The 288358-nt window shown below is 43.8% G+C and overlaps 5 protein-coding genes across 11 annotated transcripts; 3 read left to right on the forward strand and 2 right to left on the reverse strand.

The window, feature by feature from the left end:
- Positions 1-3713: 3713 nt before the first annotated feature.
- Positions 3714-31055, reverse strand: CDCA2 (cell division cycle associated 2). Its single transcript, XM_050940373.1, has 14 exons — positions 30831-31055; positions 27144-27848; positions 25139-25266; positions 22495-22648; positions 21337-21548; positions 19376-19463; positions 17929-18167; positions 17398-17485; positions 12485-12738; positions 11978-12029; positions 10836-10900; positions 9890-10027; positions 9176-9359; positions 3714-7003 (listed from the first exon to the last, which is right to left on the reverse strand). Exons 2-14 carry the CDS (start codon positions 27685-27687, stop codon positions 5730-5732), a joined length of 3420 nt encoding a protein of 1139 aa, XP_050796330.1. The 5' UTR covers positions 27688-27848; positions 30831-31055; the 3' UTR covers positions 3714-5729.
- Positions 31056-31369: 314 nt separating this feature from the next.
- On the forward strand, positions 31370-47371 carry KCTD9 (potassium channel tetramerization domain containing 9). The gene is made up of 12 exons (XM_050940111.1): positions 31370-31594; positions 37570-37691; positions 38815-38858; positions 39042-39138; positions 39628-39686; positions 40287-40415; positions 41074-41141; positions 41253-41348; positions 42234-42383; positions 43368-43473; positions 43832-43965; positions 44942-47371. The coding sequence occupies exons 1-12, from the start codon at positions 31403-31405 to the stop codon at positions 45056-45058; spliced, it is 1314 nt and encodes a 437-aa protein (XP_050796068.1). The 5' UTR covers positions 31370-31402; the 3' UTR covers positions 45059-47371.
- Positions 47372-47406: 35 nt separating this feature from the next.
- GNRH1 (gonadotropin releasing hormone 1) lies at positions 47407-54166 on the forward strand. The gene is made up of 4 exons (XM_050940368.1): positions 47407-47500; positions 49546-49687; positions 51184-51279; positions 53999-54166. Exons 2-4 carry the CDS (start codon positions 49547-49549, stop codon positions 54038-54040), a joined length of 279 nt encoding a protein of 92 aa, XP_050796325.1. The 5' UTR covers positions 47407-47500; position 49546; the 3' UTR covers positions 54041-54166.
- A 289-nt stretch (positions 54167-54455) lies between these two features.
- On the reverse strand, positions 54456-205870 carry DOCK5 (dedicator of cytokinesis 5). 6 transcript variants are annotated; one of them, XM_050939814.1, is made up of 52 exons: positions 205790-205870; positions 180044-180127; positions 169654-169694; positions 165946-166001; positions 158266-158362; positions 148538-148686; positions 145774-145909; positions 144827-144984; positions 144123-144204; positions 142311-142440; positions 139436-139508; positions 137859-138001; positions 136951-137076; positions 136077-136201; positions 135133-135231; positions 133969-134041; positions 132168-132271; positions 130670-130859; positions 128691-128788; positions 126282-126371; positions 124763-124863; positions 123239-123373; positions 121186-121297; positions 119538-119608; positions 118168-118274; positions 115232-115368; positions 114508-114603; positions 113146-113244; positions 106172-106266; positions 105177-105255; positions 103547-103647; positions 95307-95365; positions 93226-93380; positions 91197-91282; positions 89658-89814; positions 87564-87604; positions 87360-87450; positions 85035-85154; positions 84080-84169; positions 83152-83256; positions 81321-81462; positions 78679-78760; positions 77428-77512; positions 76507-76593; positions 75158-75334; positions 72202-72285; positions 71120-71257; positions 70838-71004; positions 69642-69819; positions 66807-66945; positions 64268-64383; positions 54456-61836 (listed from the first exon to the last, which is right to left on the reverse strand). In XM_050939814.1, the coding sequence occupies exons 1-52, from the start codon at positions 205830-205832 to the stop codon at positions 61735-61737; spliced, it is 5631 nt and encodes a 1876-aa protein (XP_050795771.1). In that variant the 5' UTR covers positions 205833-205870; the 3' UTR covers positions 54456-61734. The 6 variants fall into 6 exon arrangements, with proteins under 6 accessions (XP_050795771.1, XP_050795773.1, XP_050795772.1 ...); XM_050939816.1 differs by lacking the exon at positions 205790-205870 and adding an exon at positions 202473-202513; XM_050939815.1 differs by lacking the exon at positions 84080-84169.
- A 64896-nt stretch (positions 205871-270766) lies between these two features.
- Positions 270767-279191, forward strand: NEFL (neurofilament light chain). Of its 2 annotated transcripts, none has more exons than XM_050940037.1 (4): positions 270767-271901; positions 275405-275529; positions 276679-276935; positions 278650-279191. In XM_050940037.1, exons 1-4 carry the CDS (start codon positions 270834-270836, stop codon positions 278823-278825), a joined length of 1626 nt encoding a protein of 541 aa, XP_050795994.1. In that variant the 5' UTR covers positions 270767-270833; the 3' UTR covers positions 278826-279191. The 2 variants fall into 2 exon arrangements, with proteins under 2 accessions (XP_050795994.1, XP_050795993.1); XM_050940036.1 differs by having other exon boundaries at positions 270770-271901; positions 276679-277004.
- Positions 279192-288358: the final 9167 nt, after the last annotated feature.

The raw sequence follows: 288358 nt of genomic DNA on the forward strand, positions 1-288358 counted from the left end.
TACTCTTTGCTTCTTTAATTGACTAATGACCTGGTAATTATAATTATGACAAAGTTCCTCCTCTACCTTGGTGGGTCCTGCGCTTATTGGCAGATTTGCTCACCTCACAAATTTAGCCTGTGGGTCAAGAAACAGCCCAGAGACCTTCCCCTCTGGTAGAAGCTATAGTCCAGGTCAATTCCTCCTGTGTTTGATCAGGAGTTGGAAAGTTTGGGGGAACCCGGGCCTGCCCTCTACTCCGGGTTCCAGCCCTGGGCCCTAGCCCTGTGGACTGCAGCTGTCTAAAGTGACTCCTGGTACAGTTGCGCAACAGCTACAACTCCCTGGGCTACTTCCCCATGACCTCCTCCCAACACCTTCTTTGTCCTCACCACTGGACCTTCCTCCTGATGTCTGATAACACTTGTACTTCTCAGTTCTGTAGCAGTATGCCCACTCACTCTCAGCTTCTTGCACACCTCTTGCTCCCAGTTCCTCACATGCACTTCCTCTCCTCTGGCTCCCTGTCTCTCTTTGGCCTGACTGGAGTGAGCCCTTTTATAGCACCAGAGGGGCCTTAGAGTCAGGTGCTTAACAGCCTCACTTGACTCTTAGCAGGTTAATTGGAGTGAGGTGTTCTCATTAGCCTGGAGCAGCCCCTGCTCTGCTCATTCAGGGAACAGAAAACTGCGTATCCAGTGGCCAATATACTTCCCTTCTACTACTTTGCTGTTCCCAACTGGCCTGGGTCTATCACATAATATAGTGACAAGATAATGATTACATTTCCAGGAAATATTTGTCCTGTAAATCAGTCACTACGTAGCAATTACATAGGAATCTAATAAATGTAATTACTCAGCAATACGTACTTAACTCCAGCTATTACTGTTGTTGAGGTGATCTAATGTCTACGTACTAGGAATTTATATAGAACATCACGTGATCATTAAGTAATCTTCACAACATCCCTATGAGGCTGGGAAGCATTATCCCCATTATACAGCTAGGGAAAGTGAAGCAGAGAGGTGAAATAGGTTAGCCAAAAACCACCATCATTTTTACTATGGTAGTGCCTAGGAGTCTCTGGAATAGTCTGTACTACAAAGGCTTTGCCAGTACAGACATAGTTCACACCAGCCAAAGAACTCCTTTTGCTGGGATCGTTAAATCATCTCTCCAAAGGACATAAGAGATACTGGCAAAAGGATTCTGGTATAAGCTGTGGGGGTGTAGATCTGGCCTCAGCCAGACCAGCATCCCCATCGTACGAGGTGTTGTACAAGAAAAAAAAAAAACAAAAACACAACAAAAGACCATCACCATCCTCAAGAGCTTATAAGCAAAGTTGGCCTTTGTCAAGACAAGGTTTTAAATTGTGATGGCACAGAATCCATGAGCTGAATCTAAGGAACATATTTACAATTCCAGTCAGGATAAAGCACCAGACTTTAGAGTGTACTTGACTAATCAAGTTAAACCCAAGGCTAGGCTTTAACTCTGCCAGTTTTGCACATTCTAAAGCATGATTGTGTTGTCTTGAATAAAGTGGTAGATGTTAGACTGAGCTTGCTGACTTGACCTAACAGGATAACTTAAAACCTACTCTCAACAAGGCCATAATAAGTGGCAAAGCTAGGATTACAAACCAGAATATCTTGACTCCAAAACCTGGTTTACTTTCCCCCCAACCATGCTATCTAAATGTTATCTTAGCATACCCTGTTAAGTCATTGTGCAATAAAGAAGCACTTACAGGAGGCTGCCTCTAAGTTAGAGATGCAAATTTTATATTATCCCTTAAAAACTTAACTTTAACACCACAATTTTAGGAACGTGAAACACAAATCCCCTTCCACATTACATTTTAGCCCCATCTCATTGTTCATCTTTGTGAAAAATGCAGGTAGTTTGATGGATTCCTGGCTCCAGTTCCTACACAGCAGCCTGGTAACCACCCTGTGGCTCTCACATGGCTCCAGGAGTCTAGGTACACACTTTCCATTGCGAAAGGAGCAGTGTTTTATATGCATTCATTTCTGAGAAAATTTCATGTCCTTTTTTTATTATGCTTCTCTCTCTCTCACATACACACACTGCCACAGGTGAAAAGCCTCCTATCCCAGAATATCTGCTTTCCTCGAAAGTCCAAGGGACTCTCGAACACCAGAACTGTCTCATTATCCTTATTCCCAGGATGTGGCCTATCTTACCCCTAGTGTCTCTTACTACACTTTCTTGCACCCCAACAATTTCTTTCACCTGTTTTCAGGTTCCAACCTCTAGCCTCAGATAACCCCTGCAAATCCCATTTACAATCTCTCAGTCTTCCTCAATCATCTTCTGGTTCATTATTTTTTGTTACAATTTTTGAATAGGCAGTTTAAAATTTTAGTTAATACTGCATATATGGAGGACAAGTGATCTTTAAGAAAGTTTAAATGCTAAAGCATCTGGGTGGATGAATCAAAGTAAATGGTACTCAGCAATGGAGACGCAAATGATACTGCATATCATCTTTGTTAAAAAAAGATTTGCACACAGTGGGCAACAGAGCTGTGTCCAATAGCAGAAGTGACTTTAGATCTTACACAGGATTCAAGGATATGGATAAGACATACTGTGGTCCTGTTTACACATTTGTTTTAACCAGGTCTCTCCCCCCCCCCCCCGCCCACAAATCACTGGGGTAATTATTCTGGAAAGAAAATCTATTTATACTTAGATATCCTATTTTTAAGAAAAAGCGGTATACATCTTTCACACAAGCAGAGTTTTCTCCAGCCTTATAGACATTAGGATGTTCCTAGCACCTGAACAAATCCTTTAATTCTGGACTAAAGAGGCTCATCCTAGTACTGTAAGATATCTGCAGTGCAACATATACACCATATAAAACAAACTGTTTTAAGTACCTAGTGAAAAATATATTCCAGGAAAAAGTACAATTGTAATCAAGACCAACAGAAACACCCAGTCTTGCAAGACAAGGTAAAGTGTGGGCTCTTCACAGAGCTTACTATCTCATATTGATTACAGTATGTTATTAATCAGAAAATGCATTTAGTTTTATTTTAACCTTCAAATCATTTCTTCCAACCCCACCCCACAAGCTATGAAATAGGCAAGAAAAATTAAGTATAAAATAAGAGTACCAGAGTTAGCTGCAATTAACAGTTTGTGTTGAACCAACAAGCAATTATGACAATTCAGTATTCTTGGTCTGGGAACTGTTTAAAGATTTTTTTTAAATCCATGACAGTTTTCACAAAGAAGTTTGGTTTGTCTAGGTCTACCCCAGTGCAAAATTCATGCCACACTGCCCTCTGCTGGTAAAACAAAGATATTGCTATTCCAACAAAATTTAACTGAATATGCTCATATCTTCTAAACCAAAGTCTAAAATTTTCACTGTGGTAGATTTAATTTTGCTAACATTTGAGAGAATATATTCGACTCTTCCAGAAATGAGTTCAAGTTCCAAAAATGTGGAGAACAGGAAGAGCAGATAAACATGCAAACATTTAGTTAATGAAGACTTGAAAAAAAGGGTTGATGAAACAGTAAAAGAAAGTGGATGGGTCCTGATTTCAGTGACAGTTCTTCATCAACAGTACAATACAAATGATATCTTTTGATGAAGTTTCTTGCAAAGCTGCCTGAGTAGTTCTTGTTTCTGAAAGACTGGCAGTTGGTCTCTGCATATAGGATAAGACAGACAGTGTTTCAATGTGATTTTCTAACTTTACCAAAAGTACTTAAGAAATTTTATTCCAGCTCAAAGTGGTCAAACAAATTTACAACAGAGATGATTTTTCAATATTAAGAAACTGTTTTAAAAGCTGGCATATTTCACCTCACAGTTGAAGTAGAACAGCATGAAACATGAAAACAATACTGACTGTGTTAAGTAGACCATATTCAAAATTTTACATTCTATAGCTCAAACTAGAAATAAGCAAACAGCAAGATGGCAGGTCAGCTACTGAGTACTGTATTGGGTACATATACACGGAGTATTTAAAACATTCACAATGCAGTTATGCAGTACTGTACTTCGTTTTCTGGACACGTTCATATTCTTTTCTAGCCATTACTGTATACAACGCTTTGTGTTTTAAAGATTAAACATGCTTATCAATACTTCTGCAGAAATTGGTATTTCTTAAAGATTAGTGCGAATGTAAAGTACACAGGTCCATAGCACTGGGAGCTCCAGACCTGCTGGTGCCAAGATGGTAAAGCAAAGTCTCTGCAGAACATGGGAAAAGTCTGCACCCCAGCAGGAGCTTTCTTCACTGTTGTGTTAATTGTAGACGATCTCTATTTGTTAACTTGTTTTTGAAATCTGGGGGAAAAAAAAGTTACATGGATTTCAAAAGTATTTTTTTATAAAAGCAATTTATAAAGCAGGATTCAGCAGATAGAAAATATCAACCCTTCAAACAATTACAGCTGGAAGGGTATTCCTGAAGCCATCATAGCTCAACTAGTAAAGAAACTCAGTTTTTACAGACTGTGATGATAGGCTTCTAAATAGAATGGAATTAGGGTTTGAATCCTGCTCTGTCAAGAAAACCCAACACCATCAAGAATGAATTATTTCCCACTCCCCTAAACAGTTTGTCAATATTACATTTTTTGATCCATAAACTTTGGTTCTCTTTTCCCACAACAGGTGAGAGCCATGTGTGTGGTTGCTGGCATTTCTCTGTGCAAGTGGAGGAATAAGAGACTTCACTTACTGATTGTACCACAGTAAGTTGGGTATGCATATTGAGTCTGCCCATAAACCATATCTTATCCAGTAACCACTCCAAAATTTCAAGGGCAAACACATACTGCTATGTGCTTTCCACAAGGCTAAGTATAATCAACCATAATTCCTGCCTCAAACAAAACAAAACGAACAGGGCAACCGAACATTTGAAACCCTGGACTTCTATAATACAGTATGTATTTTAGTTAGAGTAATTTTTTTTCCAAGTGGGTCTAAATATGAAAAGATCTAAATATAAAGAACCCTAAAGAATGTGAGCAAGCAATTGGGTCTTGCTCCTTAAAGAAATCTTGCATCTAAGACAAGCAGATTATTCTATAAGCACTATTCTCCTTTGACAGTAAATGTCACAGCAGTGGAACAAAATGTATCTTGGGATATAATTCACTAGTATCTATGGCTATCCTTTCCACAGGAAGGAGGCGTGCATGTTCTTCTGCCTCAACTGACTGAAACCCCTTATATTTCCAATAAATAATGGAAGTGTGTATTTATTCTCTTGACAGTTACTTTTGTTACAGCTTTTACTACTGCTTCGATTAATCGATCCTTGTAGCTCCCAGTATTCTTATAAGAAATATTTCATCATGTTGTGTGACCAGTACCATTTCTGCTAGAAATAGTAAGTGCTGATTCCTAGCATCAAGAGATTATAACTTCACCCTTGTTTGCCCACCATTGCTGACTAATACACCTGGACCTGTCAACGCTGAGCTTGCTTTTCCTCAGTTGTTTCGCCAAGCATTTTGAAACTGTCAAGCCAAAAGGACAATTTAAGTTACTTGGCAAACGAACAAATAAAATGAATACTTATACAAATGTCTTTGTGACCAGAGAAACAGAAACAGGGCATTACTTAAGTGACACTTCTACATACAGGTAACTGAACTGAAGCCAAAGAAAATCTACATTCAAATACTGACCTTTTTTAAAAAAAAAAAAAAAAAAAAAGGTGGATGGCTCAATTTGCCTAGGCATTAGGATGGTTCTCAAAGGATGCTTCCACTTCAGACTCCTTTTGGTAATGTTTATCATTGTACACAAGGCTTGCCCTTCTCTTTTTCCGTGTTTGAGTTATATTTTTGGTTTCATGGGAAGTGGATGTACACATGCTCCTCCTGTGTGTTTTGCAAGAACCCCCTGCAACAGGAACACACTCATCGTTCTCTTTCCCCAAATCTGAAAATTGGATCCAATTTTCTTGTCTTTGATGAATGTTCTCAGATTCTTTAAAGATGGATGCATCCATCGTCCTCCTTGATTTGTAAGCAGAATCTGACAAAGAGTTCTTGTGAATCTCAATAGGTATTTTAATCCACACAAGTCCCTCATTTTCTGCATTTTTATGCAGCCTCATACTGCGTCTTACCTTTTTTTCATGACCTTCACTCACCTTCAAGAAGGACTGTTCTATAGAGTAATGTAGATCACAAAACATTTCTGAGTCATTTTCTATTCGGGGTTCTTGCTCATTAGAATAGGAGCTAGAGAAATTGTTTTCAGATGCTTCAAAATGGAGATTCTCAAGTTCAGAAAGGTACATCGTGCTTCTCCTGCCTTTTATTGAAGACCTTTTGAACCTTTTAAGACTGGCATCACTGTCAGCTGTTCGTTCCCTTGCAAAGTCCGTTACAGAACATCCAGTTTGAATATTTTCACTTACACTGATCTCCTGCAGGTTTAAGAACTCTAGCTCCTTTAGCATCTCTGAGTTATCTGAAGGATGATCACTTTCCAGTACACATCCATTTTCTATTAAGACATCTCTCGCTTTTTCATGTTCTTTGTCACCAGATGTATCAAGTGGGGAAGTACTCTTAATTTCTCGTGTAACAATGTTTAGTAGTGGCAAAAGAGAATTTGATTTTATGATAGGTGAACTGGGCTCAGACTGCTGACAGCTGATCTTAGCATTGCTGTCTTCTTCACTGGTCTGATTATTCACACAAACGTCACTCTCTTTCTGTTCTAGTGACATTAAGGGTGATCCCCGTTCATTTTCTGTTTGAATGTTTTCCTGTATATTAAGCACCTCAATATTAACGGTTGAAGCAGGACCAGGGCCACTGTCTGATGACTGACACTCGATGCCACTGGTACTGCTGGCTTCTACAATGTTAAGTTCTTTAGTGTTTGGACATTTGTTTGTTACAGGCACTTTCCTTTTGATTCTTCCAACCGCTTTTTTCTGTTCAACAACTTCATTCATAGATCCTATGTGTGCATTGCTGGATTTGGAATAATCTAAAAGGATATACAAAGTTTACAATTTAAAAAAAGCTAAATTGACACAAATTTGCTAGGTTATATTCAAGAGAACACCTGAAAGTAAATGTAGATTTCAAAAAGAGTTTCAATTTATTACCAAGAAGTAAAACCGTCACAGTATTTTACACCCTCCTCCCAAAGAACAGCAGTTTCAAGTATTTAACGTTGGCAGTCATTGTCAAAGCTATTCCACACCAGTCATCTACCCAAGCATACAGTCTTTCTAGTCAGACCATTCTACAAATAATCAGAATTTTATAGAAAAGTTTGAAAGAGACCGACTGGCTTCAGTCAAATTAATAAAAAGCATTAGGAAGCAGCATATTTTCAGAGGAGGCCTGACATGTTAATGTGCATCAAGACCAGCTAGGCAATATCACTTCAATCATGGGCAGAATTATGAGCTGCACAGAAACACTAATCCGAAACAGGCTTTGATACTAGCATTTGAGATGCCTCTTCATTTCCCATTAATTTAGGGTTTACTTGAAGTTGATTTGAGAGGTAAAATGTCAATTCCCAGTGGAAAGATCACTCCACATTGGGTTGACTGACAAAATTTAAGGGATCCAGGGGTGCAGGTGAAGGAAAGCATTAACCCTTCTCTCTCATGGCTCAAAGAGAATTCTATTAACAGATAACATGCTCCAAGCTATCATAACCAATGTCAGCAGACTGCCTGCCTGCTACAGTAGTCAAGACATCATGCATGCTTCAGTCTGTCTTTTCTTACAGCTGCTTAACTTACTATTGCATTATAGTCACAAGGTCCCCCCTGAAAATTCAGTATTACAATTCATATTCTGTATGCCTCACTGTATTAAAATTTAGCACTCTGCACTAAGCTTCCCACTTCTACTATTCCATTTGTTTCCTTCACACTCCTCCTTTGCACTTCCTTTTACGATACACATGCCTGAAACTTTCTTCCTGTCCTGACAGGACAAGCAATTACACTTCTCTTCTTTCAAATCCTTCAAAATGAATCAGAATGCTTCAAGTCTCAACTGTAGTACCAGCTAATGAATTTTTAGTTAAAAAAATCCTAACATTTTTGAAGCACTATGAGATACTGATCTTTTGGTCATCCTATGCAACATGCCTGTATTGTCTGAGAACTTAAGCTCTGGAGAGCAGGAAACCAGTCTTCTCTTTTGTGCAGTGTGAAGCATATTGCTGGTGTTCAAATAAAAAGATACAGTATTCATGAGGTGGAAATATCAGTTTAACTAAAATATCTATAAAATAGTTGACCCTCACTGCCAGGAGACAAACTGGAAGCTAGTTGTTGCAGTTTTTAGAAAAGGAGGAACAGATCTAAATCTATACAGTCACATGATGTGGGATCACAGGATCCCAAAATCCTGAGAATCCATTCTTTAGAGAACCATAGTTTTGTGTGCATGCAGACTTACACTATATGTAAAATGTTAAAACAGAAGTAGACAGGGAAACATAAGATTTCCAGTTTGTTCATAGATGCTTAAGACTAAATTTTTTTTTTAATCCAATTATGAGTTTGTCCAAAGCTCAAAAAACGTAGATATAATTTGGCAAGTGAGCTAATCAAACATCATTTGGGCATATCAGTGATTAACGACATGCAGATTTCAAGTTCTTCTAAAGTATTCAGAATAACCTGGCCAAAATTTTTCTTTGATGTAATGGATAAAGTGTACCTCTATGGTCCCTTAGGTGTGTCAATCCATTCATTAAAAAAAAAAAAAAAAAATTTACAGTAAACTAAAAATCACACAAGATAGTCTGAGGTTGAGGACCTAACCAACCCTCAAAAAACAAAAAACAACTTTAGGATTGACCATCTCAAGGATTTTCTGCCTTACCCATCACCCCATTTATTTGATGGGCTCTTCTTGTAACAATTTCAATTTAAATTGCTATATTGTAAGAGATCAGTTTTATCCAGCTGGGGCTTTGTAACAGTACCATAGATTTCCTGGATCATATCACTGAAGTACGATTTTTTCTCTCTCCTCCACTTTCTCCAGGATTCCTCTTCACATGATGATAAAGGTCAGATTTATTAGACTTTTTATATATGCGTAGAGGCAAGAAAGTTAACAGCTTTTACAGTTTTATCATTGATTGAAACAAAAGTGAAAGTGGCTGAAAGGGATAAAGTATTACCTGAGAAGAGCAGAATGTGTGTCTTAGGAGAGTTTGGAGAAGATAGTACAGAAGAGAAGACTTCTGGGATCTCAGGAATTGGGCTCAAAAGAGGTTTCTTGGAAGCTACTTCTCTCTGACCATACAAGGATTTTTCTACCTTTTTCTTTCCTCTTTTTCCTCCATAACCTTTAAGTTTTACCTTCTGAAAAGGTTTAGAAAAAAAAACAAGACAGTATTATCCCTTTTTAAGTTTTTCCAATAAATCTATATCAACTAACAGTTTATTTACAGGGAGAAGCATGCATTTAGATAATATTTTAAGAAAATAAGTGTAACTGGACCAAAGTTATTCATTGTTGAATACAGTAACTGGTATGGGAGTTGCTTCTTATAGAAAGCTTAAGGGGTCCTTTCTGTGCTATACTGTTGTATGAGGTTTCCCCTGCCTCTCATAAGAGAGGTCTCAAGGAAAAAGGTATAAAAGTTATAGGTATATAAAGGCTATTGGGCCCAGCTTCACCAATGGTACAGGAAGGGATTAGGGAGAGTGAGACACCTATAATATTAAAAAAAGAGTATGTTGGCACTGGCATAAAAACAAACTTGCCAAAAAACATTATGAGCAGATCTTGTAATTATCGAAGACATCCATCAGAAACTAGTTTCAGGAGACATCTAGGACAGGAAAAATTAAGTGAAGTATTCACCCAACTGCAGTGTGCGGTTACTTACTGGTATCCTTTTGAGGGCAGATTTGTTTTCCTTTCCTCTTTGAACCTTGCTCGCTCTCAGATTTTTAAGATGTTGAGCATTTTTCGCTGTTATATCTGTCGAGATGGTAACACCAGTCCCTTCTGAAATGTTGCTATACTGTTGAGGAACATCAATTCTTTCAAAAAAAGAGTACATACTAGAGACCAGAAGACAAAGTTATAAACCTTATGTTTACTTCACTTGATTAACCGACAAAGTCACGGTAGCAAAATTATTGCAGTGAGGAAGAAAGATTTACAAAGCCTACCCCCACCCCAAGGAGTTAAATATTGTTCTTTTTTAATATTTATTTTAAGGAGGGTGGATTGGTCTTCTGGAGTATGAAGTGCCCCACCCTGTAAGTAGAGCTCCTCTATGCAGTGAGTCTAGAAAGGAATAGTATTGGAATGTTAGAATCCTGTGTAAGAAACTTTGTGAGCCACAAGTTCCTGATAGCTCATAGTTGGGTGTCATGCTGCAATTAGACTACTGGGCCAGCAAGTTAACACATCAATTAATACTTGTTTAATATTGCTAGCTGGGAACACCAAATCAATCACTACCTGCAGCATACTGACCTAACTGTAATGTTAACCCTACCACACGCGCGCGCGCACACACACACTCTCTAAAGATCTTACCGCAATCAAAAAAATTATATAGTGAACAGGAATGAAATTTGAAAATTATCAAGAAGAGTTTATAATTGTGCAAGTTTGAGTGTGGAAAAAGTAAACCAACTTTTAAAATAAAATTATGAAAACATCACTGTTTTGTTAATCTTAGCAATATTTATTTCTAAAATTATTTAAGGGAAGCTCTCAATCATTTGTCACCAACATCTAACAATACAAAAAGTTGATAAAATTTGAGTTATTTGGAAGTTCAATAAAAATTACCAAAAGAAAATATTAAAAATACTTACCTTTCTTTTAGTAGAGGACCGGGTTATTCTGGTACAAGAGTTTTTGTTATCAGAGGAATTAATTTCTGTTAAATACATTAGAAAAGAAGAATCTTGGTTAAGCTATGTAAGAACAGAAGATATACTTGTCTTGGGAAATTTCAGATATATCTCCTCTCACTATACACCTTGTCTCACCCTTTTTTAATTACGCTTATTTGTTTAGTGTCTAAAGTATGCCAAGCCCTTTAAAAAACAAGCAAACAAACAAGACAGCCTTTTCCCTGAAAAAAAATTTACAGTCTTAGATCAAATTACAACAAGCAGGTAAGAAAAACTGAACGGCTTGGGGTAAGGAAAGGGAAGACAAAAGATTACAGCAGCAAGGTAACATGGTTACTTAAAAAGAGATGCACATACCTTGTTTGTTTGTATAGTTTTAGTTTGTTTTTGGCTTTTGTTTGTTGTTTACATTGTAAAAATCCCTATATTAATACAGACTTCAAAAACAAACAAAAACCCCAAACAAACAAACAGATATATCCAAGTTACTAAGCCCAGTTCATATTGGACCTCACAGTAAAAGAGCCAGATTTCACCAGGAATTAACATTGTCCGAGAGACTGATCCTGTATCCAACTGGGATCAATGGCAAAGCTCCCAATGATTCAATGTGCATGATCAGGCCATAAATGAGTAGGTCTAACCAAAAGTAGGTTCAGCGATAGAAGAAATATCTTTTAAGTAGAATGTGAAATCAAATCCTAAACGCTTGCTGATAATGCCTTTATGCTCCACCACATCATCATGCATTTTTTACATGCTGATCACACTAGGCACTCAGTTGTTAAAAAACATGAAAAACAAGCAGTAAATTCAACTTCGACCAGGAACACACACCAAACAAATTGAGGCTTCAGTGAGGTTGAGTTGGCCTACATGCCAGTGAAAAATTAATGTTTCTGATGCTTCAACATTGTGTCTTGTTTATCCCAAAGTTATTTTCAAGTTTCATCAAACAGCAGCATTAAACATATTTCAATATCAAATGTAAGCATGTGTCCTTGGCATCGTTCCCTAAAATTTTTCACTAACTAAGATACACAAATGCTAAGAGATATCAAATATACAAACTAAGAAGCCATATTATAACCCAACTTTACCATTCATATTCTCAGGGACTGCTACAGACTCTTGAAGAGGCTTAACATATTCCTGTATTTACAAAAACAAAACAAAAACGTTCAATTCATACACATACCTTCTTTCAACGTTTCAAAAACTTGCTTAAAATGGCATACAAATGGCCTCATGGAATTTTCCTTTCTTTACAGGATGAAGGAACTTACTAATTGTCACACACAACACGTTTCATAATGTCTCTACAAAAAGTATGAAAGGCCCAAGAAACAAAATGAGGCTAAATATGACATACTTCCAATATTGTAACTGAATTCACTCCCAATGGCAAATCTGCAGGCAGAACAGCTATGCAGGATGCCTAAGGCAAATGAAGCAAACAATTTAATGTTTAAAGAATAACCATTCCAAGACATCAGATTAGTCCAGATTTTAACATTTAAATTTTTTTTTTAAAAAGGAACAAAATGCAATGATAAAAATGATTGTAGAGACTAAAAAACCACTGTAATAAATTAAAGCAAACTCACATCACCATCACAGTCATCAAAATTTGGCTGGGATAAAGGTTCTCTCATAGGACTTATTACTGTGGAAGGGCTATCGCTTTGTGATCCTAGGTTACTGATTGGGGTTGCTCCTTTACGCAATGGTGTATTTGCAGGCAAGGTTTTATCAAATACTTCTGGGCTTAGATCCTCTCCAAAAGTAACCTTCTTTCTCTTCATTGGCTTTTCAGAGCTGCACCCATCTGTTGTGTCTATTGTTTTAGTATTGCTTCTATCTGTAACACAAGATATTAAATTCATAGTAACCTCAAATGTGATTAATGGAAATATTTTACTTCAAATTCTCTTATTTTATTTAGAGACTTGAACAGGCAATTATTTCAAGCACAGAATTCCTAATGAAGTCAACAGGATTTTTCAGTATGGATTTACAGTATTACAGATTTGAGAACTAAGGGAAAAGGAGACAAAAATATAGGAGACCTAGTTTTACAAGAAACTCAAATATAACTGAAGACAAATTGCTTTATGGTTTTTGGTAGAAAGAAATAGAAACTATTGACTATAAAAAAGGAATCCTAGAGTTACTCTTTTTTCAGGATCCTTCTGAAGAAGCTATTCAATAGGCAAGATGGACTGCCAGGTTCTGATGTATCCAAATATTGCTTGAAAATTAGTGTTAAAATGATGGTTATGATGAAAATGTTAGAACAGGGGTCAGCAACCTTTCAGAAGGGGTGTGCCGAGTCTTCATTTATTCACTCTGATTTAAGGTTTCACGTGCCGGTCATACATTTTAATGTTTTTTAGAAGGTCTCTCTCTACAAGTCTATATATTATATAACTAAACTAGTGTTGTATTGTAAAATAAACAAGGTTTTCAAAATGTTTAAGAAGCTTCATTTAAAATTAAATTAAAATGTTGATCTTACGCCACCGACCTACTCAGCCCACTGCTGGTCTGGGGTTCTGTTCACCTAGGCCGGCAGTGGGCTGAGTGGGGCCTGCGGCCAGGAACCCAGCTGGGAAGGGTCTGGCAGCCAGAACCCCAGACCAGCAGCGGGCTGTGTGGGGCTGGTGGCCGGGACCCCAGACCGGCAGTGGGCTGAGTGGCTCAGCTCACTGGCGCTCAGGGGTTCCATCCGCTGGCTCCTGCCAGCCGGGATCCTGGCTGTCGGACCCGCTCAGCCCAGTGCCGGTCTGGGGTCCCGGCCCTGCCCACATACAGTGGGTACCTACCTTCTCCCTGGTTCTGGCCCATTCTCTTCCTCTCTCTGCACTGAGCTGAGGGTGGGAGTGGACTGAGCACAGGGCTGGGGGCGAAGGGTCTGGCCAGGAGCTAAAATGAAGGAGGGGGCTCAGGGTTGGGGCAGGAGGTTTTAGTGTGGGGGCACTTACCTGGGCGGCTCCCATGTGGTGTGAGGGGTGCAGGTGGGAATGTGAGTGGGGGTGCAGGGGCTCCCGTTTGGTGCTCAGGGTGGGGGTGGGGATGAGCAGGGTGCATGGGATGTGAGGGGTGCAGGTGTCAGGGTAGGGGGGCTGGGTATGTGTGGGGGTGCCAGTCAGGGCTGCAGTCATGGGGGGGTGTCAAGGAGTCAGAGGGCTGGGTGGCACAGGGCTTAGGGCTGTGTGTGGGGGTGGGGGGGGAGGAGATCAGGGCAGAGGGCTGGGTGACTGCACCCCCCAGAACCCCCAACCTCCCCGCTCCTTGTCCCGACTATCCCCTCCTGGGATCCCAACCCCTATCTAAGCCTCCCTGCCCCTTAATTCCCGACTCCCCCCTTAGGACCCTACCCCCTACCCGTCCCCTGACTGCCCCAACCCTTATCCACACCCCCACACCCAGACAGACCCCCTGGACTCCCATGCCTATCTAATCGCTCCCCGCTCCCTGACAGGATTCCCAGAACTCTGGACCCATACACCCCCCCCCCCCAACCGCTACCTGCCTGCCCCAACCCCTCTTCACACCCCTACTTCCTGCCAGTCCCCCCACAACTCCTGACTCATCCAACCCCCCCAGCTCCTTGTCCCCTGACCACCCCCTCCAGAGACCCCTCCCCACCCAAACTGCTCCCCCAGGACCCTCTTCGCTCCCTGTCCTGACTGCCCTGACCCCTATCCACCCCCCAAACAGACCCCGGGACTCATATGCCCCATCCAACACCCCTGCTCCTTGACTGCCCCCTCCAGAGACCCCCACCCCTAACCACCCCCCCATCCAACCCACCCTGCTCCCTGTCCCTTGACTGCCCCCACCCCTTACCCAACCCCCGCCCCCCAGGCCCGGAGCTAGCCCCCTTACCATGAGGCTCCTCGCTCATCCGGAGCCCTGCCGCCGCCGCCACCCCCCCGCACGCAGCCCTGCTCCGCCCCGCCCGTCAGAGCGCTGTGCGCGCGACAGCAGGGCTCCAGGTGAGCTGGGAGTGTCTTTCCCTCCCCACGGAGCCAAACGCTGCCCCACGAAAACGTGCAGCCCCAGCCCCCCAGAGCTCTGCGCAGGTGGCGGCAGGGCTCTGGGGGAAGGCGGGGGAGGGGCCGGCAGCTTGCTGCACTCGGCCAGTGCTCCAGCGCGGGACCGCGGATCCCGCGGCTTGCCGTGTCGGCAGGATTTTTAATGACACATGGAGTCCCAGCACGCAGCCACGTGCCATTAAAAATTGCCTCGTGTGCCATCTTTGGCACGCGTGCCATAGGTTGCCAACCCCTGGTCTATAATATATAACCAAAATATTGTTGTATATAAAGTAAATAAAAAGTTTTTAAAATGTTTAAGAAGCTTCATTTAAAATTAAATTGAAGTGCAGATCCCCCCAGATTAGTGGCCAGGACACGGGCAGTGCGAGTGCCACCGAAAATCAGCTTGTGCGCCACCTTTGGCACGTGTGCCATAGGTTGCCTACCCCTGTGTTAGAACAATATCACAAGTTAGTTATCACCTTACATCAGTTCAATAGCCTGCATGCTCGTGGTCTCAGTCCAACCTCGGAGGGCAGTTATCCATCCACCACCACTACAATGAGCATCTTTTAAACTAAACTACTACCTATCAAAGATAGTCACTTCAGAAAAGAAGGGAGATACATTGGTTGGGTGGTATGGAGAACCACTCAGGTTTCTAAATTGTGAAGTGTTTATGAGTGAGTGAACATTATAGTAATCTTGCATATATAGTGCCTTTCATCCACAGTACTTTACCAACTAATAAATTAGGGGCAAGATTGTGGCCTGAGCTGCACATAACTCAGCTGTGCCTCTGTACAGCAACCTGGACCTTGGCTCTGGGTGAAGAAGAGATAAATGGATGTTGTGTCATTGCTCCTCCATCCCCACACACCCTAAGCATATTTTTGGTTCCACTTGTGACGAATTGGATCACAGAAACCCCCTAGGAGCCGCCATCTGATGTGCCAAGACTACTACTGCCCCCTGCTTTTCCTGCCAGCTTGGGACGGCAGCACTCTGTCTTGCTGAGCCAGACACTCCCATCTGCTCCAACAAAGACCCAGGGTTTGAATTACTTGCCCCAAAGCTGCAAGTTTACTTGAAAGCAGCTAACAGAAGTGTTCCTGTCTTTAACACTCAGATGCACAACTCCCAGTGGGGTCTAAACCCAAATAAATCCATTTTACCCTGTATAAAGCTTATACAGGACAAACTCAAATTGTTCGCCCTCTATAACACTGATAGAGAGATGCACAGTTGTTTGCTCCCCACCCGCAGCCCAATATGCCATCCAGTGCAGCTAAGTCAATATACAGGGTAGAAGTATGCTTTTGGTATGGGACACTAGCAGATAATTACCAGGGCGGGAGGGGATGGGAGGGAGTGGCAGCGCAGGAAAAAGAGTTACGCCTATGCGAGACAATTCCTTCCCTGCTGCAACACTGGAGTCTGTGAGGGCTGGACCCCATCTTCTTCCATCACTCAAGTGCAGTCAGCACTCAGGTAAGACATGGTCATTGTTTAGTAGCCTGCATCAATCCTACACAGTAGTTTAAGACAAAGCAAACTGAGTCATATCTAACTGACATTAGAAGAGTAGCTTAGATAGGCGGAACCCATAATGAAGTAGGAATTTGGCCAAATTTGTAATTTGGCCATGAAACAGGGAAAATACTTTAACATTTAAGAAAAGAATCATGGAATTCTTATAACTTCAGGTGGTCAGAAACTCATGTTTAACATAGCATAGCGAAAATGGCACCTCCAGAACTACAGTATGCCCTGGAGTATTAAGTACTGAGTCAGAGGTTAGGAAGCTTGCTACTAAGGAAACCAATTAATACTTCCTGGTCTTAAAAGTTCTCCACATTAAGAACTGACTCAGTGTTCAACAGGATCACAGCTCAAGATGGTATTTTGGCCATAGGCCAAAAAGTAACTTCCTTTACCTATTGTAAGCCTCTCTGTCATTTCCAATTTCAGACAGACAGTCATCATATAATCCTACTGTGACCTATTTTTCACAAAAACATTTTAAATTGAAAGTATTTTAAAAAGTTATATCCCAAGGATATTGCGGCATATTAAATATTCAGTTTTCTTACATCTTCTCACAACTAAAAAATATTAAATGGGCACTGTCAACTTGAAGTCGTGTGTCCATCTTAAAGTTTCGTACCTGCTGTTGTATAACTGCAAGGATCGCTGAAAGAAAGAAAATTAGTGATATTGTCTTCTTTCCCCCACCTCCATTCACTTTGAGAATTTGATAGTACTTTGCATAGACAGTTTCCTCTTTCTTTGTTCGTTGTACTACCTATCCCATGAAATAGGATGACATTTGTGCACTGCTTATGTGCACTCTTTCCTCAAGTTCTGCAACAAAGTGACCAGCAGCAACAGCATCAAGTTCAACTTGACAGTGTCCCTTTTAATTACTGGGAAATAAAGTTTATGATAGTGTAAAAAAGAAAAAAAAAAAGTCTGACCTGTTTGCAGTTCTTCACAACTTCTTGAGAGATCAGAGAATAAAAGTGGTTCATTTCCTTCCATGCCAGTAGTATTGCTTATGAGTTCCTATTAAGATCAACAGTGTTACTCTGTCTAATCAATACAGTAGTGTAATACCTATTGTTACAACGCCTGCCTGTTCATGTTTAATTTATCCAGTGTTCACCTTTGAAAAAGGAAAATGAAAGTCATTTTCTTTAAGTACTAGTACTTAGCATAAACTGAGTATTAGATAATCTTGTTTTGTAGAATGTGTATTGTACATGTTGAAGGTCCCCTGAAACTTTCAAAATAAATTAAGACAAACCTCTGACATGAAAAATGGTCACAGACATACCCCTTTTATAACCTAACAACTGTTTAATGCAACTTCCAGTGCATTTTGTTATACCATTGGTCAAAAAAGATGTTTCTTGGAAAACATGGTTCAAAAGTTACTGAGTAGTGAACACAGTAATGCTTCTTTAATGTTTCAAGTTTATATTTATGGATGAGATAAATACACCAACCTTCACATTCTCCATCAGTAGTTTTACTGGTGTTTTCTTCAGAACAGATCGAAGGCAGGAGGAGCCGTTATGGGATTGTTCACTGGATGGAAGGTTTCCCTTTTGTGGTTGCCTAACAAGTGGCATGGTTTCATCAAATATCTCCAAGTTCAGTTCTTCTGCAAAGGTAACTTTCTTTCCGCTTAGCTGTGATCCAGTATTACCTCCAACTTCTTCACTGATACACTCAGAAGTAATGTCTTCAAAATGAATATATAAATATCACAATTTAAGGGCTTTAGATGTAATGTTGAAAATTCAACATTTGTTGCAATACATGCATGCTGCTACTTAGTCTCAAAAGCTGCTTAAATGTGAATTCCCCAGAAGTTAGGTTTTTGGTGTTGTGCTCTCCATTAGAAATGCATTATGCATGAGTTACCACCATACAATATCAGATATGGTAGTTTGTTTCCTGTGTTTAAAATATAGCTGCTATAGTACTGCAATTATTTTCTTTTATATTAAGATTGTGACAGCATTTCTGTTATATTTCCCTATTTTCTGGAGATTTAACATGCTGTTAAGGGACGTGGTCAATGAGAGATGGATTATCACACTTTTATGTGAAATCATTGTTAATCATAAAAGTTCCATTATAATCTCACCTTTCTTAGAGTCTAATGATATTTCTATTTCGAGGAATGCTTCAAATAAATTACTATTTATGTGACATATGAAACTTTACAAAAGACATTCCAAAATTGCTGGACTAAATATTTTGAGAACTGGAAAACTGTTTTTATATGAGTACTTAACTCCTCATTATAATAGCTTTTAGAGCTGCAGTACTTAAAGAAAGGAAACATTAAAGTATGAAAGAAGAGGCATTGAAACTTATTAGAATGTAAATTTGTAATGTGTTGTAATACTTGTAAGTTATAAAATAAAGCTTTTTAGAAGAGAAAGGCTTTTTAAAGGTAACACCATTACAGGTTCAGAAAAACAAAGCAAATTCAGAGTGATTAATAAATATCAAAATTACAGCAAAAGCATCATTTACACGAGTGTTTCCTATCTTTGGGTTATTTTCTTTTTTGCACTCTTGAGAATCTCCTATTACTCTTGTTAGGGTACAGAATGCCTAATTTTCTAGTAGATTCTCATTTAAAAGAAGCATTTCCAAATATTGTCATTTATAGAAAAAAAGAGCTGCGTAAATCTGGGAACCAGATTAATTTGAGCTTCCTCTGCAGCAGCAATTGAATAGTATTTTATCATTTATGGCACCTTTCTTGCCAGCATTGGTAATAGAGTACAAAGCTATATTGACTTCTGTTGTATTTGAAACTCCTAATCAGAAAGAGATAGCATCATGGCTTGTGAAATGGAAACATAATTAATAAGGCATATTTAGTTTTTAAGCTTCTAATAGAGTATTAACAAAAGTAGTGATGAATCTTCTTACTGTGTGGTGTCTTTGGGATGCCCATTAGTGGAATAATCTCTAAAGGTAAGTTTTCAGATTCAGTAACTGGTGGCGTACAGGGAATTTCCTAGAAAAAGAAAATTATAGCTTTTTACCAGAATATTGATATGCAAGGAAACACAGTAAAAGAGTTTTCAAAAATATAAAAAGTCATGTATATTTTTAAAGCAAAAACCTGAACACAGCTTCATTACTTGAAGTTATTAGAAGTGAACCATAAAGAAAATTTATTTTGTTTGTGCTCATTGAAGTTTGTTTCTATGTCTACATAGTCTTTTAAAGGAGTGGTTTCAAATGCTTATTTTTCACCTCTGATGTATCAACTCTGATCGTCAAGGGAAGGACAAAGAAGAGCTACTGGAGGACAAGAGTTGGAGCTCTCAATCCTAAACTGAAGGGATAGGGTGCTGAATCTTTTACAAAAAAAGCTTCTCTCTAAATGTTTGCCAAGTGTTTCAGTTAAACAGCAAATAAATCAAACCAAAAAAGTTAAGCTTTCTGACTAAACATCCTCTCTCTCTCTCCCTCCCCCCACAAATGCTCAATTCTAGTCCTCAAAACACACACAGGGAAGGCAGGCAAATCAAAATAAAACCAAATCCCAGCCCCAAATTTTAGCAGAAGACAAGCGTGAGGCCCATTTATATATGAAGAAAGAAGAGGATAAAATATTAAAAGGCTTTGCAGTTCACTTGGAAGGCTGTCAGTACACGACCAAATAGATAACTTTCTAGTCTATCTGTAGGCAAGGACTGCGAGGTAACTGTTGGCAAATGGTGACTTTTATAGCAACTGCTGCTTATGACTTTTTCCTTTTTTCTTTGAGCATATAATGCATGTTAAAGAGTCAGGTAATATTCCCTCTGTAGGAATACAGTTTTCATTATCACATTACTAGTCTCGTTAGTTGACTTTATTGCAACAAAATATCAGCAAGGCCAAAAGCTTATCAGAATTCAGAAGAGGATTTCAAATGTATGTACATGAGAAAAATCAGAGGTACACTAGTTGGGAATGAAAATAAGGAAAATAAAGTAGTAATATATTTCAGGGAACAAAGTACCCACTAACTGATGCGGGTTAGGAAGAAAACTTCCCTAAGGTCTGGTTATTGATGCAGGTTACTTGCACCTTTCTCTGGAGCTTCTGATAGAGGCCACTATCAGACAGGACACCTGACAAGATAGACCAGTGGGCTAGCAATTCTGATGTATGTCTTATCTTAAGTAGAATTTGTATTACATCCAGTAGGCTCTCTCTCCCCTTCCCCTATTTGTGCAGCTGGCAATAACATGCCTTTTTCCTTGAGGAGGAGAGGCATGGAGAACCTTTGTTTTGCATCTCTTCTGAATGATTACATTAGTTAACCAACATGTTCAAAATTTGTCCATGTGAATCTCATAGTTGTAACAGACAGAACCTAGAGCACACATGGAGGGTGTTTCCAATGAAAAGGTATTGCTCTGTACCATTATCATCAAGCTCTACCCTCAAGTAGAACTTTGAAGTTTGATTTGATCTATGTACAAGAAATCTACAGATGCCAAATGTAGTAAGTTATAAATTAAAATAATATTCACTTCTGTAAATGGAAGTTGTGAATTAAACCTGTGTGTGATTACAAGACAAAAGATAACATTGTCTATTAGAACACTTTACAGCAGGCAAACACATTTTAAGCCTACACAAGCAGAAAATTAAAAAACTCAAAAAACATCCACACTGTGGTATCGGGCCCATAATTGCTGGTGACAGAAGAGAAACTAAGGATGACGAAGGTGAGGCTAAATTTCAACGTACAGTCAGTGCACCAGTGCCCCCAACAGATTTTTGCTACATCAGCTGTGCTGCTCACAGTGTGAATTTAATTCCTACAAGAGGGATCTGCTGATGCAGTTTCATAATGAATTCCCCTCATCCCCTTAAAGAAATACACATACCTTTGAAATTGTTGCAGTAGTAGTTTCAATGATGGGCACATCCTCTGGTGGAGAGACAATCTTGCATACCCAGATACTAGCTGCAGTTTTATCACCATTAGTTAATTTTTCTTTCAAGTTTTCCCTGTAAGCAACACTCTTGCGTTCAGATGCGAACTTTTCGCTCAACTGAGACTGTTCATGCTGTTTTGTAAAAGGTGGTTCGTTCTGAGCTGCATTTTTAAGTTAATAAACAAACCTTAGATTTTTCCATGTAGATCATTTACATCCCCTCACTGAATAAGATAGATAAGCTAGAAGTCTCTCTAGTCAGACAAAATTAAGAATATCTTTTGAATTCTATTTTGCAAGTAGTACTGTATTATTTATTTCCATTTTCTTGGGGGGTTTAAATAAAGCAAATAACCAAAATTAGATAGTTATTTTGTGGATGGTATGGAAAGCAGTAGTATAAAGGGCTCAGGTAAGTAATAAAATAGAATATAGCAATGTATTTTCTGGCATCTTTTCTATACTTACCATTGAGCTACATTGACTTTTCATGTGCAACATTTGTTTAATTTCCTTTTCCTATTGGATGGCTTACAGGCCTTAGGGGATAGGGCACCTTATCAATGATTTGGAGTTCTTTCCACATTTGAGTACATGAATTACATAACAAAGAAATAAAACGTAATTTCCAAATGCTACTGCATTTTTGAAGAAGGTACTGGACACCAAATCTGTATACATTGGAATTGTTACCAGAAATGTAAGGACCAATGAAAAATTTGCAAATAGTAATTTGATTTCAGTCTCTAGATCAATGAATTCATTATGAAAGAGGGGCAAACAATAAAAAGTGAATAAAAACACATTCAATGAAAAGTAAAAGACAAGAAGCCTGATTAACTGAAAGGTCCAGTGTGTTCATCTGTTGCCTAAGCAACTTCTCTGATAGTTTATACTTTCTAAAATTTTATGTAGTAATATTCCAACTATGGTTAATATACTTTTTGGACAGTTAGTTTACCTTTTTATTCCATGAAATCATGATTCAAGATTCATCCTGAAACTGGCTTATTACAATAGAACAATCATTTATGGTTTCTATTCAGATCAAAATTAAATTACCATCAACATTATGACATTTTTTGGTTGCAGATACAGATTACTTACAATTGCCTGCTCCCTGGGACACACTCTCCTCCTGTGAGAGCCCAGGAAAGCAAGCCCTCTCTTCGTCCTCTTGCGCTGATTGAAAAGATGATTGGAAGGCAGATATTTTATCCTTTAGCGAGCCAACATTTTGATGTTTAAAAGGGCTGGCCTGCTAGGACATGAAAAAATAATCCATTTATGCTCTCTAAAAGTTGAAACTTAAAAATGCTTAAGAGGAATAAGTATGTTACTACAACAGCACAAACTTAATCAAAAGAGACAAATAAGTGCATCTTAAAATGGCCTTACATTTCACTTGGATACTGTCCCCGAGTTCTGCGATGAACAATGTAGAAAAGGGATTAATCTCAAATATACTATTACATAACAGTACAGTTTGACTCTCTTTCTCCTACACTTGTCCTTCTGCCCTCCTCATTCACATTCATGTAAACTAAATTGTATGAGTAACAGCATCTTTCTATATTTTAGATATAACTACATATAACACTGACATTTTATTAAAAATACACCCAACACATCTAGAACTCCTGAATATTAAATTCCCCATAAGAAATCAACCTCCAGTTATACCTCAGAAGAGGAAAGAAAGGACAGTTAAAAATTTGACTTCAATGACATGTTGGCGATAGGTCCAGTGAAATGAACACTGGACCCCAGGTCTTCAATATGGCCAGAACCTTATGATGCACACAGGCACTTTATGATGTAAAAGCATGAACTGAACATATGTAAAAAGCAACCATATCTTAAAGTGATATCTTACAGGATAGTAAGAGATGATATCTACATAATTAGAGAAATGTTGTTTTAACTCCATAATTAAGGCTGGGATGGGTTTTTTTGCGCTTAAAACAGGAATACAGCCTCTTATGTATGAAAAAAATTAATCTTTCCCAAACTAACAGCACTTGAAGTAATGGATCTTAAATTCATTCTGTAGTTAATCTAGGAGTTAAAAGTAATTAAAAACTGGGTTCATTAAGAAATTTAATATTTGTGCATTTTTAAAAAAATGCACCTTGAACAGTCTTAATACTCTGTAATTATTGCAAAAACCAAACATTATGAATTCAAGAAATTCAGGAGCTGTATGTACACCTATAGGAAATCCAAAAATGTAAAGGTATGACAACACCCACATAAGGCATCTAGCCCTGTAGTGACACCATGAGAGGGAAAAAAATATGAAAAAAGTGAATGATTCTTTCAAGTCCGTCTAATATAATTGGGACCACACCAACTAAACTGCCATTGTCATAATTAAATTGTTATTGCAGGGCAAAGTTGAGATTTTTTGGGCAACTTATATGTGACTCTCCATACCTTAACATGTTCCAATTTATGCTAAACGTAACCTTAATTCAGAATACTCTGGGTTTGTAATGTTGTTTTTGGGAGAATTACAACATCACTGTAATTTTTTTTTTATCTTTAGGTTTCTCCTATCTACTCTCAACCTTTCCAGTATTTAAACTTGTTTTAATATTCCAATATAGAACAAAGTTTTTCAATCCAATAACTCAAACAGATGTACACACTTTGAGGAAGTTTAACAAATGGGCTGTAAAGATTAAGCTGTAAAAACAGCCTGAGTCTGTTCTAAAGCAAAGTTTTTAAGTAGCCCTCATCTAACATGTTTTCCTCTAAGATTTTTTAAAAGGGGGTTCATTAACATTACTTGAGCAACAAATATACAAGGAAATAGCTAGCAAAACCTGGGGTGGGGTATGGGAGATCAGGGAGGAATGAAGAGGGTCTCGACAGTTTTTGAAGTGTAGCTTTACCTTCACATTCTTAAGTGTTAAGTATCATAAGGATATTTATGCTATTTCTATTTTTGTTTTCTTCCATCAGACATGCCTTCTCTTTCCTTCAGTCCAGGTTAGGTCTGGTCTTCACTAGTTAGGTTGACATAAGGCAGTTTACGACAACCTAATTATGTCAGTGTACACACCACAGCCTTGCTCCCACCAATGTAAGTGCCCTACTACACCAAAGTAACTCCACTTCCATGTTAGGATGATGAAGTGTCAGTATAGACACTGTGTTCCTTAAATTGGCTGTCTGCTGTCTTGTCAATTTCACAGCTCTGCTGCAGCCCTGACATTCAAAAGAAAGCCCAGCTCCTGGCTCCCAGCTTGAGTTGCCCCCGCCCCCAAGCTAGGAACCCAGCTGTCCCCAGCCCTAAACTCTTGGTGTGGATCTCCCCGCCAGAGGCCTGAAGCCCCAGGAGGCTTCCCTCCCCACCCCGCTACCATGTAGGAGGCGAGAAGCCCAATGGGCAGCTGGGCTCCAGTGGGGAGCTGAGAGCTCTGGCTCTCAGCCCCCGTCACTGTCCCTCTTCAGTTGGTGGAAGCGCTCCTGGTGAGGACACGCACCACCAACAGGTGGGTACTGTGGACATCAGCCACCACAGTAAATACTGCGGTGACTAAGTTGACCTAACATAGGTCGACTAAGACAATAGTATAGATATATCCTTAATCTGATTTTTTTCTTATTCAAAATCTAAACTAAAAAAAGCTTTTGTCTATAAAAGTGAAATGGTGAACATTGTCACATTCATTCAAGATGTGAAATATCTTAAGCTGATTTCCTCCACAAGCCATATTGCACAACTCTGAAAAAAAATTCCCACCTTTGTGAAAGGGTCTTCTGTTCTGTTCCTCCTTTGTTGGGCAAGGTATCGAATAAGGCTATTATTTTCAGGGGAACCCCGTACTCCAATTGTAGATCTGCGCCTAAGTTTTAAAGCCATGGATTTCCCTGAAATGAAAACAATGCAAGAAAGACACAATGAAGCTTCAGGACAACACTTACAAGTCTGTTAAAATAGAAGGAAAATTGCTTCTATTAAAAAAACTGTTGGTGATATGCAAAGTTTTATATTTGCAATGTTGTCTTCATTAGAAGGAAAAATAAAACAGCAAGTATTTGAAACCTTGGTTGTGTATTACTTAACTCACAGGACAAATTAAAATACTGTTAGACAAGGAAAACTCCACAACAGTTTTGGGGAAGAGGAAAGAGAGAGAGAGACAGACAGAGAGTGTGTGCGTGATCTCTCTCTCTCTAGAAAGCATAAAACAGTTTCCTCTCTGGATACAAAAGACAATCAGTTAAACAGTACTGTGATGCAGAAAGTTAGGGAAACCAAGAAAAGGTTTTCACAGGAAGTAAAAACAAAAAGGTTTAAAGGAAAAACTTCCTCAAATCAATCCTTAGGCAGCCCCTTGGTGTCCCTTTCCTTGGCAGCATGAAAGTTCTTACAGTCAACACTTCTTCAGAGTACAAGACCCAGGAGATAGAAAGTTAATGCTGCGATGATCAACGTAAGCTTTCATGGCAAGTTCTGCTGGAATTTCCACTGGGTTTGGGGCTAACAGTGGGAGAGAATGATGCCATGACAGACTACCCTCCCTCAGCCCTCTAGCATTGAAAAAAACAAACCCCAAAACAAAACCCATACCATCCCCAAACTGAGGCCTAACACTGTTTGTTTCCCTGGGGGAACCATATATACAGTTCCTAGATAGGTTACTAAACATGTTTAGCATTCCGCTTTGCACTTTTGTGCCTTTAGACAGGGACAGTGGAAAATTGTAATGTTAATGTAGCTAGAATATATAAGAAGTTGTGCTGTGGAATAATCACCATTACTTTTCCACAGTGAAAAATGATCATCATTTGGATTTCAGGAAGCCCTACCTACTGATTGTGAAATTGCACACTTAGTTGTACTTATGAGTCTGTGCCATTGACAGAAACATCAAAATTTGGCTATAAAGCACATGGAATGAAGAAAGGTCCCTATGTTACTTTTGCAAAATTTCCTCCAGCTGATCCTATTCCCATGATTTCATGTTGGCTGAACATGGCTTTAGAAGTCAGAGTATTTCCCTTCTGCCCAAGAAAACATATGATTAATAGGAAATTACTCTATATGCCAAGTAGGGTGAATGTTGGACAATTCCTCCCAATTTCTCTCTCCTGCACTATTTCCAATTCATTGCTTATAAAACCTATATATCTGTTATTACCAGAAATGCCCATTATGTCTTATTACTCTGTGAATGAAACTGGCATCCACCCAATCAGATAAACAGCATAAGACACCCATAATGCAGAGATGCTGAGTTAAATATGACCATGCAAAATGGAAAAATGATTTATTTTCTGAATGGTTTATCTATTACAGTATCATTTTGGTTTGATGAATCGGCAACATAACAGTCAGACTTAAAAGCACCTTCAAACATTTTGATCTTTTGGGTCTGTGAGAAGCCAATTCTGTTGCCTATTTCAACAGTATTTCCAGCTACAACAGCAATCTTGGGATTTTTATAACGACTTTGTTTTGTTTTCATTTTTTTAAATAAACAGATATCATAAATTAAGACCCTCAGATTTCCAATAAGTTCTCTTAAATGACAGCTTCCACCCACCACATTTCAACCCAATTTAAGGGCAGTTTCCATTTACAAGTGGTCTCAAATGCCCTAATCTTCTGGAGATGGATTCATGTCCACCATTAAATATTTAAGAGGATGTAAATTATGCAAGATACCAGATGTGTTCTCACTCACATATGAAGCACAATATTTTGAAATTTTCATTTTTAGAGTCACGTTATCAACCCTTACCTACAGATGGCTTAGCAGTAAAAGACTCTGGAGTAATCCCAAATTCAGCTATTGTTGCACTAGCAAAATCAATAGGTTTCTTCATTAGTTTCTCCAAGGTTCCACAATTAGGTTTTACATGTGCTTCACCTTTGTTTGGAGTCAGATAGCGTGCAGCATCCAAAAATGTAGGTCTGCCTTCTGAAAAAGGACTTTGCAGTTTGTCTAATGTCAAAAAGGACAAGGAAGGTTCAAGCAAGTTTCCTTTTTGTTTAACAGAAAGGCTTTCATTAACTGTCAGATTACTATCATCCTTAATAGTCTGATATGATTTTCTCCTCACATATTTGCTGCATTTCACTCTGGGATTCTGCACATTTGTGGGGCTCCTGCCATTTACATTTTCCATTTCGGAAACCTTTGTGCTTTTTGATTCATCCACTCTGACAATCTTGTTTATTGAAACAGGCATAGAAGAAATCTCTCTATCTTCTTCAATAATTCCTTTCATATTTTCTTTGACGTCAGCAACAATGTTTATAATTTGTCTAGATTGTCTGCGCATAGTCAGTGCTGTATTCTGAGCTTTCAAAAAAAATACAATCAGTCTTCTTGTTCTCTTGTAATCACGGCTCTGTCAGAAAGAACATGTTCATGGTTTTTTGTAAAAGCAACAGCCACAACATGCAGACGGTGTAAAGTTGTTAGAAGATGCAGCTGTCCTTCCTATGGAGGGAAGTATGAAATGTTAGCTATGAAGTTTACTGTAAATATCAGATATTATATGCACAGTATTCTGAAGTATGTGGATGTCTATATTAAACACACACACAAAAACTATGCTAAAGCAACATTAGGGTGGATATTTCCAAATCACCGGAATCAGAAAACTCAAGACCTCCTCAAAAAATTTATTTTAAATCTTGCCCCTTGTGCATATAGTTTTTTGTGTTAATACTACAGAGTGACAATTTTAATGTGCAGTAGAGTTCTGGTTTACATAAATGTCACTACTTAGATTGCATTTAGTTTTGTCACATTGAAATAAACTTTAGATTTAAGTGTGTAGAACTATAGATATGATCGCACTGGAGCGCTGAAGCTTAATTTGAGGCACTTATCACACACTGAACATGAGATGCATTTATTTCAATGTATGATTGAGAGTTAAATATCTTCTCCCACACACACACAATTAAGCATTCAAACATACACTTGGCCAAGATTTTCAAAAAGTGAATGTCTAAAGTTAAAGTTAACTTCTTAAGTCTGTATTTTGGCACCTAACTAGCACCCAGAAGTGCAGAGCAGCCAAAACTCCCACTGACTTCAAGATCTATTGGGAGTTCAACCAGTCATACATTGTAAAAGGGCTGCACTACTAAAATTTGCACTTTTATTACAACTTGCAGTCTAGAATCCCAATCATCTTTTGGCAGATACTGACAACACCACACAAGCAAGAAAGTGAATACCAGCTAGCACAGGGGGCAGCAACCTTTCAGAAGTGGTGTGCTGAGTCTTCATTTATTCACTCTAATTTAAGATTTCGCGTGCCAGTAATACATTTTAACGTTCTTAGAAGGTCTCTTTCTATAAGTCTATAAAACATAACTAAACTATTGTTGTATGTAAAGTAAATAAGGTTTTAAAAATGTTTAAGAAGCTTCATTTAAAATTAAATTAAAATGCAGAGCCCTCCGGACCGATGCCAGGACCCGGGCAGTGAGAGTGCCACTGAAAATCAGCTCGCGTGCCGCCTTCGGAATGCATGCCATAGGTTGCCTACCCCTGAGCTAGCACATTCATTAAGGAAATCTCCAACTTCTGTGATAATGTTCATGTAAGCATAACAGGACAAATCAGATTGTTTATTTAAATAAAAAGAAAACATTTTACCACGCACAGTAGGGTAATAGGATAGTGTCAAGTTAAACAGAACAAAATAATAAACCACCCAAAATTAAACCCAGTTTAGTTAGCACAAGTCTTGCACTATAGCATCACAACAATGCTTAATTAAGCTGTGTCACATTGTGACTATTATTACAAGAACACTGTGAAGTAACTAATGCTACAGTTCTTCATTATCAAAGCAGTCCCTCCCACTTTGAAAAGCGAAAGACTGCTTTGGTACATGGCATAAGTAGCGTGGGGAAAAAGCCGAGTCTGCCAAGTATTAAGAGTAGGTCATTACTTTAAAAATAACAGATGCTTTTAAAGAAAAAAAAGCCTGCTGTACCATGCTGTGCACGTGGCTAGCTTGATAAGCACACAATCTGGTTCTTGCTTCCACATACCTACTTCTAATTGTTTTATTGTCCCCTTTGTTGGGCTAACTAGATTGGAAGCTTTTGGGGGCACAGGAGGTGTCTGGCATATGACTGGGCAACATAAAGAAACGGAAGGTGCCGGGGATGGGTAGAAAAGAGAAGAGGGGAATTTTGGACGGGCACGCTGGAAGATTCACACCTATTGGTGCACGTTTCTCCCCCCCTACCCAAAGGAGGTGCAGTGGGGGCCACGCAAAGAGAAAGGCAAGTAGACTGCACTGGTTCTCAGTGGTGTCACTGGAGGGGGTAGCAGCAGCTGAAAAAAAGGTCCTGCGAGGGAAGGTGAGACTGCTCGGGGAGGGGAAGCGGAGAAGAGCCCCAGTGCCCAAAGGTCTATTCCCCCTCCACATATAGATCCAGTTGTTTCCATGGGCATTATCTCATTTTCTACAATCGCCCTTCCCTCTCTCATGTATACCCCTCCCCTTCATCTCCCCCTACCCTCCTCATATCTCCCTGTAACCCCCAACCTCTCTCATATACCCCTCCCCTTCATATCCCTCTACCTCCCTCATATCTCCCTGTAACCCCAACCCTCTCTCATATACGCCTCCCCTTCATCTGCCCCTACCCCCTCATATCTCCCTGTAACCCCCAACCCCCTCTCATATACCCCTCCCCTTCATATCCCCCTACCCCCTCATATCTCCCTGTAACCCCCAACCCTCTCTCATGTATACCCCTCCCCTTCATATCCCCCTATCCCCCTCATATCTCCCTGTAACCCCCAACCCTCTCTCATATACCCCTCCCCTTCATATCCCCCTACCCCCTCATATCTCCCTGTAACCCCCAACCCTTACTCATATACCCCTCCCTTTCTATCCTCCTACCCCCCTCATATCTCCCTGTAACCCCCAACCCTTACTCATATACCCCTCCCTTTCTATCCTCCTACCCCCCTCATATCTCCCTGTAACCCCCAACCCTTACTCATATACCCCTCCCCTTCTATCCTCCTACCCCCCTCATATCTCCCTGTAACCCCCAACCCTTTCTCATATACCCCTCCCCTTCATCTGCCCCTACCCCCCTCATATCTCCCTGTAACCCCCAACCCTCTCTCATATACCCCTCCCTTTCTATCCCCCTACCCCCCTCATATCTCCCTGTAACCCCGAACCCCCTCTCATATACCCCTCCCCTTCATCTGCCCCTACCCCCCTCATATCTCCCTGTAACCCCCAACCCCCTCTCATATACCTCTCCCCTTCATATCCCCTTTCATATCCCCCAGCACCTCGCCCCCTCATATCCCCCTAGCACCGCTCTCTCTCTCATGTCCCCCAGCCCCTCTATCCCCCCTCCATTTCTCATAGCCCCTCTCCCCCTCTGCCGCCCCAACCCCTCCCCCCTCGCATACCCCCCACCTCACCCACAACGGTTCCAGAATCCTGGACGATTCGACCGCGGGGAAAACTACGGCTGACAGGCTGGACCCGCCTCTTCATTCAAACTCATTCCACGGCCGACACATGCGTGTTCCTCCGCAGGGTCAGCCCGCCCGCACTGAGAGCCACCCTTCCTCCTAGCCGTATCAACCTGCGCACATGCCATCCAAACTAGTGGGGGGGGGGGCAGGGAGAAGGCCGCCTCCGGCAGCTTTAAGGGCTCAGATAATCTCTGAAAACCTCTGCGAGAGCTAGGACTATTTTCCCTACAGCGAGTCCCGGCAGCGCGCAGGAAACATAGCTTCGACGCGATTGGCCAGCGTATTAGTTTTGAAATACAGCCCATTAAACGGTCGGTCCATCCCCACGTGACACACGCTAGCCAATCAGAAGTATAGAGAGTAATTTTTCGTGCTGTTTGGCCCATCACGAGTAACGCCCTGCCCTTCTCAAGCCCCCTCGCGCTTAGAGCTCTGATTGGACAAAACCGAGACCCCGCCCCTCGAAGCGGAACGTTCTCCCCTGTCAATCCTTTCTGCCTAACCTCCACACCAGCATGGAGGAACGCCCACCCTTGTCTGCCTCCCATTGGGCAAGAGGAGTGGAAGTGGGTCTCCGATTGGGGCCGGATTATGTCACTCAGAGTTGCTGGCTTCCGGGTTTGTTGGCGACGCGCCGTGGCCTCAGGAGCGCTGGGAGTATGAGGCGGGTCACCCTGTTCGTCAATGGCACCCCCAAGAACGGGAAGGTGAGCGGGGGCCTGGCGAAGGGGGGAGCGGTTCTGAGGTGAAGGACACAGGCAGTGTGAGTGCCCCTGAAAATCAGCTCGTGTGCCGCCTTTGGCGCGCAGCCATAGGTTGTCTGCCCCTGGTTTAAGATGATGTCTTGTGATGAAATCTCCAGGATGTCATCGAATGAAAGTTGGCCACCCTACTCACAGTGTAAATCCTTGTGCATGCGTTGTGGGTGCCCTTGCAGGCACCATGTTAATTTGGCTGGAGTAGTGTGTCCAGATGTTGTAAATCATACTGGTGCAACTTAAATACCAGTACATGATGCATCTTTCTCTGGTGCAATGTAAGTAACAGGATGGATAAAAATCAGGATTTTTTTTTAAATTTAAATTTGATTTTATTTTACTTCAAATTATGTGTTTCTTTTAAAAAAGATATACCTGTTTAAAATGAAATCTGAATTTAATACAAAACATAAGACCTAATTTTATTATAATATCTTAAAACATTTCAGTAATAAGCAGATATATTGAATCCATGAGCCTCTATCAAAAACTTTGAGTTAAAGTCTACATTTCCATATTAAAAAAAGAGTTGAGGGAAAACCATGTGACTTTTGAGGTCAGACTTCATAAGTGTAGCACAGTAGTTAGCCTAAGTAGTTTAGGAGACTGTCTGATTTTCAAAATACTTAGGCATGTAGGAACTTAAGCACCACTCTCTTTCACTTACGTATATTTGAAAACTTTCCTAGACCTGAAATAAGCAGCTTAATTCACTGGCTACAGTTAATCTCTCTGTTTACTTAATCATTTAGTTGTAAATATGAAACATTTTTTGATGAGGTTTATGTATCCAAAATATTTAAGGTTGTTTTGTTTAATAAAAACAAATTGTATATGCTGTTTTGTGTGTTTGTTTAAATTCCAGGTACCATCCTAATACAGCTTGACACAAGTAATAAGCAAAAATTTCACCATCTAGTAAAGAAGCAATATATCATTCACCATTTCCTAATATACTAAAAATGTACAATTAGTAAGAATCTGAAAATATGCTATATAATTCCTCAGATAAATGTATATAGTTACAATGTATCCTCTGAGGTAGCAAAAAGATATGCCAGTTTTAGTGTAAAGGCTCTGTTTAGATGTAAATAACCATGAAAACATGTTGATCTTAACCAAGGAGAGGACTGTTTTTTTTTTTTTTTAGAAAATGCCTGAAATACAAATGGAAAAGTTGATTAAAATTGATGATTTAAAATGAGGCTTTCCACTTGGTGATTTAAACAATGACTTAAATAAATCCACCCTGTTTAAGTACCATAGGGTTGCTGATGGTGCAGGCAGGGTTTTCAAATCTGTCTATAAAGGTGGATTTTTGTTTTTTTCAGGCACAGCAGTCGGTATGCACAAATTTTGTGTGAATGACTTAAGTCTCGCTAACTTGTTTGTAGCTGTTGAGGTGGGGGAAAAATACGGCAGGGTTGTGTGGGTAGACATGTTGCAATAAATCTACAGGCATATATCTTGGGTACTCATGTTTTGAAAAATTTCTCTCAGTGTAGTCTGATTGTAATACTAGTATACAATAGTCGTAGTAATAGTTCTTTTACTTCTAAAATCTCTGGCCCTGCAGAGACATAACCAAAATAGCAATTAAACCTCTTAAGACAATATATAAACTTAATAGTGTCTGTGTATGAATCATATTTACCTGGAGGGAATTGTTCTATAAATACCCTTCTATTATACGCACAAGGGAATTGCCTTCAACCTCTGGTGAAATCTCTAATTGTTATGGGTCCTCTGTGCCTTGCAAGATTAGACCCTTAATTTTCTTCTCCCTGCCTGCAGTACAGGATCCCTCTTTCCTTCCCTCCCTCAAACAAGGAAGTTCAAGCTTTTTTAAGTTTTATTCAATATTTTTTATCGTATTAAGAATAAGATGTTACACTATTAAAATTACAAAATGAATGACTTATTTATGGGGATGCTAGAATTTCGGTGCACTGTTAAGGATCTATTACCATGTACTTGTTACGTATAATAAACTTCAGCCTCATCTGCAGCAATTCCTTTCCATGGCTTGGAGACTGAATTATCCTTGCATTCCCTAGAGTGGGTCCCTCTAGGATAGGTTTGGGACACATGGGCAGGACAGGATGGGGGAACTTTGCATTGCTGTCCATCCTATACCAGTTCTGTGGGTAGAATATAGTAATTCAGTATCTGGGTCTAGCCTCTTTCAAGAACATCTGCATTTGCCTGATTTTTTTTCCACTGATCCTCTCTGTTATGGCCTAGTCCTACTTCTATAGAAGTCAATGGGAATGGGATTGAGCTCATTAAGAGTGAGCATATGTAAAGTATTCACTAACTTTTCTTTTTCTTTTTTTTTTTGGGGGGGAGAAGGGGGGATTTCAAAGAGACTAGGAATTCCTTGCTTGAGTCATGGTTCCATGTGGTTAAAGTCACATTCACATTGTCATTGTTAATGCAGGTCCTGCTCTGTTCCTTCTAGTTTTCAGTGACAGGTCTTAAATTAAAGTCTGCAGGCTGCTTATGGTTCTGTTTTTATAAATAGCCATCTAAGGCTGGATTGGTCTTTAGCCCAAAATTTAATGTAGTGTTGGTTTAATGTGAGATATTTCCTCTGTCGGGTGGGGGTGGGGAGATAAGCATGCATTTTCAATAATAGACTCTGTGATGGCCTGTCTTTTCCATCTCCAACTACCATGATATAGCTAAACTTTCAGTTATCTGCTAACAAATTATCTTAAACTTTAATCACTGTCTGAGTCTTCTGAAATAATCTCTGAAGGAGGAGAGTGGTTCAGTTCTCAAGGCTTAGCCAGTGTACAAATCTTAAAAAGAAATGACCAACCGTCAGGTATTAAAATATACTCCACCTTGTATTTAGCTGTGACACTCTAAGTACCTTTCCAAGATCTGAAGAAGAGCTGGTTATAAACTCAGAAGCTTGTCTCTTTCGCCAACAAAAGTTGTTTCAATAAAAGATATTACCTCACCCACTTGGTTAGCTCATTTTCCTGCTTTGTCTTAGATCTACATCTCCTAAGTTATTTAATTGGAATGACAGAACTGACTTAGTCTTCACTGTTGCAATAGAAAGCAATGTTAGAGAGCCCTGGAACAGAACAAATGAGCAATATTTAGTTTTCAACTAAATAAGCAATCAGTATATACAAATACTTGCAATATTGGGGGGTCCTTTCACTGCTTATTGCCACTTCACCAAATTCAGTCCTGGAGTAACCAGGTTCAAGTCATTTGATTTCAGTGGAGTTAAGCTCACTTACATTGGGGCTCAGTTTGGCCCATCGTCTCCTCCTTGAAACCCTTAGTTGACTTTCTCTGTGAGCAGCAGGATGCCTGGCAGCCTCGGTCCTGTGGGAAAAGTTATTAAATTGCTGCTTTCTTAGCCAGAGCCAGGAGGACTGTATAAATTGACCAGTATGGAGATATTGCAGCAGAAAGTGCTTCTACAATACTGTGCATGTAATATTCTTTCAGCAGCTATCTTCATATCTTCTGTTTATGCACATAAAAGCAGTTGTCTTATAAATGTCAGCATTTGTTTCCTTTTCTGCTTTCTTGAAACTTCATTTATTTTCCACCCTTCACCCTCCCCTCCTGCAAACGCACCTGCACATTTCTTTTGTCCTTCACCATATTTTTAGATTTTATTAGGGTGAGGTGAGGTTTTTTGGTCTCAGTCCAATGAGGATCAATTATTTAGATTTCCTCTCACCCTCCTCACTTTTTGACAGCTCTTTCCGTTCCCCTTTTTCTCATCCAAACAAAAATAGGCAGTGTGGTGATTAGGAAGAGGCACTGAAACCATAAATAATGCATTGGGTTGGAACTGGCTAAGCTTGTTCTGACACACAACAAAATTGGTGCTTGTCTTGTACCTTGAGCACTACTCAGTTCTCCCAGTCTGCATTTTGTGGAGATTCTGACTTCAGGGACCTTCTCAAGACCTTGATATCATTAAACACCTGACATTTCAAGTGCCTAGGAAAGAGGAGATGGAGAAATAGAATGGAAAAGAAATCCACAGCTATGACAGCATTTTAATGCTCCAGTGTTTTTTTGAGTAAATGCCAGTAACAGATTTGATTCTGTTTCTTCTATTCCAATCTGTTGCTAGGGCTGGTTATGATAGCACCCCTAGTCTTAACACTTGACAAATGGGAACAATTGGATCACTGTGCTTTCTGCTAAGTTTTATACATATGGTACATCTGCCCAAGTCAGAAGTTTAGTTATGGCTGCAGTAAGTGGCTGGGCTGGTGCTCTCATTGATGAGTGCAACATCAATAATTGGTTATTGCACTACTTGGCTTCAGAATAGTTAAACAGTAACTTAGTTCCTCCCACCTTGATTTGTTTTCACTATGTCAGCATTGTGTTGTCTAACAATATCTTGCATTTCTAAAATTCTTGGCACTTGTAGTGCAATTCATGTGGTCGGAGCACTGCCCATGGAATAACTGGCTATTCCTCCCGCAGAGGTAAAGTAGTAATAACTTCCTACTTTGCACATGGGCAAACTGATATACAAAAGTTGTTATTCACCTGCGGCAATACACAGAGCCAATGGCAGATCTCCTGGTCATCCTCATCACTTAATTATTTATGCCTCCCACCCCCAATAACTGATGTATGGCACAAAGTAGTTGGTCACTTTATGATGGGAGGAAGAATTTTGCTGAGGGAGATGGTGCTACTACAGAATTTACATATCGTTCACTGGCAGCTTTCTTGAACCTATTTTGCACTGATTACAGCCATTGTTATTTGTCCAAGCAGACAAATAAGGATGGCTGTAATCCGTGCAAAAAAGATGGAGCAAGGCATGGAGTAACCTATGGTCTCCATGGGACATGCTTATTACAGAGGAATGATCACAGGCTACACTGTTCAATTCCATATACTGCCTTTGGATCATGGGTTGATAGTTGGCAATTCCTGGTAATTTAAAAAAAAAACAAACAAAAACCAGTGTCCGTGGGGTGACACATCAAAAAAACTAGTTTCTATTTTGGTACAAAAAAATAGAGCTCTGTTGAATGATAGAGCATAGTGCCAGTTTGCTTAAGAATTATGCTATTTTTGAGAGCTTAGTAACATTATTACCTGTCCACAGATTCTTATTTTTGTTTTTACACAATGTGTAATTAACCTCTTGAACTTGCTGCTACAGGCTACTGTTGAGACCAAGAGCTTAGGATTCAAGAAAGACTTGCACATTTATATGGACAATGAGAACATCTAAATTTAAGTTAATATATTTTTTATAAGGGATGTAAAGTCTCAAGATTCAGGCCACAAATAAACCACTATGTGATGGGGGTTAGGAAATGCTCATGAGCAGGTTGTTCCAAATTGCTCACTAGTTTATTGAACTTTCCTCTTGAGCATCTGGGAATGGCTACTTTCAGAATGGACTTCATGTACCACTGGCCTGACCCGGCATGACACTTCAAATGTTCCCAATTGTAAACACTTTGATACCCTGGAGGCTCACCCCCCCGACCCCTTGGCTGTTTATTCTTGAGGACTTGCTGTGTGTTTTGTTTCAAAGAAATTTTGCAGTAATTTCATGAGCAGTAGAATTGAGAGAGAATTAGAGGGATTTGAAATAAGAGGCTTAAGTCCTACTAGATAGAGTAGGATTCTAATCGTCATTGTACATTCAATAAAAAATATTTTTTAAAAATCCTTGAATGCTCAAGGTATTTTAGTTATTATAAATACACAACCAAAGCAAACTTTAAAACTGTTTCAGCTCATTAGAGAGAGCCATTAGATTGTGGCGTGGGGGCTTGTTGTTTTTTCCCCTTCATATTAAGTGTAGGTAATGTGTGTTCTTCTTTTTAAAACAGTAGTTTAAATGTCCAGAAAAATTATCCACATACAGTATCTGCAGCACTAAATTACCTGTCTTCTGTTTATAGGTGGTGGCTGTTTATGGGACATTATCAGATTTGCTGTCTGTGGCTAGTAATAAGCTTGGAATAAAAGCGACCAGTGTGTACAATGGGAAAGGTGGACTCATTGATGATATCGCATTGATTAGGTAATGTTTGTCCAAACAAAAGCTAACTTAATTGATATGGATACTGATATGCTGTTATATGAAAATTTATGAAGAAAGTGCTATAGAAGCTATTCGAAAAACAGTTTGTGTAGATACTGGTTAGAAAACTTAGGGCTGTCCTCCTGGATCTTCAATAATTAGAATTTTTAATAACCTGTTTCTAACGGTGGTCAATACCTGATGTTTTGGAGGAAAGCAAATCCCATCACAAGTGCCCCTGGTCAGCTATGAAATGCTGCATGACTCTGTGGAGTCCATCCTGAACCTTGTTTGAAGTCATCTTATGCCCTGAAGCAAGAGAGAGTTAACATTTCCCCCCTTTAGCATTCTCCTATCTGCAGATCATCTTATGTTTTAATTTGCCAAAACAGAAATGCTATGATATCAAAGCTAAAGTGTTGTTTTGGGTTTCTTTTAATTTTGAGGAGAAATTAAGCTGCTTGTATAAGTTGAATGTTATGACATTTAACACCTATCTGAATTGTTATACAGAAATGTGTATTCTAAAGGAATACCAGTGTACAGAGCACGTATGTGGCTTAATCCTTCAGCCCTTTCGCCTGTGAATTACATGGGTGAGGGTTGGAGGAATAGACATGTAAGACTGTATTTACTTCAGACAAGAGAGAACAGATACACCTCTACCCTGATATAACGCGACCCAATATAACACGAATTTGGCTATAATGCGGTAAAGCAGTGCTCCGGGCGGGCAGGGCTGCGCACACCAGTGGATCAAACCAAGTTCAATATAATGCGGTTTCACCTATAACGCGTTTATATTTTTTGGCTCCTGAGGACAGCATTATATCGAGAGAAAGGTGTACTATACATTTTACAGGAGATACAACTAATGAACTGAACTAAACTTGCTAAATAACAGAGGGCTTGATTGTTGCCTGACTTACACTGGTGTAAATTGGGAGTATCTCCATTGAAATTAAGTGTTTACACTCATAAAATCAGTAGGAGATCAGAATTGGATGCTAAAGCTCTAAGTAAATGATCAATTTCCATTGCCTCAAACTGATTGGGAAAGGGTTAACCCTGGACTAATGACTTTTTATACAAAAGTACTCACTTTTTTTCCTTTTGCCCCTAGGGATGATGATGTTTTGTTTGTTTGCGAAGGGGAGCCATTCATTGGTAAGTGTGTGTGGGGGTTGACTAACATTTTGCCTTACGAAGAAACAGATTTGAAGTAAATGTAAAATATATATGAAAATTCTTTTCACCAGTGTGCAAACAGTTTGCAAAAAAGGTATCTTATGTGGGATTATTCAGAAATATACTTGACTAAAGACCACTTTGTACATTTCATCAATGTAGATCCTCAGACAGACGTAAAATTTCATGAAGAACTAACAGGGTCGCACACGGATTGGTTAACACTAAATGTTGGAGGCCGATACTTTACAACTACACGGTGGGAATATAACTTTAATTTTTGTTTTCAAAGAACTTTAGACTTCTGTGAGTTGATACTGATAATTACATTAACCACTGTATGTTCACTTGGTGAGTCTTCAGAGGGCAAATAAAAAAAATTGAAAAATATCACTTATTTGGGAGAAAATCTTTCTGTGCAGTTATCTTACTGGACACTATTACTGATTTAAAACAGCTTTCAGATGGTATTAAAAACTTGCCAGAAAATTATACTTGGAATCTTCTCTGCTGTACTTTTTAATCAATCAAATAAGCTCTCTCCTTGTAAGATGTCTTATGAGAATAAATTTGACCTAATACACTATACACATTCCGAAAATAGGTCTGGTACAGCATTGTAATTTAGAGATATGTCTCTTACTCTCATCACTTTCATAACTGTAGGTACAGGAAATTCTTGATTTGTTTCAATGGACCTCTTGAGCTAGACAAGGTAAAGATCAATTGAGTTTGCTTTATTTTCCAGGAGCACTTTAGTTAATAAAGAACCTGACAGTATGCTGGCCCATATGTTTAAAGATAAAGGTTGGTATTTTGAAATAGACTTATTCCTTAAAGTTAGCAGAAACACTGTTAATTTTTTGTTTAAAGACACCTCCTCCTTATGAGTATATGTTAAGAGTACCAAAACAGAACTTAGAATGCTTTACTTTTCACCAGTTGTGCTTAACGTTTGTATGACATCTTGAAAACGTAAATTACAACTAGTAATACTTATGAATGCTTTTAGTTGCAACTCACTCTGATTTGACCATTGTTTAAAGTAATGCAATCAATGTGCTAACACTATTCAAGAGACAAAAATACAGTCTATGCTCCAGTAAAAATAAAACAGTCCAGTTCTGCTCTAATTTATATTGATTCACCTGCTGGTTCTCACGCTCTAACATAAATTGTGTTTTAGATTCACAATTGCCCCTCTTCTTTTTTTTTTTTTTTTTTTTTTTAGTTTCCATTCTCTTCTAAATTGTGTCCCTTTCAAGTCAATCTTTTATTTAACTCATTACAATCTGTTACTTGGAGAGGTGTGAGGATACTTTGTGGCAATAGTAATCTGAATATGCAAAGTTATCACTGTATCAAATTTAATACATATTTAATGCATATTTTTTTGTGTGGAAACAGATGCCTGGGGGAATAAGCAGGATCACAGGGGAGCATTCCTAATTGATCGCAGTCCAGAATACTTCGAACCAATTCTTAACTATTTGCGGCATGGGCAGCTCATTGTAAATGATGGCATTAATTTGCTAGGTGTGTATTACCTGTGTGACATCCCTAAAATGTATTCACCCTCAAAGGTTAAACTCCGCCCCTAGGTACATACACTGGCATCAATACGAGTTGTATATGTATATCTGAGGGGTTGTAGTTGTTTTAAAAACTTTGGTACATTTGTTATTGATTAAGTTTAATTCTGTGATTTACAGCTGAATGAAAATAAAATATTCATACCTATTCAACTTGAGAGTTGTAAGGATTCTTAGCATGCCCCAACCTGTTACTATAATTCTGGGTATGATTCCTTAACCCACATGTACTCCAGAACTTCTACACTGCTTGTATTGGAAACACACTGTTATGTAAAGGAATGATTTTTCCTTTAATCTGTGGATAAGGTCTCCTTTCCTCCACCCCAGTTACATCTAATTAATGTATATGGTTGACAATTATATTATGTATTTCTTGTGGACTGTTTAAATTCACCAAGAGATGGTTTTTGTCTTCCTGAGAGTTAAATGGTAAATTGGAGTGGGGAAAAATTGAATTCTGCACTTGCAATCCTGGGGACAGATCTTTACATTTTGGGAAGTTTTAAACTTCCTCATATCCCAACGAAGGAGGGAACTTGGCATAATTCAGGAAAGGGCCCTTATTTTCTAAATAGCCAAGTAACTTTTTCTTTTGTTAGGTGTTTTGGAAGAAGCCAGATTTTTTGGTATTGATTCATTGATTGAACATCTGGAAGTAGCTATTAAGGTAACTTTTCATTGTATTTGACTGTACGTCTTGGGGTTTTTTTTAAAAGCAATTTTAGGTCTCACTTCTGTAAATATTAGTTTTAAACTCTTTGATGCAACTCTCTTGCAGAATTCTCAGCCAGCTGAGGATCATTCTCCTATATCCCGGAAGGAATTTGTCCGATTTCTGCTGGCAACCCCAACTAAGTCTGAACTGCGCTGTCAGGTATAATAGCTTTGAACTATAGTACTAAAGTCCATTAGCAAAATGCCCTATATCTCATGTGACAATTAGTGATGTGAAGTCCAAGCCATGTGTGTGGGGTTTCCTTTTTTCCCTTTTAATTCCTTTTAAATGTGAGACAGGAGGTTTTGATTCAAAGATATGGCTAATCCAGGACCAATCATGCAGGAAAAAAAGCCCTTCCGTTTTGCTTTTTGTCTTTTTATTATATTCGGTTGAAGGTTTCATGTAGCAGCCATTCATCAAACTAATCAGTTCCCTATTTAGATGCAAAATGAACTAACATAACAAGGACAATGTATGAGGTTTTGCATTTATATTTCATTAGCTCTCAGATGGAGCAGAAGGTGTTCTTGCATCTATTTTTCTTTGGTTTAAGGGACTGAGAACACTGGTTAGCCTTGTGTAATGTTGTAAGCTCCTTATGTAAATTCACCTTTCTGAGAACATATTTGTTAAGATCTGGATTTAAGTATAATACAAAATGAAGGTAAGCATCTTAATGTTTTATCTTACATATACAAGGGAAAAAATGTGTGGGGATGAAATAGAATTATAAAGTCTTTCAAGCAGATTGTAACAGTAAATGTCTAGGGCTTCAGTGTTTTATAAATAAAAACAATTTTATTTGTAAAGCTTCTTACATAAACTAATGCTCCACTACCTGTCTGATGAAAATAATATTTATATCTTAGAAATGGGAAACTGAGTCAGAAAGATTGGGAGAGAGTGGGGAGAGAGGTCACAGAGTGGGAGAGTGTTAGAGCTGGGATTAAAACTCTGAAGCTTCTGACTCAGTTTTGTGCTTAGACCACTCGACTAAACCTCCTCTTCAATTTCTGGTTTTATTTTGTTTGTGTTTTTTAGGGTCTAAATTTCAGTGGTGCAGATCTCTCTCGGTTAGATCTTCGATACATAAACTTCAAGATGGCTAACTTAAGCCGCTGCAACCTCGCCCATGCCAACCTTTGCTGTGCAAATCTTGAACGAGCTGACCTCTCTGGATCAGTGCTTGACGTGAGAATTGCGTCTTTGGAAAGGCTGAACTGTTCAGTGTTATATAGTGTAGAAGAGCAATATTGGGAACAAATACAAAGTAGTCACATTTGTTTTAAAAACCTTTGCAAGCTCTTGAATGTATAGATCACTTTACAACTCTTATTTAAAATGTTTGATTACACACAGACTTGATCTGACCAACTTTGCTTAGTTTTTAGTGCCTGATAAGTTTATAGTTCATCCCAAAGTTTTAAATTTCCTTCCCTCCTCAAATCAGTTTCTATGGAAGTATAGGCCTAAAGTAAATAGAGCTTTAGGTCTTGAGCTGCTGTGCGCTATTGCACTACTCACCATTCTAGGAGGTTGGCAGGGGAACAGTGTTACAAGCTTTCACTCCTCCTCCTTAGATGACATGATATGCTGTGCTATAATGGGTTTCAAAGCCTTATTATAAGGTTATGTCTACACTACCACTTACGTCGGTATAACTTATGCTGCTCAGTGGTGTGAATAAGCCACCCCCTTGAGTGACATAAGTTACACCAATCTAAGCACCAGCATGGACAGCAGCGGGAGAGCTGCTACCACTGCTTGTTGGGGGTGGATTAATTAAATCGACGGGAGAGCTCTCTCCATCAGCTTAGAGCAGTTACACTAGAGAACTTTACAGTGGGCAGCTGCGCTCCTGCAAGCTCTGTAGTGTAGCCATAACCTGAGATAAATGATATGATCTGACAAGCTGTTCTTGGAGCTGTGTGAAGAATTTTACTGATAGCATGTACCTGTATGGGGGGGAGGGATAGCTCAGTGGTTTGAGCATTGGGCTGCTAAACCCAGGGTTGTGAGTTCAATCCTTGAGGGGGCCACTTAGGGATCTGGGGGCAAAAATTGGTCCTGCTAGTGAAGGCAGGGGGCTGGATGCAATGACCTTTTAAGGTCCCTTCCAGTTCTAGGATATTGGTATATCTCCAGTTATTTATGTTGTTTATCTTTCTTTGCCAGTGCGCAAACCTACAAGGTGTAAAGATGCTCTGTTCCAATGCAGAAGGGGCATCGCTGAAAGGATGTAACTTTGAAGATCCCTCTGGCCTTAAAGCTAACCTGGAAGGTAACAAAAATAGTCAGTCTCTCTCTTTCTCTGGTATCCACTTGCTTTGGGAGTCATACAGATTAAAAGTGCAAGCGGTGCTGAGACTGAAGTTAAATGGTACATAGCAGAGTTTCAAACTTAATTTGTGGAATCAATATCTTTGAGAGGAGACTAATTTGTTTAGTGAATTGAGAGCATGTTACTGGAAGGCAAGAGCTCCTGAGTTCTCATCTTGTTTCTGCCACCACTTGCTTTGAATTTGGGCAAGTCCCAAAAGCCCGTGATCACCCTAGCTTAGTGCAGGGGATTGGCTGTGTGAATTTGACTCGAGAGTATTTTCTGTTGTTGTTGTTGACCTATTGTTTGTGTATTTTAGGTGCTAACCTAAAAGGTGTTGACATGGAAGGAAGTCAGATGACAGGAATTAATCTAAGAGTTGCAACTTTAAAAAATGCAAAGCTGAAAAACTGTAACCTCAGAGGAGCAACTCTGGCAGGAACTGACTTAGAAGTGAGTAATCTTTTTTTGTTTCATACACAGTAACTTGTTTAACTAAACTGCCAGTAGAATTATTAGACATCAGCATCGATAGAAGGTCTTAGCAAGGTTAATTCCTTTCAGCTGGGTTATCTATTAAAGGGAATACAAGGATACTTAAACTGGGAGCAATGAAGAGGCACTGATTTTAAGTATAGCAGCTGTCAGTTTTTTTAATTTGTCTTTTTATTGCCCCAAATCGCCCCTATCTCAGTGTGTCAGTACTTTTTTATCTTACTTTACACTTGCCCCAGAGGCTGAGGAATAGACTTCAAACCGTAGTGTTTTCAGCTTGCCAAAAAGATTGTTGGCCTTTTCTTCTAAAGTGACACACACATCCGAATGTGTATGGAGATTTTATTACACTTAACTTTTAGTGCTAGATCATGCACTCATTGAAGACAGTTGGAGCTTTGCTATTGACTTTACTGAGGAGAATCATGCCACATTCAGCAGGGTCGCATGAGGGAGCCTGCCTTGCTGTCAGAAGTCATGCAATATGCCTTATGTGTCTATATTGTAGAAAAATTACTTCTCCTAATTGGTATGTTCACAAGCACTATAAACCTGTTATGATGGAGGAAATTGCTGATATGCCCCTCAGTTGTGTCTGTTGGCATGGCAACGATTATCTTTCCATCAGCTTTGTTCAATGTGCTTCAAATGCCTTAAAGGATGCTAGTTTGAGATGAGATATTTATATTGTATCTTATCAAATTCCTTCACTAAAAATAACTTGGACTGTAGCTGCTTGTGGTAAGCAACCAAAGTCTCACTGTGAAATAGTTTACCAGAAGTAGCTAATTTAGGGTAATAGTGTCCAACTAATTCTAGCTTGCTCTAACTACCATTCTACAGAAGCTGGGAGTACTGTTATGAGAGTTTTAGCTAATACAAAAGGATTTCTTTGTACGCTGAACCTGAGAGGCTTTTCTTTTATATCCTTTAGAATTGTGACTTATCGGGTTGTGATCTACAGGAAGCTAACTTGAGAGGCTCTAACGTAAAAGGAGCTATCTTTGAAGAGATGCTGACACCTTTACACATGTCTCAGAGTGTCAGATAGGACCTGGCACAGTTGACTGGAAGAATACTTGCTGAAGAGGAAGAAATGAAAACACTTATGATTTTCTTTCTCCACCCACTCCCTTTATAATCCAGACATACCATTTATTAGACAATAATTTATATCTTCAGTAGTGCCTAAGGAAACACCTCTGATCACTTTTTGGTAGAGGGGGCTTTTATTTAATAGGTGTAGGAATAGACATTGTTGCTACCTTTTGAATGGAGATAGGGAAGTGGGCTGGTTTTAGAACCAGAATGTTATGTATTTTTTTAAATAGACTTGTTTTAGCATCACCTCATTTTTTAATGCATTTTTAGGATTTTAATTTATAAAGCACAATATATGCAATTATATTTATTACATTTGTATCTGCAATATAAATATATGAAATGTTAGTCACATACAGTAGCAGAAATGTTCAGGTTTACAGTTAGCATTAGTATATCCACAGTTAGTTTCTTTATTCATGCACAGCATATTAAATGATGAATGTTGTGGGGATAAAGTTCCCAAAACATTTTTTCAGGTACTTTTTTTTGGAGGGGGGAAGGAGGAGGAGGGGAGAGAAAGGGGCAGACAGTATTTAAATAAGTCATCACAGGTAACACGGCCTGGTAGTAGCTTGCATTTAGGCATGCAGTGGCTCAACCAGCTTCTGAAATATACAGTGGAAGCATCTTTGCAACTATATGTTCACTAGAAAATCTTCATGCACAGCAGAGCTTTGTTATAATTAGAACTTAAAGGAGCATGTTCCAAGATGCACACTACTTATTTAGTCCTTTTGATGTCAGTGTGGACTGCTGACAAGTGAAAATCTCTCTAGCTTATACGTGTCCCTTCTAGCACCAAGCCTAAGTACATGTGGTGGTTTTTTTGTTTTTGTTTTTTAAAACAGGAAATTAAGTGTGGATTGGGAAGGGGAAAACGGTTTATTCCTCCAGAAAAGTAAACCCAGGGCCTGATGCCCAGCCTCTCTCTCCATGGTCACTACTGCTGTGTATGGAATGGCAGTGGTTGCCCCTGAACACATGATATGCAAGCATTCTGCACACTGAAACAATGGATAGCACGGACCTTCCCCAGTGCTCTGTGTTGGGCCTATTCAGAGCAACCATGGGAGCCACTTCCCTGGTGCAAAATTTCCTTTCCTTTATCCCTCTTTATCTGTTAGTGCACAGGGAACCATGGAGTTTCTGCAGTGCAGAAAGCCTTATGGGATCTCTGTCCAGCAATGAATTTCACTTGGGGTGACCAGATGTCCTGATTTTATAGGGACAGTCCCAATTTTTGAGGCTTTTTCTTATATAGGCTCCTATTACCCCTCCACTGCTGTCCTGTTTTTTCACACTTGCTATCTAGTCACCCTAATTTCACTCAAGAAGTTACTTCCACTGTAACATCAGTTGAGACCCTCTCATATGTCTCTGATTATTCTGTATACAATCAAACAAGCGCAGACTTCGTATACCAAATAGAGCTGGGTGCATCAAGAATACTTACCTCACTAACTTAAAATACCCCAAAGTCAAAATCAAAGGAAATACCAATCTTACTGGAAGATAGGAACAAATGTAGCATGATGTTATAATTGCGGAGCTTGCCATTGTTAACCATGATCTAAATTGTCACAGTTACTTCAGTGGGTCGTCTTTTTAGCTGTAGAAGTGCAGATCTACTGTCTTCTGTATAAGGAAGGTGGTGTGGTCTTAAAGGTTACAGCAAAACCATTTATTTTCCTAGGAAAGATCAGCTCCCAAAAAGTACATGACAACGGGGGAATGGGGCTGTATTGGGTTTGACTCCATCATGTCACATGACCTTCTTGACCTCAAGGTCACATAGCCAATTGGAGCAGAATTGGGATTCGTCAGGCTCTTAGGCCTTTTGATTTATTGGACAAACACTTATCTTCATGGCAAGAAGTTGCATTATAAATATAGGGTCATTTTTTAATGTACCACTTTCCTTAACAGGAGTAATGTACATGCATTGAAGGAAGAAGGGAGAGTAAAGCTGGAGAAACGTACTTAATTAAATGAATTATTTTTGTCATTTTTGTAGCTGGCAGAAGTAGAATATTGTATGGGAGAAATCTATTTTCATAATCAGTGTGTATAAATTATATTTAAACTTTTACAGATAGTCACTTGAATACTCACAGCATAAGGCATTGTTCACTTGCAAACACGTTTTAGGTACATCTTTTGCTGTGACAAGACTGCAGGAATAGCCAAAAATGGCATCTTCTGAAAATGCAGGTTCTAGCCTAATGTAAACTGGCTGCATCAATAAATAGTATAAAATGTTTATACGGAGTCTTGTCTTTTAATTGAGTAAAGTTGTGAAAATGCAGCAAAGCATTTTAAATGTCTTGTAACATATGACTCTTATTTAGGTGGACCAAGGAAAATATAATCTGGAAAAAGTCTTAAACTTGCAAATGAAAAGCAAATGAAGTTTTGTGTACTAAAAGCATTAATGACTAGACCTTGAAAAATGCGGAGCAAACTTTCAAGAGAGCTCAGCTCCCTTTTAAGCATCGTAACTGGGGGCCAGGTTTTTCAGCACGTGGCCACTGGATCACAATGGGAACTGGTAGGTCCTGAACACTTGAAAATCTGTCTCCAATTGTGTTGGTGGGACACTTGGAAATCTGGCTCTGTGTATCTGCAAAGCTTATCTGTTATTGATTTGAGGAAAGGTTTTGAATTCTAAAATACACGAAATAAACTGTGCAAGTCCTTTCTTATGTATTATTTTGCTTAATAAATCATTTTAACAGCTTGATTAGTTGTATCAGCAGGAGTCATGTGTTAATCCTTCCTGCTGAGATGTTACATTAGGACAGAAAATTGCTCTTTTCCCAAAGTAACTAAATCCTCCTTAATACTTCAGTCTTTATCAAATTACTTTTTAATCCATTAATCAGAACGGGGATAGGAAGACTGTGAATGGGCTACTAAATACAATGGAGTGGATATTTCACCACTTAGATGTAAAATGGAGTGCCTGGGAGCAAACAGCTGGATAAAAGTTCAGATTTCTGCAGCTATGTTTGAGTTTCACCCCTCTTTATAGGCGTCTATCAGCATATTTATAGTTTGCAATGCCTTTCAGCTCCAAAAGGTGTAAGGGTCACTGCTTAAAGGCATCAATGTTGTTATTGCAGTAGTACCTAGGAATCCCAAGTCATGGACTAGCACTCGCATAGGGGAAAGTGTTGTGGAAACACAGAACAAAAAGACGACTCATGCCCCAATCTAAGTAATAGTTGTCTACTGTATCAGCTAAGTTATACTTTGAACTTTAGAGCACCAAGAATCTCAAAGCACTTAAAACTATTGACCACATTTGCAAAAGGGTCAGATTTTCAAAGTATCTCCGCATCCAGGGGCACTCAAATGTACTGAGCACTTCTGCAAATCTGGCTGCTTGTTTTGGTGCCTAAATAGAAACAGCCCTTTGTAAAATGTGGCCCCTGAGGTCTGATGCTTGGCGTTTAACAAACTTGTACATGTAAACAGTCGCACGCCGTCCTGGCATCTCAACAACTCAACTCCGAACTTACCCAGGATGTACTTTCTATTTAAAATAATTAAGAGCCATTGAAAAGAAAAGAGGATTTTTCCCTAGGGAACCTCTGATTTATGTCTTCTTAAAATAAAGACTGCTTATGGCTCTTAATGACAACACTCAGCTGACTTTAATAGCTACACCTGGGGGTCTTTCAATTACTTGCTTCACTTCTGGTACGATTTAGCAAATGTAAGAACAAAATTGCAGTCCACATGAGACAATTAAATTGTCACCTGCAGGGAAAGCTTCAGTATTAGGAGGGTTGGGAAGATGTGTATATAAAAAGCAAGCTGACAGGTACATCATGTAGGATATTTTCTGAAGAAGCAGAGCTGGGCTTATTCATTCAGCAGCGCCTCTCATCAAGCAGGTAATGTACTTGAACCAGACCATGCATTACATTTTGCACGCTCAGTGTCTAGAGATACTAGATTGTGAAAGACTGCAGAGCATTGTTCAAGGACTAAGGTACTAGAACAGAAACTGATTAAACTGAATGGATCAGTTGTGTGGGCCTGCACCAAAACCTTGGGATCTAGATGCTCCCAAAACTCTGGGGAGGCATTAGAATTTTGCAGGTGGCCATTCTTTATAATGGGCTAACCCTAAATCCTGGAGTTGAACACATCCAGACTTTTTAGAATACGCTTGAGCTACAGCTGAATTTAAGATGCATTCCAGAAATACAAACACAGTCATGATTTTGTAGTAACAGAATTGAGCAGAACCTGAATGTAATAAACTGATTATTGAATAATCAGGTGTGGGGTGCAGGGAGGAATTTGTGACCAATGGATTCTCAGCAGCTTTTTGCAAGTCTAAGTGAAATTTGTCTTTTTATAGAGTACCCACCATCTTTCTTCAGTCTCTGTACTATTTTTGCTTTATATTTTGCTTTCCGGTAGAATGGAGAAGACCAGGAAGCTCTTTGTAAGGTTCCTCATATTTATTCTGTCTGTGGAGATTTGCTTGGCGCAACACTGGTCTTATGGCCTGCAACCGGGAGGAAAGCGGGATGCTGAAAATCTGGTAGAATCATTCCAGGAGGTAGGTTTTTGGTTTAAAAATGACACTTTATTCATTGTACCTTACCCCCCATGTCCTCTGGGGGATGCAAGCAGAATAGCAGCCTGAGAATCTAAAGGTATGTCTACACTGCAGTTAATCAACCACTAATTGCCATTAGCTGAAGGGCCGTGGGCTATAAAACTGCACTATAGACACCTGAACCCAGCTGTCTACGTTGCCCTTTTATAGCCCTGCGGCCTGATCCAGAGCTAGCTCATGCTGGCCAGCTGCGGGTCGATAATTGCAGTGCAGACATGATATGGGACATTTAAACTTTTTTTGGAAAAATTAAAAAATTTCACTGTAGTGAAAAAGGCCAGCTAGACAGCCCTGGAAACCCAGTTTTAGCCATAGAAGAGACACAGTGGCAGCTTCTCTTATCTGTCTAAGCACTGCTGTGTGTTTTAAAATCTGAGCATCTCATGTTTAACGGGAAGGAACACCTCTAAGAATGAGAGGGAAATATGGTTTCCAGTTTCAGTCAGTCCGTAACTTCTCTGCTATATTGTCAGCTAAGGTTCCAATTAGCTATTTTGTTATGGCAACACTCACTCCACGAGGACAAGGAACAGCTGCCCTTTGGTAATTGGTCATTGTAGCAAACAGAAGACTCACCAATGCGGCGCCTCCTGCCGGTCATCAGGGAATTAGGTCTTTTCCAGGGTATGGAGCACCCAATGCAGGCTGGTATCTCACCTGCTGCTGGCCCCATATCCCTCCTCGTGCCCTTTTACCTCAGGGTTCTGCCCCCAGTAGTAACCCACAGTCTGGGTCTCCCCTCCCAGGGGAATCCACAACCCTCTAGCACCACCTTACCTCAGTGGCTACTGCCAGTCATCCTCTAGCCCCTGCTCACAGGGGCAGACTGCAGTCTGTCATAGCCACTCATCATTGGCAAGGAGGTCAGACCAACTACCTCTGCCTAGCTCTGGGCTGCACCTCCCAGCCCCAGTACCTGCCTAGGCTTTTACCAAGGCCTCAGCCTAGGGAGTTGCCAGACTAAAGCACCCCAGCTCTGCTCCAGGTACCTTTTTCTCCCCAGCGGCTAGATCCGTCTCTCTCCACAGCTAGAGAGAGACGGATCTAGCTCCTCCCTGAGCCCTTATAACAAAGTCAGGCATGGCCCCAGCTGTGGCTACTGCCCAATCAGCCTAACCTTTTCTCTCAGGAGAGGGTAAACTGCCCCTCTACTATCATACGTTGAGCATTCACTTGGAGTCAAACTAGTAACCAGAGCTGAAAGCCTCTGTCCACCATTTCCATTTGTCAGAGCCTTCTAACCTCTCTGATTTATCTCTACTTTCATGAGCATTTGTGAAATTTACTATAACAAAAGTGGGATAACACTGGATCTGTGCAGGAGGAGGGAGAATGGTGAACTTGTGAAGTAGAAAAGCATGTCCATCTAGCATAGCAGGGTGGTCCTCTAGCAGAAGATTCTCTTTCCATGAGACTTGTATCCTCTTCCAATTCAGATTGCTAGTGAAATGGAAAAAATAGGTGAACTGCAGCATTTTGAATGCACTGGCCCACATCAGCGCTCCATGCTTGGTGGTCTGAAGGGAGCTCTGGTAAGTAAATCTTTGATTTATTGTAATGGAAACTCAAAGGACCACTTTTTGGGGGGTGTTGGTGCTTAGCAATGCCGGTTCTGCCTCTGCACCAAATGAGAAAATAAAATCAAAGTCAGATAAATTTTATCTTCATCCCAATTCTTTGCAGCATTCACAGTTTGTTAATCCCACAGAATAACTCTGGCAGCTGAAGGATCAGGCCATATGGATGCTGCTCCCCCTAGTGTGCCCTGAGTGTGGAGTGTCTATTCTGGTACAAGCTCCAAAGCAAAAATAGCAGAACCGTCATGAACAGACCAGTAGAGCAGAGAAGTCTAGTGTCCAACCTAGAATTCTGGGCAAATGTTTTCAGACATGACAAGGGGTTTTGCGTGCCTTCATTTTCATATGTCCAATCGGCACTTTAAATGGGACAGATGCTCATCACTGTCTGAAAATCAGACTTTTGTGATGTCTCAGGGCAGGCACCTAAATACTGAGGCAATCAAAATCACTGGTCCTGTTTGAAAAGCTTGGTTTCCTATTTACCCACTGCTAAGTCTCACCTTCAACCGACTGAACAAAAGCAAAGTTCGGCTAGGAGACGGCCCTGGAAAGTTGCAGTACTCAGAGGTCTGCAGAACGTATGGGCCAAACTCTGACCATGCAGATGTGTACATAAGTACGCTTTGACTTGAAATGCAAACTGTATGGATTGTGAACTCTCTGGGGCAGGGGTTTTGTACAGCACCTTGCACAATAGGGTGCTGGGCCTCCTAGTCACTACTCCAATACAAATAATGAATAATAATTTCTGAAAGTATTAACACAAGGATCTTTCTCCTGTGAAAACCTTTATTGGGGAAGTGGGAAAAAGCAGGCAGTGAGTCATTTGAATGCTTCTTACCCATTTAGAAGGAAGTCTTTTCCTTTCTTTCTCATAGCTGAAGGCTCACTAATTGGATTTTCAGGTTTGCCAACCCCAAATTACTTTAAAAATATATTTGCATTGTTACATGATATGATGAAAGAAGGGTTTAATGCAGAAGCGTAAGAATTTATGCCTTGGATATTAACTATTATGTATCTGCTTCTCCTGTAGCATGTCATACACACTGTGGCCCATGGACCACCAATTGTCCACAGCCCACTTGCTGCAGTCAGCTGGCTGGTCATTTGTTGCTGGCTCCTCATTTCCTGCTGCTGAATGACACTGAAAATACATTCAATCTTTTCCCTATATAACTTTTCCATGTCACCAAGTGTTGAAATTGTTACAGGGATGTTATGCAACCAACCCGTGGAAAACAAGATGATAATGAATGTGTCCGGAGCGGGGATGGCTTCAGGGAGGCTAATCTCAATGGTTTCCCAGAGGAAATACATCTATAGGCTAAAGGGCAGAGCAATCTCTTTGCCAGAGGTCCCCAAGGTGTGAGAGGAGGGCATGGATAGCAGTAAGTGGGGAGGGGGCCACACAAGATAAAAAGCTTGCAGACCACTGCTCTATGCAATTCAATCGCTGACCTCTGAGGTGGTCAATTAGTTGCATTGATACCAGAATTTATCCTCTAGACCCTACATTTACAGAATATAGTGAGACGGAAGGATAGGCCAATGGATTAGCATGAGAATCAGAAGGGGATTCAACTCCATGCTTTGCCACAGACTTCCTATGTGAGCTTTGGTGAGCCACTTAAGTGCCTAAATTCCTTTAAAATCTGGCCCTATGGAAGCAGCCAGACACCTAGTGGGATTTTCAATGGGAATTAGACATGTAGGATCTTTTGAAAATCCCACTAAGCACTTATCTACCTTGAAAAATCTGGGGCTTAGTGTCTTTGTAAAATGGGGATAACCACATTTTTCTACCTCATAGGGGAGTCGAGAATAAATACCTTAGATTCTGAGGTGCTTGCATACCATAGTAATGGGAGCCCTATAAAGTACTTACCTATTATAGTTTGGGAGAAAGACAGTATATTTCCCTAGACTAGATCAACAGAATCTCAGGCTACAAGAACAATAGATGTGGCAAGGTAGGTCAGTACCTGAATGGCAGACTAGATACTGCAGGAATTGGTGCTGTGACAGTCCTAAGATACACCATAGCAGAAAGTAAGATTTTAGCTCTGGTATTCTGGTCAAAGGCTACCTTTGTATAGGGACACAACATATTGATACTTCAAATGACTACATTTCTTCACTACTTGTCCTAAACTGTTGTTGCTATTCATTGTTCAACAGTAACTGTGTTGCACTCCAGAAACGGCTGCATTTCAGGGGTGAGCAAACTGCTAGATTAGTGGTTCTCAAACTTTTGTACTGGTGACCCCTTTCACATAGCAAGTCTCTGAGTGCAGCCCCCCCACCCCTTATCAATTAAAAACACTTTTTAATATATTTAACACCATTATAAATGCTGGAGGCAAAGCAGGGTTTGGGGTGGAGGCTGACAGCTCATGACCCCGAAGGGTCCTGACCCTCATTTTGAGAACCCCTGTGCTAGATGTAGGAGTGAGATGAAAGGAACTATTATAAATGTAAGTTATGGTGTACTATCACCTATATAAGCAGGTGGCAGAGAGCCACTTAGTTCAGATTTATGCTGGTCTAGCCCTCTTCCTGATGGAGACCCTCCATGCAGAATATTTTAGTATTTCACCTTTCCTTAAAATTCCAAACCAAGTAATTTTTCCTCTTTAAAAAAAAAAAAGTCATACCATGTGTGTTACAGGCAAGTCTGATTGAAGGAGACGTGGGGCGAAAGAAGATCTGAATTCATGAAGGCAAATGGAACAAAGGACCCGTTACTGTAACGTTTCAAAGCAATGATTTAGCTCTAAGGTCTGACCTCTGTTTGGATTACAGTGTCATGTGCATAAATGTTCAAATGCAAAAACCATATAGAGATGTTGGAAATATTTTTTTGGGAAGCGTTTTAGCTCTTGTATAAGATAAATGACCGCTTGGGGCAATGCACTGGGATTCAAGAGACTTGGGTTCTACTTTCCACTGATCTGTTGTGTGACTTTTCATGTGTACAAACAGTGTCCACCAAAATGGGCCCGTAATGTTTGTTGGGGCCTCTGGACATTAGTGTAATACATGTAAGTTACCTACTATTAAATAACACAATTTCACTTTCATTTCAATAGTCCATGCATGGAAGACATTCAGGTTTTTTTTCCTGGTTTGCTCAATCTACATTTATTTAAAAAAATATTTACAAACTTTACAACAGTAAACACGCTGTTCTCAAAACACGTACATTTGTACAGCTGGCTTTACAGTCTCAGTAAATAATATGCTATTTAGTCAGAGGTGCAGAATCCCTTTTCCAAAGCTTGGCTCTGGCCCTTTCTTCAGAACTAGTTTAGAAGCTGTATCTATTGATGCGTCAGCTGCAGGGGGCTATGAAGCTACTTGCAGCCCACAGTGGTTTTAAAAACTTAAATAATCAAGTCAAGTACCTCCAAGGAATCAAACTGGTCCTGTTAGGAAGGAAGCTATGCCACAACATAAAAGTAAGTTTCCCCAGCATTCAAAAGGAACATATCCCCTACTCATGGTATTAAATTGTCATAATACCAACATCATAAATTAACACACACAGGAAGATAGATCAAGCCAATATTATCTGTATACGTTAAAAGTACGTGGCATTATGAACTTTTGGGTTGGGATTTTCCAGAGCCCACAGTGCTGGCCTAACTCAGTTCTCATTAGGATGTTATATTCTGTAATAGGAGAGGAGTTTACATAGATAGTGGAAGCCAGTGAGACTTAATAGAAGCTGAGGGCAAGTCTGCACTACAAACAGTGCAGCTACACCTCTGTAACACTGTGAAGATGCCCTAAGCCAACAGGAGAGAGAGAGCTCACGCATCAGCTTACTTACTCCATCTCTGCTAGAGGTGGTAGCTATGTTGGCAGGAGAAACTCTCCTGCTGACACAGTGCTGTCTATACAGCTGGTATAACTTCATCACTCAGGGATGTGGATTTTTCACACCCCTGAGTGACATAGTTACACTGAAGTGTGTAGAGTAGACCTGGCCCGAGTTAGGCCAACACTGGGTGTGCACTTTAGAAAGTCGCTCCCTTTAATGTCAGGAGATCAGTTCCACCATATTACTCAGGTGTTTTCAGGTTCCCCTGGAATTTTAGAGGGAGGTTCTTGCTGGGCAATTAAAGAGTTTGGTCTACAGCTGTTGCTGGAAATGAAAACAGTGATATATATGATAGAGCAGCTTTTAACATACAGCTGGGATTGAAAAAGGGAACCAGCAGTATTCAGGAATGTCTTCACTACCAAAAAAAGATTGAATTACAGACATATCAGTCTTTTTAATATTTCCATTTACAATTATAAAAATAAATAAGGACAGGAAATCTGGAGCAACAAATCCTACTTTATCACTACAAGTCTAACTCACGGTTCATTTGTGGAAGGTATGCTGGCAGGAACAAGTAGGAAAGTTTATTAGATGCAAATTTTCAACAACTCCTCGATAGGCACGGCTGCCTTGTCTGCCACTGCCGCTCCCAGAACAGTTTTCACTTGAGTCAACCTCCTTTCCTAATCTAATAATCCACTGAAAGGGAAAACTGCCCATTTTTCCCCCAGGCATGGATAAGAACCTGTAATATTTTAAATCAAATTTATCCTGGCATTACAAATTTTAAATTAAAAGCACCTGAAAAGCAAAGGGTGCACAAATTTCTCACTGGAAAAAATGTGAGTAGACTAGCAGATTCCAAGGCCAGAAGGGACCATTGTGATCATCTAGTCGGCCCTCCTGCATAATGCAGGCCAGGAACTTCCCTAAAATAATTCCTGTCTGAACTAAAGCAGATCTTTTAAGAAAACCTCCAATCGTGATTTAAAACATTCTGGGAATTGAAGCATAACACTCGTTTTGAACAGTATAACTAGGAAGTGGGATTATGTAAATATTTTTTCAGTGCAGACTGGATTTTTGGTTTCCAGGTTTGGGTTTGTTTGTTTTTTTGTTTTTAACGGTTACGGTCAGCACAAAAGTAAGCTTTCATTTCTGCCATGGACTGATTGCATCATGGTGGGGCTTATCCTTGGGAGAGACTAGGTAAAATTTTCAAAAACATTTCAAGAATTTAGAAGCCTAATTCCCATTTTCAAAATGGATTTAGGTTCTTAAAACTTTCAATGACGTCTGTTTCTGAGGGCCAGATTTTCAAAGCTATTTAGGAGCCTAGTGATACAGACAGGTATCTAGTGGGATTGTCAGAAGTGCCAAGGTACTTAGCTTCCATAGATTTAATCTTTAGATGCCTAAATACCTTTAAAAATCTGGCAGTTAAGGACCTATGTCTCTTCCCAATAGGGGGACCAGACAGCAAATGTGAAAAATGGGATGGGATGGGGGATAATAGGAGCCTATATAAGAAAAAGACCCCAAAATCGGGACTGTCCCTATAAAATCAGGACATCTGGCCACCCTGCTTCTGAAAATGGGAACAAGGCTCCTAAATCACTTTGATGCTTGAAAATTTTGCCGCTGGTCTTCAATAGAAACAATCTGATTTATACCAGCTGAAGATATGACCCCTTGAACACTGCACTCCACTCAGCAATACACCTCTAAGGAAACAAACTTCCATTCATGAGCACGTTTTCCACCCAATGAGGAGAAAGGGAGTAGGAGAGGCTAACCCAAGTTAGAGACAGATTGAAGACAGAGCAAATAAAAACTCCCCCAAGTATAGGCGAGAGTTTAAAGATGAAGGTAATACACAGGCCCTCTCAAATTCTCCACATCCTCCTTCTGCGACAGCTGCCATATCTCCCTCCAGTAGAAGTGAGGGCTAAACTAGAACAATCTCAAACTGGCTGGACGACAAGCCAGCAAGAAGAAAAGCCTGAGTGGTGCAACCAGCTCATCAAGGCAAACTGCAAGGAAGTTGTCAGGCAAGTTGGTGCCGGGGAGCAACCTGTTTAAGAGCTCAACTAATGAAGGCCAAGAATCAAAATGTGGCTTGTATCAGACACAGCTCCACCAAAAAGCCTGGGGCTTCTTGAAGTTCAGAGGCAAATCGACAGAGCTTCCTACAGCTCTCCTATCTGTTTCAGAGTAGCGGCCATGTTAGTCTGTATCCGCAAAAAGAACAGGAGTAGTTGTGACACCTTAAGTACTCCTGTTCTTTCTTCTATTTCTGTTAGCCGTAGGTGATTAGTTTAGCTGCTTGGTAACTCAGGTGTTAGTATTGTTGAGTTACAAGCAGGAGGGAAAGTAACTGCTGACAATCCTAACTTCTAGCAGTTATTTCTGGATGACAGAGAGAGCATTTTAACCCCTTACATACCAGGTACCTTTGTCCATCAATCCTCTCTGTAACAAGGCTGAAAAATGGGAAACAAGAATTTAGAACACAGGTGGAAGGAGGAAATGTCAGGATGTTGCTAGAGATCAGATTTGGATCCAAAGTTTGGGGGTGTCTGGATTGAGGTTTTGAGTTTGGATCATTCTAGAGTTAAGGCTGCAACGTTCTTTCCAAATTTCAGGGTTGTTCAAATCTGGGCTTTTTGATCAGGCCCCATTTCTCCTTTTACATACAGTTGGCTAGCACACAAAATATACCAGCGAGTAAAGGCCAATGGAGTAGATCAAAACAGAGAGAAATAAAACTAGAGATAAGCCAGACTATTGCAATATCCCTACCTATATCTCTTACTCATGCTGGGAAAAGCCACTAGCTGTAGTTCTTGCAAACATTCATGCTTTCCACCTGATGTTAAGAGCGAGAGGAAATTTACCATTGCATCCATTTTGTGCTCGGAATATTTCCTCTTTTGCAAGGAAATTAAGTAAGTACGTGGCTGATACTGACTGGAAAAGTGACTGAATTAATACAAGATGAAATATGCACACACACTATTCACTTGTACCAGACCCGACACTCCTCACTCAGATAAAGTTCTCACGGACTTCAGTGAGAGTTTTGAGTAAGGATTTCAAGATTGTGTGCATGTGTGTATCAAGGATGGCAGGAAAAGAGTGGGTACAAAAAAAGAAAACCCTGAGGTTTTCAAGTCAAGCAATGTCTATGTCCAGGACTGTAATGTGGAACTGACAATATGATGCTCTGGGGATTGGGGGCGGAGGTGGAATATGGTCAAGATGTTCAGAAAGGTTTTCAAAGCTTTCCCTGGAGAAGGCAGCTGCCCAAAAGACACTTGTGTGTGCACTATAGCGAACACAGCTGTAGGCATGTGTGATGTGACTGCAGTGTGACTTCTAAAATGTCTCCAACTTATTTTGTGATGTGAATCTGATAGGAGCCTTTAATGAATGCAATCTGTTTATGGAGGCATACGGGCAGCACAGTGAAAGCAGCTTCTGCAGGTTTGTTTTCATCCAAACAGACAGCAGAGAAACATATTACACAAGATTGGATTGTTCCAGTCTGAATAAAAATAATTTCAATAAGATTGCTATGCTATTGGACAGTGCTTTACATAGGCTTAAAGGCCTTTTGTTTTTCAATGAGGTAATGGAACTAGTTTGCATAGCAATAGTCTATGTTAAATGATAAATGTTTTGAATATTGCAGGCCACATCCTCAACAGTGTTTTCAGTGGCTCTACATGATTTAAAACCACCTGAGGACCTAACCTTCTAATTAGAAAGGGTCTTGAACCAAAGCTCTGCTCCACTTGCCAAGTTTGGATCCAGATTTGAACTGCCACCATGTTTGCAGGTGGATCCACTGCTAGGACAGGGCTGACCCAAAATCATCATTAAAGGCATAAGGATTCAGCAATCAGAACTTAGCAGAAAGGTTTCTGATCCATTCACACAGAGTATGGTTTACATTGCAATAAAGACTCAGGTCATAGCTGCATCAGCTGACTTGGCCTCGCAGGGCTTGGGCTGGGGGGGCTAGACAATTGCAGTGTAGATGACTGGGCTCGATCTGGAGTCCAGGCTTTGAGGCCCCACAATGGGGAGGACCTCAAAGTCTGGGCTTGGGCTACAGCCACAGCCCAAACATCTGCACTGATATTTTTAGCCCTGCAGCCCAAGCCCTGGGAGGTCAAGTCAACTGACCTGGTTCTGAGTCTGGGTGCCGCGGACTTTTTATTGCAGTGTAGACATACCTTAAGATACTTTGGTGATGATCATAATATACAAACCTAGACAGAGAAAAGGAATGCAGAATATAGGCCACCTAGTTCTTTCATTTGTTTTGCAGAGCTAAAAAGAACAAGTACACATTTTTAAATTGACCTCAGCTATTCAGATCATCATCTGACCAGAAAACTATGGACAGAGTACATGGCAATGAAAATGAGCAGGGTGCTGAAGGGATTGAAACAAGATCATGAAACAAGATTACAAGAGTTATGATAATGACCTACCTATTCAGACTAAGGGCCTGATCCAGAGCCTGCTAAATTCAATGGAGAGATGCCCATTGACTCCAGCGGTCTCTGGATCACACCCTGAGGGAGGGACCGCAAAACTGGTCTACATGCTTTTGAAGGATGTTAACACCAAACAGGGAAAGGAATGATTTAGGGTGGCAAGTGGCGGTATAGATAGGAGTCATGGGATGAAGTTATAGAAGAAAATTTAGATTGACTATCAGGCAGTGAAAACTTATTAAAAAGAATGCTGCTGCCACACACTGAAAACAACAGAAGAAAGGAATAAGTAATTAAGAGAGAAGAATTAGAACTGATTCCATGAAATATCACTAAACAGCATAATTGTCATATTCACAAAACACAGCCCACAAGGAACTGGAGCAACCCAAGAAACCAGAAACTTCAGGGTGTACTGCTCAGTCTTTCATGTCCCTCTCAGACCTAGGTGTGACTCATTTGAGTTCAGTGATCGTTAAAAGTTAGGCCAAGCGTTTTGTGTGCAGAACACAATAGAAGCTCCCAGACAAAAGGCATAGGACAAAAGGCACAAGAAGAGTTGCAACAACAGGGTGCAGTAAGAGGTGGGGTGTTTGTGAGTGCATGGATTGGAAGGTTGTTGGCCAAGAGTTCAGCTGGGATTTGAAAGGCTAATGGTTATTGAGGTTGGTTTATGAGATTCAGATGTACATCTATACTGTGATAAAAACCAAGTCTCAGAGCCTAGGACAACTAGGGTGACCAAACGTCTTGATATTAGGGACTTTGTCTTATGTACACAACTAACCCCCTGCAATGTGGAAAAAAAAGTGTCCTGATTTTTCAACTGCTAAGGTCAACAGTGTAGATGCTAGGGAGCCCAGGCTCTGAGACCCACCCCACTTGTGGGGTCCCAGAGCCCAGGCTCCAGCCCCAGCCTGAACATCTGCCCTGTAATCTTATAGCCCCGCAGCCCAAGCCCTGTGAGCTTCAGTCAGCTGACCCGGGCCAGCTGTGGCCATGCTGTGGGTCTTTTATCACAATGCAGACATAACCTCTGTCCTCTTGATGAGCTGCTCATAATGAGAATTGCAACCTGTTAATGCTAAAGCAACGCATACCCAGGAAGAGTGGACTTTTTTGCACCATTGTTCAGCTATTTAAAAAAAAAAAAAAGGATGTCGTAGCCTATCATGTCCCATGAGCACGCAGGCGGAGCAGGTGGGGCAACACAAGCGGAGCATCAGCTGCTTTGCAGTATTCAAACAAGAATCAAAAACAAAGGTCTGAGGCAGTGTTGGCGAATCCAAACTCTCCACTGAGAGTGAGCTACCACCGTTGTTGGCCCAAGCATGAGCAACCTGCCCTCATCTTTAACACACAGGGGTGACCAGCAGAGACGTCAGGGCCCTGCAGGTGATCATTTTTTCTCACAGCAGGTCTCAGGACACAATCAGAACCTCGTGAGGCTGCTTGAATTTAGGCAAAACATCATAAGTTAGCACCTGTCGTCTCCAGGGGCTGCATTTCACAGATGGGAATGGCTGCAATCTGGTCCATTCCATGCAAATCAGGGCTCCCTTACTCCCCCTTGACTCTCCGCCCCATTGGGGCAGCTGCATAGGTATAAACCTGTAATGCAAACATGCTGGGGCAGTATAAGGAGTGTTTTGCATTGACGTGGCTGATCTCGGTTTAAGTGCTGCTGCAAATCCTTTTTATACCAGTGCGGCAACTCTGCACAAGGGGTTCTCGCTGATACAGTTACACTTGTGGAACCACCAACAGTGCAGACAAGCCCTTTTGGGGTATGAGCCTCAGATTTCTGGTAACATTGCCTCCATTTTAAAGCTCACAGGGTTCCCCATCGGGCTTAGTGTCTTAATGTGTGCAAGGAAAATCAGAGGGTTGGGAATGCAAAATATATACAGTTCAAGTGGCTTATTTTGGAATTACCTGGGGGAAACTCCCAGGGAAGGGAAGGGAAGATGGAATCACCAGTCTTTAGGGCTGGAAAGACTCAGAGTGACAGTAAAAGAAAAGCAGCCCATTTCACTCAAGGTGTTATTTGGTACGCAGAGGGAATCCTTATTGCAATCCCTGCTCCGAAGAGATGACGCTGGATTTTCTTGCTTTCGGAGGCGGAGGGGGAGGTTTGACTTCACGTCTGCTGGGCAGTGGTGGGGCGACCTGGAGAGATAAAACATGTAACCAGGAGGTGAGAAGTTCTTCTCTACCAGCAACAGACATCTAGATGGTGCTGCATTCCCTGTATTTATTTCAGGATCAAATCTTCCAATTCCATTCCAAATGGAATTTCTTGGCACCAGGTGATAGAACACAAGTCTGGGAATCAGTACATTTGGGTTCTGCCTCTGACTCTGTCTGAGTTTCAGCAAGCCTGTGTGCCACATTTTTCCCATCTGTAAAATGGGGACAATACTCCTTTCCTACAGTGCTGGAGCCTTGAAATATCACCTGTCCTGATGGGTGAACTCCACTGAGTAACACCAAGGGCCTGATTTTTCCACTGAGCTGCAACTTGTGTGATCATTTCCACAGGTGCAGTGAGGGCCAGGTGGGTGTAAAATGCTACCCAGTCAGAATGGTAGCATTCACATCTCTTTGCAATGGTGTAAATGACTGCACATGGTGCAAGGAATCAGTGAATCAAACCATGAGTTCCAGTACAAAAGTCACACCCTTCCTGCACAAAGAACGGGATTTTAAAGAGCGCCCCTTGGTTTTGCACGAATTTGCACTCTTTCTTTGGTTCTTTCTTTCTTAGGTTCTTTAGATTTTTCCCTTCAGCTACTTTAACCAATGCACATTGGCTATTAAGAGGCACATTTGGAATAAGCAAGACCTGAAAGAAGGCTGGGTGAGCAAGAGGCCATGTGCTCTCCCCTTGCTCAGCCTCAACTGCCTGGATTTCAAAACTAGTTAGAGAAAATAAAGGAAGGGTTAGGTGGGGGCTTTATGACTTAAAAAGCAATGTGCAGAAAAATACGTTTACAGTCTCTCCTTACGGCCCTCTGCATCAGTCCCATCTGGCTCCAGACTAAGGTCAATGACAACGTAGCACCAACGTGTTAGTAATCCGTTTTCTTATAAGGCTCAGGGAAAGGGAGCTCTTCATTAATCCTCTTGCGCAATAACTCCCAGCACATCCACGGCACTCGCATGTTTCCTGTAGTCAGACCACCTCGTGCAGCAATGCTGCCCCATGTCTCAAGTTGCGTCAAATCACACTACGGCAGGATTTGCAGAGGAGACCTCTAAAGCATCCCTAGCAGGACATGTTTTTGGAGATTGTAGGTCAGAACTGAAACAGTCCCATGGTATGATGCTGGGGTATGTCCCAGCCCTGCGAGAGGTGCCATCATTTGGAATCAATGTAAAACTGAGGCCAGAGGCACTGTGGCCTCCAAGGCTACTTCTACACTACTAGCTAGGGGAGCAATTCCCTGCTGGTGTACTCCTATTCCTAGCTCTCATCAAGCTAGCATGAGTATAAACAGCTGTGCTGCCACGGCAGCATGGGTAGCAGTAGCAGTAGCAGAGATATGGCTGATTCATGTCAGGTACAACTCCCCGAAACCAGTGGGTACGTATTCAGCACAGCTCAGTTGTGCCTCCACTATCGCTACTGTGGCTGCACCAAGCGAGTGTGAGTATGTGCACATGGGCACAGGAAGCCCACCCCAGCTCATGGAGTAGACAGAGCCGAAAATGTCCCATTTTCATTTTTTTAAAAATAAAGAATGATGATATTAAAAACTCAGTATTACTGGCCAAATTCCAACTCAGGTTATTACACTATCCCTTTCTAAACTTTCTCTGCAGCTTTGGCTGGATAAGGCGTTCTTCCTGTTCTGTTCCAAAGGGATATTCAAGGTTGTTATGCGTTGTTAAAACAGCTGCTGTGTTCCTCTCCAGAGGTGGTTGCATTTCAGTGCAGGATCAAAGGATCCTTAATATGGATATTAGCATACTAACCTTGTGAAGCACTTTCAGATGCTTTCCAATAAAAGGCACTACAGTAGTATACATTGAAGATAATATGATACCACAATGAGATGGTGACTTATGAAGACTAGAAAATTATCTTGGTCAATAATTTTAATATCAGGGGCCTTGGTTTTCAGAAAGTGAAAACCACCCACCCTGGGAAAATCAGGCTCCTTCCTGGTGTCTTAAAGTTGGGCACCCAGAAATCATTAGTCACTTCTGAAAATCTTGGCCTAGAAGTACTCCCCGTTTCTTCTTTTTTTCATTAGTGGAGAGTACTGTGATATTTACACCCTGACTATAATTATTAAACTCCCAGATCATCCTGTTAGTTTGTGTTTTCAACAACAAGAAAACACAAAACATTGGATACAGCAGATTTTGCCAAGGCAAGGAAAACACGTTCTTTTCAGCTGAAGAAAAGGACTGGCTAAACTGCCTTCCCATGGAGCAGAAAACTTCTTGCTCTCTTGTGGTTTCAGGAAGCAAACCAGTAAACTGATCAGACAAGTTTCAAGTAGCACCACCCTAAAAGCAACTGGGAAAGTTCCACTGGTGTGGCCTGCTCAAGAGCCAGCTTCCAAAAGAGTGTCAGTTCCAATTTCCCTACCTCCAAAGAGTTCCTGGAGTTGCTATTCTCATAGGGTTTGCTCTTGGGTGGAGGCGGAGGTGGGGTGCTCTGGAAGTTAGCAGTTGCCAATCCATCTGTCTGCAAGGAGGGAAAACCTAGAAACAATAAAAAGATACTTAAGTCAAAGAAGACTGACTTGAGGGTGGGATGGGGGAGGGAAATGGTATTGACCTCATGTAATTTTAAAGGAAAATTATTACTATGTTTTATTTTGTTTTAATCTACTAACAGGCCCCCAACCATTTTAGCAGATGAACCTGAACAGATGGGTCAAAGTAAAATCCCAGTTGTAATTCCCCTAACTTCAAAAGATCCAAAAGATTTCTATATTCGTAACGTGATTCTAAACTCATGTGAACAAGGCATGCCTGGGGGAACAGAAAATTGAATCCATTATCACATCTGAAATGTTCAGAGGGGTTTCCTTTCCACTCAGGCTTCAACCTCAGCATTCACTTTGAAGTTAACTCTGACTGATGGGGTAAATAAGTATCCAACCTTCTAAAAAAATTCATGAGAAATTGTCCCGCTACTAACAACAATTAAAATGATCTAGCTTCTCTACTTAAATCAAGTTTTTGGATTCCCTTCACTGATTTTGTAGAGCTCAACATATTAGTTCTTGCAGTGTATTTCTGAAAATGGTCTTCCAGGTCTCTCATGAATACCATCCTAACTCACAGACCCAAGCTGCTTCTATAATCCAATCTCTCACCATCTAAAATACATAAGGATCTAATTCTCTGTTCATGCCAAATTTATACTAGGGTAACTACACTGGTTTCAGTGGACTTTCCTGATTTGTATCTGTGTAAGAGAGAGAGGAGAATCAGGCCCCACAAGTGAACCTCTATCATTTAAAACATGTAGTTGTAGTTGTGTCGGTTTCAGGATATTAGAAAGACAAGGTGGGTGAAGTAATCTCTTTTATTGGACTCTTTTATTATTCTGTTGGTGAGAGACACACTTTCAAGAGCTCTCTGTGGCTCGAAAGCTCGTCTCTCTCACCAACGGAAGTGGGTCCAATAAAAGAGATTTCCTCACCCACAGTGTCCTTTTAAAACATGGCAGAGATCACCAAAATAAGAACAGGGGCATCTTCGTGATGCAACTTTTTCTAAATGTGTGTGTGTGTGCGCGCGCGCGCGCACACACATACACCCACACACCAAAGCTTATATCTGCATCAACCAAATCCCATATTTGTCTATGTAAGGGATGCACTCCATAAGTGTCTCACTTTCCTTACCTATTAAGATAAAATCCTTCTTCGACAGGTGAAACATTTTTAATTTGCCATCTGAGATTTCAGCAGCAATTTATGTCTCTTTATAAAATGTTTTGTCACAAGACAGAGCTGGGAGATACGGACACCTGGAATTTGTAGTTCACTTATTTACAGCACAAAGTGCAAGTTTTGCCCAAGACTTTAGCCAGAGACCTGTTAAAAAAGTGTCCTGGATTCATTTAGCTCTCTGACTTCTCTGGGGCCACTCCAGATTTACAGTGACAAAAATCACCAGGCCCTATAAAACGAACATGCTCTATCATTCTAGATACGATGGGCCTGATTTGCAGAGAGAGTTTCTCGTTTCCCAGGTGCCCACAAATAATTGCACTGGCATTTCACTCAGAAATTTAGCTAGTAATATTCGTTCACACTATTCGTTGAAAAGCCTGGATGAAGCCAGCCTAGTAGGTTAAAAACAACTATTTCTGGAAGAAGTTTAATTTCAATTGAACGGGCTGCATACAATTAAGGAGGGTTATTTCAGCCCCTTTGGTAACACAGAAAGAAAGGCCAAAAGGCGATTGGTAAAAGTCAGGGTCTCTTTCAATACCCTTTTTCCTACCAGATTTTCTCCCTGGGTCTGACGCTGCCATTAGCTCTAGGGTTATTGCTACAAAAACATGGTATAGAGGCAATCCTCGACTTTACGATGAATGGCACTTCTGAACTGACACCTGGATTAGACTTACGACAATTGGTTTAGACTTTTATGATGCTCGGTTCTGCAATGGAGTGGATGTTCGAGTGCCGATGTTTCAGGAACCAATTGTGTCATAAGTCTGAGGACTGCCTGTATTCCAGGGGTTCTCAATCTTCATTGCACCGTGACGGGCTTCTGACAACAAAAATTACTACACGATCCCAGGAGGGGGGACTGAAGCCTGAGCTCGCCCTAGCCCCACTGCGCTGGGCGTGGGGCCAAAACTGAAGCCCAAAGGCTTCTGCCCCAGGCAGGAGGCCTGTATTCTGAGCCTCACCATCCAGGTCTGAAGCCCTCGGGATTTGGCTTTGACCCTGTGTGGTGGGGCACGTGGACTTTGGGGCTCAGGGTTTGGCTTTGACCCTGGCCCCAGGAAGTCAAATGCCAGCTCTGGCGACCCCATTAAAATGGGGTTATGACCCACTTTGGGGTCCCGACCCACAGCTTGAGAACCGCTGGTACATTCTATTACCATAGACACTGTCCAGAAGGAAGTGGAAAGCAAGCTACAGTGCAACAGGACTTACTGTGGGTTCTTGGGGTTTTTGGAGTGATCGGGGGTGGACTGAGTGGGGTTGACTGCTGGAGTGAGGAAGCTTGAAGCAATGTCAGTCTGCTGTCTCCTAACTGAAGACTCTTTGGCCTCTGTGCTTTTTCTGATGTGCTCTGAGGGAAAACACAGAGTAAACAAAACCTTTTGAAGTTGGCGAGGTGGCTGCGCACACAGGGAATAACCAGACCTGTCAGGAAGGGATCAGCATGTTCCAGAAGAGCCACGTACAGGACAGAAAGGTGCAGTCAGGTGAAACATAAGAGTGCAAGCACAGAACTGGCTAAGCAATGTCAAAAGGCAAATGGTGTAACTCCTATGATGCTAGCACTGCTGTTCAAATTTTCAGTGGGGACCTTACTAACTGGATGGCATAGCTCACAAAGATTTCATTATATCAGTTAAGGAAGGAAGAGGCTTCTGATATCAGGGAAGGAATTCAGGGTGGAAAATAGCTGCATTTGGCCTAGCCATTCGATGGACACTTTTGAAAGGAGCAGCTCCTGAAAGGAGGCAAAGAATAATGATTCAGGTAAACAGGACCAGAAGAGACCGTTTGGGTCATTCAGTCCAAGAGGCTGCATTTTGCAGAACCAATCCCTCTCTTATTCCAACTAAGGAAGGATGGGTCTTGCTCATGAAGTCCTATTGATTTGGAACTTGGGAGAACTACATGCAATTCTCAAACTTCCGGTGCAGCCTTGGTCAAATCGCTTCGCCTCTCTGGCTGAGATTTTCAAAGGCGCCTAAGGAAGTTAGACACCCAGATTGGGAGTTGGGTACCTAATTCCCTTAGGTTTATTTGAAAATCTTAGCCTCTTTGCCTCAGTTGCCCAGTCTGTGAAATGGGGATAATGATACTGGTATTACCTCACAGCAATGCCACAAGGGAATATTCAATAATGGTCGTAAGGTGCTCAAATACCACAGAGATGGGAGCTGGAGGAGTATCTAGATGGATAGACTAACATCTTATTTAACCTGCTCTTGGCTTTCTGCGGTGATGGTGCCTTGGAAAGCTCCATTTAGAGAGTCTGTCCCTGCCCAGTTCCTCTTATGTTAAACATTGCCCCCTGCAATAGTGAAACAGCTGTCATTTGACACAGATATTGAAAATCTAGCCTATACAATATTTTGGTCCATTTCTAGATGACACTTCATTACTAGTCAGGAGAAATTGGCAGGGTTTACATAGATTCTAGAACACAATGTGTTCTTTGTGGCGATCTATTGCATTAGCCTTCTTCTTTCGCCACTGAACACTGGTGTGTTTTTTCACTGTGTAGAAGAGGACAGGATTTGGGCATAATGAATGTAAGAAAGAAATATCGAGGTTGCTGCACAGAGGCCAAGCCTTTGGGTCTCTAGCTTTCAGATCAATTTAAACAGCCAGTGCTGCCCAGTGTCACACCAGAGTCTCCCTAAATCCTGGGCTGGACTAGTCAGTGATGGAACAGACTCCTGACTTCCCTACAAACCCATCTCCAAATCAACATCTGTGTATTTTGCAATGTAAGAAAAATACAACCCCAAAGACCCATGTGTTTCACTGAGCAAATCATATGTGGAATTTACCCTCAGAGGTACAGAGTCTACTAAGAATTCTTCTCTGCCTTTCTTAGCAACTTGTAGTGCAGTGGGGCATTAATCAACAGCAAAGTCACCTGCCAGACTTTTCTCCCTGATCATCTTCTACATGCTTAAGTGTAGTGCCCTGAATCAGGGTCTAAAGTGAAGAGCAGTTGACAGCTCAACCTATGGATTAAGCCCTAGATTCTACTTCCACTGAAATCAACAGTAGCACTTCAATGGCATCGGATCAGGCCCTAATTCAGGGGTCGGCAACCTTTCAGAAGTGGTGTGCCAAGTCTTCATTTGTTCACTCTGATTTAAGGTTTCGCGTGCCGGTAATACATTTAAACCTTTTTAGAAGGTCTCTTTCTATAAGTCTATAACATATAACCAAATTATTGTTGTATGTAAAGTAAATAAGGTTTTTAAAATGTTTAAGAAGTTCTTCATTTAAAATTAAATTAAAATGCAGAGCCCCCAGATCGGTGGCTGGGACCCAGGCAGTGTGAGTGCCACTGAAAATCAGCTCATGTGCCGCCTTCGGCACTCATGCCATAGGTTGTCTACCCCTGGTCTAATTCAACACATCTTCAACCCCAGAGCTGCGTGTAGACCAGTTTTGCAGACTTTCCCTCAGGGCATGAGCCAGCCAGGCTTCTAGTTCCTATTGAAATCAATGGGAGTAATGCACCCAAATACCTTAAAAACAAGGCTCTAAATGACTTGTCCAAGGTCACAGATCTGTGGCAGAGCAGCCTCTCTTTCAAGCTCTGGTGTCCTAACCAATTCCTAAATCACAGGCCAAATACTCAGCTACCATACATTTGACTCCAATGGAGCCATGCTGATTCACACCTGCTGAGGATCTGGCCCTCCAGCTGGCTTTTTTTGAGTGGCTAGATAGCAGCTGCCTGTTTGAATACCAAGGGCCCAATCTTGTGCAGCACTGAGCGCTTGAAGCAGTCCTGGGTGTCTGTGAGAAACGAGGGTGCTGAGCATTCCTACAGTGGAACCTTCAGCGCCTGGGACTGCAAGTTTCTACTTTCAATCAAAGTCGCACTGTGGCTCCTGAAACAAGTTTTCCAAACAGCAGGCAAGTAATTATTTAGCTGACCAGGGCTTTTGGTGTTCGAAGCCCTCCCAGTATTGAGTGAAGATCCCAGTGACAAACAAGGCGGAAGGAGAAGGAAGAACTAGAAACTCCCACTGTGGATTTTATTATTATTACTATTATCGTTACCGTTTTGGAAGTCAGTTCAGCTTCTGGCTCCTTCTCCACAATAACCTGAGACTTGCTAATACTCCAATCCTTTCGCTTGAATTTGTTAATCCGGTTATCGGCATCTTCCTTGACAGGCAGCTCTTCAGCCTTGGAAGCCGTTGACAGCCTTCTCTCCAAGAGAGGCTCGAGAATGGATCTGCAGTCCAGCCCAAGGACAGAGACAAAGCAAGAAGCATTAGCCCTTCAGTGAGAAGGCCATCTCTTTTTAGTGTGCACAAGGGTAATTGTGCAAAAGTGAGTTAGGAGCACAAGACTTTCAAAGGCACTTGTGCACTAAGTTATTTGGGCACTTTTGAAATTACACTGTATTGTGCATTGAAGGAAGTGTTGTCCAATGAATAGGGCGCTAGACTGACAGTTAGGAAAACCGGTGGGTCTCTTCCCAGCTTTGTCACTGATCTGCTCTGTGACCGTCGGCAAAGCATCTAGGCCCTGCGGTAACACAACTACAAATGTGTACGCGGAACAGTAACATCAGGAAAGGATGGCAATTCCCTTCCGTACCATTTCCCAGCTGGAAACACAGCCGCTGAGCTAGTCCCAACTGACCATCTAGCTCTCTGCAGGCCACAATTTGGGAACCAGTGGACTACAGACCTCATACAAATGTTTGTATCTCCATCTTCCAAGGTTCAGTGATTCTTTTAGGAGAACAGAAATGCTGTGGTTTCACTGTAATATTACCCACATCATAGAATCATACAATATCAGGGTTGGAACGGTCCTCAGGAGGTCATCTAGTCCGACCCCCTGCTCAAAGCAGGACCAATCCCCAGACATCATTTAGCAGAATGACAGATAGGGTACCAGACTGGGACTCAGGAGACCCAGGTTCAATTCCCAGCTCTGCCACTGGGTGACCTTGGATAAATCTCTCCCCTTCTCTGTGCCTCAGTTTTCCCACCTGTAAAGTGGGGATAATAACATTGACACCCACCCCCCCATTCTAAAGCCATTTGAGATCTACTGATGAAAAGTGCTCTGTAAGACCTAAGTAGTATTATTTGCTGGTTAGATGAAACCTTGTTTTAAAAGCAAAAGAAAGTTACAAAGTCGCATCCCTTGAGAAGGCGATATTAAAATAACCTCCAAGAGCAAAAGTGAATCCCACTCCCCATAAATGTCTGACATTTTTGAAAGGGCCAGTCACTAACCCATCAGATCCTGGCCTGGAGGAGGTGCTGTCAGATGAAGTGGAGGACGTAGATACCACAGAGGAACTCACAGAGGTGACAGACAGTCGTCTCAGCGTGGAAGACATGATGTAGGGCAATACCACGGAGCCTGACCTACTCTGCTTCCTCTCCGTCAGAGAGGAAGGCTGCAGACGATATTAAATAAAAGCTGTGAGGAGCTGGGAAATGCTGCTCACAAAGGGAGGGTAATTCTGGGCTGTTTCTTTAAGACACTGCACTAAACAAACAAATCATGTTTACCAGAGTTATCACACCATAGAGCTTCTCGACTTTCTTCTTCAGCTCTTTGAAGCAGGTTGTCAGTCTGTCATGCAGGGGCTTCAGCTGCTCAGTCAGTTTCTCACCATGAATCCTAATCCCTTCAGCCAGCAAAGGCATCTAAAAGAAGGAGCAAAAATACTATGAGCTAATGCTATCAGCAAGCAAGCAAATCAATTCTCATGCTCCAGAGCGCAAGCTGAGTGCTGCAGGGGTCGAGAAGGCATTTCTCTCTCTTTCCTTCCAACCCTGCTATGTTCACATTATCGTGTATGTGTGTAGCATGGGATATGTAAAGTGTGGGGAGAGCACTCAGTCTCCAAAGCAATACAACTGTAAAGTAGCTTTAACTTGGCTTCATTACATGGAAATATATGGGAACAAGTTGACATCCTACTGCAATGGAATTTTCATTACAACTTCCTTATCTATTTTCATTGTTATATACTGAGCAGGGCAGGCAGCATGACTTTTCAACGGTCACAATTATGGGGGGAAAAAAAAGTGGGGTAAAGAAGCGAAATAAATAATAATAAAAAGGAAAAGGCGATGAGCAACTGTTTAGGGTAGTGAGAAAAATCTACCCATCATATTCCAGAATAATAGTCCAAAGCACTACAGTACTGTTCGGAGGAAAAGAAATTTAAGAGCATTTTCTAGGTACAATACTTGATAATTTTTCATCTAGTTTTAAAATTCAGCTCTGACCTACTTCAGTCTATTTTTATATTATATATGTGTATTTGTATTCTGCCTTCTGTTAACTGGACTGGATGCACAGGTGTTTGTAGGCCTAGCCATGTGATTCTAATCAAGGCTAAATTTCCACTAGGGTCGAGAGGAAGTTAGCCTGTGCCACAGTGCGACTACAGTGTTTTGGACCACTAAATAAGGATAGCATAGAACTTTTTCAGATAAAAGGGACAATTGTACAGGCATTACAACTGTGTTCTTCTAACACTTCTCTTCTTTGTGTTCCAAAATATTGTACCAACATCTCTCACACACACACACAATGTGGCAATTCTCCCTCCCTCTCTCTCCCCCCCCTCCCAATATGGTACCTGTAAGGCAATTAAATGCTTAAGTAGTTCAATTTGATCTTGGTCTTCAGGATGTTCTTGGATATATTTCTCTGTGAAAAAGGCCTGAAAACAAAGAGGAAAGCAGAAGACATAAAAACATTATGTTTTCTTTATAGCCAGCTTTTACCCTGAAGAATGCCAATAGCAAGTGACAAAGATCTGTTTCAGACCAGCAAGTGTTTTTTTTAAGACAGGGCCCTTAGTGAAATAATTTCTTTCAATAAGATTCCCATGTCTCTTAACTAGTGTGATGTTACAGATGATAGAACTTTCTTCTTCTTCTTCTTTTTTTTTTTAATAAATTAAGAGCTAAGATTGTTTCTCTCAAAAACTGTAAGAAAAATGCTTTTTTTCCCCCCTCAAGTGTTTTCCCATTTTTTCTCCACTGAAATTTGCTAAAGTACAACCACTTGGTTTAATATTTTTGATTTTCAAAATTTCAGTGGGAAAATAAAAAAGGTAAAACATTAGTACAAAAATGTCATTGATTTCCCTTTTCCCCCTCAGCATTTGACCTGCGCTATGTGCAACGTTAATATCCAGAGTAACCTCCGTTCACTTGACCTACCACCCAAAAGACAGAATACCCCAAAACAATCCCCATCTCAGTAACAAAGTCTCTTTAAATTCCAGCATTCTGTACAAGCAACAAAGTACACTCATGCAATCCCTCAAAGTTGTACCCAAACGCACAATTTTAAATTCCAATCTCAAAAAGGTTTCAGAGCAACAGCCGTGTTAGCCTGTATCCGCAAAAAGAACAGGAGTACTTGTGGCATCTTAGAGACTAACAAATTTATTTGAGCATAAGCTTTCATGGGCTACAGCCCACTTCTTTGGATGCAGCCTCAAAAAGGTTAATAAGCCACCTTTGTGCCTGGGGTATCCCTGTGCTGAGGAATCCAAGCGCACATGTGGAACAGATTCCCCAGCAGAGCTATTATATGGGGTTTTGTTATGGAAGCAACAGTAGCGATTCCACAGTTAAGACTATATTGAGCCTTCCACTAAGGCCCCTGGTTCGTAAAACACCTGAAACTCAAGAAAGCACTTGAGTATGTGCTTAGCTTTAACCACATGCTGAAGCCAATGGAATTTAAGTTCATGCTTAAAGATAAGCATGTTCTTATGTCATTTCCTGATCTGGATCCTTAAAACAGCACTAAAATCCCACCAATTCACATGGTCTGTGACTGAATGTAGTCTCAAAGTTCCCCCCAACCACAGTTCACAGGATAAGAACATTTTCCAGGTAAAATGCTTGTTAGCTTTCCATCCACTTCTAAAACGGCATTCTGTTATCTGGATTTTATGTACAGGTGTTTGTGGGCCAATGGAGTACGGCTTTACAAAGCCTAAACTCCCACTGAGGTCAACAGCTGGGTAGCCTGAGAAAGAACTGCAGGGCTGGGCCCAAAGTACTTTTCTTGGAAGAGTTTATTTATTAGAGGAAGAAAGCACACCCATGGTACAATGGAGACTTTTGGCTTCCAGCTACAGTGACTCAATTAAAGCTCCGGATTCAGGCTGCTCACAAATGCCAAATTCTCTCTCTGCTGATCCTTAGTTGAAGTAGGAAAATATGAACCGGTTGTGAGCATTTCCAGATGTGGTTACAAATACCTGGAGTTTCCTTGTTTTAAATGCTTTCCCATTCATAATTCTAAACTTTATGTCAACTTTAATTCATAAAATGGGAAAATACTTAGCCAAATTCATCCTTGGTGGAGTGTGCAATCCCTCTGGAATTAGGGGATTCACACCAGGGCTAAATCTGACACAAGTCCCTTTAATGTTTGTGGCTCATTTTGTCTGATCACGACACCTTTTAAAATCAAACACGTTTCCAGCACCACACACTGAAGCTATGAAAACCACCATTACATTTCATGCCAGACATGGCATTATTCAGGACTCTGCAACGTGGTTAGAGGTTGGAGTAATAAATGTCTTCAGCCCAGCATAATTAACAAGGGAGATATATGCCATGCCAAAAAAAGGCACAAACTGCAAAGGGACAGATTGTGTTTTCATTCTGATTCAAATGCTCTGTGCTGTCACGCTATCAAGACAAAATATATATTGACGCTAGACAGTGATTATAAAAAAAATCCCTGTCTTCCTATCATCACTTTAGATTATTAAAACTGAGACACAATTTACTTTTATCTAGGTCTACTCTACTCTATACTGCTGTAGCGTAGGTGCTTTCTGTATCGACAGAAGAGGTTTTTCCGTTAATGTAGTTGATCCACCTCTCCAAAAGGTGGGAGCTAAGTTGATGGAAGAATTTTTCTGTCAACCTTGCTGTCTCTACACCAGGGGTTAGTTTGACCTAATTATGGCATGAAGATTTTCACAGCCCTGAGCACCATAGCTAAGTCAGTCTAATTTTTAAGGATAGACCTACACCACACACCCTTTAGCTGGTCTCCATCACCATAGCACCTCACTATCTTTTATATATTTATCCTCGCAAAAGCCCTGTGATGTAGGGAAGTATTGTTGTTCCCATTATACAGATGGAGAACTGAGACACAGAGCAACTATGTGATTTGCCCAAGTTTGTGGCAGAGAAGGGAACTGAACCCATTTCTCTTCATTCCCAGACTAGCACCCTAACCACTAGACCATCCTTCCTCTGCTTTTGTTCTTTCTATTGTGCCTAGAATCTAAACAGATTAGAACAGTGGTGAGAGAAAGAAGGGAAGTAAGTACCTTCCTCATTTTAGATATTGAGAGATTAAGGGCCAGATTTTTAAAAGCTACTTAGGCACCTACTTTTGAAAATCCTGTTAAGTACCTAAATGCCTTTAGCGACTTGCCCAGGAATTAAACCCAGAGCCCCAGGTCAGTGCTTTAGCTGTAAAACCATCCTTCCACTCCAAAGTCAACACCTTAGACAAGAGATGAGCCCTACATGGAGCCAGCTGACCTTTTCATAGTTGGTGTATCCCCCCATGACTGCAGGGTCCACAATGCCATTCAGCAGCATGGAGAGCGGGTGCACAGGCAGGGACCGGTCCCAGGCGTGCTGTTGGACGCTGTTGCTGATCTTCTCATTGGTCAGCTCCATGGTTTCGATGGCATTCTGCAAAGGGCTGATCTCCTCCTGAACGGTAACGAAGAGAAGACTGAGAAATCCCTCGCTGACCCTCTCTGGAAACTCTCGCCATCCTGCCCGTGAATTTTCACACATCATAGCACAGGCCTGGGCCTCAAACCAAGAGCAGAGCAGAAAAAGGGATTCCGAGTGGCTTCCTGATCCAATTCTGCTGCTAGAATGGGAGATTGGTACAAGTACCACCTTCCTTCCAGTCGAGCAGGAGTGGGAGATTGGGCAGCAGCTTTCCCCACTTCCTCCCTGTGTGTGTCCTGCTGCCAATGGGAGAGCAGAGATCAGTCATTCAGAGTCATTTCCTCTTGATCTGATGCTACTGCCAGTAGGGGCGATGAGGATCAAGCTGTGTGTGTCTCCCACTCAGGTCCTGCAATACCATTGCTGGAGTGGGAGATTAGGCAGCAGCTCTCCCCACCCTGTGGGATCTGCTGCCAGAGTATGTTGGAAAGAGGGGAAGATCAGGTTAACCTGTGTGTTCTCAAGTCAGCCCAGAACCTTGGGGCCCCCAAAAGAGCAGGAGCCCCAACAACTGCTTCTGTCTAAGACTGTCCCCTGCTCTATGTAGCTTTCAACCTGCTAGAGAAGGCAGTGATAATATGCAATGAAGACACGAAGTGATGGACACATTAAAAAACAGCCCGGAACTTGACACACAGAGGATTCATTCTTTCTACTTGCACAGGGGCCCCATTCACCATATCTTTAAGAAAGACTGTTTCTCATGCCAATAACCTACAGAAATCTGGAACCAGACCCAAATTCAGCAAAGCACTTAAGTGTGTGGTTAACTTCAAGCACTTATTTAAATCCCCATGATTTCAATGGGACTGAAGCACACAAAATGTGTTTTTGGTGAACTTGGCCCCTCCCTATCACCATGTATGGTGGGCTTGAAATAGAGGTGCACTGGGCCATAGCACCGTACAATTAACCTGGAACTTATTTTGCATTTGGTGGGGTTCCCTTTTTCACTGTTCAAAGAGCCAGGTGCATTATAGAAGGTAGGAGGGTTTCCTTCCTCTGAAATATGAGGTATTGGCCATTGCTGGAGTCAGCACATCAGACATGATGGGCCAAAGGTCTGATCCAGCAAAAGCCTAATGTTGACCAGATATTGACATGTAAAGTCCCTTTACTGGAATCCACCTCTTCCAAGGACTCACCGTTGTAATCTGTTTGGCTTCAAACCACTTGAGGATGCCTGGGAACGTGTAGGCAGTTGTGTAGGTCATTCTTTCAATCCACATGGTCTGGTCGGGGAATTAAAAAGGCAAAGTCATAAGGAAAACATTGCAATTCAACTCCCACATGTTTTAGGGCTCAAAGCCAGGCTTCCAGCACCTCTAGACCAGACTGTTGGAACTCACTGGGCTGATTAAATGACTTCCATGTGATCATGACAGGTCAACAACAGGGGTAGAACCCAGGCCATTCGGCAGCAAAGCACAGCTTCCTACCATTAAAGCTAACAGAGTAAGTCCATTAGCTAGTAGCAATAATAGGTTGTTATCCTCTATGTGGACCAGCCCCTAGAGGGGGATACAACTCATTGAGGCAGCGCGTCACATCAAGCATAGCCGCTACATAGCAGCGACAGCTCTTCTCGAAAGCAACAAAAACAGATGCAAACATGCTACACTCATTCAATTGCTGGATTAAATTCAAAGTGCTGTGATCTTTACTGATGCTTTATTATGGGTTTGGGTTTGACTCCCTCATACATAATCACACCCACCACAAACTCCAATCACACATTTGCACTCCACAGGGATGCTGCTGGAGACCCATCTTGGGCTATTGGGTAAGAGAATTTTAAATGGCAGGACCCCCAGCTACGTGTTCAGATCACAGTATCAGGCCCAGTTCTTGGTTTCTCCCACGTTTAATCAATCAAACCCCATTGCTACAGCTGGGGAGATGAGGAACCTGTTCTAGATCTGTTGATTTTCATATCACTGTTTGGTGCTTCGGTAGGTACCAAGGTGACAGGACCCTTTGAAAGGAAGAAAAAGACAATGCACAAAGAGAAGTTTCCTCACTGCTTAAAGAATCAAGGCCTTTTGAACAGAAAGTGAAGGACTCACCGCAAATTCATTCTCCGGATCTTTTTCTCCTTTCCTAAACGGCCGGGAATATGTGAACTGCTGAACCTCATTGGCTCGGTAGTAGCTGAGGAAGAACACAATAAATGGTGGGGTTTCTCCTCCTCCTTTGGTTCTTTTCCAAAAATAGCTATGTTGAAACATGGTTGTGGCCCAGCCATGGTCTACAATTTATTCTCCCCTGTGCATACTGCCAAAAGCCGCATTCTGCCTATACCTTAGCCCTGGGGAGATGAGGATCAAGTTGTGAGTATCCTCTATTCTGTCCTGCAATGCCATTACTGGTCGGGAGATTAGGTAGCAGCTCTCCTCACCAGGTGGGTCCTGCTGTCAAGGGTGGGGGTGGAAGATCAGGATGTCCTGTGCCTACCAGATTTAAAACACAGCTCTTACATGCATAGGTGCCAACTTCTCCTGGCACCGGTGGGTGCTCATGCCCCCTGCTGCCCCCATTCCAACCCCTTCCCCAAAGTCCTCACCCCTACTTTGCCCCGTCACTGCCTCTATTGGACCCCTTCCCCAAATCCCCACCTCCTTCCCTGAGCACGCCACGTTCTCCCTCCTCCCTGCCCCACAGCTTGCTATGCCACAGAACAGCTGTTTCGTGGTAGCAAGCGTGGGAGAAGTGGGGATGCGGCGTGCTCAGGGGTGGAGGCAAAGGTGAACTGGGGGGGGGCGCTTGGCTGCCGGTGGGTGCAGAGCACCCACCAATTTTTCCCCATGGAGTCAGCGCCTATGGTTACATGTTTGTAAACACAATCTTCTGGACCATGTGGGCACGACAACTCCCAGTGCCCTCCTCATTATATCACAACTCTGTAACAATCAAGGAACTTTGGAATTCCCACTCATCCTGCAGGATGACTGCCACTAGCTACCATAATAGGGCAGGTAGGACTGGAAGGCTCTGGGGCTGTACACAAGCGTGTTTAAACATGGTTAGTTTAGAACCAGCGGCGAGTGAATTCATACAGGGAGATCATGCTGGCTGAGCTCAGGGAAACGCAATGAACTCCATTAAAAACTCAACATTCATCTCCTCCCCAGATGCCTATGCTTTGAAATGAAAATATTCTGGCATCATAATCACTGGCCAGTGGCAAATGCGGAGCTTTTACGTTTCCACGCGTATGTCTAGGAAAACCACAGCTCAGGTGGGCTAAATTGGCGTTGGTGCCCTTGATAACCCCCTCAGCTTTCCCAAGAGAGAACAAGAAAAGGAAAGGAAGTTACTTTAGGATCTGCTCCGGAACAGGCTTGTCTTTATAGTTGGGTGGCAGGTTCATCACAGGCTTCACTATAAAGCACTGCACATCTGAGGGATTCCTGTTAAGGATGGAAAACGCCAGGATCTCTGAGGGGAGACTAAAAGAAGGAAGGGAAAATCCTTCTCATTTTCTTCAGTGTCAGATTTCTGAACAAGCCGCGTGTCCCTTGCGCTGTTGTCATGACATCTAAAGAATACACATTGTTCATTAACAAGACCGAGTGTAACAGTGTGTGTGTGCACATCACCCTCTAAGAACTGGTACACAAAGAGCCAAAGGGATCTGCTGCTACTACCTCCAGATAATGTAGTTTCCCTTGAGTGTTACAGACACGTGCTTTGGAGACAAGGAGTATGTCTACAGTTTGGCTGGGAGTGAGCCTCTCAGCTGGGTAGACAGACTTGTGGCACTGGCGTGATGGTGCTAAAATAGCAATGTGGACATTGTGGCTCAGGCTGGAGCTCAGGCTCTCAAGCCCACCCCACCACCAGGGAGCTCCAGCCCAAACTGCAACAGCCACACCGCTATTTTTGGCAGGATAGCTTGAGCACTCCTAGTAAGAGACTGTGTCCCACCTGGGTCAGGAGGCTTGCTCTGAGCTGCAGTGCAGACTTACTCAGAGTACAGGCGTCTAGTCCCAACTCCATAGAGGCATGTGTGTTTTGGAGGAGAGTGGGGTGTTACGTACTTACTTCAAGACCTTCTAAGTACATTGAACAATAAGGAGCCCACTTCAAAGCTCTCGGCCATAAAACAGACTTTGATAAAGCTACCTAACAAACATAGGCTGTTGTTTTCTTAAAACCGTGAAGAGGTGTTTCTCACCCCAGCTCTTGCACCAGTGAGATATGATAGAGATTAAATAAATAATAATACCGTGGTCTACAATAGTGGCCTAAAACACAACACTTTAGATTTGTGTTACTGGAGTATTTTGGGCCATTGTTCTGTTCTACTGAAGTCGCCCCAAAAGTAAAACCCTGAATGAAAAGGAAGACACATAATCTGGCCCTGTCATCTAATATTGCTGTTGATCAGCTGCTTTGCTCCTCCCCAGAACTGGCTGCATTTCAACGGTGGTTGATGTAATTCCCTGTATATTCCTTATCTCACTGAGGTGTTGCAAGGTTTAATGAAGGTCTGGTAACACACTTTGAGTTCCTTTTGTGAAACAACCATAAAAGGGCAAGAAGCTATTTTAATAGAGAGAGAGAGTGGGAGGGAGGGAGGATATGGCTTCTGTTAACATTTTTAAAGGGCCTGAAAGAAGCAGGATTTCAAACAAAAATTAAAAAAGCTTGACATTGAACTACCCACAGAATCATCAACCTATCTGTGGTAACAGTGTACTTGGAGCAATAGTATTGCCTGGCCTTTCAAATGGATTTAATAAGAGACAGAAATGGACCTGTACCAGATCCAAACAATGCAGCTGCTCCTTTTTATAATGGACCAAGCCAAAGCCCTGCACCCAAACATCCCCGAACTTTGGGAAGAGTTCGCATCTGCAGCCATGTTGTGCAGCTCAGGCCTATCCCTGGCCAAAATGTTAGTGCAAACACAAACAGATGCAAAGGAAGCAGCTGAAACAGCAGAAATGAAGGAGGCAATTTTGATACCAAGTTTGGTCTTGCATGAATTTTTCTAAGTGGATAGCTGGTCGGGTTGATGTGTGCAGGGGAAGCTGCCTGAGCTCTGTCTTTACTGTGGAGAACTTCACAGATTTTTAAGGAAATTAAAAATCATTGGTCTGACTTCCTGTCTGACAAAGACCAGAGAATTTCACTAACCTATCTCTGCGCTGAGCCCAGTAATTTGTGTTTGACTAAAGCACAACTTCCAGAAAGGCATCTGGGTCTTGAAGACACCAAGAGAATCCACCACTTCCCTTGGGCATTTGTTAATCACCCTTACTGTTAGCAAAGAGAAGTCTTGAGCCTGATTCTCCACTCTGTTGCATCAGTTTTATGCTGTTGTTGTTGACTGAGTTACTCCAGCATAAAGAGGCGGAAATCAATCTCCAGGGCTATGAACCTGGCACCTTTCATCAGCACTTACAATGATTACAAAAATTAAAAGTATTAACTTCTGGGAGGAAATAATCAGATTCCTCATGACTGCCAATAAATTGCACTGTCCAGAAGAGATGAGACATGGCTCCTCTTTGTTCCCCACTTTCACCTCTTTTATGCCAGAATGGATCAGACCCATGGTCTATCTAGTCCAGTGTCTTGTCTCCAACAGTGACCAGAGCCACTTGCTAGGTAGGTGCAAGAAACCCCAGAGTGAGTAGCTGGGGAATAATCTGACCCCCACAGAAGTGTCATCTTAACTTCTAACAGACTGGTTTAAATTCTGAAGCATGAGGTTTTATAGCCCTATTCATTTTTTAGCATTGTAATTATTCTAGTTCTATGTCATCCATATAGAAGTCTGATCCCTCTTTGAATTTTGCTAAGTCCTTGACCTCAAAAACATACTGTGGCAATGAGTTCTGCAGTCTAATTACATGTTGTGCAGAAAAAGTACCAGCATGACAGATTCTGCCACTTCAAGCACAGGAAGTAGGGCTTGAATATGTCAAACCAAACAATAGCTAAAAGATACACTGTTTAGGGGAAGACTTGATCTCTTCTCCTGGAGGGGTAGTGCTGGTCATCTTCTCAGCGTTTGGAAACTGGGTGAGCAATTTCAGATTGAAGTCTTCCCTCCGTTCATACTCCTTGCCACGGTAGATAAAGATTTTATTCTGCGGGCAGAAAGAAGAAAAGAGAATTAGACACGACTAGGGCTGCAATCTGGGTGGTTTAAATTTATGCCAAGATGTGTTTTATTTATGAATTCATTAATAGATTAGACGATTACAGTTGTCAAATCTGACCATCTAGTCTGATCACATGCACAATATAGGCCAGAGAACCTCACCCACTAATCCCTCCATCATACATGGTCTAGTGGATAAACTACTCCCCAAAAGCTCAAGTGACCATGGTTCAAGACAGGAAATTTCAGAATGACACATCTGGAGACTTTCTGATTAACTAGATTTGATAGACATCAGCAGAACAAGCTCCTCCAACAGAGCTTGGCATGCCTCAGCTGGAGGGACCCCTTTAAAGGTAAGAAAGCATGTGCAAGTCCATGATCCATTCCATCTCTAGCCTCTCGCAGAGACTGCTGATCATTTGGCCAACTGGATCAGTGGTTCTGCAATGTGGCCATTAAGTACTGGACTGACACCAACTCATGACACACAGGCCACCAGTGATGACTTTTGATCAACGAGCTGGATTCAAAGTGGTGACCTAGAAATGAAAGTCTCCCATTGGCAATACCCTATGCCATCCAGTCCCACTCCAGGTAATTGGTATTAATAAGCTTGGTTTCCATTTAGGGCAAATAGTTTCAAAGGCATCCCAGCGTGAAATGTAAATGTTTGTGTCAACCACCCCTCTTTTCTTTTTAAAATGCATTGGCTGGAACATTTCAGAACACGTTGCACCCTGCCCCTCTGACTCATGCTGGCTGGCTTTACAAATGATAGCCAGTGTGGATCCAGCACTAATGCAACCCTGAACATAGGCGCCGACTCTGTAGGTGCTCTGGGGCTGGAGCACTCACTGGGAAAAATTTGCGGGTGCTCTGCACCCACTGGCAGTCAAGCTCCCCCCGCCCCCTCCTCGACGTCTTCTCCTCCCCCAAGAGCGCCATGTTCCCAGTCCTCCCCTCCCCCCCCCCACTTAACAGCTGTTTGGCAGCTCTTTGGACTTTCCTGGAGGGAGTGGGAGGAGCGGGGGCGTGGCATGCTCAGGGGAGGAGGTGGAGAAGAGGCAGGGACTTGAGGGAAGGGGGTGTAAGGGAGGCGGGACGAGGGCAGTGCAGGGGCAAGAACAGGCAGGGCAGGGGTCAAGCACCCACTGGGCAAAGGGGAAGTAGGCGCCTAAGACCCTGAACAGGAAGCATCTTTGCATTACAGTGCATCCGGGAGGGATAGAGTCTCACTAACGTTCTGAAGTGAAGTGATCCATATCCTTGGATTAGACCGATTCAGTCTGGAGGCACATGGGGTCAATTATTTACAAGAAAAAACCCACTGTCACAATGAAGATCACTGGGATAAGCAGTTAAGACACTATGGAGAACACAAACATATGGAAGATTCCCTCGACGCCCATATAAGACCACATGGATCACCCAGCAGACTGGGGACAACAAGCTGTCCTGAAATCTCATTTATACTAGAGCCAAGGGGCCTGAGTGTAATTGAGAATTCAGGCCATTTCCGTTTTGAGTGAGATTTTCATACCACTGAAGTGATTTCGATGGTCAATTCATAGGTATTTGGCATCAAAATCCTCTAGAAAGCTCTGATATCTCATCTCTAGGGTTTCCTATAGAACCCATCACTAGAATGTCTGAGCACGTGCAGGAGTCTTACCCGGAGGAATGAGGGGAAACCCATCCCATAATACCCAACAGCAAAATACTCGGGCTGAGGTCTCATTGCCTTCATAATATTCTCATAAAACATGGCTCGTTTTTTCTGGGGAAAAAGGAAAAGAAAACCCTGGATGTGTTCATTTCTGAGCTCACTGAGACATTGTCAGGCATATTTACAAGGTCGTTTTCTCACCCTGTACTGTTAGCAACACATCTATGAAATATTACTTAGACTGTTAAATCCAAAAGAATTATAAAAAACCATCAATTTAATGTTTGCTTATCCTGTGTTAGCACTCTTGTACTTCACTGACATAGGGACTGGTTTTGGTCATAGTCAATGTCGCTTCCTGGTTCTCATGCACTAGATCAATGCTACAATTTTTGTGACTGCACTGTCTTCACAGATATTACAAAATAAACATGATATGAGGCCGCCCAAACAAAATGGGGTCAAACATCCAGGCATAGGCAGAAGTGGAGCAGGGACACAAACGGCCGCTGGTTATATTTTTGCAGGTTAAATAAGACAGTAAGCTTTCTAGGACAGGAACCCATCTCTTTGTTCTGTGTAGGCGCAATGGTGTCCTGTCCATGAGCGCGGCTTGCCAGGTGCTACGGCAAAAATAAGCTAGTGAGATATGTAGAAATAGTTTTAAAGTTATGAGCAAAATGTATTATACTTGTATAGAAATGTTAATTTATTAGTGTAAAGGAGGGTAAAACACCTGTATAATTTAAACTATGGTATATTCTGTTCATGTATGTTCATGGCAAAAGAAAGTTTAAAAAAAGCAGGCATGAAAATATTTCTCTTTAATATTAAGCTTTGCAAAAAATCTTTACACAAATGAAAACCTGAACTACCCAGCAACATCCATTTAAACATGCAGCAGCCCAACCCAAGCTAGAAAAAGGGACCTTACCAAAAGATTACTAAGCCCCTCGTAATCAAAGACTTTGTTCTCATACATGTCAGCCAACTCTTTGCTTAGCTGGATTGCTTTCTCCCACATCTCCAGGAAAGAAACAAAACAATAATAAAAAGAACATTTATTATAAAAGCATTCATTACCTACCATAGGTAAATAAGAAATTTTACTGACTACAAGTAGTTTTTTGTTAAAACATCTGACATTCCAGAGAGTGTCACACTATACGGACTATATTTCTGACTATGTTCTATAGCACTTTTCATCTGTAGATCTCAAAGTGATTTACAATGAAAGGTCAGTATCACTAGCCCTGATGGGCAAACTGAGGCACTGAGAGGAGAAGTGACATGCCCAAGGTCAGATAGTATGACAAAGGAGCCCAGGTCTTCTGACTCACGTCTAGTGATCCACTGGACCATGCTGCCTCAATCCTGAGTCTTTTTGCTTCTTACCAATGAGGCATTTTCTTGTAAATATTACTGGTCAAATCCTCTCCTCAGCACACACCCTGAAGAGTAGCCACCCCAACTGAAACCACTCTTCCAAGGCAATTACGCTCACCAGGGGGAAGGAATTGGGGAGCCACCTGTTAAGAATTCAGCTAATGGGAGCTCAGTACAATCGATCAAATTTTTCCCCCACCATTCAAAATTTTGATACAAATGTTTGTCAGAGGAAAAAGAAAAACAACTGTAATGACCCCCACCCCGATATTCTGCTAACTCTAAAGTTGAGGGTGCTCAGCATCATGCAGACCTTTGGCTCACATGTGGCACTGGATTTTCAAAGGAGTCTAAGAGAGTTAAGCACCCAATTCCCATTGAAATTCAATTGAATCCTTTGAAAAAAATCCTAGCTTTTTGATTTTCACACAGGTCTGTTACATTATCATCTTTCCAGATCAATTTGTTTGTAAGAGACACTCAAGATCCACAGGGAGACTCACTTTGCCCTTGTCGAAGAAAGAGATGATTTCTTGGTAGAGTTTTTCCTTGAGTTCCTGTTGTGAATAAACATAGTAGCTGTCCCTCTGCAGCAGATGGGGAGCACATGGCTTATCGGACCACTGGGAAAAGGGAAAAACAGTTGAAAAGAACTGGGATATGTTCAGCCAAATGTGAGTGGGTTCAACTCCTGTGGATGTGTCTGAACCAAATTCAACAGCAATGCAAGGGGAGGTGTAAGCTACACCACAACAACAAATGGTCAGAAAATGGAGTAAGACCTTGTCTACACACAAAGTTGCACTGGTTTAACTTATATCAATTTAAAAACCAGTCAAGGGCTTGGATACACTTGCAGATGTAGAGCGCTGAGAGTTAAACCAGCCTTTGGAGACCGCAGCAGGGAAAACGCTACCGTGTGTTTTACACTGTCAGCTGCAAGCGAACTGGCATGGCCACATTAGCAGCTCTTGCAACGCCACAAAAAGCAGTGCATTGTGGTAGCTATCCCACTGTGCAAGTGGCTGCAATGTGCTTTTCAAATGGGGTGGGGTGGGGTGTGGAATGTAACGGAGTGTGTTGTGTGTCTTGGGGGGAGAGACAGTGTGTTTTGGGAGGCTGAGAATGTGTCAGCATGCTGTCTTGTAAGTTCAGACAGCAGCAGACGCCTCTTCCCCTCCCCCCCCCCCCCAAACACTCACAACAGTAGCAATCCGAACATTTCCAGAGGCCAATCACAGAGCAGTAATGCAACTTCTCATCCACACTGAGGCTGGAGTGTTTCAGCCAGGGTGCAGCAAGTGTTATGCTTCTCGTGGAGGTGGATTACCAGGAGCACTCCAGCTGCAGAGTCCAGGTGCAATACATGCCTTGCCAGTACGGACACCTCAGGAGTTAGGGCGCTTGGGACTGCTTTAATGAGCTCTAACTTGCAAGTGTAGCCAAGACCTTAGTTAAACTCGTGCAAACTGTTTTGTGGATACTCTTATATCAGTTTGAAACTGGTTATACAGGTTAAGCACCTATACATTTACTGATGCAAACTAAACGGACATAAGCGAAGTTTAAATAGATGTAAGCATGTCCGCACACAAAAGTTGCACCGGTTTAACTAAACTGGTATAAAATCACATCTTTAGTTAAACCACTGCGTGTGTGTGTGTGTGTGTGTGTGTGTGTGTGTGTGTGTGTGTGTGTGTGTGTGTGTGTGTGTGTGTGTGTGTGTGTGTGTGTGTGAGAGAGAGAGAGAGAGAGAGAGAGAGACATAATTGCTTGCCTACACGCAGCACCGCACCTTGAATTTTAATTTAAGGTATCATTTTAAACAAATCAAAGCCCAATGGCTGTGTGGAAGCTCTTATTTCAATTCAAGATAGGATTTTTTGGCACAAGTTCAAGCTAAACAGCAAAAAGCCATTCTGAAGCCAAAATAAGAGTATCCACACTGAAATTTGCACCAGTTTAATTAAATCAGGGCACATCTGTGTGTAGATAAGGCCTCATTGATACACAAGTGGGAGGAAAGGGGTGTGGCAGCAAGAGAAATTAACAGGTAGGTTTATGAGTAAGCAGTACCCTGGATGCCCAATACACTTTATTTTACCCCTGGACTATCTCCAATGGTCCTGGAAAGTAACTCAGCACTGGTGTTGATAGGTGCAACCTGGCACTTGTCTATGCCAGGGTTGAACTCCATACCCACAGAATGCCCAATTAATGGTAAGTAACACTCATTTTTCACACCAGTGTGCTGATCCTCAACCCTTTAGTCACATGAGCAGTCATACTGAAGCCAATGAGACTACTAAAATAAAAAATCCAATACCCATCAGTGGATCTCAGAGCACTTTGGAAAGGAAGGTCTGTATCATGACGGTGATCAATTGTTCTCCATGTTCTTCAACCATCAGGCAAGAAATAACTGGCTCAGTTTGCAGCAAGGGAGATTCAGGTCGGATATTAGGGATGGTCCAGATAATAGTTAGTCCTGCCTTGAGTGCAGGGGACTGGACTAGATGACCTCTCAGGGTTCCTTCCAGTCCCACGATTCTAAGAAAACATTCTAGCTCCAAGGATAGTTAAAAGCACTGGAACAGGGTACCAAGGGAGGCTGTGGAATCCCCGTTATTACTCTGCTGCTTTCATCACCTACCTGTTTTCTACCCAGTTTATACCTGATGTGCAACTTACAAAACTTTTTGGGTCCTTGGCAGCCTCTTCAGGTTAAAAATCACACAGATTTATTATCCCGCATTGTTTGGTTGTCTTTGTCAACCTGAAAATCCCCAAACTCTGTAAAAATATTAAAATTGCCTCTAATGAATCACCTTGAGGAGTTCTGCATGGAGAAGCAGAGTGTATGCTGCCTCTGTGAAGTTCTCACAGTCCCTGTGTAGGTCTCGGAGTTTATACAGATACCTAGACGAATTAGAAGCAAACAGGGATTTGATCTGAAGGCTCCTGTACTGACATGCCCAAAAGCAGTGAGAATAAAACATTTCTGTATGCAATTCTGGAGGGAGCCAACTTGCCTGATGTATATGTCCTCCCGTTTCTTCTCCTTATAAAAATTCTGCCAAGAAAATAACACACAGTTATGAAGGTGGTGTAAAAACTACAAAATTCACAGTGTATCAGGCAAATTACCTGTTTAGGGCTATCAATCTTAGGTACTTATCTTAGCACCTCACAATCTTCAATATATTCATCCTCACAACACTCCAGTGAGGTAGGGAAGTGCTATCATCCCTAGATGGGGAACTGAGGCACAGAGAGGCTAAGTGACTTGACCAAGATCATGCAGGTAATCTGTGGCAGAGGAGTTGAATGTAGATTTCCCAAGTCCTAGGCTAATGGCCTAAGCACCTTCCTCTTGTAAGACATGTGGGCTCTCAGGCACACTTCTGTAACCCATGAAGAGACTGGCAGCTGAGAGAGGGTCAAAGAACCAAGCTTAATTTCTAACCCCTATCAATTTTGGAGTGATAAGTGCAAGGTGACAAGTCGTCCCTGAACTAAGGCACATGCAGGGATGAGTCATTCTTCTGATAGGCCCCAGCCAATCCACAGGCCAAGAGCTGGTCTGGTGACTCTCAGAGCACATATATAAGCCTCACAGGAGAAACAGCAGCTCAGTCTTCTTAGCGTCACTTCATGACTTAGAACTCTCCTCTGCCTCATAGTGACAGACTCCACAGGCGCAGCCAGCTCCAGCCTCGCTCCAAGACCTACTCCTGCCTTGTTCCAGCCCTACTCTTGATTCCTGATTCCAGCCAGGGGCGGCTCCAGGCACCAGCACACCAAGGGCGTGCCTGGGGCGGCAAGCCACAGGGGGTGCTCTGCCGATCGCCGTGAGGCCGGCAGGCAGGTTGCCTATGGCAGCATGCCTGCAGAGAGTCCTCTGGTCCTGCAGCTTCGGCGGACTTCCCGCAGGCGTGCCGTCAAATCCACAAGACCGGGGACCTCCCGCAGGCAAGCCATCGGAGGCAGCCTGCGTGCCATGCTTGGGGCGGCAAAATACCTAGAGCCGCCCCTGATTCCAGCTCTGACCCTTAGCTGCACCCACTGGGCCTCACCATCCTCACCTCAGTTTCTGACAATAAGGAATCCAGGACTTGCTGTATTATGGAAATGGGGGTTAGCCATGAAATCTATATCTGACTTTGGATGACAAACCACTCTAAAGTGTGCAGCTGCTTGTCACTGACAGTTTGCTTTGCACCCAACTTTAGCTAGAAACAGAGTAATAAAGTGGTATATGAGAACATTTCAATCTCTGCAAATAATGTTAGTAAGAACAGATGATCCAGTTCAAATGAGGTTAAGAGCTCTACATTTGATCCTGAATCTTTTTTCAGGGGTTCAAAACATTTGGTTATCTTCCCTCAACCTATAATTTTCTATGATCACTGCTGTTTCTGAGTACCCAAGCTCTGGTAGAGGTACCATTGGCATAACATGGCTACTCAGGAGAACTTTTACTGTGGCACAGGTGTATCGGTACACTGCACCGCTGTAAGCTTGTAAGTGTAGACATGGCCTAAGGGACCACTATGATCATCTAGTCTGACCTCCTGGATTTGTAGGCTGTAGAATTTCTCCGAAAGGCTTGATTAAAATATATGACTTTTAGAAAGATATTTAATCTGGACTTCAGGATTCCCACCTTTCATGTTCTCCTATTTTTTCCTGGAGAGTCAGGAATGACTCAATTTTCAGAGTGAATCTCAGGTGCAAGCTAAGGCCTGGGCTACACGAGCAGGGAGGTTCGAACTAAGATACACAACTTCAGCTACAGTATTCACGTAGCTGAAGTCAAAGTATCTTAGTTTGACTTACCTGGCCGTCCTCACAGCGGCAAGTCGACTGCCGCAGCACCCCCATCGACTCCACTTACTCCAACTGCCGAGGTGGAGTATGGGCGTCCATTAGCGGATCGATGTATCGCGTCCAGATGATACGCAATAAATCAATTCCCGATACATCGAATGCTACCCACCGATCCGGCGAGTAGTATAGACGTACCCTAAGCTGGACACCTGCACTCTGGAAATACCAGGTCTGTCCAATGATTATAATGTTAAAAGCAAGTCAGTCAATTAGTACCAGAGCCCTCCCCCTCCTACCAGCACATTGACAGTGCAGCTCATACGGTTCTCCTTGCTTTCGTCATGCATGATGGTCCTGTAGTCCAAGAGATTTTCTAGCAGGCTGCTGACCAGCAAAGCAAACACTTCTCCAGAACTCGACAGGTATTTGTGCTTCCGGCAGTACTCCAGCAGGCTGAATGCATATTGCCCGAGGAAAGAACAGAGAAATACAGAAGAGAAGAGAGAGTCTGTTAAAGTTCTGGATGGTACTTCTACTACTAACAGAATTTTATTACCATAATTCCTAAGTCACTGGGCCAAAAGGCTCTAATGGAGACACATGGAACTTCATTATAGAGGCTTTTGGCTTCTCTGCTTTGCTCATCAGAAAGCTAGAAGCTATACGGCACCTAACACAAGGGCTCCCTGACCTAATCTGGAGCCAGTAGGTGCTGCTGTAATGCAAAAAAACAACAAAAGTAAAATGTTAAGCCAATCAGTCTGTCTTGGCAGTAGCCAATTCATATTAAGATCACTGTGGGTTGCACCTGCTCTATGTTACTCATTCATCTGAAGTAGTGAATTAGGGTTTCTGAGGCCTTGGCTACACTCACACTTTAGAGCGCTGCAACTGGGGTGTGAAAAAACACCCCCCTGAGCGCTGCAAGATACAGCGCTGTAAAGCGTCAGTGTAATCAGGGCAGCAGCGCTGGGAGCACGGCTCCCAGCGCTGCACGCTACACCCGTAAGGGATGTGGGTTACATGCAACGCTGGGAGAGCTCTCTCCCAGCACTGCCGCTCTGACTACACTCACACTTCAAAGCGCTGCCACGGCAGCGCTTTGAAATTCTAAATGTAGCCATACCCCAAGTGTTCTTCCGAGGGCTTGTCTACATCAGAAAGTTGCAGCGCTGGTGAGGGAGTTACAGCGCTGCAACTTTGAAGGTGTACACATCTGCAGGGCACCACCAGCGCTGCAACTCCCTGTTTGCAGCGCTGGCCGTACTCCCGTTTTGTCTCGGGTGTAGAGGATCCAGCGCTGGTGATCCAGCGCTGGTAATCCAATGTAGACACTTACCAGCGCTTTTCTTGACCTCCGTGGAAGGAGGAAGCCTCTGGTAATCAAGCTGGTCTCCTTTCCCGGTTTGCTCTCTCGTTCCCGGAGCCCCGAGCAAGCAGGTCTCCTTCCCTGCGGTTTGCTGGGTGGCTCCGGGAACGAGAGAGCAAACCGCGGCGAAGCGGGTCTCCTTTCCCGGTTTGCTCTCTCGTTCCCGGAGCCCCGAGCAAGCAGGTCTCCTTCCCTGCGGTTTGCTGGGTGGCTCCGGGAACGCGAGAGCAAACCGCGGCGAAGCTGGTCTCCTTTCCCGGTTTGCTCTCGCGTTCCCGGAACCCCCCTTGAAGCCGCCCAACAGCGCTGCAGTGTGGCCACATCTAACACCACTTGCAGCGCTGGTTGCTGTAAGTGTGGCCACTCTGCAGCGCTGGCCCTATACAGCTGTACTAATACAGCTGTAACAACCAGCGCTGCAAAACTTTAGATGTAGACATGGCCTGAGTGTGTTTCAAACACTTACAGTTTCTCCAGCAAGGCCTTGTATTGCTCATCCCCTCGGCCCCCTTCCACTTCCTGGTCCAGTTTCGTTATCAACTCGTTTTCAAGCTAAAAAAAATTAAAAAAACCCCACACATAAAAATCCAAAACAGGAACAAATCCTGAGCACTTGGAATGAAGCCCAGATGTTTTTACAGGATAAATTTCTGAATTGTCCCATGATGGAGCACTGATCTAATTGGCCAAACTGGAGGATGATTTTACCCAAGGAAAAGATAGAGAAGATAGGGAAGGAGTCAGGAAATGTGAACAGCTCCCCTCCTCAAACCAGAAGTCACAGGAAATTGATCATCTGGGATATAGCTCCCTGATCCTAATGGATGATTCCCTATTCTCTCCTGAGAAAGAGGAAAGCCCCTATCAAGGCCCCTGCTAATATGGTGGAAGAGGAAATTTCTTGCCAGCCACAGATTTGATGATCAGGTTGATTTTGTATATGTGTGAGCAGGAGTGACCCTGATCAAGCATATAATCCCATTCACACCCCAGGCTACCACTGGTGTTCTTGAAACCAGCGTCTCAGTATCACCAGAAGTAACCATTCAAGCCCCAAGATACCAGGGTGTGTCTATAACCAGTTTTAAACATTCATACCCCACCATCTCATAGCATTCAAGCAATTCCCATATACTCCAGCGATCCAACCACATCTCAGGGCAGACAATGACAAAGGCTGATGACCCAGAGGAAAATAAGATCCCCCCTGAGTATTTAAACTGAGATCCAAGCAGAGAAGGGTTGGTGCCTGTACAGTGCTAAGGGACACATTCATCACATTGTGACAACAGTCTTGTGTGTCTGAAAGGCAGAACACCAAGGAGGCTGTCTCCTGGATGGATGATTTCAAATGTCTCCAGGGAGAGGAACCACCAGTGTCATTAGACTGTCCCTTGCCTACTGGCTGAGATGCTTATGACTGGCATCCCCCGAGGAAAGGGGGAAGAAAAGTTCTGAGTAGCAGTTGCTGGAGCTGAAGGGATAACTGGGCATGAAGCAAAGAACTTCTTTTTCTTCCTTCCCTACTTGAATTTTCAGGCTAGCAATACATTGAGAAGTCCAGTGGAATTAGCCCAGAGTTGTGTGTCGGAGACCTGTGTTTGAGTCCTGGTTCTGCCCTGGACATTGGGTAACCTCAAGCAAGTCACTTCCCCTCTCTGTACCACAGCCACAATAAAGTGGGGGATATTGATACTCATGGGGGTGTTGTGAGGGCTAAAGTTTTGTTGAGGGGGTTATTAAGGATGTTAACGGCGCCATATGATCATAACGACTTAATATTTGCAGCCAAGAAGTTATCCTCAGCGAATTATTGCTACGTAGGTTGCAAGATCCTGGGGGCAAGGACTACCTTTTGGTTCTGCTGCTTGAATGGCACCAAGCTCAACAGGGCTCTGGTCTAGGTGTTAATACAAATAAATAACACTATAAAGATAAACAGGAAATATTGGTTTAATATATGAAGATACATCTATCTCATAGAATTGGAAGGGATCCTGAAAGGTCATTGAGTCCAGTCCCTTGCCCTCACTAGCAGGATCAAGTACTGTCCCTGACTGTTTTTTTGTTTTTCCCCCAGATCCCTAAATGGCCCCCTCAAGGATTGAACTCATAACCCTGGATTTAGCAGGCCAGTGCTCAAACCACTGAGCTATTCCTCCCCCCTTTTGATAATGCACCTTTTGATCCAAGGATCTCAAAGTCCTTTGCAATTAGGTATTCACCTGTTTTTACAGATGGGGAAACTGAGGCACAGAGAAGTTAAGTGACTTGCCCAAGGCTTCACAGCAACACAGTCAGTAACAGAACACAAGACTCCAGACTTGCAGTCTCCTGCTATCTTTGTCACATAAAACTGCCTCGCAATAGACTTCCCACAGTGCTTTGTGCTGGGTGTGCGTCTTTACTTAATGGAAACTCTTTTATTAGCTTTTTTCCTACTTGCCCACCACACGGCATGAAACATCAGTGCCGATGATTCCATGGTCCCTCACCATATGGAAGTTTCTGTTCCCACTGAAGTTGAACTCGCACTGCATCATGTCAAAGAAAATGGGAATGGCAGCTTTCCGCAGCTCAGGCTCAGGTATCAGGGTCACCTCCAGGATTGGACCCACCATCGATGGGATGAACTTGATCTTATGGGGGCCTGTAACAGAGAGATGAGACCCAGCCTCTGCTCAATGGAACGCAGCTGCTTGAAAGCAGGTATCTATAATTGGGAGCACATTAGTTATACAAAGGTAATGAGAAGACAGTGCACACATTCAGTATCACTGAAGTTCTCCAAGTGGGTGATACCCATTCATGGTGCAGTTTTATGTTCCGTTGCCATTTGTGCTCCTAAATCACTGAGTCTCTTTTGAAACTCTCCCACTCCCACTCTCAACCGTTGTACGGTGTGACGGTTTGGGAATCTGTTTCTGGGAATTAACACTACTGACTGGATTGTATCTGTACACCAGCCTCTGGTATTAAGGGAAAGGGGACCAGCACCTGGGTGTCTGTCCCTGAGCAGGACAGTCCTTAAGGACCATTGACAATTGAATAATCTTGCCCTAGCAGCACAATGACTGGTATCTGCCAAAAGCGAATGAATTGCTAATTGCTTTTAACTGGAGCTGAAAGAGGTGGCAGCTCAGAGGAATGGAGAAGTTAAAAAAACAACAGAAGGACAGGGAGAGACAAAGTAATTCAAATCTGCTGTTAAAATGTGAGACTCTCCATCAAGAGAAAAGAGACCAGAAGAAGGCAAGGCTATGCAGGAGGAAGAGGTGAGGAAGAAGGCTCCTGCACTCCCTATAAGACACAAACTAAAAGGCCCTCAAAGGGGTAAGGAAACTGAGGCAGGGATTTGCATGCAGGTTGTGTTGTTTTTCCATAGACCTGTATCTCTCTTGTGCTTTGTCTATGGGCTTGTCTACATCACAAAGTTGCAGCGCTGGTGAGGGGGTTACAGCGCTGCAACTTAGGAGGTGTACACATCTGCAGGGCATCACCAGCGCTGCAACTCCCTGTTTGCAGCGCTAGCCGTACTCCCGTTTTGTCTCGGGTGTAGAGGATCCAGCGCTGGTGATCCAGCGCTGGTAATCAAGTGTAGACACATACCAGCGCTTTTCTTGACCTCCGTGGAATAAGCAGGTATCGCAGCATACCTGAGGAAGCCTCTCTGGTAATCAAGCAGGTCTCCTTCCCCGGTTTGCTCTCGCGTTCCCCGAACCCCCGAGCAAGCAGGTCTCCTTCCCTGCGGTTTGCAGGGGGGTTCGGGGAACGCGAGAGCAAACCGCGGGGAAGCAGGTCTCCTTCCCCGGTTTGCTCTCGCGTTCCCCGAACCCCCGTGCAAGCAGGTCTCCTTCCCCGGTTTGCTCTCGCGTTCCCCGAACCCCCGTGCAAGCAGGTCTCCTTCCCTGCGGTTTGCAGGGGGGTTCGGGGAACGCGAGAGCAAACCGCGGGGAAGCAGGTCTCCTTCCCCGGTTTGCTCTCGCGTTCCCCGAACTCACATGCAAGCAGGTCTCCTTCCCTGCAGTTTGCAGGGGGGTTCGGGGAACGCAAGAGCAAACCGCGGGGAAGCAGGTCTCCTTCCCCGGTTTGCTCTCACGTTCCCCGAACCCCCATGCAAGCAGGTCTCCTTCCCTGCGGTTTGCTCTCGAGTTCCCCGAACCCCCCTTGAAGCCGCCCAACAGCGCTGCAGTGTGGCCACATCTAACACCACTTGCAGCGCTGGTTGCTGTAAATGTGGCCACTCTGCAGCGCTGGCCCTATACAGCTGTGCTAATACAGCTGTAACAACCAGCGCTGCAAAATTGTAGATGTAGACATACCCTATGAGTAAAGTGTGACTGGTTTAGAAATTCCTCGGCAAAGTCTGTGTGCTACTTGCTTTCACTGTCACATAGTTCCAGAAGGGGAAAGCTAATCCAGAGTGTCCACAGCTTCCATGGAACTCTGGCAGCATGCAAGAGCCACCAGGCACAAGGCGGATGGACTGCAGAGCCCCATCTCATAGATGAAGTGAAATCCAGTTTTGGAGGTAGAACATACACATTATTGTGAACTGTACAGATAGGGAACTCACCCAGATTATACCACATATCCCTTATTTTGAAGCCGATCTCTTTCCTCATGTCCCCATATCTAGAAAGGGGAAAAATATTAAATGAGAGAAGAAGGTAAAAAAAAAAAAAAAGCATGTATTGAAATTAGCCTTGTTATGCTGCCAGGGAAATTTAATAGCCCAGCTGCATAATCTACTAGCCTGCCCTTTTTAAAAACATAGCCCTGAATATTGGGCATCTAGGGTAAGGAGTTCAAGACCTGCAGGCCAAGCAGCTCCCTACCATCCACCTGCCAAGAAGTGAATGGACACCAGATATCAAGGGGGGAAGGGATAGCTCAGTGGTTTGAGCATTGGCCTGCTAAACCTAAACCCAGGGTTGTGAGTTCAAACCTTGAGGGGGCTGTGATGCAGTAGGGACTGTCTGTGTGGGGAGTGGGAGAGCAGGGGAGGACTTTAGGGGATGGACGATGCCAGAGCCTGTAACCTGAGCTAGGTAAGGGAGGGGAAAGGTCAAACACCTTTGCCCGGGAAGGGGAACAAAGGAAGGGAGTGGCAGGAGGGAAGCAGTTTGAGTTTGGGCTTGGGGCTGTGTGGGCGGAATTCAGGGTATCCTAGCTAGGATCCAAGCACCCTGAAAGCCCAGAAGGACTCGGTGGAGGGGTCCTGACTGTGCCTGCAAGCTCTGCTGTAACCTGTGTTCCTGTTGTCCAATAAACCTTCTGTTTTACTGGCTGGCTGAGAGTCACTGTGGGTCCCAGGAAGAGGGGTGCAGGGCCGGACTCCCCCACACTCCGTGACAACTGGTGGCAGCGGCGGGAGATACTGCACCCCGTGGACGGCGCTTCCTGCAGTAAGTGACTGGGGAGCAGTAAAACGAAGGGGTGGTTAACCCCTGGGAGTGTGTGCCCAGTGAGAAGGACTTTGCAGTAACAGGGTCCCCCGGGGGATTGCAGCGAGCGGTCCCAGGGGCGGAGGAGTCTGCAGCTCGACCCTGGCAGAGAGGTGGTGACCTCAAGAAGGGCTGGTGCACTAGGGGTCCCCCTGGAAACCGTGGGGAGCGGCGAGCACCCCGGCCTGTGAGTGGTCAGCAGGAAGATGTATGCCAAGCAGCGCAAGTGTGACCTGGTGGAGCTGTGCAAGCAGAGGGGGCTGCACCCAGGGAGGCTCAGCAAGGACCAGCTGATTGCACAGCTGGAGCAGGGAGACCGCATGAATGAACGGAGCCCTGTCTCTGAGGGAAGCAGCCGAGCAGATGCAGCGCAGGCACCAGTGTCTGTCCCCGCTGGGAGTGGTCAGCCGGCGGACGAGGGCTTCCCGAGACCCCCCCTTCCTAGGCGTAGAGGAAGGGCGGGAAGGAGCCCAGTGTATACCGAGGGCACCGTGACACCCCCGGCCAGCAGGGGATCTGCCCGGCGAAGCCCACCCCCCAGCAGGGGATCCTCCCGGCAACGCTCGGCATCCGTGGAGCGGATGCGGCTGGAATATGAAAGGGAGCTGAGACGGGAGGAGCTCGAGTTAAAGAGGCGAGAGCTGGAGGAGAAGGCGAAACAGCGTGAACATGAGGAGAACCAGCGTAAACATGAGGAGAACCAGCGTAAACATGAGGAGAACCAGCGTAAACATGAGGAGAACCAGCGCCAGCGTGAGTGGGAGGAGAAGGAGAAACAGCGTAAACATGAGCTGGACCTGGCCCGGCTGAGGAGCAGTGAGGCTCCAGCTGCGGTGAGTGAGGGGGGACCCAAGCCTACAAAGAGCTTTGATAAGCACTTGCTGCCCCGGCGTAAGGAGGGGGAGGACATAGATACCTTCCTGACGGCCTTTGAGAATGCCTGTGAGCTGCACAGGGTTGACCCTGCAGACAGGATCGCAGTTCTCACCCCCTTGCTGGACTCCACAGCCGTGGAGGTGTACAGCCGACTGAAAGGGGCGGAGGCAGGGGACTACGAACGGTTCAAACAGGCCCTGTTCCGCGAGTTTGGGCTGACTCCTGAGATGTACCGGAAAAAGTTCCGGAGCCAGCGTAAAACCCGTGAGGTCACATACCTACAACTGGTCAACCGGGCGCAGGGGTATGCTCGCAAGTGGACAGCTGGGGCCCAAACTAAAGAGGACCTGCTTGACCTATTCATACTGGAGCACCTGTACGAGCAGTGCCCGTCCGACCTGAGGCTGTGGTTGATGGACCAGAAGCCGGAGAACCCGCAGCACGCAGGCCAGCTGGCTGACCAATTTGTGGACAGTCGGGCAGGGGATGGCAGGGAGGAGTCTCGAAGGAGCAGGCCTGCCTCAACGCAGAGAGAGAGTCATCATGGGACCTCCCAAAAGGGGCCTATGGAGAACCCCCCCAAAAGGGGAACATCCAGCGGCAGGTCCCTCCAACCCACTCAAGGGGACCCACGAGATATGGGCTGCTATCGCTGTGGCCAACGAGGTCACATACGGGCCCAGTGCCCCAAGCTCAGGGACAGACCAAGCAGACCCAACCCGCAGAGGGTGGACTGGGTAAAAACCCAATCGGAGGAGGGGCTACATTCCCAGGAAAGGGGGGTTGGCAACATACCACCTGTGGATGCTCCCGGTTCCGGGTTTTTGGTTTACCGGGTGGGCGCGGGGCTGCCCCTCCGGAAGGAGTGCATTGTTTCCCTGGAAGTGGATGGGAGGAAGGTCACTGGGTACTGGGACACGGGCGCAGAGGTGACGCTGGCCCGGCCCGAGGTGGTGGCCTCAGATCGGATGGTGCCCGACACCTACCTGACCCTGATGGGCGTGGGCGGGACCCCATTCAAGGTACCCGTGGCAAGGGTACACCTGAAATGGGGGGCCAAGGAGGGCCCCAAGGATGTGGGGGTACACCAATATTTGCCCACTGACGTGTTAATGGGAGGGGACCTTGAGGACTGGCCTAGTAACACCCAGAGTGCCCTGGTCGTGACTCGTAGTCAGAGTCAGCAAATGGCACTGCTCCCCGACAACGGGGAAGGTACTCGACCTGAGGTGCAGGACCCTAACTCAGGGAGCGGGGAACGCCCAGGGGCACGGTGCAGAGAGGCTGCGGCCTCAGACCCAGCCAGCAAGAGAGAGCCGGTCCCCATTCCTGTCCCAGCTGCTGAGTTCCAGGCCGAGTTGCAGAAAGATCCCTCCTTGCGGAAGCACAGGGACCGGGCTGACCTTAGTGCGGTACAGACCATGAGGAGAGGTTGCAAGGAGAGGTTCCTGTGGGAGAAGGGGTTCCTGTACCGAGAATGGGCTCCCCCAGGGGAAGTAGAGTCATGGGGGATCAGGAGGCAGCTGGTGGTTCCCCAGAAGTTCCGTCACAAGCTGTTGTACCTGGCCCATGACATCCCTCTCGCAGGGCACCAGGGAATCCGGCGCACCAGGCAGAGGCTGCTACAGAACTTTTACTGGCCTGGGGTCTTTACCCATGTCCGACAATACTGCCAATCCTGTGACCCCTGCCAGAGGGTGGGGAAGGCCCGGGACAAGGGGAAAGCGGCTTTGAGGCCTTTACCCATCATAGAAGAACCTTTCCAGAAGGTGGCCATGGACATAGTGGGACCTCTCAGCAAGACGACCCGGTCAGGGAAGAAATACATCCTGGTGGTGGTGGATTTTGCCACTCGCTACCCCGAGGCGGTGGCCTTGTCCTCTATCGAAGCAGACACAGTGGCAGATGCGCTGCTGACAATTTTCAGCCGGGTGGGGTTCCCCAAGGAGGTCTTAACGGACCAGGGGTCCAACTTCATGTCGGCCCTGCTCCGGTCCTTATGGCAGAAATGTGGGGTCCAGCACAACTGGGCCTCAGCGTATCACCCCCAGTCCAACGGGCTGGTAGAAAGGTTCAACGGGACGCTGAAGATGATGCTAAAAACATTTATGAACCAGCATCCGCAAGATTGGGACAAGTACTTACCTCACCTGCTGTTTGCGTACAGGGAGGTACCCCAGGAATCTACCGGGTTTTCACCTTTTGAACTGTTGTATGGAAGGCGGGTGAGGGGGCCCCTAGACCTGATGAGGGACGAATGGGAGGGGAAGGCCGCTCCCGAGGGAGAGTCAGTGGTGGAGTATGTCCTGACCTTCCGGGAAAGACTGGCCGAGCTCATGGGCCTGGCCAGGGAGAATCTGGCCCGAGCCCAGAGGAGGCAGAAGGTCTGGTATGACCGCACAGCACGAGCCCGTACCTTCGCCACCGGGGATCAGGTGATGGTTCTCATCCCCGTGAGGAGAAACAAACTCCAGGCCGCCTGGGAAGGGCCCTTCAAGGTTATCAAGCAACTGAATGAGGTAAACTATGTGGTGGAGCTGTCAAACCGGGCACATCACCGTCGGGTGTACCATGTGAACATGATGAAACCATACTATGACAGGGGGAATGTGGTGTTGGCCGTGTGTGGACATTGGGAGGGGCAGGGAGATGACCCCTTAGTGGATCTATTCCCTGGGACAAAAGCTGGTTCCCCCCTGGAGGCGATTCCCCTCTCTGAGCAACTGACCCCGGGCCAGCACGCTGAGATCAGAGCGGTGCTGCATCTATACCGACAGCTGTTTTCCAACCAGCCTGGACGCACTAATTTGACTGTCCACCGGGTGGAGACTGGGTCACATCCCCCTATAAGATGCTCCCCTTTTCGGGTCACTGGTAAAACTGCCCAGGATCTTGAAAGAGAGGTCAGGGACATGCTGGCTTTGGGGGTGATCCAGCCGTCTTCCAGCCCTTGGGCCTCGCCAGTGGTGCTAGTCCCCAAGAAGGATGGGTCAATCCGGTTCTGTGTGGACTATCGAAAGCTCAATGCCATCACCGTATCGGATGCCTACCCTATGCCCAGGCCTGACGAGCTCCTAGACAAGCTGGGAGGTGCTCGGTACCTCACCACTATGGATCTTACCAAAGGCTACTGGCAAGTGCCGCTGGACGCAGATGCCAGGCTGAAATCGGCCTTTATCACCCCTCTGGGGCTCTATGAGTTTCTGACCCTGCCCTTCGGCCTCAAGGGAGCGCCGGCCACCTTCCAGCGCCTGGTGGATCAGCTACTGAGGGGGATGGAGAGTTTTGCCGTGGCGTATATTGATGACATCTGCGTCTTCAGCCAGACCTGGGAGGACCACATGTCCCAGGTTAAACAAGTCCTAGACCGACTCCGAAAGGCTGGGTTAACAGTAAAGGCTGAGAAGTGCAAGGTGGGGATGGCTGAAGTATCTTACCTGGGCCATCGGGTGGGGAGCGGCTGCCTGAAGCCGGAACCAGCCAAGGTGGAGGTGATCAGAGACTGGCCTGCTCCCCAAACCAAAAAGCAGGTCCAGGCCTTTATTGGGATGGCGGGGTACTATCGAAGGTTCGTGCCCCACTTTAGTGCCATAGCCGGCCCCATCACTGAACTATGCAAAAAGGGGAAGCCAGACAAGGTGATCTGGACTGAGCAGTGCCAGGAGGCTTTCCGGGCGCTGAAGGAGGCTCTGGTTAGTGGCCCAGTTCTAGCAAACCCAAATTTTGACAAACCCTTTATGGTGTTCACTGATGCCTCAGATACGGGACTGGGGGCAGTGTTAATGCAGGAGGATGAAAAGGGGGAGAGACACCCCATCGTGTACCTGAGTAAGAAGCTGCTACCCCGGGAACAAAGCTACGCGGCCATCGAGAAGGAATGCCTGGCCATGGTGTGGGCCCTTAAGAAGCTAGAGCCATATCTCTTTGGGCGACACTTCACCGTGTACACCGACCACTCTCCCCTGACCTGGCTGCACCAGATGAAAGGAGCCAACGCCAAGCTCCTGAGGTGGAGCCTGCTCCTCCAGGACTATGACATGGACGTGGTCCATGTGAAGGGAAGTGCCAACCTGACAGCGGATGCGTTGTCCCGGAGAGGGGACCCTGAACTTCCCCAGGTCACTGGGCAGAGTGACCCCGCTCAGTTCAGTCTCGAAGGGGGGAGAGATGTGATGCAGTAGGGACTGTCTGTGTGGGGAGTGGGAGAGCAGGGGAGGACTTTAGGGGATGGACGATGCCAGAGCCTGTAACCTGAGCTAGGTAAGGGAGGGGAAAGGTCAAACACCTTTGCCCGGGAAGGGGAACAAAGGAAGGGAGTGGCAGGAGGGAAGCAGTTTGAGTTTGGGCTTGGGGCTGTGTGGGCGGAATTCAGGGTATCCTAGCTAGGATCCAAGCACCCTGAAAGCCCAGAAGGACTCGGTGGAGGGGTCCTGACTGTGCCTGCAAGCTCTGCTGTAACCTGTGTTCCTGTTGTCCAATAAACCTTCTGTTTTACTGGCTGGCTGAGAGTCACTGTGGGTCCCAGGAAGAGGGGTGCAGGGCCGGACTCCCCCACACTCCGTGACAGGGGCCATTTGGGGAACTGGGGTAAAAATCTGGGGATGGGTCCTGCTTTGAGCAGGGGGTTGGACTAGACTACCTTCTGAGGTCCCTTCCAACCCTATGATTCTATGATCTTCAGGTGGGTAAACACCAGGAAGGGAGAAAAGCTATTTAAGATGAAGGATTATGTTGGCCCAAGAACAAATGGGGATAAAACAACCATAAATAAGTTTAGGCTGGAAATTAGAAGAAGGTTTCTGACCATCAGAGGAATGAGGTTCTGCAACAGCCAACCAATGGCAGGAGTAGGGACAAGAAACCTAACTAGTTTTAAGAAGGCACTTCATAATTTTATAAATGGGATTGCAGTGAATTCCCCTTACTTGCAATCTCTTGGTTCCCAGCAAATAGTTGCTATTTTCTAGGTTGCCAACAAGTGGAAGGCAGGTTTGTGGGGCTGCAGCCAGGGGAGGAAGTACTGGGATGTGCTACCATGCCCACAGCCTCCCCTCTCAGCACCCACCGCTGGGATTCCAGCAGGGGCTCCCAGGGATACTGCAGCCCCTTACCTCCTGTGCTGATGGTGGATCCCCTGGCCACTGGCAGGTTTGTAGGGCTGCAGCCAATGAAGGAACGTCCCCACACCTCCTTTCCTGGCTGCAGCTCCACAAACCTGCATGCGACCAGGGCTTTTCTTCCCCCAAAAAAGTTCTCAAATCAGCATGCCGTTTACTGCCAATATCCAAATCCCATTAATATTATAGTCAATGGGACAGGACTGGTTCTGGCAAAACGCTGCTATTAAATATAAGTTGTTATTATTAGGATTGCAAATAACCAGCATCCACTGGATATGGCAGGGTTCCCTGCGACACAAGGGGACTGAACTAAATGACCCAGCAGGTCCCTTTCCAGTCCTTTGTTTCTATTCTGGCAAGAAGTGGGTTAAAATTCACCCTTCAAAAGAGTGAATGCACCCTGCCAGGAGGGAAGGGTAGGTTAGCACTTGACCATAAGCATTTCTGACAGCAGGCTGGAGGGTAAGACTGCAGTTTAGCTAGCTCTCGTAATTTTATCCAGAATCTTGCAATGTTTTTTGTTTTTTCCAAAGCCCCAGGTTCTGGAATCAAGAGATTGCAGGAGAACTCAGCTTCCATTAAGAAAAAAAGTTTCTAACCCTCATGACTGCAGAGGAAAGCTTGAAAACATAAAATGAGTGTGTCCTAAAGGCAAATAAATCAAGAGGCAAAGGAAAAAAAATCCTGCCAAAATTATTTTTAAAAAAATCTCAAGATTTTTAAACCCATGTCATGATAGTTGGAGGTCTGACTCAGGATTTTTGAAGGCTCGCAGTTGGCAATACTGAGACTGCAGGGAATGGAGCTGTGAGAAGATGAGGTCTGGATGCTGGAGGAATGTGCTAGTTATTGCTCATTTGTCCTGCATTACAGCTGGGGAGCCAGTAATTTTTTACTTTGAGGACTATGGCTGAGGAAAACCTTCTATCTTGGACCTTAAAGAAGCAACAATCTCTGTTTTAAAATGAGCCAAACCACTCACATGTTTAAACTCAACCCAAACATGCAGAGACCATTGTCTGGACCTACCACTAGCTGTTCTGTCACAGAGAGCCCACATTCACAGTATGTCTACACTGCAACCAACAGCTTCAGCACAGGCTGTACAAGCCCACCCAGAGCCCTGTGTAATTACTTGGGTGGCTAGTCTGCACTGAAGCTCATGTTGCCACAGCTTCACTGCTCTAGTACCCGAGCTAAACAGATTAAAAACAGCCCAGGTATGTCTACCTGAGCTGTCGACACACACCGTGAAGCATTACTGACATATCAATGGATTGTATCAGGTGTGCCTTACTAGATGAGCACAATATAAAGACTGGGCTTATTTTCCAAGAGTAAAACGACCTGATCACATTTCAATGTGAACTTACTTCTTGACAATTTTGTTGCGTTTGGCCTGTGAGAAGTTCTCCAGCTGGAGGGATTCGTGAGTGAGAAAGGCTACTGCCAAGTGGAAGTAATTGTTCCAGAGCTGTGGGGAAAAAAACCTGATTAGAGAAAGGAAAAACACACAGAACAATAGAGCTACTTAGTCACCAGTGCTGCAGATTCTCTGTCAGGTATTAATGAGGAAACACAATTACAATGAATGAGGAAAAATAAATTCCCACAGGAGGTCAACAGGTGTAAAAGCTGACTAAGAGCTACACCAGGGGTAGGCAATCTATGTCACGTGTGCCAAAGGCGGCAAGCGAGCTGATTTTCAGTGGCACTCACACTGCCCGGGTCCTGGCCACCAGTCCGGGGGGGTCTGCATTTTAATTTAATTTTAAATGACGCTTCTTAAACATTTTAAAAACCTTATTTACTTTACATACAACAATAGTTTAATTATATATTACAGACTTATAGAAAAATGTTAAAATGTGCTATTGGCATGTGAAACTTTACATTAGAATGAATAAATGAAGACTTGGCACCAGGACCGGCTTTAGGCAACAGCAAACCAGGCACATGCTTGGGTGGCACAATTCCAGGGGCGACATTCCAGGTGGTTTTTTTGTTTGTTTGTTTTTTGCGCTTCTGCAGTTGCACCCTCAGATTTTTATTTATTTATTGTGCGCTTCGGCCCACCACTTCTGAAAGGTTGCTGACCCCTGAGCTACACAATCTGCACCATCAAACTTTGTTTCTTTTGGTGTGATCTATTTAAAATGCTCACCCAGAAGACTATTTATGAATTTAGATACATCAAATCCCGCCTTAAAACTCTCCTTTGCCCTGATGCCCATGAAAAATGTAATAATTAGGTTGCTGGTGTGCTGAGACCATGGGCTATCATGCTGACTGATACTGTCTCCTTGTTTCCTTGAGCTCTTGCATAGGTCTATTTCCACCCGTTGTCTCTGATCATATACTTAGATTGTAAGCTCTTTGGAGCAGAGACCACCTTTTTGTTCTGTGTTTATAGAGTGCCTAGCACACTGGGATGCTAGTCTATGTTTTGGGCTCCACAGTGTCTTTGTAAGGATAGGAAAGTATTATCCCCATATCACAGACAGGGAACGGAGGTAGCAGAGCGTTTAAATGACTTTCCCAAGGTCGCACTCGGGAATCTGTGGCAGAACTAGGAATTGAATAGATCTCCTGTGTCCCAGCCCAGGGCATTAACCACAAGACCATGCCTCCCCAAAAGAGGGGTTTGCCATCAAATCTCTCCAAAGTGCCAGTAAACTATAGTCAACCTAACACAAAAGTAAAGGGTGGAAAGAGATACTTTCACACTCCCACTTTAGCACATCATGGCTATATGGCATGCTGAATGAGCACAGAACATGCTCCGCAGATCATTGGCTGAGGACAAGCCCATGTTACAAGTAGCATCTTGGGTTAGAAATTTCCCATTCATGCTACTTTTCCGCCAAGAGGATCGAACACCACCACCCTCATCAATATCAACAACAAAACTGGTGTCAGTGGGACCTGAGGGCATTCATCATCTCTCTGAACTTGCTTAGTTCCAAAGTGGCCAGGACAACCCAGAACTGAATTTATCCTCACCTGGAGTTCGAAGCTTGCTTGATCCAGAAAGAATCGGTTGAGCACAGTGGTAAACTGGTTCACTGCTCGGAGGAAAACCCTGGAAAAGTAAACACAGATAAGAAGGTATCCATGGAAGTAGAAACAGCACATGCCTGAATGTACGGCTCCTTTTCACAAGCTTGGAGGAGGCACGAACCATTGACCTCAGCTCTTCTACTATAATCCTTCTCTTTCCCCAAAATCCTCTGTACTCAGTGGGAGGTGAAGGTTATTTCTCTGTTTCTCAACAGAAGTATCCCTGATTTAGGGAAGTTACAAATGAAAAGATCTGTTAGGTCATCCAGTCCCCATACCAATACTGTGTTGTTCCACACAGGGTATTTATTAGCGTTTTGTCTCTCTTAGGTGCTTCCATGACCCCTATACTGTGGTATCTGAATTACTCAGTCTTTAATGTAATTTACCCTCACAACACCCCTGATAGGTAGGCAAGTGCTATTAACCCCATTGTACAGATGAGGAACTAAAGAACGTAGAGGCTAAGTGACTTGCCCAAGATCACACAGGAAGTCTGTGGCACAAGAGGGAAAGGCACTCAGTTAACCAGGTAATGGGCTAGCACCCTACATGCACGATCATCCTCTTTTGTCCAGTTTAGCTTTAAGTTTCCCTAGTGATGATGCATCTCGCCACAGATTTGAAATAAACAGGTTTCTCAGATTGAAGCAAGCATCTCTGGCAGGGAAATCCAACCCCTGGGGGGAAAGCTTGCAAACACTCCTTTTGACAGAGGAAGAAAGAGTTTGCAGGTTCATAAGTCATTAAAAAAAAAAGCCCACCTTATAGGGCTTTAGTCAAAGCTAACTTAAACCAATATGAACTTTTAAAGGAAGTACATCTCAATTTACTTGCAGCAATTCTAGTGCAAAATCTTCTCAGTCGCAGAGCCAACAAGCTCTGCAGAAGTTACATGAGCCTTCAACCAGTAGCAGCCTCTGGTAGAGGCTGTTTACCTGCTCTGCATCATGTTCATCACCATCCAGTCGTTCGCATAGACATTCTTCCCGATCAGATCCTTAAACATGATGAAGGTTTCCATCAGGAAGTCCTGTAAAAAATATGCAAGGTCTCAGAAAGTTAGTCTGTAGTCAGATGGAAACATTGCAGGGGATGCAAACATGTGTGACTGCAGATTCCATTGATCACAGATCAATATGCCAGCCCTTTGAAATGCATCTTTTATTATGGCATATATCACCGTAACTAAATTATGTCTGAAATCTCATCCATCAAATTACAGGAGGAAAAAAATCCCCTCCACAAATCTATTCAATGAATGCAATTAAATCTGTTATTGTTTGAAGTCAATCTCTAGATGCGTAGGGAGCATTAAAAAGCAAAACAAGTGTTTAAAGTCTTTTGACCTAATACTTCCCTTCAAATGTATGAATGATAACATTGCATAGGGCTGCTGCACTATTCATTATATACACAGATTATAGCGGGGGTTGTCATTCCCCAGCCATTTAGACCTTTGCTAAATGAGGTTTAATGTTAGCAAATATCTAGCGTAGACAAGACATGCAGTCTTTAACAAGAGCTAAACTGGTCAAGTTAAAGCCATCACACCTTAAATCTTAGTATAGATGAGGCTTTTCTGCCAAATTGCAGGATGAAGAGTGGGATTTGTGCAAGTGATACTGACAAAATCTAACTTTAGACTAAGAAAGAAACTCCGTCTCTAGAGGTTCAAATGTTCATAGGTTCTCTTCTGCTCTAAGAGGTAACATTCACATTCAAGCACCAGACATGCACATACCCTAGACGTCATCACTTTCCAAAGGTCACCAGCAAAGAAATGTGCTACTGAGTTGAATAGTGTGCACTAAAGAATTGGAAAGTGACACTAATGCAGAGAGAGAAATGGACACTGGTGCTGCCACAGTAGAATTCCTCTAAGCATTATTAAATAAGAGCTTGATGGAAAGGGTTAGGCTTGATATGGGGCACCATGAAGACTAGAATTAACTCCTAGGCATGTTAACCTGAAGAAGCAACGTTGCAATGTCTGGGCTGAAAATGCCACAAGGAGATGCTTATTTTTTTAAAAAATTGTAAATAAATCATGTCGTCATTGGTATTATTTTAAAAATAATTTAATGGACATATTTCTCTGTGTTTTAGGAATCGTAACAGTTGGATTCCAAATTTACATATTAGACCAGTGTCTCCTGAAGTTGTATTTTTGTACCAGCTTTGTTTTTATACAATTCACCTTCCTCGTTTGTCTCACATGCACAAGCTGTACATGCATTGAAAATGTAAGAGGAACATTTAAATGCATGATTCAGAAGGCACGGAACCATGGAGTGAATGAGAAGCACAAACAACAGTTTCAAAGATTGAAGCCCATACCCTGTTTTAGGAAAAGTCATTAAGCACGTGCTTAACTTTAACCATTGACCTCACTCTGCTTAAGCACACTTCCTGAATAGTGAAGCTATCCTGAAATAAAGTTCTGCAATGGAAACGTTGTCCCAATTCAATTAGCTTTGTCACCCAGCACTCCTGCTCTTCCACAACATTTCCAGCTGACTCTGATTCACTCCACTGATTCATCTGTAAAAAAGACTAGTACACATTTTATGAGCCCTTGCAAAACCTTCACGGTGTTTAGGTTTTACCATGCATACTTTTCCGGAAATCTTTCAGGTGAGTTACTAACTCAAGAGAGTTTTATTTGATAGCTGCCTTCAACAACCTGAAGGGCGGTTCCAAAGAGGATGGAGCTCGGCTGTTCTCAGTGGTGGCAGATGACAGAACAAGGAGTAACGGTCTCAAGTTGCAGTGGGGGAGGTCCAGGTTGGACATTAGGAAACACTATTTCACTAAGAGGGTGGTGAAACACTGGAATGGGTTACCTAGGGAGGTAGTGGAATCTCTGTTCTTAGAAGTTTGTAAGGCCCAGTTGACAAAGCCCTGGCCAAGATGATTTAGTTGGTGTTGATCCTGCTTTGAGCAGGGAGTTGGACTACATGACCTCCTGAGGTCTCTCTCAACCCTAATCTTCTATGATTATTCAGTTGAGTGGCTTTTTCAGTCTAGGCAGTGAAACTGCAGAAATATCTGTGTCCTGCAGGTGGCCATGTTGCTTAACAGATCACAGGCAATTATCAGCCAGGAAAGCAAAGGCAGCATCCTGCCATTCATAGTGGTTTACAGATATTTTACAATAAATTCTGAAATACCTAATACAGAATCACACAACTGCAAAGTCTACCCACGCCTGTATTCCAGTTCACTATGCTTGTCTCTGCTGTAGCTGTGCAGAACAGCCATCAGGAACTTTGACTACCAATTAGAGCAGTGTCACACCACAGAAGCTTGTGCCATACTGTCTCTAGGTCTGATCTGCATGGGGGGTGGGGGTGAAACTTAGGCTTTACTTGGAGTATCAGGTCCTAAGGGGCTCAAAGAACAAAGAGCAAAAGTGTTGTTTCACCTGGGTGTTGGACTCAGACCACATGAAGATCATGAACTGTACATGGTTTAACACAGAGGATGCATATGCAATGCTGGCTAAGGATGCTTGACTCTCACCCTCGACACTCCAGCCCGAGCCTGAAAGCCTATAAAGAACTTTACAGCTCCGCTGCTCTAACTCCACGAGCCTGAGTCAGCTGACCTGAGCCAGCCACAGCTGTGCCATCCGCCTTATTCCAGTGTACCCTCCAGGGCTTCAAATCATGGAATGCTCTGCGCTAGGTGCTGTACAAACCCATCACAAAGAGACAATCGCTGCCCCCAAAAATTTGCAACAACAGTTGAGCTTTTCAGAAACCTGATCGAAATGTGCGTGCTTTCAGGTTTTGCAACTAAGATGCCCTATGGCTCTATTAATAAACACAAAAGCTTGATTTTGGAAATTAGTAGAGATACTGCCCCAAGCTTGTCAGCTTTTTCCATCAGGTCAGACAAACAGAAGGGGAATTCTTGATACAGGAGAGAAGGAATCACCCCCTACAGTAAAGGAGGAGAAGCCTCGTACCCCTAAGGCTGGGAGGTCTGCTGCCACTACTGAAAATAGGAAACGTAGGGTAGTGGTGGTCGGAGACTCTCTGCTGAGGGGGACGGAGGGGCCCATCTGTCGCCCTGACATTTCATCTCGGGAGGTATGCTGCCTGCCGGGGGCCTGTATCCAAAATGTTACAGAGGCATTGTTGAGGATTATCCAGTCTTCATCCATGTGGGCACAAATGATACTGTGAGGCGTGACGCTGAGTGGATCAAGAGTGACTACAGGGCTCTGGAAGTACAGGTGAAGGAGTTTGGAGCGCAGGCAGTATTCTCTTCAATTCTTCCTGTCAAAGGTAGGGGCCCGGGCAGAGACAGATGCATCATGGAGGTGAACACCTGGCTGCGAAGATGGTGTCGCCAGGAGGGCTTTGGCTTCCTCGACCAGAGGATGCTATTCGAGGAAGGACTCCTAGGCAGAGATGGCGTTCACCTTTCGAGGAGGGGAAAGACCCTATTTGCACACAGACTGGCTAACCTAGTAAGGAGGGCTTTAAACTAGGTTCGACGGGGACAGGTGAGCAAACCTCACAGGTAAGTGGGGAACATGAAGACCTGGGAGATGGGTCGGAAACAAGAGGGAACGTGGGCTGTAATGGCAGAGAGAAAGGAGGGTCAGGGCAAAACTGGGAGGCAAGATCAAACCAGTATCTTAGATGCCTATATACAAATGTGAGAAGTATGGGTAATAAGCAGGAAGAACTGGAAGTGCTAATAAATAAATACAACTATGACATTGTTAGCATCACTGAAACTTGGTGGGATAATACACATGACTGGAATGTTGGTGTGGATGGGTATAGTTTGCTCAGGAAGGATAGACAGGGGAAAAAGGGAGGAGGTGTTGCCTTATATATTAAAAATGTGCACACTTGGACTGAGGTGGAGATGGACATAGGAGACGGAAGAGTTGAGAGTCTCTGGGTTAGGATAAAAGGGGTAAAAAACAAGGGTGATGTCGTGCTAGGAGTCTACTACAGGCCACCTAACCAGGTGGAAGAGGTGGATGAGGCTTTTTTTAAACAACTAACAAAATCATCCAAAGCCCAAGATTTGGTGGTGATAGGGGACTTCAACTATCCAAATATATGTTGGGAAAATAACACTGTGGGGCACAGACTATCCAATAAGTTCCTGGACTGCATTGCAGACAACTTTTTATTTCAGAAGGTTGAAAAAGCTACTAGGGGGGAAGCTGTTCTAGACTTGATTTTAACAAATAGGGAGGAACTCGTTGAGAATTTGAAAGTAGAAGGAAGTTTGGGTGAAAGTGATCATGAAATCATAGAGTTTGCAATTCTAAGGAAGGGTAGAAGGGAGTACAGCAAAATAGAGACAATGGATTTCAGGAAGGCAGATTTTGGTAAGCTCAGGTAGGTAAAGTCCCATGGGAATCAAGACTGAGGGGAAAAACAACTGAGGAGAGTTGGCAGTTTTTCAAAGGGACACTATTAAGGGCCCAGAAGCAAGCTATTCCGATGGGTAGGAAAGATAGAAAATGTGGCAAAAGACCACCTTGGTTTAACTACAAGATTTTGAATGACCTACAAAATAAAAAGGAGTCATATAAAAAATGGAAACTAGGTCAGATTACAAAGGATGAATATAGGCAAACAACACAGGAATGCAGGGGCAAGATTAGAAAGGCAAAGGCACAAAATGAGCTCAAAACTAGCTATGGGAATAAAGGGAAACAAGACGACTTTTTATCAATACATTAGAAGCAAAAGGAAGACTAAGGACAGGGTAGGCCCACTGCTCAGTGAGGAGGGAGAAACAGTAACAGGAAACTTGGAAATGGCAGAGACGCTTAATGACTTCTTTGTTTCAGTCTTCACTGAGAAGTCTGAAGGAATGTCTAACATAGTGAATGCTTATGGGAAGGGGGTAGGTTTAGAAGATAAAATAAAAAAAGAGCAAGTTAAAAATCACTTAGAAAAGTTAGATGCCTGCAAGTCACCAGGGCCTGATGAAATGCATCCTAGAATACTCAAGGAGTTAATAGAGGAGGTATCTGAGCCTCTAGCTATTATCTTTGGAAAGTCATGGGAGAAGGGAGAGATTCCAGAGGACTGGAAAAGGGCAAATATAGTGCCCATCTATAAAAAGGGAAATACAAACAACCCAGGAAACTACAGACCAGTTAGTTTAACTTCTGTGCCAGGGAAGATAATGGAGCAAGTAATTAAAGAAATCATCTGCAAACACTTGAAAGGTGGTAAGGTGACAGGGAATAGCCAGCATGGATTTGTAAAGAACAAATCCTGTCAAACCAATCTGATAGCTTTCTTTGATAGGATAATGAGCCTTGTGGATAAGGGAGAAGCGGTGGATGTGGTATACCTAGACTTTAGTAAGGCATTTGATACGGTCTCGGATGATATCCTTATCGATAAACTAGGCAAATACAATTTAGATGGGGCTACTATAAGGTGCGTGCATAATTGGCTGGATAACCGTACTCAGAGAGTAGTTGTCAATGGCTCCCAATCCTGCTGGAAAGGTATAACAAGTGGGGTTCCGCAGGGGTCTGTTTTGCGACCGGCTCTGTTCAATATCTTCATCAACGATTTAGATGTTGGCATAGAAAGCACACTTATTAAGTTTGCAGACGATACCAAACTGGGAGGGATTGCAACTGCTTTGGAGGACAGGGTCAAAATTCAAAATGATCTGGACAAATTGGAGAAATGGTCTGAGGTAAACCGGATGAAGTTCAATAAAGACAAATGCAAAGTGCTCCACTTAGGAAGGAACAAATCAGTTTCACACATACAGAATGGGAAGAGACTGTCTAGGAAGGAGTATGGCAGAAAGAGATCTAGGGGTCACAGTGGACCACAAACTAAATATGAGTCAACAGTGTGATACTGTTGCAAAAAAAGCAAACGTGATTCTGGGATGCATTAACAGGTGTGTTGTAAACAAGACACCAGAAGTCATTCTTCTGCTCTACTCTGCGCTGGTTAGGCCTCAACTAGAGTATTGTGTCCAGTTCTGGCCACCGCATTTCAAGAAAGATGTGGAGAAACTGGAGAGGGTCCAGAGAAGAGCAACAAGAATGATTAAAGGTCTTGAGAACATGACCTATGAAGGAAGGCTGAAAGAATTGGGTTTATTTAGTTTGGAAAAGAGAAGACTGAGAGGGGACATGATAGCAGTTTTCAGGTATCTAAAAGGGTGTCATCAGGAGGAGGGAGAAAACTTGTTCACCTTAGCCTCTAATGATAGAACAAGAAACAATGGGCTTAAACTGCAGCAAGAGAGATTTAGGCTGGATATTAGGAAAAAGTTCCTAACTGTCAGGATAGTTAAACACTGGAATAAAATGCCTAGGGAGGTTGTGGAATCTCCATCTCTGGAGATATTTAAGAGTAGGTTAGATAAATGTTTATCAGGGATGGTCTAGACAGTACTTGGTCCTGCCATGAGGGCAGGAGACTGGACTCAATGACCTCTCGAGGTCCCTTCCAGTCCTAGAGTCTATGAATCTATGAATCCAACCTCTTAACTGAGTTCTAAATGAAAGAATGAAAAGAAGAGAGGGATGAATACATGGATAGAGAAGAGAAAGGAAGGGGAAAATGAACTCCTCTGCTTTTCCTGTCATCTTCATCAATTTTTCTATCTTCTTCCTCCCAGCTCTTCAATTACACAGGTTTAGAGAGTCACTAAAGATTTGTTTTCACCCCACATGATAGTCTAGTCTGATGCTTTGCTGAGTCAGCAAACAGCCAGCAGTACTGTATCCAGCTGGGGTGAAGTGAATGTTTCACTAACACTTGCAATATTAGGTACTCATACTCCTCAGTGATGGGTGCAAGAGCCTGAACTGAATATAAGAGCTGGATAGGATAAAATTAGAGAGAAATGTTACATGGACTGGACTGCAATCCAGGCCAAGCCGACTTACGATAATGTCCTGTCTGGTTTTGAAAGTGCTGATGTAGTGGTTATAGTGGAAATCATCCATCTGTCTCAGGATGGCTGTCATGCAGGCTACAAAACTACCCTGCAATGGAAAAGACAAAAAAGGCACTTGGTCAATTATCTTTCTGCACTAAGGCCCCAATTCAGCACAGTTCTGAAGCATGCGCCTAATTTTAGTCACATGAATAGTCTTGACTTCAAAGAGACCACACACGTGCTTTAAGTCAGGCATCCGTTTAAATATTTTGCTAACTTGGGGCCTAAGAATGCATGTACTAAGGTCACTTAATGTGATTGTTTCCCTTCCCTTCCCCCACCCCAGATCAGTAACATCTGCAGTGGGTTGATACCTACATATTAATCTGGACATCACCTCTCATAGGGTTTAAGTTTTAAGTTTGAGGAAAGGAGATGGGACAGACTTTATCCCTTCAAGGACTGGAATTTGCAAAAATAAACTTTTACTGTGAGAGATTAAAATGAAATCACTTTGTTTCCTACAAATGCAAGTAGCAGTTTAAAAAAAAATCTGGGCTGTCACTCTCTGAGCTACTGAGACATTAACAGTTTGGTAAGTAATAATAAAAATACTTACCCAGACAAGACTGTCTTACCGTCATATCTGATCACTAGTGCAAGTACTGCTGAAACTACAAGGAGTTAAGTTTGAAAAGCAGAACTTTCCTACATCCATTTAGAATGGTACCCTCCAAGTCTACATTATAAACATATTTGATGGAAACCATTTACCAGTGTCAAAGCCTCTTCTTATAAAGTGAATTTAGTGCTGGATTGACAGCCCTGGAGTTCTCTATCCAGCCACAGATCAAGTATATGGCAACCCACAACGGTGCAAACCTCCTCTTATTTTCCTACCAACCTGCTTCACCCAGACTTGGAGAGGACATCTAGAGGGTTGAGGGTATATCAGCATCTGACTCCATTCAATATCAGAACCAAATTAATTAGTGTTTCTACAATGTGGCTGTCTGACTATTAGGAACTGGACAGAGACCCAAACATGCTGCACATACAAGCTACAGAAGAGTCACCAAACAATAATGACTTGCAGTCACTACCGCCTCAGACTTGATTAAAAATGGTGCCTTAGCAGAGAGAGTTCTATATCCCATTACCTCTTTCTACAGCCATCCAGGCCCAATTTTAATAGGGCTGGGGCAGGCCTCCACATCACTCCCCATAGACCCCACCAGGGCGCAGGAAACAGGACAGAGATTTTGTAATGCGCTAGCATAATTTGCAGTCTGATGGAAAGCTCCAATCTGCTGAAGAGTCAGAGCAAGGGGTAGAAAGCAAAGAACAGAAGCAAGCAAAAGATTCTCACAATGTGCAGAGACTGTCTGCTCATTCCAATCACCGTCCGGTTTATTCTCCTCAGCAGGCGCTCCATGATCAGCTGGATGTGAACTGCAGTGGGCCCCTGAAGAGATTAAAGAAGCACAGGCTCTTTTAGATTAATCACAGTGTGGTCTATTCTACAGAGAGATTTGTTGTAGGGAAGGGACAGGCTGACTGTGGCTATTTATTGTCAGAAGACACTAGAAAAGGAGAATCTTTGCTCAACAGAAATTCATTTAAATAGAAAGTAGTTTTAGACCCCAAGAAGGGGGCGGGGGAATAAATCTCTGCACCAGTCCAGGGCCCAGCAAAGGGATTCACAGAAGGCTAATCTTCCCCATGTTGGAGCTGGATCGACCCCTAGAGCAGGCTAGAGCAGCCTGAGGGCAGCTCTAACTTGAGCCCCTTGTTTCTATACCTCCTACAAGGGTTGCATCAGCAGGCGACAACCTCTCTGGGGATGACCTGATCATACCTTCCCTTGTTCTGTCCTAGAATGTCTTAGATTCAGTTTTGATACATCTGATTTATCTTTAATCAGACTCAAACGTCTCATGCCAATATCCAATATGGAAAAACTTCTGTGAACATCTGGTCTCATTAACTCTATAAAGACTGGTTCTGGCAAGTGCACTTAAGAAGGCTTTGTTCCTCCTCCATTAGTGTAACCCCACCAGTGAGGACGACATTAGACTAGAGCCCATACTCACCACATCCTTCCAGTCAAGCACTTCTAGAATGTTACTGAGGAGCTGAGAACATGCCTCATGATCAGGCTTGTTTGAATTGTCATCCAGTTGGCCACTTAGCTGATCTATTAGTAGAGGCAGGAGCGCATCTCTGCATTCTGAGAAATGAAGAAACGGAACAATGCAGTACAATGGCCTAAGTATAAGTGACCACAAAAATACAACTTTGTGCTCCTCACTCTGACTCAGTCACAAAAATTAAAATCATGTCACAGCGGCTCTAATAGGTAGATGGCAGCACAAATCGCCTCTCTTCTAAATAGACAGATTGCACGAGAGAGATTTCTCTCGATATACATATTAGATGGTCCCATGGCCAACTAACATAGGACTTGGGAGATCCCAGGTTTGATTGCCTGCCTGGCTTGACTCCCTGCATGACCTTCAGTAAGGGTCTACGGGTAAAGTTTTCAAAAGTGACACAGGCATTTTCAAAAGTGATTTAGGGCCAGCTTTTTCAAAGTTATTTAATAATATTATCTAGCTCTTATATAGCCAACTAAAGATGCAAATAGGAGCTTAGTGGGATCTTCAAAAGCACCCAAGCAAGTTAGATGCCTGAATATCTTTGAAAATATGGACATAAGTCACTTTTGAAAATGGGATTTAGGTGCTTTTGAAAATTTTCCCTGTAATCTCTCTCTGCCTCAGTTCCCTCATCTATAAAATGGGGATAATAGCACTTCTCTACCTCACATGGATGTTGCGAGGATCAACATATTAAAGATCGTGAGGCGCTCCCCTCTACTCTGGTAATGGGGGCCAGATAAGTACCTATAATAGATATGATGTCCATAACAAATGGTGGCTGTACACAGCTAATCTGGAAACTATGTAGCTTGGATAAAACTTGGCATTAACAGAATCCAGTATCGTTAATCACAGATGCACAAACTCCTCTGAGATAAAGGAAAACCTCTACTGGCTGCAGTCATACTTGGGATTATAACCTCTCACATCATGGTAACACCTAGCACACACCTAGGGCTTTTCATCTGTAGCTCTCAAAGGGCTTTTCAAAGAAGAGTAAACATTATTATCCTCATTTTACAGATTCAGAAACTGAAGCAGAGAGAGTTTAAGGCCACAATTTTCAACCCTGAGTATCTAAAATTAGGCACCTAAATCCATGTTTACATTCCTAACAAATGGCTTGATATTTATTGCTGCCTGTTACTTAATGGTTGCCTTTCCAGCAACCAGGGTTCTAGAAACCCTGGTATCCGCATCTGTGTTTTAAAGTCTTGGAGAGACACGGTACTGCTTCTACGTATAACAGCAAAGAGTTACGGTGCATGGTTCTTAATGATGATCTTAGGGCTTAACTCAATGTGCCCAACATAGAATCATAGAATATCATGGCTGGAAGCGACCTCAGGAGATCATCGAGTCCAACCCCCTGCTCAAAGCAGGACCAATTCCCAACTAAATCATCCCAGCTAGGGCTTTGACAAGCCTGACCTTAAAAACCTCTAAGGAAGGAGATTCCACCACCTCCCTAGGTAACCCATTCCAGTGCTTCACCACCCTCCTAGTGAAAAAGTTTTTCCTAATATTCAACCTAAACCTCCCCCACTGCAACTTGAGACCATTGCTCCTTGTTCTGTCATCTGCTACCACTGAGAACAGTCTAGATCCATCCTCTTTGGAACCCCCTTTCAGGTAGTTGAAAGCAGCTATCAAATCCCCCCTCACTCTTCTCTTCTGCAGACTAAATAAGACCAGTTCCCTCAGCCTCTCCTCGTAAGTCATACGCCCCAGCCCCCTGATCATTTTTGTTGTCCTCCGCTGGACTCTTTCCAATTTGTCCACATCCTTTCTGTAGTGGGCGGGGGGGGGGGGGGGGGGAAGAGGAGAAATGGGCACAATTCTCCAGATGTGGCCTCACCAGTGCTGAATAGAGGGGAATAATCACTTCCCTCGATCTGCTGGCAATGCTCCTACTAATGTAGCCCAATATCCCATTAGCCTTCTTGGCAACAAGGACACACTGCTGACTCATATCCAGCTTCTTGTCCACTGTAACCCCTAGCTCCTTTTCTGCAGAACGGCTTCCTAGCCATTCGGTCCCTAGTCTCTAACAGTGAATGGGATTCTTCTGTCCTAAGAGCAGGACTCTGCACTTGTCCTTGTTGAACCTCATCAGGTTTCTTTTGGCCCAATCCTCTAATTTGTGTAGGTCCCTCTGTATCCTATCCCTACCCTCCAGCATATCTACCACTCCTCCCAGTTTAGTGTCATCTGCAGACTTGTTGAGGGTGCAGTCCACGCCATCCTCCAGATCATTAATGAAGATATTGAACAAAACCTGCCCCAGGACCGACCCTTGGAGCACTCCACTTGAAACCGGCTGCCAACTGGACATGGGATCCATTATCTCACCATCTTTTAACTACTGCTCATTGCTATGCTTAGGGAATAGGGAAACCAAAAACTTACCAATGAACTCAAAATAAATTATTCTTATCCTGAGACCAACACCAAAACTAAAATTACTGTAATTTTTATTAATTATCGGTATTGCGGTAGTGACTAAGAGTTTCTGTCATGAACAAGCATCCCAGTGTACCAGGTGTAATATAAACAGAACATAAAATTGGTGCCTACCCTCAAAAGAACTTACAATCCAAGTATAAGATAAGAGACAGCAGATTGTGTCTTTGTACCCCCCCCCACCCCCATCTATGAGATAGCATTGGTCAGCATATAGGCAGTGGCCCAAGCACATCAACAACTTCGCTGTTGCCAAGTTTTTTTTTTTTAGGCATCACAGTGAAGGAAAATTTTAAGGAGGGATTTGAAGGAGAAATTTAAAAGAGATGCGAACTTTACAGACAAGTATTTGTTTGAGAAGGTGCATTTCCTGCAGTTTCTGGGGATCTCAAGAGACTACTCACCAGATTGTTTGAACAGATCACTGTCCACTACCTTGGTCATGCAGCTGAGTTTCTGCCGAACTAACTGGTTGTCAGGGATACTTTGGATAAATTTGCTGAAGAGGATGCTAGAATGCAAAGCACAAGGTAGACAGATGGTCAGTATTTTCACCCAGAGAATGCTGTTGCCTTTGTTCTACGTAATATTGCATTGCCGTGCCCCTGCTCAAGCAGTTGTGCCATTGTGTTGAGAACGGTCTCAAGGTAAACCGATATGAAGTCTCATGTTATATGGTTTCAGGAAGCTCACTAAAGAACTTAAAATAAAACTGAACATTGATCAGAATCAGCAGGTTTAGACCGCTCAGATAATTAACCTCACGTTACAACAAGTTTTCATGAAAATTCATCAGCCCAGGCACAGAACTTATTTGCTCTTCTCAACCATTTTTAGAAAATATATATCTAACTTTCCTGCCAGAAACAAAAATAAAATTTAAGTCTCTCTAAGCAAATAAGATTTTGCAAGGCTGCTAGATAACATACACGGTGCAGCAGTGGCTGAGTAGCTAAGGTGCTTGCCTCCAATCCTGAAGGTTGTGAGTTCAAGTCTCATGCTGAAGGACTACTTCCAGTTCACTCAGCTGCAAAATGGGTACTTGACCCTTCAGGTTAGGACAGTCAAAGGTGGTCAAACACAATGCCAGCCACATCGCCCCCTTGTGTGTCACTGGCTATGAAACTGACGTGTCTTAATCACATCAGCTCAATGAGCCCTTGTGGGAAACTTGGCCATTTTGATCACCGCAAGCACAATCACCCAAATATATCCCCCCCTTCAAGGGATATCACTCATTTTAGTCCCACAGTCAATTACATTGCACACGTTTGGTGTCCTCTCATCATTATTTGCAAATTACTTATAACGAAATAAGGCTCTTGAACTAAGGCAGGGAAAGCTATTTACACCGAGGAAAAGAAATCCACTTCATTTTAAGTTCTGTGCATGAATAAATTGTTTGTATGCCTCCTGTCTGGCCTTTGTCACCCATTGGGCCTTGGCAACCTGAGATCTAATGATCCAGGGTTCATGGAATCATAGTCACTGGGTTTCATCCATATGGCTTTGTAGCCCTTGAATTTCCAGTTGAAGAAAGCCTCAGAACTCAGAGGAAAATTCAGCTGAAACACACTAATTCCTTTGGGCTGCAGCTCTAAAACCATTATGTGGCTTCTCTAAATCCTTCCAAGGAAAGGTTCACATTAAATCATGCAGCTTGTGCAACGTCACGTAATTAATGATTAGAACTGTACGCTTTAGGACAGTTTCCAACTTCCTCCCCGAAAGATACATAGTAGGTTTAGACAACAAATACGCTTAACACAATCACCTGAGCTCAACCGGATCAAATACTAGTTTGACGTCATTTATGATGCTTGGTAAGTATTTTAAAGCTGCGCCCTGTAGGAGAAAAAAAAACACACACACACAAGGAGGTTGGATTAGCTTAATCGATTCATTGTAAAAGAGAACAAGCTCGAGGACTTGCTGCTTGACATCATTGGAAAAGGCTCACATCACCAGTGGTAGTATCTGGTTTGGGCAAAAGCAAAATTTAAGCCAAAATGTAACCTTTGCAGATCAGAGCTGAAAGGATGCTGCATGAAAGGCTTCTAGCCAATGCCTTATTTTTGACTTTCTGGTTGTGAACACACTGCTGTCCTAGGGACTGGGCTTCTTGAAAAAATTAAAATGCATTGGGCAGGCAAGCAAAGACATGTGAAATGTTTTTTACACTTTTTTCTTTGGGGGGGGGGAAGAGTTTAAAAATAAAGCCTTCCTCCTCACAGCATTGGCCTAGCCACAAGCTTAAAAAAAACTTGACAAGAAAAAGACAGTGATGTTTGATTTTCGCTCTTATTTAAAACTCTTTGGACTGGACTGTAGCCAGCCCTTATATGGTCAGAAAGTCAGGGGGGCTTGGACTCCACCCTACCTTCCATCATACACAGCCCCCACAAGAATTACAGGCCCTGTGCTCAATTGCAGCTCATTTGTCTCCACCCTTAAGAACAACTTGTTGAGACTGGTGTAAGGAGGAGCATGCACTAGCCAACCCCATGCGTGGGGGAAAGGGGTTTAAGGTATGCCGTACCCCGTAAAAGGGGAGCAGCAAATGACCCCCATCTGGCAGTGTAATCAGGGAATTCTAGGAAACATTCTCCCTGATGCAGAATACATCCAAGTGCTCCCTTTGCACTGCCCCTTAGAGGCACAGTTTGGTGCTCTCTGTGGTTTAGTATGTCCGCGAACAATGCCAAGAACAAGCTATCTAGGCACCTCTGGTTCATCACAGCAGCATCTGAGTGCCTGTGTGTGACAGCTACTGAAGGTTTCCCTGGGGTTTGCTGTAGAGCAGCATTCTCCCTGTCTGCTTTTGGTGGTGGGAACAACATGTTCCGTGCTGCAGGAAGAATGGCCCCTCACCACACAGGCACTGGAGAAGGTGGTTTTTAAATAGATTAGACACTCAAGTGTGAAGACTCTTAACTAGAATCAATCCTTCCAGCAGAAAGCGATTAATGTATTTTGGCCAGAGGTATTCTAAAGAAGAAAGCAGCAAGTAAGCCTTATTGCAGGCTTGTCTGTTCCTCACTCACTCAGACGGCCCAAGTAAAATTCACGCAAGACAAACAAGAAAGCAGAGCAAGTTAAGACCCAGGCAAAAGCTTGTTGGTCTTTCATTACTTTCCTTCTCTACATTTGTTTCCATATCATTTGCTGTCTGAATCATTCATAAGTCCGGATGTTACTGGCCAAACTGTTATCCTCCTTATGACACTGTTACAGGCGGGCTGGGGTGTCAGCCTCAACCCTAGAAGTGGCTGCATTTCAATGCCAATATTTTAGCATACGTCACAGTTGTGCAAAGCTTAAAGAGCTCAGATTAATACTTGTTACACTTTGGAGGCTTTAAAACTGATTACTTGTCCTCAGAATAGATGTGTACCACCATTCAAAACAGGCTTTAGACCAACCTTAATCTTGACAGCCTCCTCTAGTGGTCGGTCCATGAGGACATTGAAGGAGAAAAACAACTTGCGGATTGCATTGTTAAACTCATCCCCATCTTCGTCTTTCCCATAAAACCTGAAAAAGAGCAGGAACATCACATTGGCTATACACACCAATTTAGGCCAGAGCAAGGAATACCGCCACAATGGCTTAAATACATTTTATCCTTCAGAGCAACCTCTTAAAATGCTCTTTTGTTATGAAAAGTGACAGTAAAAGTAGCTGTGTGGGGTTCTAGATTTATTTTATCAATGATTTCCAGATTAAATATGTTAAATTTAACAGTAAAAAGAGGGGTGTGTTTTTTCTAGCCACAAATGACTCAAACTCAGCCTGGAATCTGAGAGTCAAGCTGGATCCTTTCTGGCTTCAATGATCACCAACTTTGACATTTAAGCATAGTTTACAAATTCTGCTGATGATACCCGAGCCAGAAGAGAATCCAGCTCATTCTGTGTTGGCTTTTAAGGACTAAGAGGAGAAAACAGTCCTGAATGGCTGCTGAGAATTGTGTGAATAACGGTTTGAGGCTATGAACTCATATTGCAATCTGGCACATACTGTGACCGTGATGAGAATTCCCTGCATATCCTTAATTATTAAGTTTATGTATCTTTGGAGTCCATTATATTAAATGCAAAGTTTATGTATTATTGTGGGCTAGGATTATATATAACCTTTCTACGGGGGAGATGTGGTGTGAGGCTGGGAGGACTATATTGAAAAGGTGCCAGACAAAAGTGGACTTTCTGAGGAATACTTCGGGAGAGCTTACTGCATATTCCTCACCTCTGGTTCTGCAAAAACCCTGCTTTCCAAAGCTACATTCTGAGGAGAGGTGATTGTCTGCTGATTACCTCTTCCCAGAGACCGGATATCAAAGGCCTACATTGTATAAAGAAACTGCTGCACTGCCCAGCCTGGGTTCTGGTTCCAGATCTGAGACAGTTACGAACTTATAACCACAGGGAAAATGCAGTTGTGGGTTTCTGAAGGATTGACACCTACCAGAGCCTGAGGTTGGAGCTGACAGAGACCAAATTTGAGCCTTTTAGCATTGTTCAGTTCTTTAATTGTTTTTAATACGTTTTCTCATTATTGCTTCTACCTTAAGAATAAACGTGCTTGTGTCGAAAGAGCTGTGTGGTAACATGTAACTGTGGGCCATTACTGTGTTCATAGTAAGCAAAGCACAGATGCTGGCCTGTTTACGTAGTCTGGCTTGCTAGGAATATCACAGTGTAAGCAGGGAACTGTGCATCCTGAAAAAAAAAACCAGTCAGGAGAGAGAGACACACCCAAGACAGAGGATGGCAGGCAGCCAGAAACTCTTAAGCCCTGGGTGGACCACAGAGGGAGAATACAGGGGCAGTTGTCCTGAACTGTGACAAATACTATTAATTATTAGTAGTATTATCTTAGTGGCTAGCAGCTCTGCTCCTGTACAAGGACCCCACTTGTGTGAGGCAACATACAAAGTGATCTCAAGTAGCTGACAGTGCATTTCAATGTGTGCTGCAAAGAGCTCAATGGGAGCAGAATCAGGCAGCCTCCATCATGTGCAAACATTTCTGTTGAACGGATTAATATAGAAGGGGATTTCTCTCTCACCACTAAAGATTGTTCAGAGTTCCCCTTCAGGTTTTTTTAAATCATTTCGGGTCTTCACAGAACCTAGCAGAAATACCCACAAAAGTCCCTTAAAATGAGGAAGCGTCTTAAAAAAGGAAGGCATAAAAAGAAGTTTAGGCTCCTTATCTGCATTGCTGAATGCAGCTTATGTAAGATGTGAATGATTAGAAAGAATGTCACCCCCAAGGAAAGTGATTTAAGTTGTTTTCCCTTGTTCTGATCAATATCTCCAGCCGCACACACAGACCTCTCTACAGTCTGTCTTTTCTCAATAACTAGGGGCATCCTCTGCTGGGGGAAATCAGAAGCAGACTCCCTTGGCTGGAACGATGCCAGCTTGTACCCGCTGTGGATATTTTGCACAGTCTGGAGGGTCTGCCTCACCTCAGGTACAGTACCCGTGATTGGACGATGAATCGGAATAGATACTTCAAGGCTTTCAGGGCAGCGAACAGCAATTCTGTCTTGCTGGAGTCATCTGCATTTCGTACGTAATAGTTCAGTACTCTGGTGAGTTTCCTTAGGAAAGGAAAAGAAGAGGAGAATAAAGGCAGGTGTAGTTACAGGAGAAGCTAAACCAGGCTCCCTTATCCCAGAAAGGGACCATGGCCTAGTGGTTAGAGAGCTAGGGACCGGGAGTAAGAGCTTCTAGATTCTAGTCACAGCTCTGCCACTGAGTCACTCTGGGGCCTTGGGCAAACCACATGGGAGCAGATTTTCAAAAGTGCTCAGCACCCAGCAGCTCCCAGAATCTGGCCCCAAAGTGGGTGCTAAGTCCTTTCAAAAAATCAAACTTTGTGGCCTGTTTTTTCAAAGTTTTGAGCGTGGGCAGCTTTAATGAAGAATTTGAGAAGCCCATTATTTCTGAAAATCAGATGTTTAGTTGCTGCGGAAGTCAGTTTACCTACATGTACAAAGGGGTAATGGCCCCTTTAATAAAAGACAGGGGTTCCTGAGACTTAATTTATGAAGTGTTTTGAGATCCTTGGATGGAAGGTGTATCAGTGCATCTTTACTATTCAGTCTCTGGTCCCTGTCTAGGGAGAAGTTCAAGATCTCATTGCAGTTTTCCAAAAGAACAACAGGCATGTGGGAGGATAACATTCAAGCAAACACCTTTTCCTCCTTATTAACCAAGCTCTGAGCAACCCAGGGTCTATGTGAGGGATTACTGAGTGCACAGCAGCCCCTGCCTTTGCCTACCCCACTCGCTGCACTGCCAGAATCTAGGTCGTTGTTTGTCAAACCCTTTGGCGCACACAGTGTATGGCGAGCACTGTATACTTCTCTAGCCCGCTTGGTATCAGGGGATGTTGCACTGTAGAGCCAAGCTGGAAAGCGAGGCCAGGTAACAACGCAGCTGAGAGGCAGTCCATCCAAAAATCAGACATAAAAAAGGTTTATTTTTAGTAAGGAGCAGCGAGGATGATGAATCCTCTACAAGCTAGGAGAAAAAAAAATAACTCTCTGCAAACAGTGATTGTACGACAAGTGCAGAGAAGGAGAAGGCAACCGTTCAAAGAGTTTCAAGAGTTCCAGGCAATGCAGAGTCTCTTGGCAGTTGGTGAGGCAAAAAAGGGGCTGTCTTTTATAATTTCAAGAGACAGGATTACAGTTGAACTGGACACCGGGGCCAGTCGCTTGACTGGCTGTTTACAAAGGTAGTGCCAATGTTTTTCTAAGATTAAAATTAACTATTTCAATCATATATTATTTCTGCAGTAAATAATTATAATTTTCTTCTATTCTCAAGATGATCTCAGGGTGGGAACATATGGGTGTATACACCCTCTCTCTCTCACCCACACACCTTAATATCTATGCTACCTTGATCTCTTACACCACATCTACTCTATGTAGTAGCAAGAGATCGTTGTGATAGCTAGGTTTGTGGTTACTGATACTTACACATATGCCAGGGTGGTGCTGAAGTGCTTGTAAATATAAGTTTCAAGTACAGGGTTAAAATGCTGGAACTTGATGTCTCCGATCAGAGAAATAATAAATACCTGGCAAAAACACAAAATGGGACAGAACTACTGAACTGCATGACTTTCAACTAAGTGTCCTGCAATTTATTCTAATCATGTGCCACTTTGTTTTGCTGGTTGCTTATGCTTTATCTGCTCAGCTTTAATGTTATAGATGGTGTTCCATATCTGCTGATAATGGCCAGCTAATAATGACCTTGAGAGGGAGGGATATCTCAGTGGTTTGAGCATTGGCCTGCTCAGCGTTGTGAGTTCAATCCTTGAGGGGGTCACTTAGGGATCTGGGGCAACAACAAAAAAATAGTTGGGGATTGGTCCTGCTTTGAGCAGGAGGTTGGACTAGATGACCTCCTGATACTTCCAACCCTGATATTCTATGATTCTATCTCACCTTGGTGGGTGAGACAATGTTAGGCTTACTCAGTGGACAGATGGGGAACTAGAAGTAGCACTAGTGATTTGGTAAATGACACTTAACTCCAGTCCACATGGCAATATTTCTATAGCAGAGGCTAGAGAGGCACAATGCTGCTAGAGGCACTGTTTTTCAGATGAGGCTCAAAAGTGAGGCTCTGAACATCTGGAGTCATTAAAGATCCCCTTGCACTTTACGTCTATAGCGCTCTTTTATCCTGCAACTTTGCTAAAACTGTGGCTTGAGTAATTGCACACTGCCTCTCAAAATCCCTCCCAGTTTCAGCTGGATACAGTGATCTTCAGTTTCTTTTCTAAACTATCACATTCTGTTGCTGAGCTTTATTAAACAGTTGCTTCCTTGTTCCATGCAATGTCTTTGTACCGTCTGCTGGATGTTTTACTGGGATCTTTGTACAAAATGCTCTCTTGTTGAGAGGCACTATTGCCCAATACAGAGGAGCTGGACTGGTACTCAGGAAGTGTTGGGTCTATTTCCAACTCGGCCACTGACCTGCTGTGCGGCCTTGAGCAATTCACTTCCTCTCTGTACGTCCAGTCTATTGGAGGATACTTTCCTTCTGTGTAAAGTGCTTTGAGATCCACAGATGAAAAATGTTATATGTAAGGAGATAGGAATTATGTACATGCCAATCCCTGTTAGAATGACCAGATAGCAACTGTGAAAAAATGGCACAAGGGTGGCGGGGCAATAGGCGCCTATATAAGACAAAGTCCAAAAAATTGGACTGTCCCTATAAAAATGGGACATCTGGTCACCCTAATCCCTATTCTCATTATATTCATGGAAATAGCCACAGTACATCTCATATCCTTGCCTTACATTAGCACCCAATGACTCCTGACTAGTATAAACAGCATTTAAATATAATTTCATATTTCTCATTGAGTGAGACACCTATCAATTGTCCAGTGGAAACAATAGGAATAGAATGAGAAGATAGGCTGAAGAAATGGCTGAAATAAAGGTGCTTTGGGATATGCAGATAACAACCACTCACCAGTGCATCAAACACAAGGAAGTCATAGGTTTCATTGTCTGACATCTCCATCATTATGTTGAAAAGTGCATCAAGTGTGTCTTGTAAAAACTAGAGAGAGAACATAATGGGGAAGCAGAAACAGAGGTTATTTCTGTTGCAGTGCTGCTCAGGAATCCTCTCTTCTGGTCCCCTTTCCCCCCAGGAGCATAGGGAAAACAGAAAGGGCTTGATCCGGCCCAGCAGAGGTGTGAAAGCTGCATGTATACGAACAGGTAAAAAGGGATTAGCAGGACAGAGGATGCAGAGGAGCCCAACCACACACTGTGCATGCTGGTACATGTCTGCCAAGCTGCTCCTTCCTAGTAGCAGGAGCAAGGTCAATAAGAAGTACTGGGTGAGCAACTCTCCAACATGAAGATCACACGTAAGCCCCTATCTGCCATACCCTGCCCCCTTTTTATCTGGCACAGTGTGAGAGTACAGGAGTGGCTGGCTCTACAAAGGGGCGTACCCCTAACTTTGCCCACACATTGCCTCTGCTTGCAGTGGAGCATGTCAACCTTGTGCTCTGTGCCAAAGGATCACAGACAAGCCTTCCAAGCACAACATTCCTTTGGCAATCACCAGGAATCCTGATTTTACAAACATGCCACCTTCACTTGAATAGCTCAGCAAGTAAGACAATTTTCAACTGACTTTCAAAGCAAACCCCCAGTTTCACAACCCCAGTGAGCCGACATAGCCATTATCCAAAGTTTAAAAAAAAAATCTCTCTCAAAATCAGAATTTCATGTTCCTGGAAATTCCAATTTTCAGCTGAAGTTCTCAAGCCACTCAGACTCAGGCAATAAGTTCTTTGTGGCACAGATTGTCTTTTTCCTTGTGTGTCTGTATAGCACCTAGTGACTGGGGCCATCTAGATGCTACTGAAAATAAATAAAAAATGATCAGGGTTTTCCTGATTATCATATTTTGCAAGAACTTGTATTGACTTCTCCCTACAGTCCCAATACTGCAAATAAAGTAGTTTTCTGTTGCAACTTTCCAGAAAAAGTATTTAGGTTTTGTTTCTAGCTCTGTGTATTTGCTATGAACGTAACACCCCCTAAAACTCATTACTATCCGTGCTACCTCTGGACTTTTCAGTAACTGCACACCTGTAAATGAGCCTGTGCGTTTTAAGCAAGTTAGCACACCCACTGGAATACCGAGATCACGGCCTATCATGCTGACCAGTCCTGTCTCATTGTTTCCTTGTGCTTCCCTGTCTATCTGTATCCACATGTTGTCTCTGTCTTATACTTAGATTGGGGCAGGGACTGTCCTTTTGTTCTCTGTTTCTATAGCATCTAGCACAATGGGTTTCTACTACATGACCAGGGTTCCTAGGCTCTATGGTCATACAAATAATAAGGTGAAGGAGGAGACGATGAAGTAGTAGTAGTAGCAGTAGTCAAGGTTTAAAAGTTAAGCACGTGTCTACGTGTTTGCAAGATTGGGACCTAAATCTCTATGTACACCAACAGAAGATGTGATCTTGTACTGTCATAACCTTAGTCCCAGATTTGGACCTTAGCGTCCAAAATATGAGGGTTAGCATGAAAACCTCCAAGCTTAGTTACCAGCTTGGACCTGGTACTTGCTGCCACCACCCAAAAAATTAGAGTGTTTTGGGGCACTCTGGTCCCCCTGAAAAACCTTCCCTGGGGACCCCAAGACCCAAATCCCTTGAGTCTCACAACAAAGGGAAATAATCCTTTTTCCCTTCCCCCCTCCAGGTGCTCCTGGAGAGATACACAGACACAAGCTCTGTGAAACTACACAGAGTGACTCCCCCCTCTCTGTTCCCAGTCCTGGAAACAAAAAGTACTTTCCTATTCCCCCAGAGGGAATGCAAAATCAGGCTAGCAAATCCAACACACAGATCTCCCCTGATTTCTTCCTCCCACCAATTCCCTGGTGAGTACAGACTCAATTTCCCTGAAATTTCCCAGTAAAGAAAACTTCAACAGGTCTTAAAAGAAAGCTTTATATAAAAGAGAAAGGAAAAATACATACAAATGGTCTCTCTGTATTAAGGTGATAAAATACAGGGTCGATTGCTTAAAAGAATATTGAATAAACAGCCTTATTCAAAAAAGATACAAATCAAAGCACTCCAGCACTTATATTCATGCAAATACCAAAGAAAAGAAACCATATAACTTACTATCTGATCTCTTTGTCCTTACACTTAGAAACAGAAGACTAGAAAACAGAAACTACTTCTCCAAAGCTCAGAGAAAGCAGGCAGACAGAAAACAAAGACTCAGACACAAACATCCCTCCACCCAGAGTTGAAAAAATCCGGTTTTCTGATTGGTCCTCTGGTCAGGTGCTTCAGGTGAAAGAGACATTAACCCTTAGCTATCTGTTTATGACATGTACCTTTACAATTTCTCCTCCTTCCACGTCCATTAGCTTCTTTAGGTTGTGCGCGATGTGCTGAGAGTTAGAACGCCAGTTCAACAAACCCAGCAGGTCAACTACCAATGACAGAACAACGTTAATTAGTGACAGATCGCAAAGAACACCAGAGCTGATTTACTCTAATGGCTTCAGACCAATAAAGTAATGGAAACAGTGCTTGTTGTTAGTATCAGCTTATAAGAAACAAGTCATATTACTTTTTAATGCCTGTTTCAACTTTGCCAAGTGTTGCCCTTGCTCTTAGAGGCACACCTATGATTTTAAATCCTAGCACACGAAACATGATTTTGCAGACTTCTCATGTACTTAAGAGAGGACACCCATAAGCTGAGAATTCCATCATACTGAATGACTTGACTGACAAACATTCTTACGTTTACTTCAGAGTTTTCGGAATGCTTCTTAAAGCTACACTTTAAGCCTCTTTTAGGAAGCGAGTTAAGCTGTGGGCTTCATCGATCACAGCTCTGGACCATCCAGGGACATCAAATTCAGTGACAGGCTGTGGTTGAGATTTTCAAAACAGTCTAGGAGATTTAGAGACATAACCGTCATGAAAGCTACCAGTGGATGTATGTGTTCATCCCCTAGACTGCTCTGAAGATCTCAACCACAATCTGCAAATGAACTTGATCACTAGCTTTTAAAGGAAGAGCAGACACATAATATGCAATCAAGACACAGAAGGCCAAATTTAGAATCTAATGGAAGTTTGAGTTGGCATAATTTATACTGTCTCCACCCCAAAACCACACAGTATGTTGATTCCCCTTCTAGATTTAGACTGACAGTCTCAGAGTCACTTACTAATATGTGACCTATCCCCCCCCCCCATATATATTTTACCCATCACCACTGATTTTGGCCCTGTCTCCAGCTGAATACCTATAAAATGTGCAGACAATACCAAGCTGGGAAGGGTTGCAAGCACATTAGAGGACAGGATGAGAATTCAAAATGATCTTGAAAAATTAGAGAATTGTGCTGAATTCAACAAGATGAAATTCAACAGTGACAAGTACAAAATACTTCATTTAGGAAGGACAAATCAAATGCACAGCCACAAAATGGGGAATAACTGGCTAGACGGTGGTACTTCTGAAAAGGATCTGGTATTTATAGTGCATCACAAATTGAAGTCAAGTCAACAATGTGATGCAGCCATGAAAAAGGCAACTATTCTGGAGTGAATTAACTGGAGTGTCACACATACGAGGTAATTTTCCCTGGGGTGAAGCCTGGAGCGCTGTATCCAGGTCTGGACACACTTTAGGAAAGATGTGGAAAAAATGGAGAGATTCCAGAGGAAAGCAACAAAAATGAGCAAAGGTTAGAAACCCTGACCTATGAGGAATGGTTACAAAACCTGGGCATCTTTAGTTTTGAGAGAAGACAACTGAGCGGGGGACCTGATAACAGCCTACAAATACATTAAGTGCTGTAACAAAGAGGACCGATCAATTGTTCGCCACATAAACTGAAGGTAGGACAAGTAGTAATGGGTTTAATCTGCACTGGGGAGATTTAGGTTAGATATTAGGAAAAACTTTCTAACTTCATGGGCAGTTAAGCTCTGGAATAGGCTTCCAAGGGATGTAGTGGAATCCTCGTCATTGGAGGTGTTTAAGTACAGGTTGGACAAACACCTGTCTGGGATGGTCTAGGTTTACTTGGTCCTGCCTCAGCACACAGTGCTGGACTTGACAACTTCTTCAGACCCCTTCCAGCCCCACATTTCTATGATTCACACTGGAGGACCAAAAGAGAGTTGCTCTACTTGCTAACACCCTAACAGGAAGGTGTTAGAAGGTGCAGATTAAAGTCGTCTCTAACCTAATAGTGTCTAAGAGAGTCTTCGTGTAAGGGGGGAGGGCCTCGTTCACCTGGCAAACAGTTCTCCCAGCACAGAATAGCGCCCACCCCGCTGCCAGACCTACCGTTCTGGGTCAGTTTGGTGGAACAGATAAGAGTGCCGATCTGGAAGCTGTCCTTCGTGCTGTCTTTAGTGGGCGTGAAGTTGGCCAAGTGGTGCAGGTTTTTGCCTGGTGGGCCATCCTTCTCCTCCTCTACTTTTGTGCCAGGAAGAGTTAAATAGAATTTAGCATCTTCCATTTTCTTGTTATCGCCCTGTTGACAGAACAAAGTGTGTGTGGGGGGTCATTTCAGATACTGATAATACTCCATCTTGCCCCTGTCCACATAAGAGGCAGGCACTCATTAGCTACAGATGCTCTCCAACAGACCGCATGTTTTTTCGGCAGTTTTCACATCTGCTATGGACTGGAATTCTTTTTAAACTGTGCATGGAAAAATCGCATTCTATCTAAGGCACTTATTTGGCCTCATCCTCAGAGTATCTGAGCACCTTGCAATCTTCTAATGTATTTATCTTCTCAACACCCCTGTTGGGTAGGAAAGTGCTGTCAACCCCATTTTACAGATGGGAAACTGAAGCACAGAGATACTAAGTGATTTCCCCCCAAAACAAGATCTTGTACCCGCATCTCCCAAGTCCCTAACCACCGGACCAGGTTTCTTTTATCTGTGTTGTAGCTTATCCATAGATAGTCTCAGGAATACAGGAACTGTCATACCTGAACAGATCAGTGACCCATCCAGTCCAGTATCCCATCTCTGACAGTGGCCAGTACCAGATGCTTCAGATGAAAGAACAAGAAACCTATAATGGAATAGCCTGCCCACTTCAGAAACCTTCCCAAGGCTTCAGGTGGTTTTGTTTAAACCCTGAAATATGAGTTTCTCTCTCTCTGACACATTTTATCCAATCTAATGATACCATGGAAGTTAACATGGTAGCAATGCACTTCACAAATGTATTGTAGTATTATCTACGTTATAAAACACTAATGACATCCCAGTACTGGGAGATTTCACTCCACGAGTCGCTATTAAATCTTTGCCAGAGAGTAGGAAGCAACTGCCACTTTGCCAGTGCAGATTATAATGTGTAGATTAAAGAGGTTTTACTGCCACTTTAATACCCTTGTGGTTCCCTGCAGTGGTTAACTTTCTGTTACTGTGCCTGAAAACACAGTCTCTCTCCCCTTGTCAGAGACAGCTCCTCCTAAAAGGCAAAAAGGGAAAAGACGTGACTCCATGCCCATTCTCTACAGGCTGTCTGGGTTACGGGACCAAATACAGCAAACAAGCAAAATGGATTCTCAAGCTACTACAAGAATGTATCAGACCTGTGTCAAAGTGATCAGAGGTCTGCCCAGTGCAATCTTATTTAATAGTGGCTTATCATGACCACAAATTAGTGTGTCACTGGTTCTCAGACTCTGGTGGTTAACAGGGATCTTTCCATTGGCGAGTAAAGTAGGGCTTGTGTTACCAGGAGACTACACACGTGGCTGAGAAAGACATTTCAACTAGTACAAGAATTGCGCAACCACCGTTTTTCCCCAAAACTACCTTGTAAATGACTAAATTGTGTTTGCCATCCTGCAGAGTTGTTCCATCCGCATTCATCAGTTTCACAAAGGCCACCCCGAAAGCTCTCTCCGATTTATCCCTGGCTGCAAAGAAAAAAGAATATAACCTTCGCTAGGTGGGGTCTCTAGTCTGTCTCTTGGATATCTCCCAGCTCCCAACCCATGGGAAGGTTCCTTTGTGACTTGCTGCTACTAAGGAACAAAGCAAGAGTAATAACTTCTGTTTAAAAAGCACTATTTCATTGCAACACACCTTAAAGCACAAGACCATTTTTACAGTAAGATGGGAACACTTCCTTGTTAATGCCTCATCATATCCAAATTTTCAGTGGGTAGATGCAAGATGAAAGGCCCTGCAATTTGCATCCCTACAGAGCAATTCTGCACAGAAGTTTAGGCTGACATTTTCCAAGGAGGCCTAATTTTAATGATAATTGAGCACTCAAATCACTTAGGTAGTTTTGCGAATCACAGCCTTAAATGTTAATGTATTTGTTATTTGTATTCCAATAGCTAGGAGCTCTGGTCATAGCCCATGGCCTCATTTTGCTAGGCATTGTACTAATACAGAACAAAGAGATGGTCTCTGGTCCAAACAGCTTATAATCACTTGTACATATAATCACAGGAATTGTGAACGCAAATGCATGCATTTCTGACCTCATACCTACTGCCTCTATCTTTGCAAATCTGGCATCATCTCTTGCATTTAACTCTATGGACTTGTCTGTGACAGAGTACTAGATAGGAAACCCTGAGTCAGCACTCTGTTCACAGCGGCTCAAATCAGGCATAGCAGAATGGAGCTGATGAGGCAGACCTGTGCCTAATTTGTAGGTGGGGCAAGGCAGAAAGGCTAATGAAGCCATTAGCCAGAGCCCACAAACAGGCACAGGAAGGAAGTGAAAAGGGGGGGAAGCAGGCAGTGCAAAGGGGAGAGAGATTGGTCTCCCCCTGCTTGTAAAGGCACTAGGTATGCTGTGAAAATGGTTGGACTCAGTTATAAATAAACTGCACAGGGTGTTGAACCAGCACAGGGTCTCTGCGTGATCTGTTGACCGAGACAGAAGCAGAACCAAGGAGGCCCTGGTTACAGTGTCTTACGGCCCTTTTTGGTTCAGTTTCCCAAGCTACTGATCTGATCTCATGAGGCCACCCATGGTTCTGAAATAGCTTCATGAGATTTCTGGTTATTTAACTTTCTTATTAACCTCTCGTGAACTTGATCTAAAGTCCTCCTGCAACGAGGCCATCAAGACCTGAGTATACTGCATTCCGGCACTGACTTTTGTAAATGACTTAAAAATGAAATGAGTAGTTCAGCTCCTCAGAACGAAAGACAGGCAGTCCTTTTTCCTATTTTTATAGACAAAGCCATTTTAAGGTTCAAAAAACTATCCCCCGTTTACATGTGTCATTCCTATTTCTTGCTTCCAATCAGGAAGTGGAAATGCCGAAACACACCAAGAAAGGCTGCTGCTGAGGGATTTCCAACAAGAATCAGAAGCAAAAGTGCTGGAAATCCAGTGGGAAAAGCCTGCTTTCTTAGACTAGCAGCCCCATTTTGCTCACCCATTAAGTTGAAGGGGCTCATCAGAAAGCATTCCCTTGCTTGTCCATGCCAATGCCCAACTCTGAACCATCCCCTTCCCAGCAGACTACAGTTAGGAGGAAGGCCAAATGCTGGTTCCAGCTTTGCAGGACACTCAAACATATCTAGGCAACAAAATGCACAATATACATGGGGGGAAACCTTCCTGGTCTCCGCTTCAAGTACTTACATTCCTGTGATGATCGGTGACGGAACGTAAACCTCAGATGGCAACGACTGACCTCTTCAATTGCAATAGACACCTGAACATTACATGAGAGGTCAAATAGAACAACAATTAGGGCTTCTCATATGCATCTTATTAGGAGGAACACAAAATATTCTACAAACACTAACAAAACAAGTCTTATAACATGCTCCAACCCCTCACTCCGAAGTCTAATAACCATTTTGCAGATGGGAAAAGCATAGTTAGAAATGAAGTACCTTACCCAATGTAACACATCAGTGGAAAAAAGTCAGAGAGAGAATCCAGGAGTTCTTGTCCCTGGCCCTACATTTGAAAATTCATCTCTAGTTCCGTTTAAGATCTTCAAAGGATCACAGGAAATTCAGCATGCAAATGCCATTGAAAATGAATGAGATTTGAGTATTTAACTCCCATAGGCTCTTTTGAAAACTTTATCCCCTAATCCAATTTGCACTATCTTCATGAAAGCATTTGCTAAAGCCTTTCAGCCCTGAATCCATTGGTACCTAGGTATTTAAATTACTCTGCGTGTGTGCACGCATGTGTATATACACACACGCACAAATATATATGCATTGGTACTTTATGTTACTGGGAAAGCTCTTCTCAGATGCAGCATCTTATAGAGCATCTTACAGTAGTATAAGTGGCCAGTTGGCTTGGCCAGAGTTATGCAATCAGAGCTTCAATAATGTCTGGAATCCAGGACCCTCTCTCTCCTTCATCATGAAAAACATTTAGGAAGTAAATGGAAGGGCCTTTCAAGGTTTTATTTTACCAGGATTCCAAGTGCACAAAAGCAGGCCTGTTCTTTCCATTTCGGAGACCCCCTCCAATTCAGATTAGCAGTTAAACCCTTCAGTTATCCCAAAGATACTCTGCTTCTGTCTACAGCAAGGGTGCAGATGATTTTTAGAAGCACACAACAGATCCAGTGATGATACCTTTTCTAGTAAATCCTTCAGCTACAGCTGAAAGTGGACCAGAGTCCTGTTTGCTGAAAGACCAGACAACACTGTCTCTCTAGACCACATAGGACAACATGCTACTCTACATGTCCTTGGCTGATTCAAGGCTTGTTGATTAGTCCTATTCTTTAGGCTCCAGGGGAAGGGAGCAGGACTGTAAAATGCACACACTCACCTTTACGGTTTCATACCAACAAGGCTGCTTGACTTGATAGTAAACAACGGACTTGTATTCGGAGATCCCTTCATAACCAGCACCTGGATGGATAGCTTTCTTTGGGGAAAAAGATGAGGAGAGGGTGAAGATCAAATAAAGTCAGGAAAAAATACCTAGATGTTTTTTAAAATTTTACCCTAAGTGACTTAGGAGCCTAAGTCCCATTTTCAAAAGTGACTTGGGCACTTAGGAGCCTAAATCACTTTTGAAACTGGGACTTAGCCATCTAAATCATTTTGGTGATTTTTTAAAATGTTACTCCTAACCTTCAAAGATTTCCTGACATCAATATTAATGTGTAAGTTTTGTAGGACTGAGTCCTAAAATTCATTGTATAAGAGATTGGAATAAACTAGGGTTATACAGAGACCTAAAGCTCGGCATGCAGAGGCCTCTGTGAGACACCTGTTTATTTTGGTAAATTACTGTCACGCCTCCAGCTGCCAAGGTGTGCAACCTTCAGCTGTGCTCCAGCAGTTGAGTTTCCTACGTGACTAAGTGAAACTTAAGGCTCAAGTTTGGAGGAAGAAAAATAAAAAGTAGCAGAGATAAGAACAGAACTCAAGAGTCCTGATTCCCAGAACCATGCTCTGACCTTACATCGCACTCACCTTACCTATATCCTATGCCTCCTATTGATGTTTGAGGTGGAAAAGACCCATTATGTCATCTAATCCATCCTTCAACCAATGCAGGTGTGTCCATTACATTTTCTATTGCTCTTCCCAGCAATGCAATCACAGAATTACTAAATTCCCCTAGAATTACTTTAACTGAACAGTCACACAGTCCTTGCTCATAGGATCTCTGCAAGGGCCATCTCAGCTGGAGATCCTGCAACAGCCCACTATGTGCATAAAGCAACATCTTTATCACCCACCACCCAAGTAGGTCCACCATACCTCCAAGAGGTTGCCATCTTCATCATGCACAGACATAGTGACTTCTACATTCTTGGGAGTCTTCTTCTTCCCTTTGTCAAACTCTCCTTGTATTAGAGTGATGTAGATGTCGTTTCGAACATCACCTGAAACATTAAGAGACTCCCAGTGAGCCGCTTTTCATGGACAGCCAGCTGGGGGAAGTTACAGGGTTAACATTTCACACCCCAGCATGGGATTTTGACAATGTTATTTCGCATCCTGGAATGATACTAAGAGAGCTCTAGATTGAACTACTGGTCTCATTTTTACCTCACTTTTTGGATCAGATTCTACCATGTGCCAATCTTCTTGCTAATAATCCTTGCATGCATGACTTCCACACAACACCTGTTTATGACCACAAATGGACTCGTGAATAAAGGACAACAGAGCTTCATATTTCATTATGCCATGACCAAGTTCGTATCTTTTGTATTTCTCTTTCCTATCTGCCAAGGCGAATTCCTCCCTATGTGAATTCAATAGAGCAGGTGGGGAAAAATGTCATGATGAAAGATGGCTTTTTGACTAAATGGAAATGTTCTACAAAAAATTCCATTCATTGACATTTTTCAGGTTTCCTTAAATAAAATATAACAACAGAAACAAAACTGAAAATTTTCAAAGTTTTCACTTTGTGGATGAAACTCCGAAATTCTGCTAAAAGTTTTTGACAAAACAGAAAATTTTTAATCTTATTTGAAAATTTTAGTGGAAATCGTCACACACTTTTCAACCAGCTGTGGAACAGAGCTCTGCACAACACGTAAATCCAGAATCGCTGTGTCTTCTCACATCCTTCACAAGCACGGTAGCAAGTCAAAGTTTGTGCTCATGAAGATAAGGAACGTACCGGGAAGAATAATCTCAGGGAATCCCATTTTGCGAGCCACTGCAGTCGATCTGTCGACAAGGTGAGAAAAATCCTTCTGAACCTGGGCTAAGTCTCCAGGTAACAGCTTCAGGGAGACCCAGAGGCCTAAGAAAAAATATGGTACTTAATAAATGTTTACTGGTACAAGTGCAATATCTATAGTATGACCATAAACCCTGGGTTTAAGGAGAGAAAACTATGACTATTTTCTTGTCGGATATATATATATATATATATAATGTAGTATTTCAAACACACAGCTAAAATACGCAACCCCAAGTTTCTACTGGGCCTGATTCTCCAACACTTACTCCTGGCTGACTATTACCTAATTCTGCAAGCAGATCCAGCGATTTCAGTGGAACTGTCACTGGAGTAAGGTGCTATTTAATTTCAGCAAGAGTGGCAGAATCTAAACTATAAGGTTTCAGACACATCCAAATCATTTAGGAAAAACAGAGGGGCTGGATGTAGTGGGATAAAAAGGGGATGTAAGCTATGGAGTGTAGTTTACCAAGGTAACTACAACATTGGTGGCAAACTAGTTTAGTGAGAAAAATGGACAAGTCTGTTTTGCATGAGGATGGAATAAATACAAAGTAAGTGTAACCCACTGGTGAGTCTGTTACAGTCCCTCTCCTTGCCCAATCCACAAAGGATATGAGTCTGTTATAGCCCAGCTAGGGAGCTTTTGCAGCTCATGCTCTTAGCTTTGGAGATTCCTGGTTCAATCTCTGGCGATGGGATAGCAGCATTTCACAGTTCGGCCCAATGGAAGCAAGAGATTCCAGTGGCCTTGATTTCTGAACCTTCACAAGTAATTCAATTCCTCTGTAAGAGAGGGAGCCTTTCCCCTGTGAAGCTGGTTCCTTGTCCAATGTATGTACCTTGCCCTTTATGATTCACTTCCTTTGCAGCGATGACTTTGTTGAAGACCGAAGTGAGCGGCTCATTCTCACCGATCACATGGGAAGTCATTAGAGGGGACATGATTAGCTGTCGCTGCCTGATGTAGGTTTCCATTGCAATTCTGAGAAGTGGAACAACAGAAGATGGGGTGCAGGCAGACTGAAGGCCAAGCAAGTCCTGGATCCAAACATCTCTGACCTTTGGATCTGGTCCCTATGGTCTTTAACAAGCCAAAGCAAGCCCTCCCTCTCCACCTCACCCCACCCAGATATGAACCCCCAAACTTTGGAAGATCCTAGATTTGGATCCAGACTCTGCATCATGAGCTAATCTCTAATTAAAATGTCCCTGCCACGAAGACAGACAAAAAACGGTTGTAAATCCACGTTATTGTGGAAAGGAAAAACACTCTTTGGGGCAGTTTTTCTAGTAACATAAACAGGCCATGAAAGGAATAAAAAATCCTCCACTGAGAGTCCCTCATAATGACATGCTGGCTGAACCAAACAAACTGCTATATTTAGGATTGTAATAACACGGTTCAGCTTACCCAAACAAGCTTCATTTTCATTACTGTAACGTTCTGAACAAGTTAACAGTGCCATCAAAGGGCCAGTCTAAACAGAGAGGCAGAAAGGCATGGTTCTGGGGCTTGAATCTCCTCTCCAAAACAAAAATTGTAACCATGCAGCCAGGAATCATTTCACCCCTGACTTCTAGCCTCTTTACCCAATTCCTCCTACTCCATCCTTAGACAGATGATACACAGTGGTGCAGGCAAGGGAAATTCAATTGGATTTGTGCTCCCAATCATTTAGTTGCTATTGAGAATCCCATGCCCAATACCCATGCACAGTAGATGATGCCTCTGATTTTCGAGGTCTTCTTTATAGGAACCCACCCACTAATGTGCTAGGACTCTGAGGGTATGTCTATACTTACCGGGGATCCACGCTGCGGCGATTGATCCACCAGGGATCATTTTAGCAGGTCTAGTTAAGACCCGATAAATTGACCACAGACCACTCTTCCATTGACTCCGGTACTCCATCAGAACGAGAAGCGTAAGATAAGTCAACGGGGGAGTTTCTCCCATCAATCCAGTGCGGTATAGACACTGCAGTAAGTCAGTCTAAGCTACGTCGACTCCAGCTACATGGGTAGACTTAACCCCGTAGTGTAGACCTGGCCTCAGTTCATCCTTCTATGATTTGAACGTATGCTTTCAGGGAGTCTGTCTACTTCAAATCTAGTGCTAAGATACCACCCACCAGCCATCCCCCTGCCAGTGGTCGTTTTCCCTGTTACACAGCATAAATCATGCTGATGAGGTTTTTACTGATGGCACTCAAGTCAATAATTTTGCTGCAGACTTTGGGCTTTACATGACTGAAGATTTTTTTCTTTCAAAAGGGTCAGACTCTACAATTAACCAACGTGTCTGTATAGGTCTTTCTGATATACCCCAAAGCTCCCATACAGACACTGCCATTCTCTAAGACTGTCTGCTCTGATTCATACAGCTCTGTGACTCACTCTGATGTCCAATACTTACTGCTGAAAAGGAATAAAGTGTTGCTTTTCCTCGTCATCCACCTTCCCATGTATGATATCAGTAATGTCCATTACTGCAATGAGACAAGTTTAACAAAGATCATTTTATACCTCTGCTAAGTGACTGTTAAAAAAACAAAAAGTCTTGCCCAACAGATGCTAATTCTGGTTCAGCTACACTAGTGGTAACAAATTTGGGAGAACTAAAGGGGCCACTGTTTTTTTTTTAGTACCAAGCAGAGCTGGCTGACACGGCATTGGAACCATAAGCAGCAACCCATCCATACTAGTTTTCCCTCCATGTTGTTCTGACTGGTGGAGCAGGATCAACAGTTGTAATGCTGGGGAAATTTTGCCAAAATTTCCCAACTGTGAACAAGGTCTAAATAGAATTTTGCTTTGCACATTGTATCTGTTAGTCTATAAGGTGCCACAGGACTCTTTGTTGCTTTTTACAAATCCAGACTAACATGGTTACCCCTCTGATGCTTTGCACACTGTTTATTGATCCCCTCAAGGAAATCAATTACTTTCCAAAAGCCAAGTGGAAGCAGAAAATACTTATTCCCCTCCTAGAAGATGAATAATAGTTTTCTCAACTCTCTCTTCAGCCAGTCAATTGTCCTATTTGCATTGTTAATCTGATTGATTGACATAGTTCCACCCTTCAGTGTTGTCATCCTTTTAGCAGGCAAAGCAAATTTCCACACACAGCTTTTCTCATAGATCCAGCCTATAGTATGTCTATTCTTCCCTAGAAGAATGGATGGGATTTACAAAGATCTGATCAAAGCAAAGAATTTACCTTTAGATTTCACATTCTGTTTAGTTCAAGGTTTAATTTTAATTTTCCCTGTGTGTTTTCAAACTGAGATTTTCAAATCAGGCCAAGGGAGTTAGGTGCCTAACTCAATGGAAGCGGGCACCTAGCTCATTAAGGCTCCTTTGGAAATCCAAGCCTTGAAATGACTCCATGATAAGGATTTTAAAATCGACTGTGACACCTTGGTTTCATGGGACTAGAACTGGGCAGTTTAAGAATGGAGGGCATAATAAGAACGGCCGTACCGGATCAGACCAAAGGTCCATCTAGTCCAGTATCCTGTCTACCAACAGTGGCCAATGTCAGGTGCCCCAGAGGGAGTGTACCTAACAGGCAATGATCAAGTGATATCTCTCTCCTGTCATCCATCTCCATCTTCTGACAGAGGTTAGGGACACCATTCCTTAGCCGTCCGGGCTAATAGCCATTTATGGACTTAACCACCATGAATTTATCCAGTTCCTTTTAAACGCTGTTATAGTCCTAGCCTTCACAACCTCCTCAGGTAAGGAGTTTCACAATTTGACTGTGCACTGCGTGAAGAAGAACGTCCTTTTATTTGTTTTAAACCTGCTGCCTATTAATTTCATTGAGTGACCCCTAGTTCTTGTATTATGGGAATAAGTAAATAACTTGTTCTTATCTACTTTCTCCACATCACTCATGATTTTATATACCTCTATCATATCCCGCCTTTAGTCTCCTCTTTTCCAAGCTGAAGAGTCCTAGCCTCTTTAATCTTTCCTCATATGGGACCCTCTCCAAACCCCTAATCATTTTAGTTGCCCTTTTCTGATCCTTTTCTAGTGCCAGTATATCTTTTTTGAGATGAGGACACCACATCTGCACGCAGTATTCGAGATGTGGGCGTACTATGGATTTATATAAGGGCAATAATATATTTTCAGTCTTATTCTCTATTCTCTTTTTAATGATTCCTAACATCCTGTTTGCTTTTTTTGACCGCCTCTGCATACTGCGTGGACGTCTTCAGAGAACTATCCACGATGACTCCAAGATCTTTTTCCTGACTCGTTGTAGCTAAATTAGCCCCTATCATATTATATGCATAGTTGGGGTTATTTTTTCCAATGCGCATTACTTTATGTTTATCCACATTAAATTTCATTTGCCATTTTGTTGCCCAATCACTTAGTTTTGTGAGATCTTTTTGAACTTCTTCACAGTCTGCTTTGGTCTTAACTATCTTGAGCAGTTTAGTATCACCTGCAAACTTTGCCACCTCACTGTTTACCCCTTTCTCCAGATCATTTATGAATAAATTGAATAGGATTAGTCCTCGGAATGACCCGTGGGGAACACCACTAGTTACTCCTCTCCATTCTGAGAATTTACCATTAATTCCTAACCTTAGTTCCCTGTCTTTTAACCAGTTCTCAATCCATGAAAGGACCTTCCCTTTTATCCCACAACAGCTTAATTTACGTAAGAGCCTTTGGTGAGGGACCTTGTCAAAGGCTTTCTGGAAATCTAAGTACACTACATCCACTGGATCCCCCTTGTCCACATGTTTGTTGACCCCTTCAAAGAACTCTAATAGATTAGTAAGACACAATTTCCCTTTACAGAAACCATGTTGACTATTGCTCAACAGTTTACGTTTTCCTATGTGTCTGACAATTTTATTCTTAACTATTGTTTCGACTAATTCGCCTGGTACCGACGTTAGACTTACCGGTCTGTAATTGCCGGGAACACCTCTAGAGCCCTTTTTAAATATTGATGTTACATTAGCTAACTTCCAGTCACTGGGTACAGACTTCCAGTCATTATAAGTAGTGAATAGTAGTAATATGTAGCTATCACAGAGAACTTTTTCCTCCGTAAATCTCAAAAGGTTTTACAAAGGCAGATGGTTAGTATTATTACACCCATTTTACAGATTGGGAAACAGGCACAGAGAAGTTATTTGACTTTCCCAAGTTCAGTGACAGGACCAAGAACCCAGGCCTCCCGATTCGCAAGCCAGTGTCCTATCCACTGGACCACAGTCCCTCTCAATTAATGCCTGCTGCAGCTTGGTATCTCCTACCTGCCACCCCAAATGGTCTCCGGAGCCCACCGGTGTGTTTCTTTCCATCTTTTAGCTCCATGTGCCCCACTCTCACAATTTGACACACCAAGCTGATTTTGGGCCTGATTAGGTCCAAGCTGCTCAGGTCCTGGAGAAACAGCAGAGACCGTTTAACATAGAGAAAATTAAACCCAGTTGCTTTGTGAACGTAGAAAAAACAAAAAGATATTTGCCAATGTTCATCACTTCCTGGCCATCTGACAAGCACAAACACATTTAAATTAGGAAATAAATTTCTGAAAAGAAAAAACACAATCTCACTTATAAAAGGGTTGCTAAGGCAAATGTATGGCATGCGCCTGACAGTTTTAACACATAGCAACTTCTTAACACCTTGTCCTTCAATAAGACTTCATAGTACCAGTCCTAGAAACAATGGTAAATAATGTTATTACTAAAGCACTATCTACTGATGACAGGACAGTTAGCTTGTGCCACTCTTGTTTCTAGTCTGAACATGCCACAAATGATTACATTGAAGTGTTATTCTTTCATGAACAGCTGGTTACAAGCGATTTTATATAATCCAGCCAGCTAGCTCACTAATGCCTGTACAAACTCAGAACCAAGAGCAAAATATTGACACAGAAACCCCACCAAAGAGCAGAACCAACAATGTACTCAAACTCAACTCCTCCTAAATAGAATTCAGTTGAAAACAACAAACAAGGCATGTAGGACCCCATTTCTAAATCTACTTTGGTGCCTAAACATGCAGTTCAGTAGGATTTCCGAAAGTGCCTACGTGCATCTTTAGGCATCGAAATACCTTTAAAATGTGGCATTTGGAAAAAATATATACCCTTACAGATATTAAAAAAAAAACATGATGGGGCACATTTTCAAATGCAGACAACCCACCTTCTCCGTGTAACCTTAACTGTCCAAGCAAAAAGCATGGAAAACTTTCTGCTGGCAAAATAATTGTGGACGCAGCTCAACTGTTTGCATACATACATGATTTCCCTGAGCAAATGTGTAATAAACATAATCAGTATCCATGCATTTTTGGAAGGTGCAACTTCTCATTTTGAAAATTAACTCTAGTGCCACTAATGCTGTTGTGTTTTAAAATGACGTGCAACATATCAGATGTCATCTCTTCGGTGGTACTTTGCTGATCAAGCTTGCCACTTTGCTACTCTGCTAAGGATTACAAAAGCCTTTGTCTGTATGGTCCTTGCACACCAAGAACACATGCTGTGGCCCCCATGATTTGCAAAGAGGTGGCCAAGTGACATGTGATTTTCAGTGCCCAACTTAAGACATCGTGAAAGGGTCCTGATTTTCAAAGGGCACTGTACGCAGCACTCTTTCAAAATCAGATCCCTTTAATTTCAGTGTTTCAGTTGGGCAGCCAAACACAGAGTCACTCAAAATTACTAATCACTTCGAAAATCCTGGCAAACTAGATTTATGTGGTGAGGAATATAAAGCCAGGGCACGTCTTTGATGTGGCACTTACACTGCACATAACTTTCCAGTTTGGTTGGTAACATACTGGTTGACTCAGGTCATCTTGCCAAAGTAAATCAGCATTTGCCAGATACAAAAGCTTCCTCCCATAAAATACAAGAGAATCGTTGTGTTTATATAGCACTCATTAAAAAAGGGAAAGAGAGGATAATAGTTTTGTTATTTATACAGGACTGGTTTTGATTAGGGACTCTAGGGGCTTCTCCAAGAGAAGCAGTAAATAATAATAATAAATATTACAGTGGATGACTAAGCACTGGAGAATTTCCAAGCTGCAAACACAACAGAACTTACTGTAAAGATCACTTGGAGATTATTAAGTTTCTCAATTTCCTTCGGCATCCCATTACTGCCCCAACGAACCAGGTAATTTTCACTAAAAATAAAATAAAATAAACCTCTGCAATTCATGTATACTAGGTAAAATTTTCAAAAGCATCTAAGTTGCTTAGGCACTTTACAAAATTTTAGCCGACATCTTTCATCCCCAAGTGATATACACCTGATACATGAAAGTCACTTCGCCCATCGGTGAAATGCAGCCACCCCTGGAGTGTAGAGAGGCAGCTGTTTAACAGAACACACCAAACCTATAAACACAGTTTAAGGGAAGTAGTGAAGAAAAAATATTCAGTCCAAAAGGAAACTGCAGGGGGATACAAGATAAGTAGAATTTAAAGGGACAAGTTGGAATTTGACTAAGGTACTGGTATGAATATGCTTACCCATTTAACAAGTGTTGTGGAATTTTTAAGTATCATATGGGCTCAAGAGGACTCTAATATATCGGACTTTTATATACTGACCAATTACTGCTCATTTTAGCCTGTCCTACCCAAATCACTGTTGATGGAGTAACTAAAAGAAAGAACAAAAGACTAAAGAAGAAAACAACCCTAACCAACTCCTCCCTTATGGTCCTCTTTGCAGCGCCATCGGATGGGGCATCACAATCACCGCAGAACAAGAGCGAACTTTACGATTCAGCAGCAACCTACCTGATCAGTTTTGACTGGTCAGGATCATAGAGGCTCATGAACAACTCTGCATCTTCACCAATGTTGCAGACAAAGTTCTTGAAGTTCATGTACAAGCTGTATGTATGTGTTGTGTTAAATACTGGCTGCCCTCGGAGATCTAAATTCTGTTGCAGAGACTGCAGAGAAAGATAAAATGAACATGAAGGAGTCTCCTTAGAAAGAACAGAGGCTTCACGTGGGATAAAGCTTAGTGTTGGGTTTCCTTAAGGATTCAACTAATTTCTAGACAGGACTGAAGGTTGATTCATTCAGTGGGATAGGAGGACTGATGGGGAAACCCATGTTGCACCCCAGGAGTGTCTGTGTCCCGTACCCATGGGGTAACCAAAGTGGTTCATATTATAGACATGTAACATACATATACGTTTACAAGAACAACAAATAGATCACAACTTGAATGTCTTTAACTAGAGGAGGAAAAAGAAGAATGCGTTTGGTTAAATTTAATATCCAAAAGTGCTCATATGGCACTTTGGCGCCTAAGTCTCATGGAAAGCCATTGAACAAGGAAGGGCAAATCTTAGAAAGAATATAGGCTGGAAGTCAATGACACAGGCTCCTAAGCCATTAAGATGCTGTTGAAAAGATGATTCAGTGCAGTTACCACTGAACATGCACCTGATGCCAAAACCTGGAAGGTAGAAGCAAGTTACATTATATCTGAGAATTTCAAAGCTGCCAAGGAGCTCCAAATGCCCAGGCCTCATTAAATGGATTACTAAAATGGATTTCCTCCTCCTTTGTTTTTAATGGAAGCACAGTGGAATTCAGTTGATCTTTGATGCCAGATAGAACACCACTATGACAGCATAACACCCCTTACTCAAAAACTCAGCTGACATACACAAAGGCAGAGAACACAGGTGACTTCCTGGGGGTAAGGCCACAAACAAGCAGGGACATACCTTCTCCTCTTGGATCCTTTCATCGATCCTTTTGGATGCCATCTCATGGGACTTAAAGAGAGCAATTGTGCTGGTTTCATCTGGGTCCAGAATGTTTCCATTGTCATCCCGCACCACCAGATCCAGGCCTAAGATCCTGGGCAGTATCCATGTTACAGGTGGAAAGCGAGAATAATTGGAAATAAGTTGGAAGCAAATGCGATTTCAAGAGTCTTTTTAATGTCAGTATGGAAATAGAACAGAAAATGTTCATGCAACTTAAAAAAAAAAACAACAACGCAGGGATTTGTTTAAAGAACCAATGGAGAGTCCATCTCTGTGACAGCTGGAAAGATGAACAGATGACAAGCGTCACTACAGCAACCTGCTTTTTTAACTGTCACAGCTCTATAACATCACAATATATTGTCATGCTACCATTGAAGGTCAGCGATGACATGGGAGGTTCAATATCCATCTTTGCTTTCCTTTGAATCCTGGGGAACTGCTCCAGGATACAACATGGACTAGGAAACTAGCCCTCAGTTCTCCCCATGGTCTCAAAGGCAGTGATCAGAGGTACAGTATACAAGTATGGAACTACCATGCAAATTCCCTTTAAAGTATTCTCTCTCTGTATCTGCAGAGGCAGTCAGAGGAGGAAGTCAGCAGAGGAAGTGCTAAGGTCTCCCACATCCCCCTCTCATGAGCTGCAACCCCCATCCACACTGGCGGAAACAGGAATGAACTGATATGACAGAGCCTTGGTTCTGTGGAAGCCTTGGGAGGGCGGGGGGACTGGGCTTTGACAGCATGACCTACAGTTGATTGAGAGTTTGCACATGTGTTACAGTCATGCTAGAGGAACCAACCTGACCAGAACCTCTAGCCCAGACAGGGCCCCCCAGAGACTTAGAAAATTGTGCCAACTACAGATATCAAACTGCAGCCTGGACCAGCTGCTGGGTGAGAAGTGATGACATTTTTAGTTCTTCTACCAATCCTGTGTGTAGCCCTAATACCCAGAAATACCATCCTTCACCCCTACCATAAAAAAAGGTAAGTAAAGAAAATATCTAGTAAAGGAGTAGAATTAATGAATTAGTTTAGCTAAGATGAGACCCCTTCAATGGCAATTTACATGCATTTTTAAGGGATATATCTGTGCATGTGTTAAATCTACTCGGTTTCTGCAAGAAGGTTAAATGGCTAATTTTCCAACTCTGCCTTCAAATAGATTAATGAGCCACAGAGACAATCCCAGGTCTATACAAACCCATGAAATGCTGCTTTGGCTGTCTACAGAGCTGTATCGCTTAACGTGCTCATAAAGCAGTTTAGTTCCTGCCTTGCATCTAAATCCTGATCCTGGGCAGCCAGGCACAAACCACACTTCATGGGAGATGCCAGCTTCTTGGCAGAATTCAGACAGATGAGGTTTCTTGCCAAGCATTGGCATATGAAGTCCAAGCTGCTACATCCACTCCAGCTGGCTTAGTCACATTTCGAATGGGCGTGAGAACCCCCATTGTCCCCTTTCCAGGGAGAAATCATTTAAAGTCTGATTCTGTGCTACCTTAGAATGTCATTTGTACCAGCGCACAGTGAATGTAAAACACTGCCATTCTAATCTGGTCGTATTCTATGCCCATTTGGTACCAGTGTAATTGACTGCACAAGACGCAAGGTGACAGAGAAGCAGGCCCATAATCTCCAATTACATTTCAATAGTTCCCTTTTGGAGCTGCCTAGCACAGTTAATTAAATATAGTGAGGTAGATAGGGATGGGTGGGAGACCATATCAACATCAGAAGACACTAGCAGTGGGTCTGAGCTGCAGAGCTCAGCTTAGGATTCTGAGCTTTGTGCTCCCCAAAGATTAGGGGTATTTTGATTCAGATCTGCACTCGCCCACTGTGTGTGGCTGTTCTGACTCTGGGTTTCATTTTGGGCCTCTCTCTCTCATACAGAAGGTAAATCACCAGAGATCTGAGTGAGGACATGGGCTGAGGAGGTTGAGTCTGCATTTGCAAACCCTCATCAGCTGGGGTTTGGCTTCACTAACCCCAAAACAGAGGATCCAGATACCATTTTATTGTTATTGTTTGTGGTATGGTACTATCTTCAGACCCTAACCAAGATTACAACCTCATTGTGCTAGGCATTGTGCATGCACGCACGCACGCACACATACACACACACACACACACAGTAAGAGAGAGCCCCTGCCCGGAAAAGCTTGCTAGCTCAATAGACATAACAGATAAAAGGGGAAACAAACTAAGTCACACACAAGAGGTCAGTGGCAGAGCCAGGAATGGAAATCAGGCTTCCCAACTCCCAGGATCCTATCCACTGCCTCTTATCCTAACCATATATAGGCAGCACTAAAGTAACAGAACCAGTGAAGGGCCCAATCCTTTAGCCTTTACTTACACAAGTCATTAACAATGAGGTTAACAGAACAATTAGTACAAATAAGAGTTGCTGGGTTGGGTGCAAAATCTGTGAGCTATCTGCTAAATTCAGCAGATGAGAGGATTTTCTTTTAGTACTTGGACTGAAACTCCAAGGAGTTAATGAAGTGCCAATAAGCCTTTGCAATGCAATTATCATCTCCGATGAGAAACCATGACTTTATTTTTAGAGATGCTGCCTCCATTGATAGCTGCTGTTGCTACCAGGTCAATACTGATTACACAAGCCAAGTGCCTGCCCAGGAATCCTAGTTTCAGACCATTGGCTGGGAACTTGGTTCCATGTGGAACGCTGAGTGGGGTTTACCTGTTGCCATAGTCAATTTTAGCAGTGACCTTCTTCTTGAGTTCTGCCAGCTCATCTTTGGGAAGGGTCCCAGAGAGTATCTGTGATCTCCATTCTATCAGGCAATAGGTCATTTGCTGTAAATGCCGAAATTGTGTCATCCTGTTGTCCTAAAGGGGAAAAAGGGATCATAATTTCAGGCTGCTTGTGTGCAGAAAACCACAAGCTCAAGAAGTCTTCCAAAAAGTGACTCAATAGAAACCATTATCAAATCCACATCTAACCACAGAAAACACCTGCTAAGATACTTATTATACCCCCTCAGTGTCACTGCAGAATTGTTTCTTACAATCTTCTGCTCTCCAGGGTTTTTTCCCTCCCCTCCTGTCTACATTTAAATGCTACAAGCAATGAGACTTCTGCCGCTTCCTTAGGAGATAACTCCACACCAATCTCATTGCCAGGAAATACATTCCAGCCCCCAAAATGTTATGTGATGAGTGCTTCTTAAATATAGAATGGACAGAATTTGATTAAATTAGACAGGCAGTATGGTCTAGTGGACAAAGCGCTGGATGAGGATTCACAAGACCTGGGTTCTATCTTTGCCACTGACCTGCTGTGTGACTCCTGGGAAGCCACTTCTCCATCTCTTTCCAGTGCCACTCTGTCTGGTCTGTTTAGACTACAAGCTCTTTGCAATGGGGACTGTCTCTCATTAAGTGTTTGTACAGAACTCAACATACTGAACCTTCCTAAGGGCCTCTGTGTGTTACTAAAATCTTAGCCCTGATGCTATTAGGAATTATTCTATTACAATATAAATAACATTTAGGCTGAATGTGTCTTGTCCTAAATTTCATCATACTAACTCTTACTTACTACTCTCCTTGCACCAGCCTCAACAACTCTTCCATCTCGTTGGTATTATAAACAAAAAGGTTCCTTTTATCTTATTGCCTGAGTGAAACAGTATGTGATTAATTAGAACCCCGGCCTCCATCTCTGTTTACACAGCATCAGCAACTACATTTTAAAGTCAGAACACTAACTGAATTGAGTCCCTGCGCTTCATTTCCATGGCAGTCTGCTCTTTTGGCCCTGCCCATAACTCCACTCCACTCCTACTCTCAAAATCCATCCAAAACGCAAAGACACCCCATCCCCCCACCCCCGCAACAATTCCTGGGACATTATGTTAGCATGGCACTCATGGCATTGCATTCGGAGACTCAGATTTGATAGCCCACATACAGACTTTGGGCCCCTTGGAGAAGCTTGCCAAAGTGAAAGTATCACTGTGTGGGTGCAGCAGTCTACCTGAAGATCGGGGCCACAATTGCAAGCACTTTGGGACACCAACTGTCATTTATTGTAGGTCTGCACAGTGCTTAGCACAATGGGGTCTTGACTTCATCTATTCCTTTAGTGCCCCCACAATGCAAATAAATATTAATAACTTGGTTATTTCCTATTTGCATTGTGGTAGCAGCTAGGAGTCCCAGTCATGGACCAGGACAAATATCATGCTAGGCACTGTATAAACAGAGCAAAAAGACCTTACAATCTAAGTAAGTTTCCCACACAAGCTTCCCAAAAGCAGTAATTTGTTCTCTTGAGTTTCCTACAGTAGATACATTTTAATTTTTCATTACAAAACAGCATGTAAAATTCTAAAATACTGACTCAGCATGTTATTAAAACAAATGACTCTGTGAAGCTCTCCCCCACCCAAATTAATTAATGAGACTATTTCACATGCCCCTTTTCTGGTTCCACCCCAGATTAAATTGGGCAGGCACTTGTGCTTCATAATATACACAACATGTTACTCCTACAAGGGAGCCAGAGCCACAGATGTAGATGTACTTAAAAAGGGGTGGAGAATTTTATGACCAGTTACAACATTGGTAGCAGCACTGAGTAGGATGAATAATTAAGTCCCATGCTTCTCAAATTGATTGCTCACAGGGCTCAGGAAGGAATTCTTCCCCCTCCTCTCCCCCATCCCCAATATTGCACAATCACCCAGATGCATTATGGCAAGTCCCTGATTTACGCTAAGCATTAGGCACAGCCTGCTGTCCAAGGCAACATATCGGAAATTATAGACACTAGATCTAATTTACCAAGACAAAATCAGAAATGTTTCTTTAACAGGCTTACAGTGTTAGTCTGCTACACAACACCCTGTTACTAGGGGCTGATCCTGCTGAGAAAGAGTTAAGTGGGCTCTTCTGGTTCACTGAATCAGGTGGTTCATTATACACATTGATATATGAGAGGTAGGAATGGCTCCCTAGAAAGACAGGATCTAGGGTGTGAGCTGAGCAGACCTGAGGGAGGAACTCCAGGTGCAGTCATGCCTGGTTAAAGGCTTGAGATGAACTTTGTTATGCTATTGTTAATGAGCCCCTGGAAAGGGGTGTGTGGACTTCGTTTTAGAGCAGCTTGGAAAAGGCACCTGCATCCTGTACCCATAAGATTTAAGATTGGTGTCATACAAAAGGGTACAGGAACACAAACTTTAATGGTTAGTATTAAATATTGAACATAAAGGTATCAGGCCAAATTCAGAGCAGGTGTCAATGGCAGCTATTCTATAGACTGCTTACACCAAGTCTGCATTGTTTGATTTCTTCAGTTACCAATGATTTCTTTAAAATACCTGTTGCCAGAGTTTAATAAACCCTAAAAGAGAACTAGATAAATACATGGAGGTTAAGTCCATTAATGGCTATTAGCCAGGATGGATAAGGAATGGTGTCCCTAGTCTTTGTCAGAGGGTGGAGCTGGACAGCAGGAGAGAGCTCACTTGATCATTACCTGTGAGGTTCACTCCCTCTGGGACATCTGGCATTGTCACTGTCAGTAGACAGGATACTGGGCTGGATGGACCTTTGGTCTGACCCAGTATGGCCGTTCTTATGTTCTAAACAAGGCCTACAACCCATCAAATGAGTAAGCACTTTCTAATTACACACTCTTTGGTTTCAATTATGTTACAACATACCTTAGCACTTTTAATTATTCCATGCATAGCCACATGAAATAAGACTGCAGAGCTCTGGATAATAAGGATTATGGTGCAGATAGTCATTTCTAAGCTCCTGCGCAATGAATTCATATAAACATTAACTCCTCCATGATAGGGAAAGCAACTGCACCATGTAATAACAATAATAATTATTATTATAACTGCATCATGTGATTTTGGAGAATATTTTTCAACTTTACATTCCTTAAATTATTCTAGAAGGACTGCTCCCAAGTCTAACACAGTCAATGACTCCCCCAGGACATGCACTAAAACAAGCGCAAAGAGTTCTCGTCTAATGCCTCTTTGCTGAGCACTGCCAAGATTAAACCACTCACTAGTAGACAACAAAGCCCCAGATCCCGAAACTTCTGAAATTCAGGTTGTTTGAAATTTAAACCTGGGCTGGAATTTTGCATATGGCCCTACTTTTATAAAGAGCTAAACCAATACTCCAGATCCAAACACTAGAAACTTTGGGGTCTTTGCTAACTAGATCCAAAACATGTGGCTTAAATCCATCTCTATCTATATGTACTGTGGGCACAATTTCCAAATATGGACAGTTTAAAATTGTGTCCCTATCACCAACCAGGGACATAAAATGGGCAGCTATATCCCTGATTGCCCACCTGATTATGAATGTATAATCAGAGCATCCTATTTAGGTATCAGTGTCTGAAATCTGGCCTTACTATGGGCAAAAAGCTCCAAATGAAAACAGTTTCAAAGACAGACACACATTCTTGTAATTAATACCATTAGTACTTAGCTATGCACAACTGTCCCTACACAGCATGAACTCCCCCCAACGCCTTTTTAAAATAATTTCTCTACTCTGTCCCTCTCTGAAAGAAGAGGAAGGATATAAACGACTGTATTTGCTTTGTCTAAAAGTGTTTTCTGTATTACTAAAGTCAGCAGCATTGTTACACACAACTATTAAACCCCAACTACAAGACAAAGGTTGTTGTTGGGGACCGGAGACCATATGTGACTACAGCAAGATATTGCATTTTATTTATTTACAGGATTTACTATGGAGCTGATGAGTGTCTCACAAACATCTCTGAATACCATCGACCAAGTGTCAGACTCTCACAGCAACTAGCCCTGACCACACTGCACACAAATCATCTCCTCAGAGCAACCTGCACATGCTTCAGATCAGGGCTACTGAGGGCGAAGGGGAGGAGTTCACAAAACACCCATGATGTCAGGAAGCATTATTAATTCTATTACACAGATTGGGGCCCGAGGCAAGGAGAAATTAAGCAATTTGCACAAAGTCACATAGGAAGTCTGCATCAGAGCCAAAAACGGAACCTATTTCAGTTCCTTATCTGGACAGCTATATTTACCTTGCATTTTTCCAATGTGTGTTTTCAACAAATATCAAAAACAGGGTGGATAATATAGGATTTCTCTATGTGGAAGACCCTCCAGAAGCTAATCTGGATGAACTCAAAAGGTACACATAAAAACTCTTCTGCTAGATAAAAACCTGAGTGACATTTCCCAATGCTCATGCAGAGAATATGTCTATTTACACTTCAGTGCCAAAAAGAGCCATTTCTATATTGATATGTGCTCCAATGTATCAGTACTTTGATGTACTTTGAGTAAACGGGTTGAAGTAAAGCAAGATCTTGCACTGATCTTAGCCCAGTTGACATGATTGATGAGAAGCTCTATGGGCTGTTGGCATGAAATAGATCACGTACAAAGGCAATAGCTTAAAAAAATCTAACCCACCTAGAAGCAATGGAAACATATGCCTCTCACAAAAGGAATAGAAAGAACCTGATCTTGCTCCCCTTTAAGACAATGGCAAACGTTTCAATTTCAATGGTGGACAAACAGGAAGCGATACAATGTATGTACACCTACTAAAGATCAAAGAATGCTAAAAGCTTGGGATGCAGGAGCTTACCACGCTAAATGCAATACAGACAGTCCTCAGACTTATGACACAATTGGTTCCTGAAAATCGCGTCTTGAGTCAAAAACGTTGAAACTCGAATTTCCCATAGGAACAATGTTGGATCGAGCATTGTAAAGTCGAAATATGACGATTTATGAACGTCATAAGTGCCGTTCGTTGTAACTCAAATATTGTAAAGTCGAGGACTACCTGTACAACCTATTTTTAAACCAGAGCTTGAATTCTCTTCATGTATCTCCTTTCCACAGCTTGTGGAATGATTGTGGTCCTTCGTTTTACTTATGAGCTGGGCTAGAGCCTACCAAACATTTTCTGTTACACTTGTTCTTCCACATGGAAAAGGGTTGTTGTTGTTGAAAAAGAAGTCCATAGGAAATGTCTGTTTTTGACAACATTTCAGGTTTTCACAGAAAAAAACAACCCTCTATCTGCAAAATCGGACAATATCTGACCATCAGAAATTGAAAACAACTTTGTTTTTACCCAAAATGTTTTAAAAAAAAATATTTTCTATGAAACCCTTTTGTCAAAATATTTTTGCACAGGAAAAAAAAAATTCCCTGCTAGCTCTAGGAGACGCCCAGATCTGCCCTGTTCTATGCACCCTCAATTGCCACTGAATTCAACCAAAGGTGAGGGTCCTCTGTACTTTTCAGGAGATTTATTAGTTGTGTGTGCACCCCAGAATTACACTTGCCATTTACAAACCGCGCCCTTGACTGAGGCAGGGATCTACAACGATATGACTGAGCGGAGCTTTGCTGTGCTAAATGCTGCCCAGTGTTACACTCACCCTGTTACTCTGTTCCACAACCCTAAAAGAAACTAGATTTGCTACCCTTACAACCAGTGCTTGCTAGATTTCCATACACCATGCAGAGGCTGGATTCATTTTTCAGACTCAGTAGATGCTCTGCAATGGAGACTATGGTGCAATTCTTGCTGTAATTTACACAAATTACAGCAGTGAAATGATATGCTGCCAAAGAGAAAAATCCCCCCTTTCTTCTCCATTTCCATTCTCTCCCCATCTTCCTCCTTCCTCCCTTTGAGTGTTTTTATACTGCAGGGGGGGAAATAAATTTGCATCCATTACAAACCATGACGTTTTCCAAGTCTATTTTAAAAACCACGCTGACATACTAAAGTCACATAAAAGAGGAAATATTTCTGCTCTTAGGAAAAACAGATTCTGAGGCTAGAACCTGAAAGGTTTTAAGGGAACAAGCCAGGCATAAAATGCTCGCTTTACACAGCAATTGCATCACATCTTGCCTCTCATTAAACTAAGAGGGTGGAAAAAATTCTTGTGGTTCTGTGGACCACAAACAAAATGCACTTATGGCTGGGTGAAATTTTTCAATAGGACAAACTTACTCTGGCTAGGAAAAATGTTTGGAGCTAATTTAAAACTATTCTCTCATCTTAACTACAGTCTCAGAGCACATACTGTGCAGCTTGAAGTAACTATTGACTGAAGAAAAATTAAGCTCCAGAATTTATAATCTGCCTTAAGACTCCACTCTGCAAGAAAGGGTAATTCATTCTCAACTCTGAATTGTTTTTCTTCGAGTCAGCATTTCAGCCTAACTCAGCAAAACGACCAACTTCACAAACAGCCTAGGTTTACCAACTTTTCAGAGGCAGCTTTGTGCAAAGGCTAAGGCACTGGACAGAGACTTGGGAGACAAAGAATCTGGTCCCAGCTCTGCCAATGACCTATTTACTGCATGATCTTGGATAAGTCACTTCCCCAATCTAGTACCTCTGGTTCCCCTCCCATTCTTTGCCTGACTTGTCTGGGTAGATTGTAAGCTCTTTAGGGAAGGAGCTCTCTCTTACTCTCTGTGTGTACAGCTAATAGCCCAAAGGGGCCCCAATCTCAGCAGGAACTGCTAAGTGCTAATGTAAAACAACCCAGATTTATCTATGGTGAAAATCAGAGATGTCATTATGTGGCACCCAATGGATCTATACAAATACTTAACACATGGTCTTTATATAACATTTTTCATCTGGAGATCTCCAAGCTTTAAGGAGGGACAAGCATCATCATCCCATTTCCTGGGTGGGGAAACTGAGGCAGGAAGAGGGGAAGTGATCCACATCATAAGTCAGCAGTGGAGCCAGGAAGAAAGTGCAGGTCTTTGGACCCCAGCCTATTGTCTTAGCCGCTGGAACACTATAGCTGTCGCCCTGCATTGCTTGGGAGTGCTGTCTTTGGCTGACCTTTCCCTCTCCCTCATTTTGTTCACAGTAAGAGGAAGGAGATAGTTTGGAGTTGGGATCTTTTTGCAGAATGGTCTGTGCACTCTGCCAGTTCTATCCAGGCTTAGGGCAAGGTATTGTGGCTCAGAGCAAGTGCCAATCAATGGTGCTTAGACTTCAACAAATCTCGCGGAGCTCTGGTTATTTAATCTGTTAGTCCAAACAAGTAATAAATGGCATCCATGCAAGAGGGGCAATTTGAACTGAGAATGCAGGAAGGTCACATGCAATCCGAGGCATGTAACACTCCAGAAACCATGCAGTGGGAGAACTGTACAAGTTATTTCTCTTGCAAAAAGACTATTCAGGACTCTTTAGCAGCTTATACCTGCTTCATGTTGAAACCCACATTTGCACCTTGTAAGGTGTGCATGGAGGATCAAGTAGCAGTCATAGTACTGTCATTGCACAATGTTTCCAATTTCTCTACCCAACAGCGAGAAAATGCCCTTTCTTGAATGGCTTCAGGTGTTGTCAAGAAGAGGACAAAGATGAAAGAGGATATGATTGTAAATAATGGATCGAGTTTATCCCTAGGGAAACACCATCGATTTCAGTGGATTTCCCCCAGGGATAACGCTAAGCCCATATGGTTCACTACCTCCTATTCATCTGCTTCCCCAGCAGACACAGAGCTAATATGCATCAGCACAAGATAACGTGATGGGATTAACTCAAGTTAACATTAGTGGAGATAGTGGTTGGCCCAGCATGAGGAGAAAATAAACGACATCCCATGCTAGCGGAGAAGCCTGTGTGTTGCTTCACGTGAAAGTCAGGGACGATTAAGTTGGCCCTGAGCATGGCCCCGTCAGGCAGGAAACAAAGATACAGGGTGCTTCTAAAGCAGCTAATCCTTCCACCAAAGATAAACCACCACCAAAAGTCAGTCTGATGAACAAATAAATATGTACTGGCCATTGCTTGGAAAGATTGTTTGCAGAGCACAGTAAGCACTGGATTGAGACTCAGTGAAAATATTTTATTATCTTGCCTTCAGGATACAGAAGACAGAAAGATCAAGGAGGCTAGGGAAAGTAAACAGAGCTGTCTGAGAAATAGAATATTATTAGTGAGATGGCTCTTCCTTCCACTGCACCTGGGAGTTTCTGAATCTAATTTCACCAACAATCTTGATGGCATATTTCCCCAGGAAGAGAAAGATCAGATCAGAGATTGTGCCTGTTCTGGAAAAGGCAACACCAGAAGTATTTATATTTTATAGGTATATATACTTTGTGCTTTTATATAAATACATACATATACTCCCTCATGCACAGAGGCATTGGAACAATTTGTATAGTGAGGGTGCTGAGAGCCATTGAACCAAACCGTAAACCACTTCAAGCCAGGGGGTGCTGCTGCACCCCAAGCACCAGCACATATGCTCATGCACATAACACTTCACTGGCTTTTCAGAGATCTCAAAGCATTCTGCAAAGGTAGCTAAGAAATATTATCCCCATCTCTGAAGCCAAGCAAAATGAAGCAATTTGCCAAAACATGCATAGAAAGCCAGTGGCAGAGTCAGTATTAGGCTTCAGGTCTTGACTCTTAGGCCTGTGCTCTGGCACTAAATCAGACATTGTAGGCACTATAGAAACCCTTATTCACGTTGTGAAGAGTGACTCACACAAGCAGTTCCAACCAGCTGACATGATGTTGATTATGGCTTGTCCTGGTCAACTCTGACTATGGTGAGCACCATGTCTTCTAACTCAATTACTCAAGAGCAGTACCGTTTTGTAGAGTAGATAGAACCTTGGTCCTACAAGACCTATCCTTTGCTCATCCACCTTTTAAACAGCAGTAAGTCACTACTACTTCTTCAGCTCCTTATTATAACAATGATACTGAGCGATTTTTAGGTATAAGGCAATGTACAAGTTCCAAATACCAAGTCTCAGTATACCTGAGTTAGTTCAATATTATGCTCATTTTATAGACTGAGCAATGGAAGCATAGGCCATGATTCAATGGGTGCTTAACTCACTGATTAACTGAAGTCAATGGGGCTTATGCACGTGCTGATGCGCTTTGCTGCATCAGTGACTCACTCAAGATCACACAATGAGTTAGGAGAACAACAGAGCCCAGAAATCCTGAATCACAGCCCTCTGAGTCTGGTCTAGCACTTACACCATTTTGCTTCTAATCACATCACTGTTTGCAGCTCTGGAAATCACACTAGCAAACATCAGATGGGAAGATCTACCAGTTAGTGCAAAATACATGTTAGAATAAAATGGAGCTGATTCCCAGAGCAAACAACCCTACAGGCAGAACTGAGCTCTGGGGCCCTGTTTGTAAAAAGAATATCTGCTAAAAATGAACATCAGCTGCTGGGTGCATGGGCACAAGATGGGGATATGCAAGGTCCTTTCAAAATCTTCTGCATACTTTTGTTTAAACACTCTGTCTTGGGTGGAGTAGAGATCCTGCCCTTTTCTCCCCTCTCCCTGGACCAAACACCAACAAAGGAAGAAAGCAAATACTCACCACATACAGCTTGTGCCAGATAACTGCCCACTCCCTCAGTGTGGAAGTAAGTTCTTGAACAAGGGGTAATTCACTTGGAATCACTGTTTCATGTTGTCTGGAGAGAGGAAAAACACAAGGAGGCATGTAATGAAATTAAAATGTGGCAGATTCAAAAAGAATAAAAGGATCTCTCTTTTTTCATACAACATGTAAGATGACTGTGAAACTCACTGCCACGGGAAGTCAATGAGGCCAAGAACTTAAGATTCATAACTGAATATCCACAGACATCTTAGGTAATGATGACAAAAATTTTGGAAAAGATATTAAACCTCAAGTTTCTGGGTTTAAGCCAATCTCTAGATATGAGAGATCCAGGAGAGAGATGCATATAGAGGGCAGATTAACCTACACACCCACAAGATTCTTACACCTGCCTCTGAGGCATTAGTATTGGCCATTGTCAGGGTATGTCTACACTACCTGCCGGATCGGCGGGTAGCGATAGTTCTACTGGAGATCGATTTATCACATGTATTGTAGAAGCAATAAATCGATCCCTAATTGCTCTCCCGTCGACTGCTGAACTCCAGCAGTGCAAGAGGCGGAAGCAAAATCGACAGGGGAGCCGCGGCTGTCAATCCGGAGCCGTGAGGACGCGAAATAAGTAATTTTAATTGGATCTAAGATACGTCGACTTCAGCTACACTATTCTTGTAGCTGAAGTTGCGTATCTTAGATCGATTCCACCCCCCCAGTGTAGACCAGGCTTCAGAGACTAGATGAACATTGACTCTGATCTAGTGTGGTAATTGCAACATTCCTATCTCAGACCAGAATATCTGGTGACTGATGTGCAAATGTGTGTAAGATACCAAAATACCAAATACCTCCCAATACCCGAAAACAGAGGCCGTGTCTGTATAGGAAGGTTGCTCTTGTTCAACTTTAACTAGTTTTAAAATCAGTTTAGTTAAACCAGTGCATACCTCTGTGTACACTCTTATTAGTAGCATCTACACCAGACTTGCATAGAAATAACAAAAGGTGTGATTTAAAAAAAAGACAGTTACTCACCTTTGTAACTGTTGTTCTTCGAGATGTGTTGCTCACATCCATTCCAGGTAGGTGTGCGCGCCGCGCGTGCACATTCGTCGGAAAACTTTTACCCTAGCAACTCAGTGGGCCGGCAGGTCGCCCCCTAGAGTGGTGCCGTCATGGTGCTCGATATATACCCCTGCCGGCCCGCCCGCTCCTCAGTTCCTTCTTGCTGGCTACTCCGACAGTGGGGAAGGAGGGCGGGTGTGGAATGGATATGAGCAACACATCTCGAAGAACAACAGTTACAAAGGTGAGTAACCGTCTTTTCTTCTTCGAGTGATTGCTCATATCCATTCCAGTTAGGTGAATCCCAAGCCTTACATAGGCGGTGGGGTCGGAGTGAAATGTGGCAGAATGAAAACTGCTGAGCCAGAGGCTACAGCATCTCTTGACTGTTGAACCAGGGCATACTGTGAAGCAAAGGTATGGACCGAGGACCAACGGAGCTGCGCGATAGATCTCGTGGGTAGGTACACGAGCCAGCGAGGCGGCAGATGAAGCCTGAGCCCTGGTAGAATGCACGGTGATGTGGCTTGGGGAAATATGAGACAAATCATAACAAGTGTGGATGTACGCCATCACCCAAGATGAGATCCTCTGAGAGGAAAACAAGCAAGCCTTCCCTTTGGTCTGCTACTGTGACAGAGCTGGGGCACCTTACGAAATGGTTCTGTCAGCGCAATATAAATGCGAGAGCTCTACAGACGTCCAGGGAGTGCAACTGTTGCGCCCATTGCGTTGAGCTGTGGGTCACATGAAAGGCTGAAACCACCTTAGGGAGGAAAGCTGGGTGTGGTCGTAACTGCACCTTGTCTTTGTGAAACCTAGTGTACGGCAGAACCACCGTAAGAGCTCTGAGCTCAGAGACTTGTCTGGCCGACGTAACAGCTACGAGGAAAGTTGTAGCAGAGGGCCGGTCGCGAACGGCTCGAATGGGGGAGACATAAGTCTGGTTAAAACTAGGTTGAGGTCCCAGGTTGGGGCTGGACGGCGTACCCGAGGGTGCAAGCGCTCCAAGCCCTTGAGGGACCTCGAACCCACAGAGCGTGAGAACACGGAACGTCCACCTTAGCCTGGCTGGAAGGTAGAGATGGCTGCCAAGTGTACCCTCAGCAATGACACCGCCAGGTCCTGCCGCTGAAGGCCAGAGGTAGGCCAAATAGAGGGGATCGAGACCTCAGTAGGAGCAAGATCGAGCGTATCGCACCTGTAGAAGAAATGCTTCCACTCGGCCAGGCACGTTGACCAGGTGGAAGGCTTCCTGCCACCCCGGCTCAGTTACGCAGCAGCCACACCATGAGGCGAAGAGGCTGCAGGTCCGGGTGACGAAGCCTGCTGTGGCCCTGAGTGATGAGGTCTGGGTGGGGTGGCAGGGTAATTGAGTTGGTTATTGACAGGTCGAGCAACGTGGCGTATCAGTGCTGCCTGGACCACGCTGGAGTGATCATGATGATGCGCGCTCTGCCCCTGCGGAGTTTGAGCAGGACCTAATGAACCAGCGGGAACAGTGGGAAGGCATAAAGGAGTTGGCCTTTCCACGGCATCAGGAATGCGTCCAAGATCGATCCCGAGGAGAGACCTTGGAAAGAGCAGAACATCTGGCATTTTCTGCTCTCGCGGTGAGCGAACAGGTCTATGTGAGGAAAAATCTCTACTTCTGGAAAACAGAACGCCTCACATGGGGCAGAGTGATCACTCGTAAGACAGGAAAGACCTGCTGAGTCAAAGCACCAAGGCGTTCCGAATGTCTGGGAGAAAGGACGCCACCAGCTCCATCGAGTGGGCCATGCAAAAGTCCCAGAGATGGATGGCCTCCTGACAAAAGGGGGAGGACCATGTCCCTCCCTGGTTATTTATGAAGCACATGGCCATTGTGTTGGCTGTAAACACTGAGATACCACGGCCTCGCAGCTGCCGCTGGAACCCCTGGCACGCCAGACAGACTACTCTCATTTTTGGGGCATTGATGTGGAATGCCAGCTCCCGAGAAGACCAAAGGCCTTAAGCTCGGAGGTGACCATGAGCACTCGAGCAGAGAGATGACGCGTCTGTCGTCAGGGGCAGTGAGGGCTGGGGCGGATGAAACCGCATCCCTGCCCACACCAGGGAGGGAGTTAGCCACCACTCTAGGGAGCCTAAGGTGCTCAAGGGAACGGTGACTACCATGACCATTGGCTCCCTGTCCAGGCGGTATGCCAAGGTGAGCCGGACTTGGAGAGGACGGAGGCGGAGCTTGGCGTGTTTGGTTACAAACTTGCGGGCAGCCATGGACCCAGGAGACTGAGACAAGTGTGAGCCGAGGTCGTTGGGAAAGTCTGCAGACCTCGGATGATGGTTGCCATAGCCTAAAACTGCAGCTGTGGTAAGCAGGCTCCGGCTAGGTCGGAGACCAGGATAGCCCCTAGGAAGTCCAACCTCTGCGTGGGAACCAGAGTGGATTGCTCTATAGTAATCATCAGGCCTAGACCTGTGAATAAGACCGTGACGATGCCCACGTGCTGAGTGGTTTGTGTCTCGGAGTCTCCTCGGATAAGCGGCGACTATGGCCATACACTTGGACAATACCCGTGGGACTGTAGAAAGGTCAAACAGCAGGACCGTAAACCAGAAGTACTGACGGTTGGCTAGAAAGCGGAGGTATCTCCTGTGCGGAGGGAAGATGACGATGTGAAAGTACGCGTCCTTCATATCAAGGGCGGCATAGCAGTCCCCAGGAGGCAAGGATGGGATAATGGTTCCCAGGGATACCATGCGGAACTTCGACCTTATCCTAAACTGGTTGAGTCTGCGCAGGACTAGGAAGGTCTGAGACCTCCGTTCGAGTGGGGGACTAGGGCATAACGGGAGTAAAACCCCTTGCCCCTTTCGTCCGTCGGCGTCTGCACCTCTTGTACGAGGAATTGCTCGTGAGAGGGGTCCCTGAAGGGGGACAGGGTTGGAACAAATTAGAGGTGGTACCCATGCTTCACCGTGCGCAGGACCCAGCGATCTGAAATTAACTGGGGCCACGCCAGGAGAAAGCGGGATTGGGATCCCGGCCTGTGACTGGTACACCGCCCTCAGGCGCACCTTGGAAGGTTCGTCTTTGGTCCCAGTGGTAATTGCGAGGGACCTTGACCTTGGCTCTTTAGGGGTCCTGACGTTTGTCTGCGACCACCTTGGCCTCGCTGTTTGCCAAAGTCCTGTCTCTGGCTAGGCACAGAGTATGGCGGCTGGGGACAGAAAAGCCTGTGTTTGGTCGCTGGCATATGCATGCTGAGAGAGCACATTAGGACCCTGTTGTCCATCAGGCTTCGCAGCCTGGGGCTGTCTTTGCCATGAAGAGGCCTTTACCAACAAAGGGTAAGTCCTGAATGGCATACTGCAGCTCCGGCCAGAGGTTTGAAACCTGAAGCCATGAGATGCACCTCATGGCAACACCCAAGGCCAGAGTCCTAGCTGCTGAGTCTGCTGCGTCTAACGAGGCCTGGAGGGACGCTCTGGGTACCTTTTTCCCCGTCCTCCAAGATGGCAGAGAACTCTTGGCAGGAGTTTTGAGGGAGAAACTCCATAAACTAAACTACCGTCACCCAGGTGCTATAATTATAGCAGCTAAGCAAGGCTTGTTGCTTTGCTACCCAGAGCTGCAGGGCCTCTGCAGAGTACACCTGGCAGCCAAGTAGGTTCATTCGCCGAGCCTCCTTCGATTTCGGGGCTGGTGCCTGCTGGCCATGCCATTCCCTCTCCTTAACGGACTGAACGACTAGTGAGCAGAGAGGAGGACGGACAGACGAGTAGTCGTACCCCTTGGAGGGCACCATACCGGGTCCTCTACCTCCGAGACCTCCTCCACCTCAGGTTGTCGGAGGGCGTATCAGAATTGTGGTCCTGAGCATAAGATCTGCGCACGTGGGATGACACGGATGCGTGTCTGGATGGCCATGGAGGTACTAAAAAAGGCATGGGCAGAGTCTCTGACTCTATCAGACCTGGCCCAACTCGGCACCGGGAATCGGTACCGGGAGGCGTACCGGTACCTGGAACGAGATCCAGACCTGCAACCAGAACGGTGCCAGGAGGTCGACCGAGATCTCGAGGCTCGAGGTCAGGTGAGGCTACGGGAGTTACGGTACCTGTCGCGGTGCCGGGAGTTGGAACGGTGCCGATAGTAGCGGGTCGGCGAACGGGATACCGACCGGTGCGGCGAGTGCAACCGGTACCGAGGAGGAAAACAGCACCGGGACTGCAAGTGGTGTCGGGTGTGCCGACGGGACCTGGAGCGTCTGCGGGACCGTGATCATGAACGGTGCCGCTCTGCTGTGCCGACAGAGGACGGTCATATGAAGGGAGGCTTGGCAAGAGACTGTATTACCCGCACCGGCAGTGCCGGGGTCAGGCAGCATCGACTCTGTCATGGCAATGAGATCCCTCGCCGTTGGTAATGTCTCCGGCGTGGAGGGAACAGCAGGCTCAACCACAGTGCATACTGGGGAGCTGTCAGGCACCGGATTCGACAGCCCTTGTGGGACCGGGATCGACGGTACCAAGGTCGTCAGAGCCTCGGTAGGTGTCGGTGCCGGGCAATCCGACTTAGACGAGCTCTCTGGCTGTGGTGCAGTTGGCACGGAAGCAGCAGGAGCAGTAAGCTCAACCACGGCGCGTGCCGGGGAGCTGTCAGGCACCGGATTCGACGGCCCTTGTGGGATCGGGATCGACGGTGCCGACGTCGTCGGTGCCTCAGCAGGTGTCGGTGCCGGGCGATCCGACTTAGACGAGCTCTCTGGCTGCGATGCAGTTGGCACGGAAGCAGCAGGAGCAGGGGGCTCAACGGCGCATGCCAGGGAGCTGTCAGGCACTGGCAGGAGGAGTCAAAGGCTTTCTCGACCTCGGAGGGAGGGAGCGGTGCCGAGTCGACTTCGATGCCGGCGACGGCCGGTGCCGAAAGGCCTTGGCAATACCGGCGGGGTCCGGTGCCGAGGAGGCGCTTCTGCCAGCCGCTTGATCATCACTCGGTGCCAAAGGTGGAGGGGTAAGTGAAAGTCCTGCTCCTTTTTGTTCTCGGCTTAAAAGCCTTGCAAATGGGGCACTTAGCTGTCAAGTGTGATTCCCCGAGGCACTTCAAACAGGAGTCGTGTGGATCTCCCGTCGGCATCGGCTTCTGGCAGGCCGAGCCCATTTTAAAACCCGGTGAGCCGACCATGGGCTCCAGCACCGGGTGCAGGGAAGGGGCTACTTCCTGAACCCCGCTAACTATTACTAAACTAACTATGTTAGCAAAGAAAAAACGTATAACTATACAAATATATATATAAAAGGATTATAACTGCATAACTATATACACAAGAACTACGAGTAGCTAGGGAAGTGGAGGTCAGCTAAGCCGCGCTCCACTGTTCCAACGACAGACACAGGTGGTAAGAAGGAACTGAGGAGCGGGTGGGCCGGCAGGGGTATATATCGAGCGCCATGACGGCGCCACTCTAGGGGGCGACCTGCCGGCCCACTGAGTTGCTAGGGTAAAAGTTTTCCGACTAATGTGCACGCGCGGCGCACACACCTAACTGGAATGGATATGAGCAATCACTCGAAGAAGAACAATGTAGTTATTTCTTGGCTTGGCAGAATTCAATATTAATGAACTAATTCTATTCTATGTAGGTTCTTACATCACGCTCATCACCATCATACCTGAGCCCCTAACTCAAACAACTGCTAAGTCAGAACAGAATCGCACCCGAAAGTGCAAGAGTAACACTGTGGGGAAAGTTTGCAGCAGTTTTTAAAAGTACATAGCAGGGGAGGGGGGTTCACAGCACTACAGAACTGCAGCTTTGAAAGGCATTTAAATCTTAGAGATGCATTTTAAAAGATAACAGATATGTTTAATTAATGATCACACTAAGAAGCTAAGACTTCTAAGTGGGCTCTGGGGTTTTTCTCAATTATGAGTATTTTTCCATTTTTAATACAAATATGTTTCAAGGGTTTTTTTAAATCTTAATTTTTTTCTCCCCATGCATCTCCTCCAGAATTTTAATGCTGAATGGACATGTCTACTCTATTCACAGTTTTCCAGTTTGAGGGATCATTGCTTGCAGGGATTACTTGGCTACATGGATTAAAAAATTCCTTCTAACGTCTCTTCCTATTGCTGCTGCTGCTGGGTCCTCCCATTCATACTGATCAGAGAATCAACTGTTAAGAATTAGATTGGGAATCATTACCTACGATATTTTCCAAGACAGGAAAGAATTCACACTCTTCTGATGGCCACTTGGCTGTGAGTTGTGTGTATGTTATGAACACAGCAGTCCCCAGAACCAAAATGTAAGTTGACTAACCTGCTTTGCCATACACATATCTAGCAGATTTCACTCTTATCTTTGCAAGTGGGCTATTTTGCTTCTGTGCATGTGTCCAATTTGGGATGTACAACATTTGGGCAAAACCAGAAATTATTCTGATCCAAGAGTCTACATGGGGGTTATAGTACTTGCTATGCAAAAACACCAACTGCACATATGACAAGCTGCACCTCCATTACGTAAGCTCTTTTATGAAATGGCACCTAATCACGTCTGCTAACCACGTGACATCTCAAGATTGTCTCCAACCTACCCTCGGTCTTCCACAGTTGCCTCTTTTAAATGAATGTAAGTTTTGGGGAAAATGCCCTAAAAGAGAGAGAAAAGGAAATCATGTTGTAATATTTGATACATCATTCAGCAACAAGGAGGAGAAAAACAGAAGAATGTGATCAGCTGAGCTCCAGGGCAAAACTCAAATAAACTTTTCCAAAATTCAATACAATAAAACACAACTCTAACACAATATATGTTGAGATCAGAGTGTCTTCTTTTATGTTGGTATTATGTCAGCTCTAGTATCAACTTAATAAATCCTAGGAAAAACAAACTGGCAATAATAATAATACAGTACTGTATACTTATAGACAATTTTATCTGTTGCTTTCAAACGGCTTTACAAAGATGGGTAAAATGGAGGGAGGGAGTGGTTAAGTCACTTGTTCAAGGTCATATAGCAACTCAGTGGCAGAAGCTGCAACAGAATTCCACATTCTGGTGATGTCTCCCTTAAAGTAAATCCTTTTTGGTGCTATATATAGAAGGAAGAACCCCTTAGAATCAGCTTCTGTGACTGTTTTATATACAGATTAATAATAACAGAGTGTTTTCCCTGGTATAGTAAAACAGATTAATAACAACATACACTTTGCACTTCTATAGCACCTTTCATTCCAGGATCTCAAAGTGCTTTACAAGCATTAATTAAGCCTCAGGACTCTCTGGCCACGTAGGCATTATCTCCATTTTACAGATTGGAAAAACTGACACACCAAGAGGCTAAGGCCAAAAAGTTCAAGAGTATCCACTAATTTTTACAACCCTTAGTGTTTGGCTGCCCAAACTCAAAAGCTCACAGCTCCTGCTGATTTCCATGAGATCTGAGGGTGCTCAGTACTTCTGTAGAAAAGGCCCTTAGAAGTATCGAACTGGGCACCCAAAAGCAGAAGCTCCCAAAATTAGGAGACACTTTTAAAAACTCTGCGTAGGTGGGCTGCTTATGGTCATGCAGTGAGCCTGAGGCCAAGCTGGGAACAGAACCTAGGAATCCTGCCTTCCTTTTCTGTGCTCTAGCCCTGCCTTTGCAAGCCTTAAATAAAGAAAATATAGAACCTAGAGGGCTAAATGATGACTGAAGGTGTTTCTCATTTATGAGATACTAACTGTATGCTAAGCTAAATTGTGTACATCTAAACTGCATGCAAATGTGTGATTGTAGCCTGAGTAGGCATATCTGTGTTAGCTTTAATCTAGATAGCACGGGTTCCAATAGTAGGGTAGACCTGGAGGCATTGATAAACAGTGCCTAAAGTTACCACTGTTCTCATAAGCCAAGAGAAATCAGAAGAGGATCAAATGGCACCGAACAGGATTCCGTAGCCAGAGGCTCCACTGAATTCCACTAAAAACATAATAAATGAATCTACATTCCAGTGATATTTCACTGTGTGATTAAGGGCTTGTCTACACTGGCACTTTACAGCGCTGAAACTTTCTAGCTCAGGGGTGTGAAAAAAACACTCCCCCCAACCCTTGAGCGTAGCAAGTTTCAACGCCGTAAAGCGCCAGTGTAGACAGTGCACCAGCGCTGGGAGCTACACCCCTCGTGGAGATGGTTTTTTTGGAGTACTATGCCACGACCACACAAGCAACGTTAAAGCGCTTTAATATTGCCAGTGTAGACTAGCCCTAATTCAACACCAAGGAAATGAGAGTCTAGTTAAACACCACCCTAAATGTGGCATCTGGTTACAGAATCACCATATAAAAACCCCGCTGTTGACATGATGGGAGTTTGCTAACAAAGCCCATTTAAAGACAATAAAGCCAACTGTAAGAGTCAATTACACACGCCTTTTCTTATACCCGGCTGTTTCAGTGAGAGAAAGTTAACTCCATGTTGCAGAGCCTTGGGTTTTTATCATGAGTCTCACGACATTTGATGACTTCCTTAAAGCCCCAGCTGCAGGAAGAGATTGCCTGAGAATCCTAACTTTTTTTTTTTTTTTTTTTTTAAGTTTCTAGTCCTTGTGGCTGTGAAGAACAGTGCAAAAATGTGAAGCAAGTGCACCCTAAAGACTCACAAACCAGAAGACAAAGAACCACCACTTTTTTTTTTAATTTATGATTTTTAAGCTGATTCCATGTTTTTTTGTATGCTTGATGCTGGCAATACTGCTAATTTCATCATAATGCAACTGGCACCAGAGCTCTGAGGTGGCACTGAGCTTTTTCTCTCTGTGATATTTAGCTCGCTGCCTTTTGCTCCCATAATTGGTCTAACTGATCACCAGATGTGGGGTCCAGAAGGAATATTCCCCCAAATTGACAGTGACCGGGGGTAGTGGGGAGGAGTTAACGTTCTTCTGCAGCGTGTGAATGCAAGTCACTTGCCCGGATATCTAGGTCTATCTAACTTAATTATTCCCCTGCCATTGCATGGGCCTCCGGCACTGATGCACCTCGGTCCTCCTATTCTCTGCCTGTGACACATAACAGCCTCGTCTCCTGTGGGTTGTCATCCTTTGGTCTCATTTCAGTTTTACTGGGCTTAGCTTGCAGGTGCCAGGTGGGGTGGCTGACCTCTGATAGACCTGCTGGTCCCTTCTGGCCTTAAACTCTATGATTCTACATAACATATATTTGGCATAGGCTTCATCCTGCTAGCTGCTGACCATTCCCACCTCCACTGGGCCTCTCTCTCTGGACAATAAATACCAAATGTTCCACAGCAACTGGATTTTTTTAAACAAGCTTTCATGAAGCATATAAAATGAAAACTGCAGCTGAATTTTTGATTTACCTCCCATTTCCACTTAACTCAGCTTCTGTTTTCTCAGCAGCAGCCCGGCTGGTTTCATAAAAATGTCAGGATTCTCCCGTCCCCTATACATCCCTCTCAGATCAATAATCGGCTGCAGTGCTGCTCTTTGCTTCTTCAATTTGCAGCCCAACCAAATTTTATCTTGACGCCAAATAACAAGGCCTGGTAATAAATGACATCTAAAATTTCAATTAAAATAGTGCTTTCACATTGTCTTCCCCAGAAAGCTCAAGTCGAAAGGAAAAGCAGAGCAGTTTAAAAGGGTTTCAGATATGCTGATGAATGGCTTTCAAAAGATAAATAGAATCCAGAGCAATTTGCTTTGGCTCCAGTCTTTTTTCCCCTTCTGACTGCAGGGGAGTTTGTTCCTGACAGGTGTGAGGATTTGCAACACTGGTTGAAGTCAGTGGGAGTGGGGAGGCTGCTCACCACTTTGCAGAATGAAGCCCAGGATGGGTTTTCACCATCAAAGGCCCTCTCCCACCATGGTAATCAAATGCAAAGGTCACCTTGACATAGGGTGACCAGACAGCAAGTGTGAAAAATCGCGACGGGAGGGGGAGGAGGGGGGAGGAATAGGAGTCTATATAAGAAAAAAGACCCAAAAATCAGGACTGTCCCTATAAAATCAGGACATCTGGTCACCCTACCTTGACCAGATCTTCATGGAGCTTCCTGATAGGAAAGAGCTCTCTCCCCCCACACCATGATGCAACTGTGGAACTATGCACTACGTGGCTGAGGGTGGAGTAGTCTGGTGTTATCACCCTCAGAATTCGTGGATCTGCACTTAGATGTATCCACTAGCCTACCACCCATATATCAAATGACCACAGGAATACAGGGTATTACAATGCTGGATAGGGCCTGGCAAAATGTAACACATAAAAATAACTATTATTGAAAAATACAATGTACCTTTTTCGATTTATTCCTGAGGGTGTATCCTCTGTACCAACCTGCCAAGGAACAACAGAAATACAATGACTCTTCACATATAGGAATTAAACATGCAAAGCTATTAGCAACACATGTTGTTCTTACCACATATAATCCATGGGCCAAATCCTACTGGCTTTGCTCACTTCAGATATCCCATTGAAGCCAGTGGTACCACCAGTGAGAACAAGGTCAGTGGGAATGGGCCTTACAATAAGGCTGAACTTGAAAGAAGAGTGGCTTTTTCTACTATGAAATGACACAGTGGGCCTGCTCCTTTAGCTGGAACTGTGTTTCAGCAGTTGCAGTACTTATTATTTCTATTATGGTAGCACGTAGATCCCCAACTGAGATTAGGGCCCGTTTGTGCTAGGGGCTGTACATAAATGTAGCAAAATGATTCCTTGCCTTACAGAGCTAACAATCTAAATAGACAAGATAGACAAAGGGAAAGAGAACACAAGAATTATTATGCCCATTTTATAGATGGGGGAACAGGCATAGAAAGATAAAATGACATCCCCAAGGTCACATAGGAAGTTTGTGGCAGAGCTGGGAATTGAATCTTTTGACGCCACGGCCTTAACCCTAACACCATCCTTCTTCTCATATGGGTGTTAATCCAATTCTCTATGTAGATAATGCCTGAGTCTTATATTTACACTTTCCTTTCTCTGCTGCCCATCAACTAATGTGAAATCTTTCTGTGAAGGAAGGCTGAAAGAGAAATTAGTAAAGGGTCTTCACTTTTATGAGAGAAGGGAAAAAAACATCAACAAATTATTTGCCCTAGATAGAGATATTATTCCTATTTACTGCCTTTGTGACAAGCTCCAGGGAAGTATCGGTTACAGAGTAATAGCTGTGGTTCTTGAAGACCAGAAGTCTATCACTTTTAGAAGAACATTTCTTCCCTCTTTAGAACTTGGGGTTCAGCCAACATTTTAATTTCAAGGTGACTGGAAGGCAAGTGTATGAATGAATGAGTGTATTTTGTCCTGCTGCTCTCAAGTGAGCCTTACTTAGCAAGTGGGAAATTTAAATCACTGGAGAGGAAGGACAGTCTTGTTGTTAAGATATTGGCCTGAGACTCAGGAGATCTGTGTTCTATTCCCAGCTCTAACACAGATGTCTTGGGCAAATCATTTCACATTGTGTGCCTGTTCCCCAGCTGGAAAGACTAGCCTCCCACCCTTTGTCTTGTCCATTTATGGTGATCGCCAGAAGCTAATGTAATAAAACCAACAACAGTGTCCTTTCAACTACAGAACCAGGTTTATTTTAAACATTGACCTGCAAACATTGTCTCCAGCTTCACATTTCTGCAATATGATGGGTAAATTTGCCTTTTTCATAATGCTACTTTACTCCTAAAATAACTATTCCAAAGGTCAAAAGATTCTGCTTCCTCAGCTCTCATCTTTAGTAACTTCCTGGCACACAGCTCTTCGGCATTTTGTTTTGTTTTGGTTGTTGCTTGCATTGACATGTAAAAGTTACACACAAATGTTGCTATTGTTTCTTAGGGGAGCTGGAGTGGTATTTATTATCTACAGGGTATGAGTGGTGCTCAGAGGCATCAGGGCAGACAAAGTCATTGCCCCATGGAGCTTACTCTCCAATATACGTACAGATAACCCAGCCAGCAAAGAGCTCAACAAGAGAGTGGGGGATTAGTAGGTGACAAAACAAAGGGAAGAGGGTCGAAAAGCATTTGTGGAAGTATTTTTATATTTGGCAGAGATAGGTCTCAGCCAAAATCCTGGATGTGCTCACCCTGCCCCCACATCCAAACTTTAGAGAAGTCCAGATTTTGCAAATCTGGCCCATTTCTGTAGTAATTGTAAAATCAGTCAAGTTCGGTTACAAAATCCTCTGTATTCCAGAAGCTCTGGGGGTGTGGGGCAAGGTACCATGCCTTCCACTGGATAAAAACAGGATTATACATTAAACATGGTCCAATGGATGAAGTACTGGATTGGGAATGAGGCGATTTAGATTCTATTCTTAGCTTCATCAATAGTTATCTGAACAGCCTAGTGTGAGCTATTTATGGCCTGAGCCAAAGCCCAGTGAACTCAATGAGACTCTTTCCAGCAACTCTGGTTTGCTCTGGCTCAAATCCTTAACCCCTCCATTTCTCAGTTTCCCCATCTGTACAATGAACTTAGTGATATTAAGCCACCTTCTAAAGCACTTTGAAATCATGGAATGAAAGGGCTGTGTTACATATAATTATTACATAAAGCGATATTCCAGCACTTCTTCATGCTTTCCACTCATCCTTGGAACAGTGCATCCTCTGATCTTTTCAAAATTCTGTTCTAACTTTCAATAAAATTAGTCAAAAGACCAGGTGGGTGAGGTAATATCTTACTGGACCAACTTCTGTTGGTGAGAACGCCAAGCTTTTGAGTTACACAGAGCTCTTCTTCGGGCCAGCATCACAGCAAAATGCCAGGTGTCTCCAGGGCCGGTGCAAGGAAGTTTTGTGCCCTAGGCGAAACTTCCGCCTTGCACCACCCCCCCACCCAGCCAACCCCGCCCCCCGCAGCAGCTAAGCCAGCTCCCCACTTGAGGAGCCCCCCCCGCAGCAACTACCCCCCCTCTGCAGCTAACCCCGCCCAGAGAGACCCCCCCTCCGTAGCAGCTAACCCCAGCTGGGGAGACTCCCACCCTTTGCAGCAGCTAACCCTGCCTGGGGAGACTCCCACCTCCTGTGGCAGCTAACCCTGCCCCTCTGCGGCAGTTAACACCGCCCGGGTAGCCCACCCCAGCTCACCTCCACTGAACACGCCAGCGCCACTCTAAGTCTCCTCCCCTCCCAGACTTGCGGCGCTGATTGGAGGAGACTTATGAGCGGGTGCTGTGTGCTCAGTGGAGGAGGCAGAGTGGAGGTGATCTGGGGCGGGGAGCAGTTCCACTGTGCGCCCCCCACCTTCCATTACTGCGGGAGGCCCTCCCTGCACTCCCCCCCTGCCCCAGCTCACCTCCACTCCACTTCCTCGCCTGAGTGGGCTTTTAGGCGCCCCCAATCACTAGGCGCCCTAGGCAGCCACCTAGTTTGCCTGAATCGTTGCGTCTCTAATATCGTGGGATCAACACGGCTACAATAACACTGCATAAAATAACTTTATTCGTCATTTGCAGAGAACAAGTGCTCGTGGCAATGGTCATTTTAGCTGTTTCTTTTCTTTTCTTTTTTTTTCAAATACAAGTCTAGAAGCTTCAGACAAATGGTAGAGTAGTTAAGTGTTTCCCTCAAGTTTATTCCCTTTGCAAGGATGACAGTGGATAAATTTTAGGATGAAAAGGAAGATTTTCATGCCAGAACTAAAGAGAAAGGAGAGAACATCAGTCTCTTTCTCTCTCTCTCTCTCTCACACACACACACACACACACTTTCTCTGCCCAGACATTTGTTATTCATTTGGATAGTTGTATTTGACTAAGATAAAAATACTTTTATATAAAGAGAGTGCCTTTTCTCCTGAAAACTGATAAACGACTCTATAATAAAATGAGATATATTGGACTCATGTCATCCACCACTGAAATGCAGCCACTCCTGGGGTGTGATAGGGCAGCTGTTACATGGTATTGCTGTGTGCTATTTAACAGTTTATGACAGAAGTTGAAAAGGATACGGACATCCCTGTTGAAAATGCCACAGGAAAATTTAAGGAGGTAGAATGTTGAAATTTGCAGGATACAGGGGTTAACTTACAAAAAGTGCCATGAGATTTTTTTTTTAACCTCTCATCTAAAAGTTTATTTTGTTTGCTGTTGTAAGTTTAGGTTTATTTGTGTAACAGTAGCACTTAAGAGATCCTAAACAGGACTGGAACTCAGTTGTGCTATACATATACAGACATTGCCACAAAGAGCTTACAAACTACACAAGCGAAGCAGACAAAGTGGGGGGGGGGGGGGCAGAAACATATTACTATGCCCATTTTGCAGATGGGGAACTGAAGCCCACAGAGTAAGTGGCTCACCCAAGGTTACACAGAGACACTGGGACAGAGTTGGGAATAGACCCCAGAACTCCTCAGTCCCTGTTCACTTCCTTTTGAACAAGGCCATCCTTTTTTTTCACTGCAGTGCAACACACTGCGAGCCACTGCACTACAGTGAGAAAGGGATTCCTCCATTCACCTGTGGCAATCAAAGCAATGTCTGAGACAGAAGCAGACAGTACAATGTAATTTGCACCTGTATGAAACCTCCTTGGCCAGCTCTCCAAAGCTGAGCTCTCTTTCCCCTTCTCTCCCTGTTTTTGCCATTTTCTACAGCTGGTAAAAGTTACGGGCTAGAAAACGAGATTCCAAACAGGATTGGAATTTGCACCCCCTTAGGACAGATTCCCAGAGCTAAAGTGAAATCTAACTCTGAGGAAGTCTGCAAAAGTTCTACAGGCACAGTTCACCCAGGGGGCAGCGTTAGGATGCACATGCAAAGCGGTGTCTTTTTATTGCTATTTGGTGGATTATTCAGTGTAAAGCACATTTCCCCAGTTACAAACAGCTACCAGCCAACACTTGGCAAACAACAGGCTGGGTTTCGCCTGGTCTTGTTATCGGGGGAGCAGGTTGTTCAACAAAAAGAGCACGCACACTTGTGCAGCCAGATCACCCAGACGGAATAATGAAGAAAAAATCTTACTTCATGATTTACAATGGAGTGCCAAATCTGAGACCCCCAGACTGTCTAAGCAGCACATTTAAAAAATGGCAGCACGTGTGTTTCCTTTAAAAAGGAGGAAAATTCTAAGGAGACTGGCTCTGACCAGATGTTTCATGTTTAATGAATAAACCATCCTGTGCTAAGTCCAGCTTAAGGCAGAGCAAGGCACGACAGAAGGTTTTTAAGATTCATTTCAGCGTAGGCAACGAAACAACCACTGTCAATGATTTAGACCTCATTTATGCAGAGGATCTGCCCTGACTGCAGCCAATTGTGTAGCTTCACCAGGGCAAACCTCTAGTGTAGATGACCCAAGGTGCTATAAGCCAGAGTTTGCATTATTTCAGTTTCAATAAATAGTGTCCTGCCTACATAAGGGGATTGTGTAACCCACTGGTAACGGTGCATTGCAGGTTCCCCTCTGTGCTGATTTAGTCTGCTACAGCTCCTGCCTAGACAGTCTGGGCCCCTTAGCTCAAGCTGTAGCAGCTCATACCATACTATCAGCTCTTGAGATCCCTGGTTCAAATCCCAGTATATCTGCCAAGATAGTGACCATCACTTTTGCACTGGTGTGCTATCCTGGTGCTTGTGACTGGACAAAACTCCCACCGTGGACAAGGCTACAACCTAGTCCAGCAATCTGAGATGGTATTACTCTGACCTTCCAGCTGGATTCTATCACTGTAGGAAAAGGGAACCCTTCACAATAACCCAGGCCTGCTCACTAGGGCCATAATCAGGACTTCTAAATCGTTATTTCATACACCCATTTAGTAAAGGGGAAAAGGACACAAACCACAAAGCTGGACTATAAGGACCTCATCTAAAGGTCTGTGATGTCAACAGGGAACTTTCCATCAACTCCAATGGACTTTGGCTCCTGGATTCAGTGTTTCCAAGGCCAGAAGGGACTGCTGTGATCATCTGCCTGACCTCCTGCATAGGACAGGCCACAGAACTTCCTCACAACAACTCCTAGACCATGTATTTAGAAAAGCATCCAATCTGGATTTTAAAAATAATGCAGAATCCACCATGACTCTTGGTACATTGTTCCAAAAAAGACACCCATCCAGAATAGCTGATAGCCTGGGGAAACCACATAGGACTCTGCCTAATTCAGAGCAGGGAGTTAAACCAGGCTTTCCTGCATCCCAGGTAAGTGCCCAAACCACCAGGCTATTCAGGGGTCCTACATGCAGATCCTAAAGGCACGAATGGCACTAAACAAGTGGAGGTAGGCCAGGGATTTTGCTTTACCATCCAGACAGGGGGCTGGGATTAACTTGGGTTTATGTCAATTTCCAGGGGAGTCCTACCTACAATTTAACACTGCTCTCTCGCATAGGAAAATGCTGAGGGAGGGAAATCACACTATAACTACTCTACCTTAGGCAGGCCTGCTGATAGAAATTCCAGGCCCCAGGGCCAGGACTGTCCCTGGTGAGGGCAAGGCTGGGGGCAGCAGTGATGAATCCGTCACTTCAGGGACAGCCCATGCTGGACCTGGGACTCAAAGCATGGGGCCCGGAGCAGTCTCACGCTCCTAGGCGCCCTGCGGCCCACCTGGGTGATTTAATAGGGCCTGGGCTCCCAGCTGCTGCTGCTACCAAAGCACCCGGTCCCCTGGGCAACTGCCCCCTTCTCCCCACCCCCCGCATTGGTGGATCTGACCTCAGGTTTTACCTATTACTCTAGTACCCTGACCTTCCTTTAGGGTCAATTGTTCCTTGAGGCAATTCCCAATGCAGGGAATTTTATAGGGAATTGATATCTCCCAGCTAGAGATTCTGGCCCATTTGAGTCTCCATCCTCTTTTTTTTTTTAAATTACTGGCAATGACTTGTCTCTTATGGGTGAAATTCACCCCAAGGCAGACATCCTCCACAAGGCCTTAAACACCATATAGCCTTCTCGAGCAGAGTTTAATAAGCAGGGTCCTTTGTATAGGCAGGGGAAGCTCCAGGCCCCAGCACGCCAAGCGCGTGCTTGGGGCAGCATGCTGCGGGGAGCACTCTGCCGGTCGCCCGGAAAGCGACAGGCGGCTCCTGCGGAGGGTCCGCTGGTCCCGCGGCTTCGGTGGAGCCGCGGGATCCGTGGACCCTCTGCAGGCATGCCTGCAGGAAGTCCACTGGAGAAGCGGGACTGGCGACCAGCAGAGCTCCCCCTGCGGCATGCCGCCGTGCTTGGGGCAGCGAAATGTCTAGAACCGCCCCTGTGTATAGGCCCTCTGCAAACGGCAAATAGCACATAGGCCTTTTGGTCTTAGATAATCACCCTCTAGTTCATTTCAGAGCTCCCTGTCTTTTCATGGGCCTCCTCCAATCTAGACTTGCTTAGCTCTGTCAGTGTTATGACTTGGGAGCTCTCCCGCCAGCTGAGATTAAGATAACATTTATTGTTATACAAAGAAGCCAAGTGCAGGCTTCAACCTTTCTGTCTCGCAGCTGAGGAACAAACTGTGCATTTCTGCTCTTTCTGACGGAGCGGAGCCAGACGCACAGAGAATACAAAGAGCTTTCAAGCTCCAGTTGCCCAATACACCAAGACTCCTTCACTGCATACAGAGGAGGAGAGAATACAGCCCTGCTCCAATCACCTAAACTAGGAGTGGGGGAACCAACATTAGGAGTAAATAGAAGGCATGTTTCTAGATGTGAGAAGGAGGAGAAAGACATCTGCAGGTAAAATTGCCCTGTGTACGTCCTGGTAACTCAGTATAAGTCCTCACCAGGGCTGGCTGGAAAACAAGAATCCCATTTCATGAAAAATGCCAGGGTTTCCACATTTGTTTCCATTCTGAAGTGGAGCAAAACAAAGATTTTATTTTCAAAAAAAAATTTTGTGCATGCAAAAAAACCAGGATCCAGGGATTCAAACTTGAGTCTCCCAAATCTCTGGTGAATGCCGTAACCAGCAGCCTGCAGAGACTGTCTCTGACTCTCTCTCAATCTCTGGTGTTGGAGCTGTTCCACTTTGTATAAATAATTAAATATTCATTGGGCAAGAAAAAGAAACTGACTCTAGTCTAGGGGTAGGGCCCTCAACTGGCATGTGGGAAAGCCAGGTTCATGTCACTCCTCTGCATGATTCAGAGCAACCCCTCAGATGGAAACTGGAGGTGAAACTAATATGCCCCAGAGAAAAAACTTTATAGGGCAGAGCTTCCTTTCTGGGGAAGCCATCAACCTAGTAAAATAGAACTTGAGACCTGTGCACCTACATAAAGCCAGTGATTTTCAGACCAAAAAAAGAGAAAAAGCCTTTGTTAAGCTAGAGTTCAGCTTGTACAGAGGCAGCATTAACACAGGAGGAATAAAGACATTTCTTGCAGAAACACTGTTGTTTTCAAAAGAACAACCCATACACATCTGGAAACCAAGACACACAAAGCTGAGGTCACGAGTGAAAGGAAACACAGACTTGCAAGAGTGTCCACAGCAAAAGAAAAAAGAAAACTTGGAGTTTCTATGTTGAAACTTTTTTTTTTTTTGGGGGGGGGGGGGGGGAAGCTGAAGGCAGGAGCAGGTACTCATATCTGTAAGAGAATTCCCCAAGGAGCCACCTGCACCCCTTTTTTTGGGGGGGGGGGGGAGAAACCTTTATAATTCACAAATGCCTAGCCTGACTTCCCTCCGTCTTTCCAATAAAATGATTATTTGTGTTCTCGTAGCACCTAGAGGCACCAGTCATGGATCAGGATCCCGTTGTGCAAGGTACTGTACAAACGCAGAATAAAAAGCCCTATTGCAAAGAACTTGCAATCCACTCTCAGTTTAAATTCCTAATTGCACAGTTTCAGGCAGATGGCAGACAACATGAGGACTAATTTACTCTACTTGACGTCTCTGTTAACAGCTGGGTAAGGAGGAAACTGAACAACCATGTAAAAATCCTATTTTTTCTAAGTTCAGGATATACCCAGCTTCACAAAAAAAGGCTGTTTTTAGCTTTAAGCCTCTCTCTTCTTTGCAAAATCGGCTCATATGTTGGCTCTATTGCTTATTAAATTCTCTCTTACAAACACACTCCTCCATTACCACACACATCACTGTAAACATACCCATCAGTAGTATAATCAGCTTTGACATGTAAGATCAGGCTGGCTGGCTGGCTCCAGTGTCAAGGTCAAAGAGAAGTGGAAGGAGACCAACTCACTAACAGCAAATTGCTAAGCAAGCAACTTGCCCTGCTCAATGGAGATACCAAAGTGGGGGGAGTTGTACATGTTCTCCCCACCTCCCTCCAAAGATGCAGTTTGCGGAAGTCTGATGACAATTTATATTCACAAAAGGCCTTTTGGCTTTTGGAGAGAACAGAGATAGCATGAAATGGAGATATGGGTAGTGTACTCTTCACAGGATATAGCTGGTTCTATTCTGTTCCCAGCAGAGAAATATTAGACAGTCCAGTTTAACAGCTAAGTATTATAAGATCTAAGTATTAATTTTCATTTGCACCATTTTTAAAGCAGTTTTAATAGCTAGTGATGTGCTATACAGAACTTCCTTGTATTTAAGAGACAAATACCCAGCAAGTATTGCATAATAACACAAGGAGCTCAGATGCTATGGTGATAGGAGTCATAAAATAACTATAGGAGCGACTCTTAACCCATTTACCATTGTGGGCTGCATCTGCAGCTCTCTGTGTGCAGTGTGAATACAGCCCACCTAATATATATACTACCTGTATGGCCCTGAGGATGTCACATGGGCTGAGCTGTGTGCTGATTGGGCCGCAAGTGGCTCCAAAAAGTGACAAATATATTCTGGGGTCCTGGAACTCTTCTCCCTCGAGATGTCTCAGTTCAGTTTACAAATCAAAAAATAGTGATTTTTTCTAACTGGCAGATCTGAAAAGAGCACCTTGGGTCTGAAAATCCATTACATCATCCCACCGATAAGAAAGATCCTGTGGCTGGAACTAAGGCTTGTCTACACAGGACGTTACTGAGCGGCAAGCCAGGGTGTGAATTTACAGCACACTCGGTTGCCATTCAGTAATGTCCCATGTAGATAAGGCCTTAGTTTGTTGATGTCTGAGGCAGAACAGAATCCAGCTTGCATGCATATTCACTAGCTCTCCGGGAACCAAATATTTAAATTCTTTGCATGTGTCAATATGGCAGGCAGATGCAACTCAGAGAGAGATAGGGAAACAGGATTCAGAGTAAGAAAGTGCCATTATTACACAGGAACTTTCTCAAACATCACCACATCTCAAACATCACCACATATTACACACACAGACATTTAATTTAGAAAAATATGTAGCACATGAAGAATGCTCACATGCCAAAACGAGCAATACGCCTTGTATTTCTTGAGTTGAGAATAACTTCAACTCCTTCAAAACTAGAGACAAGCCTGAGAGAAGCTTCTTCAGCTGGGAAACTCTGGATGCAAACTTCAAAACTATCCCATCTTTTTAATGGGCCAAACACCACCAGACTTTAATTGGAAGTTTGGATCTGGATCCAAGTTTTGTATCCTACTAGATCTAGTCAGAAAGTGGTAAATACTTTCCACAAACAATTTCAGAAGCAACAAAACAAAACAAAATCATTTTCCCTAAACTTTTCATTTAAATATTTTAATTTTGAGGGATATAATTTTAAAACACTTGTTTCAGAGATTTAAACTTTTACCATATAGAAAGGTGGTGGTTTGGGACTTACCTTCATACATCTCCAAAATGTGAACCGTATCACCAACCTGCAAGGAGAGCTCCACATCTTGGACAGCCTCGTAATTGTAGATTGCTAGAAGTGAGGGAGAGAGATTAAAAAAATATAATCACGCGGGAAGTGAAGTGGAGCCAGAGAGTATGAAGATAATCAGATGTTGCAACCTGATGTCTTGCAATTGGCCAAACCCTTTGGAAGAGCATTGCAAATGATTTTACTGACTAGTAGCTATTTGAAGCGTAACAGACTGAGAATGTGCATATCACATCTCCCTCTTGCAGCAGGTCCACTCAAGAATTAGAACATATTAACATCTTAGCAACTACCTGGAGCGGCAGAGCCGTGTGCTGTGATGCTCAAGGTCCTGCGTTCAAACGCTGCTAATGACCCAAGCAGGGGAAGGGAAGTCATTACACAAGCATTGATCCTGGGCCAATTATATGACAAATGCCCTTATTTACTAACCCTTCAGAAAGCAGGTGGGAGAGCAATTTTGTCAAGCACACACAAGACAAAGATTTTCCATTTCATTTTCAATGCTCCATATTCGTTGCCTGGGCCTGCTGCCGCAGAGCGTAGCTGCTACTCAGTGATCTGGCACATCTATGGCATAAGTGAGTGTTGCTGGTGTCTGAGTAGGGAACATGCTAACAAGCAAGCTTGTGATTCACCATGAGCTACATCTCTAACTAAAACAATGTCAATGCAAATACTGTCACTGAGTGTCAATGGGAACAGGATCAAACCCCAAGCCGGCAGTGCCTACACGAGTCTTGCTCTGCAGCCTTCTAGGGAAAAGCCGTCATGATGGGCACTGAGGCCTTGTCTAGACTAGAAAGTTGCACTATTGTAACTTGAATTGGCTTTTAACTGCACAAATAGCCTTTTACATCATTTTAAACTACACTGGTTTAAATTCACACCTTAAGGTATACCAGTGAAGCTCTCTCATTTGTCTAAGACTTGAAACTCTGAGCAGCAAAGGCATATTTAGACTTCAGTTGTCTCTTGGCTAGCTACTCCCTAAGGAATTGCAGAGGTGAAGTACAGAAGCAGTGGGAGGGAAGTACACTGCATTTTTAAGGAGGGACATTAACTTGGCAAATGTTACCAGCTGACTCTAGCAAAGTGGCTCCTACTTCAGAGAGTTTGCATGTGAAGGGCGCCCTTTGAACATAATTAAAAAAAAAATCTTCAATTGCTGCATCAGGAAATTCACAACATCAAACGCCTATCATTTCCGTCCCGGCGAAGTATATTACTTCCTGGCTTGGAGCCAATATAAACAAATGACTGTGGCTTACCACACCGGAAATCATATCACATACTAACTTTCTTTAAAATACCATAGAGCTACAAATAATGCAGCAATGAGTGGGCAGGTTATGTGAATTTCCTGCAACCCCTAAAATAGGCATTTGTCCATAAACACTTATTTTCTTATGCTGCTTTGTTAGTGTTGATCGATACTGGGCCAAACTCAGACCGGGTGTAACTCCAATGAATGCATTATTGGGGTAGATTTTCAACTGACTAAGGTTTACCCCCCCCCGCAAAGAATCATAGATACAAAGGACAGAAGGAACCACTGATCATCCAGTCTAACCTCCTGGATAGGGTTGCCAACTTTCTAATTACACAAAATCAAACACCCTAGCCCTGCCCCTTCCCTGAGGCCCTGCCCCCTTCCCCTCCCCTGCCCTGAGGCCCCACCCCCACTCACTACATTCCCCCTCCCCCAGTGGCTTGCTCTCCCCCACCCTCACTCACTTTCATTGGGCTGGAGTAGGGTGTTGGGGTGCAGGAGGGGGGTGAGGGCTCTAAATGGGGGTGCAGGTTCCAAGGCAGGGCCAGAAATGAGGGGTTCAGGGTGCGGGAGGGGGGGACAGGGCTGATAGACCAAGTACTTCTGAAAGTTTTCATAAAAGTACCATGTACTAACCTGACTAAAGGAACTGTCTGCAATCATGCTGTCATTGCAGGAAATCTGTCAGATCACTAAAGCTAGGAAGGCTTGGGCCATTACTTGGATGGGACAGCTCCAAAGCACCCCAAGGTGCAGCAGGAAGTGGTGCGGATGATTCAGGTGAATAGAATTCTTGCCCATGAGTCATTTCTGGACAGACATCCCAGTAGGCAGTGCTAGGGGGCACAGGGCTACTGGAGGTGCCATTCTTCAGATGTGATTTAAGATCCAACAGTCTGTGCTCATTAATAATCCCATAGCACTTCCACAAAATTAAAAAATTAAACCCGGGCATCCTGGCCAAATTCTAACTTGCCTAATTATATTCTACCATCTGAAATTCCTCCTGTGGTTCAATTAGATGTTACTTCGCTCTCTGTCCTAAAACACTGTTTAATGTCGTGCAATGTTCCACCTCAAAGGTGGCTGCTTTTCAGTGAAGGGGGTGAAGTGACTGCTACATATAGCTGTTAAGTACTCTGGGCTTCTGTGAAACGAAAAAGCACAATATAAACGCAAGTCACCATTTCTCCATAAGAAACTGCTTTAGCTTCCAACAAAAAGAGTCAGAGATGTTCAGCGTGTAACAGGTGGGTGGGCTCTACACAATCCTCCTTTTTAAGGTTTGGCTTAAATTAAGTTTCAGCATTAAAGAGCCTACTACGATATGTGTGTCGGGAGAGGACAGCAAGACTCCTTCCATACAGGGGAAATGTTTCAGACCCCCACAGGTAATGGCCTTGAGCAGAAGAAACATACTTACACCATTATTCATCAAAGATAGGCAAGATATACAGTATCTTGTTTTGCTTGATTGAATTAAACAAGAACACAGAGTCACTGTATATAAAATCTCCTACTCAACTCTTATGTGCAAAGTTACGAAAGACAAATTGCTGGCATATTTTCCTTGGGAGCTTTACTGTTTGCTACTGGGCTGTCTTATTCCTTGGAGCCAGCTGCATCCAAGACAGCTTAAATAGCTATAGATGGCCTGTCTGGACTTTTTATTGTGTGTGTTTAAACTGACCTTTTGGGGGCTTAAAAGAAAAAGTAATCTGCACCCACCAAATAAACATGTTCCTGGCATGAAGACATAAAAATCCTTCATGTACAACTTAAAAGTACATCAGCTTTTGCCCCCTCAACTGCAGTAATATTTGAAGTTAAATTTGCCTTTCTTATGAGTAAGCCTCAGTTGTGTTCTTTCCTCTACGGAACTTGGAAGCTTAGAAGAGCTGTTCTTTTCCTTTGTTTTCTCTAATGAAAATGGTTGTGCAAAACTAACCTCGAAGTCTAGAAAATTTAATCTGAAATGAGAGAGACAGAAGGAAAAGTATTAGCCATTAGAGAGAGAGAAATTGGGCTTGTTCTAACTATCACATTCTTTAAGCATAATTATTAGCAATGCATCACTTTGTCTCATTTACATGAGAAAAAGGAGGTCACCAGATTTGATTAACATCAGGTAAATTTAACACAATACTTTTTCAGCAATGTGTAGCCAGCCTGGGGAATTCATTAACAGAGAAGGTCAAAGGGGCAAACACTGCATCTGGATTTAAGAGGACAATGAATAATTTTATGACCAACAGCAGCAACTGTAGTTATAAAGACTAAGATAAAGGGAGCTAAATCTCATGCTTCAGGGCAAAAGCTGATTCCTTGCAGGCATCAGGAAGGAATTCCATTTCCCACAAACACAGCATTGCACAACTAGCTAGATGCTGTGTGCAGAGATTAGGGGTTGCTTTCTTCTGAAGTGTCATACACTGATCATCCCTGGAGGCAGGATACAGTTCTCCATGCAGTCAAAGGAGATAGCCAGTATTTATCCAGGGCTCTCCAAGGTATCCAGGCCCTGAATTGTAGCCACAAATGAGCGGGAAGTCAGTGTAGTCTACAGGGAGTGCACACAACTCGGCAAGGGCTGGTACATAGTGGTGTTACAACTGGGCAGGGATGGTATATTTGAGGTGAGGAGCAGGTCTGGTTTTACTCATACGCTCCATTGTGTATGTAGGTCACAAGATGAAACATAGTACTGTACATTCCTGATCTCCGAAGCACCAGAGAGTGGGACTTGAAAGATCAGGTATCACCAGCGCCACACATCCAGCAGAAAAAAAATCAAAGAACACAGACACACAAACTCAAAACCCACAAGACCTCACTTTCTACTAGACACTGTCCAAGTGGTCTGGAGAAGACTTAATTTGCCACACTAACATCACAACCATTTGCAAATCACTGGGCCTGACCTTGCTTCCACTAAAATCAACTGGAACTTTGTCTTTGCTTACAACAAGAGCAGGATCAGGATCATTGGGTCAATTCCATATATGCCATATCAACAATATTCATTTACCGAAAAGGTGACAATCCAGTCAACAGCAAGGCCACATATTAACGGGCTTTTCACCAATGAGTGGTATGTGCCTAGACAAGTAAATACTTTGTCTTTCTACAGTGCCTTTCACATGAGAATCTCAACACACTTTACAAAGGTGGGTGTTATTCTCTCTTCTACAGATGGGGACATTGAGCCAGGGCAGTTGAAGGATATGGACAATTGATCTGTAGCAGAGCTGCAAAAGAAAACCAGGACTCCTAACTCATGGTCCTGTTTTAACCACTAAACCAACAACAATGCCTCTCACCCACAGTTGATAAAATGTTCTTAAAGCAACTAAATTTAGCCAAAGCATCTGGAAATAAGATTTATGGAGGCACAAACTTTCACGTATCCTTCTGTGTATAATCCAAAACAGAACAAAACAACCTCGTTACCCAATAATTTGATTAAGCATGTTTAAACTGTAGATTACTTGGCTGCAAAATGCAACCACTGCAGGGTCCATTATCTCTCATTTAGGTCAAAATATCCAGCCCTCCCTCCCGCCTCCTTCAAGAGCACATGATAACAGCTTCCAAACAACACACCCCGCTTCTCAGAAGGCATTTCTGCCCTAACCACTATCTCACAAGAGAAGGCAGAGCCTTGCTTTCTCTGAACAAAGAATCACATTCAGTGCCTTTGCGCTGAGCAGCCCTAGTCTCATTACATCTTTCAACCGAAGAGTCATGAACTATTGTCTGGAAAGAAAACTATGTGCTTTATGCTGCAGTGAACATGTAGCTAGAGTTGGCATTTGCATTGGGGAGACCCATTTGGAGAGCGCTTGGTATGCTGTCTGTTGCCAAGATGGAGTCAACAAACAGTGGCTTCATTTAAAAAAATAAGGAACTGCCCAAGGAGCCCATTCTTAATAGGGACAAAGCCTTTTTGATGTTTGGAAGAAAATCTTTTGAAATTGCCCAGACATTTATGGCTGGGGAGAAAAAAACAGATGAAGAGCATAATTAAGAGTTGTGTGTCAGATTTTTAAAAAAATTGTGGTTTGGCATCATGGAATAAACACATCAGCTGGGTTTTTATCCTAAGATGATCAGCCATGAAATAGTTAACGATACTGACGTTCAAGGCCCCAATTCAGCAAAGTAGTTCAGCATTTGCTTAACTTTAAACAAGTGGTTCCATTGACTTAAACTGGATTACTCACATACTTAAAACACTTCGCCAAACTGCCACCATTAAGTTTCAGAGTTAAACTGCTGAGCTAAAAGGAAACGGTTTACACCAGTCTCAGACTTATTGTTTCAAGTTGGCTTTAGACTCAGAAAAAACACTGCATGTGTTACACTTGCATCACATTTGGAGGGTTTTCTTCATAATTTTATGGACCAAAACAACAATAAATTCTAGATTTTGAAGCTAGAGGTGATTCTGTGGCAAATTCTATACTGCGGAATCAGGGAGTACACCTGATCTTCTTGGTTTCTGAACAGATGCTGTTATGTAAGAACTCAGGACCTGATCCAGAGCCCACTGATGTTAATGGGAGCCTTTCCATTGATTTCAATTAACTATAATCATGCCCTCTGAGGTGGGCAGCTGAGTTGACTCAAAACTGATTATGCAGGAAAAAGTAATATAGTCTCCATCTTTCCATGTCTAAAATATTCACACTCGTCATCTTTCCTCTCAATTATTTATTGCCAAGTGTTTATTTGCATTACCCTAGTGCCTAGGAGACCTAGTCATGGACAGGACCCTACTGTGCCAGGTGCTGTACAAACACAGAACAAAAAGACAGTCCCTGTTAATGCTATGGTTGCTTACAGAAAACAATGGTCAGATTTTGATCTCACTTACACTCATATTAATCTGGAGTAACGCCACTGACTTTGCTGGAGTTTACATATTTACCTTGATGTCAATGGGAGCAGAGTGTGGGCCATGAGGTGTAATGCTGCTATTACTGGACCAGGGCCAGCTCCAGGGGTTTTGCCACCCCAAGCAGCCAAAAAAAAAAAAAAACCCAGGATCGCAATCTGCAGCAATTCAGCGGGAGATCCTTCACTCCGACTGGGAGTGAGGGACCCTCCGCCAAATTGCCGCCAAATACTTGAAAGTGCCACCCCACTCCGGAATGGCTGTCCCAAGCACCTGCTTGATAAGTCTGGAGCCAGCCCTGTACTGGACACTCCAAAGCTCATGTGGCTTTTACCAGTTTATGTGGCATTTATGAATACAGTTACTATGTGTATAGTTTGCACTGTGATCAAACCAGAGAGAATTCTTTAAATCTCTCCTATTCTGCCTCTAAATGCATGTTTTAAGCAGCTCAAGGGCCTGTCCAGACAAAGGAACTTTACAATCACAGCCCCTTTCTCTCCCCCGCACAACTATGCCACGAGAACAGAGCACCAAGAGAATCCATTGTAGGGAAACAGCCAAAAAAACAAAACCACAAGTATAGACAGACAGTAATTACTGTAACTGCACTTACACTGGATGAAATCCTGGCCCCATTGAAATTCCCACTGACTTCATTGGAGCCAGAATTTCATCCACTAACTACAGAGTTGAATAATTTCAGAAATCAGAAGGTTTATGATCATTTAGTCTGATCTCCTGCATAACACAAGCCAGAAAAGAAGCATCTGAAGAACTGCCCACGAAAACTTAGGCCCAAATAAATCTGTTAGTCTTTAAGGTGCCATCAAACTCCTTGTTGTTTCTGTGGATACAGACTAACTCGGCTACCCCTCTGATACAAGCCAGAGAGTTTCACCCAGTAATTCCAACTACTCCCCCACCGACACAGCTTGCTGTTGGGTTCAAGTTTTTGCTAGTATAATGGGCACAGTAATTGCTTATATTATTTTCTTGCATTCTAACTTATGTGTATCATAATGATGCACAAAAGTCATACTACCTAGCTGCAAGTGTGTGTGTTTTATTTTACATATATGTAATATGGAAAAACAATTATAGCTTTATGTACTTCTTTATCAAGTTCTCCGTTTCCTTTTTTTATTTGCACTCTCAAAATCCAATAGGGATTTTAAACTTAGTCAAAATAATTTCTCCACACTCAGCTCATGCCTGGAGTAACAGGGCACGTGCCAGCCAAAAGGGAAATACACTGTGGCCTGATCTACACTTCGAAGTTTTGCTAGCATAGCTATGCTGGCCAGGAGTATGAAAAAAATTACCCTCAACCAACCCAGCTATGTTGGCAAAAGGCCCAGTGCAAACGTAGTTATACCAGCAGAGAAGTGCTTTTGGTGGGTGTAAGTTATTTTGTTTGGGTAAAAGAATTATTTTGCTGGTAAAATCTTTGTCTCCATTAGCAGAGTTTGCCGGTATTACTATACTGTCAAATCCTTTCTAATGTAGAGAAGGCTTATGTTACGCATGCGTGGAAGCCTGCACACGTCCCACATACCCCATGCCGGGCTCAAGCTGCTTCTTCTTTCATATGGCTTGGGTAGGTAGCAATGACTAACAATTTATATCTAGGTTTGATAGCCAGCACATTGCCACAGCAGTGAGTTGGTGAATGTCCTTCAAGCCCAAACGAAGGGGACACTTGGGTATGACGTGCTCCATCGTTTGTGCCTGGTGATGACAGTTGCATGCAGGTGCTTGCCTCATTTTCCATTTAAAGAAGGTCTGTCCACATCTCCCATGAGATGCTCTGATGTAACTCAATCCGCACCAGTCTTACTGACATGCATCAAAGCCCAGTGGTTCCGTGGCAGGGTCAACAACAAGCTGTTTGCTTTGAGCGGTCGAAATGCTCCATGTGACTTTCCATTGAGCCTCAGCATCGAAATTGAGGGTAAGGGTCTTGATGCGGTTCCATAGAGGGTTGCAGTATTTTAATCTTGTCTTTGGCAGGTACTGCAGGTCATCGTGCAGCGGTATCCTCGTGTCTGCATTGACATGGTCAAGAAAGCGAGTTGTCTGAGCAGCCCTTCTAATCTGCGGAGGCTGGATGTGCGAAAGGCCCATCATGGGGCTCCAGCCCACAGACCCTACGAACCGTAACAACTGGCTTGGTATATTCCACAGCTGAATACTGTGCACCTGTGGGGTCTCACAGCCGTCACACTTAACTCAATAACGCTATGCGCATAGAGTCAGGGATGCTCAAATCGACTCTAGTCGACTGGCTCCCGGGCTTGAGCCAGCACTACTAATAAATAATTCTTCACACTCATGGGAGAGATTTTCAAAGGTACTGACTGCTGTTGGGTACCCATCTCCCACTGAAAGTGAACAAGAGTTGGCGGCCTAACTCCCATTTGAGTCTTTGAAAAGCTCCCTCTACCTAGCTAATGATCTCAAATATATTTCAAAGGGATAGCAACTATCACCGTAGCCATTCAACACATGGGAAATGGAGACATAGAGAAGGGGAAGTGACATGCCAAAGGCACACAGCAAGTTAGTGGCAGAACCAGGGGCGGCTCCAGGTACCAGTGCCCCAAGCGTGCGCCTGGGGCGGGAAGCCGCGGGGGGCGGCCTGCCGGTTGCCATGAGGGCAGCAGTCAGGCTGCCTTCAGCGGCACGCCTGCGGGAAGTCCACTGGTCCCACGATTTCGGCGGTAATTCGGGGGTGGGTACACCGAAGGCGCAGGATCAGCGGACCTCCTGCAGGCTTGGCGCCGAATCCGCATTACCAGCAGACCTCTCGCAGGTGCGCAGCCGAAAGCCGCCTGACTGCCATGCTTGGGGCGGCAAAATACACAGAGCCATCCCTGGGCAGAACTGGGAATAGAACCCACAGACCAGAACAGCCTAAGCTTGTCAGTTTCCAAGGGGACTAAATCAATTGACAATATTTCTATTTATTTTTAAGGGCAGCTATCTGGAGGGCTTCACAGAATCAACGCTGGAACAAAACCATAAATTGCATCTCTGAAATTTGAGGGTGTTCAAATTCCAAATCAAATTATAACTATTCTGGATATTCTTGATACAAGATCAGTCAGACTCCAGTAAAGAGGCACTGTGGTCCCTCAACTTTTGTTCCTGATACATTACTAATCCTCCACATGTGTCCTGCATTCAACATGAATTGTGCCTGTGTTTTGAACAGAGCACAAACAAATAAAAAGGAAAGATAGGAATATCCTGGAATATCCGTCTCAGTGAAAAGCAGTTTCTAAGGCCATGGACCGTTTCAGTTCTGGTCAATGCCAATAAATTATTACCATCACCTGATAACCATTCAATGCCTATGAACTGGTGATCTCAGCCAAGTTGTCAATGGATGCTGACATCTGCATCACAACTGATGCCCCTCTGGTAGTCTCAGCAGAAAGCAGAAGGATGGCTACACTTGACATTTCAAAGCGCTGCCGCGGCAGTGCTGCGAAGTGTGAGTGTGGTCGGAGCGCCCTGCACGTAAACCACATCCTCTATGGGTGTAGCTTGCAGCGCTGGGAGCCGCGCTCCCAGCACTGTGGCACTGTTTACACTGAGGCTTTACAGCGCTGTATCTTGCAGCGCTCAGAGGGGTGTTTTTTCACACCCCTGAACGCGAAAGTTGCAGCGCTGTAAAGCGCCAGTGTAGCCATGGGAGTCTATGAGACTGAAGTCTCCTTTTCACTCCTAGAGGTGGTCGCTTCAGGGCAGGATTGAGACACATTGACAGGAGGGTGTACAGCAGCAAGCCCTGTCACTGCCCACAGAATGCCTGTTCTGAGGATAAACAAAGGACTTTAGACCCTATGACTATCAAGCTGGCATCTTTTATTAGCTCCAAATTCACAAAAGAATCTACATGCCACATACATTCTTTATTCATTTATCATCAGAAGCATCTGATTCCTTTCTCATCCCTGATATACTGAACTTCCCTGCAAACAGGACACAAGACCTGACTGTTCCCTCTGGACAGCTTTCACTCTCATCTACAGTCTAGGCATGGCACCTAGATCCCAGAGTGACAGGTGGTTTATAAAACTGATTAGGTAAAAGTGCGCTATTGTGTTTGCAAGGTGCTCCCCCCTCCACCCCCGCAAATGCCCTGCAGGGCTATTTACTGCTCAGATTTCAGAGAGGTGAAAGACCCAACTTGAAAGGTATTAATCTCTCAAAAATATGTTAAATCCTAGTGATTTACTTTAGCTCAGTGATTCTAATCCACAATATGATCTCTCTTCCACCGCCACATGATCATGGAAGTCAGCGGGAGTTTTGCCAGTGTCTTTAATGGAATCAGACTCTGGCTTCTGGTCAGTTTCTCTACCTAGCTTGCTGTTGCGCAAACTCTTATGGACAGTGCCATAGAGAATGTCAATGCCTACCCAGAATACCAGTTTTTAAAGTTACCCGAAAGAACCCCACGTGGCCCTATTTTGTCAGAATGATGGAGAGAAGTATCCTGAGATTCCTAGGATTTGATTGGCATTAATGCCCCACTGCTTTGCACATCCGTCAGCTTTTTACACCTGTGCAAAGTGGAAGCGTGCCACCACTGGATCGGAATGACAGCTTTCATACCCACAATGCACATGACTACACTAAGTGTAAGGCAATGAAGAATGAGGCTTTAGGTACTACAAACCCAGGACCTGATTCTCATTTACATTGAGGCCGCTTTACGCAACTCTGGTAAATTACATTTACACTCACTTTGAGACCCCTTTACGTTGCCCGAGTGGGGTAAACAAGAATTAGGTCCCTAATATTTAAACCATCCCAACAGCAGATAAAACCTCTTTCAGAACAAGATAGTTGGTATTTATATCTATATTTACTGCCTGGCAGAAGTATTAGAGTTACACAAGACAGGCACCAAGTACTGAGTTTAAAAGTACCAATATAGTATCATTACAGAAAGATTAAAGCTAAGGTTGTCATGAACAGAAAACTTTTATCTCAATTTTATCTGAACCATTTGTTCCAGCTTTTTGCACAGAGTTAGCACTTTCCCTTCCAGATTGGGATCAGTTTTCTTTGCAACAATGCTTGCTAAGATTAGAAAGTGGGAAAGGACATAAATAAAGAATAACGTCCCATGTAGTCGGCAGAAGAATTATTACATCTTTAGAAACGTTTTGAGTGAGTTCTTGGACACCTTTCTAAAACCTTTCACAGATTACTTAAGTACATTATATTTTTTTAAAAGCACTTTATCTTAAATATGTGCAAATCAGCTTTCTCAATACAGTATGCATCATACCAGAAAGATACTTTTATCATTTAAACTGGAAGAGCGTGCTGCATTTGGGATGTATCCAAACCAAAGCTCTAGATTTGAACATCTTCAGTCTTTGGAGCTGACTAAGAACTGGCCACCTAGAAAGTTATCCAGCAGTTCATTTTTATTTTTCAGTTCTATTAATGCAGGTTTCCCGGCAAAGGCACAGATACCGTTAAAATATTTTAGGCATATCAGCCATAAATTAAAATCAGTGGGTCTAAAAATGCAGTCTTTGTTCTGTTAGCAAAAGAATAAATGTGTTTATGGTTTTGGATTAAATCAGTTATAAATTTAGCTGGGATTGTAGTTTAATGTGTTTGCTTAAAAAGGATATTTTCCTAGGGAATTTTAACTAAAAGAAACGTCAAATTAAACACTTGGGCAATAAGGGGACGATTCTCAAATAACTAATTCTTTGATAGGACTATGGGTTTCACAGCTCATGTGTAGAAATGGTTTATTAAACTTTTCAGATTTTGAAAATGAGATCAAATTTTGAAATTAGAAAAAAAATTATTACATTTTCCCAACCTCCCCCTCCTCCCACTTTTGACCCATCGTGGAACCACCTGAAATTTTAATTTAAAAAAAAGGCAGACATTTTTGTTTGTTTTTATAATAAACACATGATTTTTTTTTCCAACCAGCACTATTCGTGTGTTTCCGGAAGATCCCAGTATAAGAAATTAACATACACTAGTTTTATTCCCAGCCCTGTCACTTTTGCATGCTTTTCTGAATCAGCAGTGTGGTGATTTTTAGTTATTGAATGGTTCTAATTTAAAAACAAAATGCTAGATGAAGGCCTGTGTTGTCCTACAGGTATAATTCAGAAAGCAGGATACTAGGCAAACCTTTTCTAGCATAGACTAGGCCTAAGTTTCTCTGCCTCTCAGTTTCTCATCTGTAAAATGGGGACACAAGACTTCTGTTCCTGACAGGGGTGCTGTGAGAATAAATATCATAGAATCATAGAATCACAGGACTGGAAGAGACTGCAAGAGGTCATCTAGTCCACTCCCCTGCACTCATAGCAGGACTAAGTATTATCTAGACCATCCCAGACAGGTGTTTGCCTAATCTGCTCTTAAAAATCTCCAACAGAGATTCCACAACCTCCCTGGGCAATTTATTCCAGTGCCTAACCACTTTGATCATTAGACAGTTTTTCCTAATGTCCAACCTAAACCGCCCTTGCTGCAATTTAAGCCTATTGCTTCTTGTCCAGTCCTCAGAGGTTAAGAACCACCATTTTTCTCTCTCCTCCTTATAACAACCTTTTATGTTATTCAAAACTGTTATATCCCCTCTCAGTCTTCTCTTTTCTAGACAATCTTCCCTCACAGGTCATGTTTTCTAGACCTTTACTCGTTTTTGTTGCTCTTCTTTGGACTTTCTCCAATCTGTCACATCTTTCCTGAAATGTGTCACCCAGAACTGGACACAGTACTCCAGTTGAGGCCTAATCAGCATGGAGTAGAGCGGAGAATTATTTCTTGTGTCTTGCTTACAACACTCCTGCTAATACATCCCAGAATGATGCTTCCTTATTTTGCAACACTATTGACTCATATGTATCTTGTGATTCACTATGACCCCCAGATCCCTTTCCGCAGTACTCCTTCCCAGGCAGTCATTTCCCATTTTATATGTGTGCAGCTGATTGTTCCTTTCTAAGTAGAGTACTTTGTATTTGTCCTTGTTGAATTTCATCCCACTTAGTTCACACCATTTTCCAGTTTGTCCAGATCATTTTGAATTTTAATCCTACCCTCCAAAGCACTTGTAAACCCCCGCAGCTTGGTATCGTCTGCAAACTTTATAAGTGTATATTAAAGATTGTGAGGAACTTAAGATAATAAGGACACTATTAGGCTAAGACAGTGACACACACAGAGATCATGCTTCCTGTTATACGCAGTTAGTGGTTTGTCTATCCCAACAAATCTCAACCAAAGCAGAACTACCTACTTCTTACTGAGTACAGTAAGAATTCTGCTTTTGGTGATTACCAGGTGGAAATTAACTAAATAGGAAGAGAAATTAAGAGTTTGACCCTGTCCACGTCCTTAATATATACTTCAAAAATACATTATAATAAAAAGAATAAATCATAAATGGGAGAGGGAGGATTTGCGCACACATCTCCCCTTAAAAGGTTTACATTTGGAGACCTGACTATTGTTTTGTTACTTGAGAAACATAATACAGTAGAACTCAGAGTTGAGAACACCAGAGTTACGAACTCACCGGTCAACCACACACCTCGTTTGGAATCGAAGTATGCAATGAGGCAGCAGGAGAAACACAGACACACGCAAGGCAAACACAGCACAGTACTGTGTTAAACATAAACTACTAAAAACAAACGGAAAATTAAAAAAAAATTGACAAAGTAAGAAAACTGTTTCTCTGCTTATTTAATTTAAATTAAGATAATTAAAAACAGCTTTTTTCTTCCGCATAGTAAAGGTTCAAAAGCTGTATTAAGTCAATGTTCAATTTTAACCTGTTGAAACGACCACTATAATGTTTTGTTCAAAGTTGTGAACACTTCAGAGTTACAAACAACCTCCATTCTCAAGGCATTCGTAACTGAGGTTCTACTGTATTTGAGAAACCAGAATCAAACAGAGGTCTTGGATGCAGTTATTTTGTGGTGCCTCCTACTGGTTGAACAACTGCTTTAGTCCTATGCACAAATGTCTAGGTAGAGGGTTCTCAACCTTCTTCTGATCACATGCCATCTTAGCATTTTATTCTTGGGGTTTCCCCCCGCAACACACACGCGCACACACACACTCACTCAAATTTGGACCAGTTATCCAGCCAAGCATGTTGAACTTCACCAAGTGAACTTTATACTGTTGAAAACCAAATTAAAGAAAAATAAGACCTCAGAGATAAAATGCTCTGTGTCCAGCAGTGAAGAATCAGACCCTTTGTAGTTTTTCTTGTTTAAAAGTTGTTTTGCATTGCTGTCAGCGTGGCAACCAATCGGCATGACTCGTAATGCAGTTGGAGGAAAGAGCGTGTGCGGTTGTATTGTTCCACTAATATGTGCAAAGATGGTCACTTCTTCAGTGGTGTTTGTTTTTAAGAAGTTTTACCAAACATAAAACCTTTTTTTTTTAAATTTCAGTGAAAACAGTTTTGATCTGGACTTAAAATATTTCCCTGGGCATTGATTTCAACCCAAACATTGCAACAGCAGGCTGGCATGAGAGAACCAGGAAGTGAAACTGACTATATTTTTATTTTCAAAGTGAAGTGATGTAAATAAGCAGCACACAGGGTTCACCGGCATCATGAAAAACTAAGGACCTAAATTTTCAAAATTGCTGAGCACATAACACTCCAATTAAAGTCAAAGGGAGGTGCTCAGAGTCTCTGAAAATCGAGACCTAAGTATTAAAATTCTAGCAGCTATAATATCAGTTGTTAATAACAGGGAAGGAATTTAAACATTTTTAATTGTAACCTAAGTCGGCCTCCCTTACAATGCTGATGTCTAAACTGCTTAATACTCTTATACACAATGAAAGTCTGTCTCAAACTGAAACAATCAATTAAAACGGATGACTATACATGTTTTTTCTTTCCCTTCACTGCCACGATACAGGGCAAGAACGTGGTAAGCCTCCACAATCCAATGTTGCTACTAGCTGCAGAGAAGAAAATGGGTTCAATTGTTCACTCATCACAAGCTGAAGTCCATCATTGGCTATGCTTTTCCACATTTTGCCATGGACACCCCAGGCAGATCAAGAATTAATTGGTTGTCAGGAAATGAATACAAAATAACTGTGTATCAGACTATGCTTCAGAGCTCTGCTTAGTCTTAACTAATGGATACAAGTATGAGACTAAAACCCCTTGTATACGAAGAACTCTATTGCTATTATTTTTTTCTATTGCAGCAGTGCCAAGTGACCTCAGTGCTAGACCAGGTGACCACTGCGCTAGGTGCTGCACAAACATAACCAAACAAAAAGATAATCCCTGCCTCCAAGGGCTTACAAACAAAGTAGACTGCAATGCTAGTAAAAGAGTAATGCAATAGGTACTAACACTACTATATATTGCCTATTTTGACCTACTGCCATGGCGTATGTGTAACCCTTCTGGGTGTGGTGCTCTGTCCCATCTAGTGGCACCAAGATCACTTAACGAGAGAGATAAAATGAGTCTGCTCTACAGCCTGAGCTAACAACCAACTGGCTTTTAGCTGCTGCTGTAGAGCAGGGGTGGCCAACCTGAGCCTGAGAAAGAACTAGAATTTACCAATGTATATTGCAAAGAGCCACAGTAATATGTCAGCAGCCTTCCAGCAGCTGCCCCGCCCTGCTATCAGCGCCTCCCACCTACTGGTAGCCCCGCCGATCAGCACCTCCCCCTCCCTCCCTGTACCTCCCGATCAGCTGTTTTGTGGCATGCAGGAGGCGGGGAGGGGTGGGGGGTAGGGCCTGTGGCAGAGCCAGGGGTTGAGCAGTGAGCACCCCCTGGCACACTGGAAAGTTAGCGCCTGTAGCTCCAGCCCCAGAGCTGGTGCCTGTACAAGGAGACGCATATTAACTTCTAAAGAGCTGCATGTGGCTCTGGAGCCACAGGTTGGCCACCCCTGTTGTAGGGGCTCATGCACTAAGCTCCAGAGGTCCCAGGTTCAATCCCGCCCGTCGCCAACCAGGATCTGTCAGCGTTACATATGCAACACCCATGAAAGGGACATAGGGTGACCAGACAGCAAATGTTAAAAATCGCGATGGGGTGGGGGGTAATAGGAGCCTATAAAAGACCCAAAAATCGAGACTGTCCCTATAAAATCAGGACATCTGGTCACCCTAAAGGGACATGATGTCATGCCATTAGGACATGATCATCCGCTGAGAGTTATGGTGACATACTGACTGTAATCTGACATGCTGCTGGAGAGCTTTGAGGGGACAAGTTTCTGTGAAACCATGCAGTTCTCGTTGCTGTCCACTCCTCCAGGTGCAAGTAAGCCCTGCTGAGACAATCTTCCTAATACACAGCTGATAGCTAACAAACTCAGCTATTTGTCCTAGGGCATGGCTACACTTGAAACTTCAAAGCACTGCCGAGGCAGCGCTTTGAAGTGTGAGTGTGGTCGCAGCACCAGCACTGGGAGAGAGCTCTCCCAGCACTGCACGTACTCCACATCCTGATCGGGTTTAGCTTGCAGCGCTGGGAGCCGCGCTACCAGCGCTGCGGCACTCACAGCGCTGGAGTACAGGAGTCAAAGGGAGAGCACTCAGGGGTTGATTTATCGTATCTAGACTAGATGCGATAAATTGCTCCTTGCTGGATCGATCGCTGTCCACCGATCCGGCCAGTAGTGAAGACATACCCTAAGCTGATTTAAAACTGGTAAGTTAAACCAGAGCAACTGTCTGTACATTAAACCCTTAGAATGAGATATGCTTATTGGAGTTAGGAGAAGTTTTACCCAGGTCAGGATGGCATGATCAGCCCCTAGAATGCACTCCTGCAGTTGGATCCATGTGGCCTGATCCTTATATCCATTTAAAGACCCAGCCATGCATCCGGCTGCAGAATTGGGGCCTTCACTTAGCACATTCCAGTATCTATTATAAGCATGCAACAAGTTTAAACAAATCTCGAAAACTAAAGTGAACTTTGTTGTCCAATAATAAAGCCTCAGTGATGGGATACTATTAGTAACACGGAACAGTTTTAACAGTAAAGTGGGACATGCTGTGACAGTGCAAGGTTACGCAAAGCACAAAACACACTCACAGACCACTCTGCAGAACCAGATGCAGTCTGAGCAATAGCCCAGTCATGACAACCGTCCATATCAGAAGTAATCACAACTCAAAATGTTGCTTAAAATAAAAATGAATGAAATCTCATTCTGCTACGCTCTCTTATCCACTGTCCCTGTGCATTTCTAGTCCCATAAATTATGAATGTAGTTGGCAGGCACGGGTTTACATTTGAAAAATTACTGCCATTCCTATAACATGAGGCAGTTGATTGTAACTCAAATGCCTACATGGTAATTCCACAGTATGAATATTGCTCTTCTATAAGAATAGGTCCAAGCCCCGGCTCCTCTAGAAGGTAAGAATATTGCAAGTTTAACAGATCACCTATAACAATTAAAAGTAATTATTTGTCATTTTATAAAGGTGTATTTATTTAAAAATACATCAAAACTTAAGATGCTGGATTGACAGCCCAGGAGACTGAGGGCTGCTACCTACCCCAAGGTATAATTAGGCTCTGAAGGATTAGATTTTCATTGGTAAATGTTGATTTCACTGTACACACACCAACCGATGAAAAAATATTTCCATCGATAACTGAAATTTACAGATAGGCAAAGAAAGAAAAATGCTCCTTGAGAATTTAGAGTTTGATTGAAGAATATTTACTTAGTATATTTTGACACGTAATACTGATGTGTGTTCTAATAAAGCTTTAACTTTTTGAATCTCAATGTTTACTGTCATTAAAGAATTGTCTGACCTCCCCATAATTTCCCATGATTGTGAAAGATTAAAACACATTTTTAAAATATGCTTCAAACCCACAACTGTGAAAAATTAAATAGATTAAAATCTTTAAAAATGCTTAAAAATGAACAATAATATTTTGTGACAAAATTATCAAAAATTAAAACTGAAATTCCGTAAAGGTATAATAGACCATGGCCCTTCTGTAGTGATAACACAGTAAAGAAGCCTTAATTCAGGTTGTCTCTTCTGAGACCCACCAACTCACTTCATATAGACCACAGAAACCCCGATCCTTCACAGACTCATGCATGCGCTTATTTTAAGCATGCGAGTAGTTTCAATAGAACTACTCACATATGTAAAGTTAAGCACGTGCCTGACTGGGGCCTAAACCATCAGATAATACAGTTACTAGTATGAGCTGGATTCAAACTGGTGACCTTAAAGTGAAAAGCTACATATAATATATAGAGAGATACCTATCTCACAGAACTGGAAGGGACCCTGAAAAGTCATTGAGTCCAGCCCCCTGCCTTCACTAGCAGGACCAACTACTGATTTTGCCCCAGATCCCTAAGTGGCCTCACAACCCTGGGTTTAGCAGGCCAATGCTAAAGTCACTGAGCTATCGCTCCCCCACTCCCCTTCCATTATGATGAGCCATATGCATATCAGACCTATACCTTTCAAGTAGTTAGACAAGAAGAAATGATAAAACATGACATTTATGTGGGACAGTGTTCTCACAGGTAAAGTTACTCATGCGTCATTGCTGCAAAAATAACTGCAAAGGCAACAAATGTGTCATGCTTTTTGGCATATGACAAAAACAATCCATTTACTGCAGATAAGAGCTCATTTACAACCTCAGAGTTCTTTTCATGATCAATTTTTTCTGATACTCCAGATTTGGGAGAGTGGAGTTAAACAATTACGGTAATGCACCCTTACTGCAATGGCAGCTTGGTCCCAAGAGATCAGTGCCAGGAAGGGGGTTATTAGTGCTTAATGTGCTGGTGATTGTGTGATATGGAGATCTGTCCACTCAAATCTCACCTGAGGACACCAACTCATTCACTGAAATAATCAAATGGCTATGGGGAATGGGAAAGGGGAAGCTCTGACCGGGGGTACTAGCACAGATGCTAATTTTTACACTCATAATCCTTAGTGACAAAGAAGTCTCTGCAGAACAGACAGAGGCCCCCTCACCCCGCCAGTTAGTACAATCTCACCTGCAAGACATTAACTGTAAATGGGTTTAACACACACACACACACACACACACACACACACACACACACACACACACAGTAAACTGAATAATTCTAAATTTACGGATCTCAGTCCTTCATCCCTCTAAATATGACCCTGGTGGGATCTGAAAGTACTTTGGACCAGGGAGTCTAGGTAACGTACTTCAGACCTGGTACCGAAATCACTAAGCAATCACCTCAGGTTCACTGCAAGAAGTAAAAGATGATTAACGAAAGAAAATAATGTGACAATTTAAAGAAAAACCTTTCTGCAACCCAAATGAAATACTGACGAAGGCCAAATGCAGACCCATGTACTGTTTCTTTAAACTCTTATAGTAATCAGTATAGTTCAATCACTACAACGAACAGTTCGTTTCTACGCAGGAAATGAGAGTCCATAACAATACTATTGACTTACCTACTGCAATATGGAAAGGATGCATGCAAGCATGGTCCTTTAATTAGATTCCTGAGACAGCACTGAGGATATTAAAATGAGGGCTGTTGATTAATCACAGTTATCTCACACGATTAACTCAGAAAAATTAATAGTGATAAAAAAATTAATCGCGATTAAGCACAGTTTTAATCACATTGTTAAACAGAATACCACTTGAAATTTATTAACTATTTTGGGATGTTTTTCTACATTTTCCAATATATTGATTTCAATTACCACACAGAATACAAAGTGTACACTGCTGACTTTATATTATTTTTATTACAAATATTTGCACTGTAAAAATAATAAAAGAGACAGTATTTTTCAATTCACCTCATACAAGTACTGTAGTGCAATCTCTTTATCGTGAAAGTGCAGCTTAGAAATGTAGATTGTTTTGGTTTTGAGTGCAGTTATGTAACAAAACAATGTAAAACTTTAGCACCTACAAGTCCACTCAGTCCTACTTCTTGTTCAGCCAGTCACTCAGACAAACAAGTTTGTTTACATTTACAGGAGATAATGCTGTTGGCTTCTGATTTACAATGTCACCTGAAAGTGAGAACAGGCATTCGCATGACACTTCTGTAGCCGGCATTGCAAGACATTTATGTGCCAGATATGCAAAACATTCGTATGCCCCTTCGTGGTTCGGCTACCATTCCAGAGGACATGCTTCCATGCTGACGACACTCGTTACAAAAATAATGCGTTAATTAAATTTTGACAGAACTCCTTGGGGGGAGAATAGTATGTCTCCTGCTCTGTTTTACCCGCATTCTGCCAAGTATTTCATATTAGAGCAGTCTTGGATGATGACCCAGTACACGTTGTTCGTTTTAAGAACACTTTCACTGCAGATTTGACGTAACACAAAGAAGGTACCATTACCAATGTGAAATTTCTAAAGATAGCTACAGCACTCGACCCAAGGTTTAAGCATCTGAAGTGCCTTCCAAAATCTGAGTGGGATGAGGTGTGGAGCATGCTTTCAGAAGTCTTAAAAGAGCAACACTCTGATGAGGAAACTACAGAACCCAAACCATCAAAAAAGAAAATCAACCTTCTGCTGGTGGCATCTGACTCAGATGATGAAAATGAACATGTCTCAGTCTGCACTACTTTGTCATTATCAAGTAGAACCCATCATCATCATGGACACATGTCCTCTGGAATGGTGGTTGAAGCATGAAGGGACATATGAATCTTTAGCCCATCTGGCACATAAATATCTTGCGATGCCAGCTACAACAGTGCCATGAGAACATCTGTTCTCACTTTCAGGTGACATTGCAAATAAGAAGTGGGCAGCATTATCTCCTGCAAATGTAAACAAACTTGTTTGTCTGAGTGACTGGCTGAACAAGAAGTAGGACTGAGTGGACTTGTAGGCTCTAAAGTTTTACATTGTTTTATTTTTGAATGCAGTTATTTTTTGTACATAATTCTACATTTGTAAGTTCAACTTTCATGTTAAAGAGATTGCACTACAGTACTTGTATGAGGCGAATTGGAAAATACTATTTCTTTTGTTTTTTACTGCGCAAATATTTGCCATAGAAAATAAATATAAAGTGAGCACTGTACACTTTGTATTCTGTGTTGTAATTGAAATCAATATATTTGAAAATGTAGAAAACATCCAAAAATATTTAAATAAATAGTATTCTATTATTGATTAACAGTGCGATTAATCACGATTAATTTTTTTAATCGCTTGACAGACCTAATTAAAACCCCTATTCAGCAAAGAGCTTGATGTACCAAAGAAAATGACATGAGTTAAGGAACCTCAGTCTGGTAACACTCTAGTAAATGTAGGCAAAATCTGGTGGAACTAATAGATCAAAAATTAATAAAAGGAGCCAGCAGAGAAAGGAATACTGCTATGGGTTTTCTTTGTCACAAATTAATCATTTTAAATCCATCAGATGATGGACGCATTACATTAAGAACCCCAGGGAGTCAATTGCAACTCCTTTCCATACAACTTCAAACATCTCATTGCATATTTGCATAATACAGATAAACTCATTAAAATACACTTTGCAAATGATGCGCTCTAGCCCCGAGTCCAAAGAGAAGAGGTTATTCTGCCAAACCACTAGAGGAGACTGGTCACAACGGTCCAGGAAACAAATCTTAGTGTACTGAAATTTGCACAAAACAAAGGACGGCACTGGATCACAACAGTTACTTTTTGGGGAACTCTTCACAATGCTGTTAAAACATGCAGATCCCCATTTGACATACATTCAAATGTCATTATGGTAATTTCAAAAACACAGATTATTTTCTACCAGCCATGTTTCTATTCTATCCTCCAAAGTAAATAAATAAATAAAAACAACCACACACAACTTTGATCCTTTCACTGAGCCACCAGCTGGAACACGGCCCAGGCAAGCAGTGAATGAAAATTGTTACTGTCTAATAGCCTAAAAGATATGAACTAGTGGTCTCAGCTCAGTTCCCATGCGCCTCTGTAACCCATTAGCCAGCCAAATCTGAAAGTGAGAACTAGAAATACTTCATGCCAAGTATAAGCATCAAACTTTGCCTCGTTAAAGAAAGGATGAATTAACCCTATTAAATGTGCTAGTGAAATAGACAAAAAAGCCAGAACTCTATGGGCTCCATGCCCAAGTAAAGGGGAAATAAGAATCCTCCGCCCCTTTACATACCTGTCTGGGCACAGGAATAAGAGCACTGTGCACCTGCTTACTCCTCCTATGGCAGGAGATCAGGGAATGGGCAAAACCAAGGCTCCACTCCACCTACTCACAGGCCAGTGCAGCTCAGCCTTCTGGGAAAATATAGACCAGCAGCAAATTACTAACCCCTGAAATATGAAAGAATTCCGTCTGAGTCACGCTACTTCCCAATGCTGTTTCTGAAGCGCAGCTCCCCTGCCACACCTTGCTCAGGAGTGTGCCCAAACTCACATCTAGTCCCAACTGTTTGGGTGAGGATTATTTTGTTAACCTGGCATCATTATACCAATTATCGTACATTCTGCCGGATGGCAGCACTCAGAGCAACCCTGATAATCCACAGACACAATCTCCCGCACCACCCATGTAATATACCGACGTACGAGACAGCCCGAGTCATTGCCAGCACACAAAGAAACAAAGTTCAGGGTGCGTAAATGTTACACGCCCTAAAAGTTACCATGGGAGTCGCTAGATAAGACAGTGCTGCGTTTAATAATTTTGTTAAGCCATAAAACCACGCTGCAGCCCTGATTGTGCAGTGGGCCAACCCCAGCAGTCATGTGGAGCCCTTTCGAAGTCAATGGGGACTTTTCGTGAGTGCACATGCCCTATCCTATACAAACGAGTGCAGGATCGGGGCCTTGATCACTTTGAACTAGCGGATGGAACTATACAAAACAGCATCACAACAGCAGCTGTGCTTAGCATTTTCCATATATCCAATTTAAAACCTTCCAGCACTTCAACAAGTTTCCCAGGGGAAAAGAAGCGTCCTCTTGCTCAAACAAACTGAAGGGTGGTTTGTGTCATTAGCGGTTTCCTGCCTGCCGCTCTTTTGTTTTCTAAAGGATATTTTCTACACCGGCTCAAAAGTTGTGGCTTTCAATGTATCACGTTCTCCACAAAAAGGGGGAACTCGCAAACCATTGCAGCAGGTGCTAAGCTTGTCCTAAGAAGTAGTAAATAGCATTTCATGATTATTTTTAAATGCCAGCAAACAGGAAGGGCAGATGGTAACAGATACAACCTCAGCTTTTGCAGTTCATCTCTTCACTCCCACTTCCCCAGCATCCACTTCCCTATAACACAACTCCAAAGCTTCCTCTCCCCAGAACATGGCACAGCCATACTCTGTCCTCAGTACCCCATTCCCTTCCCTATAACCCATGGGGGCAGGGAAGCTGGACACTGCAACACAGTCACTGCAGCTGTCTCTCCCGTCCTTCCCCATCCTGATAGCCTTTGGAGACAGTTCTAGAGGCAGACTCAAGTCAACAATTACCCCCAAAACAGGGTCAGTCCTAAGGCAGCAGACACACTTGCATTATTGCAAACACCAGAGCAGTACAGAACCAAACTGGAGCCAGATCACCCCTTCCAACTCCAAGGGCTTGAAGTTAAATAAAGTCCCAGGAAATAGCAGCAGCTGAAACCTCCAGGCAAAGACAAAGTGGGGTAGGAATCAAAGAGTACTGAGAAGGGAATCCAAATGCAGTCAGAAGAATTCCAAGGGGGAATTTAGAGGGGGTGGATGGGATGAAATCAAAAGGCCCTGAATGGGGTGAGAGACGGAATTTGGGCTGGAAGTTGTTGTGGGGTGGTTGGGGAGTGTTAGGGTTGGAAGAAGACAGCAGAAGGGTTGCAGTGGGGGAATGTTGGGTAGGAAGAGGATTGCAATAGGGCAGAATCATTGCAGTGAGGTGGAAGGGGAGTATTTGGGTGGCGGGCAGAGGGGAATGCTGGGTTGGGGGGGTGCAGTGGGGCAGGGCCAATACAGCAAGGACAGAGCACTGGGGGTGGGGGAGCCCTAGGAGCAGTGCAGGGGGGTGCAGTGGGGCAGAAGGGTTGCAATGGGGCATGAGGACAGAGCACGGGGGGGGGAGTTCCAGGGGGCAGTGCAAGGGGGGTACAGTGGGGTTGCAGTAGGGCATGAGGACAGAGAACTAGGGGTGGGATAGGGGTGTGTGAAGGGTGGTGCAGTGGGGCACAAGGCAAAGCACTGGAGGAGCCCTAGGGACAGTGCAGGGGGGTGCAGTGGAGTAGGGGCAGAGAGGGAGGACAGAGCATTGGGGGTGAGGGAGCCCCAGAAGCAGTGCAGGGAGGTGCAGGGGAAATGTTTGGGTTGGAGGTTTCAGTGGGGCAGAGAGGGAGTGTTTGGGGGGGGTTCAGTGGGGCAGGGGCAATACACCAAAGAAAGAGCACTGGGGGAGCCACAGGGGGATGCAGTGGGGCAGAGGGGGAATGTTTGGGTTGGGGGTTTCAGTGGGGCAGGGGGCGCAGTAGGGTGGAGGAGTGTTTGGGTGGGGGGGTGCAGTGGAGCAGTGAGACAGGGGGTGCAGTGGAGCAGGAGGAAGTGTTTGGGTGGGGGTGCAGAGGGACGGAGGGGGAGTATTTGCATGGGAGGAGTGGGGCAGGCGATGCACAGGGGCAGGGGGGAGTGTTTGGGTGGGGGGTGCAGTGAGGCATGGGTGCTAGGAGACAGGGGTGCAGTGGGACAGAGGGAGAATGTTTGGGTGGGGGTGCAGTAGGGCAGAGGGGGGCACAGTGGGGCAGGGGGCACAGTGGGGAGTGTTTGTGGGGTGCAGTGGAGCAGTGGAAGTGTTTGGGTGGGGGGTGCAGTGGAGCAGTGTGCACACAAGGGCAGGGGGAGTGTTTGGGTGGGGGATGCAAGGGGCAGGGGGTGCAGTGGAGTGTGTTTGGGTGCGGGGTGTAGGAGGGTGTGTGGCAGGGGGGAATGTTTGGGCAGGGGGTGCAGAGGAGCAGTGGAGGAGTGTTTGGACAGAGGGTTCAGTGCGGCAGGCGGGAGTGTTTGGGCAAAGGGTTCAATGGGGCAGGGGGTGTAGAGGAGCAGTGGAGGAGCGTTTGGGCAGAGGGGTGCAGAGGAGGAGTGTTTGGACGGGGGGTGCAGAAAAAGAGTGTTTGGGTGGGGGGTGCAGTGGGGCGGGGGGTGCAGAGGAGCAGTGGAGAAGTGTTTGGGCAGGGGGTGCAGTGGGGCAGGGGGTGCAGAGGAGCAGTGGAGGAGTGTTTGGGCAGAGGGTTCAGCGGGGCAGGGGGGAGTGTTTGGGCGAAGGGTTCAATGGGGCAGGGGGTGCAGAGGAGCAGTGGAGGAGTGTTTGGGCAGAGGGTTCAGCGGGGCAGGGGGGAGTGTTTGGGCGAAGGGTTCAATGGGGCAGGGGGTGCAGAGGAGCAGTGGAGGAGTGTTGGGGCAGGGGGTGCAGTGGGGCGGGGGGTGCAGTGGGGGTCTCCCCAGCGTGCCCCGCCGCCGGGCGGCTCCTCGCACTCACCGACCCCGTACTTCTCCCGCTTGGTGGGGATCCAGCGGGTCATGCTGGCGGCGGGCGGCCGGGCTCTCCCCCGGCGGCTGCTCAGCGCGGCAGCGGCCGCTCCTCTGCCCCCGGCCCCCGGCGCTGCTGTCTCGGGCTGGGCGCCTCGGGCTGCTCCGCCATGTTAGGGGCCCCGCTCCGCTCCCGCCGCTCTGCTGCGAACTTCCCGGCAGCCCGGCAACTCCCCGCCTCGCCCGGCCCCAGCGGCTCTCCCCGCCCCGGGAGCGATCACCTGCTCCGCGCCCTCCCCTCCGCCCTGGATGCCGTCCCAGGCTCGGATCTAGCACGTCCCAGACCGGGCTCGAGTCTAGCACCCCCCGGGCTCGGGTCTAGCACACACACACCCCAGCCCGGGCTCGGATCTTACACCCCTACCTAGCTTTGGCTCGGATCTAGCATCCCCTTTCCCTGGGCACTACCCACTCAGCCAGCCCAAGCTCGGATCTAGCACCCCTCACCCAGTCCAGGCTCGGATCTACACCCCCTTTCCTTAGGCTCGGAGCTACACCGCTTTCCCACTATCCTCCGGGCACCTAATCAGATCTACACACATACCCCCTCCCCACCAGACTTGGGCAACTTTCCAGCAAGGCACAGATTTGTTTCTGACAAGCTTTGTTAACCCTGTGATGACTGCAGCCTGGATCTATTCCAGCGGCTGCTGCTACTGAAGCGTTTTCCCCTCCTTATTCGCTTGCAAGATGTTGATCTGCAGTTGGGAAACGCGAGCCAAGCCACAGATCGGAGAAGACGATTTTGAAAAGAGCAGAGGCCACTGGGGAAAGACCCCCTTACCAGTCCTTCCTTTTACCCTACTCGAAAAAACAAAAGTCCATAGGGGGGAACGTTTCCAAGCATTAGCAGCGTTATTTAGTTGGTATTTTAATTAAATTAAAAGTCCCTTCAGTTTAACAGATATAAATAAAGAATTGCAATAAAACTATTACCAACAGTAGAAACGCAATTGCAAGAGCACATTTGTGTAGGAACAATAAAACTAGAACTATAGGCTTCCCTTGAAGTGAATGGCAAAACTCCTATTGACTTCAGCTAGGACAGGCTTGGGACCTCCTATGGGCCAATTTCAAAGGCTCAACACATAATTTATTTTTTACATTGCGTGTGTGCCCTGTTCCTGCACATGGATCTGTGCTAGTTTTAAACGTATGCCCCAAACCTGGATATCTGCTTCTGCTGAAAAAGGTCCACCATTTATTTATAGTGTGGGAGAGGGAGTGGAGGGTTTCAAACAGACCCAAGAAATTCAGTCTCTTAAATAACATAAATGTGGACAATAGGAGGCTATGGCACAACCACACACATGGGCAATGGCTAGTGCAGATGTACCTTTATGGTGCATTTACACTTGGAGCTGGGGACATGATTCCCAGCTCAAGGAGACATCCTGGCAATAACTCCCATTCAGCTAGCACTCAGCAGCAGGATAGGCTAGCTGCTCTGACTATGTGCCCATGGTTTTGCATGGGTATGTATGTCCAGCGACAAGCAACTCCCACCACTACTCAGGTTATGCCTTACATAGTGGGGTCCTGACCTTGAATGGGACCTGTACATCCTACTGTAATAAATAATATATTGCCTCTTCTCCCAAGACATGGCTTATTTGCTGCTTGACAGAAGCTCAATTTCAGGCATAAAGAACCATTTTTATTATTACAGTCCTTGCTAACACTCTATGCTATACTGTATCTTTAAATAAACCTGGTCCACTGTGTCAAAAATATGTAGCTCAAGGGTTTCTTACATGCACAGTAAGTTAGTCATCCTGTGGTGGATGTGTTGCAAGGTTACACCCAGTTTCTTTTAGAAAAACCCAGGCCCTTCACTAAAAAGATGTCTTGCATTTGTTTCCAAGAGCTGCTCACACTATTTTTATGATGGCCATACCTTTATTTGGACATACCCATCTAAAGCAATGAATGTCAGAGGCAGTGTGGTTTGACGCTTAGAGTTGGAACTGGTTGTGGTAACTTCTACCAGCAGCTCGGAGATGGAGTGTGTTTTATGACTGGTACAAGAAACAAGGGTTTACATTACAGGAAAAAAAGACATGCAAGTCAGAACTAGTTAAATAATTTATTCTTTATATAAACACCAACTCAGCTATGTGCTAGGTGGTTGACATGTGGCATATGTAAGAAGACAATATCCTTGTCCCTAAAAGCATATAGTTCCTGGCCCTAAAAGATTCATCAGACCAGATCCTCACAGAAATGCACAGCACCTTACAAGATCATGTCCATTACCATGGGATGTGAGCATCGTATGAAATTATGAGAATGGGTGAAGAATAAGTGTGTAGAACACCTTTCCTTCTCCTACTGTGCATAACTAATCTGAGCAGGTAGAAGGATTTTGCAAATCCTTGAAATCCATAAGATTCACCCATCCCACCTTAGGAAGCTTCATTTTGTAAAATGCTTTGAGATCTTTGCCAATACGATCAGATGCTCAACCATGCTAGGTTTGGACTTGAAGCAGCTGACAAGAATGTGATATGGGATCATAATAATAATGGTAACTCCAGATCTTTCTGTTCTGTCTGGTATCCAAAATGTCCCCTGATGTAATTTAGAGCAGCCTTCCCCACCCCCTGACATCCTCCCTTCTGAGAAAGAGCAATTGTCAATTGCTCCAGAAGGCCAGTCTTACTCTTGCTTTCCTGTGCTGGACCAAGAATCTGGCCTAAAGTGCTTGTAGCAGTAGACAATCTCGATCAATGCTTCAAGCTAACCATTCTTCTCACTGATGCAGCGTGTTACATTTGAGCAAACATTCAATTCAGTTTCAATGCCCCTCCCTAGGATATCCTTAGATAGTGGATAATGTCTGCTTCTTTCTGAGTAAGGCAGCCCTGTTTCTTATCACACAGACTACGCTTTTATCTTTGAAGTGACTTTCTGTACTGTCAGAGAACAGAAGAGGGAGAGAGAAATATTTTGTAGACAAGGGCTTCATTTTGAAAAGCGCTCGGTTCCCACAATTGCGCTCAGCTTATCAAAAAAGGCACCAAACCAAATGTCCAGATTTTCAGTATAGCTCAGCATGCAGGCTATATGTCTGGGTGCTGAGCTCTTTTGAAAGTCTGGCCCTTACTTAGATGCTTAAGTGGGAGCTGATTTTTTTTTTAAATGACTCACGAAGTGTAGTATGTTCAACCCTCTACAGCTACCTAGCGCCATGGGTGTCAGGTAACTTTGGCTGTGTGCTGGTGTCAAACATTATAATGATGACAACTTTTTTCAAGGTGTTTAAGATTTTGCCCCTGTGTTCCAATGGGGGCAAGGAAAATGTTTGGCAGCAAGTGGAAAACCAAAAGCAAAACACAACTCGTGAATAAACAGTAAGTAGCGTTGGTGTTTTTATTAGTGAAATAGGAAAAGTTGGTGAATTTCTCATTAAACGTAAGGATTCATCAGCATCCATGCTGTATGTAGTGAACAGTCTCAGATGGATCTCCTGCCTCTCAGTAAAGAGTCCTGTGGCACCTTATAGACTAACAGACATATAGGAGCATGAGCTTTCGTGGTTGAATACCCACTTCGTCAGATGAATGTAGTGGGTATTCACCCACGAAAGCTCACGCTCCAATACATATGTTAGTCTATAAGGTGCCACAGGACTGTTTGCTGCTTTTACAGATCCAGACTAACATGGCTACCCCTCTGATACTTGACTTCCTCTCAGTGTGTGTTTCTGGCTTAGAAAAGTGACTCTGTTCAAGTAACATCTCCTTCACGCATTTGCTCCCTGTGGGTCTTCAGTCATATCTGCTCAATTTTTTTTAAAGTTATATCACTGCTTAACCAAGATAGCTATGGAAGAGTGAGCTGGAGTCTATTCTCTCAACAGAACCATAGGCTAAGTTCTGACTGAAGTCACGCCAGTGTCATAGTATCTTTCCCAATTCTGAACCTTAGCGTCTAAAATATGGGTACTAGCATGAATTCCCCTAAGCTTAATTACCTGCTTAGATCTGATAAGCTGCCACCAATCAGGAATTCCAGTGCCTGATACACTGATTCTCCCCAAAACTTTCCCTGGGGACCCCCAAGACCCAGACCCCCTGGATCTTAACACAAGGAAAGTAAACCCCTTTCCTCACCGTTGCCTTTGTCAGCCTTCCCCTCCCTGGGTTATCCTGGAAGATTACTATGATCCAAACCCCTTGAATCACAACACAGAGAAATTAGGTCTCCTGGAGAGAGAGAGAGACAGATTCACGCTCTGTGAATCTAAAACAAAGGGATTCCACCCTTCCCCTCCCTTCTCCTTCCCTGTTAAGTACAGACTCAATTCCCTTGAGCCTCAACAAGGGAAAAAAATTCAGACAGGTCTTAAAAGCAAAACTTTTAATAAAAAGAAAGAAAAAAGTAAAAGGTCTATCTCTGCAATTTAGATGGTAAAAAGTTACAGGGTCTGTCAGCTTAAGAAATTGAAGAAACAGCCTCCTCCAATAGAAATACAATTTAAAATACTTCCAGCCAAATACACATTTGCACATAAAGGAAAACAAATAAAAAGACTATACCGCCTTTCTACCTTTATACTTACAACATTGGAATAGAAGATTAGAGGGCCTGTAGGTACGTGTGGTCACTCTCAGAGCCCAGAGAGAACCAAGCAAAACCCAAAAAACACAAACAAAGGCTTCCCTCCACCGAGATTTGAAAGTATCGTTTCCTGATTGGTCCTCTGGTCAGGTGTTGCAGGTCACTGTTTGTTAACCCTTTACAGGTAAAAGAGACATTAACCCTTAACTATCTGTTTATGACAGCCAGACATGAATTTGGCCCACCTACACTAATTTAGCAATGTAGAAGGATGGTCTGGTGGTTGATATACTGGATTGGGACTAAGGAGATTTACATTCAGCTCCTGGTTCCCAGCGTGATCATAGCCCAAGGCACTTTAGAATTTGATTTTAAGAGGTGTTGATCCTTTGTAACTCCCCTTAACCTCAACTAGCCCCTAATCTCTCTCTGTCTCAGTTCCTCACCTTTAAAACTGGAAAAATTAATAGTCTCTCTCTGTCTCACAGGGATGTTGTGAACATATATTCATTAATGGTTCTGAGCTACTCAGGCCCAGATCCTCAAAGGAATTTAGGTTCCTAACTTGCATTGATTTCAATCAAAGGTAGACCCAGATCCTCGAAGATATTGATGCTCCTCAGTTACTATTGTGATGGGGCCACATAAGTATCTAGATACAGGGCCAGTGCAACCATTTAGGCAAACTAGGCTGCCGCCCAGGGCGCCTAAAAGTCCCCTCAGGCAAGGAGGTGGAGTGGAGGTGAGCTGAGTGGGGGGGGCGCGCGGGGAGGGCTGCCCACAGTAACGGAGGAGGAGGCGCAGAGGGGAACAGCTCCCCACCCCAGCTTACCTCCACTCTGCCTCCTCCACTGAGCACACAGTCCAGCTCTAAGTCTCCTCCAATCAGCGCTGCAAGCCTGGGCGAGGAGGAGAATTGGAGCAGTACCGGCATGCTCAGTGGAGGAGGCGGAGCCGAGGTGAGCTGGGGTGGGCTACCCAGGCAGGGTTAGCTTCCACGAGGAGAGGTCTCTCAAGGCAGGGTTAGCTGCCGTGGCGAGGGGGGAGAGGGGGGAAGTCTCCCCAGGTAGGGTTAGCTGCCGTGGGGGGACAGGGGGAGTCTCCCTGGGCAGGGTTAGTTGCCATGGGGGGGGGGTTAGCTGGGTGGGGGTGCAAGGTGGAAGATTCGCCTAGGGCGCGAAACTTCCTTGCACCGGCCCTGTCTAGATAATAGACTTTACATCACCTCTGAATATGGCCCAATGGTCCCCAAGAAAGACACTTACCTAGCTTAATGTGAAGCACCCTTTCCAGACAGATTTTCAAAGTTTCTATGCAACTTTAATTTTTCTTGCTTTCTTTTTTTTTTTTTGCTGAGGGGGAATTTTATAATCATTGTCTTCCAGGAACAAGAAGATACTCTCTGCAGGAGCAAAACTGTTCTCTTCCTGTGGATCACTGAGCTAAAGGGCAGATAGTAAATGTTGTGGGCAGTATGTCAGATCTCTGTTACCTGGATGTTTGATTGCAGGTCTGGAACTCAATGCCTGCAAGATAACCCGGCTACGAAGGAGACAGGGAAACAAGGGTTTTACTCCCAGCTCAGTCATTAACTTGCTTTGCAACTATGGACAATTCACAGCCCCTCATGGGCCTGGGGACAATGATATCTACTTGTATTGTACGGATACCAAGGTATTGTATAGAGAGTTCTTTCCAAGGATTGGGGTATTGTAAAACTGTGGGTTTAAACAAGGGCAGCAGTTGGCTTCAACAGTTCAAAATGTTTAGAAATGTGCTGCTCTTTCCAATAGAAATTAAAAGATAAAAAAAAGCACATAAATTTCCAGCGTGTATGGAAAGGCAATTTTTTTATTACTTATATTTAAAAAAAATCAGACTAACAACTGTTATGATGTTAGTCTGATTTTTTTTTAAATATAAATCATAAAAAGTCAAGGTTGAATTCTGTGTGGATTTACTTCCCAGGCAATTACATTGTAGTCAATCCAAGTCAGTGAAGAATGTGGCCAACTATTTCTGTTGCCTTTTCATACGCGCTGGAAATTTACGTGCTTTTTTAGCTTTTAATTTCTATTGGAAAGAGCAGCACATTTCTAAACATTTTGAACCGTTGAAGTCAACCGCTGCCCTCGTCTAAACCCATAATTTTACAATATCCCAATCCTTGGAAAGAACTCTCTGTACAATACCTTGGAACGCCTCTATAACACTATCTCCCTTGAGCTAATCCACTGTTGTAGTTTAACCAAAAGGCGGAAGGAGTGTGATTCTAGTGCCCCAGTCTGTTAGAATTAAGAACTACAAATGCTAAAGAATAAATACCTTCCATTGTTTGCAGTGTTGTTGCAACCCTGTTGCTCTCCCAGGGTATTAGAGAGGTGAAGTAGAGCTCCGTGTAGCTCAGAAGCTTGTCCCCTTCTCTAACAGAAGTTGGTCCAATAAAAGATGTTACCTCACCCAGCTTGTCTCGCTAAAGAATAAACACAACTGCCGTCTTTCCTTCCTGTCTAACCTGACAGCAAGATACTAATACTGTGTACAGAATATTTCTTATATTTCACTATTTACCTATCTCCTCCTAGGGTGACCAGATAACAAGTGTGAAAAATCCATACTTTTGGGGGATGGGTGGGTATAGTTGCCCATATAACACGAAGCCCCTTGCAGTCTGTACTTTAAGTGCACAATTGGCAGTGTCCTGTCTTCTTTAAGGAGCATTGGCTGGCAGCAGCTCTTCTCCCAAAAGGCTGTCATGATGGTAAGGATTGTTTGTACTTAGTAGTTCCCTCTGGCCCCAAAATCCCTGTATCCTCGTAACCCCATGCTATGGCAAGGGGTGCTATAGGAGTTGCTACACTAGCCCTAAGCATCCTTGGGATTCCTCCATGCCAAGGAAATACTCAGGCATCTGGTGAAGATGGTTTTTAGCCTGATTTTTATTGCCAAAGTGGTACAAAGCAGACAGAAAAGCAACCAGGATCTAGCCCACGAGATCTTTCCTCTGAGGATTTCAAAGTTCTTCCCAAACATTAAAGACAAATTCCATCTGCCTCCTTGTTTTTTGGAGATTTGGTCAGAGGTTTATGGAAGCCTTATCAGCAGCTCCAACAGTAACCACAAGTTTGACATCATTGTGCAAGACCTAGTAGTTATAATGGTAAAGGATCCAAAACAAGAGAGAATAAGGATGGTTTTGTAGCTAAAGCATGGGAGTGGGACTCTAGAGACCTGGGTTTAGTTCCTCAATCTGCCACAAGCTTCTTATGTGACCTTGGGAGAGACACTTGACCACTCAGTTCCTCATCTGTAAAATGGGTATAAATAATGATTCCTTGTCTGCCTTGTGGATTTAGGTTGTAAACTCTTCGGGTCAGGGATTGTCTCTTATTCTGTGCTAGTACAGAACCTAGCACAGTAAGGTCAGATCAAACTCCAGTTTACAGGCTGGGAGCACTGTACATCTCACTGTAAATGTAGAGCATAATAAGCACTCTGTGTGGCAGAGCTTAGCTATCCTGTCATTGGAGAGGGTAACGGCACTATGAAATGGCTACGGTGAAAAGAATAACATGGACATCAGATGCTAGGAATTAATATGATATCAGCTATGTCTCAGTGTTCTACAATTAGAGTCTGAAAAGGAATCTTACCAGGAAAGCAATGAAGCTCTAATACCTGAGTCATTTAACGTTGGCACAGCTCTAAGGAATATACCACAAACTGCAAACTGCACGGGCAGGGCAAGGAATACTCTAGATGATTTAACAGCTCTTTTAAATCTTTGGTTGCATTGATTTTAGCTTATGGAATCCACTTATTAAAGCTACCAGCTGAACCTACCTTAATTTTAACACACGGGCTGCCATTTTGGAGGTTCACAGGTCTTTGATGGTGAAGGCCAGGAGCTGACTTAGGCCTGACAATGTGGCAATGGATAATAATAAAAAGCTAACACAATGCAATATACAAACACAGCTGTGCAAAATGAACATTAGAAACAAGTGTTTCAACATGGTCTACCTGTACATATTTGCTTTATATAATAATACTTGGGTCATATCTGTGGCTCTCCAAGCACTTTACAAAGGTGGATAGGTATTGTTACATCCATTTCACAGGTCACTTTACTACCCCATGACAGAAATCTACAATTATATAATAATGCTACTTTATACTGAACCTCACTGGAAACACAAGTGCTAATTTCTCTCTCCAGTAAGCTGCTAAAACAGATGCACCATGCATTATCAAAGTGCTACAGAGATGTTTCTCTAGCGCGATTTAGTTCCCACTTGCATTATGTTTCAGGCAATATTGTCTTTTGGTATCATCCATTTAAAAAAAACACATGATTTCACAGTTAATTTAGAACCATCCCAGATGCTGTTAAATCATTTAGTGGCCTGTTGCCTCTACTGAAATGTTAAATTAGCACTAAAGATTACGGTCAAACATATCCAATGGAAACCTAGTCGGCCAGATCCTGAGCTGGTGTACGCCAGTGTAGCTCCATTGAAGTCAATGGGGCTCCCCTGTTTTATACCAACTAAGGATGTATTTACCTTTCATTCGGTCTTTTTCCACAATTTCCACAGCTATTAATCTTTCATTCTACCAGGGCCTGACTCTTTCAAGGACCAGCTTCTCTCCTTAGCTGATCCCAGTCTTTTGGACCACAAGTTATCTGAAGCAGGGATTGCTGTGTGTTTCCTTAGTGCCCGACACAGTGCTACCATTATATAATACTAAATAATAATCCCGAGCACCGAGTGATTAGGTTGAACTCAAAACATAGAAGGGTTGGAGCAGCAGATACAAGGCTTTTCTTTATTTCATTGTTAGCTGGAGTTACCTCCAAAAGAATAAAATCATCTATGATTCTATCATAGAGGATGATCTAGTTGGTGTTGGTCCTGCTTTGAGCAGAGGGTTGGACTAGATGACCTCCTGAGGTCTCTTCCAACCCTAATATTCTATGATTCTAATACTGAAGCACCACAGAGCCATTGTATTAGCAGCACAGAGTAGCTGCAACCCCACTGGATTACTAGCTTGAGCACTGGCAGCACTTGAGTTTCACCCCACACTCCCACCTGGGTCAGCCAGCTCAAGTTTAAAGTACAACCTAAGGCAAACTAGAGATTTGCATGTGTGGACAGGAGCTGGGTTAGGGGCAACACTTGAGTTATATCTTGAGCTAAAACTTCAGTGAGCACAAACCCACAGCTCCTATCATCTAGCTCCCAATGGATCCATGGAATGAAGAAACCCATTGATTGTGTCCCAGGTCTGCATGTGGGGCCTGATCTAAAGCTCACTGAAGTCTATGGGAAGAATCCCATTGACGACCCTCAATGCTCCCTTGTGTGTGGAGGCAGGGGAATATACTTCTGGGATCTTTTCCAAGGCAGGCAGTGATCATCCTGCAGGTTAAAGCCCCTTTGTTCATAGGGATCTCCAGGGTTTGGCCTAGTCTGAATCCCCTCTTGCTTTTCTTAGTTGGCATAGTATGAAAATCTCATTGGACTGGGATGGCTAGGTTCTCATAGAAATGGATTTCCCATCTCTCCCTTTAGTAACTCGGTAGTGGAGATTGTGTGTTCACAGAAGATTTGCAAGGATGCCAGCATCCAAAGCATATTTTGCAAGGTTTTCCTGGCATATCTGCTCCCATAGATGTTGTTTTCTTGGACAGAGAAGACCAACATATCTATTTCCTCAGTAATAATTTAGTGGGTTTTTGGTCTTCTGATTTCATAAGTATGCTTTCTATGATCACAAAAAAGCCATGGTGTCTTATTTTTTATGAAGAAATTATTTTTGTTCATAGAAATATTTGACACTTTGGAATGGAAAAATCAGAAAGCTCAGAGATAAATATTGCCTTTGCAGTTAGCTGTTTAAAACTCTCAATCATTTACCCTCCAAATAGTTATCTGATCCCATTTTTTAAACTAGATTTTGCCTAGTTGCTCCTTATTGCCTGTGGGGAGTGCATCTATGCTTATCTTATCTATCCATGTATCTAGCTCTCATCTGTGTATATAGACCTATCCAGAGCATATGGATCTATCTAGATCTCACCTGCATATATAGCTCTAGCTAGCTTTTACTTCTCTGCCCAACTCTAACCTGTGCCTATAGATCTAGCTAAAACTGGAAGGGAACCTGACAGGTGTTTGGGGATTTTTAAGAGCAGGCTGGACAATGATGGAGATTCCACAACCTCCCTAGGCAATTTATTCCAGTGCTTAATCACCCTGAGAGTTAGGAAGCTTTTCATAATGTCCAACCTAAACTGCCCTTGTTGCAAATTTGATCTCATCTGCATAGATAGATCAAAGGATCTATATAAACCTAATAGTATTTGTATGGTGCCAAGATAGTTACACATTCATTTGCATGGGGATTTTATAGCAGGAAGAGAAAACAGGTATTTAATGACAACACTCATTTTTCCCTAGGTCATATCATTTAAACAGCAATCCCTAAAAAATCACAGATGTCTTCCCACCGATTATACTAGGAGATCACCCCACTGACATTTGGATACAGATTCTTTCTGCATAGGTGATCTTTTCTTCAAGGAAATCTATTTTTAGAAGTTTGTTGACGCCAAAGGCAGGTTATATCATCCAAACCTGCCATAAAACAGCCTTCTGCCAATAAAAGAATAGCAAAACAATGGCTGGACATTTGTGCACCCTATTATGTTAAGAGTTTATCTTTACGTGCTAAAAGAAGCTGCCAGTGTCTGATTCTTAAGTCCCCAAGATTGTCTATTGTGGATCAGAAGAAGGAAGCGTCCTTCCTCTAAGTCCATTGGTGGCAGAGTACGTGCTTAAGTTTTGGTGTCCTAAGCAGACCTACACAACGAAGAACTGATACAGTGAAGGGAAACTTTAACAATAGCTAGTTGGAAATTCACTGCAACGCTGCAGTTGGCTGACAAGTAGTGGTCACAAGACACAAAGGAAGAAGTCTAAAAGAAGCATCTGCTTTGCAATTTCTAACCCTTTAATATCTTGATTCCCAGGCATTCTTCATACCTGAAAGGCCCTGATCCTGTGAGTTCCTGACCACCTCCTGGGTGGACTGAGAACACTCAACATCCATTGAGTGGAGTCTCCCAACTGTCTTGATTTCACATGTATTTTCTTTTATTTTTCTAAATATAATGATACAGGCTCTCTTAGTTACTACGTTGCATGCAAAATACATTATACATATGAGTTTAGCTGTTGCCATTTTAATTTTTCACATGAAAAAAATCAACTTTAACTATTTATTATTTTTTTATTAGTGGATTCTAGATCTTAAATTATTAGTCATTTGACAATAATACCTGGAGATGACTGGGATCATAGCCCCTTTTTGCATAATAATCAGCCAGAAGGATGTATTATAGAAAGCCTAAGTGACTTGTTGCCCTAGGACACACAAAGTCTGTAGCACAGCTAGGAACTGAGTCAGTGCTCCTAAGTCTCAGGCTAGTGCCTTAACCACAAGACCATCCTTTCTCTCTCTCTGCTTTTTTTTAAAGTGTAACCATCAAATCTTGTTTCATACCATTGAGTTCCTAGCTAAAGTTTCCACAACATTTCTCTCTCAGATAGTGTTTTCTTCAAAACAAAGATATATCTTGAGTTCAGATTTAGACTTTTACGGCTTTACAGTTTGCATTTTCTTAACTTCTGTTCTCTCTTTTCTTCCCCTCTCCCTGCCGGTGGTATTTTGAGTCATTTTCTTTGATGGTATTATTTAATGGAGGTTGGTAATTTAAACCCAGATTTATTCTGCGGCTGGTGCTAATCCTTTCACCATAAAATATAGCTTTATTTCACTACAGTAAACTTGAAACATAACTCTTAGAGGCAGTGATGTATCTAGAATAAAGAAGGAAATATGAGCAGAAGTATACAATTTTGCTATGGAATTCAACTCAATAAGTATGGTGTGTTAGTCTTGCAGCATTGTACAGTATCACACATAAAAAACAATTTGTGCCCTTGCTCATAGAAAATACAGCATCTGCCCAGCTCTGGGAAAGGACAGACATCTGTTTTAGCTAAACCGAGGACCTACACCATCAAATGTGAAATGTACTGCAATCCAGTCTTTTGATTTACACACAATAGCAAGTGTAGATATGGCAAGTTCACAGAGCAATAGTTTAGTAGCTGAAGTATAACTAATGACCTGTGTAATCTACAATGCATCACATTATGCCTTATAAAGGTGCCAGCCTCTTGGGATTATATTTCAGAGTTTCCTGTGTGTCCCTGCTTTGATAGAAGGAAACAATACAGTGGAAGAAACCAGCAGTACCTTTGTGCAAACCTGCAGCCCTGTTGCACAGCTCACTGACACAAGGATTAAAAAGAATGGATGTTCGTTCGTTTCTTGTTTTATTTATATATGGGAGAGATTGTTTTTTAAGGACATAAAATGCCTCTTTGAACAGGACTGGCGAGAAAGCTCTCACTAATGCTTATTGCGTGGGGAGATTGAGGAACTCATTCTAAAGGTGGAATTGTGGTCAAATAAAGACAATAAAGTGAGCAGCAGGGAAGGTGTTTTTAAAAAAAAGTTTAAAATTTAGTTATTTTGGGGCAAATTTTAAAAAGCATCCAAGTGACTGAAGAGCCCAAATCATATTTTCAAAGTGACTTAGGCACCCAGGGTAAGGTTTTAAAAAGGTATTTAGGTACCGAAAGATGCCAATAGACACAATGTGATTTTCAAAAATGGGTAGGCACCTAACTCCCATTGAAATCATGTATCTTTAAGCATTTAAATACTTAAAAATAATCTTTCCCTCATGAGCCTAAGTCTCACTGAAAGTCAATGGGACTTAAACGCTTAAGCCACTTGGATATTTTTGAAAATGTTACCTTACCTTTTGTCTAACTAAATCAATGACACTGCAGAACAATTGCAGAGTACTGCATTATTTTCACATATTATTATTACATTAATATAGCTTCATGTTTATATAAACAAAACGCAAGGCTGCATGTCATGCAACAGACCCATTCGTCCCCTGGGCTGTTGCCATCTTGACTGAAGTGGCAAAAAAGAAAGATTTTCAAAGGGATTTGGATGATCAGTTCCTCAGATGAATGGGTATTAGGCTTCCACATCCCCAAGTGGCTTTGAAAATCTCAGGCTTTGAAGTATATCCGAAATAAATGCCTGATCCTGTAGCTTTTGCTCAGGAAACTAGAATCCGATCATCAAAGGTATTTAGGCTCCTAACTTCCAATGAGTTCAACGGAAGGACTGGGCCTTGGTCATTACTCAACTGAGTAGTCACATCAAGTTTAATGGGATTACTCATATGAGTAAGGGCTTCAAGGATCAGGCAGCAAAATCTACCCAATATGTTTAAAAAAAGAGCTTCCAAGGTTTCTAAAGAATAACAAGGCTGATTCACCATTGCATTAATCTATTTTATGTGGGTGTAACTGTCATCTTCAATGATGATATAGATATAACATGGTGGTGAATAGGACACATTGGTTTTGGTAGAGTTTTGTCCCTCTTCCTCAACAGACATCCTAGAAATGAATGGTAGTTATTATTTACTTTAGGGAGGTAGGTAGGGGTTTCCAGCTCTGACGAGAGGAGCTGGAATCCAATTCCCTTTTCTTTGATTGGAATTAGGAGTCCAGACTCTTAAGGCAACTTTGAACAACTCAGCTTTGGGATATTTTACCTCAGATGAACAGGTTCTGAATGATTAACTTGTTGGCACTAGCCTTTTGAACAGCTTTCTATTTCCATTCACGAGTTGATTACAATTTTAAAGCTTCACATTTTTTTCCCTCTCCACATCAGGGTAGAGCTCAGAAACTTCATCTCTGACCTGTGCTGTATCCAGATGACAAGCTCTCTCCTTATTAAAGCACAACTTCCATCAAACTAAAGCTCCAGTCCTGCAATTAGATCTGTATGCAGGGCACAAGCACCAGTGTTAGTTTTGCCTGAGGAAGGAATGCAGGATGCAACCCAGTATCGTTAACTCTTTCAAGAGACTTCCATATCTTTTCTGCTGCAAATCCCAGCACAATACACATTACTCATTTGCACCAATTCAGCATCATAAAGCTGGCGCCTCACTCCCATAAGCCCCACACCCCAATATTACTGAAATAAGACAAAGTGAGAAATCAATCCCCACAAGTGCTAGACAGCTCAAAGAGCTCACTTGTAAAATCTCTTAAAATTCACTCAGCTCCATTTACTGCTGCCACATACAATGACAAAGGTTCCCCTGGGCCAACAGCAAATCTAGCATTTCATCTTATGAAACAGATACTGCTGAAATCTGACTTACTATTATTAAAATTAGTATCCTACTGAAGGGGCCAGATCCTCCACTTGTATAAAATTGGCATAACTCCAGTGAATCTCCTTCTTTGCTATTTACATTTAATGTATCAAATCCTGGTCTTACCATCCTCTGATTCTTAAAGGTGAACCCACATTTGGAGAGAAAGAATGGTCTAGGGTTAGCATGGCCTTGCAAAATGTTATTTTATGAACAATTTCTTTGAGCTGGGGATTAAAATATAGTTAATTGTCCTTAAGAATCAGGGTAAAGCATATTGTAGGGCCTGGAACAGGACTCAAGAATCGTGATATCCCATTCCATGCTCTAAAAACCAGATTTCATTTCCCCACTAGATGTGTAAAAGGTAAAAGTCTGCTTTGATTGAAACTTGGTGCAATTTTAAGAAAGATCACGTATACAGTCTAAAGAAAGACAATTGTAATGGTTGCTGGGTTTATTCAGGCTCTGTTTCCAGTTACTATTGGTCTATGGTAAAGTGGCTAGTTGGGATAGGGTCTTTTCACCTGATTATTAGTCTATGGAGAGCTGGTTGGTCACATGGCTCTGCTTCCTAATTTCCAACTGCTAAGGTGTATCAAACCCACATTAACTCATTTTCTAATATTACTTTTCCATGTAAGCAACTGTTGTAGCAGCCCGAGGGATTTGTACAACCGTGAATGAAAGGACTGATGTACTCCATGATTCTGAATGGGAGAGGTGGTGTCTAAAACACAGTGTCTATATTAAATTACAGTTCACACTGTGAAAATGCTTGGGAACCCCTGTCCTATCTTACTGAATAACTAGAGTGCAGATAAATGTCTGGTAGAAATTTATCATGGATAAAATAATATTGAGTGGCAACTTATTAGGGGATTTATTATTTTATATCATCCTCCATTAGTTCATTCACTATGGGAAATTAAACTGGTTTTATACTGAGTGAGGTACAATACAGCTTGGTTAACAAGGTTTATTCTTCCATCAGGAAATTAATGCTGCTGTTGTGTCATACTTCACTCAGCTCCTGAGACATTTGATTGCAAAGGAATAGAAAGGATAACAATTATTAATTACATAGGCATTCTGTATGCACAAAAAATGAAATAGCAAAGCGGCCAGTGATGGAAGTTAGCTTTAATATCTACAAATAAATGAAGAAAATTATTCTGCAAGCACCTGATAAAAGAATATAGATGCAATCCTGCCCCTACTGAAGTTAACAGGAGTTTTGCTATTGACTTTATTGGGCCAGAATGTCACCTTAGGCCTGCTACATTCAAAGGCCCCAATTCATCTTTGGTGTGACCCTAGGTGAACTTGGTCCTGGACTTGATGACTTCTCAAGTTTGCTTCCAGTCCTACATTTCTAGGATTCTGTGACTGACTCCATTTCAGTGAAAGCAGCAAAGAATCCTGTGGCACCTTATAGACTAACAGACGTTTTGGAGCATGAGCTTTCGTGGGTGAATACCCACTTCTTCAGATGCATGTGGCATTCCACTAGTGAGTATAAATTCTGCTCCAAAGCTGTAGTTTGGCAGCTTAGACCCACAATCTACTCGTTTACCCTAGTACACATATGTAGTCACTCTACTCAATGGAGTTATTCCAGATTCACACCCAGGTAACAGAGCAGAATTTATCCCTTAGTTGGCTGGATGGAAGTCAATGTTCAGTACAGTTTACTTAGGGTCAGATTCTTTAATGAAGAATGGGGCTGCATGGGCATGTGAGCCGGTGCTGTTTCCAACCTGCTCTAAACCAGAGTTGATAAGCTGTATAGGGTCAAAAATTCACCCCTTTCTGTCTTTAATAACAATAACATAATATAACAATCAGATCAGTTCAGTGTTAGCCGCTCCTCAGGCTCCTCTCTCTGCGTTGTTCTGCCCACATTCTAGATCCTCTCTTTCATGAGAGAGCCACTCCCAGCTCCCTTATATCTGGCTGATGTAAGGAGGCATCTGCCTCCGCGAGACAGCAAAATTCATCTAATGTTCTCTGGCTTAACAAACACTGCTAACAGCACAGTGCATTGTAGGCAAACGCTGCCAGTCTGTAAAAGAGCTCACCTTGGAAAAGCCATTTAGTCCACCTAGATATAGCCCCCCCAAATTTGCACCTAAATTCAAACTGTCCTGTCTTCAGATTGTAACTCTATCACTCTGTAACATGGATTGAGACTCAGGAGAACTGGATTCTATTCTTGACCATGTCACTTCATCTCATTATGCCTCAGTTTCCCTTCCATCCTTTGTGAATCTTGACTATTTAGAGTGTAGCTCTTTGAGTCATGGACTATCCTTTATTATATATTATACAGCACCTAGCAAAATGGGGCTCCTGTAGCTCTGTAATAAAAATCACCAAAAGGCAACTTGTAGGATCCATAGTCACACTTATTGTTCAAATGATACCAGCTTTCTCTGCTCTCATTATATCATACAAAAGAATTAAAAATAGGAAGCAGTGTCAGATGTCTTCATTAAGAATCACTGGATACCGGCAGAGTGCATATTAGCGGGACCCCCTCTTGCAATGCCTGTGGTGCCCGTCCATCAAAGCTGAGTCTGGAATATTGACTTTTATATTTAATGTACCTTTTACATGTTGAATGCTAGAAGAGCCTGTTCCCGAAAGCGTCCTCACTAGGGGAGTAACGTGGTCAGATTTAATCAATATTTCTAAGGCTGGAAATGAGCCTCCACTCATTCTTAGCAACCATTTGTAGATGTCACAGTTGCATTAAGTGGATTGCAATCAATAATTCCTTTTTTTTTTTAAGCCACTCCCTTTCTCCCCTCCCCTGGGAAATCTCCATTACAGATTTCCATTGTCAAATATCTGACCTGGTAGTTAGGACATTTGAGAGCAGACTACACCTGTTAAGTCAGAGGTCCCCAAACTGTGAGACATGCCCCTTCTGGGGGGGCAGAAAGGACTCTTGGGGGTGGGGTGAAGCAGGCCCAGGCAAGCCCCCATGGGGGTGGGGAGGGAGCGCCATCCAGTCCCATCCCATCCCCAGCTGTGCTCTGGCCCACCCTCAGCCACAGCCTCAGCTCCTGGCTCTGCATCTGACTGCCAGCCCCCACCGTGGCCTGGCTGCAGCTCCACTCCCACTCCCAGCTAAGGTGACCAGATGTCCTGATTTTATAGGGACAGTGCCAATTTTTGGGTCTTTTTCTTATATAGGCTCCTATTACCCCTCACCACCTGTCCCGAATTTTCACATTTGCTGTCTGGTCACCCTACCCCCAGTCTCAGCCCCTGGCCACAGATCTCTTGAGGGCGGAAAAATCCTATTGTGTAAAAAAGGAGGTTTGTATTGGAGAGAGGAAATATGATTCAAGGGAAGTAATGACAAATACATCAAAAGTCTAAGATGAGACTTGCTAAAACACAGGAGTACAGGGCAGGCATTGGGTAGGAATTTGATCTTAAAGTTAGACAGTCCAAGCCTGCAATCCTCATGCAGGAATGGGAATTCTGCCTAGATAAGAGTCTGTGGATGGTTGGTCCCAGTGGCTTAAATACACTTTATTCAAAGCACTTCCATGAGGCTGTTTCAACAGCCGAAGTTTAGCAGAGCTAAGCCATTGCACTTTGTACACCCTAGGTGTCACTCTAAGATCAACAAGGAAAACAAAAGACTTTCCATGCTCACTGAGAACATACTCATCTTAGGAAGACCAAAATCCTCTACACTGCAGAGAGCAAACTCCTCTCTGGACCATTTTATGGCAGAGACACTGTGCCACTGATGGTCCTTAAAACCAAAAGGCCAGATCCTCAGCTGGTGTAAATCAGAGCTCCATTTTAAAATCAATGGGGCTGTGCCAAGTTGCAGGAGCTGAGGATCTGGCCCACAGAATAGCGAGTTGCTGCAAAGAGATGCTTCACAGAGGGCCAGGGCTTCCTCTAAACCTTCTGCAGCAAAGATGAACAAAAAAACATTTCATTCGCTTTTAATGAAGTTATTTGGTCTTTCTGTTATACACAATTTACTGCCTCCTCAGTTGGAGATAGAGACAGGACATGCTGTGTCATTTTCTGCAGCCTTTTACTATTCAAGCTGTGTGAAAACAATCAGTGTAATTTCACACGTGGAAGAGCTTTTAATACAGAGAGCATGACCTACTAAACCATGATCTAGATGGGCCTGGTTTTCTGCTGCCTTACACTTTGGGTCATTTAGAGTTGTGCAAACTGGGCTGTGAAACACAACTAGATGAGACTATTTTTTAAATCTATAATTAGTGGACCAAACTCTGCATTAGAAAGAACAAAATAGAAGGCCAGATTCTCAGAGGGCAAGCAACAGAGCTTCAGACTTCAGATCCTCAGCTGATGTAAATCAGCCTAGCACTGGACTAACACTCTCCCGTCTTGAATCTTTTTTAGGGTGGTACATTTAAATCTAGACACACCAATTAATGGCCTGATTGCTGTTTAATTTGGTGATTAAATTCCTCCTGATTTCACCTAGAGCAGGATAGGGCCCCCTGGATCAAACCCCCTAGCTCAGTATAGTGCTGTGGTGTAACACAGGCGGTTCTATGTTTCCCTTAGGTTCATCCAGCCATGAGTAGTCTCCAAGTACCATGTTCATACAATATTTATTTCAGCAGTGCAGGGAAGGGGCAAATCTGCTGAGGAGGCACATGATCAGCCTGCCTGGGCGGAGGAGCTTTTAGCTCTTTCCTTTAAGGTTGAAGAGGAAAATTCACAGGATCTGATTCACCACTCAGTTGTTCCAGCTTTTTTGCCTGTGTGCCTGCATTGGGGTTAAAGCCACAATGAATCGTGTCTACAGTCAAGGAAACACTGATAAGTTACAATCAGACAATAGAGAGGGACATAATCTATTAGGCAATGGAAAGAGATGGAAGCCCCATCATTTGAGACAATCAGCACTGTGGCTAGAGTATGTGCTGTAAGGAATAATTCTGCACTGGGTGAGGCACCACTCCTGAGAGGGACTAAACAATTCTTGCAACTACTCTCATTGCAAACAAGTTTGATCTGCCCCACTCACTTATTTTCATGTTATAAAGAGGAACATCTTGGAGAACTATACAGTTGCTAGTGTAAGGGAAAGGAGAATCAACTGCAAAAAGGAGTTGAGGATGCTCAGCATGTTAAAAGTTTGGGCACTTGATGTAGGACCAGATCCTCAGCTGATGCAAACTCTTCAAGTCACTGGACCTATGCTGATTTACACCATTTGAGGCTCTGAGCCCCATTGCCCATATTACAGTCCTTTCTCCCATCACTGAGTAATGAGTATGAGCCTTAAATTGCTATAATTCTCTGAACCTCCTCTCCCTGTGAGGAGAGACAAAAACAACCAAATAAGGAAATGCAGGAGACCCGGCAGACAGAGTCCATTTCAGAGTCTGCTTCTGAAAGGCTGCTTCCACTCTAATTGCTGCTGCTTTGGCACCATCATTTCTCTGAGATGAAAAGTGCATTGTCTCGGTCACCGTAACCTTCAAGCAGCCACACTTCCATCCCACCAGAGCGTCCTCTGTCCTTTACTTTCCTTCATCCCTCACCTGCAGAACTAGCATTTTGGGGACCAAGAGAATGAGTTCTAAACTAATTCAAAGTCTCTAGACCAGATCATCAGCTGATGTAAATTTGGCCCAGAAGCAGTTAGACTTTTTCTGAATTGATTTTTAGGGAGTAGTGGAGGAGGAGTGATGCGTTTGTTCCTTGATTATTTTTTTAAGTGCAGAGTCCATGATTTCTCTTTTGAAGAAGCATGAGGTATTTGCAGCTGTGGTGGTTTTTGTTATTGTTGTTTTAAATCTGGTATTTCCTTTAAGGTCACATCTCAAAATTCTGCTGAAGAATCTATTACTGAATCTTGTGGTTAGGAGATAAAGGTGATGCTCAGGTTACAGAGCCAGATCCTCAACTGGTGTAAATCAGTGTGGCTACAAAGTTTAATGTTAGTGAACAATTTTATCCACTGCAGTCAGTAGAGTTGTGCTGACTCACAGACAAGGGTGTGGCTAGATATGTTTCTTAACTACCCAGTTAGTGAGAGGTTTAAGGTTCTTGCAGGATCTATGTTGAAAATCACAACTACAAGGCTTCTGATTTTCATGTTCCAGGGTAGAGTAAATTAGTTTTGCTCTTGGAAGTCCCCAATGCTTCTGCTCCCGGTAGCCCTTGAAACAAGGGTGTCATTTAAAGTAGTATCTGTTTGTGGACGCTGCCAGGAATTGCACTCTTGCTACGGACTGACACTTGATGGCAGTAGAGCTCATACAGCTGGCTACAAACATAACAGATGAATCAGCACCAGTATGAACTGTTCACTCAAGATGACAAACAATTTCACCTAGGTCTGTTTGCCTTATACTAGAGTTAACATCACTCAATAAGTTTTGAAGCCTGGCTCTGTGACTATATAGGTTGTAAAATCCTGTATGAAACACTATCTGTTCCTTTTGCTTTCCCCTACAAGTCTAATATTTTATTTGAAGTCTAAATGGGACTTGGAATTCTAGTGACATAGGACATAGTTCTTGCTGTTTTATTTATGTATAGGTCCAAAAGTACAGTGGGCACATGGCCTCTGCCCTGATATGATCATTGACCCCATCTTGCAAACAGAGCTGTAGAGGTGGACCCTCATGCCAGCACGGAGCCCTATTGATTTCAGTGGGTTGCCTCATGCTGGGCAGAGTCAGGGCCATAATTATGTAAATGGTGCTAATAAATCTACAATCGAGGCCCAGTTCTACAGCCAGTGAGGTTAATGTGAGATTTGCCATCAGCTTCAGTTCAAACCCAAGCCCTTCATTGTATATTATGAACACAACAGCAGTTAAAAAAAATCCCCCAAAGAAAGGTTACATGCATTCTGGTGCATTAGAGCATTTCTTTTAATAAGGCCACATCTTAGTGAAGTAATAAACAAGGAGCTGCTTTGAGAAAACTTTGGGTTCTTGCTACTTGAAACAAACAGAGCGGGGTGATTTTTGGATAGCTCCGGCATACAGAGTGAACGCACAGTTTTACAAGATTTATAACCGATGCTGTAGTTCCCGATACATGTTTGTACATTTACAAAAAAATCAAAACACCACACTCCTGGAACCAGTGAAGAATGTGCAGAACCACACCAACAAGTAATCAATAGGGATGCATCTGGTATTGAACTGTCACCTGCCTAGTAAAGCAACACTAACACTCCAGTTATGCTGGGTTAGCAGAGAAGAGAGATCCAAATGCTCTCTGTTTAACACTTCAGCAGCTACTGCACTAAAATGTGAAAAGCTGCTGTCTTCCATGACCAGAAGCTTAGAGAGAGTATTAACAATGGCAAGGAACTTCAACAGCTCACACAAGCTCAATGGTATTTTTGCAAAATGGATTCAGCAGAGCCATAGCACAGTGTGTTTGACGTCTATATAAAATGACTAAAAAATCAGTTGCTCTTTATAGCACTGAAAACTCCAGCTAAACCTCTTTGTATACAGCTGAACAAGGGATCCTTTTTGCTCAGTGACACTTACAGCATCAGTACCCCTGCAAAAGTTTGACTAAGTGGAGCAATCACTAACTAAACTGGGGGCTAATCAGATGGATTGGTGAGACACCCTATAAAGAGCATCCCTTAGTTAGATAGATTAACTGTTTCAGACCAAGGACCATTCCAGCATTATGTCACAGTTTGAGGAGCATGAATTTCTGGGTAAAGTTCTCTCCAGCAATCTGTATATGGTGAGACTGAACAGAGCAGCTATAGCTACTGCACCGTGCAAGTCCTACGTAAAACCTCACTGCAGCAGAGACTGCAGCAAATGGGCTGGACGTGGCCTGTTAAAGATGCAGTACATCATTTCTGCCCTTCAGACATACCTCATCCCCTTTGCTGCAATACTGTTGACAAACAGCAAGCTTAACCCTTCGGAGCAAACTTCAACACTGAGTTGGAAAAGAAAACAGACATCTGACGCAATGTCTAAGCTGAAACCACTGGGACATGTGGGGGCTAGGTAGATTCAGGATTCTTTTATGTTTCAAAGCAAAATAGTTTCCATAGATAAGGCCAGGAGATATTTCAGTCGGCAGCTTCTCAGCTAGGAAGTGCTTGCTGCAGAGAGAAGTTTGTCAGATTGCCAGCGTGGCAGTCTAGACTCCTGGATCCTCCTTCAAAGAACTGGTACAATGCAGACATGACAGTGCAAGCTTCACCCAACCTACCAGTGTTTAGACTGTAAGCTTTTTGGGGCCCAGGCTGTCTTCATTACTATACATGTGTATCTTTCCCATCACACTGGGGCCCTGACTGGGATCTCTCACTGCCAGAATTCTCTCCCACTGACTGATGACTTCTGAACATTTACTGGCCCTACACCTCCCTCCACTCACATCCTCACAGTTAGGACATGAGGGAGCATGGACAATGTTTGGCAGCTCAGCGATTTTCTTGGCTGCCTGGTGGCTTCACAGGGAGCTGTTGCAGGCAGTGCAAGTTAGAGCAGCCCCAGGAGCCAGTCCAGAATTTGCTAGGAGCTAAGCACGGCCAGCTCCAGACACCAGCAGAGGAAGCAGGTGCTTGGGGCGGCAAGTCTGGGTCTTCGGCAGCGGGTCCCTCCATCCCTCTTGGAAGGAGGGACCAACTGCCGAACTGCCTCCAAAGAATGAAACAGCTCAGTAGAGCTGCCGCCTATTGTGGCTTTATCTTTTTTTCCCCCCTTCGTCACTTGGGGTAGCAAAAAGAGCTGTAGACGGCCCTGGAGCTAAGCCACCTTTGTCCTCACCCTTCCTGAGAGGTGCAGCACAGAATGTGGCCTTCAGCCTTTACCTGGGTGCATTCTGGGAGAGGCCTGTGGTGTTTATTAGCTGCTGAATGGGTAGCTGTGCCATGCAGACAAAATTGCTACTGCCTTGATTGCAGGAACACCTCAATAACATATCAAATTATTTCCTGAAGCAATTAAAATATATAAAAGAGAGAGGTCAAAATAGGGTTGCAAACACAAGCAACAGGGATCCTTTAGGCATAAGCATGTGTCATAACCTATTCCCAGATTTGGACCTTAGCGTCCAAAATATGGGGGTTAGCATGAAAACCTCCAAGCTTAGTTACCAGCTTGGACCTGGTAAAGCTGCCACCACCCAAAAAATTAGAGTGTTTTGGGGCACTCTGGTCCCCCCAAAACCCTTCCCTGGGGACCCCAAGACCCAAATTCCTTGAGTCTCACAACAAAGGGGAATAAACCATTTCCCTTTCCTTCTCCCTTCCAGGTGTTCCCTCCCTGGGTTCTTGGAGAGATACACAGAAGCAAGCTCCGTGAGTCTAAACAGAGGGACTCCACCCTCCCTATTTCCAGTCCTGGAAACACAAGTACTTCCCTCTTCACCCAGAGGGTATGCAAAGTCAGGTTAGTAAATCTAACACACACAGATTTCCCCCTGACTTCTTCCTCCCACCAATTCCCTGGTGAGCTACAGACTCAATTCCCTGGAGTTCCCCACTAAAGAAAAACTCCAACAGGTCTTAAAAGAAAGCTTTATATAAAAAGAAAGAAAAATACATAAAAATGGTCTCTCTGTATTAAGGTGACAAATACAAGGTCAATTGCTTAAAAGAAATATGAATAAACAGCCTTATTCACAAAGAATACAATTTAACACATTCCAGCAACTACACACATGTAAATACAAAAAAACAAACCTATGGTCTTCCTATCTTTGTACTTACAACTTGGTAACAGAAGATTAGAAAACAGGAGACAGAAATCATCTCATAGCCGAGAGAGAGTACAGGCAGAAGACCAAAAACAAAGGACTCACACACAAACTTCCCTCCACCCAGATTTGAAAAAGTCTTGTTTCCTGATTGGTCCTCTGGTCAGGTGTTTCAGGTTACTCCTTTCCAGGTAAAAGAACATTAACCCTTAGCTATCTGTTTATGACAGCATGACACAAGAACATAATGGGATGCAGCCATTATTTTGTATTCACATTGGAATCTGAACCTGTCGGTAAGGAAAAATGAATGCAAGCCTTCTATTCAGTTTCTCCATCTATATCTTTGCCAGATAACCCAAGGATCTCATTGCAGGCAAATCCTTGTCTGTCTACTAGTTTGAGCAGGGAACTGGGATTAGGCCTTTAGGGATTCTTCCCTAGGGAGGGAAGAACGAAAAGGAAGCACATCTGACACCATAGAGCATTAAACGGAGCATAAACAAGGAGGCAAGCACTTTGCATTCACAGACTCTTATTTTAAAAGGCAGAGGTGGAGGCCAAACAGCAAAGTCCACATCCAGGTCGAGCTCCAAAAATCTCTCAAAGTCAGAGGATGTTTGCATGACGGTTTTTGTTCCAGCCCACTGTGGACTTAGTGATCAGAATGGATATTTGGGGCCAGATCCTTAGCTGGTAGAAATTGGATTTTGACAGAACTTTGCTGATTTTCAACAGCTCTGGCCCCTGTTTTGATTCAGAGGGGGAAGCAGGGGATTCCTCCAGGATCCCTGATTTTTCGTCTTCCTTTATCCCTTTTTCAAAGGCTCTACATCTCGGGGGCTTTCCCTCTGATGAAGAGGGTTGGACAAGCCTAGACCAGAGAAGGCTTTCTTCCCACCATCCATTCTGTTTCCACAATACTCCCAATCTATGCTAGCTATGGGTACTCAGTTTGAGACCCCTTAATTTGGGGTCTGGCATAAACCCCAGAGGCTGATAAGGCCACTACTTTCAAAGGTGGCTTCTAGTTTGGGGTAATTCCATTCCTAAACAGCCAGCTGGAGACACCCTGAGCCTGATCTTTAGAAGCACCAATCATTCAGCACTGGCTGAGTAGAACAGGAAGTAGCCCCTTCTAAAAATCATATATAGTGGTCAGAGCAAGGGACCAGGGAGTCTGAACTCATGGGTTCCATTCTTAGGGAATGTAGATTAGTAGTTATGAAAGCCCCCCCCCCACTCGTCTCAAGTTGGGCAATTGCGATCAGAGTTTACTGTTGAAAATTTTGACCTTTAGTCATTTCCAAGTCTTTAGCCACAAACCTAGAATATACTGTGCAGTCATCTTTTCAAGCTGCAAAATGTGATTGGCTTTCCAAGCTTGTTTCTCGGGAACTTTTACTTACATCTACAATCCATAACTAAAGTTCAGGTGCCGTGATTTGTGATAGCACAACTGGAAAGTCTGTTAATCCCCTGTATGCGATTAGGTGCCATGTCAAAGAAGGATGATGCACAGATGTTCTGACCAAGACCAGTGAATCTAAGGTGTAGTTTAAGTGTTTTAAATCAGGCTAGCAAGAAACCCCAAAGACAGTGGCATTATAGAAAGGTTCCAGCTATCTTCACTACTTGGTCACAGACAAAATTATTTGTCTGCCATAACTTTTGCTGGTAATTGATTATAGATTCTGCACACACCCCCCCCACAGCTTCTCATATGCAAGGGTCATCAAAATGGTCATCAAAAATGCAGACAAACTGCATGATATTACATTATTGGATTGAAAGTGTTCAGGAATAGATTAACTAATGATAAAGAAAGGAGACGGGTCTGCAGTGAACAGAATCCATGGAATATATTGGAGGACTGGTAACAGAAGGGGAGAATCTGAAGTAATGGGCAAAACACTGCCCCCTTTTTTGAGTGGAGAGGGTCCTATGGCAGGGGAGCTATTGGGATTCTTCTGCACGAGGGAAGGAGCAGGATTTATGGAGGCCATGCGGGGGTAAGCACACATGGTACAGAGCCCAGCTCCATGGGGGAGGTGTAGGAGCAGGAGCATTCCCTGCTTCATGGATCTTCCTGTCTTTCCCTCCTTCCACTTAGTGGCTTCTGTATGTTTTCACTGCAAAGCAAAGGTGCAAATGTAGCACCGGTATACCTACCCATGCCATCTTTAATCTAGCTAGTATGAGTAACTATAGAGCAAAGATGGGGCAATGTGAGCATGTACAAGTCCATCAGGGATCCGGGTACATACTCTGGCCCCTGCTACCGCACCCTACCTGTGCTACCTAGATGAAAGAGAGCATGGGTATGCCTACCTATGCTAGGATCACATCTTCCCCTACAATGTAGGCATGTCTTTAGAAGTGCCATTAGGCTAGAGTAGGGTATGCCTCCTAGGAGAGAGGATTCTTTCCTCTCATGAAGAACCCAAGTCAAGTTACAGATGGGGAAAACTGACAAACCTTGGGGCTAAGTGACTTGCCCAAGGCTCCAGAGGAAGTCTGTGTCAGAGCTTGGCATACCACTCAGGAGTACATGGATGCTAGTCGCCCACTCAAACACTCCAAACCCTGCAATCACTCCAGCCTGGTACATGAGCAATACCCTGATTGGCTGAGCCATTGACATCGTAAACTGGAGAGAAGAAGAAGAGGTTATTTTCAGTAGATTAAAGGGTTTTTTGGCTTGCCGATATATCTTTGGTACTTAACAATAATCAACTTGCTGTTATCTACCCCTGCACAAGTATGTCATGTTTTGCTGTCATTGTTCATTGCTATAAGCCTCACAGACACTGACTATTCTGCTACCGATACTCAAAAACAGGTTAGATAAGATGATCTTGGGAAAGATACCTCACTAAATCTTGTTAGCATTTATCCATACAAAACATCCAATGACTCAGCAAGCAATAAGCAAGCAGGTAAGATTTGATCATACTAACTGATTCTTCAAAATCTGATTCTAGAGAAGGATTCTAAGACTCAAGTAAAGTTTTCTAGCCTCATTCCTGCTGCCATTTGACATTTCATCAGAGGTATAAAAAAAGCTTATCAATATATAGGAACAAATATTTTAAGTATTAGCTGTGAAGAAGTACATGTGAAACCCTCCACCCCACACATGCACTGATCCATGAAGAGCATCAACAAGTATTGGAACAATATACTGAATAGAAAACTTTTCAAACAGAATTACCAGTTATTTAAATATCCATGGGGCTACCCCTGACTAACAACATATCTTGGTTTATAAGCCTTCACACCGTTGGCCTGATTTTCCAGTCACTCATGGCCAGATCTTGTGCTGATGGAATCAATGGTAAAGCTCCCATTGACTTCAGTGAAGCAGGTTATTGTGATGACCTGATTCAAAGCCCACTGAAAGTCAATGAAAAGACTCCCAGTCTCTTCAGATGAAGACTTGTACCAAGAGAAACTCCACCAAAGTCCATGGAGTTAAACCAATGTGAGTGAGACCAGAATTGGAAACCGAATCTGTCTCTGATTTGGATACATTCCTTTTTGGTTTGGGTGAATTGCAATGAGGGAGGCAGTGCTGTCTACTGGATAGGACACAAATGGGCCACAAGAAACCTGGCTTCTTATTCTGACTCTACCATCAAATTGCTGTGTGATCTTGGGAAAATCTACTTCTCTGCTTTCTGTATCTCATGACTTTAGACGGTAAGCTATTTGGGGCATGGATTGATTATATGTCTATTCAGCACCTACCACAATAGGACCCTAATATCAGCTGGGACTTCTAGGCAGTATTATAATGCCCACATTATAAAGATATTCCATCTAGAGTAACAAGTACCCCTGGGTAAATGCAGCAAGAGGAAATAGCTAGTTTATGAAATGTCAAGAGAACCACTAATCACTAAATTGCCCATTTCCGTGAAGATTGTATTGAATCAATATCGTCTGCAGCTAGCTTCTTCAGGAGAGGAACTAGGAGGAAGAATGAGAGTTAATTGCTTTGCTAGCGTATGCAAGCTGGGCCCAGTGAAATTAATCGAGAAGGAGCAGCAGAGTCTTCAGATGCCTAATTCCTTTCACTTACACAGGGAACGGAACAGTGAGGAGATATCTTAGGCCATGCTTACTCTTACAAGCTTACAATGGCACCGATACAACTGTGCTGCTGTCAGAGTGCTTGTGTAGCCGGGTTATGCCATCTCCCATCGACACCATAAAACCAGCTCAATTATGCTCTCCTGCCAACATAGCGCCGTGCACACGAGCACTTATGCCAGCAAAACTTATGTCGCTCGGAGGGTATTTTCACACCTCTGAGCAACAAAAGTTTTGCCAATGTAAGTGCCAGTGTAGACACAGCCCAGCATCCCACTATAGAAATGAGCAGTTAAACAATTGCATCCTAGTGAGACTGAATGGGCAGACTGTTTTAATCCAGGACACGTGCATGCCAGAGGGCTAGTGTTTTATTTTTAAATCACATTTGGGCTCAAGAGTACAGTTTGCAGCCACATCTGATGAACCCAGAGCAACAGTTGCCCTTCCAGTATGACCTGCTGACATTTGGAAGCCAGCTCATTGATTAGTTGCAAGAAATCTACATTTTCTGTAGTAATTTTTCATTCGTTTGCTCTGAGCAGGACTGCTAATCAATGAGCACACTCTGAGGCAGGCAGAAATAATATAATAGAAGAAAAAAGCTTTCTGGACAAACACAGTGCTAATCAAATAGGTCTCAGTGACTAATTAGCATGGATTTCCGTATTAAATGCAACTGCAAGTTTAGAAAGATTGTAGATAATGAATTATTAGAGAGCCTCTCTCTTTACTGCTATTGTTTACTATTTATTGCAGGGTAGCTCCCAATAGCTCCAGTCATGGACCAACATTGTGCTAGGCACTGAATGTTTCTTTCAAATAAATATGCAGAGCAGGGTTGTCCAAATAAAATGCTATATTGGGATGGTGGTGTACATCTGTGTCACAGTAAACAAAACTTCCTTTTTCTTCAAAGAAACATGATACTCATGTAATTATAGCAGGGGCCTAGTAATCAGGACCCCTGTGTTCTCTTCTTGAGGCTGGGTGGAGAGTGGTGTCCAGTAGTTAGAGCAGGTGGGACAGGGAATCAGGGCCTCTAAATTCTATAGCCACCGCTGGGAGGGAATAGCGGCTAGTAGTTGGAGCAAGGAACTGGAAGTCAACATGTCTGATTTCTATTCCTTAGTATCATTGGGATGTGCCTTGGTTTACCTATCTGCACAATAGGGATAGTAGTATGTACAGACCCAAAGTTTAGTGTGAAGTTATATTGTTATTGCTGGCTTTGCATATGCTGAAGGAACAGCAGCAGCGATAGCTAGATACTACAGCAATGGCTGCTTTCACAATACCACCAATAAGGTGTTATTGGGCCTGATGCTGCTTTTGTTGAAATGAATAGCAAAGATACCACTGGCTTCACTGGGAGCAGGATTAGACTCACCACATGTGGTCTAACTTCATAGCAGGATACTTTGTAGCATGAAAAGCTAAAGAATCATGCAGTCAGACATCTATGGCACAATAACCCTGTATCATCTCTCTCTCCCCCTCTCCCATCCCAATGCTAGTCTGCTGGTCTGTGTGAACAAAGGATAACAGTGTCTGACTGCTCCTTTGTTTGCAATTTACATTGTACTGAGGACATGACTGAGGGTAGCATATGGCATTAGGTAATGGCCACAGATATCCATCATCTCCTTATAAGGAGAGGATTTAATAGAGATGGTGTCTATACCTTTGCCTTGATTGAATTTAAAAAGTGTGGCCACAGCTGTGCATATCAGAGAAGCTACAAGATTCACTTTTATGCCATAAACTGGTAACTGACCTAGCAAGTATACCAGCACAGAGATACAGATGTTGAAGTCAGTTAAAAATTCAGCATTATACACAACTAGCACCATTTATCTAGGCATTAAAAGACAGATACATAACAAAATATGTCATACAGGCAGTGTAACTATTAGGCCAGTGCTAGTCTGGTTCCTTTTGTGACCAGGAAGCCCACACCTCAGAAGGTAGGATAGTCTAGTAGTTAAGCTGTGAGGCTAAGACTGGGGAGACAGTAGGGAACTGATCACTCCCACACACACCTTGAGGTAGTCACTTAGGGCTAGATCCACAAAGGTATTTAGGTACCTAGAGATGCAGGTACCCTGAGAGATTTACAAAAGCACCGAAGCAGGTTACGTGCCTAGCACTGGCACTGATAGGTACCTCAGCACCTTTGTAAATCTGACCTAAGCCTCTCTGTGACCCAGTTCCCCCATCTATACAATGGGGATAGCAGCACTTCCCTACCTCACAGGGCTATTGTGAGGATAAACATATTACTTATGCAGTGCTCAGATACTACAGCAGTGGTGGCCGTAGGAGAAGCTGAGGCAAATCTTGTTAATGTACAGTCCCATCATCATCACCAGAACACTTGTTATGCTTCTTTGGACACAAATGGATACTTGTGGTCAGAACAGCCTTCATCTTAGAGTTAGAGAACAAAGACAAGAACAAACAAAAGGAAAGTTGCCATGAGCACGTGTAACCCACACACCTTCTGTCCCATCTCGTGGCACCGAGACCACTTAGAGAGAGATTAATGAGTCTGCTCTACAGCCTCAGCTAATGGCCATATGGCTTTTAGCTCATGTATTTAGCTCCAGAGATCCCATGTTCGATCCCACCAGCCAATGACTGGGGTCTGTCAGTATTACAAGCACAGAGTCCATGTGATAGCCTTGAATGACCTGGATACAAAATGGCCAGATCTTCGCAGGGCTGCCCAGAGGGGGGGGCAAATGGGGCAATTTGCCCCAGGCCCTGGGCCCTGCAGGGGCCCCCATAAAAATATAGTATTCTATAGTATTGCAACTTTTTTTAAGGAAGGGCCCCCCTGAAATTGCTTTGGCCCAGGCCCCCTGAATCCCCTGGGCAGACACCAATGTTTGTAAAGATTAAAAGCTAAAGTACACAGGAAAAGGCAGAAAAGGTAGCTAGCAAGATACACTGTATAGCAGACAGAGAAGAGGCGTTATTCTAAATATATGGGTAGACATTCCTGTGGGGACTTCCATTGCTTTCCTGCTTTGGGGGGCAGCTCAAAGTGGCATAGTAGCTCCCATAGGAACCTGTCTAGTAGAAGATGCAGTAGGGATGTGCGGAAGCTATTTCAGCAAGATAAATATACACCTAACTGCAAATATGTAAGTGAGCAGTGCCACTGAAAACAGGATTGCAGTGTGGCCTTGTGGATAGAGCACTGGACCAGGGGAGCAGAGTTCTATTTCTGGGTTACTGGGTAACCTTTCAAAAGGTCACTTGGCCTCTCTGCACCTCAGCTTCCCCATTTGTGAAATGAAGGAAATGATACTGACCTCCTTCGTCAAGTGCTAAGTATTATTGTTTAGCTAGGTACATGCCTAAGTACATTATTGAATCAAGACCTTAATCGATGCATTGCCCAGCTACTCAGTCAGTTACACCAGGTTTACACAAGTATAATCAGGAGAATAGGATGCTTTTCAGCCAATAACTAATCACTCTGATCTACTACAGCCATTTTCCTCTCACTACAATCTGGTCTGAATTTTAATATACAAGGTATCTCCTGAGGTGGGCAACCTATCCTCATAATGACTGTGGTAACTAACTCCGCTCCCTGCTGATGCATCTTTTTCATACTCCATGCTACCAAGGCCTATAAGTGAAACTGCAGACTCATGCCTTTCCCTTAATGAAAGCCTTCAGGACGACAAGGAGACGGCATAAATAATTCACAGCAGGTTACCAGGAAAAGCAGCAAATCTGCAACACAATTCCCGTTTCTCTGTAGTTTGCTTAGACGTAGGATTAGCAAACAAAGTAGTAAATAAATAAAACCCCACCAACCAACTACAAAAAACAACAACAACGCAGCAGCTTCCATGCATCGGATCCTGGAGAAGATGAGCTAATTGCTGGAAGGGTCTCATTGTGAAATATTTAGGAAGGAACATTTCTCAAAGCCCCCTCAGCTCCTGCTGCTTTAAAGTATTCAAAGCACAGCAATGGAGGATGAATTGAGTAAAATAACCACACAAACATCAGCTTCTGTATGTGCGTGTTAACATGTTGCTATGACAGGCACATTTTCTAGCTGACTTACAAGTTGTAACATAAGGTACCATTTTTAGCTGTTTAAACCAATGGTAACCAGTACCCACTCTAACAACTCACCTCATAGCTCTTACCTCATCCAGTTCCATAGGCTCACCTGATAATGCCTCCTTCCCTCCCAAGCGATACTGCTCCAGAGACTCCTCTCCACCAGCCATCTTCTCATTATCTCCTGCCTGCCTTCCTTACTCTGATCTAGCAGAGAGGTGTGACAGCAGCTAGTCCAACATGGCCAGTATTGATACCACTCGATCACCCCTCAGTCCACACCCCCAGGAGCAGAGAGTGATTTATGATCCAGAGCACCCTCTCTTGGCTGGGCACAGCACTTAAGAACCTTCCTCTCAGCTGCCTCCCTTCTGACAGTCAGGCCCTGTGGTGGTCTAGTTCTTTTGGTGACTCAGCCCTCCAGCCAGGTCACATACCATCTCACCCATTCCACGGTACCACAGTCCCAAGTAAAGGGCATTCAGCACCATCCTGGACATCAAAAGAATATCTTCCACCTTGCCTGGGCTCCTCTTCAATCCCTCTCTTCTGTCAGAGAAAGGAGGTTCCTGGCTTCTCCCCAGGAAAACTCAAAACCCCTCAAAGGAAACTAAAGGTAACTTAAGCTACTTCTGCCTGCCCCAGGTAGGAACTTTTAGTCCCTCTGGGCTCTCCTCATATGTATGTTCTTCTTCCTTAACACTAATGCATAGAGCTACCTCTCTGCAGCCTCACCCCTACTTCAGGGCCCACAAAAAGGCTAGCTCCAGACCTACAGTTTCTTCATAGTTCCTTTCCCAGAAAAAGAGAGAGCCCTAGGCCCGTTCCCTCCTGGTCTCTCCCCTCTCTGCCTCAAGTTCATCCCCAGCTGTGTCTGATAATGAATTATACCCAACACATCCATCTGGAGAAGAGCTGGTCCTAAGGATGAAACTGTGTAACCCCTGTTCAGGGGTGCCTGATCTACAAAGGCTATGAGTCTGCTGTTATGCTCAATAGGGGATTAAATCTGTTAGCTCAAGCTGTGTGCTCTTAGCTCCATGGGTTCAATCATAAATCGTGGCCATTATACTTCTAAGAAACAGTGCACATTGAAAACCCATTAAAGGTCTGGCTGTGGATGTTGCTAAGGAGTCAGTGGTGTTTAGCATCCTACAGAACAGGGCACCAACCTCTTCTACTGCAGCATGTGCACTTTGCCAAGGCTTTGATACACAACTTCCTTTTCTATAAGGCAGCTGCATTCTGTCCCTAGGATCCACTGAAATTCACCACAAATGCCCCCATTTGCAACCTGCAAAATGCTTTAGCACACATAACCCCTGGGATCCATTCTCGATCCAAAACCCCACTGACATGAGCGAAAGCAGGAATTTTCAAACATAATCATGGTTGAGTGGGGCTCTGGTGTATGGGTTGCAATGATAGAGGGTGAGTAGTTGAGTGTTTTGCAAGCTCAAGTAACCCAGCATAAATCTAAACACAGGTTAAATTTCATTTAACTTTGGGTCTCTCTGCTGAACATCTTATTTTGGCAAGCCAGACAGCAGATTATTTTATGATTCTGCCTGAGAGCCGGAAGCAGGGTGAATTGCACCTCAGGTGGGTTTTATCTCCTCTTTCCTGTCCAAGTATGAAAATGGATGTCTGGGGGACTGGAAATGTAAATAAAACTTTTTTATTTTTGAAAGGAAAGATAAATACAGAACTCTGGAAATAACCCCCGATTTTGGAAGAAGTGGTCAGTTACTGGTCTGACTCTCCTCCCACAGCTGTGGAAGGGCCTGATCCAAAGCCAAAGAAGTCAGTGGAGTCCTTTCCATTGACTTCTATCTTTCTTAGGTGCTTATCTGGCCTTCATTTCATCACCCAGCTGCCCCCTCTGGGTGCCATTATCCCCATTTAACTGATGGCAAGGCACAGAGGTTATGTCTACATGGTAGTTAGACACCTGGTTTAATTGCCGGGTAGATGTTCAGACAAGCCCCCATTGCATTAATTAATGGGAATCAATTCAGACCGCCATCTTTTCTAGATAGATCCAATTAGTTTTATGCTCTTTGAGGAGTGGAAAGCTACCAGGGAAGCTAACAGCCACTAAAAATCTCATGGGGATAGGAACACATTAGAAATATACAGCTTTCATATCTGTACACATAAGTGAAAGTGACAGACAGACACCACATGAGAAGGAATTTGATAAATCTGTGTCATCTCTGTAACATGATTTGACTTGGTCAAAAAATATAAGGGGGAGATTTCATGACAATTTAATATGTTTCCTCCTTTCCCTCCCAAAAAGGTCATTAAAACTTTGAAAAGTTTCAACCAGCATGAGTCATAAGGACATTAGTCTGTGTTGTCAGAAAGTGGCTGTGTGCTTGGGCTACAAAGTCATGTGATTTACCTTAATTGATCTTGTATTGAAACGTTATGGGCCAGATCCTCAGCTGATGTAAATGGAAGTAGTGCTGTTTATGTCAATGCAGCTGTAATCCACCTATGCCAGATGAGGATCTGTCCCAAGATCTCTAAAGGAAATTACCTTGAGGGCCTTTCCTGGCTGTAGCTGATTGCTTCTGGGCTCCTGAATGAAGGGGGCTGGCATAACAATACCGAGGCAGCAGAATCCAGAGTAAGTGAGATATTTCAGTCCATTAAATGTAATCATGTGAGGTTCCATCCTCTGAAATCCCTATGACCCACCTCAGCCAAGGTGCAAGGAGCACACATAGGAGATAAAAGAATCAGTTCCTCAAAATTTCATGAAAGCATCATGCTTCATTATGGACACTCCTACAACTCTTACATGCAAGATCCTTATCTCCTTCATGTGAGATTCTTGCATTTCTCTCCAAATAGGGACATAAGGCCAGATCTCCAAATCCGTGTAATGTCTGTAGCGAGGCGGTGTGGCTCCCCTCCTCCCCAGGGAGGGTTGAGCCCCGTCAATCACCCCCCAGGGCGGAACCGCTAAGAGGAACTCCCGCCCCTCAAAGGGTCAGGCGGCGACCCGGAAGGATAAAAGCCGGGCCTCAGCCCTCAGTCAGGGCCCGGCCGCCGGCAGGAGCAGACGTGCCCGCTGACCCTCCTCACTGGGAAACCGCTGAAGCCTGAGGCCGGTGGGAGCTGCCCCACAGCCGCTACGACCAGGAGCTGCCGGAGCTGCCCCGGCCCCACTACGGCCCCGAGGAGCCGCTAGACCAGACCTGGTCCGCCGTCCCGGAGGTATTCCCGGACCTACCGCCCTGCCCGGACTGGGAGGAGTCCATGGTACTGGACACCCCGACGGACCAGGTAGGAACCAGGGGGGAGGCTGGAAGTAGCCCGGGGGCAGCTGACTACAGTCAGCTGCAGAAGGCCCTGCGCCTATGTCAGTGTGTTTCGGTCAGGACCTCCCCACTGACCGCCACTAGCGGCGTCAGCCGCTACCAGGGCCCCGGGCTGGAACGCAGAGGAGTGGGTGGGCCTGCGTTCCCCCTGCCACCCGTAACCGGGTGGCAGACTCCCCCGCTTCCCACCTAGTGTCACTGCTCTGCCTTGCTCCAAAGGCCAGAGCTAACTGAACTGTGTTTGGTGCCCTGCCCGAACCAATGGCTGGGCCCCCTTTGACCTTGCCACTGCTCTGCCTTGCTCCAAAGGCCGGAGCTAGCTGAACTGTGCTTGGTGCCCTGCCTGAATCAAGGGCTGGGCCCCCTTTGACTTTGTCACTGCTCTGCCCTGCTCCAAAGGCCAGAGCTAACTGTTACTGTGTTTGTTGGTGCCCCGCCCGAACCAAGGGCTGGGCCCATAGTATTTAATTGTGTAGCTGTTCAGTCCCGCACACAGGGCCCGAACTGCCGGAGCGGACTGTGATCCCGAGGGCAGAGGCCCTTGGACGACGAGACGAGGCTGGTGTGGCTCCTCTCCTCCCCAGGGAGGGTTGAGCCCCGGCAACTCCTCGTCCACACTTCCCTGAAGTCATTTACACCATCTGAGGATCTGGCCCATAAATAATCACCACCAAACCTGCAAAGAACCATAGCATTAAGGACCAGACCCTGCCCTCCCCTACTTGGGACATTTTGCAAACCTTGCAAAAGCTGCTGCTGCATTTAGACCCCAAGGGGCTGCAGCTGATTATACAAGCTACAGTCCTTCATTTTCCTTTATCTTACATTTCTTCCAATGGGACTTTTCCTTCCCATTATTTTTGAGCGTGAGGAAAACAGGATGGCCTGGGTTAAGCAATTTTTTTTAACATGCCTTTGATCCAGCATTCAGGAATAGAAAAACTCACTGTGCCAAGTCTTAGAACAGACTGGTCTGCATGTGCACCTTCTGCTTGGAAATACAAATGTTACTTACAAACCTTGGCGTTTCAGAGCATTTGATGGATGGCAGATCATCATTAGCAAACACAGATTCTTCAACTCATAGCCTAAAAAAGATAAGTTTTACGCAGTGTCATTGTAGCGGTGTTGGTCCCAGGATATGAAAGAGACAAGGTGTGTGGGGTAGGTCCAATAAAAAGGTAGTACTACTTTTGAGAGGGACAAGTTTCTGAGCTCAAAAGCTTGTCTGTCTCACCCACCAGTAATAAGTTCTGACATCTCATGTGCTTTGCTAAATGAATGCATAAAATGGGAACACATAAATAAATGAAACTGCTAAAGGAAGGGAGAGCTGTTCTGTGAAAATTAAGACAAGCAATTCCTGTAACATGCAAATCCTCTGAAGGCTCCCTTCGTTCATTAAGCACAAACACATGAGCTATGCTGGCTCTGCTTTTGCTGTGTATGGGTTTTGTGGGGGAGAGAAGAGCATACTGCATGAGCAATGCAGAAGAAAAGCTAGAGATTCTTGCAGGTATTTTCTGGTCCCATCTTCCAGTCTCCTGCTCTTTAGTGGATCTCATATCAGACTCCCTCCCAAATCTGGAAGTTCATCCCAGGAGTCCTGTCCAGTCCACTTTTTCTATCCCCTAGGCACAGCCTAAAGGCTGTTTTAACTTAGGCTGAGATGGTGTGGCCAAAAATGGACCAGCATAGCTTGTGGGCATTCTGGCCATACCCTCTCCCTTCTACCATGCTCCTTTTCCTCCAGCAGGCCTACAAGGGCTTTACATCAGTGGAGATTCCCCCTTATACTGAGCTAATCCTCCCACAGTTGATTGAACCTCATTTAGGGGCAGAATATACCAGTGCTGTACAGTGGTCATGGAGGATCTGGCTCAGGATCTGTATGAACTGATATATTTCTTCCCAATGCAGAGCATATATGTGCCTAACCTATTCATAGAACATGTGCTGCTTTGACAAGAACATACATTGAACCATAGTGATCATATGTTATACACATGATGCAAATCCCCTACTCACTAGAGAGGATGGGACGCCCATACGGAAAAGAAATCAGACCACAACAGGGCACTACTAGTTATTACAGGGAGCACGTGGTATATGCTCATTCCTGTTATGCATGGACAGCAAGTCCAATTGTGTCCCTCATTGGGAAAATTGTTCCTTTGATGGGGATGGTTTACATACCCAGTGCAGTGGCTGACTGAGATAAAAGTTACATTTTGCTCGATAATTTTTGCAGATAACAACAAGCAAGTTATTGCTATGGCTGCTTTCGGTCAAGAGTGTATTGTTGATTGGCCCTTGCAATAAAGATGCAGCTTGTTAAAAAAGCATGAGCAACCATCAAATTCCTAAAGGCAAGGTTAATTAATCAAATTTGCATAAGAGACTACACAAGGAAGTCCTCATCCCAGTCTCATGTCTCCCATTGAAATTGATGACAAAACCCCCTGTGGTGGTCCTGGCACCTTACTGCTCCTTTGGGGCAGGGGGGAGGAAGGGGGCAGAAAGAATGGCTGTGAGAACCTCACTATTCCCAAGTTTGTATGCTCATCTTTCTGTGGGCAGCCCAATGCAGCCTAATGGCCTCCCTCCACATAATCACCCCTTAGTCAGTGTAGTGTGTCCTAATGGCCAGAGTCCATATAAATCCCTCCCAGTGTCAGAGTGCTGTGGCCCAGTGGCCAGAGCACATATAATCCCCTTCACAAGCCAGGCAGTGTGGCCTAGCAGCCAGAGTCCATGTGGCTCATCTCAAGCATCAAGGTAGTATGGCCCAATGGCCAGAGTCCATGGAAGTTGCCCCAACACCAGGGCAGTGTGGCACAACAGCCATATAATCACCCCTCGCTGGCAGGGTAATGCAGCCTAGCAACCAGAGTCGGTATGATTCCTGTGCTGGGCCACTCCCCCAGCCTGGATTGCCACTGGCTCGGCAAGGATCCACCCAAAACACACCAAGCCTCTGTGCAGCTCTAATGCCATTTTCCTCTAGAGTTCCCCTGGGTCACTTCCTACCATAATCTCCGGGTCCTTGATGTCTAGGGATCCTCCGGTTTGTTCTCCTGCTGTGATGTGCTCCATCAGGGCATGTCCTGCTTGGTTGGCTTCCGGATCCTGGAGCACAGGCTGTTCCTGCTAGAGACCCTCCATCAGGCCACCCAGACTGAGCAGCTCTGCAGGCTTTTATACCTGTTCTCCAGTTGGAACATGTCCACAAGAGCCTCAGGGGTGTGGCTTCCTCTGCTAGAAAGGAAGCGTTAACCCCTGCAGTACCAGTGCGGGGCTGCTCTGCCCCATCACACCCCCATTGACTTCCATGGGAGCAACACTATGCACCTATTTTTGGAAGGCCTGAAAAATGATGGGCTTCACTCTAAAGCATGGGGTATAGAACTCACAAGACCCAGTTTCAGTTCTTGGTTCCCCCATAGACTTTTAGTGTCACCTTGCACCATTCAGGCCAGATTTTTCTAAGTGCTCAGCAAACAAAATTGGGGCGTGATTTTCCAAAGAACTCAGCTCCCATTTAGGCACCTAAAAAAGAGCCAAATTTTGAAACAGAGTCCTGCATTTTGGGTGCACATTGGATGCTGATTCTTTTGAAAATCTGTCCATAAGTGTCCCAATAGGGGCTTGCTGGGAGGCACTAGGCTCTTTTGACACTCTGCCCTTACTTAAGAGCTTAAATGGGAATTGAGCTCTTGAAAATCTGGCCCGATTGTGGGTGCTGAGCACTTGAGCATCTGGCCCATAATCTCTCTGTGCCTCAGTTTCCCATCTGTGAAACGGGAACAATGCTCCTCTACAGCACAGGGGTGTTGAGAGGATAACTTCATTAATACTGGTGAGGTGGCCAGATACTGTGATAATGAGGGTGATATAAAAGATAGCTTTTAGAAAACATTGGTTGTGCAGGTTAAAAGCTACCCAACTGCAGTTTAGGTAGGCCAATACTAGAGTACTATAATTGTAACAGTAGTATTTGTTATGCGCTTTGAGATTTTCTGATGAAAGGCTCCAGACAAGGACAACGTTTTATTACTGTTTTATTCAAGCAAAGGAGCCACATGCTAAAATGAAATACCAGGACAAAGTCCTTGCAGTGTTTTCTTTCAGTTTTGATTCTATTTCTTTGATAAATTACTATACTTAAAAAGAGCCAAGGCCTTAATGCTCCATTTGCAGCAAGACCAAGTGCATTGGAAATGATCTGCCCATTAGCTAATAGAAAACATTCATAGACATTCTCTCCAAATGTTCTAGTGCAGTTTACTGAGCTCATAGAGCTTAATGATAAAGAGGGAGGGACAGATAGATAAACGGATAGGGTGAAATCCTGCAAAGTCTTATTCATCCCTGGAAGAACTATTCCCACAAAGACATGATTGATAGCTGCTATACACAGGAAGACTGATAGATACTTATGAACATCACAGAACTTGGCCAAAATGAATCCCCCGTTCTGGGTACTGATAAAAACTGGCTTCCCAAAAGGAAAATGATGCATTCATTATCTAACACCTGCATAGTCACAAAGGAATCAAACTAAACATGGTTTGAGCTAGAAAGAAATCTACAAAAGGAGGCATGAAAGGCCCAGTGAATATGCAAGGAGTTTCTTTAAAATATGCTGAGGAAATGGGAGTTTTTACCCACCGGGACACATCTTACCAATGTTTCATCTGTCAGATTTTCAAAAGGGGTCAGAGCCAAATTTTTCAAGCACCCAGAACCAATTTTCAAAAGAGCTCATCACCCAGAAAATTCTCATTGTGACACTTATGGGCAGATTCTCAAAAAATCCCAGCAGCCAATGTGCTGAGTACTTTCAAAAATCTGACCATTTAGTTAGATGGCTAAAGGAGAGCTGAACTCTGCTGAAAAGCTGGCCCTGATTATAGGGGCTGAGCTGTTTTGAAAATTGAAAATTTGGCTCATAGTCTGGTAACCTGTCTCCAAAGCTGACACTATTATTAGTAGAAGTAACAATAGTAGATTATAGTAATAATGCCCAGAGGTCAAAATCAGAAATCAGGGCACCATTGGACTACAAGTCTCTACCCCAAGAAGCTCACAAAACCAGCATAGTATTTTCTTGATGCATCTGAATAGTTTACTTTAGTGAAACAAGATTATCACTTGTCTAAACCAATTTTGGTCCTTTGAGTTGTTGAAAATCTCTGAAATAAGGAGATCGTGAGATTGGATTTGACCAGTTCACGCTACAATTAAAAAAACACTCAAAGCACTTAATTCTTTCTCTGGAATTTCATAGTTAATTATGGTGATGGCAGAAGGCACCTCCCTGACACAAACGCTATCACCCTGATGCATTTCAATTCTCAGTTCCAAAGAGTCGGGTTGCTAGAGATTTTCACAGAAAAGGGGGCCAGATATTTTTTTTAATATAAGCAAAACAATGTGTTTTTCCCCAATATCATTCTCAGAAACGCAAGAACTATTTTGGCTGAAATTTTCCAAAATAAATACACAAATAAGTTCAAACCTTGGACAAACAACTAGCATGTAAAATTTCAGCCTGAGTGGTTAAAAATTTGGCAAAGTTATCAACAATTGAAAACCAAGTTTCATAAGGGGAAGGGTTGGGAAACGTTAAAAATAGGGGATGCTACCAGCCCTGTCTGTAATAAAATATGGAAGGTACAGCTATATGATAGTAAATAATGGAGATGTAAGATATATATAAGGTGATGAATGATCCACTCACAGTAAAAAATGCTCTAATTGTGCTTGGATTTGGGGGAGAACAGGGACTAGTGTGTCATATAAATAACTTTCTTCCTTTCAGATTTGTTATCAAAGACATAAACAAGTCATTAACATTCTGAAAGGACAAACAAGAAGAGGGTGGAACTTTTCCCCCCTGCTGGAACCTGCCCCGGCCCCTCGTCATCTATCAATATTTATGCTGCAACTGTTTCACCCCAAACCCAGCCCCTCATGAAACTGACACAATCCTGCATTTAGATTCTTGAATCACTTTCTCTTCTCCCCAGGAACATCTCTCCAAAGCTGCGTTGCGTGCAATGTATAACTTTATTGAGATGTCTCTGCAGCAAACCCTAAGGAGGGAGAGGTTGTGTGGCAGCCTTAGTACAGAACAGAGGGTTTTAATGCTGCCTATTCCTGCATAAACAAGAAATCAAGTTTCTCCACCCTCCCAACCTTTCTTCCAAGACCTGCCTGCCTGAAGCTGCATGATCACTGCTGATTAAGTGCCCAGGAGGTCTTCTTTAACGGAGAAAATTGCTGCAGCACATACTGAATTCATCTGCTATTACTGCTACTCCCTAGAGGAGCAGGAAGATCAGTTACCAAAGGGGGAACAGATTCAACATCTCCTTATGGTGGCTACTGCAATAATTTCTTTCAAGCAAAGGCTGCTTCAGCTGGCACCCAGCAGAGGAGAGCGAGAAAGCTGGGGGTGGGGAGAGAGGGAACCGAGCTGTTTCCATCAGCCTCAGTGTTGGAGGGGAGGGAGGGCTGGGGAGCTCAAAGAGAGGAGCTGATGCTGCAGAAGTGACTCAGCATCATTCTGCGGCAAAGAGGGAGCATCCTAGGACACCACCGACTTTCCCTGACTGAGTCTGCACAAGCCACTGCCCCATCTCCAACTACTGAGAGCTGAAGGAGACACACCGATGCTTACCTCCCACCCCCGCCATGCCCCAGTACTTACTGGGAGCCCCAGAGGGCTGGACAAACTCTGTCCCAGCCACAGTACAAGAGAGGCTGCCACATTCCCCTTCCCTGGCCATTACTCACTGAGACCACCAAAGGAGTCACTACATCCCACCAGGGCCAGATTAATGCAGGGGCTCTAGGGGCTGTAGCCTAGGCCTTCATATTTTGAGGGCCCCCCAAATATATATCCCATACTCAGGCACTTAGGTAATTAGTGTCACTATGTGCATGACTTCCAGATATGTGCCAAAATTAAAATGCTTTTGTTTGTTATAACTGCCATCCAGCTTTAGGATGGGTCTCTCACCTCTAAAACCGGGAATGGTATAACTAAAGTAATTTATGGCATTGGCCATGGGCGGCAGTAAAAGAGCCAGGGGAAGGAATTGATTATGCACAGAGGGCCTCCAGAACTATAACAGCTGCAGACTCCCCTCAAACTTAATCCAGCCCTGGCCCCCTGAGAGCAGCAGCAAAGCTGCCACACGCCCAGGACCGGCGCCATGGTTTCTCGCGCCCTAGGCGCACAGCCATTTCGCCGCCCCCTCGCTGATCCCGCGGCTCCAGTGGAGCTGCCGCAGTCATGCCTGCGGAGGGTCCATTAGTCATGACTGCGGCAGCTCCACCGGAGCCGTGGACCAATGGACCCTCCGCAGGCATGCCTGCGGCAGGTCAACCGGAGCCGCCTGCTGCTCCCCCCGGCAAAATGCCGCCCCCTCAATAATCCTGGTGCCCTAGGCAATTGCCTAGGCTGCCTAAATGGTAGCGCCGGCCCTGCACACGCCCCCATACCACTACACTCCCCCAGCTACTAACAACTGAGCACTGCAGAAAAGCTAGTCCTACCCTCACATACCCAGCTCCTACTCACTGAGAGAAGCAAAGAAGACTCCAGGGCTCTCATTCCCAAGAAGTGGGAAGGCCAGGGCAGCAGCCTGCACCCCTGACACACACTGGTGAGATGCCAGCGGGACTACTCTTACACGAAGCGTGGTATAAGAACATTTATAGACTAGAACGTAAGCGCTCACAAAAAATTAAGGGATGCCCAGTGGCGGCCCCCGTCAATGGATAGATTCAAACCAGTCCCTCCAGAAGTAAGGTGCATTTTAGGGGGCTTGTGTGGGGAAAGGGATCGTCACCTATTTAGAGAACAGCCCAGTGTGGGCCAGGAGGAACTTTGCAGACAACTGCATGTCTCACAGTGCTTTACAATGTGACTAGGCCAGTTACAGATGGTGTGCTTGATCCTGCATGGTGCTGAGGGCCCTCCACTCCCACTGCAGGAGCGGACCCAGTTTCTACAACCCCTTATTCACAGGACTAACACTTACTTGATTTCAGCAGGGCTGCTCATACCAGCTAGCATTGCTCAGCATAAGAGTTGCAGAACGGGGCCAAAAGGAAGCTAAGGAGAAGAGGTACAAGATTTATATAAGGTCCCCCTGTTTGTTCCTTACCCCTTCACTTATTTCCTGCACTGTCTGGTTTGACCCCCCTACCTGCTACATTTTTCCATCCTCTCTCTATTTCTCTTGCTGTTTTGTGGTGTTTAACCCTTGCCACGCCTCTCTTTTTTAAATGACTTTATTTGCATGGTCCCCACTCTCCTCCCCATCCTCAGGGTATCTCAAGGAATCAGATGACCCGGTGTCACTGGGCACAAGAGATGGGGAGGCTGGCAATCCTGGGGCAGAGACACTGTTTGGGCCAAAAGCCCTTAAAGTGGAAGCCAAATCCCTCATCTCTTGAATAAAACCCATTTGTCACGGAGTCACCGGGCGATGCTCTGGAACTGCTCCCCACCAAGCCAGTCAGGACTTTGGGGAGCCTCCTCTCCCTTGGAGCAGACTTGTTCAGGGCAAGAATCTCACAAGGCTTCACCTCCTGGGTCTCTCCTTGGAGCATTCAGCATCCTCTGCCCCTCTGTGCACTTCCCACAGTGAGCCCGCCTCAGTGGGGTCCTGGGGAAGCCACAGGGTCCTGCACCCCCACTTTGCAGTCGGACGTGACTCTCAGCCAGCCAGTAAAACAGAGGTTTATTTGATGACAGGAACAGGGTCTAAAACAGAGCTTGTAGATACAGCGAACCGGACCCCTCAGCTGGGTCCATTCTGGGGGGCAGTGAACCAGACCCCCCACGTCTGCACTTCACTCCTCGTCCCCAGCCAGCTCCAGCCTAACAACCCCTGCCAGCCCCTCCTCTCTGCTCAGCTCCTTTCCCCGGGCCAGGAGGTCACCTGATCCCTTTGTCTCCAACACCTTCAGCTGGCACCTTTGCAGGGGAGAGGCCCAGGCCATCAGTTGCTAGGAGACAGAGTGTCAGGCATTTAGGTGCACTGGCCCTTTGCTCTGCCAGATACTTAAGAACTGCCATGGGGACACTGAGGCACCAACACAGTATTCAGAGAAAACATTAAGAACATTCCCAGTTCGTCACATCTCTCCCCCTTTCGAGACCGAACTGAGCCAGGTCACTTCAGCCAGTGACCTGGGGAAGTTCGAACCCACCAACTTTCCCATGGATGCCCCAGCATCTCTCCCATCCCTCGGTGTGACTTACACCAGGACAGTGCAGTCTCACGCCCTCCCTTAGGTTGGGTGTGCTTGATGGCACTTGCAGGTCGCATGTGGGAAGGTTTATGCGGCTTGAACCCTTTTGCTATCCCCAATACCTCTGGGGTTCAAACTGGGACGGGGTCTTCTCCCAGCACTCTTGGCTGCAATTCAGGCTCTCTTGGTTAAGAGCCCCCATCTTGGCCTTGGCCAGCTCTGGGCTTGGGCAGCTACTTCCCACTTTGTGGCCCAGATACAACACCTCTGCCATCCCCAACTTACACTTTCCAGCTTTTAATGTCAGTCCCACCTCCTTGAGGCAGCCCAGCCCCCTCTTCACCTGGGATACCTGTTCCTCCCAGGTCTGGCTAAAGATGCACATGTCATCAGTGTCTGCCAGGGCCAAGTTCTCCATCCCCCTCTGCTTGTCTAGAATCTCCCCAGGCCTAGGCATGAGGTTGGCATCGGACACTGTGATGGCTTTAAGCTTCTGATAGCCCCCATTAAACCAGATCATCCTGTCTCCCTTGGGGATCAGCCCCATGGGTGAGGCCCAGGGGCTGTAAAACGGCTGGATCCCATCTAAAGCCAGCATGTCCCTGACCTCTCTCTCCAGGTTCTGGGCTGCTTTCCCAGTGACTCTGAACGGGGAACACCTGATGGGGAGATTGGCTCCCACCTCAGGGAAGAGATCCCCCCGGGGGTCTTCCCCCTTCTCCATCCAATCCTCCCCCTTCAGGTCCAGGGGTCCCCTCACTCTCCTCCCATCCAGCAGCTCAAATGGGAAGAACCCTGTGGATTCCTGGGGCACCACCAGCCACCTCCCAATTCCCCTCAGTTCTACTTCCCCTTGGGGAGCCCATTCCCGGTACAGGAATCCCTTCTCCTGCAGGACTCTGTCCCTGCAGCCTTCCCCAAGGGGGTTTGCAGCCCTGTGGCCAGCAAGTTCCCTCAGCTTCTCCAAGGAGGGATCCCTCTGCAGCTCGGTCTGGGATTCAGCGTCTGGGGCAGGGAGTGGGACCTGCTCCCTCTCGCTGGCTGGGCCTGGGGTCACAGACCCCCTGAGCCTTGTCCCTGGTAGCTCCCTCCCTGCTGTGTAATCACTTCCCAGCAGCACGTCTGGACCAGGCAAACCTGTTTGGCAGCTGACCTGCCCTGCCTGGGTGTCCCCCCACTCAGCTGGGGTCTCAGCCCCCCCTGTTCTCAGTGCTGCCCTTGCTGTCCCAGTAGGGGCAGGCAGCGAGCTCTCTGCTCTGGTCACAGCATCAGAGCCAGCGTGAGCCCCCTCTCCGGTGTGCAGGGGGGCGAGGAGCATCTCTCCCTCCCACTCAGCCCCAGGGGGCTGGTTACAGGTAGGCAGGTATCCTGAGCCCAGCAGCCCCTCCCCCCTGCCAGCCAGGTCATTTGCATTTTCACTGACCATTTCCATCCTAGCCAATTGGTTCCCTGGATTTGAATTCAAACCCTCGGCCGTTACAGGAGTGGGGCCTGGATCCTGTCCCAAGGGGAGACAGTCACCCCCCAACAGGGCCTCCAAGCCAATATCCTGGAGAACCCCAACTACCAGCCAGTTCGACCCCTCCTGGGTCTGCACAGGGATCTGGGCCATAGGCAGGGCAAGGGGCTTCACCCCAGGGAACTTCACCCAGGTCCCACAGTCCCTCAGCATCTGGGGCTGCACCACCACAGTTCTCTCTGTCCCAGGGTCTCGCCGCCGCAGGCGTGTTTCCCCACTGACCCCTGGGCAGCCCCCTATGTCTCTCTGCTCCACCATCACCAGTCCACGCTGCTGCTGCTTCTCCTGCAGCTTTTCCTCGGGCTCTTGCTTTCTCTCACGGTCCTCTCGCTCTCTCAGGCTCTGCTCCCATCCCATCCTTCTCCAATCTCCTGATGGGGAACCCAATCGTGAAGACCCTTGTCTGATTGGGGACCAGACTCCTGGGGATGCCTGGCTGATGCTCCAGCTGCTCTCAGATCCTCTTGTAGCCCCATCTGGGCCAGGAATCTGCTCCTCAGAGCGGTCCTTCTCCTCCAACTGCATGATTAACTGTGCCTTGGTGAATTTCCCCATGCGTTACCCTCTCTTTGTGCACAGGATCACAATGTCCTTCTTAAGGAGATGGTGATAGGCCATCACTTCACCGTTCCCAAGTGGCTCTGGACTCACAGGCCTGTGTGCTCTTGGCTCCCCCATGGTTTCCAGGAAGAACCCCTGGTGTGCCAGCCCTTCTCGTGATCACCACCTCTTTGCCAGGGTCGAGCTGCAGACTCCTCCGCCCCTGGGACTGCTCCTGCAATCCCCAGGGGAACCCTGCTACTGCAAAAATCCTTCTCTCTCCCAGGGTCGAGCGGCAAGCTCCTCCGCCCCTGAGACTGCTCACTGCAGTCCTCAGGGGGACCCCGTTACTCCAACAGTCCTTCTCGCTGGTCACACACTCCCAGAGGTTAACTGGCCCCTGAAACCATCCCTCTCTGAGCCTTCAGCACGCCTGCTCCTCATTATCCCTCCTTTGTTTTACTGCTCCCCAGTCACTTACTGCAAGCAGCGCCATTCACGGGGTGCAGTATGTCCCACCGCTGCCACCAGTTGTTACGGAGTCACCGGGCGATGATCTGGAACTGCTCCCCATCAAGCCAGTCAGGACTTTGGGGAGCCTCCTCTCCCTTGGAGCAGACTTGTTCAGGGCAAGAATCTCACACGGCTTCACCTCCTGGGTCTCTCCTTGGAGCATTCGGCATCCTCTGCCCCTCTGTGCGCTTCCCACAGCGAGCCCGCCTCAGTGGGGTCCTGGGGAAGCCACAGGGTCCTGCACCCCCACTTTGCAGTCAGACGTGACTCTCAGCCAGCCAGTAAAACAGAGGTTTATTTGATGACAGGAACAGGGTCTAAAACAGAGCTTGTAGATACAGCGAACTGGACTCCTCGGCCGGGTCCATTCTGGGGGGCAGTGAACCAGACCCCCCACGTCTGCACTTCACTCCTCGTCCCCAACCAGCTCCAGCCTAACAACCCCTGCCAGCCCTCCTCTCTGCTCAGCTCCTTTCCCGGGCCAGGAGGTCACCTGATCCCTTTGTTTCCAACACCTTCAGCTGGCACCTTTGCAGGGGAGAGGCCCAGGCCATCAGTTGCTAGGAGACAGAGTGTCAGGCATTTAGGTGCACTGGCCCTTTGCTCTGCCAGATACTTAAGAACTGCCATGGGGACACTGAGGCACCAACACAGTATTCAGAGAAAACATTAAGAACATTCCCAGTTCGTCACACCGTTCTAAGGGGGAAATGTTTCTGGATGAGCTTTGGTACCACATGGGGAATTTTGGTCCTTGAGGCAAGTGAGAAAGGCATCGAGATCCCAAGTTCACAAGCCCCGTGCAAAGGGACAGGGTTGGTATTGAACGGTAACAGGGCAGGCTTGCTTTCTCCCACTCCCTTCTCCCTTGCAGCAGCTGGGCTCCTGGCCAGGGGAAGCCTGGGACACAGTCGCTCCTCCTCTATGCGGACCTCTCGTCCTCCCTCCCTCCTACCCTTTTCCTTTGGAAGTTGGTGCAGTGTTGAACTTTTGCCAGCAACTGGTCTGCAGCAGCAAGCAGCAGCAGCTTCAGACAGGGAGGAGGGCACAGGAGGGCTGAGTGATGCTTCCCCACTCCCCCCTAAGTCTTGTCACGGGGCAGCTGCTCAATCCTCACCTCCTGACCAATGCCCCCACTCCAGTCACATAACCCATGATGATTGGGCAGGAGATACCGTTCAGGATGGCACCCTGAGCTCTCTCTGTATCTACAGCCCCCCAGGTCACAAGCAGAGGATGCTGGCCACTGGGCTGTAGCCCACTCTAACTGGGCTCCCCATCCATGCCCGTGGCTAGAGTTCTCTCCATCTCCTTACATTTCCTGTGATGCAAGGGAGGTGTAGCTCCCTCCAGGTCCACCCCTTAATGCACAGGGATTGTCCCTGTATTATGCACAGGCATGGGGGGGGGGGCTTTAGCCCACTCCACCCCACCCCCAATCGCAGGGGTTGTCTCTCTTCATCTACACCTCCCTCCCCTGTTATGCACAGGCAAGTGGTGCTACCCAGGGCTGCAGCTTTTACCTTCTCCTTCTATTCCACATGCAGCCATCTACATGACCCCAGGGGGTTGCCTTGCCTCTCCCACGCCCCCTTCCTCACCCCAAGCCCGGGAACTGCAGCTCTCCTCCCTGCTTTGCATAAGGGAAGGCAGATACACTGCGGCTTCAGCTCTCCTAACCCACCCAGCCACCTCTCCTGACCCCCAAGCTGCAGCTCCAATCACGGTGACTTATAGACAGGAGGCGCTGCAGGCACAGTCAAAGGAGGGAAACATGGCCCATGACTGCAGCCTTCCAGGAAGATGTGACTCAGGATGAGCTGCTGAGCACCCAGCCTTCCCCTCTCCCCCTGTGCCAGGACATTCAGTGCAGGCTGCTGAGAGGCGTGAATAGCGCTCTGGTGGCGAGGTAGCCAGGAAATCTACGTTCCTCCCCAGAAGCAGCCCAACCAGGTGCAGGGTCATCTGCAATGCACTTTTCTCGGTGCACAGTGGCTGATGGCTGAGAGAACAGGGCATGTACTTCATTCTGCTCCCTTCAGCTCCACTCATCGTGTCACTGAGAGAAACAACTCGCTCTCCCCTCCTCTCACCCTCACTTGGAGAACAGACCCCAAATTCTCTGCTGCAGCCGGTTAGATTGGGCCGCACATGGCATTTCCCTGCTATTGACAACGCATGCTACTGCAGCAGCTCTGTGCTGGGGCTGCAAACTGGCCAAGCAGCTTCACTTTTGCACACTCATTGCTTCTTATCTGCATTGCAAGCACCGCCTCTGTGAAAGGATTATTACTGTTTGTCCATTGGCCCTTGGGTGTTAATCAGAACTAAAAACCACATTAGCTACAGGAAGCAATCCGTTTACTCCCTCCTCCGTTGTTATAAACAAATAAATAACAAAGAACAACAAGAACGACATTATTATTGTTACAGCTGGTTGCACACTGGCAGAGGAAAGGAGGGGGAAAAAAACACAAACCAAAAAATGTCCTGAGAAATTCTAGGGGAGAAAGAAGAAAATATATCAAAATTTCCCATGATAATATTTTCTGACCACTAATAATAACAATAATATAATGAAGCATGTATTATCTTATCTTATACTTCAGTTATACTCATAATGTGACTAGAGAAAACAATTAGCTATTTCCCCTTCTTCCCTTATATTAACAAGTGATGCTCTATTGTTAATTTTGATAACCTAGTATGCATAGAAATATTTCCATGATTTTTACAAAATGTAGGGAAAACAGAAGTGCACACCTTGTTTTCAAGCAGCTTTACCAAATAAGTGGGAACCAGTACCCACATCCAGATTTACACGTTTAACTTTACACACAGTGCTCAGTCCCATTGACATCAGTGCTAAATTTTCCTAGTTTCTGTACACACACACACACACACACACACGCACCAAAAAAATCAGACAGCAACTAAGCGTACTGAATAAACAATTGAATTAAAGTAGCTGATTTCTGTTTTAAGCTTCCAATAGGGGCTATAAACAACAGAGAATCTTTTCTTTTTTTAAAATAGTGAAAAGTTGTTTGATAAATCACTTCCCCCTCCAAAAAAAAAAAACGGGGGGGGGGGGATTTTACTACTCATAAAATGTGCTTTACTGACAGCCTTGGAAAATGAAGTCTTCCTTTATAGGAATAACAGATGCAGCAGTGTGATTTTCCTTATGCTGTCATTGTGTCTTAACTGATCTGGAAGGATCACCTCTACAAGTTTATTATTATTTATACTGCATTAATACCTAGAGGCCCTAACTGCCATCAGGATGCAGCATACAGACAGAACAAGAGACAGCACCTGCTTTTAAGAACCTACAATTTAAATAGACCAGACATAGAATGGAGGAAAAGATGCTTTATTGTTAGTATCTTGCAGATAAGGAACCAAGGCAGGGAAGGGCTGATCCTTCATTGATGGTGACTTTCATGGAGCTAGCCAATTTACATCAGCTGAGACTATGCCCTAGAAGGGGAAGTGACTTGTCCAACATCATACAATAAGTCTGTGGCAGAGGCAAGAACAAAGCCTTTTCTCCTGCATTACCCACAAGGCCATACCTTCTTTAGTGAGAAAGGGGCTTGTCTCTGTGGCCCAGTTAGTCCTTCGTCTCTCTGCTGATACTTCAGACAAGCCTGTCAAACTGTATTGATAGCTTTTGTGATACAGACAGTTGTCCACTTGGAACTGAACAGTGATCCTCTAGAAGTTTTTCATAGAGTTCAAAGCCAGAAGTGATTGTCTAGTCTGACATCCTGTATAATACAGGCCATTAAATCTCACCCAGTTATCCCCGAATTAAACCCAATAACCTGGATTAGACTAAAATAATACAGCCCTCTGGAGACTAAGCTATTGTGTGCCATGGGCAGACAGCAGGAATATTTCATGAATGCTACCAACGAGTTGAGATGGGAATGAATTCCTGTCATTACTGGCTGGTACTAGGTTCGAGCAAGTCCCTAGGAGTGAAAGGCTGTCTAGTACCAGAGTGTCACTTTTATATTCTTTCTAGGTTTGCAGTTATGGAAGGCTCTAAAGAACACTTTAAAGAACCAGCCAGGGTTTGTGCAACTCCAAACAGCTTTACTAAATGGTAGAAATAATAGAATAATAATCAATATATAAAAATAGTAAAAGTCACTGACCCCATATAGGGAAGTGGCAAGAAAGAAGAGTATATAAAATAATAATAAATATAATTTACATTCTGGAAAACTGGGGCTTGATTAGATCCAATGGCAATAAGTTTTGGTCATATTTCTGAAGACTGTGTTTAAATTCCAGGTGTTTGCAGTGGGGTTGGCCAAGAAACCAAATGAAATACTTTCCTGTGATACAGTATACTGCTAATGTAAGTGTGCTGGATTATTCTTTTGAACACTATGACAGGCAACAAGCCACTAATGCCATTTCATGGGTACCATAGAGAGTATAATACCCTGTCATTAATGTCATTATGTGGGACGGTAATGCTTACGGGGAATAGCACGTGGTTAACAGTGGTAACATTTTATCCTATAAGATGTTAAACATAGGAGACGTAGTTTACTCCTGCTGATACAAAATAGGGTCAATTACACCCCTTGGGGAGGAGATATGGTATGGAGGCATTCCACTGAAGGAGGGTAGATTTAACCTGGGTGCCTACAGCCCCAGCAGCTCAGTTGCTGGAGGGCGCCTGGAGAATTTGCTAAATAAGTCCATGCTCCAGATTCCTGGCCATGCTTGTTTCTTAGCTAGCCAGTCTGTGAACCGGTGCCAGCTGGCTCTAGGCTCCCTAATGGAACAGGATTAGGAACTCTGCGCTTTCTTTTGGGAGCTCTGTTCTGGGGTTTCTGCTAGTGGAAGTCAGAGAACTTGAGGATGAGCAAATCCCAGGGTCTACAGCCTTGTAGATCCCTGGGAGGTGAGAATCCATTTTACTCTGATACTGGGATTGCTTATAATGCCAATAACATTCCTTTATAACAAGAAGCTAAATAAATCTCCTTTTGACACCCCTTCTTGTTTCAAGGCATTAAGGCTCAGAACCTCAAAGGTATTTAGGCACCTAGCTCCCATTAATTTCAATGAGAGTTTAGTACCTAACTCTCATTAAAGATCTGGGCCATAGAGCTTGATCCTAAGCACACACACCTCACATTGAAATGGAAACCCGGGGACCGAATGCTGCAATCCTAGGATTTGAAAATACCTCATAGCCCAGTTTTCCCAAAGGTGGAATGGCCTTCTCCAGTCCAAACTTTAAAGCGCTGAAAGTCAAAGTACACAACTGAATGGTAGGTCATGACTGGATTTACAATTCATAAAGTGATGGAGCAGCGGCCTCTTACTTTGACAGTGAAGTGAAATGCATACTTGAGATCACTCTGCAGCAGCCAGACGTCCTGTGCACATTTCCTGTTCACATTTACTCTGTCACTTTGGTGGCATTAGGTACATGGACCCAGTATGTTGACAAGAACTGTGGATTAAGAAAAACTCTCTCTGGACGGGCTGTAAAACCTTGTTGGTGTTTTAAATCAACAGCACAGCTCTCACTTTGGAATGATAATCCCTCCATGTCTTTATCTGTAAATTAACTGTCTCAGCATGAGTGCTAGATGGAGAGATGTCTGATGACATCCAGCTAATGAAATGCAACAGTCTGGGCTGATTTTCAGTAGTGGAGCAAGTAAGGAGAAAAGGTATGTCAATCGAGCTGCCATTTTACACCAGCTGAGGCTTGAGGCCTAACTGTTAATATTGATCATTCTGCTTGCATGTTTGTCTCCGGTTTACATGCACATTGCATGCACATTTCCTAGGAAGTTAAAATGGCTTCTCTCTATATATCTCTGCCTCTCTATATCTCTTTCTCTATATCAATATATCTGCATTCACATATCATTTGCTTCTCTGCCAACACATATGTTTTGCAACAATATTGACCTGAAATAAAATACACCAGCGATCACCCATGTGTATATCTTCACACCTGAGCATGGCTGCCATTCCAACAGCTGTGACAGGGTTTAAATTGCTTTGTAGCAAATGAGAAATAAATCAACCCAAATCTGCCACGCCCTTGTAGCTCACTCAACACCAATAGCTGTTCTACATCCCAGTTATCTCTGCCTGGAGAAATCCATTGAGAAGTGGCTGGAATATAATTATGCTGCATCAAAGTCTGTGGAAACCTGTGAAACCCCCAGATGGGGGTAAGAATCCAGCCCTACAAATCTAATTGCAAACTCCATTTCATTCTTTCCGGCAATAGCAAAAACAAAAAACAAAAAAAACCTTTTATAGCACTGCTTCATGCTGTCATTCTTCAGTGCAAAATGCAGCTGTTGAAAGGTGAAGCATTACCTCTCATGTTTGGCTTATTTAAGTGTTTGACATGCACCTTATCATAGCATCACAAAATCCACCCATGAATTCAAGCAACAGATGCATGGAAATGAGAATTAAAAGGGGTTATTATCCTGCCCATTCCACCTGCCAGTGCAGATTTATTCCCTACATTGTAGCCTCAAGAGCTATTTCCAGTCTCGTAATAAATAGACAAGTAGTTCTCCTGGAAAACAAAGTTAGTGCTATTTCTGGTGAACTTTGATGGCTGTATTTGTGAATCATCAGGCCTCTTCAAAGAAGATTTATCTCCTTTCTTTAACCCAATAAATGCATTACTGCATCTTGCTAATGTAGTTCCATCCCAGCTGGGCAGAGCAATCTAGATGAGACGAACAATTCCAGCAACTCACATGGATTAATTATTGGTCCCACAGACAGTCTGTGTTTCACAATTTCTGCTGTTAGACAGGAAGCGGACTGTCACTTAGAAGAGAACGCTCATTACCATCTGCTCAACTGCCACAACATCCCATTGAGATTTTGGAGTAATTAAAACAAATGAGTGAGTGCCTTTTGGCAATACCACATATACACAGACATAGTCTGGTCAGCTACCTAGGTTAAATGGGTATGAAATTGATGTTACAATAAGAATTTATTTATTTATTTATTTATTTAATACTAAAGTTCACTTGTTTCTGTAAATTGTTACTGAGGTAATGACAGTATGAGAGTGTGGCAGATGCTTAGGCCCAGAGTTGCAAAGGTATTTAAGCACCTAACTTTCATTGAAATTTATGGGGGTTGGGCATCTAAATGCCTGTGAGAATCTAGACCACTGTGAGGGCGGAGGCCCTAGAAATACCATTGCTAGATAGAAGGGTATGTATGGCAAGAGACATACAGCAGAACTAATAAAGGATTTTATGAATGCATATTTTACAAATGGAAACAAGATATGACTAAAGTGATAAAGCCAAAGATCTAGCTACAAATCAGTAGGAATAAATTCATATAAATATTTGGGAAATATTTAGAGGATATAAGAAAATATCCAGACCAATGAATGGTCAACTCTTGCTCACAGGAAAATCTATGTTTTTGCCTTTGACTTCAGGGGAAGGTCTAGAGACATATAAAGGGAAATGTACATAAAAGATAATGTATGGATACCCACCCACATCCCATCTCAACAGATAATTAGCAACAGCTTTCTGCTGGGAACGGCTCAAGCACATTTTTGACAATTGTGTTGATCTGCTTTCTTTCAGTCATGTAATTATCACTCATCATTATTATTTGCATTACAGTGCTGCACAGTGGCCTCAGCTGAGATAAGGGTCCCGTTTTAGTAGGCACTGCCCATAACCCAGTAAAAGACTATTCCTTCACTGACGAGATCACAGTCTGATATTTGCAGCGCATGCTGCAGCTTGAAAAAAGAGTTGGCTGCTCAGCCTTTAGACGAGCCATGCTAGTGTGTTTTATGGTATGGCACACCTTGGTTAGCACAGTCCTTAGTTTCTGAGTGCCTTGAAGCCCCACATGGCTATATCTCTTTCTGGATGCATAGCGGTGAAGAGCTTTGATGCTCTCCTATTCCTCTGTAAAGTTCCACTGACAAAGTTTTCATCTTGTGCTGTGACTATGTATTTGGACAAACTGAAGTTCACTAAACCACTACTCAGTAAGACCCAAATCCTCTCCCAGTAACTCAACCTCAGTAGCTCAATTGGGGGATGGCAAAGTCTGCAGCAGCAAAGGAGAGAATCCTTACTCCCCATGCTGCCGGATTTGGGTCTAAAGGCAGTATTGTACTTCAGCTGAGAGAATTAGGTTGGGAGAACCTCCTTTAATCCAGCCTGACTGCCTATCACGAGAGGCACTGGACCTCCAAAGGCAGGGAAAATTATTTATTCCTCTTGTGGGACTCATTCAAATAAGTGTGTTGTACTCTTGGGCTCCCCCTCTGGTGACAAAACAAAGTATATTCCTTGGTCTCACCCTAAGCTCTTCTCATTCAAGGGGAGGATGTTGAAAGGAGATCTCTGCTAGGCCCCTAACAAAGTGACAGGATAGCCCATCACAAGTTATGTCAGTATGTCACTCAATTCAGAGGATACTAACTGCAGTGTCATACAGGGTATCATTACAATATGCAGCATAAGCAATAGAATACACATAGGTTTAGCTTCATTTCTGTTATGCAGCATGGGTTTGTCTTGCCTTGTCAGACTCTGACTATGAGCTCCAGGGGGAAGGGCCAGATTTATTTTGTATCTTGCACAGCACTGACAGCTCATTCTTGGTGCTTAATATAAAAACAATTAAGATAAGTAGCATTCAGCGGTGGAGCCAGGTTTTGCAACCAGCGGGGTGATGGGTCATTGGTGCTGCTCCCTATCCTCCTTCTGCTCTGCTGCCGCTTCCTTCTCATCTCCCTGACTGGACACTGACCACCCACAGCAGCATGTGCTGCCTCTGCACTGCAACCCTAATCCTGGACTGGAGCAGAGGGAAGGGCCTGGGGTGGGTGCTGGAGGGCGAGCCTGCCCTGCACTCACCTGGCAGTGATGGCTCCTGGCCCTTGGGGCTGGGCCAGCTTTCCACTCTGGGTATTGTAACCTGGCGCATGGGGCTGCAGCGTCATTCAGGTTTGGCCCGGACACTCCTGAGGGGCAGACAGGCAAGATTTCAGTGGGTGGCATTGTGACATGGTACCATACATACACCTAAAGGCTGTCCCCCACTGGTTTTGCCACTGGTGGTGTGAGTATTATTAGGAAAATGGGTCAAACATTTTCTTTTGAAATTTTTTTTGTTGGAAAACAGCTTTACATGAAAATTGGCATGAAAACATGTTCCTTTTTGGTCAAAATGTATAGGTGTGTGTGTGTCAAAGACCCCAAATCTTGAGAAATGAAAACTTTTTGGAGTTCAGCCACAGTTTTCAAATTAAAAAAAATCATGTTTTGGATTTTCAATACCCTCCCTTCCAAAAAAAATAAAAGAAAAATGTGGACAACAATGATTTTTTTTTCATTTTCATCAATTTGTTTAAAGGAAAAAAATTATTTCCTGACCAGCTCTAATTATTAGCAATGATGAAACACGTTCATTCTTACATGTAATGCATGATGTGAGAGCCTTGTGGATACTGTCATCCAAACTGTGTAAATTACAATAGCCTCATAATGAAGTGATGCAAAGCTATTTCGCTCAGGGAAAAGCACTGAGAGGGATTATTCCTTAGCAGATATATTGGTTTCAATGGCGTTATACTGTTGTAATACTGGAGCAGTGGCATGAATTTCGCATTCCCTCTGGTATGCACAAGTCCTTGTCAATCATTTCTTTGACCCAAAGGCGGTGTCTGCAGCCTGATTTGCACAAAAAGATCTGGTGTGGGAAATTAGGTGCATTGCCTGCCTAAATGTTTTGCTTAGAGACAGCAGAGCTGAACAGCCGCAGCTGTTCTCTGCTACCGCACTCCACCAGCAAACTGCAGTACAACACAGAATTTTACTGGCATCCCACTGCCAGCAGCACATGCCAGACTGCTCCATGTCTGGATACTTGTGTCTTACTAAGCAATATTTTATACATATATTAGAGGGCCTGGAGGGGTTTGTGTGTAACTCACAGTAGTTGTACTGGACTTCTGTCTATACACAGAGATGAGGAGACTCTCAAAATTCTACAGAAGAACTAGTCATTTCAGTAAAAAGGGATGAACTCCCCCATGGTTTAGTTAGACTCCACACTCTGGGGAATGATGGTCTTATAAAGCCTCTGGAGGAGGGATCTGGGTTCAGTTCCTGGCTCTGCCACAAATTTCTTATGTGACCTTGGGCAAGTCACATAACCTCGACTCCCCATCAGTAACAAAGATAATTATCCTTCCTTTGCCGGTCATACATCCCTTTGCCTGTCTTGTCTATCTAGACTGCAAGTTCCTCAGGGCAGGGACTGTCTTTCACTACGTAATGGTACAGCAACTAGTACAATGAGGCCTCAATCTCTCTTGGGGCCTCTGAGTCCTAGTGTAATACAGATACATAAAAAATACTTTTGTGATGATTCAGCTGTTCCTGAAATCCAGAACCCTTATACTCTCTGAATTGTGTGGTGGACTCTGCTTAATCCTTCATGGACCTTTACACTTTGTGCCACCAGCAGTTCTGAGTCTGGCTTTTAAAATGTTACACACCCTCGCATATGCAAAAATGCATGCAAAACCATGTGCCTTATTTGCACATACATTGGCTGTGACTGCAAGCAGAAATCAGGCAATTGCTCAGAAAAATGGCTATTTCTATTCATGTGTGTCCATTTGCTTGCACAACTAATCAAGGATGTGTGCGCACAAGCATGGTAACTGCTCATCCATTTTTGCAAGCACAGCTGTGCAAGCATACTATTAGGCTGAGATTTTCAACGAAGTTTCAAGGAATTTGGTGTCCAAATGTTACAGAATGCCAATGGGAATTGGGAACTTAAGCTCTTTTGAAAAATCTCAGCCTTAATCACTGTTAAACATGTTATTGTTCGTGCAGAACACTACTAACTCTCTGTAAACTGGTTGATACAACTCTCTGTAAACTGGTTGATACAACAGCTGCACAGGATTTAATCTTTTTGAGAGTGAGAAAGCATCAGGTCAACACAATGGTGCAAGAATTTTGAAGATAAGAAAGCACTGCATATTTGGAGAGTCCAGGGGAAACTTCTTTGTGCCAGAAGGTACTTCATGTGGAGAGAAAGGTTTCCAAGGATAATGATGGAAGTTACATGAACAGGTTCAAAGAATGACTTAGAGAAGCAGTTGAAGGGGGGAAAATATGTCAATGGTTACAATGCTAGTAAGATAAGTATGATACGTGGATGCCTCTAAAGGGGGCTTTGTCATCTCCTTACTCCTGATGTGTTCCTCCTGTGGTTACCTGGATGTTATGTTGCACAGATTAGCTGGGTGATATATCACACAACATAATGGGCCTGATTCTGACCTCACTTACTCTAGTATAAGTCAGGAGTAACTCCCCTGAAAGCAATGGAGTTATACTGGGATACAACTAATCAGAACCTGGCCTATAGCTCACCATGCAGTGAGAGGAAAAAGGAAGGGAGGAACTCATGATCACCCCAAAGCCATGGTTATTCTTACTTCTTTTATGGCAGCATAAAATTTTGTTTTTCTAGTAACAAAACAACCTGGAGATGGGGATCATCCACAGGGAAATGAGATACTTCATATCCAAAAGCAAGATCCTTAGCTGGTGTAAACTGGCATAGCTTGTCTATAGCACAGTGACAATTCTTACCCGCTGAGGATCTGGCCTTCAGAATCTTAAACTTGCACCTGCATTTCTTACTTGGACAAAAGATCCATTGACTGCCTGAAGAAGGAAAGAGTGAGCTCTTCAAAAGTGGTCTCAGGGTAGGCTTGTTTTATGGTACTTTCACCACCGAGTGCACCTCACTTCTGGCAAACCAGGGTAATTTGAGCTCATTTGTACAAACATCTGAAATTGGTTGTTCTTTGTATTTAGGTTTAATTGCTTGAAGCAGACAAACCCATGTTATCCATTGAATTGATTTCCGGGGCTCAGATCTAACCCCTTGAAGCTGCAAGGAGGGATTTGCCATCTGATTGTGTGGCCTGGTTTTGAATCCTGATCCAAAATGTAAACAGAACTAATGACATCTAATTAGGCACTCACTGAAGGAGTTTATATGAAAGAAGCTGCTGGATGTTTCCACTTGCTCTTGTAATCAAGTGGCAGAACAAACTCAGAATGGAGAAATTAATGTTATTGTGTTGAACAATATGGAATTGGCTGAAATAATAAAATGACAGCTGCTCAGCCACTCGGCAGGCAAAAGCAAACAAGAACTCAAGGGAAACAAACAAATACCTGTTAGCAAATTTTTCTTCATCTTCTATATACTATACAATATGTGCGCAAATTCTTTACTCCACGCAGGCAAAACTCCCATTGGCACCAATGCCTTGTGTCAGTATTGCCTCATATTAAAGGGTTATTTAGGATATAGGAAGCTGAAACTTTTTGTAAAAGATATGATACGTCCCTAGTTCACAAAGAACAAAATGCTTTAGAATTAAACACAGAAAAATATGAGACCTAGAGATGGTTTCTGCAGTTCAGCTCAGAGCTGCCGCACATGGCAGACATTGACTGCCCTTGCTGTAACTGGTGCTCTGCAAGTGAAGAGTGGGTCTCAGGGCCTGCGCTACCATTTAGGCAGCCTAGGCAATCAGCTAGGGTGCCAGAATAAATGGTGGGAGCCGTTTTGCCGGAGGGGGCGGCACGCAGCTCCGGTGGAGCTGCCGCAGTGGTGCCTGTGGACGGTCAGCTGCTCGCGTGGCTCCGGTGGACCTCTCGCAGGCATCACTGCGGCAGCTCCACCGGAGCCGCGGGACCAGGGCGGCAAAATTGCCGGCTGCCTAGGGCGCTCAAACCCCTAGCGCCGGTCCTGGTGGGTCTCAATGTCCAAAGTTTCCTATGGTGCTTTTTAACCAGCAATACATCTATGAATGAGAAAAAGGCCTAGGGAAGGGGAATCCTCAAGCTGCAAAGTAAAACGCATAATAGCATCTCTCTATCACCAGTCGTGTGAGTGTGGGTGATGTGCAGTGAAAGATGGCATCACACCACAGTACGCGTCACAGTGTATACAGTAGCATGTGAATGACATGACATAACATGGTAGTAACATATTAAACACAGAGGTTTGAGTCTCTGTTCTGTCTTAGCTGTGCTTGTTTGGAGTGGAGAAGGGGAGCTGCAGAGAGGTGGCTGGGCAACATAACTCCAGTGGAAATTAGGACTGCATGGGGCAGCCTAATGTACATCACTGGTGTAAGATCTGATTCAGATGTAGCCAGTCTCTGCTCCCCCACACTCTTTCCCCTCTCTGTCTCCCACCCTAACACCCTGCCCCTGACACCTCCAAGATGTTCCCTCTCTTTCATTATGCTGGGAGCCAGGAGGAAGCAGAGCCATCTCCACTGGCAAAGAGTTCACCAGCACAGGGGGTATTCTCTACTGGCTATATCAAGACCACGCCATCCTGCTTAAAGTGGCCTTAGCAGAACAGAGAATCTGTCCCTGGGTCTGTAATCTCAATGATGGATTAGGTGCATAGAATATAACTGCATTATATAGAGGAGAGGGAGGTTTGCTAACTGTTTATTACAGGTGTTTATTTCCATGGACACCTTACTTGCTTTTGCCTATGCAGTACTAGTAAATGGCTGAGCAGCTGTCAGTCCTTTGCCACTAGACTTATTTCCATAGAATTCAGCACAAGCCTGGATTTTGGATTCTTTCCCTGGAAGTTTAATTCAGATGGAACTGGGAGACCCATAACTAATTCATACAGCAAGGGTGCAGCCTCAGGTTTTTGCTTCAGCAGATGTAAATGACAATTGCTAAACTGCTGGCTGACTCAGCACATCTCTATTGACCACCTTCAAGTTTTTTTCATGTGAGTACTAAAAATGCAGACAGCTTTTCAGGAGAGGTAGCAGGAGCACTTACATGCTAATGGATAAACAATCCTCTGTTCACCACCACTTTTAGGTTTCAGAGTAGCAGCCATGTTAATCTGTATCCACAAAAAGAACAGGAGTACTTGTGGCACCTTAGAGACTAACATTTATTTGAGCATAAGCTTACGTGGGCTACAGCCCACTTCACTGGATGCATAGAATGGAACATAGTAAGGAGATATATATACACATACAGAAAACATGAAAAGGTGGGAGTTGTCCTACCAACTCTAAGAGGCTAATTAATTAAGAGAAAACACATCTGTAGTGATAATCAATATAGACCATTACAGACAGTTTGACAAGAAGGTGTGAGGATACTTAACATGGGGAAATAGTTTCAATATGTGTAATGGCTCAGCCATTCCCAGTCTCTATTCAAGCCTAAATTGATGGTATCTAGTTTGCAAATTAATTCAAGTTCAGCAGTTTCTCCTTGGAGTCTGTTTTTGAAGCTTTTCTGTTGCAAAATTGCCACCTTTAAATCTGTTACTGAGTGACCGAAGAGGCTGAAGTGTTCTCCTACTGGTTTTTGAATGTTATGAGTCCTGATGTCAGATGTGTCCATTTATTCTTTTGTGTAGAGACTGTCCAGTTTGGCCAATGTACATGACAGAGGGGCATCTCTTTACTATATGTTCCATTCTATGCATCCAATGAAGTGGGCTGTAGCCCATGAAAGCTTATGCTCAAATAAATTTTTTCATCTCTAAGGTGCCACACGGACTCCTGTTCTTTTCACTTTTAGGTTGTTTTTTATTTACAGTGAAACAGCAGGGCCTAGACTATGCTCTTCACACTGGGAAAAAAAACAGCAGTAGGACAAAGGTAGGTAGAAAAATCTGAGCCAGCATTACCCTAAATACTTATAAACTTCCAAGGGATGAAGGCTTAAACAATGACTTTTATTTGCTCTATTCTCTTCCTAGCTAACAAGGTCCCCACTAAGCCACACAGTAGCCCAACACCACAGCTGGTATTCAGAGGTTTCTATAGGGTCCAGAGCTAGTCTTACAGGTGATGCAGGCAGCTGCCCAGGGTGCTGTGGTCAAGAGGCTAGGAGCAGGGTGGGCTTACGGTGCAAAGCCCCAGAAGGGATCTTGGGACAATGGGGGGTGGGGGGAAGAAGCAGCAGGGCCCTGGGGAGCCAGCAGGGGGCAGAGGTAATGGGGGCCAGGGACGATGGGGGGGCAAAGGGTGTGGAGCACAGGGAGGCAGTGGGGGCCAAAATACAAATTCACCCAGGGTGCCATTTTGCCTATGGCTGGCCCTGAAAGTGTCTGAGAGCTGGAGGACACTAGCCCTCTTTCTTCCTGGCACCAGTTGTTGACCCAAAAGAATGGGTTTTGCACACTTCTCATCCCCACCCTGGGACTACTTGAGTGTTAGAGCTCCAGATTTTTAATACTATATAAGGACCAGTTATTACTAATCCTATTTTCCTCAAGTTTGAAACTCAGATATTAAAAAAAATACTACAAAACTAGAGGATCAGCTCTCCAGTGAGTAAGTCAGTGTAGAACCATTGAAATCAATGGAGTTGTGCCAATCTGCACCAGCCAAGGATCTGGCCCATAATAACTTGATCCAAAGCCCACTGAAGTCAGTGAGTCTTTCCACTGGCTGGGATTTAGATCAGATCCATGTAGCACACAAGAACATAAGAACGGCCCTACTGGGTCATACCAGTTGTCCATCTGGGCCAGTATCCTGCCTTCCAGCAGGTGCTGGCATCAGATACTTCAGAGGAAAGGAACATAACACTTATCGGGTGATCCAACCACCATCATCCAGTCCTAGCTTCTATCAACCAGAAGCCTAGGGACACCCAGAGCATATGGTAAACTAAGTACTCACTTGAAATAAACATGGATGTGGTCAATAATGATGTGCCAAGTCAGCCAGCAGTTTAGCAATTGTTCCATTTGCACCCCCCCCCCCAAGGGTCTTTACAAACTACACAAGCCACACAGGCAGGAATCACATCCCTATTCAGTGATTTGCAGCCATCTCCACTGCATAGATTTGAGACTTAGCAAAAATCCTGAATTATTTGTAGTCACTTTGGCTGCCCACTGAATATTAGTTCTAGAGTTCACAAAGTGAACGTAGGTAATGGGGAGATTCAGGTGAAAGGACGTGATGGAAATATCAGGTGCTGATGGGATGATGGCTGACACAATTTAATTGGGGGAAGAGGGTTGGACTGGAATGAGATTGGGTGAAACAACTGATGAGATGAGAGGAGGGTGAGGACAAGATGATGGGCTGTAGAAGAAAGGAGTTGATAGAAAAGGGGTTGGATTGAAAGGAGTTAATGGAGATGGGTCTAAGGAGCACCTGGGGAATGAAATAAACCAACACAGTGTGACAGACTGATGGGACAAGGGTGGCAAGAAGCTGCTGGATGTGCAGGGGTCAATAGGAGCTCCTGGGGGTGGGATGAAGGGAATGGGGACAAAGGGGGGGGCAATGGGAGCTTGTAAGAAATCAAGGACTCACCACTGCAGCACCTCCTGTTGGTCATCCAGAAAGTAGCTCAATTCCAGCCTCAGAGCACCCTCTGCTGGCTGGTGTCTCTCCTGCTTCAGCCCACCCCCTCCCCACCCATGTCCTTCCCAGATCCTGGTGCCCTTTACCTTGGGGTGCTGCCTACAGCAATACCCCCACACTCTGGGTCTCCCCTCCCAGAGGAATCCCCAACCCCTATGCCCACCTTGCTTCAGTGGTTACTGCCTGTTGTCATCTAGCCCCATTTGCTGGGGCAGACTGCAGTCTGTAATGGCTACTCATCACTAGCAAGGGGGTTGGACCAGCTGCCTCTGCAGCCCCAGTACCTCCCTAGGCTTTAACAAGGCCTCAGCCTAGAGAGTGGCCAGACTAGACCTCCCCAGTTCCTCTTGCCCTTCCCCAGCACTGCTCTGCTTCCAGTACCCTGTGCTCCCTGCTCTTGGCACCGGCGCCCGCGGCCTCTCCCCGCGACGGGGCGGCTGCGTCAGAGCCCCCTTGTGCGGGTATAAATAGAGGCGGGCGGGCGGCGGCCGAGCGCAGAGCAACTTCTCCTTCTGCGTGGGCAGCGCCATGAGCTCCTTCGGCTACGAGCCCTTCTTCCCCGCCTACAAGCGGCGCTACGCCGAGAGCCCCCGGCTGCACATCGCCACGGTGCGCAGCAGCGGCGGCGGCGGCGGCGGCGGCTATGGCTTGTCCCGCTCCACCTACTCCAGCCTCTCGGCGCCGGTCTCCTCCGTGTCCGTGCGCCGGAGCTACGCCGCCTCGTCGGCCTCGGGCTGCCTGCTGCCCTCGGTGGAGAGCTTCGACCTGAGCCAGGTGGCGGCCATGAGCAGCGACCTCAAGTCCATCCGCAGCCAGGAGAAGGCGCAGCTGCAGGACCTCAACGACCGCTTCGCCAGCTTCATCGAGCGGGTGCACGAGCTGGAGCAGCAGAACAAGGTGCTGGAGGCCGAGCTGCTGGTGCTGCGGCAGAAGCACACCGAGCCCTCCCGCTTCCGCGCCCTCTACGAGCAGGAGATCCGCGAGCTGCGCCTGGCGGCGGAGGAGGCCAGCGGCGAGAAGCAGGCGCTGCAGGCCGAGCGGGAGAGCCTGGAGGAGACGCTGCGCGGGCTGCAGGCGCGCTACGAGGAGGAGATCCTGAGCCGGGAGGACGCCGAGGGCCGGCTGCTGGAGGTGCGCAAAGGGGCGGACGAGGCGGCGCTGGCCCGGGCCGAGCTGGAGAAGCGCATCGACAGCCTGCTGGACGAGCTGGCCTTCCTCAAGAAGGTGCACGAGGAGGAGCTGGCCGAGCTGCAGGCGCAGATCCAGTACGCGCACCTCTCGGTGGAGATGGACGTGTCGGCCAAGCCGGACCTCTCGGCCGCGCTGCGCGACATCCGGGCGCAGTACGAGAAGCTGGCGGCGCGCAACATGCAGAACGCCGAGGAGTGGTTCCGCAGCCGCTTCACCGTGCTCACCGAGAGCGCCGCCAAGAACACCGACGCCGTGCGCGCCGCCAAGGACGAGATCTCCGAGAGCCGCCGGCTGCTCAAGGCCAAGACGCTGGAGATCGAGGCCACCCGCGGCATGAACGAGGCGATGGAGAGGCAGCTGCAGGAGCTGGAGGAGAAGCAGAACGCCGACATCGCCGCCATGCAGGTGAGCCTCCCCCGGGATATGGGCAGGCGGGTACCCGGGACCCCTGGAGAGCCTGGGCAGGTCACTCGGGCGGGCAACGGTGCAGTATCCCCAGCAGGAGCTGTCCTGCATCCCGAGCGCCCGGGCGGGTAGCTACAGGCATCATCCCCAGCGCCCAGGCAGGGAGCTGTCCAGCACCGCGGGGTGTCTTATCGCTAGCGCTAACCCAGGGAGCTGTCCAGCACCGTGGGTGTCTTATCGCTAGCGCTGACCCAGGGAGCTGTCCAGCACCGTGGGTGTCTTATCGCTAGCGCTGACCCAGGGAGCTGTCCAGCACCGTGGGCTGGCTTATCGCTAGCGCTGACCCAGGGAGCTGTCCAGCACCGTGGGCTGCCTTATCGCTAGCGCTGACCCAGGGAGCTGTCCAGCACCGTGGGCTGGCTTATCACTAGCGCTGACCCAGGGAGCTGTCCAGCACCGTGGGCTGGCTTATCGCTAGCGTTGACCCAGGGAGCTGTCCAGCACCGTGGGTGTCTTATCGCTAGCGCTGACCCAGGGAGCTGTCCAGCACCGTGGGCTGGCTTATCGCTAGCGCTGACCCAGGGAGCTGTCCAGCACCGTGGGCTGGCTTATCGCTAGCGCTGACCCAGGGAGCTGTCCAGCACCGTGGGCTGGCTTATCGCTAGCGCTGACCCAGGGAGCTGTCCAGCACCGTGGGCTGGCTTATCGCTAGCGCTAACCCAGGGAGCTGTCCAGCACCGTGGGCTGCCTTATCGCTAGCGCTAACCCAGGGAGCTGTCCAGCACCGTGGGCTGCCTTATCGCTAGCGCTAACCCAGGGAGCTGTCCAGCACCGTGAGCTGTCTTATCGCTAGCGCTGACCCAGGGAGCTGTCCAGCACCGTGAGCTGTCTTATCGCTAGCGCTGACCCAGGGAGCTGTCCAGCACCGTGAGCTGTCTTATCGCTAGCGCTGACCCAGGGAGCTGTCCAGCACCGTGAGCTGTCTTATCACTAGCGCTGACCCAGGGAGCTGTCCAGCACCGCGGGGTGTCTTATCACTAGCGCTGACCCAGGGAGCTGTCCAGCACCGTGAGCTGTCTTATCACTAGCGCTGACCCAGGGAGCTGTCCAGCACCGCGGGGTGTCTTATCGCTAGCGCTAACCCAGGGAGCTGTCCAGCACCGTGAGCTGTCTTATCACTAGCGCTGACCCAGGGAGCTGTCCAGCACCGTGAGCTGTCTTATCACTAGCGCTGACCCAGGGAGCTGTCCAGCACCGTGAGCTGTCTTATCGCTAGCGCTGACCCAGGGAGCTGTCCAGCACCGTGGGCTGTCTTATCACTAGCGTTGACCCAGGGAGCTGTCCAGCACCGCGGGGTGTCTTATCGCTAGCGCTAACCCAGGGAGCTGTCCAGCACCGTGAGCTGTCTTATCACTAGCGCTGACCCAGGGAGCTGTCCAGCACCGTGAGCTGTCTTATCACTAGCGCTGACCCAGGGAGCTGTCCAGCACCGTGAGCTGTCTTATCACTAGCGCTGACCCAGGGAGCTGTCCAGCACCGTGGGCTGTCTTATCGCTAGCGCTGACCCAGGGAGCTGTCCAGCACCGCGGGGTGTCTTATCACTAGCGCTAACCCAGGGAGCTGTCCAGCACCGCGGGGTGTCTTATCACTAGCGCTGACCCAGGGAGCTGTCCAGCACCGTGGGCTGGCTTATCGCTAGCGCTAACCCAGGGAGCTGTCCAGCACCGTGGGGTATCATATTACTAGCGCCAACCCAGGGAGCTGTCCAGCACCTAGATAAGTAATGAAGGCGGCAACCCCAGCATCTGTACAGGCACGGTACAGAAATCCCCACCACCTAAAGTCGGATTCAAAGCCCATTGAAGTCAGTGGGAATACACTAACACAAGTTTTGGATCAGGCCCTACTCAGGGAATTGACCCTTGCAGCCTTCTAGGCAGGTAAGAGATCTCCCTTCGGCATGGACCCCCCAGAACATAGACAGTGCTTCTTTGCAACTAAATGCAAAATGTCCATGGTGCTTGTATCCTCAGGTATAAGAGAAAGTAACACAAAGGTTTGCATTAAGTAGGACGTATATTCATTACAGGAATGGTTTTTAAAGGGTTAAGTTAAAACCCAATTCTGGTGAAATAAGCGGAACTCAGCAAAACGAGTAGCAACTAAAAAGGTGCCATTAGTTATGATGAATGTTTTGTAATGCTTATAACAGAATGCAGTTAAATGAGCTGCATTACTTACAATGGTGTTCTACACAGTGCTAATTACATGACTACAATTAAAAACATTGTTAGTTATGATCATTTTAATAAACGTTGGAGTACAGCTCTATTAACAGGATTAAAATTCATTGGGTTGGATGATTTATGAATTGTATATTGTAGTTAAGTAATAAAATCTGAATGGGTGGTATTAGTTCTAATGCATGTTAGGTGATATTAATTACATGGATACATTTTTAAAGGATTTAATTGATCCTTTAATGAAAAAAATGTAATTAATTAAGAAAATAATACTAGAAAATGCAAAATAAGCAAAGAATAAAAGATTAAGAAAAAAATGAAGGGAGTTTGTGTTTAAAAAAATACAAAAATTTCTGGAATAATTTAGTCCTTGAATCACTTATTACTGTATGTAAAATCTTGTGGCCCTTACTCAGGTAAAACTCTTCATTAGCATCTGTCAGGAATAGTCTAGTTATTAGGTAGTCCTGTCTTGAGTGCACAGGACTGGATTAGATGACCTATTGAGGTCCTTTCCAATCCTATGCTTCTATGACTCTGTGATTAAAGTCAATTGGAAGTTTTGCCATAGTAAGAAGTACTGGATTATATCATTAAAACAAGATATGATTCAAGAGGGTCATTCTCTCTTTTAGTAACCACCATATTAGGAACTAACTAGTTTGAATTAGCAAAGAATCCATCACTTCTTTAATGAAAAGGGATGGAAATGGACCAGATAAACATATCTGCAAATGCAGGTAGTGGGCACAGAATCTAATGGGCCAGATCTTTAGCTGGTGCAAATCGATATAGCTCCACTGAGGAACTATGCCAGTAGATACCATCTAAGGATCTGGCCCATTGTGTTTATTGGCATGAAGTTCCATGAACTAAAGAAAAATGACATTAGGCTAAAATGTAAAATACTGTCTGTTGAACGATTGTAGCTTCACAACATAACTTGCTTTCTGCTCTCAGATAAGCACCTCTTCTTTAAAAAATAGTGGGAACTAAAATATATTCTGGCAATTGTTTGTGGGAAATAGGGAAAAAAATCAAAACCACTTTGGAGCTTAAAAACATTAAATGAAATGGAATCATACGTTAGGCATGGAAAAACCTTATCAGATGATGTGGCGCTTAATGAGAGTTTCAGCCTTATATTTGAGGCCAGACGTAGGTCCATCAAATACATTCCTTTGCTGCAGCAGGATTACATTTAATAGGATTGTAGGGGAATAAAGATTTTATGTCTTTGAATATTCTTATTCCCAACAGGACACAATTAATAAATTAGAAAATGAACTGAGAACCACAAAGAGTGAGATGGCCCGTTATTTGAAAGAATATCAAGATCTTCTCAATGTGAAAATGGCTCTGGATATTGAAATTGCAGCCTACAGGTATGATGGAGAAAGTGTTAAGTGAATCAAAAATTTTCTCTTGCAGCTGGAGAAATTCCATTTTATTTTTAATATCTCTCACTAGCTTTAAGCCCTTTACATAATTAGGTCTAATATTTGGCAAGAATTATAGCTGCTGACTGTGTTAGCCTTTCATAGACTAATAGGTATCTGAAATAGATAAGAACTATGAGGTCATTTTCTGCACTCTCTCATCACTATAGAAAACATTGCTGCAGGTTTCCTAGAGAATTCTATTTTATTCTTCAGTGTTTTTATTAACTAGCCCCTAAACCCACTCAGAGAAAAAAAGCCAACCAAAAATGATTTGAAGGTGAAATGTTTGCTTCAGAACAAAGTCTTCACTATATAATAAACCTTCCATGCTTATATTTGTTGAATACAAAAAGTTTGTTAGAACCAGCAATGCCTAATTAAAGTAATAAATACAAAGGTTGGGATTATCAAAAGTGCCTAAGTGACTTAGGAGCACAAATCCCACTACAATTTACGTAGATGCTTTTAAAATCTCATCTGAAGGCTAATGTTTGGGAGCAAACTTATTGCTACATCATTGTTTTATGCTTGACCCTAGGCATTAATGGAAACTGCAAACACCAAGTTAAAATTATTTTGACTACCTGTATCTGAGTGTAGAGGGAAGGGAGTATTTTTTCAGTATAAAACTGCTTGGTATATTTATTAAACATGCACCCCCTGGAAGAAAAGGAGGAGGTCAAATTGTTGTGTGTCCCTACTCTGTGCAGTGCTACAGAATAACAGACTACAACTATCTTCCATTGTTGGTGTAGTGATGTTATTTTCATGCTGTTTTTTATTAGTTCCCTTTCAAAGGGTTCTTTACATCCAGTGATGCACATTGATGTCTTATTTCTACCTTCTGTAATTCATTTTGATAAAATACCATACTATTTGGATCAATGTATAATTGCCAGACAGTTGTTTATTGTAGAATAATGGTCTTTATTACTAAAAGGGTATAAGATGGTAATATTTGGGGGGCAGGGATCATCTTTTTTTTCCGTGTTTGTACAGCCTCTAGCACAGTGTGGTCCTGGCCCATGAATGGTGCTTCTAGGCCCAACTGCAGGACAAACAATACATAATAGTTTTGTTTTTCTCCTCTAGAAAATTGTTGGAAGGTGAGGAGACACGGCTTAGTTTCACTGGTGTTGGAAGCATAACCAGTGGCTACACTCAGAGTGCCCCAGTCTTTGGCAGGTCTGCCTTCAGCGGTCTACAGAGCAGCTCCTATTTGATGCCAGCCCGTTCCTTCCCTGCTTACTACTCCAGTCACGTTCAGGAAGAACAGATAGAAGTAGAGGAGACTATTGAGGCAGCAAAAATGGAAGTGGCGAAAGCAGCGCCCCCTTCAGAAGGAGAAGGTGAGGAGGAGGAGGAGAAGGAGGAGGCTGAGGAGGAGGGAGGAGAAGAAGCTGAAGAAGAGGAAGAAGGTACATTTGGTTACTTTCAAAGCATGCTATTCCAGAATTCACCTATGCTCATATATGAGGCCTCAATCTGCAAATCTTTGTTCATATAAACACTCCTAACTCAAGTGAATAGACCTATTGGCTTAAATGGGGCTATTCACATATGTAAGGAATTGCTGGATTGATCCCATGATTCATGTGTAGGAAAACCTAAGTACAATATGAAGGATGAAATCAGACAAATATTGAATGTTCAATACATTATGGGGCCAATCCTGCTCTCCTGGCAGTCAATGGGAGCTTTGCAATTGACTTTCAAAGAAAGAGCATTGGGCTATGTTAATAGAAAGTGCTATTGGCAAATTCTCAAGCCAATAAACAATACTTAATTTACTATTTGCAGACATTCCTGAAAAGAACAGGAACATCTTGAACTAAATATTAATTCCCAGAGAAGATCTTGAACCAGATCCTCGGCTGGCATAAATCAATGCTATTGAGTTCAGTGAAGCTGTGCTGATTTACATCAGCTGGGGATCTTGCCAGTTATTTCCACTGTCCTTCCACCAAAGTACTTTTTTCCATTACATTCTTTACTAAACTCAGAAGTTTTTAAAGAAACATTTAAAAATAATTATTCTCGGGAGCATCCTTTCGCAGTTCCTGTTGCAATTTGTTTTGTTATCCTGTGTCTTTGAACTAGAGCTCCACAGAGAATCTTCATTCTCTTTTTGGTGCTATAATCATTCTCAGGGCACATAGTCTAATGCACTAAACAATGGGTTGTAAAATCTTAAATGCCTAAACAGCAGGAAAAAAAATTAAACAGGCAGATATTAATGATCTATGATTAATCCTTGGGGGAGGATTTCAACTACACACATCTGAAAGCGAATTTGTTTTTTATTTAAACAGTTATCTAAGATCCACTTAGTATGAAAGCTCATCCATAACTAGATAGTGCATTTTCTAGTGTATCACCAATGTGCTCATCCAGAGTTCACTGAAGTCAGTGGAAAGACTCCTTTTGACTTCAGTGGGTTTTGGACCAAGGCTTAAAATGAGTTGCCAATCATTTGCGTTTTTTTAAGGCCAGGATTTTCAAAGGAGCCTAGAGAAGTTAAAGGGATTTGGGTATTTAAAATTCAATATGATTTAGTGCCTAACTCCCTTAGTCTCTTGAAAGCCCTAGCCCAAATAAACACACCCTGAACTTAATATGAGTTTTTTTTGAAGCCCCCAAACTAAGGCCATGTCTACACTACCATGGTAAGTCGACCTATGCTATGCGACTCCAGCTACATGAATAGGTTGACGTACCTTAGGTCAAGTTACCACGGGGTCTACACTGTGGGTGGTTGATGGGAGAAACTCTCCCATTGACTTACCTTACTCTTCTCATCAGGGGTAAAGTACAGGGGTCGACTAGAGTGATCTGCTGTCGATTTGGCAGGTCTTCACTAGACCTGCTAAATCGACTGCTGGTGGCTCAATCTCAGAGCATGGATCCTGGCTGTAGTGTAGATGTAGCCTAAGTTCATTTATGCTCCCATTGAGGTCAGTAGGGGTTTTATCATTGACTTCAATTAAAGCAGAATCAAGACCCTGGCTCAGCAGCTGCTACATGCAAGATGTGGAATGCTTTATTGCTGCTCAATTTTTAAAGGTACCAAGGAGGAATCTGAGGAAGCCAAAGAGGGTGAGGAGGAAGAAGGAGGAGAAGAAGAAGAAGCAGAAGAAGGAGAGGAATCCCAAGAGGCTGCTGAGGAAGCTGAAGATGGTGAGAAGAAGGAAGAGGCAGCAGGAGAGGAAGAGAAAAAAGAGGAGAAGAAGAAGGATTGATTTAGACTGTGTTGATTTCCCAATCAGGTCACAAAACAATCCATAAATTTACTGAGCTAAAAATGTCACACCATGTATTTAATTCAGAGACAATTTAGGTTTAAAGTTAAAGTTCTATGATGTTTTTTCTCTATGCACAGTATCAGTATGCTTGCAGAGTGCCCATTGGCTTGCTTCTAGAATATGCATGGTGTTTTACTTATCATTTCAGGAGCTATGTTCAATTTGGATGATTCAAAACCTTAAAATAAAATTAAGTCACTTGGGAGACAAAATATGTTTACACTAAATTCAAAATAGCTATGGAAACCTTGAGTGGTAAAGTAATGAAGGCTTCAATAAAGTATGTGCAATAAAGCTAGATAATAAAGAACTGCATACACAATTTTCTCAGAGTGTGTGTCATATGTTACCAAATAGATCTGGAAATGACTGATGAAATTATACACACGATTAGAACAAAGTACTAATGTTCCAGTCCTATACAGATGGACATGTAATATTGGTAAATATTCCTCTTCAGCTGGTGCTTTTGGGGATGTAAGCACTGAGTTATCATTCACAAATTCTTCATGTGTCTGGAATATAATCTGTATTGAACAGTCTAAGTAGTGAAGGAAATAATGGGGGGGAGGTATTTATAAGCCCCCCCCCCAGCTGCAAAGTGTAGCACATGGACACACTGCCAAGTTCATGCAGAACCCCACTGAAGAAATAGTGATTCCATACGGGCACAGCAGTCTGAGTGTATGCTCTCTGTTACATGATTTAAAGCCATAGTCACTACACTTCTGGAAAGGCTTTACATTGCAGCTTGGGAGTTGCTTTGCACACATACCGGCATAAGGGACAGATTTAATTCAACTTGAATATGAGATAATCCAATGTGGATAGAAAGGGGAAAATATATATATTAGCATATTCTAGCACAAACACAGTTCTCAGAGGGCATCAGTTGGAATCACTCAGGTCCTTTATGCTTTACAACCTGATCCAAAGCCCACTAAAGTCAATGGAAATTCATTTCAGTGTGCTTTGGATCAGTTCCTTAATAAAAATGATCAAAGCTGTGTTGCATTATGAGAAACTCAAGGGGACTGACAGCAAACATTTATATCTTTCTACTTGAATGCGACCTGCTTTCCCATAGAGTTTTCACCAAGTTATCTCCGTACTTTCCCCCCAGGAGTCTTCCTTTCTACTGCAAATCAACCAATTACTTTCAACTTCCAAAGATCAGCCTAAAATTGCATGAAATAGGATCACAGAGTAGACAAAAAATGAAAGCAACTAGAAAGGGAAGAGATGCAAAACAAGACAGCAACTCTCAAAACAAAATAAGTATCTCATGTCTTGTTCTGAGCATATTTATTTCCAGTGCATATAAATGAAGCAGCACTGAAGCTAGTGTATAGGGACACAGGATGAAATTCTGCCCCTATGCAGAGGGCCAGCACAAGACTTACGCAACACTTAAGTCTCACTTAGATAAATTACCAAATGAAGCTAAACCAATTTAAGCAAAGATTACACTGGGGCTGGAGCACATGATTTATGAGGAGAGACTGAGGGAACTGGGATTGTTTAGTCTGCAGAAGAGAAGAATAAGCGGGCATTTGATAGCTGCTTTCAACTACCTGAAGGGGGGTTCCAAAGAGGATGGATCTAGACTATTCTCAGTGGTAGCAAATGACAGAACAAGGAGTAATGCTCTTAAGTTGCAGTGGGGGAAGTCTAGGTTGGACATTGGGAAAAAGTATTTCACTAGGAGGGTGGTGAAGCACTGGAATGGGTTACCTAGGTAGGTGGTGGAATCTCCTTCCTTAGAGGTTTTTAAGGCCCGGCTTGTCAAAGCCCTGGTTGGGATGATTTAGTTGGGGATTGTTCCTGCTTTGAGCAGGGGGTTGGACTAGATGACCTCCTGAGGTCCCTTCCAACCCTGATAATATATGATTCTATGATTCTACACCAGTTTAAATGTGTCTACATGAAGGGTTTGCACAGGTTTAGCTAAATCAATTTAAAACTGATTTAGGAGTTAAACCAGAGCAAGTTTTCTAATGTACAGCACTCCTAAGAGACGGAATGAAATAAGCATCAGAGGGGTAGCTGTGTTAGTCTGGATCTGTAAAAGCAGCAAAGAGTCCTGTGGCACCTTATAGATTAACAGACGTATTGAGCGTGAGCTTTCGTGGGTGAATACATACATCCAACGAAGTGGGTATTCACCCACGAAAGCTCATGCTCCAATATGTCTGTTAGTCTATAAGGTGCTACAGGACTCTTTGCTGCTTTTACAAAATGAAATAAATCATAGATAGCACTTTTTAAATAGTAAGTGGTTATTTCCCCCCACTCTGCCTACTAAGCCATTCAAGAGATAGAGGGTGTATTTCATTCTTTGAAGAGTTTTCAAGTGTTTTTTCCAAAGGCATCTGTGTGATAGTGAGAAAAGAGCTGTGAAGAGGAGATTGTGTGGTGTCAGCCTTTAAAAAGATTTCTCTCCCCCCAAACTCCCAGGAAACCGTGGAATAGAAACTAAGGCGAGTCTATAGTAGGAAATTAGATTGCTATAACTATGTTGCTCAGGGGTGTGAAAATCCACACCCCTGAGCAACACAGTTAAATCAACCAGGTGTATACAGCCTATGGTCAATGGGACAATTCTCCTGTCAGCCTAGCTACTGCCTCTTGTGGAAGTGGATTACCTATGGAGAGATGGGAGAACCCCTCCTGTTGGTGTAGATAATGTCTTCACAGAAGTGCTGCAGTGGTGCCGCTGTAGCGGTTTATGTGTAGACAAGCCATAAGGGAGTTTAGCAAGAAGGTACTCAGGAAGTGCAACCTTGTCCTCACACAGAGAGAACAAAAATAAGGTATCATCTTTTAAGGGTGAGAGCAATTAAACAGTGGAACCATTTATCAAGAGTCGGGGGCATTCTCTATCATGGTCCATTTTTAAACCAAGAATGGATGTTTTTCTAAAAGATCTGCTGTAGGAATTATTCTGGGCATTCTCTATGGCCTGTGCTGTACAGGAGGTCAGAGTAAATGATCACAATGATCTCTTCTGGCTTTGGAATCTGTTATAACTGGAATGACTGCTGGTTCTGGGCAAGGAATCCTAATAGCACTGTCAAAGCTAGTTTTTTTTCTAATTCTCCTTACATCTGGTAATGCTCGTGAAGCTAGACAACTCAGAATGCTTTTCCTTTTTAACATCTTTCTTGGTGGGAGAGTTTCTTTCCAAAGTTGGCCAATTCTGCTAACCACGATCAAAAATTTACACTGTTAGCTTCTTGCTATTTTAAACACATTTTCTTTCCCTTTCCAGTGAAGCAAAAACAACCATGCATAACAATTATGGTGAAAAGGATGAGGAAATCACAAGCAATGCTATTTGACATTTGATCAGAAGGCAGGAGAAGTTCAGACTACCTGATAATTCCTGTGTCTTTTGCTAAGTGGTTTCCCTGGCCACCAAAGCAGCATTTAAGTACAGCAGTGTCTTATCAATGTGAAATAGAATATCTGGAATTTCATTTATGTGCCTTTCTTAGACAAGCTTATAATTGCCATATTCATAGGACATCACAGTCTGATCTTACAGGCAGAACTCCCATAGACCTCAGGATCAGGCCCCAGGACATTAAAGCAAAACTGTACAAAATTAATGGGCTTGCCTCCCACCTGGGGGCTTGATTTAGTGGAATGCTGAGCACCTACCACTTTCACTGACTTCAGGAGAAACTTTAGCTCCTCAACACTGCACAATGTCAAACCATCTAGGAGCATCAGCTGTTGATCCAGGTCTCACATATCATCTGAACTGACCTTGCTATAGCTCTGTGCAAGCTCAAAAGTTTGCTTTGCTCACCAACAGAAGTTGCTCCAATAAAAGATATTACCTCACCTGCCTTGTCCCTCTATTCATGTTTTTTCTGGGATCATCCTCCTGCCCTATTCAGGCCTGTGTATTTCTTTTACCTCCAGGAGTTGCTTTGTTTAAAACAGTTATTCTGCCACTTCAACTCTACCTGAAATTTGCAAATAAACAAAGATGAAAGAAGCTTAGTGAGACTCCTGTCATCAAAGATTTCCTCTGACTGCACTTTTCTTGTAGAAGATCCCATTTATCTGCATCCTTTGGAACACGCTACGGGCTAGTTGGAAGAAAAGGCTAAAGGTTTAAGCCAGCTCTTTAGGAAATGTGCAAAAAACAGACAGGGAAAAATGTACTGTAGATATTTACAGGTTGCAGGGACTGCTCAGCCTTGTTTGGGTCCTGGAGTTCTGCTGTGCTGGTAAAAAGGAACAGGACAATCTGTATTTGCTGTGCGTGGGAGTTCGAACAGACCCCAGGGCACCTAGTTATTCTGCTAGAAACACTTGTTTCATGTTTATAAACCTGGGAGCTCTTTTTGACGCAATGCAGTAAACCAGACAGGCAGAGGGGGAAACACGAGGAAACTTTTCCTCCTCTCACTTTAATCTGGGCAGCAGTTTAGGGTAGTCAGTGAAGTTGCCATCCCTAGGCGCTGTCTTCATTACAAGATCTATTGTGTCTCCCCCCAGCACAATGCTGGGACTGAATCTTAGGAGAGCAAAACATCCATAGGTCACAACTGATCGGAACTGTATTCAAACCAATGATTTTTCTTATTAATCAAGTTGGTTTTGTTTTGTTTTCCTCTTAGGTAGAATAAAATGCTTGAAAGCTTCAGGATATTGTGGATATTGCATTTGCTCAATATTTCACCATTAATTATTTGCTCCATTCATTTATTATATAATATTATTTTTAGCATTGTTGGGGGGGGGGAAGCCACAAACAAATGAAAAACAAGCCAACCCCAGGTGTTGAGTGTAATGTGTGACATACACTGGGAATGGGGACTCATTCATATATCCTGTGAAGTACAGCTGCTAGCTTTCCAGAAAAGAAGCATATTTTTCTTCTTCTAAACTGGGTTTTAGTTCTGGAAAATTTAGGACTGATGGCAATGGCCAAGAATAAGGTTCCTTCCAAACAACCCTCCCTATGAATCTCAGTCCTGACCTATATTTGCTTTGCTCACCTTGTCTTGTCCCTTATTGAGCAGTGGTGGTGCTTTTATGACTTCATTAATCATCCATTAGTAATTTATGACCTGACCCAAAACCCATTGAGATCACTGGTGGTCCAGTGGTAGTCTTTGCATGTCCGTCCTTAAATTTAAACACACGTATCTGCCACACATAACTTCAGATTTTTAAAATTCCTTTCATGAGGGCTTTTGGATCAATTAATGAACTTCTCTGGGGTTCCAGATTAATTAATCCCTCCAGTGAATATGCTGATTTTAAGAAGTAACTGGTACAAATCAGACAAATTAAATAACCATTTTGCCTCCATGACCTGAATTTACTCTCTCTCTTCAAACTGTGCTTGATATGAGATGTCAGCAGACAAACCCCCCGGCAAAATTAAATATTAATTTAATCTAAAACATGCAGTATTATAAATATTTAGAAATATATGTTATTCTGTTACTCATTCCACCTTGCGCTGTGTTTCCTGTGGGTTATTCAAACAGATCGGGTGGAAACATTTACTTTGGGAAATATCCTGAATTCACTAACATGTTTTATACATCAGAGTTTACAGATAGAAAATCTACAGCTAGAAAATAATTAAAGGCTGAAATATTATTTTTTTTCTTTTGCTCAAAAGACTGATAATACAAAACAAACTTCAGCAATGGATAGGCAGCAGGTAGTTGTGACCTTTGCTCTTCTTGCTCACTAGTATATTATTGTTTCTTTGTGCTTCCCTCTTTTTTTTATATATATCTACTTATTGCCTATAGTCTACATGCTGGTTTTGTACCAATTTAACTACAATATTTTAGAAACCAATATAGTTAACTTGCTGTAACCCCTTAGTGTGGATACCATTATAAGATATAAAAGTGTTTTTGTTAGTATATATTATTTATGACCCGATTGTAATGGGATTTACAAACAGGAGAGAGAGGAGAGCCTTCCCTGCTTATGGGTAACCAGGCTGGCCATCCCCCAGCACAGCTGCCAGAACTGCCAGTCATGGAGGCATGCACCCACAGAGGGGACCAATAAGGAAGATGAGCCCAGCTACAAAGCAGGGAGACAGAGTGAGATGAGGAGGTAGAAAGGCTTGGATAGTGAAGAGGTAGTAGCCACTGCCCCAAGCTAGCCTGTCTCTAAGCTATTGATATGAAGATGAAGGAAGACTACAAGCCCTGAAGTTTAATGACTGACTCAGTTTAGGGTAAATTGATGGACTGGGCTAACTGGAGATGACCAGAGGGAGCTCAGTTAGGAAATAGCTGGGGCCTCTCTAGAGAGGCTGCCCCAAGAGCAGTTGACACTGGCACTAGGGGTGCAAAGATTGTGGGTAGGAAAGACTGTCTACTTTGAGTGTAAGTTCTTTGGGGTGGGGACTGACTGCTGTATGTGTGTACAATGCCTACTACAATAGTGCTATCACAATACAAATTAACATGAGGGAATGCTGGTGTAAGTCACTTTTGTGTAATAAAATTCTATTTAATCTCATGTGCCTCTCTGTCCCCTGGTGTGAGAGTGGACTGTTCTGCCTTCCTGATTTTACAAAATCTGTGATTTCTCAGAGACCTTTATAACAATGGTGTTGAGGGTAAGGCACAGGACAAAGGTATCTAATGAGTATTAGACCTGCTTTCCAGTGGCGTCTTGACTGCAGACTTTCTGTGGTCCCTTGGGCAAGTCATCTAATATCTCATTTCTCCCCCTACAAAATGGGGTTAATAATGCTTCCTTTGTCATGTCTATTTAAGGTTGTAAACCCTGTAGGGTAGGGATTGTTTCTTACTTTATCTATATAGGGCCCCTAGCACAATGATGTCCTAATCTCAATTGGAGCCTGTAGGGTGCTATCCTAATATAAACAACTACAATGCTAGTAATCAGAATTTGCCCATATACTTATGGTATCATAACTGTGGAAGAGGGCATGACACAAAAAATATCAGGCTAATTGGTGACTCCAGGTACACCTGTGAAAGTCCACTAGGACTAAGATCAAAATGTAACTCACTTAAATTAACATGGTGAGCATCATTAGGCCTTGATCCTGCAGAGTCTTATACAGATCCTTAACTTGTTGTGCCCTGAATGGGCCCATTGACTGCAATGGAACTACTTGCTTATTTTATATGTATATAGCACCTACAGATAATTCTGTCTGAACTACTAGTCATTGTTTTCTTTCTTCCTTTTTAGCTTGGCATAAGACTGAAGTACCACAGAGGGAAGCTAAATGTTCTTATAGAAGCCAAAGAATGAATGGGGAAAATCTAAAATGCATAATGCCCACTGAATGGCGCAAAACTCACTCAAAAATTCATCTCTTGTAACTAATTATAATGCCCAGTATTTCGACCCAGGTGGTAGTCCATTGAGCTGAAAATTTCTTCATGCTTTAGAACCTACATAAGAGTTAATGAGTGCTATAATGAAGTAGCACATTCTGTTCGCTTTATTGACTGCTGCTTCACATTGAGTGGATGTTTTGAGAACTATCCACAATGACCCCAAGATCTCTTCCTTGAAAGTTAACAGTTAATTTAGGCTCCATCATTTTGTATGTATGATTGGGATTATTTTCCAATGTGCAATACTTTGCATGTATCAACACTGAATTTCATCTGCCGTTTTGTTGCCCTGTCAACCAGGTTTGTGAGATCCCTTTGTAACGCTTTGCTGTCTGCTTTGGACTTAACTGTCTTGTGTAATTTTGTAAAATCTGCAAATTTCACCACCTCACTGTTTACCCCTTTTTCCAGATCATTTGTGAATATGTTGAATAGCACTGGTTGCAGTGCAGACCCCAGGGGGACACCATTTACCTCTCTCCATTCTGAAAACTGACCTTTTATTCCTACCCTTTGTTTCCTCTCTTTTAACCAGTTACTGATCCACGAAAGGACCTTCCTTCTTATCCCATGACTGCTTGCTTTCTTAAAAGAGACCTTTGGTGAGGAATCTTGTCAAAGACTTTTTAAAAGTCTAAATACATTATATCACCCTTGGGAGTTAAATATGGCTGCATACCACTCCTCATTAATTCTGATTGAACAGATCTGTGTGGCTCTGCTAGTTGCTATCTTATACATAAAAGTGAAGTTTTATATATATGAACTGCAAAAGTCTGTTCTTTAAGCCACTATATATAGATAGATAGATCTTTTATGAATAAACTGGCTATTGAGATGTTGCCATTTAATTTGCTATTTTTTTTTGCTTTAATTAAACATCAGTCATCCAGCAATCTGTTGAGAAGAGATTTCATTAATGAAAACAACAGGAGAAAGATTCATTATTTTGCTATGCAAAGGGGTTTAGATTTATTTGAAAAGTTTTCTCCACTGTGGACATTGTACATTTCCTTCAGCTATGAACATACACATCTCATCCCCTCAATTATTGATAGAGTAAAGAATTAAATCCCCCAGAAGACATATGCAAATCACTGATTTTTGATCAGTGCTACATTTAGCCAATGAAATTCAGGATGCTTCTCATTCTGAATACAGACAGATAAAAAATGATTGGCAACTCTTTTCACTGGTGGTATTGTAAATATTCTATTTAACTGATATGCAAAGGTAATAGGAAGCAAGTAATATTCCTTATTTGAATTCCCACAAAAGCATTAATTAGACTGAATATATGATTTATCTTGTAACAGGACATATTCAGTCGGCTCTTCAGCTGGAGTAAATTCGAGGTGCTCCACTGACTTCAATGGAGCTAGGATGATTTACACCAGCTGAGCATTTTTTTATTTGTGGTTTTTTTTAGATCTCATTTGATTAAGCTTTTAATAAATCATGGACCCAATTCCCCACTGTCTTGTGCCTTGTGCACACAATTAAGTGCTACAGTTATACAAATAACAATTTACATGTCTGAAAAATAGGTGTAAAATCAGGGTGGACGTGTTTCCCATTCATTTTACACAAGTCTCATTGGTCACACAAGATGGAAGGCAATGGAGAAACAAGACCTATTTATATTGTTCTTTTGCTTTTATCTTCTTCTTGTTTTATTGTGTATTAAAACTTTTATTTTCTATATAGGTTGGAATTCAGAGGGCCATTGCTTCTAATTTTTCTCCTGTGGAGGTTAACGCTTGGCTTTAATGGAAGCAGAATTAGGCCAGTGCTGAGGGCTTTTGAAAATCCCATCCTTTTTTCTCATTTCAGTGGGATGAAATTGATGCTTTCATTTCAGTTTTCTGTATGACTCATAGATGCTGTAATCTGAACAATCACTAATTGGAGTTGTGTGTCTGGAATAATCTCATTAATATATATTTTTAAATGAATAGCTATTTAAAATAATTATATTTAATGTCAACATTGCCTTTAAGGCAGTTTTGTGTTCCCGAAAGACTATAATTATTGTTAACTTTTGAACTGTGTAATGATGTTTTGCATTGACAAGGAAGAGTCTCAAATATGAGTCAAGGA

This window comes from Gopherus flavomarginatus, chromosome 2 (genome assembly GCF_025201925.1).
Source record: "Gopherus flavomarginatus isolate rGopFla2 chromosome 2, rGopFla2.mat.asm, whole genome shotgun sequence".
Lineage (NCBI taxonomy): Eukaryota > Metazoa > Chordata > Testudines > Testudinidae > Gopherus > Gopherus flavomarginatus.

What these genes read in the sequence shown, in the direction of transcription:
- KCTD9 (XM_050940111.1), top strand. Translation starts at nt 31,403, where the DNA reads ATGGAGGAACGCCCACCCTTGTCTGCCTCCCATTGGGCAAGAGGAGTG. An exon ending in GCACCCCCAAGAACGGGAAG is followed by an intron (nt 31,595 to 37,569) that starts GTGAGCGGGGGC and finishes TTCTGTTTATAG; the next exon opens with GTGGTGGCTGTTTATGGGAC. An exon ending in AGTCTGAACTGCGCTGTCAG is followed by an intron (nt 41,349 to 42,233) that starts GTATAATAGCTT and finishes TGTGTTTTTTAG; the next exon opens with GGTCTAAATTTCAGTGGTGC.
- CDCA2 (XM_050940373.1), bottom strand. Translation starts at nt 27,687, where the DNA reads ATGCGCAGACAATCTAGACAAATTATAAACATTGTTGCTGACGTCAAA. An exon ending in CTACTGCAACAATTTCAAAG is followed by an intron (nt 19,464 to 21,336) that starts GTATGTGTATTT and finishes TTCTTTTTCTAG; the next exon opens with GAAATTCCCTGTACGCCACC. An exon ending in CTGCCCTCAAAAGGATACCA is followed by an intron (nt 9,360 to 9,889) that starts GTAAGTAACCGC and finishes AAACCTTTTCAG; the next exon opens with AAGGTAAAACTTAAAGGTTA.
- GNRH1 (XM_050940368.1), top strand. Translation starts at nt 49,547, where the DNA reads ATGGAGAAGACCAGGAAGCTCTTTGTAAGGTTCCTCATATTTATTCTG. An exon ending in TGGTAGAATCATTCCAGGAG is followed by an intron (nt 49,688 to 51,183) that starts GTAGGTTTTTGG and finishes CTTCCAATTCAG; the next exon opens with ATTGCTAGTGAAATGGAAAA. An exon ending in GTGGTCTGAAGGGAGCTCTG is followed by an intron (nt 51,280 to 53,998) that starts GTAAGTAAATCT and finishes TGTGTGTTACAG; the next exon opens with GCAAGTCTGATTGAAGGAGA.
- NEFL (XM_050940036.1), top strand. Translation starts at nt 270,834, where the DNA reads ATGAGCTCCTTCGGCTACGAGCCCTTCTTCCCCGCCTACAAGCGGCGC. An exon ending in CCGACATCGCCGCCATGCAG is followed by an intron (nt 271,902 to 275,404) that starts GTGAGCCTCCCC and finishes TATTCCCAACAG; the next exon opens with GACACAATTAATAAATTAGA. An exon ending in ATTGAAATTGCAGCCTACAG is followed by an intron (nt 275,530 to 276,678) that starts GTATGATGGAGA and finishes TTTCTCCTCTAG; the next exon opens with AAAATTGTTGGAAGGTGAGG.
- DOCK5 (XM_050939814.1), bottom strand. Translation starts at nt 205,832, where the DNA reads ATGACCCGCTGGATCCCCACCAAGCGGGAGAAGTACGGGGTCG. An exon ending in GCAACTGTGGAAGACCGAGG is followed by an intron (nt 158,363 to 165,945) that starts GTAGGTTGGAGA and finishes TCCTCTCTCCAG; the next exon opens with ACAACATGAAACAGTGATTC. An exon ending in GATACACCAACTATGAAAAG is followed by an intron (nt 72,286 to 75,157) that starts GTCAGCTGGCTC and finishes CTTTGTTTTCAG; the next exon opens with GCCTTTTTCACAGAGAAATA.